Source organism: Chiloscyllium punctatum, chromosome 37, assembly GCF_047496795.1.
Source record: "Chiloscyllium punctatum isolate Juve2018m chromosome 37, sChiPun1.3, whole genome shotgun sequence".
NCBI lineage: Eukaryota > Metazoa > Chordata > Chondrichthyes > Orectolobiformes > Hemiscylliidae > Chiloscyllium > Chiloscyllium punctatum.
In genome coordinates this window covers 45,204,235-45,492,592 of record NC_092775.1, presented here as the reverse complement: position 1 = coordinate 45,492,592, position 288,358 = coordinate 45,204,235, and the positions used below count along the sequence as shown (strand labels likewise).

Genomic DNA, 288,358 nt, shown 5'->3' with positions numbered 1-288,358 from the left:
GTAGATGACACCTTTGTAATCATTAAAAACACAGAAATAGAAAACACACACTGGATCATCAACGCCACACTCACAGGAATCTGATTCACTAGAGAGGAAGAAAAGGACAACCAACTCCCATTCCTAGACGTGATGGTACAGAGAACACCGAACAGAGAATTCAGCACAAAGGTATACAGGAAAGCCACATACACAGACCAAGTCCTGAACTACGAAAGCAACCACCCCAACACACACAAAAGATGTTGCATTAAGACACTATTCAAAAGGGCCACAACACACTGCAGTACACCAGAACTGCAAAAAGAGGAAGAAGAACACCTATACAATGTATTTGCCAAAAACGGATACCCGCACAATTTCATCAACAGATGCCGAAGGGAAAGACAACAGAACGAGGACATGCCGCAACCCAAAGGACTAGCCACACTACCATACATCAGGAACATTTCTGAACTGACAGCCAGACTACTGCGACCACTATGACTCATAACAGCACACAAACCAACAGCTATTCTCAGACAACAACTCACCAGGACGAAGGACCCGATACCCAACATGAGCAAAACCAATGTAGTGTACAAAATCCCATTTAAGGACTGCACAAAACACTACATAGGACAAACAGGAAGACAGCTAATGATCCGCATCCATGAACACCAACTAGCCACGAAACAACACGATCAGCTATCCTTAGTAGCCACATACTCAGATGACAAGCAACCTGCGTTCGACTGGGACAACATTACTATTATACGACAAGCCAAACAGAGAACAACCAGGGAATTCCTAGAGGCATGGCATTCATCCACAGATTCAATCAATAAGCACATCGACCTGGACCCAATATACCAACCACTGCAGCGGACAGCTGGAACTGACAACCGGAAGCAGCAGAGACAAACCACTATAAATGCCAGAGGAAATATCACAGAAGCGCTACACAGGAGACTCCCAAGCACTGAGGATGTCACCTAGACAGGGGGCGAAACGTCTGCAACACAAATTCCCAGCTCGGCGAACAGAACCACAACAACAAGCACCCGAGCTACAAATCTTCTCACAAACTTTGAAGGAGATGTTATGTTGCAGTTATACAAATCTGTAGTTAGACCCCATTTAGAGTACTGTGAGCAGATCTAAGCACCACTCCTGCTGAAGAATGTTTTAGCCCTGGATGGAGTTCAACATAGTTTTGCAAGGATAGTACTTGGTTTTTAAGGATTACAGTATGAGGAGAGATTAGACAAATTAAGCCTTTATTCTCTAGAATATGGAAGATTGAGAAATGATCAAATCGAGGTCTTCAGGATATTAACAGGGAAAGACAGGGTAAATGAAGAGAAGTTATTTCCACTGGTTGCAAATTCTAGAACCAGAGGGCATAGAATTAGAATTAGGGCCTGGTTATTCAGGGGAGATATTAGAAAGCAGTTCTACATGCAAGGAGCAGTGGGGGTTTGGAACTCTCCTCTTCTATTGCTAGTCCGTGCTAATTCAATTGTTACATTTAAATCTGAAACAGATGATTTTTTTTAAGCACTGTTATCAAAGAAATCTGGGCCCAAGTCAGGTGTATACAGTTAGGTCACAGATCAGCCTTGATCTTATTGAATGGTGGAACAAGCTCAGAGGGCTGAATGGACTACTCTTGTTCCCTATGTTCCTATTTTGAAAGACTGGTCGGCTGTTCGGGGGGATGCGGGGGGGGGGGTTTGGCCCACTGTGAGGCAGGAGGAAACAAATACATCAAGGAAGTGCCCCACCTTTGAAAAGTGGGATTCTCCTTTTACGTAGAATCCACCAGCATTAAAAATAGCAAGAAGCAAGTGTGGCAGGTTGGGGAGGCATTCTTCATCTCTGCTTAACCCTGTCCCGTGGGGGAATGGGATGGTAGTTAACATTGAGATATTAACTTCTACCTGAACTTCTAACTTTGGATATAAACTTACATGATTTTGTGACTGTGATGATATTTTGCAGGTTCTTAATTCTGAATCTCCTGTATTTAACTTTCCATTTATGATTTGAACTTGAACTGACGACTTTCAAAGCACTTGTTGCTGTGTCACCACTGTCCTACCTTTTCGAAATTTGAAATGCTTCTTTTATTGTCAATAATGCTTTTAGTATCATTGATGCAAGAAAAGAAATCCAACTTTTTAAGCCTTCCTTTATACTTGCATTTCCTTGTGCCAAGCAGCGTCTTTTGAATTTAAATTGTTCCCAAGCCTCAATATCATCTCTGTGGTGTGAAGGTCACTACCACACAGAACAAAACACACAAATACAGATCTGCATTCAGAAGAATAACAATAAATGCACACTTGTAGGTGTGCATTGATATTTCAATGTGTTAGTCAACAGTTCCGATCATTTTGCATTCTAATAAATAGAACCATTACCAATATCTGAAGTTCCCTGTCAACAAAATAAATAAATGTTCAGTAGATTTTGCTGAAGAGCTGAATAACAATCAATAAAACAACATACTTATTAAATATTAATGCTGTTGCTACATATTTTCAAGCTAAGATGTACTGTGCAAAATGCCCCTTGCTTTTCTATTTTATCAAACTTGTAGGTGCTCATAACATTGTTAAAAGTGAGTTAGCATTATTACTGTTTCATAATGAAGAGTAAATGGGACCGTTGACTGTTACAGGATTATACCTTCCCATTGTACACACTGCTCAATTTTCATTCCATTGAAATAGATAATTTTCCATGTAGTAAGGCTGAATATCTGTTTAATTTGATCTGATATCCATGAGGAGCGAGGGTAAATGATAGAAAACAATACAGGTAATTCTGCTATAATGCACGTTTCGTCAACACGAATTCGCTGTAATGCGATTCACGAATTTTAAAAGTGCAAACTTTTAAAATGTGGGTTGGCTATAGTGTGATTACATTGCCAACACTTTAAGTGCTGTTTCTAAAGCATGATTTTTCTATAGCACGGTTTTGCACAAGAAAGCAACCATCATATTATGGAAGAACTGACTGTAATTGGGAATTGGAATTGACATGTCCTGGAATTCACAGCATTGAGAAAATTTCAAACTTCCGTTGACATGTAACAATAAATAACAAAGTTATTTTCTTGTACTCATTAGCTCACCGAGGAAAACAAAATAGCAAGTGAAATGAGGTTGAAAATATTTGCAAACATCCCAATGGCTGCCATTCACTCAATCCAACTGGTGTTTGTGAATTTTTCATTTTGAGTCTCTTAAATGCACCAATGATGGTTTTCATTTCTGCTTGGTAAATATTGATTGATTTGTTCTTTCCCTAGAAGTTTAGTTGTCTTTTGTTATCTTAATAGTTATTAAATTTGCCCCATCACCTGAAATGTGACACAGAAATTGCGCATGATTTCAAAATGTGGTGAACACAATATGTACTATATGGAACTTATATACAAGATCAGTTTATCACCTATAGCATAAGTGTTTAAAAGGGTTCATGTTTGTGACAGTGTCAGTATGAAAAAACTCAATGAAGACTGGTATCCCATCACCAAGTCACCCTTTATTGACATGTGCATCATACATAACACTGACCCAGCTAGCTTAGAGCTGGCTCCTAAAGTGAACAAAACACCTGACACTCCTCTTTATCTATCAGCCAGGCATCCCTGCAACAAATGTGGTGCTCATCCCATCCTCAGTGGTTTTTTTGATGCTTGGCAGAAATGGAGAAGCCATGGGTCCTAACAGCCATGTCAGATGGTCTGATGGGCTGGCTATATCAGCATCCAATCCTAGCCACCAGACATAACATCTTGCCAACATCTTCATTTTGGAAACCCTTGAATATCGTGGGTGGAGTTCAGCCAGTATCTGGCAGCGACCTTTGCTCAGGACAATCACTCTTGCTCCCCATAATAAAATTCAGTCCTTTATGGTGAAAATCCTTAAACTTTGTTCAGTGTCCCAGTGTCCAACCCACTCTGGGGAGTGAATTCCACAGATTCACGACCCTCTGAGAGAAGTTATTTCTCTTTATAGAGTCATAGAGATATAAAAAAAACAGACCCTTCAGTCCAATTTGTCCGTGCCAACCCAAAGAGAGACAGAGAGAGAGAATCTCTCATGGCCTCATTTATGTCCAAGAGAAAGCACCATCTAAATAACATCTTTATTAATGGCGGAGAAGACATTTCTGACTGAAGAAATGACAGAAGGCACAGAAAACTCAAGAAGACACATAACCAGCCTGTAATTTTGAGATACTAAATTCTATTATTTTGTTTTATAGTGAGACTTGTATTTATTGGAACAGCACACCATTAGAATCTTGTTGTCATTGCAGAAATCATCATACAAATCCTACAGTGTGGAAACAGGCTGTTTGACCCAACAAGTCCACACTGACCCTCCGAAGAGTATCCCACCCAAACCCATTCCCCTACTCTATTAGTCTACATTTCTCCTTACTAATGCACTTAACCTACAAATCCCTAGACACTACGGGACAATGTAGCATGGCTGATCCACCATAACCTGTATATTCCTGAACATTACAGGACAATCTCCCATGGCCAATCCACCCAACCAGCACATCTTTGGACTGTGGGAGGAAACCAGAGTACACAGAGGAAATCCACGCAGACATAGGGAGAACATGCACATCCCACAATTACATTCATCCAAATTGGAATCGAACCTGGTTCAGCGCTAACCACTGACTGACTGTGCCGCCCTTTGGGAATAGTCGGCAAAGGGATTTATTTTATTTTGGAATTTTATTACTGCTAGAAGATACAGAAAAGCAGGTTACATCACTTTTCTCACTCTATTCACAGATTAAAGGACAAGGTGCTCCTCTTTGATTTCAGTTTTAGTTCCGGAGGGGTCAACCTTCACTTAATAACAATCCCCTGCTCCCACCCCAATACCTTTCAATCTCTTCAGAGCTCCATCCAACTCTGATCCAAAAGTGTTGCGTGTTCTGGCCCCACACTGCTTTCTGTGACGGAGAATCCCAGAGGTGAAGGTTAATCCTCCCCATCTCAGTCCTACCCCATCTCCTTTACACCATGGCCCCCTGGTTCTGGGATCATTAGGTATACCCTTCCTATATTTCCCAGCTCCTCCCTGCTACCCCAGTCTTGGTCCTGTTAAACTTTTCTAGCTTTCTGTCAGATCCCCTTCCATATCCTTTTAAAAACTCCAGTGAATATAGTCTGAACGGATCTGGTTTCTCTCCCTATGTCAGTCATAGAGCTGTACAGCACAGCAACAGACCATCAGGATATCTGGTGCCGACCAGATATCCTGAATTAATGTGCCAGCAGAGAGATCAAGGGTAGAGAGATTAAAAGATCATACAATAGGTGTAATTGGAGTGTTGGATAATACGTCTCTGCAGGTGATCAGGAGTGTTAGACTGTGTGTAAAGTGTTTATAAAGTCAATGTCAGTGCTTTGCTATCATAGCAACCAGGCAGAGCATTAGGAATATAGAAAAGGCTCTGCCACCACTTAGCCTAAAACAATGACCACTTGCTGGAGAGTGTTCCACAAGAGAAAACATCTGCTTTACATCAATCTCTTTTAAGCACTTCAATTAAATCTCTTATTCTTCTAAACTCTAGTGACTGGTTCGTCTCTCCTCATTAGACATGATTTCCATTGCTGGAACTAATCTGGTGAACCTTCTCCCACTGACTCCAATGCAATTGCATCCTTCTTCAAATAAAGGGACCAAAGCTATAAGCAGTATTCCAGGTGATGATCTTAATAATGTTTTATACAGTTGCAGCAGCCCTCCTCGACTTTAATACTCCACTCTTTGAGCAATAATTGCCAATTATTGCCAATTAAATTGGTAAAGACAAGCCAGGGAACTATAGACCGGTGAGCCTGATGTCAGTGGTGGGCAAGTTGTTGGAGGGAATCCTGAGGGACAGGTTGTACATGTAGTTGGAAAGGCAAGGACTGATTAGGGATAGTCAACATGGTTTTGTGCATGGGAAATCATGTTTCACAAACTTGATTGAGATTTTTGAGGAAGTAACAAAGAGGATTGATGACGGCAAAGCAGTAGATGTGATCGATATGGACTTCAGTAAGGCATTCGACAAGGTTCCACATGGGAGGCTGTTTAGCAAGGTTAGATCTAATGGAATGCAGGGAAAACTAGCCATTTGGATACAGAACTGGCTCAAAGGTAGAAGACAGCGGGTGGTGGAGGGTTATTTTTCAGACTGGAGGCCTGTGACCAGTGGAGTGCCACAAGGATCGGTGCTGGGTCCTCTACTTTTTGCCATTTACATAAATGATTTGGATATGAGCATAAGAGGTACAGTCAGTAAGTTTACAGATGACACCGAAATTGGAGGTGTAGTGGACAGCGAAGAGGGTTACCTCAGATTACAACAGGATCTGGACCAGATGGGCCAATGGGCTGAGAAGTGGCAGATGGAGTTTAATTCAGATAAATGCGAGGTGCTGCATTTTAGGAAAGCAAATGTTAGCAGGACTTATACACTTAATGGTAAGGTCATATGGTGTGTTGCTATACAAAGAGACCTTGGAGTGCAGATTCATAGCTCCTTGTAAGTGGAGTTGCAGGTAGATATGATAGTGAAGAAGGCATTTGGTATGCTTTCCTTTATTGGTCAGAGTATTGAGTACAGGAGTTGGGAGGTCATGTTGCAGCTGTAAGGACATTGGTTAGGCCACTGTTGGAATATTGCATACAATTCTGGTCTCCTTCCTATTGGAAAGATGTTGTGAAACTTGAAAGGGTTCAGAAAAGATTTCTAAGAATGTTACCAGGGTTGGAGGATTTGAGCTATAGGGAGAGGCTGAACAGGCTGGGGCTGTTTTCCCTGGAGGGTCGGAGGCTGAGGGGTGACCTTACAGAGGTTTACAAAATTATGAGGTGCATGGATAGGATAAATATGCAAAGTCTTTTCCCTGGGGTCGGGGAGTCCAGAACTAGAGGGCATAGGTTTAGGGTGAGATGGGAAAGAGATAAAAGAGATCTACGGGGCAACTTTTTCACACAGAGGGTGGTACGTGTATGGAATGGGCTGCCAGAGGAAGTGGTGGAGTCTGATACAATTTCAACATTTAAAAGGCATTTGGATGGGTATATGAATAGAAAGGGTTTGGCGAGATATGGGCCAGGAGCTGGCAGGTAGGACTAGATTGGGTTGGGATATCTGGTCCATATGGACGGGTTGGACCGAAGGGTCTGTTTCCATGCTGTAGATCTCTATGACTCTAAATTAGAAAATAATTTTGAAACTGTCAAATTTTCTTCAGTGGACTACAAATAAAATGAGAAAAGTTTGAATTAATTGTACTGAGATTAAAGAAAGTGCACTTAAAATGGTTAAAAAATAGAAAAAGATTATAAATCCTATAAAAAGAGTTATCAAAGGAAATGTCAACCTTTTCCTCCTGACAGGGACTTGTACTCAACAAGACAGCAGATTGGAAAATTGATGCTATTGTACTGTAGCCATATGTCTATTACTTTTTACTGGGGAATCGGAATTGGTGAAGTGACCTTACAGTGTCAGCTTCTAAAAGAAGAGAACATTTTTATCTGTAGATATAAAGAGAGAATGATAAATCAAAAACAGACATGAACAGTGATCCAATGTATTGTTGAGAATAGAGTTCTCACAGGCAAGTACATTAAGTTAAAAAATACAGCAAGCAATTGAATGGTGCTGAAGGTTATCGCAATATCTTTTGCTTCTTGAAACCTGGATTCAACTCAAACTGCTATGCTGAAAGCCTCCTTACTCTATGTTAAAGATCTTGGTGAAATGAGTTCAGATGTCTGTCTGTCTTTCTCAATTACAGATAGAATAGTGCTCTTGTTAGGGTGAAATTAGATCAAAATTGTAATTCTTGGTAACAGTGCACTATACCAGATCTATAAATCCAAGTTTTGACACTACAGAACCTCAACCTCATCCGCCATCACCCACAGCTGCAAGAGAATACGAGGGCAGGTTTAAGATTAAAATGGAAAGAATGAAGCCAGCAGCATTTTTATGGGAGTTTATTGAAGCTCTCTGACTGTCCTGGTATGTAGAGTGAGAGGGTGCAAATGAGGAATAAAAACTCAGCACCTCTGACAGCATCTGTAGAAAGAGAATTAATGTTTCTTGTCTGATATGACATGATATGGAAGAGTTAGCAGGGAGATGCAGCAATATCATAGTCTGCTGAAGCATTTTGAGTCTGAGGTTGCAGATAACACCACACTCATAGAGAAAACAATTGCAAATGTAGTCAAAAGATACAGTGGGCTAACTTATACCATTTTGTGGCTAAGTATGAATTGCTTTGAAACCTTTTCATCGTGAGGCCGAGTGAGATTCCTTATCCTAACTTATCAAAGCTACCACATTAAATACCATGCCCCAGTGGCATCATTCATGTTTAGCTCCACCCCATCCTACCATACACCATTCATAGAACAAATCATCACTCAGTGGATATTTCTCAAAAGAACAGCCACCTTTGAAAGCCAATGTGCACATTGACAAGCGTTGGCAATCTGGTGCTGCCATCAAGATGACAGCAGCTGCAAAGCCATGCTACCCGTAGCACATAGTTGGTATGACCAACACTACCCCGCACATCCAGGCCTACATGCATACATATCGCTGTTTGATCATCTGCCACACAGGTCATGCCTTGCTTCATGAAGGAACAGGTAGCATACAGCTTTAGCCTGGCAGCCTTCAGGTCCTTCTCAGCATCTGGCACAGTGTCCCAGGACATATAGAGCTTGCATTGTCACAGGCTCTCACTCATCCCTAGGATATACAGTTGGGGACAGAAAACTATGGCATTTATAGATAGAAATTCCACATTACAATGTTATTGCACATTGGCTGGTACTGGGTGTGTATGTTTCTTATCTATCCCTATCGATCCTCTTGGTGCAGCAACACTGAGATAGTCACTGTTTCCGTACCTGAATCTACTGTGGACAGTATGAACTTGTATGGATAATATTAAAGACAAGGCAGCTCCTCATTAATGTGTATCGGTCAGCAGTCACAGCACATATGAATAACATTTCTTCCAACAGTATCCTCACCACATTGAGACATGAAGACCTTGGACAAGGCAGCCAGTGGGATGCCTCGACATGGATCTTGCATATCATTCCAGGTCTGAAAAGGAGTCACACTGAACTCAAAATGTTAACTCAGTTTCTCTCTGCACAGATGTGGCCAGAGTTGCTGAGTTACTCCAACAATTTCTTTTTATTTCAGATTTTCATCATGCACAATATTTTACTTTTACTTACACATCGATCTGATTCAGATGTAAGGGCTCAAGTCATGTGACAGACATATAGTTGGAGATTATACATGTAATCGCAAGAGTGAGAAATCCGACCACAACGTTCCACAACTCCCCCACCCCTGCTGCTTCGCCCACCCCCACCATCCTCCAAAATGATGCAGGAAAGGCAGCATTGCATAGACGGTAATGGTGTGGATAGTTTAAAGTCCAGGCTGTGAAATGAGCAGCTCCTCGACCATGTGCGTAACATGTGATTACAACATTTGCAACTAAGATGAATCTTTATAGCTCCCCTGATATAATTTGTGTTTATAGCTACTAATATGATTCATTTATAACGTTGAACCCTATGATCTTCCCTACATCCCTACCAACTCTTTTATTTAATTATTCGTCTCCCCACTTTAACCTCTGATCCTGAGGCAAACATTGTTATGCACTATACTCCCTATTGAAGCCACAGTGGTGTGACTCTTGGTGACTCCGCCCACTCCTGCAGTACCCCTTGTTCTTCCATGATCCTATCATCTCACATTCTTATACATTGTGTTGGTTACCTTCAAACATATTCATCCCTCTGCAATCCACCTTCCTACCTCCAATCCCACAATTCACCTCCCTAGTATTCCCAGAACAACACTGGCCCCAATACCCCACCTTGATTTTCAGTGAACAGATCCCCTGGACTGACAGTGGTCCACCCCATTGAACAGCAGGTCAGACAGTATCCAAGGAGCAAGAGAATCGACGTTTCGGGCATAAACCCTTCATAACACATTTTCAGCTCTGATCTCCAGCATCTGCAGTCCTCACTTTCTCCACCCCATTGAACAACTTAGAGAGATGGCCTCAGTTGCTGAGTGACCAGACACCTGATCTCTGTACAATTCTCTGAATGACTTCTCACTAATGACTAGGCTGGTTGCATTGGAGCTACAGGATTGACACTGGAATGATATTAAACCCGCTGTCTCTGAGTGATCCATGTAAATGAATGTAAATCCCTGGACTGATATTGAACAATGTTATTGGCTTACTTTGTCGGGACCCCCTAGGTGAAGACTGCCCCCCTACTTAGCTTGACTAATGACTGCATCCCCTCCAACATTTAGACAGGACCACTTTGTTGAGGCCCATTCTGCAGGGGTAACATTGATATACCACAGTGCCAAACAGCCACGTGACCATCCCCTTGACCTTACTTACAAACATGTTAAGCTATGTGGCTTTGTATCTGTGCTAAAAGGCAAGGTAAGACAGATATAGTCTGAGCCTGTAAGTTCTGAATGAGGAGGCAAAGCACAAAAAGGCAAGGTAAGGCAAGGCATAGCTGCAACGAATTTCCAAGTTGGTGCAAAATGAGGAAGCGTTAAGAGCCCTGAAGTGGTCCCTGCTCCAATCCATCAAATAGATGCCAATCTCTTATCACAAAGTTCCAGGGTGGCAGTATTATGATGCAAGGTACCAGTGAGCTCCAAAGTGTAGTACTGAATTGGATAAATATATTCTAACTGGATCAGAGATGAGCCACGACATATGGTGAAGCTGCTGTGTGTCTGATAGCAACCTCCATACATGAAGGATGCAGGCAGTCACTGCCCGTGCAGCACCCACCCAAGGATGTTGTGGATTACTGTCCAAAATGGAGGCCTGAAGGAGTGAGCAGTGAGCTAAAGCCAACCTGCTCTAACTTTCATGTTTCGAACTGCCACAGTCTCGTTTTTCTCCACCATTTGAAGAATAGCTAACTGCATAAAAATTAGGTGACAACAGATAATAATCCGATTTAAAAGTGTGAAATAGTCCCCTCGCTGCTCACCAGTGAGACTTTTGACTCATGTTCAAGGTGCAAATTGGATTTTTTTCTTGATATTAAGAATTTAATTTTGCCAGTCTTGCCTTATCTTCCCAAATTGACTCACCATTGTAATTGTTGTTCAAGGTCTGGTAAAACTTAATACATCAGACAATTTCAAGTACTTTGTTTCAAACATAATCTCAGGTATTGATATTGTGGAGTGCTTACAGATGTTGGGGTTTAAAAACATAAGTTGTTCAAAGTGGACCTATGATGCATCAATTGAGTGGAAGGCTGACAACATGGCATCTTTGTACTGCCCATTCATTATATGATTTATTCATGCAGCCAGTAAAGCTGAGGTTGGGCATTGGCTGCACACATGAGCAGAGGGTTGGAAACACAGGAGATTTTGGCTAGAACAGATTTTGGATGCAATTGTACAAAACAATTTGAATAGGAAAGAATGGAGGATGGTTGATGATAGGAGAGAACAGATATTGAGCCTTTTGCATGCTATATTGGAGGTATAGCTGGAGAAGATGGAAAGAAAGAGACAGGGAGATCGGTGATTCTTATGAAAAGGCAATGAAAACTGATAACTCTGGAGGTCAGTAGTATTATTATGAATCCTGGAACCTGGATGCACTGTAGTGGAAAGACATTTAATGTGATGAAAATTAATGCACATTTAACTGCCATAGTCTATCAACTGCGCCACTTACAACAGACACTGCTCAGATCCCCATATCCTCATCACTTAGTTTTGTGTTCAGCTTGTTTATTTCTGAAGAGAAAAATGTTAAGACTGGGAAAAATATCAAGATTGGAAACTAGAACACTTTCAACTGTAGGCATCCAGCATAAGTTGCAAGGCTGTCAAGAAATGTATAGTGTAGACTGAAAACAAAGAAAAATTCATTACATTTTGCCCCAGTTTAAGAAAAATGTTTCTTACAATCAGTATGACATTTCCATTACACACATTAAATACCCTACAGCGTCCCTGAGAGAAACTAACAGTTTGTGCACTAAGATCACACTCATTGGAGTTGTGATTTCCTATACTCTTTTGACATGGAACCTAGCAACCTATAAAATAAATCTTCCATCCCATCAGTATGCATCTAGGCTTCATAGGTGTAATGATAATTTGTTAATCTAAATGACACCTAATCTCCAAGGTCATTTTTACTCTTGCATTATGAATGCTTCTAAATTACAAATGTAATGAAAAATAGCTGTGATCAGTTGATTTAAATGAAAAATTTCCCACTCTAGCAGTAAGCATGATTGTTATTTCCTGAAATAGTCACAGATCCACCCTAAATGATTGTGCTTCATTGATAAGGCAATGTATATCAGTTTATAATACATAGAAGTTATTAATGGATTTGTTCATTTGCTCATTTTCTTTTTCTCCCATGCCCATATCTGAAGTGAGTTTTTCCCTTACTTATTGCAGTCATTCATTTGATGTTGGACTTTGGTTTAATATGTTTAGTTACTGAATGTGGCATCAACCCAATCCAATCCTGATTCCAATGTGGCTAGTGTCTCCAAGTATATTCCTAGGGGTGGGAGCACTGGTTTTTGTAATTATTTGTACCCAATACAAATGATTATTACGAGGCAAATTAAATGCTTCAGCTTCTCAACTGCTGGTTATCTTGAACAGTCACTAATTTGTACCAAATTAAAGTTGATTGACCAATATTAATTCTGGCTGTTGGAACAATGGACTTGGAAGAAAAATGACAAATACTTTTTTTCTCTCTTTTCAAATTAGTGTTAGCTTTTGAATAAAAGGTCTATGACGATTGAAGTTTCACACCTTTAGAAATACATTACCTACTCTATCATTTACACAGATCGAATACACTCAGATCTTCTTAATATAGTGTCTCATTGTGTTGATTTACTGTTGTTCTGAAACTGCACCATCACAATTTTCTTTCCATAAAATCACAGTGGGTTGTTTGAGGCATGCAATTGCTATCTTAACATTATTGCTAGCAAATATTTTACTTATGCTATTAATGGTTGCACACCCCATATCTTTGCATGTAAATTGCATTTACAGCAATGAGAAGTTCATTTCAATTGGGTGGCTTGAGGAAACTTCTGATGTGCATTGTTGCTCACCTGCTGCTTCATCTGTTCAAGAATCTGGTTAAAATACAGTGACATTTGAAATAATTATCATGTTTCACACTTCCACACTGATCTGGAAGAAGGTGAGGCCCACAGTTTTGAAGTGTTAGCAGTAAAGTTCATATTTGTTAAGTGATATTGCGGAATTGCTTCCTATGATTCAGGCCCAAGTGGCTTTAGACAGCAAGCTTGAATATATATTGATTACTAATCAGGAGTCAGGACATCTGTCAGTGATGTAACTGATGTAATTGTTAAATGAGTAAAGTACTCATTTATACATTAGATTGCCTACAGTATGGAGCAGGCTCTTCTGCCCAACAAGTCCACACTGACCCGCCGAAGAGTAATCCACCCAGACCCATTCCCCTACCCTATATTGACCCTTGCCTAATGTACCTAAAACTATGGGCAATTTATCATGGGCAATTCACCTGGCCTGCACATCTTTGGACTGTAGGAGGAAACCGGAGCACCCAGAGGAAACCCATGCAGACACAGGGAGAATGTGCAAACTCCACACATTCGCCTGAGGCAGGAATCAAACCCTGATCTCTGGCGCTGTGAGACAGCAGTGCTAACTACTGAGCCACTGTGTTTCCCTCATAATGCAGATTGTAGCAGTGTGTCATGTGAATAGAGTGGAATCATACTACTATGGCTACATTTGCATTATTCATATAGTATAGCAAAAAAGAACAACCAACCACATCAACACTACAAGGGGCAAGAACTCCCTATTCCTCAAAATAAGAACTGACCATTATGTAGACTCCATTTCATGGTCAACACCATTCTAAAACAGTAATATTTTGTGATTTTTGAGAAGATTTGTAGCTCAGGTTGAGGTTCAGGTTGGATGTTTGTTTGCTGAGCTAGAAGGTTTGTTTTCTGATATTTCATCACCATGTTAGGTAACATCATCAGGAAGCCTACAGTAAAGTGCTGGTGTCCCACTTTCTATTTACGATTCTTGGTCTGTTAAGGTGGGTGACATTATTTCCAGTTCTTTTTCTCAGAGGTCGGTAAATAAGGTACAAATCAATGTGTTTATTGATAGAGTTCCGGTTTGAATGCCAGGTTTCTAGGAATTTTTGTCTGTGTCTCTATTTAGCCTGTCCTAGGATGGATGTGTAGTCCCAGTCGAAGTGGTGTCCTTCATTGTCTGTATGTAAGGATACTAGTGATAGTAGGGCAATCAAAAGGGGAACTCCATCAGTAAACATATCAATTTGGGCCTGAGGAAAAGAACCGTAAATTATATCACCCACCCTAATAGGCCAAGAAACATCAGTAGAAAGTGGGACATAACACCAGTGCTTCTCTGTAGGCTCACTGATAATGTTACCCAGCATGGTGACAAAACGTCTGAAAACAAACCTTCCAGTTCAGCGAGCAAACTTCTTCAGTAATATTTTATACAATTGTTGAACAACATTACATAAATGGCAAGCAATTAATATAATCCGTCAGAACTGAAGAAGACACTCTGGACTCCAAGCGTAAACTTTGCTTTCTCTCCAGACCTGTTACATTCCTCCAGCAATTTCTGTTTTTGTTACATCTGAACATTCTGCAGTACAAAGCACAATCCAACCAATATCATTTAGACAGCTTGCTTGTTAGTTGTTGGATACTATTTATAAGCAGTTTGAATTGGTGCAAGTGCTGGGTGTTCTGGGTGACTTGCTCCCAGGTGGTGAAGTCTGCAGTGAGTAATGTTGCACATGGTGAGGCTGGTGCCTGTGATTGCAAAGGTGCTTGTGCAACACCTACTCTGTGTCATGGATTTCATTGAAGCTGTATTTCTTGGGCTGCGGAAGTAGCAAGTAAAAATACAAGCCTCCTACAGACCAGGGAGGAGGTGGTAATGGAGAACTTTCAGCAAGAGGCTTTATCCACCTGTGGTCTTGTACAGCATTTTTCTTATCTTCACCTAAACCAGAAATGCTGCATGCATTGTCTGATTTGCAAAGGAGGCGCTCACAGAACACGGCCACTTCTTGTAACCAGGTCTATAGTGAGGTGACAGTTAAACTTTTAAAAAATTCTTCTTGTTGGGATCTTTCTTGGCTGGTACAGGTGACATATTTCTTTGTTTGATATTCAATGTTGCATCAGAAAAATGAAGCTATCCTGCTTGTCAGATGTTCCGGTTCCATATCTTGCACTATGTGAACACTTGAAAACATTGATAGGCAGCATGGTGACTCAGTGGTTAGCACTGATGCCTCACAGTGACAGGGACCCGGGCTTCAATCCCTGCCTCGGGCAACTGTCTGTGTAGAGTTTGCACATTCTCTCTGTATCTGCATGGGTTTCCTCCAGGTGCTCCGGTTTCCTCCCACAGTCCAAAAATGTGCAGGTTAGGTGAATTGGCCATGCTAAATTGCCCATAGTGTTAGGTACAGGGCTAAATGTAGGGGAATGGGTTTGGGTGGGTTGCTCTTCGGAGGGTTGGTGTGGACTTGTTGGGCCGTAGGGCCTGTCCCCACACTGTAGGGAATCTAATCTTAAATAAAAACTGTCTGAATACTTTTAGGGCTAAATAAATGTTTTCTTCTCCAATAATTGAAGGAAAACCATGTGATTTCTTTGAAATGAGGTCAACAGTTTACTGTATCGGCTATGGTAGACCTACTGACCACAGCAAGTCAAAGTACTTTTGAAAAATATCTAAGGAACATTTTTAAGGAAATATGAAATGGGATTTATTTCCCTTAATTGTTGCATTTGGAAGAGATTATTTGAGCTGATGGTTGATTGTCAAACAACTCTTTCTGGAATTTGTCTCTATTTTACAAACATAAAGAGTCTTAAGAAATTAAAGGTCCAAAGCTGTGGTAAGGCTGCCAGTGTCTCTGTCTCTTGGATTAACAATATGTGATTTGAAAGTTTCACATCTCACTATTTTGACTACCTTTTGACCACAAGAGGCTGAACTGTGACCATTTCCCAACAATTTAGAACTAGTTTGATTTCCATCCAAACTGAAGATGCATTAGAAGATCTTTATTGGTCTCTGGCTATCAGCAATTTGATTTCATCAATGAGAAACTCAGCAGACTGTGAGGATGAATCAAAATCCATCTTGCAGCTGCCAACCCCCTCCCCCTGCCAACTGTGTCAGATCATCTTGCTACAGCTGCCACATGGATAGTGTAAGGCTGATAATGTTCAGCACAGAGTACTGCATTTGCCTTCCAGAACAACTTTGAGTTGTTCTGACTTAAAAGGTCCAATTACAGACTGTACCACTGCAGTCTGGGCTGTTTGGGTGATATGAAAATTATTGTTGGACCTCAGCCAAGCATTTGTAATGAGACCATTTGTATCAACAATGCAACTTGAGTGGGTGGCCAGACAACTTACTTTTATTTTCAGAATGGTCTCCTTTATGAATGTTTGACTGAGCTTCAAAAATGCCCAGTGGAATCTGTCCTATAACTTTGTATTCCTCACTTTGTTCAATCATCCCATGATCTTTGTATGTTATGACCACACACAAACAAAACTTTTCACTGTACTTTTACACTGTACTACAATAATAAATCAAATCAAGTCAATTGTGAAATTGGATCCCATCTGCCATTATTAAAGTCCTTTCAAGTCTCAGCAAGACTCCACAAACATCTGCAGCATCAGAGCTCAAAATTGGATCTTTACAGATAATGGCAAATTGGGAATATTGCTAACAAAGTGAGCTGCACCAAACTGCAGGAAGGTGAACAGGCATGCACAGCAGGTGGACAATATTGGAAATTAAATTCAATAGCAAAGTACGAGGTGGTTTATTTCAGCTAAGGATGGAGGTTCATAGAAATCTCAGAATAATTAAGAATAATTGGGAATAAAGGTGCATCAGTTGCTAAGTATAACAATATAAATTTATGAGACCACAAAGAATCTTTATGTAGTCCCTCGTTTTGCAGCTTGAATAGAATGAGTCTACTCATCTGTGGAGTGCATTCGCTCAGAGGATTTGGTTAAATGACCTTGGGGCACTTGTGGCTGCACAGGTCAGATATGCCATGGGTTTTATTCTAGGGGCAAGCTGATCTTGATCAATGTGAATTTCCAAGGGTTGGAGGGAAAGGCAGGCAAGGTTGAGGTTAAGGACCTAACCATCTCTGAAGTGTTCTGATTGAAGACTTCAGCAAAGCCAGTGTTTCCTGACTCTGCCCTACCTCCTCACGAGGAAGGGGCACTGGAGTGAACACCAGGTTCCCTGCACCCCCCCCATCCCCCCCCCCCCAACCCCCATCATCATGCCTTCAGTCCTGAGGATGAATAGTGAGGGCGATGGAGTGCAGGTGTCTGCCCCTCTCCAGCAAACCCTAACTCTCCATGGCAACCATCATCCTATCCATGGAGGCAGCAAGATGGTCACATGACTCACTGCACTGCTGCAGCTTGTGGGCAATGACAGTCATTGCTTCCCAAATCCCTGTCTGTCGCTCCTGCTTACTCCCTGTGCATGTGGATGAACTCCCTATTGCTGATGCCACAGGGTCCTGCCCTACCTGGGGCTGAGTGGGTGCCAGGTCTCTGTCAGTCCTCCAAGTGCCAGTGGCCTGAGGTACTTCTTCCTCAGCCAGCTGTGGAGGGAGTGCTGTGCGATGCTCACCAGCTAGTGCTCCAATATTTTCCGGGCCTTGCATTCTCTTCAAGGCGTCAGTATCTAGTTTGGGGAAAAAGTGCAGGAGGCAGCCTTGCTGATACTCGGGGATTCAGAAAGTAGCATCTGCAGGCAGCTGGGATTGTTTCTGTTGAGACAGTGAAAATACTGATTAATCAGTTTGCAAGACATTGATGTCTCTGCTTCCTGTAGAGTGGTCTCCATCTATTCCTGCGAGGGTCAGGAGTCTCTCCTCATAGGCAGTGAGAAGACAAATGTCAGGTATTGGTACATGCTGGCTCGGCCCAGTTGTGGATTGTCTGTTCTTGTAATGAGGCAACAAGAAAAACTGAGGGAGGTGGAAGTGGATGACACCACTGTTAGTCCTGATACAGATGGCGAAAAAGTGATGAGACTTTGAGGGAGTGAGAAGGTAGAATAGATACCATGTAGGGTTAGTGGCATGGGGGTTTGAGGAATGTGAGTGTGGGGAGGGAAGATCTTGCAGGCAATAGTGAGAGTGGTAGAGTTTGAGCCTTCTTGGAAGATGCTGGCAGTTGCAGAGATAGTGAGAGGTGGTAGAGAGAGGAGTGTGGCACTTACCCTGTTTCAGCAGAGAAGTCATTGACCATCTTACAGCTCTTGTTTGGAGGAGAGGCTGGATAGGCTGAGACTTCTTTCCCTGGAGTGCAGAGGATTATAAAATCATGAGGGGCATAGATAAGGTGAATAGCCAAAGTCTTTTCTCAGACTAGGGTCTCTAGAATTAGAGGGCTATGTTAAGGTGAGAGGGGAAAAATTTAAAAAGGATCAGTGGGCAACTTTTTCACACAAAAGATGGTGCATATATATGAAATGAGCTGTCAAATGAAGTGGTAGAGGTGGGTACAATTACAACATGTAACAAACATTTGGACAGGTACATCGATAAGAAAGATTCAGAGAGATATGGACTAAATGCAGGCAAATGGGACTAGTTCAATTTAGGAAACCTGGTCAGTATGGACGAGTTGGCTGAAGAGTCTGTTTCTGTGCTGTATGACTCCATGACTCCATGATTGGTTACAGCACTGACCCAGATGGTGATCCCAAAGCAGGCTGCTAGCGTCTGGTGGCTTGATCTCTTCTGCTTGTTCTCCCAGAAGAGAACTGCCCTCCTTTGCACCATACCCTCAACAGGACTCTAGGATTCTGTTGGAGAACTATGGTGCTATGTTCCCCTTCTTTGATATCTTGCAGAACTTCCTTGAGTGAGCTTTGGAATGCCAGTGCCCATCTGGGAGCCCAGTGGCCTTTTAAGATATCACAGGAGCAAGGTATTCTGGCAGGTATCCGGTCAGTGAAGAGTTATTCCAGGAATGGAATGTGGTAAATTGGCGGTAGAATCAGATGTAAAAGACATCATATAGAGTAGGTAGTTAATTGGTGTATTTGGTAAAATATGGAGACAGAACTCATTAGACACCTCCAAAAAACTCAATACAACTCAGCCTTAAGCAAAATAATGTAAGATTCAGCTTTCCCATCCATTTTCAAATATTTTCAGGTCTAAATCTGAGCTTGGATCCTTAATTCCTTATATATCAGGCAACTGTATTTCTTGTTTCTTCTCCCCTCAATCTTCAAATATATTTGAAGTTCTTCAAAGATATCTTCAAATATATACCCATTCTTCAAATTCTTCAAATATATACCCAATGAAATTCTCTGTTTGCCAGTTCTCTCTCTCTATATCAAGGGTGTCTTGAAAATTACTCCCCTCATTAATACTTTCATAAGTTTCTCAATTTCTTCCAAATCCTTCCCTCACGTCCATTTCTAACCATTTCTTGATGCTTTGTGCATGCACTTTGACAACAGGTCAAAGCAGATCATGTTCTATCTGACATATTTTATTTGTTTTCAAGATGAAGCAAAACCTATTTTAATTTTCTATTTCCAAAAAGAACTGTGTGTAAGGCTACTTCAAAAAAAGAGTAATGAAGTACTAAAGCTGGTTTTATGTCTGATGACGTAGGTATTACTAGTTGTGGTACCTAAGGTTCAAAAATGTTTTCCAGCAAGGGTCTATGCATAATGATCAACAGCAGGATTTTTGGCTGTTTCTCATATTCTCTTTCAAATTATTTTTTCCTGAAATAACAAAGGGTTGATATGGCTAATTGTTGTACCCAGCTGTTGGCCATATCTGACATCAAACAACTGAGCATAGGCTGAGAACTGAACAGTATCCGTCCAGGTTCAAATGATGCAGTAGCAAATCCAGGTGCTGCTTTTTACCTATTGAGGCAGTCAGGACTTGACATTCCAGGCTATTAGGGAACATTTTGGATATGACATGAGTTGGCATAGGTTAAGCTCACACCTGTCTTAAATTAGGATTAGAAAAAAATAGTGAGTTTTAATTCATTTTGTAAGCAATGATAAATTAAACTATTTAAGATGCATTTTTAATTTATTCTTATTCAGAAAAAAGTAGTCAGGTTAAAATAAATCTCAGACAAGCAGACTCACTCAGGATGCTGAGATAGCAAACAGACAGACAGAATGTTGCAGCATTGACTGTGAGGTCTTACTTGGAGATGGAATGTGGGGGTGATCCTGCACCACAGCAAAAGTCTTAGACAAAGCAATAGGGTTTAGTCAAGGATAGTTTCCAACTACTGGCTTCAGAGAGGAAGATCGCAGCTGGGAAGGTAGGGAGTGGTGAGAGCAGGGGAAATAGGCATACTGCCACTTTCAGAATGTGTGTAAAATAATATTTTTGTCTCAAACAGATCATTTCAGAATTCAGGAAATGTACTGTCTATGTGACATACAATGTATAACATCTGATGAATCCTAGTTGAGTTAGAGCATTACCTTGGAATCCTCTCTGGTTCAATAAACGATAACTATCCTATACCTTAAGACTCCTGAGATTTCTTTGGAAAATAATCTACCACAACACTGTTATTTAATATGCAACAATCAGTTTTTTTAATATATATGGTAGCGAGTGCAGTGTTACATACTGGGTGACATTTCATTTTTCTAATGCTGTTAGTACAAAATCTGTAGTTCTTCAGGCAGTCTGGGTAATTATGAAAGTGTTTTGTAAAATATTGGATTGATTTTATGTCTGAACATAAAAGTCAATTAGAAGTTTACAGCACAGGGTGCATTTTTTCAGGCAGTTCTCCTTGCATGGTTCAACTTTGAGGTGATTAAAATTTTGCCCAGAAGCAGCACAAATTGGATCCACTAACTTCTATGCCTGATTATCCAATTCATGATCCTACCAAGTGAAGCTTTGTGTCAAATGTGGAAAACTGGATGTAAGCAAATCCACGGATGAATTTAACAGTCTGCAGTCTTGAGGTTATTGAATCTACAGAGAAAATCCATATAATGCAGAAACATTTGTTATACCAAAATGCATTAATTTTCTTGACTTGATAAATAATTTAGAAGTGCAGGTATATTAAAAAATGTTAAAATGTCTTTGCTCTGTAGTATTATGAATATGGCAATATTGTAATAATGAGAGCCAAGGGCTGTGAATTCCAGAGTTAAATACTAGACAGAAGCATTATGCTGATAACAAAATTTTTGATTGCCTTTATGTTAACACAATGGCTCAAATCTTCCAGTCTCTGGATCATCAGAGACTGGACACATGATTGAAGATGCACATCAGGATCTTGTGGAAGTGCTGCCACATGGACCTATATGGGAACTGCCAAGGAAATTTATACTTCTGAGGAGTATTTCCCATGTTTCCTGGGATCCTCAGTGGTTGTCTCTAACTCTAACCAGAATTAGGAACTTTGGACAGATCCACAGTATTTACCTAGACAGTTATTCAGAAAATGTTAGACATTTCAAAATCAATTCTAACACCTGGATAACTCTATAAACCACTCCCACCCTTTACTACTCCAATGACCGCCTGACTCGACTAGCCCCTGACCCAACCTGACTGACTCCCCATCCTCTCGACCTGGCCAGGCCCAACCTGACTACCCCTTTGAACTGACCTGACTCTCTCCCAACTACCCTCAGCACAACCCAACTACCTAACCCAAACCCCACCTACCACACATATCCCCAAACCCAAATGTTATTTCTGCCTATGGCACCCTCCCCCAGTCCTGATCAAATCAGTCCATCTGTCCATCAGTCCACTCAGCCACCTAAACACCTACTCACCACATAACCTACCAACTTTACTCATTCACCCACCTTACCTACTTTACCACCTACCGACTCACTCACTCACTCACTTGCCCACTACTGACCTCACCCACGCATTTACATACCCATCTCATCCACCTCCCTCCCACTCACACATCTGTTCGTTCACTCACCTAACAACCTTGCCCCCCTGTCCAATTATCCATCTAACTATTGTACCAAATACATTCCCACCATCCATGTACCCATTCACCCACTCACCCGTGCAATAATTCACTGATCCAGTCACAAACATTCATTAAAAGACCAGACCTTTAGTAGTAGGTGGCAGCTAGTGCCATTAAAACGAAACCTGTCTTTTCTTACTTTGTCTCTATTCCATTCTAGTGGGGTTGCCTGGACAACACTGTGCTGCATATTTCTTTGACAGCCAGAATTTCAAAACATCCTGAAAGAGACAGATCACAACATTAGGTTAGCAGAGTCTTTGAGCCTGCTAGGGCTCTAGTTAATCAGATTCCAACTAGTATTTGTAAAAATTTCGCATTTTTGCAGGAGGTAATTAAATGCAAGGGAAAGTCAAAATACTGAACATTCTGAGATTCAAGAAATAATAGAGCATAAAATATTCTTGTTGATGCTATACCTTTTCATTTTCAAAGGAACTGCACATGCAGAGCAGTAGACATAATCAAATGGACTTTAGTAAGGCGTTCGACAAGGTTCCCCTCGGGAGACTGATTAGCAAGGTTAGATCTCATGAAATACAGGGAGAACTAGCCATTTGGATACAGAACTGTATGGGCGGCACAGTGGCACAGTGGTTAGCACTGCTGCCTCACAGCGCCAGAGACCTGGGTTCGATTCCTGCCTCAGGCGACTGACTGTGTGGAGTTTGCACGTTCTCCCCGTGTCTGCGTGGGTTTCCTCCGGGTGCTCCGGTTTCCTCCCACAGTCCAAAGATGTGCAGGTCAGGTGAATTGGCTGTGCTAAATTGCCCGTAGTGTTAGTTAAGGGGTAGATGTAGGGGTATGCGTGGGTTGCGCTTCGGCGGGGCGGTGTGGACTTGTTGGGCTGAAGGGCCTGTTTCCACACTGTAAGTAATCTAATCTAAGAACTGGCTCAAATGTAGAAGACAGAGGGTGGTGGTGGAGGGTTGTTTTTCAGACTGGAGGCCTCTGGCCAGCGGAGTGCCACAAGCATCAGTGCTGGGTCCACTAATTTTCGTCATTTATATAAATGATTTGGATGTGAGCTTAAGAGGTATAGTTATTAAGTTTTGCATATGACGCCAAAATTTGAGGTGTAGTGAACAAGGGAGAAGGTTACCTCGGATTACAACGGGATCTTGATCAGATGAGCCAATAGGTTGAGGAGTGGCAGATGGAGTTTCATTTAGATAAATGTAAGGTGCTGCATTTTGGGAAAACAAATCTTAACAGGACCTATACACTTAATGGTAAGGTCCTAGGGAGTGTTGCTGAACAAAGAGATCTTGGAGTGCAGGTTCATAGCTCCTTGAAAGTAGAGTCGCAGGTAGATAGGATAGTGAAGAAGGCTTTCCTTTGGTATTCGTCACAGTATTGAGTACAGGAGTTGGGAGCTGAAAATGTGTTGCTGGAAAAGCGCAGCAGGTCAGGCAGCATCCAAGGAACAGGAGAATCGATGTTTCGGGCATCAGCCCTTCTTCAGGACTCACTTTCTCCTCGAAGATTTTAACCTACTGCGAATCCTCTTACAAGGATGCCTTCCTTGAAGAAGCTCTCTTCCTCCCTCTACAAGGATTTCAGTGAGTCCCTCTCTCACTGCACACCCCAGGTCATCTCCTCTTTCTCCTGTTCCTTGGATGCTGCCTAACCTGCTGCGCTTTTCCAGCAACACATTTTCAGCTCTGATCTCCAGCATCTGCAGTCCTCACTTTCTCCTACAGGAGTTGGGAGGTCATGTTGTGGCTGTACAGGATGTTGGTTAGGCCACTTTTGGAATATTGCGTGCTGTTCTGGTCTCCTTTCTATCGGAAGGATGCTGTGCAATTTGAAAGGGTTCAGAAAGGATTTACAAGGATGTTGCCAGGGTTGTAGGAGTTGAGCTATAGGGAGAGGTTGAATATGCTATGACTATTTCCCCTGGAGTGTCGGAGGCTGAGGGATGATCTTACAGAGGTTTATAAAATGATAAGGGGCATGGATAGGGTAAATAGCCAAGGTCTTTTCCCTGGGATGGGGAAGTCTAGAACTAGAGGGCATAGGTTTAGGGTGAGAGGGGTAAGATATAAAAAAGACCTCAGGGGCAACTTTTCTACACAGAGGTGGTGTGTGAATAGAATGGGCTGCCAGAGGAAATGGTGGAGGCTAGTACAGTTGCATCATTTAAAAGGCATCTGGATGGGTACATGAATGGGAAGGGAATTTGGAGGGAAATGGACCGGGTGCTGGCAGGTGGGACTAGATTGGTTTGGGATATCTGGTCGGCATGGAGTTGGACCAAAGGGTCTGTTTCCATGCTGTACATCTTGATGACTCTATGCTGGAAATCAGAAGCAAAAACAGAAATTGCTGGAAAAACTCAGCAGATCTTCTTCAGATGCTTCCAGGCCTATTGAGTTTTTGTACCAACTATTTAGTGAATAAATTAGCTGGTACAATAAAAGGAACAAAAAGAAAAGGTACAAAAACAGAAATTGCTGGAAAAGCTTAGCTCGTCTTCTTCAACACTGTCACTGGACCTAAACATTCACTTTGCTTTCTCTCCACAGATGCTTCCAGACCTAGAAAAACTCAATAGATCTGGAAGCATCTGTGGAGAGAAAGCAGAGTGAATGCTTAGGTCCAGTGACAGTGTTGAAGAAGATCTGCTGAGTTTTTCCATCAATTTCTGTTTTTGTACCTTTTCTTTTTGTTCCTTTTATTGTACCAGCTAACTTATTTACTAATTAAATGGAAGAATTCAAGTACAAAGCATCATTGGGAGGGAGAGTTAGCTTGATGTGCAAAGATTGCTATTTCAGAAATTGAAAAATGCTAGTGTGGATGAATGTCTACCTTAGTGTTCAAAGTACATCTTAGAAAAGGCCACAGAGGCAAGTACTTGTCTCTGGAAATGGTAAACTTAATAAGTACTGCACAACCTGTGCATTTTGCCAATGATGTACATTTCTTCAACTTGACATGTTCAAGACAGTTTTACTAAGAAGCTGAAATATTTTTACATGAAACTTGTTGGGTAAAGACATTTTTGCCATTGTTATGGCTGTCCCTCGATTTGAAGAAGACATCTATTCTGGGACACACTTTTTCCCATTATCTTCATGTGTCTGAAGAGAGTGATTCTCAGATCTTTGGACACGTGACAAGATACAATAAAACACAGTGGGTTTCTGTGTTCAGGATTTTCATCATGCGATGGTGAGCTCCATAGATCACACAAGTCTGGTTCCTGTTTTGGTGTTTAAATGCTGTGACCCTTCCTTGACCACCCTTTTACGATTTATATTTTTGTCAAAGCCTCCATGTTGCCTATGTGTTAATCACAAATCTTATCTCACAGACTCACTTCATGAAATTTTCCACTTCCTTGAGTGGTATGGGCAATGTAAAAAATTTGGAAAAATACTGCAAAATGGAAAAATCAGATTCTTGATTTTTGGAAAAAAAAGTTCCCTGTAGATTGAAATGATAAATTCTGAACCTTTGTATTTGCATCTCATTATGAGCTAAATTCACCTCACTCAATACAGCTCTCAATTCTCCACTCCTTCTGAGAAACTAGATGACATCACTTCCTGGCATGAAAGGCAGATGCCACAGGTTGCCACTTGCTTCTCCAAGCTGTCAGCCAAAATCCACCATCATCACAATTTCCCTGACTGTTTCATAGACACCACCCTCCTTCACTCTTCACCCATACTAGTGAGCATTTGCAATCCACCAGCCTCATTACATTATGATGTCTGTATTCCAAACAACTAACACACCACATCAACTCTTCAACATGTTTTTTTGCAGCTCAGGAACATCCACAACTTGCATGCTTCTGCCAAGTTGCTTTGCACACAGAGACACATACACACACCTCATACATCAATTCTATGGCTCCTGACTTCATTTTTAAGTTCACATTGTAATAATGTGAAGGCTGCCAGCTTATACATTGCTTTTTTAGCACAGAAGCTGCTCAATGCTACATTACAGGCTGCCAGTCCCTACAGCTAGCATTGCTTTTAGGGGCAGAGGGAGGGGGAGGTGTATTGTCACAGTTTGAAACACTGAACAGCCATAAAGGTGGACATGTTGCTGTATGGCACTGTACAATATCAATAACCCAACTACAGCACAAGCCAGCAGCTTACACAGCCAACACAGTGTGTGTGTGTTTGACTACAGTCAGCCAAGGATTGCCATAGAGTATTAGAGTCATACAGCATGGAAACAGACCCCTCAGTCCAACTAGTCATGTTAAACATAATCCCAAACTAAACTATCCTTGCCTGCCTGTTCCTGACCCATATCCATCCAAATCTTTCCTATTTGTGTACTTATTAAAGTTGGGGCTTTAATTGTTAGGGGTTTATCAGGGACCAGTGCATGAAGCACTATGGATAATAGAAGGCCCATGTCTAGGGTTGATATTCATTGAATGAGGCCATTGAGGGAATAATAATAGTGAAAGGGATAATTCAAAAGAGAAGAGTGGCAATGAACTGAAATTTTTGAAAGGGGAGGCTTTTATCACTTTGGTTTCAACATGGAGAGAGTGTAAGGTCAACATAGGTGTGGAAAACTGGGAACATTCATGACTTTGATCTGCTTCATCTTTTTTATAGATGTCCTCCGTACTTTCCATATTCAGCTTGGTTCTCAATTGTATCATGTACCTTAAGCTTTGCACAGATTTCTTGTTTATATTATAGTGGGATGTGAGCATCATTGGCTGGCTGTCTCTAGTTGCCCTTGGGAATGTGTTGGTGAGCTGCCTTCTTGAACCATTGCAGTCTACATGCTGTAGGTGAAATAATCTCCAAGGCGCTGACATCCTCTTACCAAATGACCCTTTATTAACATGTAGATTATCCTTGACACTGATCCAGATCACTCAGAGCCAGCTGTAAGAGAGAACAGAACCTTTGACTCTCCTGTTTTTAATCTGTCTACCAGGACTCTCTGCTTGGACCAGATTAACAGCCCCAAACAGGGAACTTATGTTCTATGAGATACATCTGGCTGACCTTGTTACAGTCACCTGCCTCTGAGTCTGAGGATATAGGCTGGTACTTTTTTTTTGTAGCTCCTTCTGGGGTGTTTTATCATGAGGTCAGGTTCTTCTGACTCTGCGTCTGATATGGGCAGCATGTATTGCACAGTAGCTCGCCTCTTGTGCCCAGAGCATCTTGGAATAAATTAATCCTCTTCTTCAGGTGGCAATGTGTTGAGGTGGTGACATCTACCGTGTCCATCTCAGATTCTGAGGTATCTTCAACGCTTGGCATAAAGGAAGAATCCATAGGTTCTGGAACAGTCAGAAAGACGGTCAAGGAGTCAGATATGTTTTGCTTCTGCACCATTTGCGAGGTTGCAACTTTCATATGGTCTGAATGTTTGTTCAGGACTGTCACACCAACCTAAATTTATATGTCACTGGACCTGACCCCATGTTGATCTTGTCTCTTACCCATGCAAGACCATTCTTATGGCTCCCACAAAAGACTTTTCCTCTGATGTAAATGATCTCACTCACCTAGCAGAGTCTTATGTCCAACATGGGTGTTCCTAATGGTGTTTCACCCTTCTCCCCAGATCTGGGAAGATTTAACCTGGTGCGGAGTCTTCTCCCCATTAGCAACTCTGCTGCAACTACCCCTGTAGTTGCATGAGGGGTGTTCTGATAATCAAATAGGAACCAGGAAGTTGTATCTAGTGAAGTTATAGGCTGTTTCTTTAAGCCTGCCTTCAAAATTTGGACTGCTCTTTCTGCCAGACCATTGGATATGATGAATGCCATTCGACTTTAGGAACTGGGTGACCATTTAACCAGATATTTATTTTTATTGGTTCTGAAATGAATGTTGCTAAGCAATTGAACTGTTCCAGATGTGGGTGGACCTTCCAGGGTGTGTGCTCTCCTGGATTCTGGCCTCTGAGTTCTCTTACTGAATTTAGGTCCAGTGAGATTCTTGCTATCTTGAGTCCACATACTGGCAACAACTAAAATGGCTTGCTGGCCTGGATCCAGAAGAAAATTTTAACCGTTTGACCAAGGCTTGTCCTCGGTTTGGGGTTTTGCTATGGGCTGACCTATGCGCTTATGTTCAGGATAGGTCCTGACTGAAATCATGCAATTGCTTTTTCTCAAGTGGTGTTCTCCAAGCTCAGTCAGACTGGTGACCATGTCCATTTCAAGCGAAATATGCTGCAATTTATATGCTCAACCTGCTGCACTTTCTAATAAAAAAGCCAGTTGTAGTGCCTGTTTGAAATCCAGTTGGGTTTCACCTGTTAGGCACTTTTGCATGGTTACGTCATTAACTCCACATCCAACCAATCTCCCAGCATCTTATTAAGAGTTAAACAAAAGTCACATGCCTCTGCCAGTCAGTTTAATCAAGTCAAAAATCCCTGTACGGGTTCCCCGATTCTCAAATTGCCAAGTAAAACTGACAGCACCTCAGAATTAGAGGAGCATTGGGGTCATAATATTCCTAAACTAAATTCTTGGAAGGTTTCAGCATCCAGTGCCTCAGGGAAAGTTAGTGTCCTTATAACCAAAGAAGTTGTGGGTGCACAAGCTATCAGGAGAATTACTCGTTGCTTTTCACCTGCCCTGACGTCATTTACTCGGAAAATATAATGCATTCTTTCCACAGATTGGGCGTGGTCTTCAATGGCAGGATTGAATGAGTCAAGTTCCCAAATAACAGCATGATGCCAGAAATGCTTCCCCCAACTCAAAGATGATTGTTACAAACAAATTTCTTAAGGAGTGTGCTTTCCACTTATCACCACTGAAATAACTCCACAAAGGCCAGTAGCCCATTACCAAGTCAACCTTTATTTACATGAGGAGAGTGCCTAACACTGATCCAGTTCTCTCAGAGCCAGTTCTCAGAATGAACAGGATGTCTGACACTCGTATTCTGTCAGCCCGAGCTACCTGATTGGACCAGATTAACATCCCCAGTCAGGGAACTCATATTCTATGAGGTCCATCTGGCTGACCTTGATATGATTACTACTGCAGACACCCACATTGCCTTTAAAGGAGGAATTCCAGGATTTTGACCCTATCTCATTTTAATAGCTTTAATCTTCTGTCATCAAAGAAGATCTAGCTTTGAATCCCCTTCTTGTCTCTCTTGAAGAATATTTTAATTCTGTACCTATATTATCTCTTTGATGAAGACTGCCCATTATAACTATTTTCTCTAACATAGAGTCATAGAGATGTACAGCATGGAAACAGACCCTTCGGTCCAACCTGTCCACGCCGACCAGATATCCCAACCCAATCTAGTCCCACCTGCCAGCACCCGGCCCATATCCCTCCAAATCCTTCCTATTCATATACCCATCCAAATGCCTCTTAAATGTTGCAGTTGTACCAGCCTCCACCACATCCTCTGGCAGCTCACTCCATACACGTACCACCCTTTGCGTGAAAACGTTGCCCCTTATGTCTCTTTTATATCTTTCCCCTCTCACCCTAAACCTATGCCCTCTAGTTCTGGACTCCCCGATTCCAGGGAAAAGACTTTGTCTATTTATCCTATCCATGCCCCTTATAATTTTGTAAACCTCTAAGGTCAATCCTCAGCCTCCGATGCTCCAGGGAAAACAGCCCAGCCTGTTCAGCCTCTCCTTTTAGCTCAAATCCTTCATCCCTGGCAATATCCTTTTAAATCTTTTCTGAACCCTTTCAAGTTTCACAACACTTTTCCAATAGGAAGGAGACTAGAATTGCACGCAATATTCTAACAGTAGTCTAACCAATGTCCTGTACAGCCGCAACATGACCTCCCAACACCTGTACTCAATACTCTGACCAATAAAGGAAAGCACACCAAACGCCTTCTTCACTATCCTATCTACCTGCGACTCCACTTTCAAGGAGCTATGAACCTGCACTCCAAGGTCTCTTTGTACAGCAACACTCCCTAAGACCTTACCATTAAGTGTATAAGTCCTGCTAAGATTTGCTTTCCCAAAATGCAGCACTTCGCATTTATCTGAATTAAACTCCATCCGCCACTTCTCAGCCCATTGGCCCATCTGGTCCAGATCCTGTTGTAATCTGAGGTAACCTTCTTCGCTGTCCACTACGCCTCCAATTTTGGGGTCATCTGCAAATTTACTAACTGTACCTCTTGTGCTTGCATCCAAATCATTTATGTAAATGACAAAAAGTAGAGGACCCCGCACCGATCCTTGTGGCACTCCGCTGGCCAGAGGCCTCCAGTCTGAAAAACAACCCTCCACCACCGCCCTCTGTTTTCTACCTTTGAGCCAGTTCTGCATCCAAATGGCTAGTTCTCCCTGTATTCCATGAGATCTAACCTTGGGGAACCTTGTTGAATGCCTTCCTGAAGTGCATATAGATCACATCTACTGCTCTGACCTCATCAATCCTCTTTGTTACTTTTTCTAAATACTCAATCAAGTTTGTGAGACATGGTTTTCCACATACAAAGCCATGATGACTATCCCCAATCAGTCCTTACTTTTCCAAATACATGTACATCCTGTCCCTCAGGATTCCCTCCAACAACTTGCCCACCACTGAGGTCAGACTCACCCATCTATAGTTCCCTGGCTTATCTTTACTGCCCTTCTTAAACAGTGGCACCACGTTTGCCAACCTCCAGTCCTCCGTCACCTCACCTGTGACTATCGATGATACAAATATCTCAGCAAGAGGCCCAGCAATCACTTCTCTAGCTTCCCACAGAGTTCTCAGGTACACCTGATCAGGTTCTGGGGATTTATCCACCTTTAACCATTTCAAGACATCCAGTACTTCCTCCTATGTAATCTGGACATTTTGCAGGATATCACCATCTATATCCCTACAGTCTATATCTTCCATATCCGTTTCCACAGTAAATACTGATGCAAAATATTCATTTAGTATCTCCCCCATTTTCTGTGGCTCCACACAAAGGCCGCCTTGCTGATCTTTGAGGGGCCCTATTCTCTCCCTAGCTACCCTTTTGTCCTTAATATATTTGTAAAAACCCTTTGGGTTCTCCTTAATTCTATTTGCCAACACTATCTCATGTCCCCTTTTTGCCCTCCTGATTTCTCTATTAAGTATACTCCTACTTCCTTTATACTCTTCTAAGGATTCACTCGATCTATCCTGTCTATACCTGATATATGCTTCCTTCTTTTTCTTAATCAAACCCTCAATTTATTTAGTCATCCAGCATTTCCTATACCTATCATCCTTCCCTTTCACCCTGACAGGAATATACTTTCTCTGGATTCTCGTTATCTCATTTCTGAAGGTTCCCATTTTCCAGCCGTCCCTTTACCTGCGAACATCTGCCTCCAATTAGCTTTCGAAAGTTCTTGCCTAATACCGTCAAAATTGGTCTTTTTCCAATTTAGAACTTCAACTTTTAGACCTGGTCTATCATTTTCCATCACGATTTTAAAACTAATAGAAGTATGGTTGCTGGCCCCAAAGTGCTCCCCCACTGACACCTCAGTCACCTGCCCTGCCTTATATCCGAAGAGTAGGTCAAGTTTTGCACCTTCTCTAGTAGGTACATCCACATACTGAATCAGAAAATTGTCTTCTACGCATTAAGAAATTCCTCTCCATCTAAACCTTTCACATTATGGCAGTCCCAGTCGATGTTTGGAAAGTTAAAATCCCCTACCATAACTACCCTATTACTCTTACAGTATTTTGATTCATCTGGCCCATTAATATTCCATTTCTGTTCACTGAAATTAGACATCCTGTAGTTAAATATTTGTACATTTGATTGACCTGTGCACTTTCCAGAAACTATTTGAAACTTGATGTTGTTATGATCACTATTTGCCAAATGTTGCCTCGCTGAAACATGCTTCATTTCAATCTCCAGAATTATACCCCGCATGGTTTCTTTCTAAGATGCAAATACACTTATATAGCAGCCTCCTCGCTGCTAAAACACATTGCCAATTTGGCCAAACACAAGGGGTGCTGAAAACTCTGAAGTCACAAAACTGAGAAACCAGGCACAAACAGCAACTAGGTGCTAAAGATATTAACGTAGTGCAAAGGACATTACTGTCAAATGTCATCCTGGATAGATGTACCTTATCAACAAAATGAAGCTGCATGTGAGTGTACAAGAGCTAGACTCTCAAACCTAAAATAATGGAACAAACATTAACAGGACAGTTATCAAGTAACAAAGCCATCCAACACATTGGTAGCCATTAAGCCATAGAAAAATCCAGAAGCTATGTGGAAGTAAGAAAATAAAAGAATCATTCTTGGAGGATGGCAGTAGGGTTGAAAAGAGAGGCTTCTTACAATTCAGTCAACCACTGAACTTTGTTGACATCTTAGGACATTGTTACAAAATTGGTCTACATTTAATATCACTTGGAGGATTTACATTTGGAAGGATTGTGGAAAATTGCTTTGTTTCAAGTTTTGTGGAGATACCTGAAGTGGTATCTTTAAACTAGGTCATTGGAAGTTCACTATAGGCGTAGGTAATATGTTTTGTCTGGTTCAGTTGGAAGAAAAGCTGCTAAGAATAATTTGATTGCTCACATTTCTGAAAGGAACATTCTCTTTTTGAATTCAGAGTGGAACCTATTTGTTCTTTTGAAAGAGTGATTGAAGAAACATCTCAAGATTTCATATCCTGAATAAGATGCATATATAGTATTTCAGGGAAAAGCATGCATTAGTGACTTGAGCAAATATGCCTGAACATCAAAGCAACAGACACCAGAAAATTCTAGACTTTATTCTTTTCATTTTGAGAATAACCTATCAACGATTGATTTTTAAAGAAAATCAGTCTGCCAATCATTGCAGAGAAATTGATTTTTTTCTTTCTCTTATCCTGAGTTTGTGCATTGTAGGGGAGCACAGGTGTTGCTTGTGTGTTTTGGATCTGTTTAGAGAGATAAGCATTTTTATTTCTACATTATTGTATATGTTAACCAGTTGTTGCATCTTGATTGAATAAATATCATTCAGATTATAAAACAATCACTGTTTAATAGAAAACCGTTGATCTTGTTGTTTAAAACCTTCTTTATATGGTATTTAATTATTTGCCTTGGTAACTTGGAAAAGTATTTTCATTTCATGTCGTGGGCTATGGAGTAGTGGAACTTGAACAACAAAGCACTCCTCCAGCCTCTGCACTATTTCCTTATTCTCCATTTCCAATTCTCCTATTATCATATATAATGGACTTACATTTGTTCTAATTGATCTTCTCCTGTTCACATACTGAAAGAAGCTTTTACAATTTGCTTTTATGTTTCTTGCTAGCTTACATTTGTATCTTCCTTTCCTTTTCTAAATCCATGCTGGGTTCTGAATTGCTTCCCATTATCAAGCCTCCTCTCACGATCACTTCCTTTGATCTAATGTAATCTTTACCTTATTTTGTTAACCATGATTGATTAATCTTTTACTTTGTGTATTTGCACCTTAGAGGAATGTATGTCATTGGCCATCGATGGCCAAGTCTTCAGTTGACTGGAGCCCATGCTCTGGAATTTTCTCCCAAAGGACCACAACACATAGGAGCAGAAATTGGCTATTCAGTCTATTGAGTATGCTTGGCTATTCATTGAGATCATGGCTGATCAAATAATCCTCAGCTGCAATTTCCTGCCTTTTCAGCATAACCCTTGATTCCCTTACTATTAAAAAATCTATCTATCTCAGCCTTGAATATACTCAATAACGTACCTCAACTGCTCGCTGTGGTAAGGAATTCTACAGATTCACAACTCACTGACAGAAGCATTTCCTCCTCATCTGTGTCTTAAATATGCAACCCTTAATTCTGAGATTATACCTTCTGGTCCCAGACTTTCCCATAAGAGGGAAAAAACATTTCCACATCTACTCTATCAAATCCTTCTTGTATGTGCCAATAAGGTAACCTCTCATTCTTCAGTAATCTAATGAGTACAGGCCCAAAGGATTTAGGGAGAAAGTAGGAACAGGTACTGATTGGATGAACAGCCTTGATCATGTTACATGGTAGAGCAATCTCAAAGGGGCCAATGTCCTACTCCTGCTCCTATATTCTACATTTCAATCTATACAATCTCTCCTCATAATTCATTCCCTCCAGACCTAGTATCAGCCTAGTGAATCTTCACTGAACTGTCTCCAGTCCAATACGTACTTCCTTAGATAAGTGGTCCAGAAATGCTCCTCAGTATTCCAGCTGTCTTCTAACTGCTTTGTAGAATTTTAATAAAACCTTCCTATCCTTTTTTTTTACTTTTTGAAATAAAGGCAAAATTCCATTTGGTTTCCACATTACCTGTTGAACTCCAAAACCTCTTAACTTCTTTATCTCTCTATGCTCTCTTGTGATACTTCCTAAAACTTATGTATAAATTTTGAACTCTCATACTAAACCTCAAGGTACCAAAAAATTATTTCAAAGAGTGGAAGTATTGGCAAAAAAGAAATGACTACTTCAGAATGCAATCCATTAAGTATTGGACAATATAAATCAATAAACGTTCGATTAGTTGAACAAGATATTCAACTTCAATGTGTGTTAGTTTGCCTCTCCACAGATTCTGTGATTTCATAAGAACATAAAATCTAGAAGCAGAAGCATTTTATATCATCATGTCTGATCTCACATTAGCCTCAACTCCACTTTCCTGCCCCCTCCTCATAATCCTTTGACCTCTGAATAATTAAAAATCTGTCTATTTTTCCTTAAATTTATTCAGTGTCTTGGTATCCAGTGTACTGGGGGTAGTGAATTTCACAGATTTATAATACTTCAAAAGAAGTAATTCCTCCTCATCACTTGTATTAAATCTGCCACCTTTTAGTCCAGAACTAAGATCTCTCACTCTACATTGACCCACAAAGGGAAACATCCATTCTGGGGTCTCCTTGTCTTGGGTTCTTGACTCACAAGCACCTAGCCTGGTGATCTTAAGTCACTTACATACATATCCCTTTGCAGCTTTAAGACTTCATCCCAATAACATACAGATGATGACATTTAATCATTGAACATGTACACAGTACAATTTGATAAATTAAGCCATATTAATTACACGAATGAGATACACTTTCACACCATCTCTTTGTTGCACTTTCACACCATCTCTTTGTTCAAGCTTTTGGTCACCTGCCCCAATGCTGCTTTATGAGATTTAATATCAGATTTTATTTCTAATAATCCTGTGATGCACATTGGATATCTTTTCATGTTAAAAGTGCGAAGTAAATACAAGCTGCTCATATCAATGAATTTTAACTTAATCTTTAGTTCCAATTAATTACTTTCATTTTTATATGTATGTAGATGCGAATTAGCTGCTTTATATTCTTAGTTACTGTTGCGTTTTTATTTTAAATACTTAACACCTCTTTACTCTTGTGCTGAATTCACAATCTCACCAAGTTCCTGTCATCATTCTGGATTAGTGGTGCTGGAAGAGCACAGCAGTTCAGGCAGCATCCAAGGAGCTTCAAAATCGACGTTTTGGGCAAAAGCCCTTCATCAGGAATAAAGGCAGTGAGCCTGAATCGTGGAGAGATAAGCTAGAGGAGGGTGGGTGTGGGGAGAAAGTAGCATAGAGTACAATGGGTGAGTAGGAGAGGGGATGAAGGTGATAGGTCAGGGATGAGAGGGTGGAGTGGATAGGTGGAAAAGGAGATAGGCAGGTAGGACAAGTCCAGACAAGTCATGGGGACAGTGCTGAGCTGGAAGTTTAGAACTAGGGTGAGGTGGGGGAACGAGAAATGAGGAAACTGTTGAAGTTCACATTGATGCCCTGGGGTTGAAGTGTTCCGAGGTGGAAGATGAGGCGTTCTTCCTCCAGGCGTCTGGTGGTGAAGGAGGCCCAGGACCTCCATGTCCTCAGCAGAGTGGGAGGGGGAGTTGAAATGTTGAGCCACGGGGCGGTGTGGTTGATTGGTGCGGGTGTCCCGGAGATGTTCCCTAAAACGCTCTGCTAGGAGGCGCCCAGTCTCCCCAATGTAGAGGAGACCACATCGGGAGCAACGGATATAATAAATGATATTAGTGGATGTGCAAGTAAAACTTTGATGGATGTGGAAGGCTCCTTTAGGGCCTTGGATAGAGGTGAGGGAGGAGGTGTGGGCGCAGGTTTTACAGTTCCTGCGGTGGCAGGGGAAAGTGCCAGGATGGGAGGGTGGGTTGTAGGGGGGCGTGGACCTGACCAGGTAGTCACGGAGGGAACGGTCTTTGCGGAATGCGGAAAGGGGTGGGGAGAGAAATATATCCCTGGTTGTGGGGTCTGTTTGGAGGTGGCGGAAATGTCGGTGGATGATTTGGTTTATGCAAAGGTTTGTAGGGTGGAAGGTGCGCACCAGGGGCGTTCTATCCTTGTTATGGTTGGAGGGGTGGGGTCTGAGGGCGGAGGTGCGGGATGTGGACAAGATGCATTGGAGGGCATCTTTAACCACGTGGAAAGGGAAATTGCAGTCTCTAAAGAAGGAGGCCATCTGGTGTGTTCTGTGGTGGAACTGGTCCTCCTGGGAACAGATCCGGTGGAGGCGGAGGAATTGGGAATACGGGATGGCATTTTTGCAAGAGGTAGGTGGGAAGAGGTGTAATCCAGGTAGCTGTGGGAGTCAGTGGGTTTGTAAAAAATGTCAGTGTCAAGTCGGTTGTCATTAATGCAGATGGAGAGGTTTCAGGAAGGGGAGGGAGGTGTCAGAGATGGTCCAGGTAAATTTAAGGTCAGGGTGGAATGTGTTGGTGAAGTTGATGAATTGCTCAACCTCCTCACGGGAGCACGAGGTGGCACCAATGCAGTCATCAATGTAGCAGAGGAAAAGGTGGAGAGGGGTGCCGGTGTAATTACGGAAGATCAACTGCTCTATGTAGCCAACAAAGAGACAGGCATAGCTAGGGCCCATACGTGTGCCCATGGCTACCCCTTTGGTCTGGAGGAAGTGGGAGGATTCAAAGGAGAAATTGTTAAGGGTGAGGACCAGTTCGGCCAAACGAATGAGAGTGTCGGTGGAAGGGTACTGTTGGAGACGTCTGGAGGGGAAAAAATGGAGGGCTTGGAGGCCCTGGTCATGGCGGATGGAGATGTAGAGGGGTTGGATATCCATGGTGAAGATGAGGCATTGGGGACCAGGGAAACGAACGTCTTGGAGGAGGTGGAGGGCGTGGGTGGTGTCTCGAACGTATGTGGGGAGTTCCTGGACTAGGGGGGATAGGACAGTGTCGAGGTAGGTAGAGATAAGTTCAGTGGGGCAGGAGCATGCTGAGACAATGGGTCGGCCAGGGTGGTCAGGCTTGTGGATCTTTGGAAGGAGGTAGAACCGGGCAGTGCAGGGTTCCCGGACTATGAGGTTGGAAGCTGTGGGTGGGAGATCTCCTGAGGTGATGAGGTTCTGTATGGTCTGGGAGATGATGGTTTGGTGATGGGGGGTGGGGTCATGGTCGAGGGGGCAGTAGGAAGAGGTGTCCTCGAGTTGACGTTTGGCTTCAGCGGTGTAGAGGTCAGTGCGCCAGACTACCACTGCACCCCCTTTATCCGCTGGCTTGATGGTGAGGTTGGGACTGGAACAGAGGGATTGGAGGGCAGCGCGTTGTGAGGGTGAGAGGTTGGAGTGGGGGAGGGAGGTAAACAGGTTGAGGCGGTTAATGTCCCGGCGGCAGTTGGAAATGAAGAGGTCGAGGGTAGGTAATAGGCCAGCGCGGGGTGTCCAGGTGGATGCAGTGTGTTGGATGTGGGCGAAGGGGTCCTCGGAAGATGGGCGGAAGTCCTGATTGTGAAAGTAAGCTCGGAGGCGGAGGCGACGGAAGAATTGTTCAATGTCACAGCGTGTATTAAATTCATTGATGCGTGGACGGAGGGGGATGAAGGTGAGTCCTTTGCTGAGGACTGATCTTTCATCCTCCCTGCGGAGGAGGTCTGGGGGGATGGTGAAAACTCGGCAGGGCTGAGAGCTGGGATCTGGTGTGGGTGTAGAGCTGGGAGTGGGGGCGGAACCTGTAACTGGAGTGGGTGTGATGGTGGGGGAATGGGGGTGGAGTCATGAGCAGGGGTAGTGTTCCCCTCGGGGTTCTGGGGTGTGGGGATAGTGACAATGGGGTCTGTGGGGAGCGTGTCAGCAGAATGCAGGTGAGTGGCGCTGGTGGGGGTGGAAGTGGTGGTGACCACGGCAGTAGGGGTGGCGGACATCACTGAGCATGTGGCATCAGTGATGATGTGAGGGGCGGAAGTGATGTCACGTGTGATGCATGAGGAATTGTGAGGGGTGTAAGTGGTTGTGGGAGTGGCCATGATGGGGGCGAAAATGACATCATCAATCAGCGTGGGGGTGGCAGCTGCATCAGCCGCATGGCTAATGGCGGAATAGATTCCAAGGCCAAGGGAATCTTCTGGAATGTTTGAGGAGCGCTGGTTATGGAGGTGGGTAGATAAAAGTTTGTTGTACTTACAGTTTTTGATGTTTGAGATGGAATTGAAATACAGTTTGTTGAGAGTATGAATTCTCCTGAGGATGTAGTACAGGGTGGGTCCTTTGCAATTCTGAGAGAGTGTGGCCCTCAGCTGAGGCAGGGCTGACTGTAGAGAGGTTAGGTGCCGGCGCATTGCTGCAGGCGTTGAGCGGAGGATCTTGAAGGAGAACTGTTGCTGGTGTTTTTGAATCTGTAGTCTGTACTGTTTGTCCTGTTCGGGTCTGAACTCTGCTGGTTTAAAGGTGGTCCAGAGTCCACGTGGGATGAGTTGGTTATGGAGGCAGGCACTGAGGAAGCAAATGTGGCTGTGGTAGCGAGTTTGTTTCACGACATGGTTGAAGAGCTTCAGGGCAGAGTAAATGACCTGGGAGTTGCAGTGGGAGAGGATTCTTGTATGATTCTTGTAGAGAGAGGAGGAAAACTTCTTCAAGGCAGGCATCCTTGCAAGAGGATTTCTCTACATTGGGGAAACTGGGCGCCTCCTAGCAGAGCGCTTGAGGGAACATCTCCGGGACACCCGCACCAATCAACCACACCTACCCGTGGCCCAACATTTCAACTCCCCCTCCCACTCTGCGGAGGACATGGAGGGTCCTGGGCATCCTTCACCACCGCTCCCTCACCACCAGATGCTTCGAGGAAGAATGCCTCATCTTCCGCCTTGGAACATTTCAACCCCAGGGCATCAATGTGGACTTCAACAGTTTCCTCATTTCCCCTTCCCCCACCTCACCCTAGTTCTAAACTTCCAGCTCAGCACTGTCCCCATGACTTGTCCGGACTTGTCCTACCTGCCTATCTCCTTTTCCACCTATCCACTCCACCCTCTCCTCCCTGACCTATCACCTTCATCCCCTCCCCCCCCTCACCCATTGTACTCTATGCTACTTTCTCCCCACACCCACCCTCCTCTAGCTTATCTCTCCACGCTTCAGGCTCACTGCCTTTATTCCTGATGAAGGGCTTTTGCCCGAAACGTCGATTTTGAAGCTCCTTGGATGCTGCCTGAGCTGCTGTGCTCTTCCAGCACCACTAATCCCGAATCTGGTGTCCAGCATTTGCAGTCATTGTTTTTACCTCAAATTCCTGTCATCAGTCCATTCAGTAGATTTTTCCAACTCTTCTGCTGACAGCTCTGGAGCAGTTTTCCTGACGCTCCCCTTGCCATTTCTTTCATTCTTTGGAAGATCTGCTCAAAATTGACTTTCTGATTGTATCTTCAACAGGATCTCCCAAACCCTGTGAGGCTTAGCCTGTCTTTTGTTCATACATTTATCAAACAATTCTTATTGGTGCTTTTCTTGCTGTTGGAGAATTGATACAGAAAGAAATATCAAAAAATGTATAAACTCAATCTTATTCATTTGCTTTCAGCACTGAATAAGCAATTTCATTTGTAATTTCCTTGTGATTTTGAGATATAAGTCCTCAGTTTATTTTTGAGTGTTCCATAGTCTCACTTTATGTACTATTAATGCCCATAAAATGTGCTATACTAAGTTTTCATCACATGTAGACAGGATGGTTAAAGATGGCATTTAGCATGATTGCCTTCATTGCTCAGACCTTCAATGTAGGTGTTCAGACGTTATGTTGCAGTTGTACAGAACGTTGGTGAGGCCTCTTCTGGAGTACTGTGTGCAGTTCTGGTAGCCTTTTTATAGGAAAGATAATATTAAGCTGGACAGGGTTTAGAAAAGATTTACCAGGCTGTTGCCAGGGATGGAGGGTTAGAGTCATGCTGGGCGGCTAGATAGGCTGGAATTTTTTGCCCTGGAGGATCAGAAGTTGAGGGGTGACCTTAGAGAGACTTGTAAAATCATGAGCAGTATAGATAAGATGAATGGTAGGATTCTTTTCTCCAGGGCAGAGGTTTCCATGACTAGGAGGCATATTTTTATGGTGAGAGAAGTAAGATTTTAAAAAAGACATGAGTTTTGTGTATGGAATGAACTTCCAGAAGACATGATGGATGTGGGTACAGTTAAAATGTTTCAAAGACGTTTGGATTAGTACGTGATTAAGAAATATTTGGGCCAAATGCAGGCAGGTGAGACTAGTTTAGTTTGGAATCATGGTCAGCATGGATCGTTTGGACTGAAGGGTCTGTTTCACGATGTATGACTCTGTGACTCTCTGACTAAGACCCTATAAAGATTCACTTTCTTCCATGAGACTGAAACCCATTTGAGGTGAATACTTTTAAGCCAATTGACATGCTGATTGTTTTTGTGTTTTGATTAGTTTGAAAGACCAGTCTAAAATGCTTTCAATTAATTTAAAGGCAGTATCTTTCTGTGTAAAATTTTTCTTCATTTTTCCTGTCTATTAAATTGTGAATATTTCCAACTATTTGCAATCTTAAATTATAGTCTGAGCTCTGTCTAGCATTTTAAGTGAATCACACATTTTCCTCAACGTCATCAAATGGGGGTGGGGGGGGGAGGGGTTCAAAGAACGTCATCTTTGTTTTCTTTAAAAGCCATAATTTAACTAATTTATATCTCCAGCTTTTGGTTCCAAAGGTTTATTTCATATTTCGGTCTCTGATCTTAGAGTATAATTAGATTTCAATTTTTAATGTTGCCTTTTCACTTATTGGTTGGACCCTAGGCTTTCATGCTCAGTGAAAAGTCCATGTGCAGTTAATTGACCCTGCATGCTTCTTCTGCTTTTGATGATGTGGACATGAGCATTGCCCCTGCTGTCATTTCAGGCAAAGTACTCTTTAATAGTCTCTTCCATTTTCTGCATTGCCTTCTGTTCCTCTCTAATGCTGCAATTAAACTACCATTAGGAAAATTATTATCAATAATTCTACTTCAGTTCACAAATGCTTGGTTTAAAATTTACAACTTTAAATTCCTTCCTTTCCCTGGCTACCCTCTTGCTCCTTATATATATATATAGATAAAACATCTTGGGATTTTCTTTAATTCTGTTTGCCAAAGATATTTCATGGCCCTTTTTAGCACTCCTAACTCTTTGCTTGAGTTCTTGCCTGCTACCTTTATGTTCTTCAAGGCTCTGTCTGTCTTCTGTTTTCTAAACTGAATTAAGTATGCGTCCTTTTTCATTTTAACAAAACTCTCAACTTCTCTTGTTATTCAAGGTTCCTGAATCTTTCCATTCTTATCCTTTATTTCCACACTAATTTAAACCTTGCCAAGTAGCACCAGTAAATCTCTCTGCCAGGATGTTGGTGCCCCTCCACTTCAGGTGCAACCCGTCATTCTTGCACAAGTCCCACCTGCCCCAGAAGACATTCCAATGATCCACATGGATAAAAGTAAATTACTGCGGATGCTGCAATCAGAAACCAAAAGAGAAAATGCTGGAAAATCTCAGCGGGTCTGGCAGCATCTGTAAGGTGAGAAAAGAGCTGACGTTTCAAGTCTAAGTGACCCTTTGTCAAAGCTAGAAAAAGGGAGAAATAGGGAGGCATTTATACTAGGCTGAGAAAAGGCGAGTCATGGCTCCAGAAGCAAAGGTAGCAATAAAGAGGTGATAATGACAGTGCATAGAGAGATTATAGAGAGATAGGATCTGTGAATGACCAAGGCTAAAGCCAGTGCTATGTGACAAAATATGAGGGGGATGGGTGAAGCAGAGGCAAAATGGAAAACAGGGGAGAAGGGTAGCAAAGGGGTAAGAGGAGAGGAAAAAGGTGATGAGAGTGAGGAGTGAGAGAAAGAGAGGCAATCAAGAAATAAGAGGAACAGAACAGTAAAAACATTTTAAAAAGATAAATAAAATAAATGAAATAAAATTACGGAGCAGAATGAAAACAGAGGGAGCGAGATGGGATAATCATCTGAAGTTGTTGAATTCAGTGTTGAGACCTAGTCGGCACCTCTCCCATCACACACGGCATCAATCGCAGAAGGTGCAACACCTGCCCCTTTCCCTCTTCCATGCTCACCATCCAAGGCCCCAGATTAAGCAGCGTTTCACTTGTACCTCTTTCAATTTGGTCTATTGCATTCGTTGCTCCCAATGTGGACTCCTCTATATTCGGAGAGACAAAACGCCGACTGGGTGATCGCTTTGCTGAGCACTTTCGGTCTGTACGCAATCAGGTCCCGGACCTGCCCATGGCTTCCCACTTTAACACACAATCCTGCTCCCATGCCCACATGTCTGTCCTTGGCCTGCTGCAATGTTCCAGTGAAGCTCAACACAAACTGGAGGAATAGCATCTCATCTTCCGACTAGGCACGTTACAGTCTGCTGGTCTTTATATTGAATTCAACAACTTCAGGTGAATATCCCATCTCGACCCCTCTGTTTTCATTCTGCTCCGTAATTTTATTTCATTGATTTTTTTTATTTGTTTTTCACTGTTCTGTACCTCTTATTTCTTGATTGTCTCTCTTTCTCTCACTCCCACTCTCTCATCACCTTTTCCCTCACCTCTTCCCCCTTTACTACCAATGTTTTCCATTTTGCAACTGCTTCACCCATTCCCCCCCCCCCCCCCCCCCGCCATTGTCCACATATTTTGTCACATAACACTGGCTTCAGTTTGGTCATTCACAGCTCTTAATCTCCCTATAATCTCTGTATGCATTGTCATTATCACCTCTTTATTGCTACCTTTGCTTCTGGAGCCATGACTCACCTTCTCTCAGCCTAGTATAAATATCTCCCTATTTCTCCCTTTTTTTTAGCTTTGACAAAGGGTCAGTTAGACTCGAAACGTCAGCTCTTTTCTCTCCTTACAGATGCTGCCAGACCTGCTGAGATTTTCCAGCATTTTCTCTTTTAGCCAATGATCCACATACCTGAAGCTCTGCCTCCCTCCCTAGCTGTTTAGCCACATGTTTAACTGTACTATCTTCCTATCCCTCACCTCACTGACATGTGTCAAAGGAAGTAATCCCAAGATTACAACCCTACAGGTCTAGTTTTTCAACTTCCGGCCTAACACCCCTTGCAAGACTCATATCTCTTTCTGCCTGTGTTATTGATACCAATGTGGACCATGACCTCTGGCTGCTTAGCCCTTCTACCTTTAGAATATCGTTGGCACCAGGGAGGCAACACACCATCCTGGAGTCTTACTTGCAGCCACAGAAACACTAATCTGTACCCCAGACTATAGACTCAGTAAAAGTGAGGACTGCAGATGCTGGAAATCAGAGTCTAGATTAGAGTGGTGCTGGAATAGCACAGGAGGTCAGGCAGCATCCAAGGAGTAGGAAAATCGATGTTTCGGGCAAAAGCCCTTCATCCTGAGCAGCCAAGCCTAGATCACTTTTTGGGTTGTGATGTCACCTTCAAAGCTCTGATACTAGATTCACTCTGACTGACCCTGCTCATCAGGTATTTATCCTGCTATTCATCCTCAGATCTGTTCTGACTAACCCCATTCATCAGGTGTTTATCCTGCTACTGCTGTTCACCCCCAGGGTGTGCTGTGTTGCTGCTCAGACTGGACCACAGGTGACATTAGAAGTGTTAACTGTAGGTCACAATTCATGACAAGAATCCAATTTTCATTGGCTGCAGAAGGGCATTGATGTGATGACCTCTCATCTTAAACAGTAAGTGTTTGCCACTGTGCTCTTATATGTAATGCTGCCTTTCTTGGGTGATGTGGGTGTTGGGTGGACAGGGTATCATTACTGATATGACACTTACAATTTCCTAGAGTTTTGCTTGTGCTGCTTACATTGAAATAAAGTCCTTTACGTCAAAGCTTTATGTAATGGTTTCCATGGCCCTTATTCTCAGAGCCCTCCAGTGAATGGAGGAAAATGTTAAATTGACATTTGTGTGTGATGTGAATGCTGAAACTCTTCACATTACAGAAGATTTGCTCTGTCTCTGATATTACCCACACGGGTTCATTGGAACCTTCAGCCATAGAAGGATTCAACAGAATGAATCCAGCTGCTCCCAGCTATCCGTGGAATTAACTAACATCCCTGTTCCCAGGAACTATTCCCATAATTTATTTTATGCACTTTCTCTGAAGCCTTTGCATCTTTCATAAAGTGTTATAAAGAACTAGACAGAATACTTCAGAGTCTTAGAAAGGTTCCTCATACTTTTCTTGCATTTGTACTGTGTTCTCCTTTACATAAAGCACTTTCCCTGGATTCCAAGATCACCTAAGAAATATGTATTTTCTGCCAATGCTTGAGTCTCTTTATGATTTAAACGTATTCAGTAATTTCTTTATAAACTCAAGGGAATAAAAAAATTTACTCAACTTGTCTTCATAATTTAATCTTTTAGCCGGGTATAATCCTGGAGATTTGACACAGTCCTGACCCTAAAGTTAGTAACTTTCCTGAGGGTATAGTGCCCAAAAGAAATGAAGCATCACTTCCTCACTTATATTCAAGTTGGGATAAAGGTTCACATCCATACTTTGTACCTATACACTAACTTTATTGATGTATTTACTTTAACACCAAAACTCACTTTGCTTCTCTATCTCTTTGAATCTCTCATGCTTAGGAAAATATTCTAATTTCTATTTCACAAATCATTACTACATAGTGTGGTATACTGCTGTTAATTTTATTGTTCTCAAAGAATATTGTATTATTGAGAAGGTGAGATTTGATTGCATCTGAAACACTGCAGATAAAGTTGCTGTCTATAAAATAGAGCACTTCAGGCAGAATCCTTTAAGCAGCAGCAATGAGAAGCAGATTAACATTGTGCTCAAAGATTCTCCAAACTCAGTGTTGCTGGGTATTTCTTCTGATCTCAGCTGAAAAAGAAATATTCAATGCAGTATGATTTGGAGAATTTTGTCTGAGCAGAGGAAGACAGGACACACTGCATTTCTTTGGCACTTCTGCAGTATACTAAGTTAAAAGTGTAGTGTTTCACTGAGTGAATGAAAGGGTAAGTGGAAGGATGAATGTGTTCGTATCCACGTGCAGTCTCCATCCTTCCAGGCTAGTCTAGTACAGTGTATTGCACTCATGTCATGTATTTAATCTTCCACAGTGTTCACCTCTGCCAAACCTCTGTGTTTTTTATGCTCAATTCTGTACAGCTCTGGTTGGGAAATGGAAGGAGATAGCTTTGTTGAACCCATGCCATTGATATCCATCATCCAGATTGCCTGACTAGTCAGGAAGGATAGGGGAGATGATGCATTGATTCAGTCAGAAGAAGGATTTCTAATCAAAGGAACCAGGATATAGGTTACAATGGTTCACCATTCAGTGTTTCCCAGGTTTGTTCACTTTTAATTGGGAGCTGGTTCTGCAAGATGGTATCCCTGATGAAGGGCTTTTGCCCGAAACATTGATTTTCCTGCTCCTCGGATGCTGTCTGAACTGCTGTGCTTTTCCAGCGCCACTCTAATCTAGAATCTGGTTTCCAGCATCTTTAGTCATTGTTTTTACCTACCTGATCCTTTACAATGCCAAGTCCCACACTATGCATTCCCAATAACCTCCTGCATAGTACTCTTGAGGACACCACACCTTGCAGCTTCACGGATTAATCTCTCCGTTGGAACCTCCTCAGTTCTCCATCTAAATAGACAATGCTCTCACTCACTTTCATCTCTGTAACATCTAATAACCATGCTTCAAATCACCATCCACAAATATTATTCTGCATTCCTCTCTCCACAATCTATGTCTCACATTCAGAACTCTCTGGTTTGTCTCCTTGCGTGATAAGAGAACACAGCACTCAAGAGGAAGGCTGTGGGTATGGGGTGGGAGGATGTGGTGATGGAGTCAATTCTTTGCCTGTAAATGCTGTTATGTGGATTTCTAGCATCCTTCCAGGTGGACCCCAGCGTTTATCCTCCCTTCCCTGTGGTAGGGCATGTGGCCCAGAAGAAAGCAACTGGTGTTGTGCTTCCCCTGTTGCTTCTGGTGGTGTAGCTTCTCCCTTTGTATCTCAGAGGTAGAAGATGGACTGCATAAACTATTTGATTTGGATTGATTTGACAGTGGACAGTATTGCTTTGTGTGCTATCCAGACAAATCATACCTTACGTAAGTACATCAGAGTAATCGAACAGAATGTAGGATATAGTGTTGTAGCTGCAGAGAAGGTACAGAGAAAGATCAACTATAATATATGAGTGGCCCATTCATGGTTCTGATAACAGTGGGGAAGAAGCTGTTTTTGAATCTGTTGGTGTGTATGCCTTTGTCAGGGTGAAGACAGGCAGCAGGGAAATGTAGATAAAAGTGAAATGCTGGCCAGATGAACAAGTTGACGTTCATCTGTTAGCAGTGAAAGCAGACTCTGGGAGAAGTGTTAGAACTCCAGCCTCTTGCTCGGTCATAGCTGGAGCTCTTCAATGTGACGAATTGTAGTTGTCCTAGCTTGTCGATACCACTGGAGAATTCTTTCCTATAACCACTTGCTTTAGTGATGCTACTGGGTTGCTGACAGTTTGGGAAACAGGGGCCCTGATGTTAAAGACATAACTGAGAATTAAAACTGTTCTTAACGATCTATTTAAATATCTAAAATGCTTACTCAGCAACTGCAATCATGCTTCCATCTCAACCTGACATTTCAGCAACAGCTTCCCCTAGCCTCAAAACCTTGCAGATGGTGAAGTTGGCCAATAGCAGTCATGCAAAATGAAAGAGTAGTGAATCAGCACAACAGTTTCTCACGGCTTTTTTTTGTTGTTGTTGATTTGCTTATCAGTCCATTTTGTAGGACCGCTCCAATTACATTCCCACAATATTAATTTCTGATCACAAAATTGTCCTACTGTTATCACTTCAAGTTATGCCATTATGATTAGATTTTGCTCAGGATAGTTATATGCTAAATGTAATACATATGGACGAGAAAGTTGACTACATTATATAAGATAATATGTAAGGAAGAGCAAAAATATACAGTAATGATACTGTGCAGCATACCCTCTTTAACACAGTTTACAACATTTGTAACACCACATTTCCTTCTGGTGTCTGTAGACAAATTTTGTTTCCCAATTAGGCCTGAATTTGCTGAAGAATTGCACTATACTAATTGCACATCAATGAAAAATGTCATTGTGTTGCAGGAATTCGAGAAAATTATGCTCTGTGATTTAAACCGTAACATATAGACATGCAACAATTTGTTAAGCTTCCCATTTACTGCCACCGAAACCCTTGATTGAACAGCTCGTTATCATATTTCTTCCCCATTAAAATCAATGGGAAAATCCAAATGGATTAACTCAACACCACTGTGACTCCCTCAGCTATTTAAATCAATGTGAAATGGGTTGCTGAGCTCAGTGCATTCGGCATAATTACAGAAATAATAATTTATGGTTTAAATTAAAACATAATTGTACTGCCCTCATTTGGTTCCTCTTTTTAATTCAGTGGGGCCATTCTGAGTGTCAGTGGTCACTGATGTGAAGTGCAGAGTGTTAGAAACTACACATATCTGGCACAAATGGACTGCAGATCATAATCTTAAAGTATCATTTGAATGTGATTGGTTAGTCTTTTGAATTGTTAAACCACATTTGTGAACGTGTTCATTAGTGATCACAAACTGTTCATTTACATCTTATTAATATCTAAGCACTAAATCAGATACATTGGAATATTAGAGACTGCTTGAACAATGGAAGACGAAAAGGCTTTGATTTTTATGTATTGTTTGAATAATTGGTAAGAGGAATAGGTCAAGGGTGAGGATAAGTCAACAAACCATTGAAAAGAGACAGATATTAAACAGACTCTGAAATAAATCAGCTACCTAAATTTCTGTTTGCTACAACCATCAATTCAATCTTCAAATAATTGTTTTAGCTACTCCTGGGCCTGACCCAGTGGGCCTGAGCATGGCAGTGAGAGCATCCAGAGGAGACCACGCAGACATGGAGAGAACATGCATACTCCACACAGTCACCCAAGGCTGGGATCGAATCCAGGTCCATGGTACTGTGAGGCAGTGATGCTAAACACAGCCACCCAAGTGTCCTGAAATGCCCCTGGTTTTAGGGGATGGGAGACATCCCCTAACACTCTGTTTAGCATAAAACCATCTCAGTGTGGTAGCATTACCTACTGGAAAACCTTCAATAATTGTAAATGATAACATTTATTGAACAACAACAAAAGCAAAGAAAAACCAAAAACACTGCATTTATTGCAGGGAATAAGCAGGGACCATTTGCATTTTGATCAACAACAAAATTTCACTCAATGAATGTTCACTGCACTTAGGCCTCACCTACCAGTACTGGCAATCAGTTAAGTCCCATCTGGCTTGCTGCATCTGATACTGCAGTACTGTACCATACGGTAGGTGATATTCTTCCTACTTTATTTTTCTGTTTAGAGACATTGCTGCTACTCTCCCAGCTTTTCAGAATCCATCATATCCCCTCAATGCCTGCTCCAGTTCTGCAGAGCATAGCATATTAGTATTAAGCAACACCCTCTACCTGGAGTGGACTGCAAGATCCCCCCAAATTTTCATGCTCCTTTCTTCCTTGCACTATCTGTTGACTGCACTAGTTCTGAACTTGCATAAGTTCTGACTTAACTCTTTTAACTAAATCTTCAATCTCCAATATCTGAACCCCTGCCCTATAGCATTGCCATGACAACCTTGGTCATGCACTTTCACCCTTCTCCCTCAAAGCCAGACAGGTGGTGACTGTCATTAACCCACCTTTCCATTGGAACTATATCTTCCAATGCACAGTCATCTCCCATCCTCATATGGTGAGTTGCCCCCTGTCTCAATCATTGGCCTGTCTGCATCCCGGTATGTCACATCCAAACCCTCCCACTGACTTCTTCAGTTTCCATATGTTGGCACATGATAACTTCCTTACCTTTCAGTGAGTAGATCTCCCAGACTTATCATGCCAATATATTTGTCTATCCTTTCTTTCTGTGATATCTTTCACCTCTTCTTTAACACACAGAAATAAGTTTACTGAGTACTGACCAGCTTCCTCCTCCATCCACAGAAGTACTGTTACCCAATAAGGGCGGCACGGTGGCACAGTGGTTAGCACCGCTGCATCACAGTGCCAGAGACCCGGGTTCAATTCCCGCCTCTAGCAACTGTCTGTGTGGACTTTGTACACTCTCCCTGTGTCTGCGTCGGTTTCCTCCCACAGTCCAAACGTGTGCAGGTTAGGTGAATTGCCCATAGTGTTAGGTGAAGGGGTAAATGTAGGGGAATGGGTCTGGGTGGGTTGCTCTTCGGAGGGTCGGTGTGGACTTGTTGGGCCAAAGGGCCTGTTTCCACACGATAAGTAATCTTAAAAAAAATCTACTCAGTTGGAGGAAGGTTGATTTATCGATGCAGACAGGATACTGATTGAGACAGGGGGCAACTCACCATATGAGGATGGGAGATGACTGTATTATTGGAGGATATAGTTCCAGGAAAGGAGGAGAGTATTAGTCACTGGGGACTTAATAGTTAGAGGGCCAGATAGAAGGTTTGTTGTGAACAAATGGGACTCACGGTTGGTGTGTTCCCTCCTAGGTGCCAGGGTCCGTGATGTCTCGGATCATATATTTGGGCCCTGAAGGGAAAGGATGACCAGCCTCAAGTCATGTTCCGTGTAGGTACCAATGACATAGGTAGAAAGAGGGTTAGGGATGTAAGGCAGGATTTCAGGGAGCTAGGGTGGAAGCTGAGAGCTAGAACAAACAGAGTTGTTATCTCTGGTTTGTTACCCATGCCACATGATATCGAGGTAAGGAATAGGGAGAGATATCAGCTGAAAATGTGGCTGCAAGGATGGTGTAGGAGGGAGGGTTTCAGGTACTTGGATAATTGGGGCTCAATTATGGCATGCATTGCGGCACGGTGGCTCAGTGGTTAGCACTGCTGCCTCACAGCACCAGGGTCCCAGGTTCGATTCCAGCCTCAGGCGACTGTCTGTGTGGAGTTTGCACATTCTCCTCCGGGTTTCCTCCGGGTGCTCCAGTTTCCTCCCACAGTCCAAAGATGTGCAGGTTAGGTGAAGTGGCCATGCTGAATTGCCCATAGTTTTAGATACATTAGTCAGAGGGAAATGGGTCTGGGTGGGTTACTCTTCCGAGGGTCGGTGTGGACTGGTTGGGCCGAAGGGCCTGTTTACACACTGTAGGGAATCTAATCTAATCTGTCATCCTGGGGAAGGTGGGTCCTGTACAGACAGGACGGTCTTCACTTGAACCAGAGGGTTACTAATATCCTGGGTGGGAAATTTGCTGGTGCTATTCAGGTGGGTTTAAACTAGCTCAGCAGGGGGATGGGAACCGGAGGTGTAGCTGCAGTGCACAGGAGGATGAGAGTAGAGAGGACAGGGACAGGACTTCACGGTCACAGGAATGTGCTGGCAGACAGCAAGCTGGTTTGGAGTGTGTCTACTTCAACTCTAGAAGTATCTGAAATAAGGTAGAACTTGCAGCATGGATAGGCACCTGGGACTTCAACGTTGTGGCTATTTTGGAGACATGGATAGAGCAGGGTGAGGAATGGATGTTGCAAGTTCCAGGGTTCAGATCTTTCATTAAGAACAGGCAAGGCGGTAAAAGAGGGGGAGGTGTGGCTTTGTTAGTCAAGGATAGTATAACGGTAGCTGACAGAACTTTTGACGATCACTGGTCTACTGAGGTATTGTGGGCTGAGGTTAGAAACAGGAGAGGAGAGGTCACACTGCTTGGAGTTTTTTATAGGCCTCCGCAGAGTTCGAGGGAGGTGGAAGAGAGGATTGGCAAAATTATTCTGGGTAGGAGTAAAAGGAACAGGGTGGTCATTATGGGGGACTTTAACTCCCCAACATTGACTGGAAATGCTATAACTCTAGTACGTTGGATGGTTCAGTTTTTGTCCAATGTGTACAGGAGGGTTTCCCGATACAGTATGTCAAAGGGCCGACAAGAGGGGAGGCCACACTGGATCTGGTGCTAGGTAATGAACCAGGCCAGGTGTTTGATTTAGTTGTAGGTGAGCAGTTTGGACAGTGTGACCATAATTCAGTTACGTTTAGTTTAGCGATGGAAAGGGGTGCCACAGGTCAAGAGTTATCGATGGGGCAAGGGTAATTATAATGCAATTAAGCAAGAATTAGGATGCATAGAATGGAGTACCAAAATGCAGGGAATGCAGACAATGGAAATGTGGAGCTGGTTTAAGGAACAGACATTGCGTGTCCTTGATAGATATGTCCCTGTCATGCAGGGAGGAAGCGATAAGGTAAGGGAACCGTGGTTTACTACAGAAATTGCATCTCTTGTTAAGTGGAAGTAGGAGGCTTATGTGATGGTGAGGCAAGATGGTTCAGATGTGGCGTTGGAGAGTTACAGATCAGCTAGGAAGGATTTAAAGAGAGAGTTAAGAAGAGCAAAGAGAGGTCACGAGCAGTCTTTAGCAAATAGAATAAAGGAGAACCTTAAAGCTTTCTATAGGTATGTGAGGAATAAAAGGATGCCTAGGGTGGGAGTACGCCAGTCAAAGACAGAAGTGGGATGTTGTGTGCAGACCCTGTGGAGATCGGAGATGTGCTAAATGAACATTTCTCATCGGTTTTCACTCAGGAAAAGGAGAATATTGTAGAGGAGAAGATTGAGGTATGAGATATTAGACTAGAAAGGATCAAGGTTAGTTACGTACAGGTGTTATCAATTCCAGAAGGAATGAAAGTAGACAGGTCCCCTGGGCTGGATGGGATTTATCCGAGGATTCTCTGGGCAGCTAGGGAGGAGATAGCAGAGCCTTCGGTTTTGATATGTGAGTCGTCATTGTCTACAGGTTTAGTACCAGAAGACAGGAAGATTGCAAATGTTGGGCAGGAGAGATGGCACAGGTAATTATAGACCAATGAGTCTTACTTCTGTTGTAGGAAAGGATTTGGAGAGGATTATAAAAGATAAGATTTATAATCATCAAGCAAGCAACAATTTGATTTCAGATAGTCAGCGTGGTTTTGTCAAGGGCAGGTTGTGTCTCACAAACCTCATTGAGTCTTTGAGAAGGTGACCAAGCATGTATATGAGGGTAAGGCAGTTGACGCAGTATACATGGACTTCAGTAAAGCCTTTGATAAGGTTCCACATGGTAGGCTGTTGGAGAAAATGCAGAGGCATGGGATTGAGGGTGATTTAGCAGTTTGGATAAGAAACTGGCTTTCTGTAAGATGGGTGGTTGATGGAAAATATTCAGCCTGGAGTCCAGTTACTAATGGTGTGCCACAAGGATCTGTTTTGGGACCACTGCTGTTTGTCATTTTTATAAATGACTTAGACGCAGGCATTGAAGGATGGATTTCTAACTTTGCAGATGAAACTAAAGTAGATGGAGTAGTGGACAGTTTGGAAGAATGTTACAGGGTCCAGGTGGACTTGGATAAACTGCAGAATTGGGCTGAGAGGTGGCAAATGTGAGGTGATGCACTTAGGGAAGAATAACAGGAAGGCAGAGTACTGGGTCAATGGAATTATTCTTGGTAGTGTAGATGTGCAGAAGGATCTTGGAGTCCATGTGCATAGATCCCTGAAAGTTGCCGCCCAGGTGGATAGTGCTGTTAAGAAGACATACAGTGTGTTAGGTTTCATTGGTAGAGGGATTGAATTCCGGAGCTGCAATATCATGCTGCAACTATACAAAACGCTGGTGTGGCCACACTTGGAATATTGTGTACAGTTCTGATCGACATATTTCGGGGAGGAAGTGGAAGCATTGGAAAAGGTGCAGAGGAGTTATACCAGGATGTTGCCTGGTCTGGAGGGAAGGTCTTATGAGGAAAGGCTGAGAGACTTGGGTCAGTTCTCATTGGAAAGAAGAAGGCTAAAAGGGGATTTGATAGAGACATACAAGATGATCAGAGGATTAGATAGAGTAGACAGTGACAGTCCTTTTCCTGGGATGATGACATCAGCTTGTACGAGGGGGCATAACTACAAATTATGGGGTGATAGATTTAAGAAAGATGTCAGAGGCAAGTTCTTTACTCAGAGAATGGTAAGGGCGTGGAATGCCCTACTTGCCAATGTAGTTAACTCAGCCACATTAGGGAGTTTTAAACAATCCTTGGATAAGCACGTGGATGATGGTGGGATAGGGTAGGGGGACGAGCTGAGAATAGTTCACAGGTCGGCGCAATATCGAGGGCCAAAGGGCTTGTTCTGCACTGTATTGTTCTATGTTCTATGTTCAATCACAGCTGCTGACTCTTTCTTGTCCTGTCAAGAGTGGATTTAATTATCAAATGAGGACCTAAATGAGGACTGAAAGATCAAGATCAGACATTCCTGCCCTGAACTTGATCGGTTCAGAGGTAGGAAGGTGGTGGGGTCCTTGACACCACTGTCCATTCCAATGAAGTTGTCTTCCCACTGACTTCTTCCTCTGCGACTGGAAGCAAACACCCACTGTCATTGGCTGTGGTCTCTTTTGCATTTGGGATCTCTAATGTATTTGAGGTGATTGCTGTGTTGAACACTTCAATATCATCTGCAAGTGCGAGCCTGAGCTTTGTCACTTTCCACTTTTTAAATTCTCTGTTCCACAACCATTCATACCTTTCAATCCTCTGCCTCCTAAATGTTTGTATAAAGTTTCATACTTCATCTTCCTACTGAGCACTTTGACTTCAATAACATGAGAACGTTAACTCGTATGTAAAGCACCCATTTACTTTCTGGTCCTGGGTTCTGGTAGAGCTGGATGCTTCCAGGGTTGGGAGAGGGACATCTCTATTAGGGTCAGGGGTAGGACTCCCTTTGGTGAACTACTTCTGCAATTTATTGCATTAGATATTTGAGCCTGGTTCATCTTGCTCTGTTTCCATAGGTTAGTGAGCTCTCATCATAACAGCTATGTTCAATCACTTCTCTCAATTAATCATCCCCTGCTCTCAAGCTAACAACTTTACACCCACATTTTCTTTTCATGTCCATGTAATGTTTCTTTTTCATTTGCTCTGCTCCATTCTGAGTTGCTCATGTATATCACATTTTAATTCCAGCAAAGGGTTATGCTTGAAATATTAACTTCTCACTTCACTCCTCTAATTCTGTTCCTGAATCCCTGACCATTTCTAGAATTATCCAATTTAGCTTTAGATTTCCACCATCTGCTTCTAGTGTAAACACTGCTCCTTTAAAACTCTGAACTGACCTGACATTCAGATTGCCCAGCAGAAGTGCAAATCTCAGCCCTGAGGATACATAGGCAGAGTGTAATTGATTTGTCTCAGACGCTCTGATTACTTCACAGCTTTTCATTGATTTAACAAAATGTCAACAAACCCTTTCAAATGATGCATTAAAATCTAAAATCCATCTGTGGACAGAATTGAGAATAAATGTGTGAAAAGTAAAACTGAAAAAAGAAGTTACAACTTCAACAGTAATGTTGATTTCAAAAAGGTGTTATTCTCTGCTGTTCCTTTTGTCAAATATAAGTTAAGAAGAAAACAAACAAAGCTTCATTTGCATCGAGGAAGAAACAGAGATCAGATGCCTTTCAAACAAGAATAAATTTACTATTAATGTATGATGACCTCACACAACTCTCATCTGTGGATGACAAACCTTGCTTGGCTTTATTGTACCTGTTAATATAGCATTCTATAATTCTATAGGAATGCCTGATGAAGGGCTTATGCTTGAAACATCGACTCTCCTGCAGTTTGGATGCTGTCTGACCCGCTGTGCTTTCCCAGCGCCACATGTATTGACTTTGATTTCTAGCATCTGCAGTCCTCACTTTCCCCTCATCTTGTTCAGTGTCTGAGAAGAGTGTCCTTGCATTCGGTTTCACAGTGAAGCAGCCAGGGAAAGGTGTCCTCACAGTCAGTGTCATGGTGAATTCCTGCAGGGTCCGAAGGGACTCAATGTATAAAGATCTGGGCAACGGGGGAAAAAGGACACCCAATACCACTCTCGCCTTGATGGCCACCTTTGTGTGTGGCTGCATCAAGCTGTGCGTGGATCCCGGTACGCAAATACCAAGTGTCACTACGTACTGAGGTTCTACCTGTCCCCAGTGTTGCAAAGGATGGGCCTGGCCTTGCTGCTGCGGAACGCTCCAAGTAGTTATTCCATTCCGTATCACCTGTCCTTTGTGGAGAAATTGATGAAGAAAAACACCTTTGACCACAAGTCCATCAGGAAGTGGTCAGCACTTGGTGTCCTTGAGACCCTTCGGGAAAAGGAGAGGGCGGATCCTGTCGAGCAGTTCCCTGAGCAAACTGTCAAAGTCATTTGGCAGAATACCTCATCGCCAGAACTTTCCAACAAGCACCAAGACATGGCTTGGCTGGTGGTGAGAAGGGCTCTGCCTGTGAGATCCTTTATGCACGCCCGAACTCTCTGCCGCACCACAGGCAGCCCTCGAAGTGGCTGTGGAGGGGACGAGACTGTCACACACCTCCTTCTGGAATGTGCCTACACAAAGGAAGTCTGGAGAAGAATGCAATGGTGTTTGTTGAGGTCCCGAGCAGCTCCGTGATGCGGGACTCTGTGCTGTACAGTCTGTTCCCTGGGACACACACTGAGATGAACATCAACTGTGCCTGGAGGATCATCAACTCAGTCAAAGATGCTCTTTGGTCTGTCTGAAACCTGTTGATCTTCCAGCTGAAGGAGCTGACCCCGACTGAGTGTTGCGGACCGGCACATTCCAAGGTCCAAGACTACATGTTGAGGGACACGATGAAGCTTGGGGCAGCTGCTGCCAAGACATGGTAGGGAAAGACCACCGTGTAACATCTGCCTGCCAAAGAAGAACAGGGGGCCCACTCTGTAAGTGGGCTCCGCTGATGCCTCAGCTATACATATGGATATATGGAATGTAAACGTACAGATCTGTATATACAAATGATTACCTCTGATCTATGTATGCAAAGAAATGGAATGTTTACGTATGTATGGCATGACCAATTGCACAGATCATCAAAATATTTTATGAATAAAGTATATTTTTGAAATAAAAAAATGAATTCCTGATGAAGGGCTTTTGCCTGAAATGTTGATTGTTCTGCTCCTCAGATGCTGCCTGACCTGCTGTGCTTTTCAGCACCACTCTAATCTAGATTCTGATCTCCAGCATCTACAGTGTCCACTTTGCTGTCATGGTGAAGCAGTCTGGGATGAAGTGATTAAGGTGCGTAGACTCTCCCACTGTGGAAAGGGCAGTGCTGCAGTAAAAATGATGTCAGAAAGAAGCTGTGGTCTGATTGGCTGGTAAGGGATCAAAATTAGGGACTAACCTTAAATAGTAGCAGATTCAGAGAGGAGTATAATGACTACTCAAGAATCATAATTTTAATAATAAATAAAACCTAAATAACTATTTTAGAATTGGCTGTATAGGGGATGTGTTCTTCTTGCATGATGTGGGAGCTGGTGGATATCATTGTTAACCAGAGTGAGCTTATCTGCAATATCTGTAGTTTGTGGAAATTTCCCTCAGATTTGATAAACTGGATTCTGAGGTTAGGGAGGGGGAGAGTTATCTTGATGCTGTGCTCCAGGTAGTTTAAATATCTTAAATTGCCCACTGGTTAGGGACAGGAAGGTGTGACAACAAGTGAGATAGGTAGAGGGATTTTGATGTACCATTGAATGAGCCTCAGTTCTTGACCTTATCCAACAGGTATGAGGTATTTGCTCTCTGAATGGATGAGGCAAGTGTCTGCAGAGAGGATGGTCACTGCACTGTGGTCCAGAAGCCATTCCATTGGGGGAGCATAAAGAAATATAACAGTGATAGGCAATTCTACAATTAGGGGACAAATAGCATCATTAGTGAGTCAGATCGAGAGTCCCGCATGATTTGTTACCTAATGCCAAGGTACAGGACATCTCGAATTGATCTGAAAGGATACAGTGCAATTCTTTGAAATTCTGCTAAAGGTGGAGTTATCTTGTTAGATTCTTATACAGATTTTTGTCTTCAGATCTATGAAGTGATACATTGATAATTTCTTAAAATCATTTCATTCAATTTGCTACAAGTCTGCAACTTGCTTTCTTATCAGAAGTAGCTTCTTTGTTCCTTGACATATTTGGCATTGACTGTCTCTTTGAAGACACAGCTTTCCTGTGATTAACTCCCTAAGTTCTGTTGCAGAGTAATCCTCATCCAATGTGACAATAAAGCATCCCAGTTTATCGAGCAGGTATTAAAGAAGTTTTGTCTATGTAATCTCGACTTTCTCCTTTCCAAGACATGGCTAATTGCTTTCAATTCCTGTGGAAGTTTGTTCTTTTCCTTTAATAGTTTATTCAAGACAGGGTTATTGCTCTTTTTCACGTGTAACTGTTGATCTTTTGTTGATTCATTCATTCCACGAACATGTATTGAAGTTCAGAAGTTTATAGTCTATTGAATCATCAACAATGTCACACTAGGAATTTGAAAATGACTAAATTGTACAAGAATCCAACACCAGAACATGTCAGTAGCAGACTTTTGAAGAACAACACTGTCTTATTTTGGTTGCAATTAAATAATTGCTTCAGTATTTGATTATCTGTGAGATTTCTTAATAAGTACCTAACTTAAAGATAACTTGTGGTGATTCACCCACAATTAGGTAAGAGGAGCAAGGGTTATGGTGAGAAGGCACGGCAATGGGGTTGAGAAACATATCAGCAATATTGAATGGCAGAGCAGACTTGATGGACTGAATGGCCTAATTCTGCTCCTATACCTTACGGTGTTATGTCATTAACTTCCTTCATTTGATAAGATATATGACGAATGGTCTTTGGGAGCTGAGTAGAGTACAAAAGGGGCTGAAACTTATCATGTGTGGCAAATTGTTATTTTTATTGATTTCATGGGAATGGTTTCTCTCTGTGAGACCTAGTGAGTTTTCTCACTATATCATCCTAAATACACCTCATTAACTGCCTACTCTGTCCCTATGGTGCCACCCATTTGACGGAGGTGCTTTTCCCTGCTGGGATATCCTGGGATATACTGGCATCCCTGCTACTGGCACCATCTTTGAACCCCAGCCTTGCACCAATAAAGCCTTGCCAATCTAGATTGGTCTTCACTGTGAACATTTTGGCACAGCAGCCAATGGTTGTCATAGTACAAAAGTAGCACAGAAGACACTTCCTTGCTCAAACAACTACACATTTCCACACATCTTGCTATTTAAGCACAAAAGAACACAACTTGTCTCCTCCTCAGGAGTCTGTTCCTATTCTCCCAGCTTGTCAGCATCCATCACATTCTGTCATTGTCTTCTCCAGTTGGAAAGAGCACAGCATGTTAACAATATGTGACACATTCTGCCTGAGGTATACTGCTTGGCTCCACCAGACTGGTTCAAGCAAAAGAATGCCATCCTCAGCAGGTCTGTACCCTGCTCCAGCATGAGATTAGTTGAACAATGGGTTGCATTAAATCTGCACTTTGACACTGGAGGTTGCTGCTAGTCCTGGGCTTGCTGGTGCATCTCTTCCTTTTCTCTGCATCTTTGTTGTATCACAACAATACTAAAAATAACCCCAGCTCTGACTGGATATGTCAAGCAGGATGGCAATGAATCTGTATGGAGAGAAGAAACAGCACACAGTCAAGAGCAGTCTGCATTCACACCATGTACAAATGTCGGTTTAACATTCCCCTCCACATATTGGGACATTCCCCTCCAACAAAGAGGACAATAGAATGACAACTCGCCTTCAGACTCGGCCATTGGACCTTATTCTGATGAATACACCACCAGTCATTTGGCAGACAGAAGGTAGAAGTGTATGAGTGCTACATGGATACTGAACCCTTCTCCCAGCCCCACATCATCCACAAAAGGTATAATTGCTTATAAGAGCATCTTACATTATTCTCACAGCTGAAGTCAAGAGGAAATCAACTCAGTGCCCCTGTGTAGCCTATAAGGTCTTATATTAACTTTGTGCTTTGTGGCCTTTTCAGGACATTTGTGATTACTTCTGCTTTGCAGCAATGTTTATCTGCAGTCTGCAAGGACTAATGACAAGGTCAACACTGTATGTGCCCAGTGTTTATACCCAACACTGCATGCATTTTACGTGCACAATGATACAATTGCAGATGGCTTCAAACTGCACTCTTTTTGTGAACTGAAAGTTGTATTTAGCACTTGATAGATCATGGATGGCAGCACACATTGAGCTTGACACTGTGAGTCTCAGGTTTGGCCTTGTCATGAGTTTCCTCACACTGGCCCACCCTGCCTTTTTCTACCTACCACTCACTGGGCAACCCATCTTTACCAAACACATGCATATTCCCACAGACCATCTCAAACTACAACACTAGCTCTTATCCTCACCCCCAGAGTTACATCACTATAGTTTCATCATGCCCCCCTCATTGTGCTACGTACACCACCATCATGAAGATCACAGTTGTGCTGACTGTCTACCATCACCACTCCCATGTCCTCTCATGTACCGTCAGCTTCCACCTCTCCCTTTTGTGTTGTAGTTATCCCCTTCACTATCCTTATCCCCTCTGTCTCCCAGATTGTTTCTTTTAAACCCTGACTGTCCTGACCTCCCACTACAACAGTGTGCACTGATACCCATCCATGGCATTTATTCTGTTGACTGCCCTAGGACTGTCTGAGGACCACCCCTCTGACTATCTGGGACCAACACTCCTGAATGATGACGACCCAGTCCCCTGACTGATGGACAAATAGCTGAATGACAGACCATCCATTAATTCCCCGAATGGTTGCACTGCACGTACAGGGCTGACTGTGGCCTACTCCCTCGACTGAAGTGAAACAGAGCCCCTGACCCAAATGATCTAAGTGGATGTATGACTGTATCCAACCTGCTAGACTGACATTGAACAATGCCCCTGGCACTGGCACCCTTGACTGACAGCTGCACTGCTCAAATTAACTGTTGAGTCTCCTCTTTGACTTTGAGACATGGCCATTTAGTTGATACACATACAGTGTGTTCGTCATGCAGGCTGCTGTATGAGATTGATGTAGCATTGTGCCCTGCAGTAACATGTCAAAGTCTTAACTGACAACTGCTGACAAGCATGACAAGCTGCCTGGCTTTGATTCTGTACTAAGCTGCAAGGCAATACTGACATATATTGTGAGTCTTTAAAGTGCAGCTGAGAGGGATAAGGCAGGGACGTTGTGAGTGATGCTGTTTAAAAGTGAATGCAGCGTGGTCCTGTCCATGAGATGGCCCTTTGTCCCTGCACACAAAGGGTCCTTGTAACAGCTTTGCAATGGTAGTTGCCAGTGTGCCCTGCAGTGAAGCATGGTAGAGCAGAAACATACTGTAAGGGGATCAAAGATGTGCCATGATTGTGTGAGAAGGTGGCATGTTCTTGGAAGTGGGGTGCTGCACTGGAAAGTGCCCAGAGATGTTGGTTTTGCGTGTCCACGATGGAGGTCCAAAGGAGCAAAGGCCGAGCTGGATAGTCACTGTCACATTCAAGTTGTGAATTCTTTTGTTTCTATCTGGCAAATAGTAGAATGAGAGAGAGAACAATAATGAGGTGAGATTAACTAATAATGAGTGTGATCATGAGCAATAATCCTCATTTTTACCCACTCACTATGCATCATCTCCTAATGATGAGGGTAGTGAATGACAGTGGTTTAAGATACACTCCTTAAGGAATGATTCAGAGATGCCAGTGTTGGACTGGGGTGTACAAAGTTAAAAATCATGCAACACCAGGTTATAGTCCAACAGGTCTAATTGGAAGCACACTAGCCTTCGGAGCGACGCTCCTTCATCAGGTGATTGACAGTGACTATCCAGCTCAGCCCTTGCTCCTTTGGACCTCCATCGTGGACACGCAATACCAACATCTCTGGGCACTTCCCAGGGCAGCACCCCACTTCCAAGAACATGACAATCACCTGATGAAGGAGCGTCGCTCCGAAAGCTAGTGTGCTTCCAATTAGACCTGTTGGACTATAACCTGGTGTTGTGTGATTTTTAACTCCTTAAGGAAAATTTCATTACAACAGAATGCCCGGCTCATCCATTAGTTGAGGATTCTAGAACAAGGCTACGTAGACTGAAACTTAAATCCCAAACCATTCCAAAAAGATGTTAGGTAGCACTTCAACATTCAAAGAGTGGTAAAGTTTGGAAAATTCTTCCACAAATGGCAGTTGATGTTAGATCAGTTGTTAGTTTTAAATCTGATATAGATTTTCTTTTTTGTTAAGCAGTGGTATTAAGGGAAATGGGCCAAAGGCAGGTGTATGGGATTTGACCACAGGTCAGCCATGAGCTCATTTAATAATGGAACAGGCTTGAGGGCCTGAATGGCCTACTCCTGTTCCTGTGTTCTCACTGTGTCAGTGAATTGAATAATAATGTTTGTATGGGAGTTGGGTCAAAATTTATTGAGGCTGAAGGAAAGTTGGTAATTTGTTAACCTGTCAAAAGCCACAGGCATTATGGGCCAGATGAACTGAAGTAACAAAATCAGAAATTGCTGGAAAAACTCAGCAACCGATATTCTGAAGAAGGATCACTGGATCCAACATCTTAACTCTGCTTTCTCTCCACAGATGCAGTCAGACCTGCTGAATTTCTCCAGCAATTTATGATTTTGTTTCTGACTTCCGGCATCTGCATTTCTTTGTTTCTTTATGATTAGATGGACTTACAGTGTGTCATATTTTTCTGTGATTCTGTAAAATGTAAGGTTCTGATACCACTGAAAACTTGTCAACATGTAATCACCGGTGTGCTATTTAGGCAGTAGGAAAAGCATTCTGTTTGTTGATGTGTAGAGTTAATCCTGACATGTACAATTAATACTAGTAATTTAAGTGTTTGATTAAAAATGAGGTCTGCAAATAACTTCTCAGTCAAAATAAGTAGGAATGTTCTTTAGTATCTCTTGCCAACTTCATTGAGCTTATTGTTAATTTAATTAAGGCCAACAGCAGGTGTTATGGTGACACACTCTGCCTTTTGAAATTCAATTAGTTAAACCCAGGTGTTACAGACCTATGGCGCTTATTTGGAAAAGCACATTGGCTGACTTTATTTCTTATCAAGCGAAATTGTTTTACAAAAACATTCTAATTCTTCATGCTTGACGTGTACAACTGAAAGAAGTAATAAAGGAAGAAAATTGCCCTCCATTGACAGGAGATGCAGAAAATTCATAAGGGAGCATTACAGTTGCCAGTCCCAGTCACTGAAGTCCATCCAACAGTAAATCTTTTGACCAATTATCAGACCCCAAACATTTATAAGAAGTAGTTACATATCAACAGTTAGAGGCAGGTGCCAACTATTTACTCTAGACTCTAACAAACTACAATTAAAAAAAAACAGAATTTTTTAATCTCCAAATATTTAATTTCACTTTATTGTAAATACAGGTATAAATTAAACATCCAACACCAATTAACGATCTCTTAGCCATGCCTCCAGTTATTATTCAGCATTCAGCTTTTTTGCCAAAATCCATTATTTTCCTTGGGGAAACAAAACAAAAATGAACTTGGCCAAACTCCAAAATCAAGGGCAGCACATCTAAATGGCCCTAGGTTTAGATTATAGTACTGTAATGGGTATACCGTGTGCAATTTATTATATCTGAATCATGCTCCATATGTGTTGGTAAGCAGATGAAGAAAAATATATTGAAGCTGACTTTCCTGGTATTCTTTCTGCTGATGCTGAAAAGTAAAAGCATATCTGAAATGAATTGCACTTCCCCAAGCTCAGAACACTGTTTCTTGTACTTAGTCATTAGCATTCTTGGCACAAATATCAATTTTGGCAGAAACTATAGGCAACTAGTGCATTTCTAATAATTTGTCTGTTCTTACAAAATAGCTGCCAAGGACACAACGTGCAGAGATCTGCTTAGATTGTAGAAAGAAACGTATATTTGGGATTCACTTTGCTTGTATTTAAAGTGCCTCTCTGAGGGAAATTATTGGTATAACCTCGTGATTTTGGTGGTCCTTGTGTCCTTACTCTACGACGTTGCAAGTTCAGAATGAGAACCAAGTTAGGACTAACCATGCTTCCTTCATCTCATTTATATCTTTGAGATACCCATGCCTGCTATGAAAACGAGGCTTAATTCATTCAGTTCAGTAGATGGCTGGTTTTCAGTGCAGAGTGATGCCAACAGCATGGGTTCAATTTCTGCCCTGGTGGTCCTCATTTGAGGCACAGTGACCCTCAGGTTAAACTCATCACTTGAGGGGCAAGTTTGAGAATGCAGGTGTTCTTCAGCCAGGGCAGAAATTGAACCTATGCTGTTGGCATCAACTATATTGACAACCAGCCATCTACTTAACTGAATTAATTAACCCGCTTGTTCATAGTAGGCATGTTGGTGACTTCCCCTTTAACTACCTGCTACAGACACAGCCTGATCCTACCTTGTTTTGAAAAATCTTGGAAACCTTCAAGTAATGCAAAAGGAGCAGAGAGGCCATATTATTGGTCTCTGTCCCCTTACTCTTTGCGTTTGCGCCCAGGAATTAAAATTCTCTGAGACAAAGTTAGAAAACTAAACCTGGAAAAACTTCTCTGGTTTCCTATCATCTTCATTTCAAATCTGTAATTGTAAACATTGCACCGAGTTAGCTGCTGAAGTTGAATTCATGAATTTCTTATGTAATCAAAGGAATCGGATTCATATAGCATTTTATCACAATTCAAGACATTCAGTTTCAAAGTTAAAATCCTAATTAATTTATACGTCTTAATTAAAATTAATTGTCTTGACAGATTATATGTAAGATTCATATGTCAGGAATCCAACCTTCAGTGCATTTCAACAGAACATTACTTGACATTTGAAACAAAAAGAGAACTTGCTGAAAGAAGATCAGAAGCTCTGTCAGCATCTGAGGAGAGAATGCAGAATTAATGCTTCAGGTGCAATGACCCTTCTTTAGAACTGATTGTAGTTAGGAATGGCCTGTATATATGCTGAAAGTGCGTGGGGGAAAGGAGGGAGGAGTAAATAACAGGTGGAGATTGAGCTCAGAGAGAGAGAACAACAGTTGGGTGGACAACGGAATGGGGAGAAATCAGCTTGGTAGAAGGAACAGCTACTAATGGAGACCATTAATAGCTGACAATGGGTTGGTTGTGGGAGCGGCCCAAGTGATGACAAGGCCTGCTGTGTGGGGGTTAGGGTAAGAATATGGAAGAAGGTGCTCAGGCTCTAAATTATTGACCTAGACATTGAGTACTACAGAACGCAGGGGTTCCTGGGGATCTCTCTCTTTCTCTCTGGGCTCAATCTCGACCTATTGTTTACTCCTTTCTGAAGAAGGGTCACTGGACCTGAAACATTAACTCTGCTTTGTCTCCACAGATGCTGCCAGAGCTGCTGAGTTATTCTAGCAATATGTTTTTGCTTCTGATTTCCAGCATCCACAGTTGTTTGGATTTGTTTTGTATGTTTGACACTTGTTGAACTTATTATTTGCACACCTGCCACTTGAATTATTTTTGTTTTTTTGTTTCGCATTAACTGAACATATTAATGGTGCTTCAAAAATACTTTTCCATTTAAAATTCTATTAGAGTCAATGTCATATAATTGTTATGACTAAGGCTCATGTGCCTGCATAGCCATTGTTTTCTGTCCCTGTCTCGCTTCAATACAATGATAGCAAATAGTAAATAGTTAATCTTTGAGAATTATAGTTTGTATTTCTGTAAAGAATTATTATTTCTGAAGTAACTTCACATGAATTCCAATTACTTTTGGAGTGCACTCACTGTTGTTATAGAGACAATCCCAAGTAGGGGGTTGTAATGTGGCTAATCTACACTGGGTGGAAGCTACACACATTCATGTCCATGCCCTCTGCAGAAAAAAGGAACATTACGCCTTTTTAAAATTGCACCGTAGTGTAGGGCAGTAGATCCATAATGCATTCCTTCTGGCAACATTCAATCAATCAGAGTTAACCTGCCAACAAATCAGCACCCTTTCCTCAGGCAATATAAATTTGATGTTCTTGCATCTGTTGTGATGAGTGTAAATTGGAAATTTTCCACAGCATGTCTTTTTCTCAACAATACTCAGTTTCTGTATCACCAACTGACTCCTAATTTACGGTTTGGGTGTAACCCTTCATCTCTAATTTGAAGAAACAATTTTTCATTGTGGATCTGACCAACATTTCTTCTTTTTCAAGTGAGATGTTATACACAGGCCCTCTCCCTCTTGACTCATGGTGCTACACAAAGAAAGGTAGAAATATTCTGCTTAGTATCCTGGCCAAATTAATCTTTTTAACCAGCATTTAGTGTGCCGTGGATGTTTCCTTTTAGATTTTCAGGTCACCTTCACTTTACCTCAGGTCACTGCAAGAAGGTGGGGTCCATTTTGGATCAATTAACACCACAATTTAATTTTTTCAATCAACCCAGTGGTATCATTTAGTAGCTAACTACCATGCTGTTTAAAAACTTCCTCAGCTGCAGTCATTTAAACCGAAGCCAGGTCCAATACTAAATTTTTCACCGTCTGTTGAAAATATTGAGGTTTAAAGCTTTCTATAAGTTTGGCACCTTGCCATTATATGTATTTATAACTTACCATTGCCACTAAACCTGCAATTTCATTTAAGATGCTTCTGGCTCTCCCTCATAAACTGCTACTACATGCCTATAAATTAACTTGGAAACGATAAACTGTCTAGAAGGTGCTTAATTGATTTGGGGTGTATAGTCAAATGATTCAGATAATTGCCCGAAGGGGAAGATCAGTTAAAACAACCGCAGTAATCCTTGGAAATGAAAGTAGTGGCCATGTCAGAGCTCTATTTGGAAGTGTACAGGATGAATCAGAGCAGTATGCATCATTCACAAATTGTTTTTTTCCTTCTGGGTGGGAGTCATCAGACATGTGCCAGCTGTTTATGGCAAGTCCATTTTCAGACATCACATGAAGTAAAGCCAAGAAGGTGATGAGGAGTCAAAGATGGCTTCAGTAAAAGAAAGGAGATAGTGAACATTTCAAGATAATTAAATTCATTTAAGAGCAGAGAGCAGCACAAATCTCTCATCAAATTAATAAAAAACAGTCAGGGAGACTGAAATAAAATGTACTTGGCACGCTTTACATAGGTGGAAGAAAGCTATGTAGATTTAGGAGTGACCATTTAATCAAAAGAAATGAGGGAAGATCTCCAGAGGAGATGAGATTAGTCACAGTCTAGGAAATTACAATTTTGTATTCAGTACTTGGATTACAGAAATAGTGGGAATAAAAAGGCTGAAAGAGTTGGTATTCAGCATGAATACAATATATGTCCTTCTAACACACAACAGCACAGTGTCTACATTGTTAGACATTTGATGATGCTGTCAACGTTAAACCTGAGAATAAAATGCTGGAGTTCCAGAGAGAAATTAATGACAATTAGTGAGTCGAGTGGAGAAGATGAGGTAATCAATATCATGTCAGAAATTCTTAATAAAAATATCAAGAAATTTGAAGATACCAGATGGATTAACAATGCTGAAATGAGAAGCAAATATCAGGAATGGAGCAAAAGAAGAATCCTGGATTTATCAGGCATGAATTCAAATCTAATACCCGTTACCTCAATGACCCCAAGAGTATCAATTTAAAGACAGTATGACAACACACACATGAACTAATTTCTTCCTTTTTCAAAGTTTAACTCTCCAAATAAAGTAATAATGTACCTAAAAATCAGAACTAACACAATTTAGAAAATGAGGTTTATCAATAATGCAACACTTTGAGTTCAACCTTTTACAATTGTTTGCTGAGCTACAATCAATTTAAATGCTCTTATGAGGCAAGTAACTACCTCCCTAAACTTGAAGTACATAAATAACTAATGGGAAAATTATATACTTGAGTGTCCTAGATGCGAGAACATCATCTCACAATGCTGATCCCTCAATTTCTCACAACATTGTGTATTACTCCTTTAAACTCACTGGACACATTTCATTTAGTCAGCAGCACAATACTAGCCAGAACCTTTTGGGTTTCCAGTGACATGACCATCATACTGCCATCTTCTGCCTATTCATCTTGTATATTTTTCTCAAGTGCCATGGCGAGATTCTTGCAAGGCAGTACAGGTTTCTCATTGATGCTCATTGGTGAATGCCTTGTTAAGAACCCAACTCATCACTGGTTGCAATCTTGCCAAACTTGCCTTATAAACCAACCAATGGGAGAACTTGATATGAAAACCAGGGTAGGTCTTGGTGGGTTCAACTCGCTGCTTGCTCCAAAAGATCTCCATGTTGCATGTTGGGTACCATGAAGGAAATCAATATTGATAAGGATGCAGTGATAGGGAAATGAATGTGATTCAAGGCTGACCAACCACCATGGTCTGATAATCTACATCCTACCATAAAAGAAAATGGCCCTGGAAATATTAGAAACATCAATGGTCATCTTCTAAAATTCTATAGTCTCTGGGGCAACCTTTTGATTAGTGGTGGCAAATTTATTTAAAAGGATTGGAGAGAAAAACTGAGAATTACAGACCAGTTAAGTTAAATGTGGAAAATGCCAGAGTCTATTGTTAAACACATGATAACAGAAGATTTGGAAAGCATTAACAAAACTAGAGAAAGCCAGCATGGATTCATAAAAGGCAAGTCATGCTGAACAAATCTACGTAGGTTTTTGAGGATCTAACTCAAAGGATAGATAAGGGAGAACCAATGTGATATGACTTACTTGGGTTTTCAGAAGGCTTTTGATAAGGTTCCAGGTCAGAGGTAAGTGGGCAAAGTTAATGGTCATGGGGCAGAGTGATATTGGCATGGATTGAGAATTGGTTGACCGATACAAAACAGAAAGGGAATAAATGGGTCTTTTTCCAAATGGCCGACAGTTATTAGTGGGCTGCTGCAAAGATCAGCTTGGGTCCCAGCTAGTCATGACAGATATAAATGACCTGGATGAGGGAACCAAATGCAACATTACCAAGTTTGATGATGACATAAAACTGGGCCCTCCTGAAGGGCTTATGCCCAAAATGTCGACTCTCCTGCATCTTAGATGCTGCCTGACCTGCTGTTCCTTTCCAACACCACACTTTTCAACTCTGATCTTCAGCTTCTGTGGTCCTCACTTTCTCTCACAAAATTTGGTAGATTGAGTCATGATTTGGAGGAAACACCTGATGAAGGAGCGTCACTTCCAATTAAACCTGTTGGACTATAACCTGGTGTTGTGTGATTTTTAACTTGGTAGATTGAGAGTTGTGAGGAGGATGCAAGGAGGTTTCAAGAAGACTTAGACAAGATGAGTGAATTGGCAAACACATTGCAAATGCAATACAGTATGGCTAAATGTGAAGTTATATACTTCATTGTGGAAACAGAAAGGCAGAGTATTGTTTAAATGTGATATATTGGGAAATATTGGGAAGGGATGTACAAAGTGATGTGGGTGTCCTTGTACACCAGTCAATAGAAGTAAACAGGCAGGTGCAACAAACAATTAGGAAGGCAAATGGCACATTGGCTTTCATTGCAAGAGGACTGAGTTCAGAAGTAAAGCCACGTTACTGCATTTACACAGGAACTTGATGAGCCCACACATGGGGTAAGGCATGCAGTTTTGTTCTCCAAAATTTCAAAGGACAACAGCGATAGAATAAGCATGAGATATTGGAGAGAAGATGACGCACTTATGCTGGCAGAATGGAGAAGGTCATTGACCTATTTTCTACAGGGCTGCCTATTCCTACAGATGGATGAGATACTTTTAACTTGGGTGGCAACCTCAGACCAGGCTGGCATAGTCTGTTGTCATGGCTTTCACTGGGGGAAGAGGCAGTCCCATCTATGCACCACCCCATAAAGCAAAAGCTCCGGGGCAAATATCAGGAAGTTTGCAGGGCAACTCTGCACTGCTCGTCTGGTCCACAACAGGCTTTTAAATGTGGTACTGATGCCAGAGATACTGATGAATTCCAGGATCTTTGGTGAATGGTAAGTTGCTCCAGGAATGACATCAAGAAAAATGGGATAGAAATCAGATGTGGTGCTTATCATAGGGGCTTAAACGTTAATAAATGTGGTAAGTTTGTTACGATCTGGTGAGAAAAAAACCCATCCAGCCTCATTGTGAGAATCACTCCACCAAATGCAACATGACTTGCAATTAGCCAAAACATCATATGATTCAGCCCACAGTCATAAGGTCATAGAGTCAAAGAGATGTACAGCATGGAAACAGACTCTTCATTCTAACGTGTCCATGCTGTTATGAAGATGTGGGTGTGTTGTACTTTTAAGGGAGAAAAGCTAGCAGAACTACCTGACAGCACCAAGTGTTCTGAATAAGATACAATGTAACATGTCGTCCAGCAGCTAGGATAGCTGGTTGCTTAGAGACAAAAACAAATTTGAATTAGGCCAATCAGTTTAAATTATATCCCCCAAAAAATACCAAACACCAATCAAGTTTGAATTTAATGTATTGACAATATTAAAAGCCAATGACACAATCCAATGCTTTGGGGTGTAAGACTGGGAAAAATTGAACAGTTGAGAGAGAACTGCCAAAAGGCCAACAGATGTATGCTGCTAGCCAGGGCTCTCTGAGAGGTACCTTCTAGGGAAGGAGTTTGCACAGAGAAAAACATCAACACAGACCTGGAGAGCAACTCTACAGAGGAAGATATGAAGAGAAGATTTGACCGGTGGCTGGTTTTAAAATTTGAATTTTTCAGTAAATCTTAATTGGGGGTTTTATCGGACTAATATTATAGAAGGGAAAGTAAAAGGTAGGTTAGAGAAAGGAGTTGGAAATAATTGTTAGTTAATTATTCTGTTATACTTTAAAAATAATGTTGTTAATTTTTACTTTAAATAGTTCTTGGTCCCTCGAACTTTCACAGATTACTGCATGGGATAAATCTTTTCTGTGTTGCTGGTTTAAATTAAGCAGGAGGGTTTATTCTGTGTCGTAACAATGCTGACTAGATATCCTAAAATAATGAAGTCCCATTTGCCAGCATTTGGCCCATATCCCTCGAAACCCTTCCTATTCATGTACCCATCCAAATGTTTCTAATAATTTGTCATTTAACCAGCCTCCACCACTTCCCCTGGCAGCTTATTCCATACATGCACCACCCTTTGTGTGAAAACATTGCCCCTTAGGTCACTTTTATATTTTTCCTCTCTCACCTTAAACCTATGCCCTCTAGTTTTGGACTCCCCTACCCTGGGGAAAAGACCTTGGCTGTTCACCCTATCCATGTCCCTCATGATTTTATAAACCTCCATAAGACCATCCCTGAGCCTCTGATGCTCCAGGCAAAACAGCTTTGTTAAACTGATGAATAAACCACAAAGTCAATACCTTTTTCATTATGTGTCTTCTGGTCTGTAAAAGATAACAAATGGAAAATAAAAGTATCAGCAAATGAAATGTAGCATATTAATTTTACATTTGAGTATTTGCTTCAACTTATTTTCCCCTTGTTTTTCAAATGTTGATTCATCTGTTACTCCAATGCAATTTTTTTGATAGAACCCACCTTATTTGCAGCCTAAAGTGAATATCGAGAACTCCAAATATTTTAACTTTATAACAATAAAACTGATGAATGAACCAAGAAACTACCATAAATGTTCATGATGATATTATTTGGTTTATTATTCATTACTTGGAGAAGATATGTCTGCAGACAGTAGCTATTGGAAGCATTTGAAATCAATCTATAAATCACATACACCCAGGCAAACATATTTTTCATCAAACTCACAGTCGTACACACATACAAAAACCCAGACATCCATCTCTTTGACAGGTTCACTAATGAAATGTGTTCTGGTGTTGAGATTTAAAATCTGCCGCAAGGTTGTTGCAACACAGGTCCTGTAACACTCTATTAATGCTACTGAATTTGCATGATCTCATTAATGTTGTTTTACTTTGACAGTAGTTAGATTCAGGCTTTCATCATCATTTTGCATCCTTTTCAGTCTTGAAATACCATATGTAAGATAGTTATAAACTCAAATCTAATGTAACTGGCCAGTTTGAAAGCTCTTAACCGAGGATCTCCAAGCTTTTGTGATCGTAGAACTCATTGACCAGTATCAGGGGGATGATATCTGGATCTTATCAAGCTATATCTGAATCTGCTGATTCTAGGAGAATTAACATTAATTCATCAATGAGGTAATGTCAATTAAAAACTACCTGAACCACATGGTTCAAACATTATAGACATCACATTAAAAATATGCGTGATATGAGGTGATTGAGTTTTGAAAGCTTGATGGCAGGATACATGTATCACATTGGATAATCCTTTTCCAGTTTATCAGCTTGAAACAATTTGGGAGGAAAGTTATGCTCTCCTCATGATGGGGCATTTAATTAAGTGAGGGGAGAGGGTGGTATTTGGGGACATCATATTACCTTCTCACCTTCACTCAATTAGGTCTGTTTTGATAACTTAAGTCAAATCTTTTGAGGAAATAACCAACAGTACTGAGGCAGATAATGTGTTGTTGTGGTTAACATCGACGTTAACGAGACTTCTGACAAGATTCTTCATGGGAAACTGGTCAAGAAATGAAGAGCCTATGGGATCCAAAATTTGCAGGAAGCAGAGTCTGACAGTAGATGAATGTTTCTGTAACTGAAAGTCTGCTTCCAATGAGGTACCATAGGGCAGGACTTAGTGCTGAGGATCTTGCTGCTTCTAATCTATATTAATGATTCACGCTGAAATGTAAAGGATATGATTAAGATAGATGACAGGAAAATTGAGAGAGTGGTGAGGTTTGTGAAAATTAGTAGTGAGGATAAATAGTAAACTGCAGGAAGATATCAATAGACTGGTCAGGCGGTTAGAACAGTGGCAATTGGATTCAACCCAGAAAAGTGTGTGGTAATGCACTCAGGAAGGGATAACAAGGTCAGGAATTACTATGAATGATAGGACCCTGGAAAATATCGAATGACCTTGTTATGCATATTCATAGATTCCTGAAGGGCAGGCTAAAGCACTTAGAAAGGTATTGTGATACTTGTCTCTTCTAGCCAAGGCATAGGTTACAAGAGCAAGGAGGATACTGTATAAATGCTGATTAGGCCCAAGTGGACGACTGTATGCAGTTCTAGTCACATTATAGGGAGGATATGATTGCAGGAGAGGGGAAACAGCAGAGATGCTGCTTGAGCTAAGGGGTTTGAGATGTGAAGAAAGATTGGATAGGCTGGGTTTGTTTACTTTGAGCGGTGACAATTGAGAGAGAACCTTATAGAGGTGCATATTACGGGGCATAGATAGGGTGAAAAGGAAGATAAGTAAAGGAATCAGGAAGCAAAGATTTAAAGTCAGAGGTAGAAGGCTAAAAGGAGATTCAAGGTATTTTTTTCACCTCAGAGGGTGGTGGGAGTCTGGATCTCACTGCCTGGAAAGTTCATTGAGTCAGAATTCTTGTAACATTTAAGCATTTAAATATTTAGATATTCACTTGCGTTGCCATATCTCTGGGGTTGTGGACAAAAAGCTGAAAACATGGATTTGTGTAGTCAGCCCTTTGATGACCAACATAGACATGATGGCCAAATAGCCTTCTTCTGTACTGTGAACAGCTATGAGTTTATAATTTCTTGTTGGAATCCTTATAGAAGCTCTGCAGCTAATCAAGACCCTTAATTGAATTAATGCCCACACCAATCACTGCTGGCACTATCTTGCTAACAGGTGGGTGCATTGACCATGAAGGGACCACAACAAGTAAACTCTACTTTGTGAACTGTATTCTGAGCATATATAAATGAAAGCATGATTCACCGTATTAAAAAGGGAATATGGCAAAGGTCATTGCCAAAGCTCTTAAACAATCAAATATCACACTTCAACATCAAGGTGACTAATCCCTTCCTGTCTTTTGTGCAATGGGAAATTTCTGCTGAGGGTAGAAAGGGTTTAAAGAATTGATGGAGAATCATCACCAAAACTAAGGAGTAAAATCATTCATGAAATGTATATTGTAATCAAAATGATGAATAAGGTTGTATTTAAATTGTACATTTCAGCTCAGTGGCAATATTGAATCATTGAGCACCTTGATTGGTTTGAGTTAAAATAAACATAACAGTACAATATGGCATTTGTGAAGATTGACCTTGATTTGCTTAAGGCAAGTTGAAAAACATGCCATTTTATAATGGCGCATGTTAATTGATAGAACTATTTTATATTATACAAATGATTACATATTTTTAAGCTTCAAAATTTAATTTGCAGTAAACACTGAGAGCTCAATGACAGGTTTGCAATTTGTGAGCTGTTGTGAAGAAACCCCTTTGGATCAAATTGTAAATTACCCTTTCCAACTGTGCTTGCATTTCCTGTCAGCTTCAATAGTTCAATGGAAAAATGAAGGGACAGCACCTATGAATTCTGACTATGGTTTATGACTGACTAATCGAAAATAGCTTCAAATGACTTATAGTATACTCAGGCGCCTATACCATTTGTGGATTGAGTTCTGGCACAAACAGAACTTGTGGGTTTGTCACAAGTTGTTTGTATTTTATTTTAGAAACACCTTCGTCCAAGTCGGCAATGACATCCTATTATGTCTTTTTTTTCCCAAACATGCCTGTACACAACACTCACCTGTAAAAGGGACTTCTGAAACAATTCTCCCTTTTCTAATTCGTTTTAGCTGTGTGAACAGAAATACTTGATTTGCCTAAAGAAACAAAGAGTGTGGTGTTTCCTTCTGTCTTTTAAAAACACACCCACCAATCACTCAAATAGAACTGGTAAGTGTGAGTTATTGAATCAAAGATTATAGTAGCATAGAAAACATATACTGGCGAGCTTTTTGTTTGACTGACACATTGCAAATACTGTCTCACATTGACAGCTCTCTTTATGCAAGAACATTTGACCCAAGAGCAGAAGGCAATTCAATCCCTCAAGCCTACTCCACCATTTAATTCAATCATTGTTGGTCTCATCACAACCTCAATTCCACTTTCCTGCCCCTTCTCATAATCCTTCAACCCAGTACTAATTAAAAAATCTGTCACTGTCTTCTCCTTATGCTTATTCAGTGTCCTGGTATCTACCTCATTTTGGGGCAGCAAATACCACAGATTCACGACCTTTGAGTGAAGTAATTCCTCCTTCACTCTTATTCTAAATTTGTCACACTTGTGCCTAAAACTATAACCTCTTGCTATAGATTGCCCCACAAGGGGAAACATCCGCCCTATGTCTACTTTGTCAATCCCCTTTAGCATCTTAAATCCTATTAATGATATGTCCAGATTAAAAGTAATATGAAAACAAAAACATTTACAAAAACTCAAGGAAATTTGCTTTTCTGCCTCACCACCTTCTTCATTACGAGTTCAGTGCAAAAACAAAATAATTTGATAAATTACCAGGATTACATTGTAATTAAAGCAATAAATTGCCTTAGTTCATAGTGGCAGAACCATCACTCTGTTACTAATAATAATTGGGTCTTTGACTGTTGAACAATTGGTCCTAAATTGCATACTATTGCCAATCAACTTCATTTATTTTCAATTGAACCAATTGCTCACTGTGATGAATACAAGCATTATTGCTTTCTAGGTGGCAATTAAAAAAGTCATAATTAAATGTACTGTATTGAAAAGACATGTGTGGAATAATATAGGAGCCTGAATTACATGGCAGAATCGTGCGACAATTCTCAATGTTGGAAGCATCTTGCTGCATCTTTTAACAAAGTTCCAGGCAGCAAGATGAGATTCCTAACAATGGGTGCCTATTGAGGGGAATTATTGCTTGTTAAGCACATTATTAACTGCAAATCAGCACCATTAATATGCAGCTTCTCACTCTATAACCCACTGTGGTCAGATTAGTTGCTGAATATTCTTGACATGGAAGTCAGAGTGAGTACCTGACAGCTTCAGCTCAGTGCTGGCATAATGAGTCTCCATGTTAATCAAGACAGAACAACATCTCAGGACACAATCACCAGAAGCATCAGCCATACACACACACACCTGTGCACAAACATTGTCAACCAATAATTTCCAAGCCCTCAGGATCTTCATGGCACCTCAGTGATCTACTTGCAGAATGCTCAAGAAATGGAGCCATACAACCCAGGGTGCACCAAAACCTAGCATTGAAAGGCTGCTGCAAGGACACTTTGTGAGCAGGGATAGGCAACCAGCTTTCAGATTGAACCAGGCAGTCCTCAGTCAAGGAGGTGAACATCTTGCAGTTTGGCAGTGTGCTACATTAATCCCATATATGTTCCAAATGCCAGCAACTTAAGGGGCAAACACACTGTGCGGCACCCAGGCAGCCATGTGTTAAAGCTTTGGGGGAGTAGTCATCACTGAAGTCAATCAGTCAGGGAGACCCAGCACACTACCTTATGGGCGTTATCCAAAATCAGTCCAGGGGATAGGCCACATCAGGTGACTGGTTGGGGTGTTCTCAGTCAGAGGATCCATGTCTCAGCAGTACAGGGAATGGGTCACAGTTAGTTCTGGGCTCAATAACAGCCAGTCCAGTGATTGAGGAGATATACATCTATCAGTCACGGGTCTCAGCACTTCTTGTCCAGACGTGTCTTCCACAAGAAGTCTACAGAGGGGAGGGAGCATAAACTTGGCAGGCGAAACATAAATATTGCAAAATGTGAGTTTACTCTCTTTAGCAAGAAGACTAGAAGAACTGAATATGATTTAAATGGGGAAAACCTACAGAGATCTATGGAAGAAAGGGATTTAGAAGTACTTGCACATGAATCACAAAAAGATAACATCCAACTTCAGCAGGGAATAGAGATGGCAAATGGAATGTTGGCCTTTATTTCAAATGGGATAAGGTATAAAAATAGAGAAGTTTTATAGAACTTACATAAGGCATTAGTTATACCATTGCTGGATTTCTGTAAACAGTTTTGGACCCTTTATAAATAGAGAGATATACTGACATTCTAGAGGAGGCTCACTTGGTTGATTTTGGGTGTGGAGGCATTTTCTTATGAAGAGACGTTGAGGAGGTTGAGTTTGTACTCATTGGAGTTTAGACGAATGAGAGGAGACTTTATTGAAACATATATGATTCCTAGGGGCTTGACAAAGTAGATGCAAAGGTGTTGTTTCCCCTTGTAGGAAAGTATAGGGACCAGAGGGCATTATCTCAGAGTAAAGAGTCACTCATTTAAGACAGAAATGAGGAGGAGTTTTTTCTCTCTGAGGGTTGTGAATGTGTGGAAATCTTTACTGCAGAGAGCTATTGAGGCTGGTTTATCAAGTTTATTCAAGACTGAGACAAACATATTTCTGGTCATTAAGGGAATCATGGATTACAGAAGCTGAGCTGGAGAATTATCAGATCAGACATGATCTCATAAAATGCTGAATGGCTAGATAGGCAGAATGGCCTACATCTGCTCCTAGGTCTTATTGTGTGCTCTTACGACTATCCAGTAAAGTCTCTCAGGGGGATGAGACACAGTCAGTTTCTCCAGAGAAACCAAGGGGAAACGGGGATAGTAGGGACAATGGGGGCTACTGCTGCAAACATTTGACTCTAGTGAACTCTGAAATATCATCAGCTACAGCAGATGGGGGGTTAATAATTGCAAACCATGTCTGAAGAGTATTTGCCAATCAGAATATTCTTTGTTTGTACTTGATAGGTTCTCAAGTCTCCTTCCCACAGCAGTGTTGTCCCTTGTCTCTGATCCTTAACTAGCAGGACTAAGAACTCACAGACCAGTTGACCACAGATTAAATGTGTTCTTTGTAACATTAATGAACAAATAACAAAATACAAACATTTACAATTTATGGAGAATACTTCCTGTTAAGATGTGAAGTTATGAGTCATGGTTTCAGGGTTCTACATTTCTACCCTGGACCCAGGGCTTGTTTCATTGGTGTTGGTCCCAGGTTCTGAGAAACATGGCAAAAAGCTACAATGCTGAGGCATGCTACAATTGATGAATACTTACTGAATTCAAATGACTTCAAAGGAATGTGGAGTTAGCAGAATGGAGCAGATCACATCAGACATTGAGTCAATAATCATTGCTTGGCTCAGTATTGATGGGCAGCAATGAAGGCACAGACCATGATGAAGACACAAACCCTGAAACAGAGACAAGTGTTAGCAAGAACCTTGAACCAACACTTGTGAAATCATCCGGGAACCAGAGACAGAACACAAAACCCTTGAAGCCAAGACTGATCACCTCACATCTTAATAGGTAGTATTCTCTATACATTGTAAGTGCTTGTATTTTGTTATTCACTCACTAATGTTACAAAGAACACATTTAATCCATAGCCAACTAGTCTGTAACTTGTCAGTCCTGCAATTTAAAAATTAGAGACAAGGGACAGAACAACACTGCTGTGGGAGGGAGACTTGAGAAACTATGGGGATTGAGGGCGGCAAGTTTCAGGAAGGTGGTGAAGGGGAGGGAGAAGTGTATGACCACACTGGGTTATTGCCATTCATATGCAAGAAACCCATTGGGGATGGGGTGAGGGAGGCATACGTGGAGAGACAGGCAGGTGCAGGCTCATTTAGACGGGTGAAGTTGGGATCTGGGGAGATTCACAGGAAGGAGTTTGAAATATTTGGCAGGCTGAAACTACTGCTCACAGAGCGTTCACTGTCATCTTCTATCATGCTTGAAATCAAAACTACACAATGTAGGATAAAATGGCATACTGACTCCTCTGCTCTTTAGTGACCCTGTCGTGTGTCTCTTTAGTGTGGAGCCTCCTGTCACTCCTCCACCTTTTCCATCTTCTATGGTGATGAATCTCCTTATACCTTCTCTGTCTATTTGTTTGAAGCTGCCATAAGCTGCATTTGCCAAGAGGTGCAAGGGAGGAGCAAAGGACTTCTGGGAAGTCGTATATTTGTGTGGTTGCGTTACTCGAAAGACTACTTGGATAGTGTCTCCCACTCATCCTCCTCCTCCTCTAACCAAAAAAAAAGGTTCTGTGAGCCAGATTGGTAAGGTAACGAGTTTATTTTTTATTCCTTATTTTTCAACAGTCTCTTTGGGAATTTAGAATCATGGGAATGGAGATTAGGGCAGTTGAATGTTCCTCCTGCAGAATGTGGGAGGTAAGGGTCACCACTAGTGTCCCTGTTGCCTACATCTGCGGGAAGTGCACCCAACTCCAGCGCCTTGAAAACCGTGTTAGGGAACTGGAGCTGGAGCTGGATGAACTTTGGATCATTTGGGAGGCAGAGGGGGTTATTGAGAGGAGTTACAGGGAGGTGGTCACTCCTCAGGTACAAGAAAAAGGTTACAGTCAGGCGACAGAAAGGGAATCGGCAGGCAGTGTAGGGATTCCCTGTGGCCATTCCCCTCAACAATAAGTATGCCTCTTGGATACTGTTGGGGGGGAACGACTTACCAGGGGAAAGCAGTGGGGCACAGGGCTCTGTCCGTGCTGCTCAGAAGGAAAGGGGCAAGAGGAGCAGAGCAGTAGTCATTGGGGACGCCATAGTTAGGGGGACAGATAGCAGGTTCTGTGGGGACAAGAGAGACTCACGGTTGGTGTGTTGCCTCCCAGGTGCCAGGGTTTGTGATGTCTCTGATTGTGTTTTTGTGATCCTTAAGGGGGAGGGGGAGCAGCCCCATGTCATGGTCCACATAGGCACCAACGACATAGGTAGGAGGAGAGATGGGGATGTAAGGCAGAAATTCAGGAAGCTAGGATGGAAGTTTAGAGCTAGGATGAACAGCGTTGTTGTTTCTGGTTTGTTGCCAGTGCCACGTGCTAGTGAGGCCAGGAATAGGGAGAGAGAGGAGTTGAACACGTGGCTACAGGGATGGTGCAGGAGGGAGAGTTTTGGATTCTTGGATAATTGGGGCTCTTTCTGGGGTAGGTGGGATCTCTACAAGCAGGATGGTCTTCATCTGAACCAGAGGGGTACCAATATCCTGGGGGGGGGGGGGGGGGGGGGAATTCGTTAAGGCTATTGGGGTGGGTTTAAACTAATCCAGCAGGGGGATGGGAACCAAAATTATAGTTCAAGTAAAGAAAAGGTTGAGAGTAGGGAGGTCCAAATCAAGTTTCAGGGACGCAAGATGGCACCGGCAAGCAAGAAGTTGGTTTGAAGTGTGTCTACTTCAACACCAGGAGCATCCAGAATAAGGTGGGTGAACTTGCAGCATGGGTTGGTACCTGAGACATCGATGTTGTGGCTATTTTGGAGACATGGATAGAGCAGGGACAGGAATGTTTGTTGCAGGTTCCAGGATTTAGATGTTTCAGTAAGAACAGAGAAGATGGTAAAAGAGGGGGAGGTGTGGCATTGTTGGTCAAGGACAGTATTACAGTTGCAGAAAGGATGTTTGGGGACTCGTCAATTGAGGTAGTATGGGCTGAAGTTAGAATCAGGAAAGGAGAGGTCATCCTGTTGGGAGTTTTCTACAGGCCTCCAAATAGTTCCAGAAATGTAGAGGAAAGGATAGCAAAGATGATTCTCGATAGGAGTGAGAGAGACAGGAAAGTTGTCATGGGGGCCTTCAACTTTCCAAATATTGCCTGGGAACACTATAGTATGAGTCAGTTTTTGGCCAGTGTGTGCAAGAGTGCTTCCTGACACAGTATGTAGACAGGCCAACAAGGGGCGAAGCCACATTAGATTTGGTACTGGGTAATGAGCCCAGCCAGGTGTTAGACTTGGAAGTAGGTGAGCACTTTGGTGATAGCGATCACAATTCTGTTATGTTTATTTTTGTGATAGAAAGGGATAGGTGTGTACCACTGGGCAAGAGCTACAGCTAGGGGAAAGGCAATTACAATGCAATTAGGCAAGATTTAGGAAGCATAGGATGGGGAAGGAAACTGCAGGGGATGGGCACATTTGAAATGTGGAGCTTATTCAAGGAAAAGCTCTTGTGTGTCCTAGATAAGTATGTACCTGTCAGGCAGGGAGGAAGCTGTAGATCACGGGAGCCTTGGTTTATGAAGGAAGTGGAATCTCTGTTCAAGAGGAAGAAGAAGGCTTATGTTAGGATGAGATGTGAAGGCTCAGTTAGGGCGCTTGAGGGTTACAAGGTAGCCAGGAAAGAGAGAGCTCAGAAGAGCCAGGAGGAGACATGAGAAGTTGTTGGCGGATAGGATCAGGATAAACCCTAAGGCTTTCTATAGATACTTAAGGAATAAAAGAATGACAAGAGTAAGATTAGGGCCAATCAAGGATAGCAATGGGAAGTTGTGTGTGGAGTCAGAGGAGATAGGGGAAGCACTAAATGAATATTTTTCAACAGTATTCACTCTAGAAAACGACAATGTTGTCAGGAGATTACTGAGATACAGGCTACTAGAGTAGATGGGATTGAAGTTCACAATGAAGAGGTATTAGACATCCTGCAGAGTGTGAAAATAGGTAGGTCCCCTGGGCCGGATGGGATTTATCCTAGGACCCTCTGGGAAGCCAGGGAGGAGATTGCCGAGTCTTTGGCATTGATCTTTAAATCATCATTGTCTACAGGAATAGTGCCAGAAGACTGGAGGATAGCAAGTGTGGTTCCCCTGTTCAAGAAGGGGAGTAGAGACACCCCAGGTAATTATAGGCCGTGAGCCTTACTTCAGTTGTTGGTAAAGTGTTGGAAAAGGTTAGAAGGGATAGGATTTATAAACATCTCAAAAATAATAATTTGATTAGGGATAGTCAGCACGGTTTTGTGAAAGGTAGGTCGTGCCTCACAAACTTTATTGAGTTCTTTGAGAAGGTGACCAAACTGGTAGATAAGCGTAAACCGGTTGATGTGGTATATATGGATTTCAGCAAGGTGTTCGATAAGGTTCCCCACAGTAGGCCATTGTACAAAATGCGGAGGAATGGGATTGTGGGAGATATAGCAGTTGGATCAGTAATTGACTTGCTAAAAGAAGACAGAGGGTGGTGGTTGATGGGAAATGTTCATCCTGGAGTCCAGTTACTAGTGGCATACTACAAGGGTCGGTGTCGGGTCCACCGCTGTTCGTCATTTTTATAAACGACCTGGATGAGGGTGTAGAAGGGTGGGTTAGTAAATTTGCAGATGACACTAAGGTCAGTGGAGTTGTGGATAGTGACGAAGGATGTTGTAGGTTACAGAGAGACATAGATAAGCTGCAGAGCTGCACTGAGAGGTGGCAAATGGAGTTTAATGCGGCCAAGTGTGAGGTGATTCACTTTGGTTGGAGTAACCGGAATGCAAAGTACTGGGCTAATGGTAAAATTCTTGGTAGTGTAGATGAGCAGAGAGATCTTGGTGTCCATGTACACAGATCCTTGAAAGTTGTCACCCAGGTTGACAGGGTTGTTAAGAAGGCATACAGTGCTTTAGCTTTTATTATTAGAGGGATCGAGTTCCGGAACCATGAGGTTATGCTACAGCTGTACAAAACTCTGGTGTGGCCGCACTTGGAGTATTGTGTACAGTTCTGGTCACTGCATTATAAGAAGGATGTGGAAGCTTTGGATAGGGTGCAGAGGAGATTTACTAGGATGTTGCCTGGTATGGAGGGAAGGTCTTACGAGGAAAGGCTGAGGGACTTGAGGCTGTTTTCGTTAGAGAGAAGAAGGTTGAGAGGTGACTTAATAGAGACATATAAGATAATCAGAGGGTTATATAGGGTGGACAGGGAGAGCCTTTTTCCAAGTATGGTGATGATGAGCACAAAGGGGCATAGCTTTAAATTGAGACATGATAGATATAGGACAGATGTCAGAGGTAGTTTCTTTACTCAGAGAGTAGTAATGGTATGACTTAGCCTGCAACGGTAGTAGATTCGCCAACTTTAAGTACATTTAAGTTGTCATTGGACAAGCATGTGGACGTACATGGAATAGTGTAGATTAGATGGGCTTCAGATTTTAATACTGGATTAGTGGTGCTGGAAGAGCACAGCAGTTCAGGCAGCATCCAACGAGCAGCGAAATTAACGTTTCGGGCAAAAGCCCTTTTCAGCATCTGCAGTCATTGTTTTTACCTTTCAGATTTTAATGACAGGTCGGTGCAACATCAAGGGCTGGTGTACTGCACTATAATGTTCTATGTTCTATATTAAGATTGTAAGGTCAGGTAAGTGTGAGCTTTGTCAAATTTTATGGAGGGGTTCTCTTGAGTCCTAGTGAGTTTTCTCATGTTCGTATTTCAAATGCACCTCATTAACTGGGTTAGCAGAGAAGGTCAGGCAGCATCCGAGGCGCAGGAGAATCATTGTTTCGGTCATAAGCCCTTCATCAAGAATGTCTCGAAACGTTGATCGTCCTGCTCCTCAGATGCTGCCTGACCTGCTGTGCTTTTCCAGCACCACACTCTCGACTCTGATCTCCAGCATCTGCAGTCCTCGCTTTCTCCTAGCACCTCATTAACTACCTACTCCACCCTATGGTTCCCCTTACCACTGATGCCAGCCCAATTCTAGGCCTGGAAGAATTCACTCCTGGCGAGTTGTTCTAGAATGGAGCAGCATCCTTAGTACCCATGGCATTTTAGAAAGGCCATTGTGCACCCAGACAAGCATTGCCAGTTTAGAACTGTTCCACATGATACTCGACATTTGCCTTTGACTTGGTAGATAAAGGGAAATTGGTGCCCCACTTTGTGGTAAGTCATCTGGAATTCTGGTGGATGGGTGGTGCCGACCTCTTCCCCCAGGACTAGGAGAGATGGCCACATCATCTCACCCTGCCAGCCTGGGCTGATGCTGCTGCCCAGATTATTGTAGTCTTAGTCATCTGGAGGAATGCCCAGTGGAGGCAGAAGGTCAATGATCTTCTCCACTCTGCCAGGGTAGCGCCACCATCTTCTCCCTGCCACCTCACACTATCTCTGTGAAGGCACCCATTTCCTATCAAGACTCATGCTATACCCTCTCACAATTACACACAACATCCTCCCAACATTTGTTCACCCTCACCCAAAATCCCAATCTTCCATGCCCTTGCTTGGAACATCTCACCATCTTTAGTCCATGAGCACTATCACGAACCGCTGTGCCACACACTTCCCTCTCACTCAATCCCTCCCTCACTCTCATTCCAGGAGAAAACAGCCCATGGTATGGCAGAAAGAGCCAAGATGGGCATTAAGCAAGAGAAGATCCTGATTCAGAATGTCCGACATGACTCACTGACTGTTCCCCAGCCTTTGGACTAATATCAGGTGCTAGCCTTGACTAATTGTCACAGGCCCCCCGAGTGACAGCTGTCTCCGCTGAATTGACTTAGAACTTCTGACAACCGTGACATGTGTCATAAATTTGCATCTGTGCTAAGTGGCAAGGAAAGAGACAAGGACTGGTGGTTCATGCAGATGGGAGTGGAGTGAAAATATGCTTACATATAAGTGCCATCTATATACCCCCAGAAGGCCTCTGACTATATCTGGGTGCAGTGCTGAGGTCTTGAGCTGGAGTTGAGGGAGCTTGGCCCATTGTGCAGCTGGCTTTGAGGTTTTGAGTTACAGCTGCAGGAGCATTGTGGAGCTGGAGGACCCAAACTGGTATTGAGTCTCCTGGCCAGGTGTCAGTTCATTCTCCTTGGATTGAACTTCCTCAGGGTTGAGGGTTGAATTCAGAATGGAGGTGGAGGGGCCAGGTACCATTGAAACATTCAAAGAGAAGAGTTATTGGGGGTAGGGGTGGTGCTATATATGGTTTCTCCTTTGTCTGGCTGCCTACTGGTATCATCCTGTCTCCTCAAGAGGAAGGTAGTCCTGGAATGAAGTCAAGATTCCTAATCACACTGCTGCCTCGCTGTTCAGGCTGAACATCAATAACTATAGGGATGGAATGCAGATCTGTGTGCGTCTCCAGCAGCCATTGAGTATTCTGTTGGATCTGGTTGTCCATGGCAGGTACCAACCGAGGAGGCAAGAGAGATATACGGATCCCAGTGCCAGCATGGTACAGGTAACATTGGTGGAGTCCTCCAACCTCTGATTCAGTTTCCTGTCTCTGACAAACCTGTTTGCTATTCCTGTGAATGACTGTGTATTTGCACTAAGATAGTAACAGCTGACACAAGGAGGCCTCACCTTTCTGGGACTAAGAATGTACCTAGTCTCCTTCAGTCCTCCCAGAGTGTCAGTGATTTGCAATACTTCTTCCTCAGCCATCTGCGGAGACATGGCAGTGATGGGTTCATCAGAACTTATTAATAGACCTACCAAGGTGCCAGTACCTGAGCTTGTTGAGGGTGCAGTAAATAGTATTTCCAGTGCTTCTTCAAAGGGGTTTGTGGTTTCTTCCACAGAGATGGAGAAGGAGGTGGTGTTGCCTGGAGCACCTTTACTCTGTCTCTCACAGGAAGATGTTCCTTCAATGATGTAGGTGCCTTTGGAAGACAAGAAAGCACGAGTTGCAAAATAGGTATAGAAGATTAAGCATATAGAGAATAGGTTCACAATGGTTGTAATGGGAGAGTAGAACAAAACAGCAATAATGAATCTTACTCAGCATCTCACATTAACAACCTCGAGCTTTTTCTGCAAATTCAAGGACTTTCTCCTCATTGGGGATGAGCAGACAAATGTTGGCCACCCCAGCCCCCATTGTGGCCTTTTGATTCTTTTATGGGCTGTTTTATCCTGCAATGAGGCAAACGTAGAGACTGAGTGAAATGAAAGTGTCTGGCACAGTTGTTAATATCAGTGCATGCATAGGAAAAGTATTGAGGTGTCCCAAGTGAGTGAATAGGCTGCACAGAGAACAGATAGACAGTTTGGTGGAATGGGTAGATCTTCATCTAGATGCTGGAAAAAGCAGCTTGGGATCAGGCTGGTGGGATCAGGCTGGCAGGGTCAATGCCTTGGTCTTCTCTGGCTATCATGGGGAGCAAGGACAACCTTCCTCTGTGTCATCTTGTCTGCCAAGACCTCCAGATCCTGTCTGTGAACTGGACTGTACCTCAGCCTCTATCGGCAGTAATCTTTGGAAATCCTTATATACAGGAGCTGTGCAGGGCGATTCCTGACTGTTCAAACTTGCATGTGACCAGCTTTCAAAATGGCAGGAATTGTCAGAGAGTACCACCACTAGGGTACACTTCTGCATTGTCCTACATGTCTTGAGAATGGCACCATGGGAAATGTGTTGCATAATCAATGAGGTGAGCACTATAAGTATTGTATGAGAATACTTGGTAGAGTTCACCGAGAGAAATCCTCCATGAAACTCCTTGAAATTGGCACTTTGCCAAGACTTTGGAAAGGTCAGCCCAGAGAAAACTAAATCTGAAAGGAAAAGCTGATATTTGTCGAAACTGTTGTGGATGATATAATGATTTCTTCGATTTACACAATGATATGCTTAAATTTTAATAAAGGTTTTTTAAAATAAATCATTAACTTTGATCTCACTATGAGAAGGACCACATTAACAATGGAATCTGAGCAGTAGATATTGAATAGCTTTCACATATACAAGAGCATTTATTTGTGCTTTGTAAAATTATGCTGATGATTTTCCTTAACTGGCAGCTGGCAATTACTAAAATTAAATGGTGTTATTCCATAATGTCCTTCCAGATGGAATAAGTTCTAAAAATCTGGTCTCATATAGACTTGGCAGACTTTTCCAAATCTGCTATTAAAATGCAGAGTAATGTGAGGAATGGTACTGATTTCACAAGGCACGTCCAGAATAGTTATTTCTTTAGGTAGATAGCACAACATCAGAAGCTTCATCTGCCATTCCTCACACAATCTGCCACAGGATTCTCTGAGCCAAAATCTGACTGAATATGATCCCCAATTACAAATAAAACTTGCAATATTAACATGTGAAAGCTACTAACGGTGTATCGCCATCAGTGAATCTGCCTGGCTGTTACTCCTAGAAATCTTCAGACTGTTTCAAGGCAAACCTTTTCCTATATTCTGTGGACGGAGTGCATCTAGGGAAAATTTAAAGGTTAATTTCTACTTGGGTTATAATTCCTTCTTGAAGAATGAATTTGATTCAAGTGAAATAGGATGGTGAAGAACTGATTGAATGATTGCAGAGAGCCCAATCGAATAGCAAGCTCACAGACCTCCTAAGGGTAAATTAGAAGCAATGTGGAAATACGTAACTGTGGCCAATATTTCATCACAGGTTTCAGTTTTGTACACCTCCTGAACCTTGGGACCAATCAGACTTGGATGGGATGCACTCTTCTTTGATAATGAATCAAGTTAGTATCTAATCTTAACAATTTTAAAGATCATATTAATAATCAGAATAGTTATTATAATTGCTTCATTTCAGCATATGACGCAAATTTTACTAATTCATATTGGAAGTAGAATCTAAAAATTCACACTGAGAGGTTGGAATAGTCCATCTGATTTTCCACTGATAAGTGGATGCAATATCATTGGTGCCTCACTTGCTCTGACCTCCTATATGCAAATCAGAAAATGCTGAATTAACAGTATATAACCCTGCTGAATGTATCTGACAGTTATGCAAGCTATTCTCAGTAATCTCATACAAATTTTTGCATTCTCAAATGCAAGAACAAGAAATTATTTTTGTCTACATGAGATTTAAATGCTTATTTTTCCTGTGAATTCAAAAACACGCCTGAATGTTCCTTTTTCTGTTAATCTCAATTTGCTGCAATCTGGTGTCATGATGTTCCCTGCATCTAAATTTACACTACTATTATAATCAGAGCCTCAGTGCAAAGTGAAGCTACTCAATACCATGGCAACAGTTTTAGTTTATAAACAGCTCTAACCCAGGTTTTATCACCAATCACAAATGCAGCCTAAAATACACAATTTAATTTTTGTACGAACTGCTAAGTCTGGAATGTATGCTTGTGATAAGAAGTGACTTAACATTGATATTTTTTCTTAATGTTGCTGGTTAATTCAATGTATACAATATTTGTATTTACAAACATAAATGTCAAACATGGAATTTTAAAAAATGACAATTCTCGAAAGAACAAAAAGTGAGGAATATAAAGAAATCTTTCATTTAGAGAGCTTGATAAAGAATGGGTATAAATCAGAGTGTGAGACAAGCCGTGAATTCCAAACAGGAGGGTAGATGTAGAAGGCAAGCTTGTAAAAGGGGCAAAGAAACCCTCCCAAGGATCTGTGGATGCTGATAAATTAGAAACAAAAACAAAAATTGCTGGAAAGAACTCAGTATCTGTGGCAGTATCTGTGTAGAGAAAGCAGAGTTAACGTTTTGGGTCCAGTAATCCTTCTTCAGAACTGGAACGGATGCCAAAGATGGGGTGGAGGGGGAGGGGGAATGAGTAAATGATAGGTGGAGATGGAGCCCAGAGAGAGACGACAATAAGTTGGGCAGACTGACCAATGGGCAAAGGTCAACCTGGGGGAATCAATAGCTGCTAATGGAGACTGTGAGTAGCTGACAATGGGTTGGTTGTGGTAGCAATACATGTGATGACAAAGACTGGTGCATGGGGTTGGGGTAAGGACATGGGAGGTGCTCAAGCCCTAACATTCGATATTGAGTCCAGAAGGCTGCAGGGGTCCCAAGCAGAAAATGATGCTGAGGATTCCCAAGGAATCTTAAGAAGAGTCACTGGAACTGATACATTAATTCTGCTTTCTAACAAAGAACCTGTTGAGATTTTCCAGCAATTTCTGTATTTGTAAAAGAGGCACATTTACATCGTAGAAGAAACACGATACTATAATGCAATAGAAAACTGACATTATAATACTAATACTACAGAACAATTATTTTTTAGAAAAATAGAACACAAAAACATTAAGAAAAACATAATATCCAAGATGAAAAGTGGATATAATCAATAAACTTAAAGAGATTAAAACACTCATTTTTTTAAAAAATAATTCATTCTCAGGATGAGGGCATCACTGACTAGGCCAGTATTTATTGCCCATCTTTAATTTGCCCAGATAGCAATCAAGAGTCAACCACATTACCGTGGGTCTGGAGTCACATGTAAGCCAGACCAGGTAAGGTTGACAATTTCCTTTCCTGAAGGTCATTAGTGAACCAGATGGGTTTTTCCCTGCAATAAATTCATGTTTATCATTAGAATATTAACTCTAGATTTACATTGAAATCAAATTCCACCATCTCTCATGATGGGACTGGAACCCAGGTTCCCAGAACATGACCTGGATCTCTAATTGACACTCCAGTAGTAATACCACTAGGCCATCACCTCCCCTCTTAAATCAGGTAATATTCACAGTATTTACAGGCATTTAAAAAATCAACAGAAGAGATAGAAGGGCCACTTTTATATACCATTAAACTAATAAGAAGAGAATAATGGCAGAGGGATGGTAAACAGCTAACGTTATTCTCTATTCAAAAAAGGAGTTGAAATTCCTGTTAGCTTAACTTCAATATTAGGAAATATGTTGGAATTTTACTCAAGTTATAATCGAAGAATGTCTATAAGTCTGAAATATAATAAAGTAGATAATACAATTCTCATATGAAAGGGCCTTTCTTTTGTCACATCTTAATGAATTATTTGAAGAAGTAAAAAAGAGAAGAGCAAAGGTGATAGATGCAATATAGTTGGATTTTCACAAGGCTTTCATTAAAGCTTTTGTAGACTCAAGGTTAAGGTCATGACATATGCAGTCAGGGAACTGATAGCAGAATATATAAAAAACTAGCTACAACACTAATTAAAAAAAGAAAGTTAAGGGTAGGTACACAGATTGACAAAAGGGGAGAAATTGTGTTCAATAAGGATTAGTGCTTGAACCACTGATATACACCAGTTAGATAATAATGTGAATAATGGAATTAGAACTATGATTTGAAAGCTTATAGATGACACCAAATTGAGGGAGAGAAATTTAATAATGAGAAAAAATACAATAGAACACAACATTAAGCTTATTGAACAATGTATAACAGGAAAATTAGTTTCAATGCAGCTAACAATGGGGTATTACTATTTTGGTAAGAAGAATAAAGGCATCACAAATTATTCGGATAATAAAGTAAATCCAGCACTGGATACACTTCCAGAGGGATAGAATTTGAACAAGCAGAGGAGTTACATTAAGAATTTCTACAACCTTGATTAGACCACTTTAACAATACTGTGAACAATTCTGGTCTCCACATTATATTAAAAAAAATTCAGGTGGTACTGGAGAAGATGCAAAATAAAACTTATGAGGAAGAGATTTGAACAGAGAGGTCATACCCATCAAGAATGATTGAAAGTACTAATGCTTATTTCCTCCAAAAAGAAGAAAGTTCGCAATTGCCCTGTTAAGGTTCTTTCAAATTGTTTGATATAATAGACAGAAAGAAAATGTTCTGGACCATCCATGCATGCAAACAGGAAATCAAAGGTTAGGGGCGAGAAATCCTGCAGTTAGCAACTCACCTCCTGACTCACCAAAGCCTGCCCACTTTCTACAAATCTTGACCGCATCCTCAGATATCCTTTCCCTTCAAAGTTTGCAAAAGTTTTCAGATGACCCTAAGGTGAATGGTGGAGCAACATGTGCAGACAATCCTGAAAGTTTGCAGAGGGATATGGAGAGTTTAAGTGAGTGGGAAAAGGTCTGGCAGATGGAGTACAATGTTGATGAATGTAGAGTCATCCGTTTTGGTAGAACTAACAATAAAACAGACTATTATTTGAACAGTGAAAGATTGTGGCATGCTGCTATACAGAGGGACTTTGATGTCCTTGTGCATGAATCGCAGAAGGTTGGTCTGCAGGTGAAACAGGTAATTAAGAAGGCAAATGGAATTTTGTCCTTCATTGCGAAAGGGTTTGAGTTTAGAAGCAGGGAGATTTTGTTGTAGCAGTACAGGATGCCGGTGAGGCCACACCTGGAATATTGTGTGCAGTTTTGGAATCCTTAACAAAGGATAAACTGGCATTGGAGTGGGTGCAGAGAAGGTTCACTAGCTTGATTCTGGATTTGAGGGGTTGGCTTATGAGGAAAGGCTGAATAGACTGGGATTCTATTCATTGGAATTTAGCAGAATGAAGGGGGATCTTATAGAAACATAGAAAATTATGAAGCGAATAGATAACATGGACGTAGGTTTGCTTGCTGAGCAGGAAAGTTCAATTTCAGACGTTTCATCACTATATTAGGTAACATTTTCATTGAGCCTCCGGATGAAGCATTCGTGATATAGTCCAGTTTCTATTTATGTGTTTGGGTTTCCTTGGGTTGGTGATGTCATTTTCTGTTGTGACATCATTTCCTCTGGTGGTGTCATTTCCTGTCTATTTCTCGGGGTGGTAAATGGGATCCAAGTCAATGTTTTTATTGATAGAGTTCCAGTTGGAATGCCATGCTTCTAGGAATTCTTGTGTGTGTCTCTGTTTGGATTGTCCTAGGATGGATATAAGACCATAAGACCATAAGACATAGGAGCAGAAGTAAGGCCATTTGGCCTATCGAGTTCACTCCGCCATTCAATCATGGCTGATGGGCATTTCAACTCCACTTACCCGCATTCTCCCCATAGCCCTTAATTCCTTGTGACATCAAGAATTTATCAATTTCTGCCTTGAAGACATTTAGCATCCCAGCCTCCACTGCACTCCGTGGCAATGGATTCCACAGGCCCACCACTCTCTGGCTGAAGAAATGTCTCCACATTTCTGTTCTGAATTTACCCCCTCTAATTCTAAGGCTGTGTCCACGGGTCCTAGTCTCCTCGCCTAACGGAAACAATTTCCTAGTGTCCACCCTCTCCAAGCCATGTATTATCTTGTAAGTTTCTATTAGATCTCCCCTTAATCTTCTAAACTCCAATGAATACAATCCCAGGATCCTCAACCGTTCCTCATATGTTAGACCTACCATTCCCGGGATCATCCATGTGAATCTCCGCTGGACACGCTCCAATGCCAGTATGTCCTTCCTGAGGTGTGGGACCAAAACTGGACACAGTACTCCAAATGGGGCCTAACCAGAGCTTTATAAAGTCTCAGTAGCACAACGGTACTTTTATATTCCAACCCTCTTGAGATAAATGACAACATTGCATTCGCTTTCTTAATCACGGACTCAACCTGCATGTTTACCTTTAGAGAATCCTCAACTAGCACTCCCAGATCCCTCTGTACTTTGGCTTTACGAATTTTCTCACCGTTTAGAAAGTAGTCCATGCTTGTATTCTTTTTCCAAAGTGCAAGACCTCGCATTTGCTCACATTGAATTCCATCAGCCATTTCCTGGACCACTCTCCCAAACTGTCTAGATTCTTCTGCAGCCTTCCCACTTCCTCAGTACTACCTGCCTGTCCACCTAACTTTGTATCATCGGCAAACTTCGCTAGAATGCCCCCAGTCCCTTCATCCAGATCATTAATATATAATGCGAACAGCTGTGGCCCCAACACTGAACCCTGCGGGACACCGCTTGTCACCGGCTGCCATTCCGAAAAAGAACCTTTTATCCCAATTCTCTGTCTTCTGTCAGACAGCCAATCTTCATTCCATACCAGTAGCTCACCTCGAACACCATGGGCCCTCACCTTGCTCAGCAGCCTCCCGTGTGGCACCTTATCAAAGGCCTTTTGGATGTCTAGGTAGATAACATCCACTGGTTTTCCCTGGTCTAACCTACTTGTCACCTCTTCAAAGAACTCCAACAGGTTTGTCAGGCATGACCTCCCCTTACTAAAACCATGTTGACTTGTTCTAATCTGACCCTGCTCTTCCAAGAATTTAGAAACTTCATCCTTAATGATGCATTCTAGAATTTTACCAACAACCGAGGTTAGGCTAATTGGCCTATAATTGTCCATCTTTTGCCTTGATTCTTTCTTGAACAAGGGGGTTACAACAGCGATCTTCCAATCATCCGGGACTTTCCCTGACTCCAGTGACTTTTGAAAGATCTCAACCAATGCCTCCGCTGTTTCCTCAGCCACCTTCTAGTTGCCCTAGTTGTTGTCCTAGTCAAAGTGGTGTCCCTCCTCATCCGTATGCAAGGATACTAGTGAGGGTGTGTCATGTCTTTTTGTGGCCAGTTGATGGTCATGTATCCCGGTGGCTAGGTTTCTGCCTGTTTGTCCAATGTAGTGTTTGTTACAGTATTTTGTAAATGGCATTGATTTTTCTTGTCTGTATCGGGTCTTTCAATTTCATTAGCTGCTGTTTTAGTGTGTTGGCGGGTATGCGGGCTACCATGACTCCAAGAGGTCTGAGTAGTCTGGCTGTCATTTCCAAGATATCTTTGACATGGGGAAAGTGCCTAGGGTTTCCGGACGTGGTTTGTCTGCTTGTTTGGCTTTGTTGCTGAGAAATTGGTGGACTGTGTTCATTGGTTACCGATTTTTTTCTGAATACACTGTGTAGGTGAATTTCCTCTGCTCTTCGTAGTTACTCTGTGCTGCAGTGTGTGTTGGCTCATTGAAATATTGTTCTCATGTAGCTTCGTTTGTGGGTGTTGGGATGATTCCTTCTGTAATTCAGTATTTGGTCCGTATGTTTTCCTGTAGACGCTGGATTGAAGTTCCCCATTGGCTGTTTGTTCTACTTTGACACCTCGGAATGCAATTTGTTGATGTTTTTCTCCTCTTTAGTGAATTTTATGCCAGCTTGGCATCATGGTAGCCCACATACCCTCCAACACACTAAAACAGCAGCTAATGAACTTGAAAGACCCGATACAGACAACAAGCAAAACCAATGTCATTTACAAAATACCTTGCACAAACTGTAACAAACACTACATTGGACAAACACGCAGAGAACTAGACACCAGGATACATGAACATCAACTCACCACAAAAAGATATGACCCATTCTCACTAGTATCCTTACATATAGATGAGGAAGGACATCACTTTGACTGGGACAACACATCCATGCTAGGACAAGCCAAACAGAGACATGCACAAGAATTCCTAGAAGCATGGAATTCCAACTGGAACTCTAGCAGCAAACACATTGACTTGGATCCCATTTCCCACCCCAAGAGAAATAGAACAGGAAATGAAATCACCAGAGGAAATGATGTCACCACAGGAAATGACACCACCAACCCAAGGACATCCAAACACATAAATAAAAAGTGGGCTAAAACACTAGTGCTTCATCCAGAGGCTCACTGAAGATGTTACCTAGTATGGTGATGAAATGTCTAAAAATGAATCTTCTAGCTCAGAGAGCAAACCTACTTCCAGAACCTCAACCTGAGCTACAAATCTTCCCAAAATCTGCTAGTTGATAACAGAAGGAAAGAGGAGGTGAAACTTGAACAAGAGAACATAGCCTGAAATTTAGGGGGAGCAGATTTAGGACTGACTTGAAGAGGAACATTTTCACCCAGTGGGTTGTGAATTTGTGGAATTCCCTGCCAATTGAAGTAGTTGAGGCCTCCTCATCAAAAGTTTTTAAGGCTAAGATAGATGGCCTCTTGAACAGCAAAGGAATTAAGGAGTAATGTGAGAGGGTGGGTAAGTGGAGCTGAGACCACAAAAAGATCAGCTTATTGAATGGCAGAATGGGCTCAAAGGGCCAGATGGCCTATTCCTGTTCCTAGTTCTTATGTTAATCAATGCCCAGTAACAGCACTGTGAAATGTCTACAAGATGCACAGCAGAAATTAACCAAGATTCCTCAGGCAGCACCTTCTGAACCCATGACCCCTGCCATTATGAAGATACATAGAAACACCAGCACCTGCAAGTTTCCCTTCAAGCCATACACTAACCTATCTTGGAAACATACCACCGATCCTTCAGTGACATTGGGTCAGGATCCTGGAATTCCTTCGCTAATAGCATTGTGTGTTTATCTACACCAAACAAACTGCAGCGATTTAAGAATACAACTCACCACCACCTCCTGAATGAACAGATAGAGAGATATCGGGAGATATACAGAGACAATCAGAAATAAATACAATAGGAATTCAGGACTATTTTTATTCGCAAAATGGCAAAAATGCTGAAGTCCTAGAAAGAGTTAATGATGTACTTAACAACAAGCTATAGTAGCACAAGATAGATTAAAAAATGTAAAAGGATATGCTGATTGGGTTAGGTGAAGAGAAATGGGAGAAGATACCACTGGAGCATAAATGCTTAACTGGAGATGTGCTAATTTCTGAGAACTGTGCAGGGAAATGAACTGATCAATTTGGTATTTACAACTCGCAGGCAGACTGGTTGGACAGAATGACCTGTTTCTATGCTGTTAAATTAATGTAATTCTAAAAAATTTAACTAATATCCAAGCAATGTTCCAGAGGCATGTATTCTATACCTCCTAGCTTTGAAACATTATTGAAGATTTAGTATAATTTGGCTTTATGAAGAGTTCATTGTTGAGGGCTAAAGAAGTACTTGAGATAGAGAAGACCAACTTGAATGCAGCATTAACAATGGAGAAGTTCCATCTGAAGTCAGTTGAGATAATGTACACAGGCTGTACTCAAACTATCTCCTCTTTAAACATTGCTTAGTATAGCTCTTTCTGCCCACAGGTTGTAAAATCCAAATTATCCAACTCAGTTCTCTGAAATTAGCGCATCTCTAATTAAACATTTATGATCTAAATTTGCTCCATGTGCTGGCTTTATTGGCTCCTGTCTTTATCCCTTCACATAGAAAGTAACTACATCACAGGTCTCATGCCTGTGAGAGGGCAGTGTGTTTAAGCTAGAGTGTACACATGCATTTCTTCAAATATTCCCCTTTTCAAGAAAAATGTCTTCATTAAAAAATGCATGCACTATCATTTGCACTTGTAAGTTATCTGGTATATATGGTTTTATCAAAAAAAACAGACATGATTAAAACACTTCATTCTAGTCTGTCTCACTATAGTCTGACCTTGCGCCATCCATTGCACAGATTATCTTGAAAGTGTTCAGGTGTTCCTGAATGTGTACTATTAGACATTGTTGATTGGTTGGGTATCTGGTCATTCCTGGAGTGATGGGAAATGTCTTTTGGTTTATGATAATTGGATGTAAATTCAATTGATTGTTCTTCCTGCATCAGGATTGCTTCAATTTTGTATCACTCTTAGCTTTCTTGTGTTTCTTTGACTTCTACTGTGCTGTTTAGTCACTTGGAGCTGCCATTTTCTTGATTACTCCTTCTGTTCCAGCTCCTATGTATTGTATTTCAGACTAGACTTGACAAGATCTGAAACTTCATTAGAAGTACAGTATTGGTCTCACAAACACAATTATTTTGAAATGATATTCACCTGAAAGACATCCAAAATTTGTGAAAATATTCTTTTTTGGGGTGTCTGTTCAGCAGTTAATGACACGGTGCCCTACAAAACACTGCAACTTTCTTCTTTTACATCTGAGTTACCAGTCCAAACAGATTTGTTTGAGCTGGGATGAGAGAGTGTACTTAGTGTTTACTATCTGGAATTAATCTTCTTTAGTTCCGAGCTTCATTTGTCCTCTAGGATTTCAGCATCACACCATTATATAACTCCAACTTAACCTTTGATGGATTCATTTTTGAGTCAATATCTTAAGGGACTTCACACAGGTTTGCAATTTTCACAGTGTTGCACTTAGATACGATGTCTATCTGGCACTTCACATTCATTTTGTGCTCTCCTTCCACAGTCACCATTCTAACAGTCACAAGCCATTTATCACCTTGAGACTGGATGGTGACAGCCTGTTATATGGTGAAGACTGATTCATCAGGATCATCGTCAAACATCTTTCCTGCAGCTTTTTGTGTAAGCCTGCTTTGTTACTTCCCAGCAAAGTATTTGGGTGCAAAGTGATTCATCTTCGTGCAGTTAGACCACTGCCTTTCCCATGTGATGTAGGTTTCCTATTCTTTTGCATTTGTCCTCCAGTATATTTGCATCCTCTATGCTGATTTTGATCTTTCTGTTGGTCCTTCCGTATATATTACTTGCTTTTCTCCTGAGTTCTGATGTTAAGTACATACCATTCATAAGTAATGTTTTTAGAAGGTTCAAAATAGGTATTCAAAGACCTTAAAAATATATCTCATCTGATTGTTTGGCTCTTCAGTGATGTCCAAGGAACAATAAAGCTTTCTCCAACAAAGTTGCTAATCTTATTTGATCAAGTTTTCTATCCAACTTTGTGGACTACCTCATAATTTTGCCATTGATGCTGGAAGAATCCCAATTCCATCTCTCACCACCTTTCATCCAATAGGGACAGGAAGTGGAAAATTCAAAGCAATATTTAAACTCAGTCTGTGGTCTAAATTTGCAGACTAAAATTTTTGATAAGCTCTGTAGTGTCTTACGTTATCTGTCCCTCTTACAGCCCTCAAAATCCACACAACTACCCAGAGGTGCAATTTGGACTCTACTGGGAAAATTATGAGGTAGCCCACGGAGTTGGACAGAAAACTTAATCAACAGACACATGCACAACCAACTCTACTTACAAGTTTTCCTCAAATTTACACATCATCCTAAATTGGAAAGCTGTCATGGTATAGCAGTTTCCATAACAATCCTATGTCTTATAAATCATTTCACCACACATAATATTCCTGCCCTTTTTTTGTAGTTATGCCACTGGATCTTCTAGATCCACAGCAGGCAATGCCCTTGGTTTAGTGTTTCAGTTGGTGGTACCTCCAAATCTATAGCTCTTCCTCAAAACTGCAATGTTTTGTTGGCTTGTGATGGCTGAGGTGGAATTTGAACCCAGACATTTGTAACTCAGAGGTAGGAGTTTTCAACTGAGCTACAGCTGATACACTTAGGCAATAATAATTGGCCTTTCCTGTAGGCTCTTATCCCAAGAATTAATCAAAAATGATATATTCATCCTGCTCTCCTTCCGAAGGTCATCTTGAATTCTTCTATCAAAAATATACAATTTAATTGCTCAAAAGTGCTTATGTATTTACTCTATCAGTATCATGTGATGTTGAATAGAACTTTTAATAATGTCTTTGTTTCCATTTGTCCTTCAAATCCTCTATGAGCCCATTTCAGAAAATTCTAATGTATTATGGTCAGTTATTTTCATAGGCTGATCCTTCCTACGTTGCATATTATTGAAAAAAACACACCAATGTTCTCAGTCTCAGAAATGAATCTGGGTATCAATGTTCCTTACTTTTGCTCCTTAATTTGACAAAAAGTGGGTCTCTGATTTGGGGAAGGGTCTAAAATGGGGATGATTAGATTCCCTACAATGTGGAAACAGGCCCTTCGGCCCAACAAGTCCACATCAACCCTCCAAAGAGCAACCCACCCAGACCCATTTCCCTCTGACTAATGCACCTAAAACTACAGGCAGTTCAGAATGGTCAATTCACCTGACCTGCACATCTTTGGACTGTGGGAGGAAACCGGAGCACCCGGAAGAAACCCACACAAACACAGAGAGAATGTGCAAGCTCCACACAGTCGCCCAAGTCTGCAATCAAACCTGGGTCCCTGGTGCTGTGAGGCAGCAGCGTTAACCACTGAGCCACCATGCCGCCCAATCCTTTGAAATAGATATTCCTCAACTTCCACTCACCAATACCTTCAGTTTCTCCCCTTTAACTGGCCACTGCTTACCTCAATCCAAGGTTTTTGGATCTTATCATGCAATAACATGAAAGCACAAATAAAAATAGTTCATCATCAGGAATAGTCAGAATGTCATGTGATTAGAATCACAATTTAAACTGCGAGGAATGTATCCAATAGAGATGGCAACACAAAATCATTCTCATGGTATAGAGAATGCACTCTCAGCACATCCACAACATTTGCCCATGATCCAGAGTTGTGCCAAGAATCTGCTTGTATCAGAGAACCTTCCACAGGTCCTTGAAGGAAGTCAATCAGATCTGCAACAGTATGCACCTATTTTTAATAAACATTTCAAAACAGGATCTTTGGGCTTCATGACCCAGAACCAAAGGCCTCTCAGCTGGGTGTACACAGGAACGAGGGCCCACACGAAGTATAATGCTGACAGCCTGTGACACGAAAATCAGGTGTAAAAAGGTCAGAACACAAAGGAGCTGAAATACATTCTCAACAGTGGCTCAGACAAAGGAGATTTTTAGCTCAATATGCATTCTGTATTCTTTATCCATTGACTTCAGTAAAAATAAAGTTACCTTTCATAATAGTTATGCTTGCTTTCTTCACTGTTCTTAATGGCAACCTACTCATATAAAAAATGATGTTCCAATGCAGATCTTGTTAGTTGTTATTTGGATGAGTTTCAATGTGAGCTAGTAAAATATAAATTGAATTTAACTTTAGCTTGTTCATCACAAACATACATTGAATGTAAGATTTTATTACACTGAATAGGTTCATTTAAAGGACAAGAACGTCAGACCTGTCCTTGGTTTTACACAGGAATTATTGAAGTGTGTTACTGTTATTCAATCTTATTAAAAATTTATTTTGTAGGCTGAAATCCTTCCAATTTGGTTTCGCTGGCCATCATTATTGTCTGGACGCAATGGCTCCTAATGCTTTGATTGTCCCTTACCCAAGTACATTTCAATACGGAGTTTACAGACAAAGTGTTGTGTTAACCATCTGTGACTGTATTCAGCAAGGATGGACAACAATATATGACACATCAGGGAATTAAATTGAGATGGTTCAAATTGAAATTCAAGATCATAAAGGGAAATGTTGAAGAGGGGATATTCAATCAGGCTAGATTGCTGTATTGAGTTTGAACATGTTGTATGTATCTAATTAGAAAACTGTGTCTTTAATTGTGAGCTTGTGTTCAAACAAGCATTAAAAACTCAAGTAAGTGTAAGTCTGCTGATGAAAATGGCTCATGAAAAAGTAATTGATACAAGGTAAGAAAATCAATTTTATAAATGCTTCGAGAATAGTTGTCACATTTGGGCCTTCACTCTCTAAATGTAACTCCGAAGAATCACAGGTCATAAATATATGCAGAAAAAAATCCACTAATTCCAATTGTTGTTCTGACATTGACAGAAGCCAAGAAGTTAAATATTTAGAGTTGCAACCAGACAGTACACCCTTCCAACAAGTATCTCCTTTTCCATTGGAATAATGGCCTTCAAGCAACAGATTCATTTAACATTAAAAATGCACCCAGATAAATGCACAAGATGTTAGTTTGTATTTCCAATTTACATGCGGTTGAATTTATCTTTTTCGATAATGTTTCAATTTTAGATGTCTCTCGACGCTTGTTTATACTTGCCAGTGTGATGTGTATCCTAATACGAGTAAACTTTGAAAATTGTGAGTCAAATAGAATCTCATTCACTAATTGCAGCTGAGTTTTTAAATCTTTATATGTCTTTGTGCCATTCCTATAAAGGCTACTTATGTCTGTTACATTAATGTCAAGCATGTATTTCTTCAAATACTAGGACTTTCTGAAAAGGTTATGTTACAGAAATGCACACTGGCTATGTAGCCTTATCCATCAGGCATATTTGGGAATTCAAGTGTGTAGTATCTTGTGTTTCTTTCCTTAACAAACAGAATATTGTCTGCTCTGAAATTACATACTTCGATTAGATTACATTACAGTGTGGAAACAGGCCCTTCGGCCCAACAAGTCCACACTGACCCGCCAAAGTGCAACCCACCCATACCCCTACATTTACCCCTTACCTAACACTATGGGCAACTTAGCATGGCCAATTCACCTGGCCTGCACATCTTTGGACTGTGGGAGGAAACCGGAGCACCCGGAGGAAACCCACACAGAGAATGTGCAAACTCCACACAGTCAGTCGCCTGAGGCGGGAATTGAACCCAGGTCTCTGGTGCTGTGAGGCAGCAGTGCTAGCCACTGTGCCACTGTGCCACTGTGCCGCCCACTTAGTCCTACCTGGAATCACAATATGTCTTCTCAACACAAGAAGCCAAATATTTGGTTTGGAATAGGTTTACTGCCACTGGGAGACAGGTTCTAACTATTTAATTTGATGCAGCCAATGAAAGGGATGCTGTAGCTTCTGGATGGCCGACAACTAGAAACGGTCCCCAGATTCTTGGATACATTGTACAGGTCCTCGTTTTGGAGAAAGCTACCATTTAACTGCCTCATAGTTTAAATGTTGGGAACAGTGATGACTGACATTAACAGCATTAACCCTTTGTTCGAACCAAATTACAGTGTCCTTGCAAATGATAAGCTGCATTTGCTTTGAAAATAATGGGGAAGCCAACAGCACTCAATTAATTATATTCAAATTGGACAGCAACTACTAGTATCTGCACTTATGCAATTAAACATGGAAAACCAGAATGTCTTTATTATTTCACAGAATGTGGGTGTTGCAGATGAGGCCCCTTTGACAAGGTAATAGTGAATCACCTTCTTGAATTACAGCAGTCCTTCGGGGTTTCTTGTCCAATTTCCAAGTTCCTCCATTAGCTTTCCAAAAAAGGCATCTTGCCATCTGTCTCACTAGTCAAACACAATAAACAGTGTAAAGATGCGGTGCTTGCCCCATTGACATAGATTAACCTGGCACATAAATGTTGAGTTTATCCATTCCAATATAGGAACCCTTTTATGGTGTGATAACTTTTGATTGCTGCCAAAGTGATTCTTTGGCACTGGCAATTTAGGTTTACAAATGTGGGGTGTGATCTTGGAACTGATGGAGTTTTTGATGACTGTCTGGAGAACTGAGGAGGCACTTCCATCACTCCTTTTTAAGAAGGCTTGTTACATGTGGAATGTTTTGCAAGTACAATTACATCTTGCCATGATTCTTGAAAAGCAGTGCAAATTCCAGGAGCCAAATGACTTACTGCTGGCTCTAATTTGTACATATGTTTGCATCCATCTTTTACCACTCAAGTACTTGACTAGCCCATAGTGAGCTTCCTGCAAATCAAAGATGTGGTGGTGGAAGTCCCCCTTGGTGAGACTCTCCATTGAGCACTTCTTCTGTAAATCAGCTTTGTCACTGGGGAGATAGTGATACACTCTGTATGTTGAGTCCCTCAACCCCCCTGGGTCAACACCTGCTCAGCAATGTAAGGCCTTTAAGAGGGAATTAATTGCCCACCTAAGGGACTCACTTGGCAGCAGGCTTTCCTGCGATTGGTGTAATTAGGATGGAGATGGTAAGGTGATGGTGTCCTCACTGTCCCACCCAATTAGGTAGCCCTCAACATTCCACATGTACAAGATTCCTTCAATATAGTCACATTCCTTCTAGATTTCAAACACTGGAGATAGTTTTAAAAAGGTTATATTTGTGTTATGACACAGTGGTGAATTCCTCTGTTACTTAAACCAAACACTCAGAAAATCTCACCTTGCCTCGTAATCTAAGTGAAAGTGAGGACTGCAGATGCTGGAGATTAGAGTAAGATTAGAGTGGTGCTGGAAAAGCATAGCAGGGCAGGCAGCATCCAAGGAGCAGGAAAATCGACGTTTCAGGCAGGAGCCCTTTATTAGCAATGAGGCTGGGAGCCTCAGGGTGGAGAGATAAATGGGAGGGGATGGGGCTGGGGAGTAGGTAGTTGAGAGTGCAATTAGTGGATGGAGGAAGGGGTAAAGGCGAGGAGGTTGGAGAGGAGGGTGGAGCGGATAGGTGGAAAGGAAGATTGACAGGCAGGACAGATCATGAGAATGGTGCTGAGCTGGAAGTTTGGAACTGAGGTAAGGTGGGGGAGGGGAAATGAGGACCCCACTGCCCTGTGGTCAAACACCCGCACCAATCAGCCTCACTGCTCCATGGCCACATTTCAACTCCCCCTCCTTGCTGTGGGCCTGTATCCACATATCAGCTAAATCAGGTATAATGGCACATCTCCTTCCCTAAAGGATATTAGGGCAGCACGGTGGCACAGTGGTTAGCACTGCTGCCTCACAGCGCCAGAGACCTGGGTTCAATTCCCACCTCAGACGACTGACTGTGTGGAGTTTGCACATTCTCCCTAAGGCTGCGTGGGTTTCCTCCCACAGTCCAAAAATGTGCAGGTCAGGTGAATTGGCCATGCTAAATTGCCCGTAGTGTTAGATTAGGGGTATGGGTGCGTTGTGGGTCAGTGTGGGCTTGTTGGGCTGAAGGGCCTATTTCCACACTGTAAGTAATCTAATCTAAATTAGTGAACCAGGTCAGTTTTTAACAGTTTCTTGGTCACCATTATTGAGACTAGTTTTCAACTTCAGATATTACTAATCAATTTTACATTTCATCAACTGTCACTGTATCCCTGAACAAGCGCTATCATTTTACAGCTGTCCTCCATGCCGAGGACATGCAGGCCCTGGGCTTCCTCCACCGCCACTCCCTCACCATGCGACGTCTGGAGGAAGAATGCCTCATCTTCTGCCTTGTAACCTTTCGACCTCAGGGCATCAATGTTGACTCCACCAGTTTTGAGCACCACTCTAATCTCACCTCATAATCTGTTAGAATATGAGTGACAGAGAACTCCCAAATTCCACTATTTAAAGAAAATAACATCAATTTATTTTTTAACTCTGAAAGTGGACATTAAACAAAAACTATTCACAACTCTAAGCCCCCTTTCTCTTAACTGCTTATTACCAGTCTCCAACTTTCTAACAATATGCTGTTCCAATAAGACACTTACTAAAATTACATCAACTTAATTTCAAAGCTTCACAGCTGCTGTCATCTTTGGTGTCTGTCTTCCTCCAGCTGAAGATCTCCCTGGGTTGTCTTCTTTCTTTTTACTGCAAATATGTTTCATATGAAAAGGTACCTTTGGTAGAGAGTGTTTCCTAATTTCTTGGGTCTCTCTTGATGGCAGTTGCTTTTTCTGCAATTTTCACAATCTCCACACTTTTATATCCCCAACATCAGATCATCTCATTGGTTCAATGTTGGCAAAGCAATAAATTTAAACTTGATTGGGTTTTAGTATCCTGGGGCATAATTTAAACTGATTAGTGAAATTCAAATTGTTGTCAAAACAGCAGCCAAAACTCAGGTACCATTTCACAGCCAAATGTTACATATTTGCAATTTTCCAGTACACTCTTGGACTGCCATCTAGAATATATCACAGGTGCTTATAAACCCTCAGTTCAGATCAGCATTGACTGTCTCTTAAAAGTATAGTACGCACCTTCAACTTCATAACATTTGTCATTTTCTACTTTATACCTTTCACTTGGAACCCAGTTTTTCCTTTTTTTTCATTTATATCTAAATTGATTTTAAATTCACTTTTCTAACACTTTTGCTTCAGACCCTGTAGTGCATATTACTGATTCCTTAGTCTGATGAGAGCTATCCAGTTGCTTCCCCTTTTCAGGCAGACTTAAGATACCTGATTGAGAAAATTGGGCAGTTTGGATAGTTGGTTGACAGGAACTTTCCATGCAAAGTCTCATAAAAAGCTCAAAGGTCAAGGCTGAGTCGAATAAAGAATTTTACTTAGTGCAAAGCTCAGCTTGATAGCTGTACACTTGTTCTCTCCTGACTGAGACCAAGAAGATTCTTTTCCACAGACAAATACAGTTTTTTCTTTAACTTTATTTCATGAGATTTGAGTACCAATGGCATGGCCAGCATTTGTTGCTCAACTCTAATTACCCTTGAGATGATTGGCTTACTGTGGGACTGTATACTCATACCAGCTAGATCAGGTCATAATGGCACATTTCCTTCCCTTCAGGATATTAGTTAACCAGGTCGGTTTTTAACAGTTTCTTGGTCACCATTATTGAGACTAGTTTTCAACTTCAGATATTGCTAATCAATTTTACATTTCATCAACTGCCATTGTATTCCTGGACAAGCGCTGTCACTTTGGAGCTGTCCTCCATGGTTCCTAAGATTTGCCCCATACATGGCAGATGGGGGGAGATTGGCACCTCACTTTGTGGACAGATTCTGGAGAGCATGCTAGATGTGATAGGTGTCTGAAAAGAGTAAGAGAGACAGAAACCCTCAAAATATTTAAGAAGGTGTCTGGATTTGCATTTCAAGTACAGGGCTAAGGACCAAATGTTGGAAAGTGGGATAGGCTGGGTGACTCATTTTTGACTTGCATAGACATCATGGGCCAAGTGGCCTTTTTCTGTACTATACATTTTCTACAATGGGATAATTTTATCATTAAACCACAGTTCTACATATTAAAACAAGATAACATCTTCCACTCAATGTATTCAAGGTTTCATCTTTACTTTGAAGCTTTTGAAGTACAGATCTGATAAAGACAAATTTTACAAATCGTCATACTCAAAATGTCCACAGTTACGTCAGAGAGTGTAAGTGGAAGAATGAGGACTGCTTATTGAAGAGAGCAAGTGGTATAGTAGTACAGTAATATCATTGGACAGAAATCCAGGTTTAATGCTCTGGGAATATAGATTTAAATCCCACCATAGCTGGTAATTTTGTTTTAAATTTCAGGAGTTAAACATCTGATGGTGGCCATTCAACCATTATAGACTGTTGTAAAACTTCAGGGGTTCACCAACATTTTTGAGGATAGGAGAACTGCAGTCCTTACCTGGCCTGGATACATGTGGTTCCAGACCAACAATGTGGTTGCCCTCAGAAATGGCCTAGCAAGTCACACAGTTGTTTCCAACTTATCAAAAAATCTAAGAAAATAAACCAGACAGACAACTCAGTATCAACCAAGATACTGGAAACGATCATGTCAAATCCAACCTCCTCACAAAGATATAGTGACTTGTGCTAAAACTGGAAGAGGTGAAGTCATGAAATCCTACCTTACGAAGAATGTCACAGACACCATAGAGTCATAGAATCATAGAGATGTACAGCATTGAAACAGACCCTTTGGTCCAACCCGTCCATGCCGACCAGATATCCCAACCCAATCTAGTCCCACCAGCCAGCACCTGGCCCATATCCCTCCAAATCCTTCCTATTCATATACCCATTCAAATACCTCTTAAATGTTGCAATTGTACCAGCCTCCACCACTTCCTCTGGCAGCTCATTCCATATACGTACCACCCTCTGCGTGAAAAAGTTGCCCCATAGATCTCTTTTATATCTTTCCCCTCTCACCCTAAATCTATGCCCTCTAGTTCTGGACTCCTCGACCCCAGGGAAAAGACCTTGTCCATTTACCCTATCCATGCCACTCATATTTTGTAAACCTCTGTAAGGTCACCCCTCAGCCTCCGACGCTGCAGGGAAAACAGTCCCAGCCTGTTCAGCCTCTCCCTGTTGCTCAAACCCTCCAACCCTGGCAACATCCTTGTAAATCTTTTCTGAACCCTTTCACGTTTAACAACATTTTTCCAGTAGGAAGGAGACCAGAATTGCACGCAATATTCCAACAATGGCCTAACCAATGTCCTGTATAGCTGCAACATGACCTCCCAACGTCTGTACTCAATACTCTGACCAATAAAGGAAAGCATACCAAACGCCTTCTTCACTATCCTATCTACCTACAACTCCACTTTCAAGGACCTATGAACCTGCACTCCCAGGTCTCTTTGTTCAGCAACACTCCGTAGGACCTTACCATTAAGTGTATGAGTCCTACTAAGATTTGCTTTCCCAAAATGCAGCATCTCGCATTTATCTGAATTAAACTCCCATCTGCCACCTCTCAGCCCATTGGCCCATCTGGTCCAGATCCTGTTGTAATCTGAGGTAACTCTCTTCACTGTCCACTACACCTCCAACTTTGGTGTCATCTGCAAACTTACTAACTGTACCTCTTCTGCTCGCATCCAAATCATTTATGTAAATGACAACAAATAGAGGACCCAGCACCAATCCTTGTGGCCACAGGCCTCCAGTCTGAAAAACAACCCTCCACCACCACCCTCTGTCTTATACCTTTGAGCCACTCTTACCATTCCAGGAGAGGTGGCTGCACAGTAGTATACAGCAGGAACTGTGTTATCCTGGTAGTTCTCAACATTGACCTTGGATCCCATGATGTTTCATGGCTTCAAGTCAAACATGGGCAAAGAACCCTCTTAGTGGTTACCACAACTCCCCCAACCCCTTGGTTGACAGATTAGTACTCGTCCATGTTGAAGATCAATTGGGAAAAAACGTGAGGGTGGCAAGGACACAGAATATAGTCTGGGTGTAGATCAACAATGTGCATCACCAAGAATAGCTTGGTAACTTCAATATTGACTGAGCTAAAGGTTTTGAGGAATATTCTAAGAATGATACTATTTTAGAATATACCTGTATTAATTATAATTGGGTTTAATGTAAATAGTTACATCATCCAACAAACATTGCCAAAATTGGAACGCTGCTGTTGAATTATATACTGCATCAAGGAATATTTTAAGGACCACAATGGTGCTACAATATCCATGAAAAATGTTGAAGTCATATGTAAATTTTACAGGTTGTAATTTCTGTCCTTATAATTACTATCATTGGTTGAAATTGCACTATTGTTAGGGAAATTTTATGTGACAAAGATTGAAATTTAAACAGTACAGTTTTTTTGATGTGTTAATAATTAATAATGATCTGAGTAGATTCCAATAATTTAATGTCTAATGATCTGAGTTCGTAAAACCCTCAAAATTATCAGCTATGTGAGGTGTTGCGTAGGAGCTGGTGTAAAATGGAGCAACAGAAGGTACAGATGAGTCAGGAAAGTTAAATATTACAAGCGGAGATAAAGTGTTTTGCCAACTGAAGTATATTTAATACACCAGATAATATAGAAGCTTTCTTAAGTTATAGGCAGCTGATTTTCCTGATTAACTTCAATGATTGTTTAAAAACAAATGGCCTTCAATTATTTCACTCACAGAAAATTTGCTTCATGGAATGACTGGAATTCCATGAGAAAAGATGTAAGTGGTGAGACCTAATGAAACTTTAAAACTCCATGAAAGATTTCCCCTCTCCCATGACAATGCATTTATTTTGGCTTCTCCTTCCCTACTTGCTGCATCCAAATCATGGTTGGATTTCCTTCCAGTCTTTACAACACTGCCATCTACATGACAACATGGTGACTCTGGTAAGCAATTGTCATGCTCCTAGGTTATCCCAGTGGTGGAAGAGAGCTCTGTATTCCTCTCTCCTTTCAATCAGACAGTCAATGGCTTAAATCAGCATCTGCAAATACCAGCAATGCCTCTGCCCTTTAAATCCATCTCAACCTCTTTGAATGATACAGCAGTATTGCTCAATCATGCTTCTGTCATGTGTTTCTCATGCCGATGAGAGCACTGTTGTCCTATTCAAAGACATCTAGTCAAAAACTAAGCTGGAATGGTGTTGGAGGGCCAAGCAGAACTTATGCCTTACTGAAACATTATTGAATAACAACAATCTAAGCAATATTTCTAGTTTATTTTCAAATACACATAGTAATTCTGCAAAGCTGTGCATCAAAATAGACAGGAATAAAAATCAAAGGCAAAGCTATGAATCCATAAGAACAATTTTGTGGCTTTACTCAGTTGCGACTTCATGCCAACAACAGAACATTGCTTAATAGTAGAATTCTGGAGTACAGAGGAATCTATTCAACTGATATCTATGCCTACTGAACAGTCTTCATTCCTTTGCCATGACCTTTACTTGTATCTTAGAAAATCTCTCTTCTTCAATAGTTACCCACTTCTCTGTTAAAGGCTATTCTGGAGTTTATGTCCTTCAATATCTCAGGAAGAACAGTTGTGTGTTAAAAAGAAAAGTTAATTTAATCGCCTTTGAATAAATATATGCCCTCTGTAAAGTCTGCTATTTGCAATACCAAGGGAAAGTTTCATTTTGTTTGGATGTAGTACAGGCTTGAGTGAGCATCATTGACCAAGCTTCCATTAACCATAACATATTCTTGTGACTGTAATGAAATGTAAATTGTTATTAATTTTTACAAAAGAGTAGAATTGCATTGTTGAGTTCATCAAATTGAACTGCTGGAATTATGAATATGAGCACTTCTTGTCCATCATCTTTCTGTCATATAGCAACAGGAAATGGTTCATAGCAACAGCTGAAGAAACCCCTGATTTACAAAGACAACTGTCATATCTTAAAACATATTGTACAACTGACATCTGAAATAACTCCACAGTGCTGGTATCCCAACACCATGTCACCCTTTATTTACATGTAGATAGTCCTTGACACTGGTTCATCTCTCTCAGAGCCAGCTCTCAGTGTGTCAGAATGGCTGACACTTGTCTTTTAATCTGTGAGCCAGGGCTCCCTGTTTGACCAGATTAATAGCCCCAATCAGGGAACTCATATTCTATGAGGTCCACCTGGCTGGCCTTATTACAATCACTACAGCATCATTTTGCTTTCATTTCATTACTAATTCTTAACAAAGAAAATGTGAATGTTTTTTCAGATGAGGATGATTCCAAACAATTGCACATACTGCGAACAAATTCATTATCTAAAAAATGTCCTTGTAGGCAGAGTATTGTAAGAAATCATAGGTTAAACATTTAATTTGCAGTAGTACACTGCCTGTGAGTCCAGACAGCAGAATTGCATCTTACATGACGTGACAAATGCTCCGTTACTTTCACCAGGTGAAAAATCAGTAAAAGACTAGCAATGCCTAGAAATTGATGTACTGCAACTCTATTTTGAGATACACAAGACAAGTCTGACATTGTCAATCATAATTTTTATTGTATTTTTCCTTCTGGTAATAAAAGAGGTGTGGTATTATTTCAGAAGTAAACATATCTATTGTATTCCAGTATTTAAAATGCCTTTCAAAAAAACATTTTGTCCAAATGTCATGATAAATTTGAACTATTAATTTAAGACCATTGACAGTGCATACATCAATGTAGCGAAAATTATATTCAGCCAACATACAAAAGTTTACAGATTTATTGATTGTATGTCCCCTGAGACACCTTACCCTACAAATTTAATAAATAATTCAATAACATGATATACAGTACTTTTATCAGTACTATACTTGGCTGACTGCTGAATGCTGTTTAATGATGTTGCTAGTAAAAATTGTTTCCTTCCTTTTCTGACCAGAGTCTTCTTTTATCCCTGGCAATTAGAATCTTCAAATACTTATGAACATCTAACGTCAGCTTTAAATAATAGGTCCGTATCATTCCTGAAATTCAAGCTCAGTGATGCTGTTTCAGGAATACATTTTTAACTGTAAATATTTTCCCAGTGCAGCAGGACTTGTGTTTCTCATTTTATATTTATTGGAACCTTCTAGCCAGAATTATATCTGCCTGAATGAGGCTGTAGAGTTTTAAGCACATTCTTGACAGATAGGAAATGAGCTTCAACAACCTATGAAGTTGAGCGTACACCCAATTTCATGCTTTCAATCAATATGACCCACTTTGTTTTGCCACTGTACTATCCATCCAAGTATATTTATCTTAGACCTTAATGTTATTTTATGTTTCTATGCGCTAAGATTATCTCTGCAATTTTTCCAGTGATTAAAATAATAAATGATTAATTTTTTTGGACATATGTTGATTTTCTGGTTGCCTTTATGTCATGGAGATAATAAAAGCAGCAATTTTCAACTTTTGTTTCATCTCAGTTGGCTGGACAGCTAGTTTGTGATGTAATGGAGTCTCATTTTCTTTGAGACTAAGTGTGGAGGTGGGTCTAAAAGTTAGAGTTACTTTTGCTATGTTTTCTTCAATGATCATATTTTTCTCAGCTCATTATAAATTGTTGAGGGTAAAAATGCTCCATATTTAAAAAGTCAACTAGACATAATTTCAATCTCTCAAACCCAGGAGCATCCTGACCTCTGTTCATCAACCCTACCCCACACCCAGAAATGTTCGACATCCAGCAAACATCTACCCCATCGTTCCGTGAAATCCCTTTCAGGAAGTTCTCCTGAAGGCTATTTGGGAGAGAATGAAGGTGTTTTTCCCTGTGGATCACATTAAGAAACTGACAAGGGCATCTTGGACAGATGTAGTTGCAGAGGTCATTATCACAGGCAGCTCAAAATAACTTGGTTCCAGTGCTGCAGGAGGCTGTGGGATCTGCTGTGCTCCACCCGGGTATCTAGCACTGTCTACTCAAAGTACATGAGATAGGGTAGAAAGCTCTCACACAGAGGATTGAGTGCCAGGTATCCTTGTCAGATGTCTCATGTGCACCTAATATCTGTTACTTTATTGCAGCTACCAAGCTAGCTCTAATTGCATCACAGTAGTACAGACTCTCACATGTCTACTGGGGTTGTCACTTGAAATGTAAGATCTACAACACTCAACCCTCACACAACACTAACTCACTAACCTTTCACCACAACTAAGGCAATGGACACATCCAATAACTCTTCATTAAAGTCTTATGTGTGACAAGGATAAAAGCACAGAAACATAATTTTGGGATGATCACCTCACAAGCATGCACATTGTATAATGTTTTATTGATTTGCATCCACTGGAGCTCTATGATTATACTGAACCATCTTTCATTTAGATCCCCTTAAGATCCTAACTTCCTCAATACATCATACTTTGGACAATTAATGCACATGAACAAGCAGAGCTCTGGGAATCGACATCTCTATCTGTATCCATCAGCGCAGGCTCATGTACCCATGCTGATGTACCTTAATTACTCTCTTCTTCTGTGGGGAGAGAATGTGCACAACCTGTGCAAACATCAATAGGCAGGCTTGAGGTGTTGGGATGCCTAATGAAAGGTTCCTGAACCTTTTGGCTACTTACCAAGGGGAACATCTCTGTGCTGAAATGGAGATTATATTCCTACAGCCATTTAGTGAGAAAGCCTCCAATCTGCTGCTTTCCACCATACATCAAGCGTCAACATTTTAATGAAAACATGAATAAAGTGCTGGTTCACCACACTAGCAAGTGTTTATGTTTTAGATTCAGCCTCCAGCCTCCAGGACCAAAATAAGAGTCCCAGGCTCTGTGCTTATCCTGACCAAGGCCTCAAAACATACTTCTGAGGAGGAATAGTCACCAGTCTCATAGGATGCACGATCAAGGCTGTTGTCACCGCCCTCCAGCATTGCCTCAGGCCTGCAGCTGGAGGATGAAGAGGTTTCAGACACCTGGAGGGGAGGATAGATCCCTGTTGTGCCCAGTACAGATGATGAGGCTCTGTCATTAGTGAACTGACAGAGATGCACAAGAAAGAGAGAACATCTGAAAGATACACCAGTGATCATAGACCGATGGAAGCTGAGGACAGAGGAGTCTTCTGGTCTCCTTCCTATCAGAAGGATGTTGTCAAACTTGAAAGGGTTCAGAAAAGATTTACAAGGATGTTGCCAGGGTTGGAGGATTTGAACTATAGGGAGATGTTGAATCGGCTCGGGCTGTTTTCCCTGCAGCATCAGAGATTGAGGGGTGACCATACAGAGGTTTAGAAAATCATGAGAGTCATGGATAGGGTAAATAGACAAGGTCTTTTCTCTGGGGTGGGGGAGTCCAGAACTAGAGGGCATAGGTTTAGGATGAGAGGGGAAAGATATAAAAGAGAACTAAAGGGCAAATTTTCACGCAGAGGGTAGTGCATGTGTGGAATGGGCTGCCAGAGGAAGTGGTGGAGGCTAGAACAATTGCAACATTTAAAAGGCATTTGGATGGGTATATGAATAGGAAGGGTTTGGAGGGATATGGGAACGGATGCTGGCAGGTGGGACTAGATTAGGTTGGGATATTTGGTCGGCATGGATGAGTTGGACCAAAGGGTCTGTTTCCGTGCTGTATATCTCTATGCCTCTATAATTCTATGATTTTGTAGCTTCAGAAAATGGAGGTATGACAGCCTCCATAGAACAGGTGGTGGTGCAGTCAAGACCCACATTTAGCAAACAGTTAGTATCACAAGGTATGCATCAGAATCTTCAAACCATGGAAGTCTGCATTCACTCCATGGTTAGGAGGGAGGGAATGGAGAGACCTTAACTTTACTGTAGATGATCTATACTTTCAAAGGAGGAGACCTGATGTTCTATTGTGCACTGACAGATAGGAACAATAGCCAGAAATAGTCAACTCAGAACGTTCCAGAGGTGCCTTACTGCATCACCTACCAGGGATTCAAATGCCTTGATCAGGTCAAGCTTGTCCACATGCCCCCCTCTCACTTCCCTCAAGGCTCCAGACCAAAGTACACTTGCTAACGAGAGCAAAACAGCCCTTAAGTTTCCTTGTATTCATCTGCAGTTGCTGAGTTGCAGTAATAGGAGAACAAAAGATTGGAGATTGAGGTGTCACCCTTCTGTATAGCATTACAGCTGACACAAAGACAGTACTTTGTCTGACAGTCACCTGAACATCAGCCATCCGTGTTCTCACCCTATCATTGAGCTAGGTTGGGCAGGATGTGCAAATAATCACGAATTCAAAGATCCTATTAGCCAAGTACTAGATTGCTTCTCTTGAGTGATTCAGACATTGGAAGTACAGCTTCAGAGGACCAACTGTCTGTTCATTGATGACTATGGTGTATGCATGGGGAGCTGTGTCTTACTGATAAACATCAGTTTGAAGGTGCTTAAGGGTCATTAGATATCCCTGGTTAGCCAAGATTCAGCCCTGAAGATGTTGTAGGGGCTGATACATTTCAGGAACTTGGAAGTTATGCCAAATGTAAACATCGTGACAATTTCCTGGGCATGTACCTGCAATATTTGTTGCCTGTGGTTAGCTCAGTTGGCAGAATGGCTAGTTTGCAATGAAGGGCAATACCAACAGGACACGTTCAAATTCCATAGTAGCTGATGATACCATCAAGGTCCTACTTTTTCAACCTTGCCTGAGTTATGTTGACCCACAGCCCTTTGGTCCTCTGCGACTTTGGTGATTTTACTTATAGGTGCAAGATATTTGTAGCCTTAATCTTTAAATTGTGTGAATTTTCACAGGCTTGGAAAACAACCTGACTTTTGCTGGCCTTCATGCAAGTGTGAGTGAAACAAAAGATGCATATTTCTTAATTTCTCACAAAGATACAATGCCTTTTAATCAAAACAGTGATTTTGATGTAGTTGGTTTTGTTTATCTCATGTGGGTAGTGTGAGCCATCACCCATTGCCTCTATGTACAGTATAACACCCGGTGAACGGGAAAATGATGTACACAAATGACAAATGACCAAGAAAAAGAAACAAGGTTGTGAAGAAGAGGCATATGAAACATATTACATCTGTAATGTGGACTTTAATTCCTCTTCTTAACTTTTGAGGACTGACATGATGTTTGTTTATAGTAATCAAAGTTTAAGTGATCTTTAACTGCTGAGGTCTGCATATCCTCATTCCAAGCCTATAACATGATTAATGTGATGGATCCATGCTACTGTTAAAGAGCTGAATGGATGAAAATCTTTGAGCTGATGCTCCAGATAAGATTAAATACTAAATCTATCAGGTTGAAGTGATTGCTAAACGTGTAATGAATGTGATATATGGCATGGTTGCTTGGAAAATTGGAAGTTGGCAGAGATGAAATTATTGTGTTGATAAAGTTTGGGAGAAGATTTGTAGCTCGGGTGCTCGTTGTTGTGGTTCTGTTCGCCGAGCTGGGAATTTGTCTTGCAAACGTTTCGTCCCCTGTCTAGGTGACATCCTCAGTGCTTGAGAGACTCCTGTGAAGCGCTTCTGTGCTGTTTCCTCCGGCATTTATAATGGCCTGTCTCTGTCACTTCCGGTTGTCCGTTCCAGCTGTCCGCTGTAGTGGCTGGTATATTGGGTCCAGGTCGATGTGTTTGTTGATAGAGTGGATGAGTGTCATGTCTCTAGGAATTCCCTGGCTGTTCTCTGTTTGGCTTGCCCTATAATGGTAGTGTTGTCCCAGTCGAATTCATGTTGCTTGTCATCTGTGTGTGTGGCTACTAAGGATAGCTGGTCGTGTCGTTTCGTGGCTAGTTGGTGTTCATGGACACGGATCGTTAGCTGTCTTCCTGTTTGTCCTATGTAGTGTTTTGTGCAGTCCTTGCATGGGATTTTGTACACTACATTGGTTTTGCAAAAAAGCCCAGGCAACCTTGCACATATGGACGCAAGTAGAAGTGTTATTCAATGCAAGTTTCTTCTTGAGTACTGAATAACCATTATGCAAAAGTAATTTGGGAGATTTTAGTTCAGGAGTTGATACTCAAAATAAACCTTCAAATCAACAAGGGATTATTATTTTACAAGGTGCATTATTTCTGAACATTACATGCCCACACTCCTTGGGTGATCGCAGTAGCCATTTTAAACCACAGTAGTGTCCTTTAAAAATGATTTTTACTCGGTGAGAGTGTTGGATATTGAAATCAAATAATGGATATTGAACATTGCAATGAAAATGGACTTTCAGTCATAACAACAATGAGTTCAGAAGCCAATGACACCACCATGTCTGGATGATATCCATAGAATCCCAACCTCACTCCTCAATCTTTACATTGATCAAAAGCAAAAAAAAAATGTTATTCCCACAACACTGATTTTCACTCACAAAAACCTGGACTATCCCTCCAGGTCTCTACTTTAAGAACACGAGGATATTAATAACATGTTCCCTGCATTAAACTCACAATACCCTCATCCTCATTTATATCTGGAGATCTGTTCAAACATTCAGGGAGATAAAAACATTGATATGTCATTCAACATACAGCTGCACAGCAAGAAATAAAGGAGTGTTACACCTTTCTTAGACCCCTCTATTCATGTATTCAAAATGAGTGATTAGAAATAGTTACTCCATGAATTATTATTACTGAATGGTCAAAAATAATGTCATATCTCATGGACAGAGTCCCAATGAACTATTTCAAAATGTCATTTTTGATGGTTACAAGCCACCCAGCTATTTCACATGGTTGATAAGCATCAAACAAGTGTGTTCATTACATACCTTCACCATTTTCAGCTCACAGAGTAGTCTGATCAACTCTTTGGAAACTGGAACAAGAGAACTGATAACTGTGTTTCTTCATTCTCACCACAATGATGACTCTATGAAATTCAAAAATGTTTCAAGATTGCCTTCATGAGATTTTTCTGGGAGTATCTTGATAATGGCAGATATTGGTAGCATTAAAATGCTTGCTGACCCCTTATAATTTACAGGTGATTTACTCTTTTTATTGCCTACATTCTCTTCAAGATACTTTTCTGTTTATGTGCTTGCTTGCACAGGTGAACTGCTATGACTATCTTTCCACTGATTTAACCGCTCATGTTTCCTCATTGATGACATGAACAAATTCAATATTTATTAATTTGATTTAATAGATGATTGTCTGTCTTATGCAATTGTACATAGCAATGTGTGTTGCTACATTCTTAAGGTACAGGTGAAGATTAATCAGTTAAATCTTCAATTTAGGGTTTCAGTGGAGGGGCAGGAGTAGCAAGGATGGATCATGGGGAGTGTGTGGAGTGAGGGCTAGAATGTCTTACCTTTTTGTGTTATGACTGGGCCAAAATCATGCAGTGTTTAAAACAGCACACCATTGCACCTAACATCTCCTGTGTCTGTCTTCAGCTTCTTTCGCAGGTTAGCTATTCTGATGGTGGACCACAGCCATATCATAACATGAGGTTCCTATCTCTCTTGGCACTTTCTCCCGAGGCTGGGATTTTTTCTGACTTTTGCTAACCGCCAGGGGGAAGACAATCTTGGTCTTTGAAGTTTGGTTGGAACAAATATGACGACAAGGTTGCAAATAGTCCTGTCTCGCCTCTTTTGGTTGGGCATAGGAGAATGGAATTGATGATTCACTTGGTAACAGAGATTGTGGCTGGGGTGAAGACAATGACTTGAGTCTTCCTAAATTTTACCAGAGGAAATTTCTGCCCATTCAGTACAAGACAACAGAGAAACACAACATAACAAATCAGAAGCAGCAGAGGGCTTAAAAAGTGGTCATGAGAGAGAATGTCATCTACATACACATAGAATCTAATATTGTGTATTCAGATTAAGTTCCAAGGGACAACATATAAATGAGAAACAGAAGGTCGTCTACCTTGAAAATATTCATTAGTTATAATAAAATTTGAATGCCAGGTTGGAAAAGCATTCCAATTACATGGTCCTTTTATTTCTTGGCTGTATTCCCAAGGGAGGTCTTCACTGACAAATGGCTCTATTGGTCTGTCAGTTGCTAATTACTTATCTTTAATTGAAATTCAGCTTTGCAGTTTTAGAACCATGAGTTGAAAATAAGTTATATTTTATTTATGATTTGTCAGAGGTTAGAAGTAAAAATCAACAGTTGTGAAATTGAATTATATAAATTTGGCATTTTTGCGAAATGACATCAGGAAAATAATGGGTTCTGAAAGCTTTCAGACTGTTTGGCAAATACACAAAATGTGCTTCAGCCAAGCTTACTAGTGTCACTTCCCAATCTTGGCTAACAATACATCAAATTCCTATACTATGTGATTATCTCTTAATGCCCTCAGCAGAGTGAAGGATGGTCATTAAATGTTATCTTGCCAGCAAATTAAAAGTTGAAATGAATTCGTTCAAAGTATGTAAACAAATACAGCAGTATTTTCAGGCTCAAGTTCCCTTCGCTATCAAAAGTTGGTAAATGGTATTTGGCAGCTGCTTATGAAGCAATATTGGACAGGTCACTTTCTATATTTCTATATTATATATTGGTACCATGGTTTAGAAATGATGTTGAGCTCATTGACACTTCAGTAATGGCATGAAATAAGAGCAGTGATATAAAAAATTGATATCCAATACATTATTTACTGAAAGCCAATATTAAACATGCAATAAATCACATCAGCTCAGTCTTATGGTGCAGTGGTTATGTCCCTTCTTCTGAGCCAAAAGATCCAGGTTCAAGTCCCATCTGCCAGGTGTATCATAACATGTCTGAACAGGGGCTAAATGAGGAGTCGTTCTCCTGCAATGTGTTCCTGCACAGGTAAGAGGAGTTGGCTACTTAGATATAGGTAGAAAGAAGTGGGACCCTGAACACAGTTTACATTAATAGAAGACAAGTTTTCAATGAGTTTAAGTTTCCATAGCAGGTTTCTGCTGACATCCTCATCCTTTTGATGTAAGCCTCTTTCCTAGGAGATGAGGCAAGCATGCATTGCTAATTGTTTTCAAGACACTGGAGAATCCATCTGCCCCAATCTGGTTGAGCTCTTACCTCATAAGTAGAGATCATAGGGAATTGGGTTTGAGCTCAGAGGTATGAAGGACAACATTTGTGTGTGGTGATTGAGAGGCATGGGTGTGAGAGGGTAGTTGTAGGCTGAGGATCATTTGAATGTTGGATGATCAGATGGGGATGTGAGGTGTCTGCAGAGAAATGAAGGAGTTGAGCTACAAATTGTGTTGATCTGAGACATGTGGCGTCTGTGAATGTTGCGCAATTCAGAGTGAGAGCCTTGGTACCTGATAGAGTAATGCCATTCTCCTGCCATGCCCTCCTGAGATGCTTGATGCACTTGATGCACTATTTCCAGGTAACAGGAGCCACACTGTTGCTGCTCACATCCATGGCTACTTTCACCCTGTTGACTGTCTGATTTAAGAAGATGCTTTCTACCTCCTGTCGTTGGGAGAATTCATCCCATTGCAGCCTCTCAGCTGCCTCAAGTGAACACCAGGTAAAAGGGGAAGATCTGGGAGCTATCCTTCCCAGGTCTCATCACTTTTCTCGTGGTTGCAGAGACCTAATAAAACTTTCAGACAACCTCTCTGAAACATCCTCCAGTCCTTTTAATGAGAAATTCTTCCTAATTGGTTGGGAACCTGAAGGTAGGCACTTATTGGTTTAGTGAATAGGCTCATGACCTGAAAACACCAGTAGTAAAAGTCAAATTGTGAACATGCAGATAATGTTTCATATTTGGTGGCTACATCAGAACTGGAAAACATTGTAAATGGACAGAACTGTAAAAAGGAACTGAAGAGGAAAAGGTAGAGGAGTGAAAAAAAGGCATCATGCTGGGAAAGAAACAGAATGGCTGTCTCATGCTGAAGTGGAAAGCAGGATTACAATTAAATGGAATAAGGAATAAATATTATGATACAAATACTTTTACTCAAGGCGTGTAGCAAAAAAATCAAATACCGGCCATGCCTCATTTTTCTTAATATTGAAGTCAATGAGAAAGCACAAGAATGGTATGAAACAAGGGATCAACACTCTATCAATCTGATTTGTGCAACAGGGCTTGACTCACATCATCTCCAATTGGTGACATGATGAGTGAAATCAAACAGAGCATATAAAACATAAAGCTCACAGGAAGAGATAACGATATTAAGAGCTGTATGGGAAGACTGTTAAAATGGAGAGCTGACAGTATCTATCCTGTCAGGGGAGAAGTTTACAAAATAATTAAGAGGATATTAAGCTAACTTAAAAATGGCTACGCTTGACTTGAATTCATGTATCCAGGATCCTGATTACCATTAATTTTTGTCATCAGTTTGAACTCATGCAGCTCTTAGTTGGTGATCAATGTTTTACCTTCTGTGGAGTATATTTGCCAAATGCAGCAATGCTTATGGCATCCATTTTAACATAGAAAGTGGATAGTGTTATATCAAGAGTTCCATGGATGTTTATTACTAATAGGTACTAATATTCTATTTAAAGGCACTTCATTGCCTGGGCTGATATTAAGCTATTCAGTTATAAAGAATACCATGCTCTATCAGTCTGTCATGCTTCCTGTAGCTGCAGTTATTATAGATCATAAGATTTTTATACCCTCAGGTAACATGCAATGATACAGTGTTGATCCTACAACCATGTATGTGCAAGGTATATTGACATGCTGACTGTGAGACATAACAGAACAGCCTCCTAATTCCAAGAATAAAACAATCCCTGAACAGATATAATAAAACAAAGAACTGTGGATGCTGGAGATCTAAAACAAGAACAGAAAATGCTGGAAAAACTCAGCAAATCTGGCAGCATCATTGAAGAGAAAACACAGCTTATGTTTCAAGTTCAGGAACTCTTCTTCAGAACAGACATCCATGGTTGATGATAGACACATATTGTCAATTTGATATTTATGCAAACACATAAAATGAAAGTTTAAAAGACTAACAATTCAGACTTCAATGTAATACTTTGCAGGTTTGATAACTCATCTTGATCTGATAATTGTATAGTCATCTGTAGAGGTACGCATTGTTCTTTGTTGTTCTTCTTTGAAAACAATCATCTTTGTCGTGGTTGTTGTCATTAAACATTGCTGCACAGTTATTGTTGTTAAGGGTTTCATCTTCACTGTGCATAATCAGTGTGTTGTACTTCTAGTTCCTTCACAAAGTAGCATTATGATCAGTGATGACTTCATAAGATTTGGGCTAGCTGCATATATTTAAAAAATTTGCCAGCATCCAAATATTTGTATTTGTATTTCTAAAATTTACACTCTGTCCAGTGTGTGGTTTTGGTAGTTCTCTACATATTCTGTGTCTCAGAATGGTTAGACAATTAGTTGCTAGTAAAGTCATCTGCACTTGCCTTCCTATTTGTGCTAAGGATGGTAATCTGCTCTCCCTTGTACAAAAATGTAGTAATTCTTTTTTAAAATTTCACTTATGGAATGCGGGCATCACTAGCTGGGCCAGCATTTATTGTGCATCCCGAGATATCCTTCAAGCTGCCTTCTTGAATCTTTGTGCTGTAGGTATATCCACAATGCCATTAGAGAGGGAAATCCAAGATTTTAACCTGGTGACAATGAAGGAATGGCAATATATTTTCAAATAGTAATGGTAAATGGCTTGAATTTAGTGGAGCTCCTACATATCTACTGCCCTTGACCTTTTAGTTGCTAGTGGCTATGGATTTGGAAGATGCTCTCTAAGGATCTTTTGTGACTTTCTGCAATGCATCCTGCAGAAAGTACACACAGCTGCTACTGAGCATCAGTGGTGTCATGACTGATAGTGGATATTGTGCCAATCAAGGAAATTGCTTTGTCCTGGATAGTGTCAAACTTCTTGAGTGTCGTTGGAGCTGTAGTCATCCATGCAACTGGGGAGTATTCCATCATATTCCTGATTTGGACAATGGTAGTCAGGAGGTGGGTTATTCACTGCAGGATTCCTAGCCCCTGCTCTTGTAGCCACTACAATGCAAAAACTTTGTTTTGTTACTTGACACTGAATGACCATTGATCGATGATGTAATGACATTGTGAAATAAACCACTCCTTACTTGGTGCACATTTCTTCAAAATGTTTCCTGTCAGAAACTATCTGTTTCAGGATTCTAAATACATTGAAAATACTACTCATTGTGTCAGGAATGGCTGCAGTTGTTGTGTTGCTAAACCATTGAACAATGTGAGATTTCTCTGAATTTCTATTCTAAGATGCCTAATAGGATGAGCACGAGTAGACCATAAGACCACAAGATTTAGGAGTAGAAATAGGCCACTCAGCCAATCGAGTCTATGCAGCTTTTCAATGACATAGGAACAGGAGTAGGCCATTCAGCCCCTTCAGCCTGCTCTGCGATTCAGTGAAATCATGGCTAATCTGATAATCCTCAACTTCATTTTCCAGCCTTTTCCTACAACTTTTGATTCCCTTACTGATTGAAAATCTGTCTATCTCAGCCTTGAACAAACTTATCAACTTAATGGCGAGAGCCCTCGACAGTAAAGAATTCCACACACTTATTCTGATTGAAGATCTCTAGAATCCACAATTCTTTGTTTTATTAAATTCTTCTTCATCTCGGCTTTAAATGTGTGATTCCTTATTGTGTGATTATGCCATTTGTTCCCAGACTTTTCCCGATGTGGAAACATCCTTTCCACATCAACACTGTCAAGTCTGCTAACGATCTTACATGTTTTAATAATATTGCCTTATAAAATGATGAGTACATCCTAACATACTCAACCTCTTCTCATAAGATAATCTCTCCATTCCTGGTATCAGTCTCATGCTCCTTCTTTGAACTGCCTCCAATGCCAGCTTAGCTTTTCTCAAGATAAGGGGCTCAAAAGTATTCCTTGTATTCCAGCTGTGATCTGGTTTGATGAGCACTTTATAAAGGTCTAGGAAAAGCTTCATAATTTTACATTCCATTCCCTTTGATGTAAAGGCCAACATTCTATTTGCCTTCCCTATTTACCCATTGAACTATGCTAACTTGCAGAATATGTGGATCCCAGCTTTCTATGATTCATGGTCAAAGGCTTCCAAATCTCTCAGTTCTGTAGCTTTCTTCAGTTTTCATCTATTTAGATGTTCATCTCCCTTACACTTTCTGGCAAAGTGCACAACCTTGCATTTTCCCTACATTGTATTCCATCTGCCAATATTTGTACACTCACTCCACTGTCTATACTGTCTGCAGCCTCTTTGTGCTATCCTCACTACTTGTCTTCCCACCTATCTTTGTGTCCTCTATAAACTTGGCTATAGTACAGTTACTCTCCTCATCTGAGTCACTGTTATATAATGGCAATAATTTTGGCCTCAACACTGATCCCAGTGGCATTCCCCTAGTTACAGGTTGCCATCCCAAATATGCTCTTTTCAGAACTCTCTTCTATTCATTAGCCAATTCTCTGTCCATTGTAAAGCACTACCTCCAACACTGTGGGCTCTTATCTTATTAAGTAGCTTTACATGTGGTACCTTAATAAACACCTTTTGAAAATCCAAATATATTATGTCCACTACTTCCCCTTTATCTACTTTGTTGCTTACCTCCTCAAAGAATTCCAGAATAATTGTCAGGAAGACTTTCACTTTATGAAGCCATGCTGATTCTGCTTGATTGTATTACCTATGTCTAATATCTATTATGTCCATTGGCATGACATGCTTCAAATAACTCTAGTAAAAACAGAGTCTGAGACCTTTATACCCTCAAATCACTTGTTTTGGCACAGTGATGATATCTCAGTATTGATGTAATGACTATGAAACATAACACAACAGTTGGGACAGCTGTTAAAATGGGGACTGTCTACCTCTGACATGATCAGCTTTGTACTTTAGTTCGGCCTCTGCTGCTCAAGAATGGAGAAGGACATATTGACAGCTCAACCCAAACTTGCCATGCCTTTTTTACTTCATTCCAGCAGCATGTACCTGTGTGCATAGTGTGTTACTGTGTATGAAGAGGTTAACTTCCATGTGAGTTCTTCTTTCAGTTATAGGTCTAATTTGTTAGCATGCATTTATTACAGAGTTTGTGAAATTATTGAAAATAATGCATTGAGATTAGTAAAATGCATGCAATAATCCTTATAAGGAAGAGTGTTGCATCAAGTGTTTCTTTCAGAGATAGAAAGAGAATAGTATCTTGAGCAGCCTAGCAACTTTAAGCTCCATTCATCATTTCCAGTACAGTGGCTTTGCAATATTCCTTTTTAACTCATATCACTGAGACTGATTGCACATTGACTTATTCAATGCATGTTACAAATGAAAATATTTAACTGAACAACTGATTTAAAACTACGCATTGAATTTGAAAATTTCATGATAATACTACCTTGAAAGAAAATAATTTTGTATATTGATTTTCCCTTCATATTGTAGGTATACAAACATATAGACATTTTTAAAAAGAGCAGGGAATACACCATATGGTCCTTTGAGTCTACTCTGCCATTCAATAGGATCATGGCTGATCATCTAATACAATACCCTGTTCCTGCCTTCTCCTCATATCCTTTGATCCCATTTGTCCTAAGAATTTTATCTAATCCTTTTTTTTTGTTTGTCTCAACCACTTTCCGAGTCAGAGAATTCCACAGACTCACCACTGTCTGGGTGAAAAGATTTCTCCTCATCTCAGTCCGAAATGGTCTATCCTGTTTCCTCAAACAGTGAGCCTTGGTTCTGGACTCCCTGGTCATCAGGAGCATCCTTCCTGTGTTGACTCTGTCCAGTCTTGTTATATTTTATAAGTTTCTATGAGATCTCATCTCTTCCCCTCTATCATTCTTCTAAAATCCATTGAATAAAGTCCTAATAGATCCATGATTTGGAGATGCCGGTGCTGGACTGGGGTGTACAAAGTTAAAAATCACACAACACCAGGTTATAGTCCAACAGGTTTAATTGGAAGCACTAGTTTTCGGAGCGCCGTTCCTTCATCAGGTGGTTGTGGAGGACACTATTGTAAGGCATAGAATTTATAGCAAACGTTTACAATGTGATGTAACTGAAATTATACATTGAAAAATACCTTGATTGTTTGTTGGGTCTTTCATCTGTTCAAATACCATGATAGTTTCACTTCTTTCATATGTAAATCACAAAACTTTTTTTTTTAAAGTTACATTCTCAGGTTAACTGTAACAATTGGTGTCAACCAGATAATATGTTGAAGGTGTTCGCCCTGTGTTCCCTGTCTGCGCCATAATGTTTACACTGATTCTAATCTAAAAAGGAGGTTAACAGAGTCTTACATGGATTCATGCAGTTTTTCAGCAAAGTACATTGTACAAATTCACCCCACAAAAGTATATCAATGTGTGTGCATATGGGTTTTTGTGTTGTGCAATTTTTAACTAATGGATTCAGTCTCTCTTCATTTTTCAGTCCTGCCATCTCAGGAATCAATTTGGTAAACTTTTGTTGCACTCCCTCCGTGGCCAGAGCATCCTTTCCTCGGTTTCACCAAGCGTCAATTGCCGCAATAAGTCCTTGCCCCTTGGTTCGAATCCTTTCATGATGAAGGCCAACATGCTATTTGCCTTCTCCATTCCTGCTGCACCTGCATCTGCACTTGCATACTTACTTTCAGCAGCTGGTGTACAAGGTCTCACTGCACCTCCCTTTTCCAGAATCTGTTTTCCTGTTTTTGCTACCAAAACAGGATTGGTATCCACATTATACTTTATCTGCCATGCATTTACCTCCTCTTTGGGTGCATGGTATTGGGGGCAAAGTACTAACTTGGATTGGAAGTTGGTTGGCTGACAGGAAACAAAGAGTAGTGATAAACGGCTCCATTTCAGAATGGCAGGCAGTGACCAGTGGGGTACCGCAGGGATCAGTGCTGGGACTGCAGCTTTTTACAATATATATTAATGATATAGAAGATGGTATTGCTAATAACATTAGCAAATTTGCTGATGATACTAAGTTGGGTGGCAGGGTGAAATGTGAGGAAGATGTTAAGAGGTTACAGGGTGACCTGGACAGGTTAGGTGAGTGGTCAGATGCATGGCAGATGCAGTTTAATGTGGATAAATGTATGGTTATCCACTTTGGTGGCAAGAACAGGAAGGCAGATTACTACCTAAATGGAATCAATTTAGGTAAAGGGGCAGTACAAAGAGATCTGGGTGTTCTTGTACACCAGTCAATGAAGGTAAGCATGCAGGTACAGCAGGTAGTGAAGAAGGCTAATAGCATGTTGGCCCTCATAAGGGCCAAAGGGGATTGAGTATAGAAGCAAAGAATTTCTTCTGCAGCTGTACAGGGCACTGGTGAGACCACACCTGGAGTATTGTGTGCAGTTCTGGTCTCCAAATTTGAGGAAAGACATTCTGGCTATTGAGGGAGTGCAGTGTAGGTTCACGAGGTCAATTCCTGGAATGGCGGGACTACCTTACGCTGAAAGACTGGAGCGACTGGGTTTGTACACCCTTGAGTTTAGAAGACTGAGAGGGGATTGGATTGAGACATATAAGATTATTAAAGGATTGGACACTCTGGAGGCAGGAAACATGTTTCCACTGATGGGTGAGTGACGAACCAAAGAACACAGCTTAAAAATATGGGGTAGACCATTTAGGACAGAGATGAGGAGAAACTTCTTCACCCAGAGAGTGGTGGCTGTGTGGAATGCTCTGCCCCAGAGGGAAGTGGAGGCCCAGTCTCTGGATTCATTTAAGAAAGAGTTGGATAGAGCTCTCAAGGATAGTGGAATCAAGGGTTATGAAGATAATGGAGGAACAGGATACTGATTAAAGATGATCAGCTATGATCATAATGAATGGTGGTGCAGGCACCAAGGGCAGAATGGCCTACTCCTGCAACTATTGTCTATTGTCTTTCAACTTTCCCAAATCACAGTGAAACATCTCTGCATCCTCCTCAGAGCTCACCCTCCCAGCTAGCTTAATCACATCTTACATCTAGTTCCTTCATCTAAACCATTAATGTGAATTGTGAACAGCTGGGGACTAAGCTCCAATCCCTATAGTATATCTCTAGTAACTTTCTACCATTTGGAAAGAAACCCAATTATTTCTGCACTTTGTTTCCTATCTGCCAACCAGTTGTCTATTCATGTCAATACACTACCCCCAAACACAAATGCTTTAATTTTACATGCTAACCTCTTATGTTGTGTCTGATTGAAAACTTTCTGAAAGTTCAAGTAAACCACATCCACTGGCTCTCCCCCAGCATTTTGACTAGTTACGTCCTCAAAAAAGTCCAGTAGCTTTACTAAGTATGATTTCCCTTTTGTAGATCCATACTGACTCTATCCAGTTCTGTCACTGTTTTCCAAGTGTTCCTCTATTAAATCTTTTATAATGGCATTTATAATAGCATTTTCCCCACTATTGATGTTAGGTTAAACAGTCCATAATTTCCTGTTTTCTCTCCACTTCTGTTTTTTAAACTAGTGAGGTTTATTAGCTACCTTCCAAACAATAGGAACTATTCCCAAGTCTATAGAACCTTGAAAGATAACCACCATTGCATTCGTTATTTCTAGGACCATTTACCTAAGTATTCTGAGATGCAGATTATTGGACAAGGAGTATTGGCAGCCTTTAATCCCATCAATTTACTCAACAGCATTTCTTACGAATACTGATTTCCTTCCTTGCTCCCTCTCATTATATCTTGTGTTCCACAGCACCTTTGAGTATTATTTATATCCTCCTTTGTGAACACATAACCAAAGCATGTATTTAATTGGTCTGCCATGTCTTTGATTCCCATTATAATTTCCTCGTTTCTGACTATAAGGGACCTACGTTTGTCTTCATTGATATTTTTTTCTTCACATACCTATAGAAGCTTTTACAATCAATTTGTATGTTCCCAGTAAACTTCCTCTCATTCTGTATTTCTCCCTCTTACTCAATCCCTCTGTCCTGTTTTGCTGAAATCTAAACTGCTTTCAATCTTTGGGTTTTTTGGGGGGTCAATTTGTATGTCCTTCCTTCGATCTAATACCATCCCTAATTTTTCTTGTTAACCATGGCTGAGCCATCTTTTCTTATTTATCTTTGTGCCTGATAGGAATGAACAACTGTTGCAGTTCTTCCATTCACTCTTTCAAGTTTGAAATTGCCTATCCATCACCATTCCATTCAGTAACATTCCCCAATTTATCATAGCGAGATTGCACCTAGTACCATTTTAATTTCCTTTATTTCCAATCAGGACCCTAGTCTCAGAATCAAATGCATCAATCTCCATCTGCATGAGGAATTCAATCATATTATGGTCACTGTGTGAGGCCTCACACAGCTAGATTGCCGATTATTATATTCTCATCACCCAATCCCCAGTCTATGATGGCCTATCTCTTGTTGGTTCCTCAATATACTAATCCAGCAAATCATCCCGGACACATTTCAGGAATTCTTCCCCATGTTATTATTTGATTTACTGATATATAATTACAGTTGTATATTTATTGCTCAGGTCTCTAATTTCCTGTTTGATGCCTTCTGCAATAATAGCACTGTAGTTTGGGGGATTCTAACCCCATATTGTTTTCTGTCCCTTGGTGACTCTAAGTTCAAGTCATACAGATTCCACTTCACTGGAGCTAATATTCTTCCTCACTGTAGAGTTAATTTCCTCTTTAGCCAGCAATGTAACTATCACACCTCCTTACCCTTTTCGTCTGTCCACTCTGAAAGGCTGTATTTGCTGACACTGCACATGCACAGGGGTGGACAGGGGTGGTGGGATTGGGATCCAGGAGAGAACCGGAGGGAGGAGGTGGAGGGAAGAGAGCAGAGGTTGGGGAGGAATTGTGGAAGGGAGACCGAGGAGGAGAAGACCTTCCAGCTCCTGCAGTCTCTCTGTTACCCTGATCTCCTTTCCCTGCATGTGGCAATCCTGAGATCACTACCTTTGAGGTTCTACTTTTTAAACTTGATTCCTAATACCTTCTAGTCCACTTTTCAGGTGTCATCCCCTTTCTTTGTTAACCTGTGTTTTTTGTACCAATATGCACCACAACCACTGGCTATTTACCCTCCCACTCCAGAATGTCCTGCAGTGCATAGAAACATTCTTGATCCTTGACCTGAGCACCTGAGAGGCAGCATGCTACCTTTAAGTCTCATTTGTGCCCACAGAAATGTCTATCTATTCCCGTTACAATTGAATCAATTATTACAATAGCATTCCTACAATAATTCCTCCTCGCCAGCACAGCAGAGCCAACTGTGGTGCAACTAATTTGTCTGATGCTACATTTCTTTGAAAGGCCATTCTCCCAACAGTATCCAAAATGGCACTGTATATCTGTTTTACACGGGAATGGCCTCAGAAGACTCCTGCACTGCCTACTTAGTCCTCTTACTCTACCTAGTGGTCATTCATTCCCTTCCTGCCATGTGGAATCTCAGCCTGTGGAGCAACCACTTCTCTGTACATCTTATACACAATACACTCAGCCTTATCGATGTTCCCAGCTGCATGAACGTTGATATTTAGAAATGTTAGTTTCCTGCATATTCATACTTTATACTGTAGGAATGTGTAACACTAAACTGTAAAAATAGGCACTGACCAAAATAAGGGAACACATCAAGCTGATAAGATAAGTATTGACTGCCGACTTGTAGTGCTCCTCATGGGATCCATACCAAGTAGAATTGATCCTTCTCACACAATGTAACTAAACAGCAGAATATTACTCTAAAACTTTAACGTTCACATTTGATAACCTATAAAATAATTTTGCTTTTTAATAACCTGCCAAGAACTTTTCTTTCTCCACCAAGTCAGGGAAATAGACTATTGGTCATGGTTAAGTACAGAACTTATGAATAAAAATTGACAAGTTTTTAATTACATGTCACTGTTAAATAATGTAGACATGGTGCAGAAAAAGCATTCTGCTTTACATTACTGTATAGCCTATGCCCAATCTGCAAAGCAGCTGGACCCCGCAGGAAGACAGATGATATACAATTGCCATCTGTGTTACGACGCGGGGTAAATAAATCCCTTGCTAATTTAAACCCAACACACAGAGAAGCTCACCTCACACCAAAATCTGTTAAATTTCAAGTGGCAAAGAACTATCTCAAATATCATAATTTAAAGTAAAAATTAACAGTTTTATTCTTTAAGTCCAACAGAGAACATTAAAACAACAACCATTTACAACTCATTTCTCTTAAACCTATCTTTTACCTCCCACTCTACAATACTGGTGCGATAATAAAATCCCGATTAATATTTACAAAAATAATCACATTTCAAAACCAGCCAACTTTGGTCGATTTGCCTTTGTAGACTTCCTGGGTCATCTTTTCTTTGGTCTTATGCTGCACAACTTTTCTTATGGACAGGTACCTTTCAGAGAGCTATTCGGCTAGCTGTCTGTACTTGTTGGTGCTCTTTGCAGTTCTCCCCCTAACTGTTCAAGATGTTTGGTTTTATACCCAAAACATTGGCTCACATCATTGGTTTGACATCATCCCAAACAGTAAAAATCAAATTCAATTGGATTTTGGTACCTGGGGCATAACTTAAACTGATTGGCCGAACTAGAATTTATTTTTGTTCCATGGCAATGCAACTCCAACTATTTGTATCAACCAAATGTTACATTTTTAAATTGTCAACACACTCTATGCTTTCAGTCTGTCCACGATAGCATCCTCTCTCTTAAAGGTACAGTACATACCTCACCTTCATAACATCTGTTTGTTGCGAACACTAATGGTGTCATGAAGAGACAGTAGCACAGTTTATCTTTTCCCTTTAACTTGTCACCTCCTCCATCCTATTAATCTGTTTTACACCCTTCAACTAATATAACTTCACACATCAAAGTGACAATATGATGCATTAATGCTTCCTAACTTCCACAGCCTTTCTTATTCAGGTTGCATACAATTATCCTTGTTCATTGCTTCTCTTCTGATATCAAGATGAGTGGGACTTCACTTGCTATGTTCTACTCCTAAAACATATCCCCAGCAATACCTTATAAAAGGAGTGATTGTTTAATATGAGCATAAATGAGCTACGGGTCAAGGGGGTTGCTTTGTCCTGGGTTGTATTTAGCTTCATGAGAGTTATTTTAAACCTTATCCAGGTAAGTGTGGTCAGAAGTTGAGATATGTTTAAAAAAATTTAAATGTAACCAGTAATTTTGGAGTTGGTCCAGTTTAGCATTTATTTATTAGTAACCCCCAGATTGTTGATGATAAATTCAACAATAGTAATGCTTTTGAGTGTTAAGTGGAGATATTTAGATATAGTTAGATTCTCCCTAGTAGATGACCATCATTGCCTCGCACTTGAGTGGAACAAAATGTTACTTTCACACATCAGCCTCAGCATGAAAATTGTCCAGGCCTTACTGTATGGAAATGTAGTCTGCATTGCTATCTGAAGTATTATGAACACTTGCCAATCATCACTGTGTGACTATCTCTGCTTCTGTTGATTTGAATGGTCATTGAAAAAGCAGTTGGATATGTTTGTGCTTAAGAAACTATATAAAGAATATTGGAAACATCACTGGCTAGACTGGCATTTATTGACTCTCCCTAATAGTTCTTGAGGAGGTGGTGAGCTGAATCACTGAAGTTTTTGGAGTGTACATCTACAGTGCTGTTAAGGAAATAATTTCAGGTCTTTGATGCAGTGACAGTGAAAGAATATAGTCCCAAGTCAGAACGATGTATGGCTTGGAGGGAAACATGCACGTTGCAATTTTCCAATGTATCTTGTACCGTTGTCCTTCTAGTTGGTGTGGTTGGAAGGTACTGTTCAATAAGCCTTTGAGAATTACTAGTGTATCTTATGGATGGCACACACTGCTCCCACTGTGTACTTTTGGTAAAGGGAGTGAATGCTCTGGGTGATGGATGCCATGCCAGTTAAGTGGGCTGCTTTGTCCCGGATTGTGTCAAGCTTTGAGAGTGTTGTTGAAGCTGCACCATCCAGGCAATTGAGAAGTATTCTGTCATATTCCTACCTTGTGCCAAGGAGAAACACTCCTGAACTAAAAATGGGGAAAGACTGGAGAGACACAAGGTGAGTTACTCATGAGTTAATCATTCCTAGTCTCTGACCTGTCCTTATAGCCATAGTTCTTATATGGCTGATCCAGTTTAACACTGGTGATAGTCAGGGATTCAGTGATGACAATGCTGTTGAATATTATGGGGAGCTAGTTTATTTTGTTTGGCACTTGTGTAGCACAAGCTTTATTTGCCTCCTACCAGCCTGGATTTTTATTGAAACTTTGCTGTATATGAACCCAAACTGCTTCAATGTCTGACAAGCCACAAATGGTGTTGAACATTGTGTTAGCAGCAGCCAACATCCCCACTCTGACCTTATAATGGAGGGAAAGTCAGTGACACTATACCGAGGAACCCTTCCCATCATGTCCAGGAACAGAGGTAATCCATCACTTTCAATTACAACCATCTTCCTTGTGCTAGGATGGTGCAAATTGACAGACCGTTGTCTCCCAATTCCAGATCTCCTTAACAGTGCACTCAGTCAAATGCTGCTTGGTTTCAAGGGCTCTCACTTTACCTCTGAAATACAACTCTTTTGTCTATGTTTTGACCAAGCCTGTAATGAAGTCAAGAATTGGGTGGCCCTGACAGAATTCAAATTGATCATCAGTGAAGAAATTAATCCCAAGCAAATACTGATGGATGGCACTGTCAATGATACATCCCTCACTTAAATAATGACCAAGAGTCATCAGATAGGGCAGTTATTAGCCAGGTTAGGTATGTTCCGATGTTTTTGGAATGCACATACCTGGCAATTTTCCATATTGCCTAGCCAATACTAATGTTGCAGTTATACTGGAACAGAATGATGAGGGATGCAGCATTATTTGGAGCACAAGTCTTCAGTTCTAGCGCCTGAATGTTGTCAGGCCTCACAGCCTTTGCTGTATCCATTGTCTCCTTCTTGAAATGATGTGGAATGAATTGAATGGGTTGAAGGCGATGCTGTGCAATTCAGGAGGAGGCCCATGATGAATGTAAATGCATCCTTGTCTTTCACACTGATGTGCTGGGTCCACCCATCATTCCAGATGCAAATATTTGTGTACTTCTTCTGCCTGTTAATTTTTCAATTATCATTTGACAATCAGAGTGCTAGGTAGAGCTCCAAATATTGAAAAGCTTTCTCCATTTATTTCAATTTTCATGGGGTTACTTAATGGTACACTCAGTTAAATATTCATTGATGTCAAAAGCAGATACTGTCACCTCATCTCTGTAATTTAGCTCTTCATAGTTGGCTGAAGGCTGTAATGAAGGCTAGAACTGAGTGAACATCGTAAAATCCATTTTGAAATGAACTGAATTCCAAGTTGATACAAGTTCAAAAATAATTGAATTTCTTTTAACTCTTTGAAATCATACTAATGAAGCAGAGCACTAGAAGTCTCAAAGCAGGGTCAGTAGTATTAGATTACTTACAGTGTGGAAACAGGCCCTTCGGCCCAACAAGTCCACACCGACCCACCACCCACCCAGACTCATTCCCCTAAATTTACCCCTTCACCTAACACTACAGGCAATTTAGCATTGCCAATTCACCTTACCTGCATATTTTTGGATTGTGGAAGGAAACTGGAGCACCCGGAGGAAACCCACGCAGACATGGGGAGAATGTGCAAACTCCACACAGAGAGTCGCCTGAGGCAGGAATTGAACCTAGGTCTCTGGCGCTGTGAGGCAGCAGTGCTAACCACTGTGCCACCGTGCCGCCCAGTCTGTCAATTTAACACTCTGCGCTGTGTTCCTTTTACAAGCACTTACTCTTGAACAAGCAAAATGCCTGTCAATTTTAGCTAGTTGATCTGATTGAATATGTAAATTGACATTCCATAATGTACGTAGAATCACACTTGTATTTTTAGTACAGTGACGGTTGGTATTTCCTGTGGACTCTGACCAGATTTACTGGCATTTCCATGTTTAGAGTTCATCATATGGTGCTGGCAGGAATAGAGTTGGGTGTAGGCCACTTTTGGATACAGTGTGCAATTCTTGTCTCCCTCCTATCGGAACAATTGTGAAACTTGAAAGAGTTCAGAAAAGATTTACAAAGATGTTGCCAGGGTTGGAGGATTTGAGCTTCAGGGAGCAGTTGAATAGGCTGGGGCTGTTTCCCTGGAGCATCACAGACTGAGGGGTGGCCTTATAGAGATTTATAAAATCATTAGGGGCATAAAATTGAGGACACTGTACAGAGGTTCATCCCCAAGAAGAGAAAAATTATCCGGGGAGGGATTAGACAGCCATGGCTGACAAAGGAAGTCAGGAAATCTATCAAAGAAAACGAGAGATCCTATAAAGTGGCCAAGAGCACTGGGAAATCAGAAGATTGGGAAGGCTACAAAAACAAACAAAGGATAACAAAGAGAGAAATAAGGAAGGAGAGGATCAAATATGAAGGTAGGCTAGCCAGTAATATTAGAAATGATCATAAAAGTTTCTTTCAATACATAAGAAACAAATGACAGGCAAGAGTAGACATTGGGCCACTTCAAACGGATGCTGGAAGCCTAGTGATGGGAGATAAGGAAATAGCTGGAGAACTTAATAAGTACTTTGCGTCAGTCTTCACAGTGGAAGACATGAGTAATATCCCAACAATTAAAGGGAGTCGGGGGCTGAGTTGAGTATGGTTGCCATTACAAAAGAGAAAGTGCTAGACAAGCTAAAAGATCTTAAGATTGATAAATCTCCTGGCCCCGATGGGCTACATCCTAGAGTTCTGAGGGAGGTGGCTGAGGAAATAGTGGAGGCGTTGTTTGAGATCTTTCAAAAGTCACTGCAGTCAGGGAAAGTCCCGGATGATTGGAAGATCGCTGTTGTAACCCCCTTGTTCAAGAAAGGATCAAGACAAAAGATGGAAAATTATAGGCCAATTAGCCTAACCTCGATTGTTGGTAAAATTCTAGAATCCATCATCAAGGATGAGGTTTCTAAATTCTTGGAAAAGTAGGGTCGGATTAGAACAAGTCAACATGGATTTAGTAAGGGGAGGTCGTGCATGACAAACATGTTGAAGTTCTTTGAAGAGGTGACAAGTAGGTTAGACCGGAAAAACCCAGTGGATGTGGTCTACTAAACTTCCAAAAGGCCTTTGATAAGGTGCCACACGGGAGGCTGCTGAGCAAGGTGAGGGCCCATGGTGTTCGAGGTGTGCTACTGGTATGGATTGAGGATTGGCTGTCTGACAGAAGGCAGAGAGTTGGGAATAAAAGGTTCTTTTTCGGAATGGCAGCCGGTGACAAGCGGTGTCCCGCAGGGTTCAGTGTTGGGGCCGCAGCTGTTCACATTATATATTAATGATCTGGATGAAGGGAGTGGGGGCATTCTAGTGAAGTTTGCCGATGATACAAAGTTAGGTGGACAGGCAGGTAGTACTGAGGAAGTGGAGAGGCTGCAGAAGGATCTAGACAGTATGGGAGAGTGATCCAGGAAATGGCTGATGGAATTCAATGTGAGCAAATGCGAGGTCTTGCACTTTGGAAAAAAGAATACAAGCATGGACTACTTTCTAAACGGTGAGAAAATTCGTAAAGCCAAAGTACAGAGGGATCTGGGAGTGCTAGTTGAGGATTCTCTAAAGGTAAACATGCAGGTTGAGTCCGTGATTAAGAAAGCGAATGCAATGTTGTCATTTATCTCAAGAGGGTTGGAATATAAAAGTACCGTTGTGCTACTGAGACTTTATAAAGCTCTGGTTAGGCCCCATTTGGAGTACTGTGTCCAGTTTTGGTCCCCACACCTCAGGAAGGACATACTGGCACTGGAGCGTGTCCAGCGGAGATTCACACGGATGATCCCTGGAATGGCAGGTCTAACATATGAGGAACGGCTGAGGATCCTGGGATTGTATTCATTGGAGTTTAGAAGATTAAGGGGAGATCTAATAGAAACTTACAAGATAATACATGGCTTGGAGAGGGTGGACGCTAGGAAATTGTTTCCGTTAGGCGAGGAGACTAGGACCCGTGGACACAGCCTTAGAACTAGAGGGCATAAATTCAGAAGAGAAATACGGAGACATTTCTTCAGCCAGAGAGTGGTGGGCCTGTGGAATTCATTGCCACAGAGTGCAGTGGAGGCTGGGACGCTAAATGTCTTCAAGGCAGAAATTGATAAATTCTTGATGTCACAAGGAATTAAGGGGTATGGGGAGAATGCGGGTAAGTGGAGTTGAAATGCCCATTAGCCATGATTGAATGGCGGAGTGGACTTGATGGGCCGAATGGCCTTACTTCCGCTCCTATGTCTTATGGTTATGGTCTTATAGGATAAATAGATAAGGTCTTTTCCCTGGGGTGGGGGAGTCTAGAACGTGAAGGCATAGGTTTAGGGTCAGAGGGGAAAATTTAAAAGGGACCTTACGGGCAACGTTTTCACACAGAGGGTGGTACGTGTATGGAATGAGCTGCCAGACAAAGTGGTGGAGGCTGGTACAATTACAATATTTAAAAAGCATCCTGATGGGTATATGAATATGAGGGGTTTGGAGGGAGATGGGCCAAGTGCTGAAAAATGGGACTAGATTAGATTAGGATATCTGGTCAGCATGGATGAGTTGGACTGAAGGATCGGTTTCTGCGCTGTACAGCTCTATGACTGAGTGCTCTTCTGGATCCAACAATAACTTGGATAGCTGTCTTACTTTTCTAATGTGGAGGTGCCAGTGCTGGACGGGATTGGACAAAGTTAAAAATCACACAACACCAAATTATAGTCCAACAGAATTATTTGCAAGTACAAGCCTGTGTTGTTTGGTTTTTAACTTTTCCCTTTCCGAGACATAGTAGTCTCCTCCTGAAGCTGCAATGACCTTGCTGATGAGCAAAAGACTGCCCAATGTGGGGCATGCTCCAATCTGGTGAGCCGCATTGGGATTCACATTTCAATTAGATACAAGCTTTAGAATAGCTGCAGGCTCGTCAAAGCAGAAAGGATAGGCTACAAATTGTCAACAATATAAAACTTGCATTACCTTCCAAATTGCATGAGTTGGGCCTCCTGCAGTGTTTTCAAACACAAAAGTAAGTCCGTTGTTTACTCCTCATCGAACTCAATTTTTGATTAATGACAAAGATTCTCTGAAGTATTGAAAATGTCATTTGACTTAAAAGCTTTCTGCGTTAATGATGCATGACAAAACAGAAGCTTATCCTCCCTCTACAGCTAATTTTTTGTGGAACAGGTTGCCTGCCTGTCAACAGAGATAGCTTGATGGGTATCATTCCAAATCAAGCATGGAGGAATAGACTCTCCTGCTTATAAAGGCAACACTTAGATTGTAGATGTGTAATGCTCGTACAATTGAAAACAAGTGCAACACTAATATTGTCCCATACTTAAAAAAAACCTACAGCATGATATTGATTTATAGAGTCCACAGCAGAGATCCTGTTTTCTAACCTGCATCAAGATTTGGCCCAATCTCTGTATCTCTCACTCAGTCAACATTTGAAATTATTGCCATTTTTAGTAAAACCAAATTCAAATACATCTGTGAGAAACAGACCTTCAGATATGCTCAAAGAAACCAAATGATTAAATTACAGATCAATGATAATTTAGATTTTGTTAAATAGAAACTTAATAATTTATTCTTAGATGCCTTATTTCTTTTTCCAGCAAATTGTGTAATCCCACATGTCCAGTTGCAATGAGTTGAGTTATTTGTAACAAAAATGATCACAAAAAGATGAGTAAGTCACTGCCATTGTGCACTTATAAATTATATGGATCATGAACTAATATTTGAAATTCCATGAACTGCATCATATTATATTAAATCTTAGATTAATTACAGGGCTTCATGAATAAAGTGAACCGCCTAAACATGTGATAACATGAAAAATAAATGGCTCAGTAACATCTCGGCTTTGTCCAAGAGACAGAACTCTTTAATAAGCAAACAAAGTCAAATGATGTTATGTCTTCTAATCAGGAAAAGGTGCCAATACTTCTCTTGAAGAATTGTGATGTATGAGCACTTTTTTGGGATTAAAATTTAGTCTTGAATGCAAGGGGAATAGGTGGCCATGCTTTAAAGGGTCATACTATTTTGTGATTTGGTCAAACTATGGAAAAAGTTCCTTATATGTGCTGTATCTTTAGGTTAATTTAAGCATTGTGTTAATTGATATACATTAGGTGAAGTGTTTCTATGTATGGTTTGGAATACCTTAATATCCAAATATTTATTGAGGAAGTTGTTCCTAAATGAGAGAATATTTTGCATTTCATCCTTTTTTATTAAAATAGATTAATTTGTTATTAGAGGTTATCAGAATGTTCAATGCAATTGGAAACATTTTGTGTACCCTTTATGATATACGTTAATTGACAGCTCTATTTAACTTTCAGGGATACACCTTTATCTGCCTTTCAAGCTTAAAGGGATTTGAACAGGATATTAGGTTTCTGTTTGTCCACAGGGCTTACCATTAATACCTTGATATTAAGTGGTTGTGCCAGACATAATTTGGAGAAAATAATAGCTCTGAGTTCATCTGTACACTTTGTATCTTGCGCTGAAAAGGAGAAAAGCAGTATTTGGTAAATGTCATAAAATTTAATAATGTGTTTTTGAAAATAACTCTCAAGCAAATCACTGATTGGTAGTGTGGCCCTGTGCCAAAATCTAATAAGTCTAGAAAATACAATAAAGTAAATCAATTTCACAGCTCTTAAGTTTTAAAATTATATCTCGTACTATAAATTGACTAGCCTGTAGTAGCTTTGCTTAATGTCATAACCCTTTTTGAACAAAGATGTAATATTTGTAATTCCCTATCTTTCTGGCGTCAACCTGGAGACTAAGAAAAAAGTGAAAAGCTATTTCTAGTTCTCACTTTCTTCTGTAACTTTGAGTGCATTTCTTCCCATCCTGACATATCGTTGACTGTCTCAAGTGTGGTGGGAAAACCCTGACATAATCAAATTGTCATATTTAACACTTCGGCCAGCATTTGAGGAACCATTCAGCAGGGTGTTAGATGACTGGGTAGGACAGTTACTAAAAATGAAAGAAGGATACTAGATTATTATTCTTATTTTAGATATTACAATTCTGGTCCCAGAGGCTATCCCTTTGACAACAATAATAGCTAAAGAAGCAATAAAAATATTAACCCAGTGTTTATTTTTACTCATTATGGAGTACTAATAGAAATACAGTTGGACTACTTTTCCAATTTTATGTCTAACATTTTTCAGAACATTTTGCATGACTTCTTAAAAAAGAGTGGAAGTTTACTGTGTGTCATTTCTGGACACAGGAGCTTTAGAGAGATGTCATCAGACTCTAGATTAAGTCAATGGTTAAAGCATATTGTCATGAATTTCCCGTGGCTGGGACAAACATCTGGATTTTTCATTATTTGCTGCAAGACTCACCAACTGAAACAGACTAGTTTAGCACATTTGAAGTGATTTTCGGGCACGAGATAAGAGGTCCACTGAACTGATCAAGGAAAAGCATTTAAGGTGGAGAACTGAATCCTCTATATTGGAATAAATGTGTCTGTGTTTCTGAAGAGACACACAGGAGTCTACAAAGTAGCAGAGGAGCATTTAAAAACTTCATAGGCAAACATGAAGAAGTGTTGAATAGTATCAATATTGTAACCTTTACAGCAGGAATTGTTGATAACAAGGTTTAATGGTTGATAGAAGATGATTAAGAAGATTAGTAAAGTGAATCCAAAGCAAAGGAAGATAAATTGTTGTTTATTATCAACATGTTGAAACAATACCACTGTAGAAAAGAAGATTATGGAGGTGTGGAGGTTATGTAGGTCAGTTTGTAAGAACAGTGGAAGATTGAACCTAGTCAAAGAAGTTGGAGTTCTTCAGCTGTAATAGTTTGTAAACCTGATTGGCTATATTCTACATAGCTTACAGGAAAGTAACTGTAGTAACAAAAACAGAATTATAACCAAGTTTTTGGTTAGAAAATGATTTTAATAGGGTTGCAAGGGCCTCATTCCTAATTGTGATTAATACATTAAAGGGACTTTGGCAGTACTTTGGAAATCAAAAGATAAAGAGATAACAACATTTGTTGCACTAAATATATTATGTTAATGCTTTATTGTATGATGCAGGTTTAAAAATGTTTCAACTACTTTCCAAAGATTCATGAACCATATGTAACTAATGTTCTTACTTAGTGAATTTACTTTGATCATTTGTAGTGAAACTGGCAGCTTTCCAAGAAGTCCCATCTCCTTGACTGCAGAGGACTAGAGGACAGTAACCTTAGTACTATGGCCCTCAGAGAAAGCATCAAGCTTCCTGCACCCCACCCCACATGCACAGGGAGGAACAGGAGTTACAGACAAGGATGTGGGAAGCAATGGTCCTAAATGCCCTGAAACTGCAGCAATGTAGCAAGTCATGTGACCATCTGGCTGCCTCCATGGACAGGCGCCAAATGTAACCATTCCAGCATGATGCCTAACTTGAGATCCACACAGGATGTACATGGATCATTACCTCTGTTGAGAGCCTGCTGCAGCATCTGGAAGCAAGATGTATGAGCAGAGCAATGGGTCCTGCTGACATCATTACCCCTTCTCTTACAACATTCCTATTCTTTCCCTGGCCTCCGTGTCTAAGGTGTTGTGTGAATGAAATGATCAGTGATGTCTGGGATAGGGAGATGCACAGCAAAAAGGGAGTCATTGCATTAAGGTGGCCAAGATTAGGAAGCCCACACATCTGTGTCCTCTACAATGCATGGGTCTGTGAATAATGTTGTTTCTCTTTACAGGACCTCACATTGCTGGTGGGTCTTGCAGCCCCCTCTCTCACAGGCTGTATCATCACATAACCTGCCCCCTCCAAATGTGCATGTAGCAATTTTCTTTCCCGTTGCATAGCAAAGTGGAAAGTGACAGTGAGTGCTGTGTGGTCACTAGCTTCCAGCTTCCACCTCTATCCGACAATGGCTCCCAAACATCCAGATCCCCTTCCTGGTAGCCCATCCCATGAACCCTGTGGGTCTTGCACTTCTCCAGGTCCCTACCCAACCCATCTACATGAGCCTGCACCTTCCCACCTTCACATCCCAGCCCCTGGCAAAAGAGCTGACCATGCAATTGTCCTCCTACTTGAAGCCAGGGTATGTCTGACAATGGATGAATATGCGTACCACATGACCCCCTCCCATCCATCCTTCAACGTATCCTCACTTGCAAATATTTTTGCCCCCTTCATAACTATCAATTCTCCCCTCCACTGCCTGCGACACCCGATTCCAGACATTTGTTTGCAGAGTCTTCCTCACACAGCAGCAGTTCCCCCTTGTTCCCCCAAACATCCATTTCCTCTAATTTTTGTCGATGCACCCGACAGACTGACCATAGCTTTGAGTGACCCAAATGGACATCCCAGATGAGAAGTGCCCCGACCTTGGATCCAATGCTTGCATATCTCCTCAATTGATTAGCCTTACCTCCTTGGATTAGCTGCTATGGAGCCACAAGACTGACCATGACATATCCCTGGATTGCAGATGCTGAGAGCCCCTGGCCAAGAACATCCTGATTGGACTCTAGATCATGGTCAGTCCCTTGGACTGATATGAGAAGCTGCCCTCTACTTACTGTGTTGTGACCCTGCCCTCCAATTGCTTCTGTGAGTACAGTGAGGACTAATCCCCAAATACTTTGAGAGGCTTTCTTGGTGCACTAGCAGTTTCTTGCTGCATAAGCAACTGAACCAGAGCGGTACCATGAATCTGAAGCATCGACAAATGTCCAATGCCAATGTCAATGGACAAGGCCTATTTGTGCTGGGTGCCCAGGATCAAAGGTGTACTTGTGATAGGTGCCCCAGATCGAGCCTGGAAATGCTGCTTGGTCCTGAGCATTATTGTTGTTTCTGAAAAACAGCAGCAAGGTGAAGTCGCCAGATATTCTGACTTCCATGTTAAATTTTTTTAATGTTATCAATGAGACCCCAATTATGTTTTTATATGTACCTATTCAGAGGGGCCACTGTGGCTTTCCTACCAGGTAACACCAGATCCGGAAGTGTTGTGAAGGCAAAAAGCCTCCTACAGTAACTTAACATTTTGCTTTCTTGGAACTGCAGGAGCTCCTTTTTGGAATTGATGCCCTTTGGTTGCCTGAATTTCATTGATACCACAGGGTCCCAATTGACATTAATTCACAAAGCACCCATCTGAGTCAGGCAGGTGTTTAGATGGCACCACACTGACATACAAGACAGGAGAAGAAAAGGCTCGATAGTTAGAAGCACATTTCAGCTTGATGAGTATGATGTACAGTTGTTACACTACCTGGGAGGTTAATATTCAGAGTAGCTAGAAAAAAACATTAAAATTGGGAAAAAATGAATAGTAAATTTATACAATTGTTATGATCCCAGCTGACAAGTCAAATCCCCCAGAATGAAACCTGGCTTGATAGTCATATTTGTTTCTTTTGCTCACTAGCAACCAACTGACACTTTCAAAATATTTTGAACAGGCAACAAAGAGAATTTTGTTTTGTCACTTTGATCTCATGTTTCAGATATCGAAAATTTCTCTTTGTCCTTAAATTGCTTTTCACACATTCAATCCATTGATAATAAAAAATCAACAATTACCATGTAGCTCATTTCTAAGTCTCCCTATATTCATTCTCTTTCATACATTTCATACATTACATGTACTTTCCATTGCATGTGAAATCTTTTACATCTATTATTACATTTTCTCATTTATATTCAATATTTTATTCAGTGCCATCAGATTCCAAATGACATTTTCTTTAAATAGAAGCTTTTCATGTCTTGTCTTTGCCAAATATATTCTTAAAATTAACATAGTTCTATTATTTAGTTAGCTATTACTTTAGTTCTAATGCAATCATAAAATTGTGGATGTTAGGTATGATCTTTCACTTAATATTGGGTAACAATAGCCATTCAACTGAGTTGTTACATGGATTTGATAAGGTAACTGTATGAAGTGGAATTGTATAAAGCTAAAGATTTTTTGACAAAAAGCTGAAAGGAATCACCAAATAGAACTGTCACAATAATGACAAAATATGAACTAATGATGTTCAATTTCTAACACCTGGTTTTAATACCTGTGATTTCTATGGACTTAGAAACTATGGTTTTGAAAAGGAAAAACACAAATTTAAATTTCCATAGCCAACACCTTACCACAGAGGTTAACGCAGATTCAAGACACCAATATGGAATCATCTTTCTTGGAAAATAAGTTAACATTTTATCATATTAGAGATGAAAGACTATCACCAACAACTATCAAGCTTGAAACAATGATCTTGGACACTGATACATAGAAAGCAGTTTGTATTTCAGAAAATTGCTTTTGGCAAAGATGTCTTTGTTCCAAGAGAACTGGAGAAAGTTCCTTTTATTATGGCCACTGAAGGAGGCAAAAAGCCGAGTAACAGAACTGATAAAAAGAAACATCAGAAAACCAAGAAATCACTGGTGAAATATTTGCTCCTGCTGATGATTCAAGTAACAGGTAAACAACCATGATCCCAGGTTAAAATCACACATCACATGGACAGTCTACAGTCTGTATGTCTGAGTTTATACCTGAGTGCATGTATGTTTGAAGCTGCATCATCATAATTTTTCTTGGGGTTAGCCGCTGATAAAGATTCCTCTACTTTCACTTAAGGAAACCTTGAAGTTGATTCCTTACTGATGAGGTAGGCATTGTCAAGAACACTTTTTATGAGTGGGGTGTACAGCGTTGTGGTAGAAAGCAATTTTAAACATTTATTGTGGAAACCAAGGCAACTGAAAAGAGGGGAACCAATAAATATCTCCTCATGTGGTTACAACAGAACGTTGTCTGTATATTAAATAAAAAGAGAAAATACTGAAAAAGCTCAGCCAGTCTCGCAGCATCTATGGTCAGAGTCACAAAATTAACATTGAATCCACTATGACTCATCTTCAGAATTTCAGTTTGATCAATATGTTCTGTTTTTGTTCCAGATTTCCGGTATCTGCAGTATTTTGCTTTTATGTCAACCCATTACACAGGTGGAAACAAATTTTCACCTTTAGTCTTGCAGTTGGACATGTAGCAAAATATAAAATATTTAAACTACTACTTTAAAATAAATCAGTGAATGTTAATACTGAAGTAACCTGTTAAATAATTACCAATTTAAACAGCTAGAATTTATTTCAATTTTATTTCTGGGTCCATTTCATTTTATTACTGAATGCTAACCATATGAATAGACATGATTTTGCATAAGTTACTGAGCCCATTGGTGAGAGGAAACTGAGAGTCAGCATATCCACAGTTCAGGCATTCTGGGTCCAGAACTTGCATATGGTAGTGCAACCAGATTACTGGTGTTCTTAGACAACCAGATTACTGGTGTTCCTCTAGAACATCAGAAAGCAATTTATCTCAGTTTGCCTCTTAAATTGCTAAAATCATTTCTGGAGAGAAGAGGCATTTTAAAAAATACCAGATTTCAGTGCATAAAGTTTAGTACTACAAAATATTTTTCCAAAAAAAAAACCAAAGTTAATTGGCCAGATATACGTAGTCTGCAAGACTGAGATAAAGCAAGGTTCAAAGTGTAAGGGCAGAACTGAAGTAAGATGATGAGTCTCAGGCAGATTAGAAAGTTGAATCTGATTTCTATATTAGATATCTTGAATTTATTTTCCTCCCTTTGCTGAAAGGATTTGTTTGTGAAAATGTAAATGTCACATCATTCAAGGCAATGGGCCTAGTGCTAGAGAGTAACAACAGCATCAATTTATTGTAGCTTTGGCAGTACAGACTTAATGGGCTAAAGGGCCTCTTCTATAATGTATGATTCTATGTATCTGGTTGGTAGAGTCATAGAGATGTACAGCATGGAAATAGACCCTTTGGTCCAACCCATCCATGCCGACCAGATATCCCAACACAATCTAGTCCCACCAGCCAGCACCTGGCCCATATCCCTCCAAACTCTTCCTATTCATATACCCATCCAAATGCCTCTTAAATGTTGCAATTGTACCAGCCTCCACTACTTCCTCTGGCAGCTCATTCCATACACGTACCACCCTTGTGTGAAAAAGTTGCCCTGTAGGTCTCTTTTCTATCTTTCTCCTCTTATCCTAAACCTATGTCGTCTAGTTCTGGAATCCCCAATCCCAGGGAAAAGATTTTGCCTATTTACTCTATCCATGCTCCTCATAATTTTGTAAACCTCTATAAGTTCACCCCTCAGCTTCCAATGCTCCAGGGAAAACAGCCCCAGCCTGTTCAGCCTCTCTCTGTAGCTCAAATCCTCCAACCCTAGCAACATCTTCATAAATCTTTTCTGAACCCGTTCAAGTTTCACAACATCTTTCCGATAGGAAGGAGACCAGAATTGCATGCAATATTCCAACAGTGGCCTAACCAATGTCCTGTATATCCGCAACATGGCTTCCCAACTCCTGTACTCAATACTCTGACCAATAAAGTAAACTGCCATGTCACAACGTGTCATCGTTTCCGTAAAGTTAAATTGCAGGGTTGACACAAATTGTGTAGCAATGGGAGAAAATTATGTTTATAATAATAATACAACAAAACTGATAATTTTAACTCTCATGCTTTGGCCAATATATTTCTGAAAGAATTTGTACCTTGTCCAAAATCATTGAAGTGTTATGGAACATATATACATTCTTACTAACAGTTGTTTAATATTGTAGTGGAAATAAAGTGAAATTAAATTAGCTGCTATAAAATACACTTTACCATTAAATAGTACCTGGATAGATAAAATAAGCCACATATATTAAAGCTAAAATACATCTAAATGTCATGCTGTCTCAAGTGAATAAGAGCTGAATGGAATTGACACGAAACAAAGATTTCAGTGTAGTTTAAGCAATTGGCAGTTTCTTTAAGATCCATCCAACAAATGCGACAAAATTATTTTTAAAAGATATAGAGTTGTCCCAAAATTATTGTGAAATCACACCTTTATTGCAAAATGTCTGTAATAAAATTTACTGATTTTTTTTATTTTCGGATCTGCAAAATTTTAGCTAAAATAATGGGGTAGAAATGTGAACCTGTTTGGAATTTTATACAGTACAGTTTATGATTATGACTCATCTGTTATGAATTTGTTCTTTTAAAGTCCAAAGATCTAATTTCTGTACATCAGCACATGCTGCAACCAGACATTTACTCCTCTTAACAATATTTAGTAGGCAATGTCAATTAGCAAGTAATTCCAGTGAAATCTTGAAACATGTCCATATTATGGAGGTGGAGATGCTGGACATCTTAAAATACATGAGGGTAGATTGATCCTAGGGACTTTATCAGATATAGCCTGGATCTTTGTGGGAAGCTAGGGAAGTGATTGCTGGGCCCTTTACTGAGGCATTTGTATCATCGATAGCCACAAGTGAGGTGCCAGAAGACTGGAGGTTGGTTAACGTGGTGCCACTATTTAAGAAAAGTGGCAAGGAAAAGCCAGGGAACTATAAATTGGTGACCCTGATATCAATGGTGGACAAGATGTTGGAGCGAATCCTGAGGCACAGGATTTACATGTATTTGGAAAGGCAAAGACTGATTAGGGATAGTCAACATGACTTTGTGTGTGGGAAATCATGTCTCACAAACTTGATTGAGTTTTTTGAAGAAGTAATGAAGAGGATTGATGAGGCAGAGCGGTGGAAATGATCGATATGGATTCAATAAGGCATTTGACAAGGTTCCTCATGGTAAGCTGGTTAGCAAGGTTAGATCACATGGATTGCAGGGAGAACAAGCCATGTGGATACAGAACTGGCTGAAAGGTAGAAGACAAACAGTGGTGGTGGAAAGGTGCTTTTCAGACTGGAGGTCTGTGACCAGCGGTGTGCCATAAGAATTGGTGTTGGGTCCACTGCTTTTCCTCATTTATATAAATGATTTGGATGTGAACATAGGATGTACAGTTAGTAAGTTTGTAGATTACATCAAAATTGGAGGTGTAGTGGACAGCAAAGAAGGTCACTTCAGAGTACAACGGGACCTTGATCAGATGGGCCAATGGGCTGAGGAATGGCAGATGGAGTTTAATTTAGATAAATGTGAGGTGCTGCATTTTGGAAAGGCTAAGGGCATGACTTATACACCGAATAGTAAGGTCCTGGGGAGTACTGCTGAACAAAGAGACCTTGGGGTGCAGGCTCATAGATCCTTGAAAGTGAGTCACAGGTAGACAAGATAGTGAAGGTGGTGTTTGGTACAGTTGCCTTTATTGTTCAATACATTGAGTATAGGAACTGTGAGGTCATTTTGCATCTGTACAGGACATTGGCCAGGCGACTTTTAGAATACTGCTTTCAATTCTGAACTCCCTGCTATAAGAAGGATGTTATGAAACTTGAAAGAGTTCAGAAAAAATTTACAAGGATGTTGCCAGAGTTGGAAGGTTTGAGCTGTAAAGAGAGGCTGAATAGGCTGTGGGTATTTTCCCTGGAGCTCGGAGGCTGAGGGGTGACATTATAGAGGTTTACAAAATCATGAGGGGCATAGATAGGATGAATAGCCAAGGTCTTTTTGCCGGGATGGGGGAATCCAGAACCAGAGGGCATAGGTTTAGGGTGAGAGGGGAAAGTTTTAAAAGAACCTAAGGGGCAATTTTTCATGCAGACAGTGCTGGGTGCATGGAATGAGCTGCCGGAGGAAGTGGTGGACGCTGGTACAATTACAACATTTTAAAAGTATAAATAGATATAAATATATATAATGGGCATATAAATAGGAAGGGTTTAAAGGGATATGAGCCAAATGTTGGGAAATGGGACTAGATTAATTTAGGGTACCATGACTCAATGACTGTTATACTCACAGCTGGTTCCAGATCAATGCATCCTCCCCAAGATTAAAATAAAACTCATAGAATGTTAGTAAGGATCTTTTTGTTATATTTATTGCTTGTAGCTAGTGCAACATTTTGAAGTATGATGTCTGAAGTGGAAGTACTTAAAGATTAGGTCTGACTGAATGAAACGTTGGGTTGTTTTGAATGAATGAAGGAAAAGTGTTTGAGTGTTTCCAGAATAGAATATCACCTTTATGAACACAGATGAGGAAATTGCATATACAGAACCCATAATTTTAATTCAATAGGAAATGGCCTGACTGCATGATTCTCGGAGGTAAGAGCTTATACATGGGTCGCACAATTGAAAGACTAGACCAATAATAATATATTTTAGTTTAAAATATTCATAGCCAAGTTTCCTCAAGATTAAACACTTCAATTAAGCAAGCACTTAGCTTCAGATCAGAGAAGCCAATCAAATTGGTGTTTAGAAGCAGGCATTTTGCTACAAAACAAATGTAGTTGTTATTCTTTTATCATTTCATATATATATTCCACAACACTATACACAATCCAAGAATAGCATGTTGTTTAGTTTAAAAAGACTTGCAACTGACATTTGCAAGGAAATTATCCAGATTATATACTGATGCAACTTTAAAACCAAGAAAACATGACCAAAAAGAAACAGGCAGTGATAATTTTAAAAAAGGAACATTATTAATCAACATGATACAAACTAGACATTAGTAATCCCAAAGTGCAATCATTTTACGACTACTGGACATATTTCCCTAGTCACTTTAAGACTGTTTTTTTAGTACAGATCTGAGAATCATATCAGTGAAGGTCTATTGTGATTAAAGCCTATACTAAACCCACAAATAATGGCAATATAATTTATATTTGGTCAGCCACAATGAACTGTAGCAAGTCAAAACAAGGAAACTTTAGTCCTCATTTTCAGTCTTGTTTTTTGTTCTAAGTGATGTTTGAAAACCAGCAATGGATTACAGAAGTAGATCTTCTGAAAAATATTCCAAGTTAATATTCTGCTTCAAAAATAAATTGCTGGAAAAGCTCAGCAGGTCTGGCAGCATCTGTGGAGAGAAATCCAAGTAAATGTTTCAGTTACTGAGGAAGGGTCACTCGATCCAAACATTTACTTTGCATTCTCACCACAGATGCTGCCAGACCTGCTGAACTTTTCCAGCAATTTCATTTTTGCTTTTGAATTCCAGCATCTGTAGTTCTTTTGGTTTCTTTTTTGATACGATTTTATTTATTACAATAGATATGAGGAACAGAATTAAACTCCTGGAAATGGATTATCAAATTAAATATATGCTCTACTGTGAATATCAATGTGACATAGGAGAACACATGCAATATTCTAAAGAAAAACACCCATACATCAAAATGTCCTTTTATATAATGAAGTATATGTTAGATATTAGACAGACATTAGAAGTTACTTTGTATTTGGAGTGTCTGGGAGAAGTGGTCATCGATTCTATGAATGAGAATATCCCATATCACTTATTTAATATATCTTTATCTTTATGTTGTCCAAACAACATGGCTTACCACCAAATTCAAAACAGTTTTCCATATTGCACCATTTTGTTAAGATATGCCAGAGTAAAATTCCACATGCTCAATAGTTCCAGAATCAAACCTGCCAATGCTTTCGGTACAAAAACTGTTGTTAATTCACTGGCTTCAATCAGACCTGATTGGTGTCCACCTGATCATCTTATTTCAAAAAGCCTCTAGAAATTATTTGAAGTGTGAATATATATCTTACAGGGAGATTGAATTTACTTCTGGCAGATTTGTTTGAGATATTTCCACAAGGAAGAAACAAGTCAGAAACTTTCTGACATATTCTGAGAGAATAGTTGAAAGCAAGAAGGTCATATTCAGTAAGTCTGGAGAGCAATGGAGAGAGGCTGCATATTCTAGGAGCAATAGTCCAAGGATCTACATTCAAAGCAGGAAATAATTAACTGAATACAGCAGCAAGGATTTGTACACTTCTAGATTTCTCTTTCCCATTGCACTAAACATGCAATAATCTTTCTATCCTATCAACAATTCCCTCCATTGCATTACATTCTTCACAGAACTCAGAACAGCACAGTATACCAGATCTTATTCTCAATCCACACACACATACATTTCTCTTGCTTGCTTCCTAAACATTGGCCACTAACCACTTTCTATTCTGTGATAGAAACAATTGCAGAATAAAAACTCTTCTAAATTGTTCCTTTCCCATGTCACACTTGCCTCCTATCAAACATCTCTCCATCTTTTTCATAAATTATTTTTTCTCACTATCATCACATGCACCTAAATGATCAAGCTATTCACATGTACATTTTGTTCTTAGACACTCTCACTTCTTTCTTTTGGAAACGTCCACTGATCCATCCAACATCCAGTTCCATCGAGAAATGAAGCAGTCAGCCTTGACATGATTGTGTCAGCAACAATGTAAAGCTTTGGATATGACAGTGTTATGGGCTTAATGGAACTAGGCTTTAGCTATTATCTCTAGTCTTTTGTTTAACTGTATCAAAAATTAATCCAGCCTGACAACATTGCAAAATATAGCGAGACTGGTTTAGCTTGTCAGTGGCTCACATTGGCATTGCCCTAAATCCATTTTAGGAAGCAGATTCAGAGGAGGAGAAGAAGAAGGATACCCTCCAGCAAGAGCGCCATCATAAGCTCCATGCTCCTCAAACAATAGCTGAAGCACTGGCAACCTTGCTAGGTGAAACAGTAAGTTAAATGAGTCTGCATTTGGTGGATATCTAATATAAGGATGTCGTGGCAATTACTAATGGAAAGTATTGAAAATCTGAAAGATGATTCACCAGAGATAAACCTTGGATGGTATGCAACAGAATAGGAAGAGATACTGAGTGCAGTTTTTCAAGCCACTGAGAGATATGTTGGATAGCCTCCTTGACTGATATTCTTTTGTCGGGTTTTTCGCATTCAGCACTCTTCTATGCAACCTTTGTAATGCTGTATCCAGGATCTCAGGCCAAGAGACTCCCTAGAACATGAAATTTTGATAGATTATGAACTAGTCCCACTGGACCCCAATGTATCCTCCATCTTAGAAAAACTGGTGAATCACATTGATGGGGGTTGTGTAGCATCACTTATCTCTCCAAGTTTGCTGGGGAGGATCAGCACAGAAACCTTTAAAAAACTTTATATCTGCTACTCTGTAACTAAGTAGTTACACACCCATACATGTGCCATTGTCATCTTTTTTATTTTATCCTATCATGCCTGCCCTCTATACTGTCACCAAACGTTTCCTTTCATTCATTTTTCTGACCAGATTTTCCTTGACTCTGTACTTGCTTAAAAGCAGCTGACATCCTCCAGATCTGATGAATGCTACAACCTTGGCAACTACCTGGCAATCCAGAAAATTGCAAATGAACATCCTGTTCACAAAAGGAAGTCAAATCCAAATCAGGCCAATTGCAACCCCAGCAGTGTGCTCTCTATCATCAGCAAAGTTGTGGGGGTGTTGTCAACAATGTTATCAAGCAGCACATACTGAACAGTAATCTATTCACTGACATTCAGTTTAGGTTCCGCTGCCCAAGAAGGTGGCTCTGGCAGGTGGCTGAACCCTGCGCCAGCATTTTGCTGCCATTGACTTCTTCCTTGGTCAATGTTGGTCTGACCATCCAATTACTGACATCCCCAAGAGCTGCCAACTTCATCACAGAGCTGGCAGCTTGGCAATCTCAAAAATCCCCAGTACTTGCATGAACCATCACTGAGATGACATCATTAAGTTGAGGGCGAGTTACCCTCCATAAATGGGGAGCTTAGTTGGAGGAAGCCAAAGCCAAGCAGGAAGGTGCTTGGAAGATGGAGCAGGATCTGTCAAAAGATGGAATTGCTGTTAGGCAGCCTCTATGTCGGTCATGGTGCACCATCAACATTAGCCCTGCTTGGAACCTGCAGTCAGGCCACTAGAGTTTAAGAAGAGCTGCAAGTAATGAACATGACCCAATCCAATCTGCATGTAACTCCAAAGTCACAGCAATGTTTTTGATTCTTAAATGTGCTCTGAAAAGGTCTATTAAGCCAATCAGGACAAGGACAACTGGGGCTGGACAACAAATTATTTCATAAAATATACAAAAGAAGTGAAATGCATCTATGGGCTCAACCCTTGCTATCTCTGTCACCTTGTCCAACCCCAATATCCTCTACTTAATGCTCCTCCAATTTGCTTTGTTCACCAATGGCAGCTATGACTACACTTTAGGTTTAAAGTTCCCTCTAAGGCTCTCAATCTCTCTCTACTCCTTTGGCATGTTCTTTAAAGCCCATACCTTTGAGCAAGCCTTTGATTACTTGTCCTAATGTCTCTTTATCACATTTTGTTTGATAATGCTCCTGTGAAGTGCCGTAGGATGTTTACTATCTTGGAAGAACCTCTTCCATGGTGCTGTCCCCACCTTAGCTATGAGTTCTCTGAGGTATGGAAATCCAGTCAGCATGAGCTAGCACTGAAAGCAGGATGGAACTAGGAAAATTAAAAAATTGGAGCAGGAGAAGGCCATTTGGCCCCATGAGCATGCTGCACCAGTCAATGAGATCATGGTTAATCATTTAACTCAGTAACCTGTTCCTGCTTTCTCCCAAAGATTTTGATCCCTCTAGTCCTAACTCCTTCTTGAAAACATCAACTGCTTTCTGTGACAGAGAATTCCCCAGGATCCCCATTCTTTGGGTGAAGAAAGTTCTCCTCAGCTCAGTTGTAAATGGCCTACCCTGTGTCCTTAGACTGTGGCTCCTGGTTAAGGACTCTCCAGTCGTCAATAATTTCCTTCTTGTGTTCACCCGGTCTAGTTCAATTAGAATTTTATGCATCTCGATGAGAACTTCCTTCATTCTCTTAAACTTCTGTGAATATAGTGCTAATTGACCCAGTATCCCCTCATACATCGGTGTTGCCATCCCAGGAATCAGTTTTGCAAACTTTCATCACATGCCCTCCAATGCTAGAACATCCTTCATCAGGTGAGGAGACCAAAACTGCACATAATACACTAGGTCTGATCTCACCCAGGCCTCATACAATTGCACCAAGGCAACCCTGATCCTGTACTTGAACCCTCTCACTATAAAGACCAATGTACTATGTGCATTCTTTACCACCTGCTGCACCTGCATACTTACTTTCAGTGACTGATGTACAAAGACACCCAGGTCTCGTTGCCCATCCCTCTGTCCCAATCTATTGCCATTTAGATAATAATATGTCTTCCTAATATTGTTACAAAAGTGGATAACCTCATATTTATCCACATTATGCTTTATCTAGCATGCATTTTCCCACTCACTCAACTTGTCCAAATCACACTGAAGCATCAATGGATCCTCTTCACAATTTATCCTCCCACCCAGCTTCATGTCATCTCCAAACCTGGAGGTATGTCATTGCCTGACCTTTCAAAAAGTCCTATACAACTGAATAATCAGCTCCCAGCTTTAATCTTTCTGTAATCATATCTCCATAATGGCCATAGATCATGCCCATTACCCCTGTATTTGTGCTGTTGATTCATATCTTTTGTTCCTGTCTCTCGTAGCTATTGATCCTATTTCTCCTTAACTGCATCTATGCTATTCACCTCGAATATTCTTTGTGATGGCAAGTTCTATTTTGCTACCAATCCTTGTATAAAAATATCTTATGAATCCCAGTCAGAGAGCCAGGTTTTGGAGGGCAGACAAGGAGGAATAAAGTGGGGGTCACATTTTGGGGGTTGATTCAGAGGTGCACAGGGACCCCCTGATTGACGCAGCTCATGCCTTCCTTCAGAGTAGCCCTTTAAAGATAACCTTCACAATTTGTTCCAAATGCCACAGCCTAGCATTTTAGATATTTCCTAATCAGCTTGTTCAGAGATGCTATTACATATTTCCGGAACAATTGAGACTTGAATGTAAGTCTGTAGGATGTAGCAAGCATGTTATATAAAGAAGGTAAGAAAAGTTAAATAACATGAATTTGATTCTGCTTGTGTGACTATAAGCTAGTTTTTTAGCCTCTTTCACTTGAGGGAGAATGCAAGTAACACAACTGGATGATCAGCCAAATCATTTCACAGATTCCTACTGGTTTGCCAAAGGCAATCAATTACTTCACTTCAATAACATCAAGAAGATCAGTCTGTGAGCTCTTTAGTGTGATCATTCTTGATAGCTTTGGAAACCTGTGTATATTCTTAACCTTGTATCCTCTGTGATGTCAAAGATCAATAATATTATAAGAACCTATGCATCATGATTTAATCATTTCCAAGTCAAGAGTCCATTGGGAAAAAGAATGGGATTTATAGGTGGAATCTTCCCAGTCCCTGAACAACATGGATATTGGAGAGTCAATTGGGAATGTGTGGTGAAATTGGCAAAAATGAAATTCTTGGCATTAAGAAAAGAAAGTCACATTCTTGAAGCAAATTTTGAACAGGAAGACATGAATCTCCTCACTACTGAGTGGACACAGGCATGTTTTGCATTGTTTTAACCCACAGTTATTACGTAATCTACCTCATTGATTCGCAATTTCCTATTCTTCCATTCATAGGCTAACAACTAGACGGCAACAATTCCATATGTGAAAATTAGAACATGTACCTGGCAGCTCCAGCTCACTGCTTGCTCCTTCAAGGCTCTATGCTGGGCACACACTATGGAGAGTGACCACCTGTCCATTGAGCTTTGTATCAGACATATAACAGCCTTCAAAGCAGAGTGTGACTGACTTGCAATACAGTTCTACAATTCAATGTCACACTTTCGACAGAATCTCATGGATTTGACCATGTTGCACCTCATGGCTCTTCACTTGCTCTTTTAGCATCTTTAAGCATTTGTGCCTACTTAGATGCTCACAATATGATCGCCTTGCATTGCCTTGACTTGTTACACTTTGCTATCTCAGCCAGAGCTTAAAGGCTGACAGTACTTATGTCTTGCTTCGTTGTTTTGTTCAGATGCTTAGCCAGGCAACTTGTCATGGGTGTCAGCAATCATCAGTCAAGGGGGTAGACATGTTGCTGTATGGCACAGTGCTATGTCAATCATACAGCTACACTATGTACTGGTTGCATATGCTGTAAACATTTTGTTTATGCATCAATCAAGAGGCATGTCTCCCATTTGTCATTGCAGAGACAGTTAGAATACTAGTCTTATGACAGAGGTAAAGTTATTGATGAAGCAGCTAAAGATGATTGGGCCTTGGACCTTATCCTGTGGAACTCCTGCAGAAACTTGGAACTGAGATGACTGATCTCCAACAACCATAACCATCTTCCTATGTGCCAGGTGTGACTCCAATATATGTCAACCTAAGAAGAATAACAATAATTATAAAGTTAAAAATCACACAACACCAGGTAATAGTCCAACAGGTTTAATTGGAAGCACACTAGCTTTCGGAGCAACGCTCCTTCATCAGGTGATTGTGGAGGGCTCGATCGTAACACAGAATTTATAGCAAAAATTTGCAGTGTGATGTAACTGAAATTATACATTGAAAAATTGATTGTCTGTTAAGCCTTTCATCTGTTAGAATACAGTGATAGTTTCACTTCTTTCATGTGTAAATCACAAAACCCTTTTTTTTAAAAGTTGCATTCTCGGGTTAGCTGTTAACAATGGTGATAGCTAGACAATATGTTGAAGGTGTTAGCCCCCTGTGTTCTCTGTCTATGACTTGATGTTTAGCTTGATTCTAATCTAAAAAGTGAGATAACAGAGTGTTACATGAATTCATGCAGTTTTTGAGCTCAGAGTTCTACATGAATGTATGCAATTTTTGAGCAAAGTGCAATGTAACTCTGTAAGTACAAATTCACCACACAAAATATATGTGTGCATGTGGGTCTTTGTCTGTCTGTGTGTGTGTCTGTCTGTCTGGGGTGGGGGTTGTGAGTGTGAGAAAGTGTGCTTCCAATTAAACCTGTTGGACTATAACCTGGTGTTATGTGATTTTTAACTTTGTACACCCCAGTCCAACACCAGCATCTCCGAATCATAACAATAATTATGGTCCCAATTGATGGTAATACTGGACTAGTCAGATCCCAGAGTGAAACCTGGCTTGTTAGAATATAAATTTTATTTTTTCAATTTGATTATCATGTTAGTCATTTAGTAGAACATAGTTAAATGTGGTTCAATGTATTTTTTAACAGAACAGCATAAGTTCATTGCACAAAAATGGAAGGAAAAATGCCAATAACATTAGACAGCTTGTAAAGATCTTTATGATATAGCAAAACAGAAGATTTGTCAATGTTTCCCAGTGGTATCATGGTTATAGAGTCATATAGCATAGAAACAGGCCCTTTGGCCCACCATGTCTATGCAGACCAACAAACATCAAACCACACTAATCACAATTACCTGAACGTGGTCTATAGCTGACCATGCCCTGTCATTTTAAGTACTCATACAGGTGTTCCTTAAATGTTACAGTTGTACCTGCCTTCACCACCCTTTCAAGCAGCATTTTGCAACTTTTTACCACCCTCTGGGTGAAAAACATTTTTCTCACATCTCCTCAAAACCATTTGCTCTTGACCTTAAACTTATGCCCTCTAGTCCTAGACATTGGTGTCATGGAGAGGAGATCCTCATGATCTACTCTGTCTATACCTCTCATCATTTTTGCGTACCCTTATCAGAGCTCCCCTCAGCCATCTCTGCTCCAAGGAAAACAAATCCAGCCTACCCAGTCTCTCCTCATATCTGAAGCTCTTCATCCCAGGCAACATCCTGGTAAATCTCCTCTGCAACCTATCCAGTGCAGTCACATCCTTCCGATAGTGTGATGACTAAAGTTGTAACAAGGCTTCCCTGCTCCTATATTCAATGCTCCGCTAACAAAGGCAAGTATCCCATATGCCTATTTCACCACCCTGTCTACCTGTGCTGACACCTTCTGGGATCTATGGATTTATACACCAAGATTCCTTTGTTCCTTAGTACTCCCCAGGAAGCTACTATTCAATGTGTTTATTGTTCCCTTCTTAGACCTCCAAAATTGTATCACCTCACTCTCCTTCACAGTCAATCCCACTGAAGTATCATTCTTGTCTTTACAATTTAATGTCTTTGTCAATTAACAAGGTCACAAATATTTACTTTCGGTAAATTTCTGCATGTTCCCTAGCTCTGCTGTACCATCCCTCCTTGAGACACATGTACACAAGCTAACTTATTGAATTTTTCTCCTTAAACTTTAAGAAAGCCTCAAGGCTGTTTACCAGTTCTGTCTACTTAGACTGTGAAAACAGCGGAAGACTTCTTTAATGGCCTGGAAACTGTCGAAAACTAAACTGCCCCCTGCTGCTTTGGACCTTTCCTACTGTACATAACCTATTTCTGGCCTCTCGTTCTCTCAATCATAAAATCTCAATTTAATTATTCCACTGGGTAGCTGGTGTGGTTGTTTAGCTTACTTCAAGTCAATTGATTTCTTGCAAATGCTTCTGGACCCTTTCCAAATACACTAAATTTCTGACCCTTACAAAAGTAACATTCACAGAACTGAAAAAAAAACTCTTTTTAGAGTCCAAGGTTCCCAAATAATAATAAAGGACATGATAGAACATCATCGCAGTATTGAGAACGATATTAATAACATTACATGGACACAATGTGGTCACAGTTTAACAGAATTCAAGATTTTAAATAATATGGATAATGTATTTCATAGATGCAGTAACTAATAACGTCATGGATTAAAATATTTACCATGCTGATTTGCTTTGTTATTAGTCAAAATACCTTACAAAATAAAATCCAAATTAAATACAACTGAACGCAAATTATTATTCTTAATAAATAAAGCACATATTATTTTGAAATAATAAGCCACTTGATTACGCTACTGTATTTTTAAAAAGTCATACTTATTTGAATGTTGACATCTGAAATGGATGTATGGAACTCTATAGCACTACCCAAAGAAAGGCAGGATTTCTTTCAGGTGTCTGGACCAATATTTCTTTGTCACCTAACTACAACAATCATGATATCAAAACTTGCATTTATGTAGCACCTTTAAAACACTAAGATATCACAAAATGCTGCACAGGAGCATATTCAAATATAAGTTGACAATGACTCACACACCAAATTCTTAGTCAAGACGATAGGTTTTAAGAGGAACTGTTCAAGAGAGAGAGAGGGATGGAGTCAGAGAGATTTGAGAAGGACATGCCAGAGATTAGGAAGCTTTGCGACTAGAACATAGAGTCATAGAGAAGTACAGCACGGAAACAGACCCTTCGGTCCAACTCGTTCATGCGACCAGATATCCCAACACAATCTAGTCCCACTTGCCAGCACCTGGCCCATATCCCTCCAAACCTTTCCTTTTAATATACCCATCCAGATGCCTTTTAAATGTTGCAATTGTACCAGCCTCCACCACTTCCTCTGGCAGCTCATTCCATACACGTACCACCCTCTGCATGAAAAAGTTGTCCCTTAGGTCTCTTTTATATCTTTCGCCTCTCACCCTAAATCTATGTCCTCTAGTTTTGTACTCCCCGACCCCAGGGAAAAGACCTATCCATTTACCTATCCATGCCGCTCATGATTTTATAAACCTCTATAAAGTCACTGTTCAGCCTCCGACGCTCCAGGGAAAACAGCCACAGCCTATTCAAACTCTTCCTATTGCTCAAATCTTCCAATCCTGACAACATCCTTGTAAATCTTTTCTGAACCCTTTCAAGTTTCACAACATCTTTCTGATAGGAAGGAGACCAGAATTGCACACAATATTCCAACATTGGCCTAACCAATGTCCTGTACAGCTGCACCATGACCTCCCAGATCTGTACTCTGACCTATCAAGGAAAGCATATCAGATGCCATCTTCACTACCCTCTCTCCCTACGACTCCACTTTCAAGGAGCTATAAACCTGCACTCCAAGGTTTCTTTGTTCAGCAACACTCCCTAGGGCCTTATCATTAAGTGTATAAGTCCTGCTAAGATTTGCTTTCCCAAAATGCAGCACCTCACATTTATCTGAATTAAACTCCATCTGCCACTTCTTAGCCCATTGGCCCATCTGATCAAGATCCCATTGTAATCTGAGGTAACTTTCTTCGCTGTAGACTATACCTCCAGTTTTGTTCTCATCTGCAAACTTACTAACTATACCTCTTATGCATACATCCAAATTATTTATATAAATGACGAAATGTAGTGGACCCAGCACTGATCTTGTGGCACTCCACTGGTCACAGACCTCCAATCTGAAAAACAACCCTCCACCACCACCCTCTGTCTTCTACCTTTGAGCGAGTTCTGTATCCAAATGGCTAGTTCTCCCTGTATTCCATGAGATCGAACCTTGCTAATCAGTATCCCATGGGGAACCTTGTCAAATGCCTTACTGAAGTCAATATAGATCACATCTACCACTCCACCCTCATCAATCCTCTTTGTTACTTCTTCAAAAACTCAATCAAGTTTGTGAGATATGATTTCCCACACACAAAGCCATGTTGACTATCCCTAATCAATCCTTGCCTTTCCAAATACATGTACATCCTGTCCCTCAAGATTCCCTCCAACAACTTGCCCACCACTGACGTCAGGCTCATTGGTCTACAGTTCACTGGCTTGTCGTTACCACTCTTCTTAAACAGTGGTACCATGTTAGTCAACCTCCAGTCTTCCGGCACCTCATTTGTGACTATCGATGATACAAATATCTCAGTAAGAGGGCCAGCAATCATTTCCCTTGCTTTCCACAGAGTTCTAGGGTATATCCACTTTTATGCATTTCAAAACATCCAGCACTTTCTCCTCTGTAATATGGACATTTTTCACGATATCACCATCTACGTCCCTACATTCTATATCTTCCATGTCCTTTTCCACAGTAAATACTGATGCAAAATACTCGTTTTGTATCTCCCCCATCTCCTGTGGCTCCACATAAAGGCTGCCTTGCTGATCTTTGAGGGGCCCTATTCTCTCCCTTGTTATCCTTTTATCCTTAATGCATTTGTAAAAAGCCTTTGAATTCTCCTTAACCCTATTTGTCAAAGCTATCTCATGTTCCCTTTTTGCCCTCCTGATTTCTCTCTTAAGCATGGTGGTTAGCACTGCTGCGTCACAGCACCAGAGACCCGGGTTCAATTCCCACCTCAGGCAACTGTCTGTGTGGACTTTGCACATTCTCCCCGTGTCTGCATGGGTTTCCTCTGGGTTCTCGGGTTTCCTCCCACAGTCTAGAAAATGTGCAGGTTGGGTGAATTGGCCACGCTAAATTGCCCGTAGTGTTAGGTGAAGGGGTAAATGTAGGGAAATAGGTCTGGGTGGGTTGTTCTTCGGAGGGTCGGTGTGGACTTGCTGGGCCGAATGGCCTGCTTCCACACTGCAAGCAATCTAATCTAATATAATAGTATACTCCTACTGCCTTTATACTCTAAGGATTCACTTGATCTATCCTGTCTATACCTGACATATGCTTCCTTCTTTTCTTTAACCAAACCCTCAACTTCTCTCGTCATCCAGCATTCCCTATACCTCCCAGCCTTTCCTTTCACCCTAACAGGAATATACTTTCTTTGGATTCTCATTATCTAATTTCTGAAGGCTTCCCATTTTCCAGCCGTCCCTTTACCTGTGAACATTTGCCCCCATCAGCTTTTGGAAGTTCTTGCCTAATACCGTCAAAATTAGCCTTCCTCCAATTGAGAACTTCAACTTTTAAATCTGGTCTATCCTTTTCCATCACTATTTCAAAACTAATAGAATTATGGTCGCTGGCCCCAAAGTGCTCCCCCACTGACACCTCAGTCACCTGCCCTGCCTTATTTCCCAAGGGTAGGTCAGGGTTTGCACCTTCTCTAGTAGGTACATCCACATACTGAATCAGAAAATTGTCTTGTACACACTTAACAAATTTGTCTCCATCTAAATCCTTAGCACTATGGCAGTCCCAGTCTATGTATGGAAAGTTAAAATCCTCTACCATAACCACACTATTATTTTTACAGATAATTGAGATCACCTGAAGAAGGGCTTATGCCTGAAACATCAATTCTCCTGCTCCTTGGATGCTGCCTGACCTGCTGCGCTTTTCCAGCAGCAGATTTTTCAGCTCTGATCTCCAGCATCTGCAGTCCTCACTTTCTCCTGGTCTATAATACAATCCCAGTAAGGTGATCGTCCCTTTCTTATTTCTCAGTTCCACACAAATAACTTCCCTGGATATATTTCTGGGAATATCCTTCCTCAGTACAGCTGTAATTCTATCCCTCGTCAAAAACACACTCCCCTCCTCTCTTGCCTTTCTATCCTTCCTGTAGCATTTGTATCCTGTAACATTTAAGCTGCCAGTCCTGTCCATCCCTGAGCCATGTCTCTGTAATTGCTATGATATCCCAGTCCCAACTATGCCCTGCGTTCATCTGCCTTCCCTTGCATTGACATAAATAATGAAGCAAAAACAAGGAAAGCAGGTAAGGTCTTTTATTCAAGTTTTTTCACATCTGTCAAACTAATCAGCAGATTATCTAATCCTTCGCTCTATTTCTGTTTTATTTGCGAAGTCCTGTGAAATGTCCTGAGGTTATGTAAATGAAAGTCCTTTTATTGGTTTAATTTTATTACATTCCACAAGACAGAATTGGAACAGTGCAAGAGCAGACACTTGGCAGTTATTGGAGTTGGAGACCAGAGGTTAAGTAGCACTGTTCTCAGCAGCAGTCAGACAGCATTGGGCTCCAGGCTAAGGTAACAACATTAACTTTTTTACAGAGCAAATGCTCTTTTAGCAGAGTAAAGGCAGTAATTCAGACCTTTGGTACCTACTACTGGCTGTTACAAGGTGCCAATTTGCCTCTATACAGTATTTGCATAGCACATGCACATACCTTTGATACTTGATTCCCTGGATGCTGTCTCAGTGAAGGTGCCAGGCTGATTTGACACCAGTGCTGCCATTCTGGAGCTTGATCTTCTCATCATGACCTCTCTAAATGTCACAAAGCTGAACATTTGTTCAGCAGCACATCAGAATGCACTCTATAACTCTATAGATCAAAATTGGGAACTAAATATTCAGGGGTTTCTGACTTTTTGAAAGGATAGGCAGGAGGGTAAGATAGTGGGAGTTTAGTGAGCACTTGATAGAATAAGTATGAATGCAAGAAATGATCTTGGATCTGATAATGTGGGTAGAGGTGAGAAATAACAGCAAGAAGACATTGCTAGGAGTAATCTATAGACCCTCCCTATCAGTAGCTGATTTGTAGGACAGAGAATAAATCATGAGAAAATTAGAGCATGTTTAAAAAAAGGTAGTTCTCTAATCTTGAATGACTTTAATCTTCATGTAGATTGGGAAAATGAAATTGACAAAAGTAGCCATGAGGAAGAATTCATAGAGTGTATTTGGGACAGTTTCTTGAAACAATGTGTCATGGATCCAACTGGTGAACAAGCTATTTTGGATCTGATAATGTGCATTGAGGCAGATTTGACAAATTATCTTAGGAGTAAGCGATTCCCTGGGGCAAAATGGCCAAAAAACATTGTTGAATTGAGCATTCAATTTAAGATTAAGAAACTTTGGTCAGAAGCAATTGTGTTAAACTTAAATGAGGATAATAACATAGGAATGTGGGCTACATTGGCTAGTGTGGACAGGGAAAAGAGATTAGCAGAAAAGTCAGTTGTGGAATAATGGCAGATGCTTAAGAGAATATTTCATGACTCAAACCAAACAAGCATTTGTTTATTTGTGAGGAACAATGATTTGAGTAAAGGGATAATACGGCTATGCTAACCAAAGAAATCACATCAAATTGAAAGAAAAAGCATATAACAGGGCAAAGAATAATGATAAGTCAGAAGATTTGGCAAGTTTTGTGAGATAAATTGAAAATAAAGATGAACATGACAAAACTATCATAAAAAGGGAGAAAATAAACACAGGAATTCCCTTATTTATAAATGTCCAACTTATGAACATTCATAATTATGAATGTGATCTTATCGAGAGGTGTAATTTTAAAGACTTGACATATAAACACTTCCTTGGTCTTGAGAGTTTGACAATGTCCTGCATTGTGCTCTAACATACATACAAATCACCTTCTGAATCACTTTTCTAGAATGGAACCCATTCGCAACTTGTGGACTGCTTGTGTAGGGGCAAACCAGCAAGTAAGATAGAAAAAAAAACGAGCTTCTTTAAATGTATAAAAAGGAGAAGAGAGGTCAAAGTGAACACAAAGCTCATTAGAGAACCAGACTGTGAAAATAATGATGGGAAACCAGACTATTGCAAAGATTTTGAATAAATACTTTGCATCCATCTTCAAAGTGGAGGACATTAATAGCATTCCAAAAAATACAAAATAATCAAGGACCCCGAGGTGAGTTGGGGGGAGGGGGAGATAAACATAATAACTATCACTAGGTAAAATGTACTCAGGAAATTAGTGGGTCTCAATGTTAATAGATGCCTTGGACATAATGGGTTATTACTCTATAGGACAATGAAAGATGTAACCACAGAGATAGTAAATACAGTACTGCCTCAATTATCCAAACGAGATGGGCAGGGAGCATGTTGTTTGGATAATTGATCGTTTGTATAACCAGAAACATGTGGAAATTTATGAGTGCTGGTTATCGAATATTTCTCGGTTATCCAGCAATGCATGCCATAATGCTGTTTTGCTGATAACTGACTGCTGAGTTGCCTAATGCCGTTTTTACAGGACCTTAAGGTCTTGTTTGGATAATCTGAAATTCGGATAATTGATGTTCAGATAATCGAGGTGCAGTGGTAGTAACCTTTAAGAATCTTTAGATTGTGGAAGGTCCCAGAGAATTGGAAAACTGTCAATGTAACACCCTTATTCAAAAAGGAAGGAGACATGCAATTACAGGGCAGTTAACTTGACATCTGTAATTAATAAAAGACCAGAGTATATAATAAAGAATGTAATGATAGAGCACTTAGAAATGCATAATAAAATCAAGTAGAGTCAACATAGCTTCATGAAGAGGGAATAATGCCTGACAATGTTATTATAGTTCTTCAATGAGGTAGGATAGACACCATAGATACAAGGATCGATACAAAGAGAACCAGTAGATGCAATATATATTAATTTCCTAAAGGAATTCTGTGATATTTAAGATGATAATTAAATATCATCTTATTATGATACTTAATAAGATGAGGGTCCATGATTTTGGAGCTAGTATATTAGCATGGATAGAGGATAGCATTGGGTAATTCATAAAAGACAAAGAGTTGATGTAAAAGAGACAGTTTCACTGTGGCAACCTGTAACTAGTCAAGTGGCAAAGAAATTAGCATTTGGGTCATATTTTACAGTCTATATTAATTGACTTGATCAACAGAACTAAAAATGTAGACAACCCAAGTTTGGGGACAAAACACAGAGTCTACTGAGGGATGGTATAAGGAGTCCATTGAAGGATATAAATTGATTAAGTGAATGGGCAAAAACTTGGCCTATGGGATATATTGTGGGAAAATGTAAGGTTCTGCATTTGGTTGGGAAGAATAGGGAAGCTAATTATTATTTAAATGGGAAAAGATGCAAAAGTCTTCAGAGCAGACAAAATTGGGAATTGCATACCAAAAACATCATTATGATTTTTGTACAAAATATAACAAAAAAAGCAACATTGATGAAACATTGTTTTTTAGACTATTTATACTCTAACTATAAAAAGGTTTATCCATGTGACTTTTAAAGTAACTGAAGCCTCCTCACCATGTTATATTTTACACTGTTGCTTAAGTGGATACTTTAATCCCTGATTGAATTCAGCCCGATTTCAACTCCTGCTTCCTCTTTCCCAATTGAGAAACTTCTAATCTCTGTACTAATGTTCACTGTGAGGGTTATGTTGAAGATTCCTTTTCTATAATTCAGAAGCTATGTGATTCATCCAGCCTCCATTAAATCCTCGTAAACCTTATCATTTCGATTTGAAAGAGACATTCTACCATGTTCTGTCAGGTCAACAAGAAGTTCAGGAATTTCTCTGCTTCAAATGGAGGACTAGCTGCAACGATTATCCTTTTCTCTCTGTCTCTCTTAGATTCCTGAGAGGTTCAGTGATATCTTAGACAAATTGTATCATGGCACTATAATGTCTTTCTATAGTCCTTTTCCCCTCTCAAAGCTCACCTCCATGACAACATGGATTACACATCGAGACAACCACCACTGTTCTATTTTGGAATTAAAGATAAACAGACAAGTTAAAGAATAACTATTGTACAAAATCCATCATTTCTAATACCTCCCTGTGAGAGTTGGAGACAACAGACAGCAGTAGGCAACAGATGTTTATGTTTTGTCCATCAATGTTAATATTTTGCATATTTTCCTCAGTAAATCAACCTCTGTGGCCCTGCCCAATATCACATAACTTTTAATAGATGAAGATTCCAGGCTTTCGTGTTTGGCGGAATTCAGAGCAAGTGACATTCCTTCTCCATTTTACATCAATAAACTAAAGAGCCAGTCCAAAAACACTGTAATCTTACAGACTTTATATTTGTGACCAAATAAATCCAGCATGCTAATCCACAAAGCTAGTTAAATAATTTGTTTCACAAAGGGCTTTTAAAATGAAGTTGAATTTCATCTAGGAAGTGAACTTATGTCACTTTCAAATGAATATTCAACAGAATTGTTAAAAAATTCCCTTGGGGACTTGTATAACTTACTATACAAATAACAAAATAAAGCATGTTCATGCACTTTTTAAGATCGATGTAATCACTCAGTAACAATATCACCTTGAGAGTATGTAATAGCTGTTATTGTTTTAATATTGTAAATGTAAGATGATCAGGGAAAATCAGAGGCCTCTTATAATACACAGCAAAGTACACAGAGTGTTGTCAGTTTTTCTATCATTCACTGATGGAATGTGTCCATCACTAGCTGGCTAATATTTATGCTCATCCCTACAGTTGTCCTTGAATACATATAATATAATGTATCATAATATTATTACAATCATTACTGTTTCAGAATGATGATGCTCTCAAAATGGATACTGACTATAAAAGTGACTTACTAACAGAAATCAATGATGATTGCTGATGGATCAAATACAAATGATTACCCCTAACACAACAAATTTCATGTAAATTCTGATGTCCAGTGAATTAATCAAAAGAGAAGCATTTTATGCACACAGGCTTCCTGCTGGTTATGGTTAAAGGCTAGATATTTCATCTAGCATAATGGTTATTCATGAAACTGAACCCAACTTTTAAGTCCCTCTCTCTTGCAAGCAACAACTATAACCTAGGTTCAAGGTAGGAAAAAACTAATCTGTTATGAAGTCAGACAGCAGAAATAACAAAATGCCACTCAGTATGATTGCCATTGCTGTAATGGTACGAACAAGACAATTTAGAATTACCAATCGGGAAATGTTTTGTCATTTGTAGTTCCTTAATTCCACTTATGTCACACTTCCAGGATTGCCTAGATTCTTCACTTATCATAAGTTAACTATATGGTATTGGGCAGAGGTTGCTTTACTGTGGAAAATATGCAAAATGTTAACGTTGACAGACAAAACTTGAACATCCATTACCTCCTGTTGTCTGTTGTCTCCAAGTGTCACAGGGAGATGTTGGATTTTGTAAACAGTTAGACTTTAACTGGTCTTTTTATCTTTAATTCCAAAATAGAACAGTGGTGGTTGTCTGGATGTGTAATAGACAAAATGCAACAGTGAGGCACAACCTAATTCAACAATCTTTTCCCACTTCACAACTTTCACATGTGTTTTTCTGACCATTTCAACAAATTCAGTGTTGCACATGGAATGGATTGAATTGAAATCTTAGTTCTCAGGTCATGGTTTTAAGGGCTCTTCTGTAATCTTGCTTAAAGTGAAGAAGGATTGCAGTGATGGATTAAGTGAACCACGATGGTGAGACCTACCACCACTCCAATCCAAATTTTTCACCTCTGCCAGGATCACTGCTGACTGCTCCTTTGGCAGGCTCTCAGGGATTTTCTAGGCATCTATCCCAAAATTCTGCTGATTCCTGAAACTGTGTGGGAAGAAGGCATTGGGTCTCAGAAAGCATCTGTAGAGCCACCCTGCACAAAGAAATAGGGCCTTTTATTGTTCTTTCCTAACCTGACAGAACTGCTGCATATTAAGGAGAATCTGATCCAGTATCACTATACATGGAGCCAGGTGGTTAAATTTTATTCATTTATTGCTCATCCCTAATTGCCCTTGAGAAGGTATTGATGAGCTATTTTATTGAACCACTGCAGTCCATTTGGAGTAGGTAGGCCCACAACATGATTAGGGAGTTCCAGGAGTGACACTGAAGATATACTTGAGTGAGCATCGTTGACCAAGCTTACATTACCCAAAACATATTTGTGTGCCTGTGGTGAAATCTAAATTGCCATTGATTTTTACAGAAGAGTAGACTTGCATTGTTTAATTCATCAAATTGAGCTGCTGGAATTACAAATGCAAACATTTCTTGTCCATTACCTTCTGTCACATAGCAACAGAAAATAGTTCATAGCAACAGCTGAAGAAACTCCTGATTTATAAAGACAGCTGTCATATCTTAAAACATACAACTCACATCTGAAATTATGCCACAGAGACTGTCACAATGGCACCCTTTATGTATACATGGAAAGTCCTTGACACTGGTCCAGCTTGCTCAGTGCCAGCTCTCAGAGTGTCAGAATATCTGTTTATTTTCTTCTTTCTTCTCTTTTATTTTTTCTTTTTTTATATTAATCCCCACACTACCGCCTAACTGCAGTAGTGCTTATTTTTTCCCCAGCACCCATGTTGTGTTTGTGTGCAGGTGTGAGACACAGTGAGAGACACAAGGTGTACGAATCTTTATTCAATTTCCACCACCAGGAAGAAAGGAAACACCCGAGTGGCCAGTGACAAGCAGTACCCTTCACAAAAGGCAATGCTGTGTGAAGAATATCTGTTTATTTTTTAATTTTTTCTTTTCTTTTTCTCTTTTTTACAAGGTGCATGAATCTTTATTCAATTTCCACCACCAGGAAGATAGGAAGACACCCGAGTGGCCAGTGACAAGCAGTACCCTTCACAAAAGGCAATGCTGTGTGAAGAATATCTGTTTCTATCTGTCAGCTTGGACTCCCTGATTGGATCAGATTAATAAACCCAATCAAGGAAATCATATTCTCTGGAGGTCTATCTGGCTGACCTCATTACAATCACTACATCCCTCCCCCTCTCAATCTGAGGATTTGCCTTGTTTTTTTTGTAGCATTTCTTCAGGTGTTTTAGCACCAGGTGAGGTTCCTTCAACTCATAATCAGTGTGCAATGCACAGGAGTTTGCCTCTTGCACTCAGAACGTCTCAGGAGATATTCATTCTCTTTGTCCAGCAGCAAAGGCGACGATGCATGAGATTTGCCATGTTCATCTCAGGCTCAGAGGCCTCTTCAATACTTGACTGAGTGGAAGAACCCATAGGTTCTGACAGCCTTTCCAACTGTTTTGAAGAGCAGGACATGTTTTGCTCCCACACCATTTGCAAGTTTGTGGTTTCGTATGATTCACATGCTTCAGGACCATCACACCTACCCAAATGTCATTTATCACTGGTCCTGACCTTGCATCAATAATGTCTCTTACCCATTCAGGGCCATTTCCGTGGTTCCTATACTAAACTTCATCCCCTACAGTGAACTGTCTCTTGCTTGGCGGAGTCTAGTGTCCAGCATTAGCATTCCTTATGCCATTTCACCCTACTCTCCAGCTCCAGAAAGATCAGATTTAACCTGCTGCGGAGTCATCTCCCCATTAGCAACTTTGCTGGAGCTATACCTATTGTTGCATGAGGAAGTGAACATATAATCAAATAGGAACTGGAACAGTTCGATGTCTAGTGAAGCAGTTGGCTATTTCTTTAAGCCTGCTTTCAAAGTTTGGACTGCTGTTTGTGTCTGACCATTGGAAGATGGATGGTATGGTATGGAGCTGGCCTTATATGTCAAATTCCTGCTGGTAAATAATGGCCCATTATCTGTGACCAACACTTCTGGGAGAAGTATTTCAAAAAATGCACGTAGTTTTTCAATTGTCATTTCCGTGTTTAACAAATGCACTCAATGCACGTCCAGCCATTTTGAGTGGGTGTCCATAATGACTAAAAGCATAGGTCCCATGAAAGGACCTGTGTAGTCAATGAGTAACCGAGTCCAGAGTTTATCCAACCATTTCTATGATGGTAGGGGGCTGCTGGCTGTAATTTTTGTTCTTGTTGGCCCTTTGGGCACTGTCCAACCAATGTGGCTATGTCTGCATCCAAGCCTGGCCAACAGACATAATCCATCTCCAACATCTTTATTTTGGAGACCCCAGGTTGACCCTGGTGGAACCAATATTTGGCAGCAACCTTTGCTCAGAACAATCACTCTTGCTCTCCATAATAATATGTCACCCTCTTCTGTGATCTGGTCTAAAAGTTTCAGTTCTAGTTGTGATAGCTTTTTGGTTTCCACAAGCTGTTTCTATTTTGCCAGGGCCAAATCTTTGTGTCCAAAGTCTGACATTGTCAGCTGTGCTCAGAAAATTTAAAACCATTACAGACTCTTCCAGCGGCGGTACCACCAGTGTTGTACCTGCCAATGGGAGGTGACTCAATGCATCCTCATTCATTACCCAACCTTCCAGTTGATGTTCCAAGTTGTAATTATTTGCACTTAATATTAGAGTCCATCACAGAATTCAGCCAGAAGCTATGGACAGTACTCCCTTGTCTTCTTTAAGTCGATCTACCAGGGATTTGTGGTCTGTTATTATTATATATTTGCATATGTAAAGGTATTGTGGAATGTCCTGACTCCAAATATGACTGCCAAACTTTCCTCCTTTATTTGATCATATTTACACTCTGCATTAACCAAAGTCCTGGATGCATATGCTATTAAGCATTCCTCGACATTGGGCCACCTATGAGCTAATACTACTCTGATGGCATTTTGGGCAGGGGTTCATCGTATGTCAGTACCAGATCTCCCTTTGTATAATTGTGTGCTAACACCTTAGAGAATGATAGCTGTTTCTTCACTTTGCTGAAAGTTGCTGCTTGGCTACGCGACCATTTCCAAGGCTAATCCCTTTTTAGGAGTTGATGCAAAGGATGGAGGCCAGGTTATGTATGAACTTTCTGTAGCAGTTCTCCAACCCAAGGAAAGACCTAAGCTCCAGTACAGACGTGGAAGCGGTGACACTTTTGATCATCTTCACTTTACTGTCCAACAGACGTAATCTGCAGTCCATGTAGGGCATTTGGGGTGCCTGGAAAACACATTTTCACTTTCTAGTTATATGCCACCACCCCCTCCCCCCACCCCACCACCAGAGAACCAATCAGGACTAAAGGCTATGTTCAAGTTCTCTAAGTGCTCCTTATTGATCTTCCCTGTTATTTGTATGTCATCTAGATAAACGGTGACCTGGAGTAGACCTTGCAAAATGTTCTCCATCATCCACTGAAAAATTTCACAGGCTGATGATACCCATATTGGTACAAACCCTTCTGGGTATTGATTGTGGCATACTTCTGGAAATTCTCATTAAACTACAATTGCAGATAGGCATGGCTCATGTCCAGCTTCGTAAAGGACAGCTCCCCCTGCTAGATTTGCGTATAAATCCTCTGTGTGAGGGATTGGGTATTTATCCAGCTGTGAAAAGCAGTTTATAGTTTGTTTAAAATCTACACAAAGGTGAAACAACCTATTAGGCTTCCAAATTGGAATGACCAGTGCTGCCCATTCCGCAAACTGGATTGGTTTGATGATCCCTTCATTTTCCAGCCTTCTGACTTTTTGCCTGTAAGTCAAATGGTACTGGGCAGGCCTTGCAGAATCATGGAATTGCTTCCTGGTCAACATGCAAGGTGGACTTGGCTCCTTTGATATCCCCAGACTTTCCTGAAAATCTTCCAGGTACTTAAATCAGGACTTCATTCAGGCAGCCATTTTCTAATCGAAAAATTTGAGCAGATCAAGATGAATCTTTCACAAACAATTTTGCCCCATCAGGCAATGGTAACTGAACCAGCTGTTTCCGATTAGAGACTGGAAAGGAAGTTGTACCTTTAATCCATAAAGGTTTCTTGGTATAGGTTGTCAGTCTGGCAGAGGTCATGCAGAAATGTAAAGGTTGGAGTCCAGACCAAATTTTGTTAAAGACTGTTTCTGCAATCATTGAAATGGCCACATTGGTATTGACCTCCATTAGAACTGTGTGACCATTTAACGAGAGGTTTATTTTGATTGTTTCCAATTTGGATGTTGCTGAGCAATTTAATTGTTCCAAGCCTGATAGAGGTGGATGTTCCAGGGTGTGCACTCTCCTCGTTACTGGCTTATGAGTTTTCTTACTCAAGTTATGTCCAGTGGGACTCCTTTGCTGTCTCAAGTCCACATATCAACAACAAATACAATGACCTGCCAGCCTGGATCCCAAAGAAAATGTTAACTGACTGGCTGAGGATTGGCATTGTTTTCGGGTTTTGCTGTGGTCTGACCTACAGTCCCTCTGATCAGGATATATTGTGAATGTGGCTTTATGATTGCTTTTGCTCAAGTGGTGTTGTCCAAACCCAGTGGGACTGCGGAGGGTATCCATTTCCATCAGAATAATCTGCAATTCATATGTTCCATTTGCTGTATCTTCTAATGATAAAGTCAGTTGTAGTGAGTTTTTGAAGTCCAGTTGGGCTTCAGCTAATAGGCACTTTTGCATGGCTACTTCATTAATCCCACCAACTGGTCTCTGAGCATCTTGCTAAGGCTTAAACAAAAGTCCCATCTCTATGCCAATGTCTTCAACTCATCAAAAATCCCAACACAGATTCCCCGGGTCTCAAATTGCCAAGTAAACCAGTATCATCTCAGAATTAGAGGAGGCTTGGGGTCATAATATTCCTTAACTAAATCTATTAGTTCTTGAAAGGTTCTGATATCTGGTACCTCAGGGAAATGTTGGCTCCTAATAACCAAAAAGGCTGTGGGTACACAAGCTATCAGGAGAATTACTCATTGCTTTTCATCTGCCTCAATGTCATTTGCTCCCCCCTCAAAAAATAACACATTCTTTTCACATATGTGGCCCAGTCCTCAATGGCAGGAATGAACATGTCAAGCTTCCCAAATAATGCAGGAAATGCTTACCCCAACTCAAAGACGACTGTTGCAAACGCGTTTCTTAAGGAACACACTTTACTTTCATTGCCACTGAAATAACTCCGCAGTGGCTGATATCCTGTGACCATGTCACCATTTATTTACACAGGGAATGTCCTTGACACTGGTACAATTCCCTCAGGCCAACTCCCAGAGTGTCCGAATGTTTGACACTTTTTTTTCTTTTTCTTTCTTTTTTCTTTTTTCCCCCGTTTTTACCCCCATACTATCACCTAACTGTGGTAGTGCTTATTCTTTCCCCAGCACCCATGTTGTGTGTGTGCAGGTGTGAGACACAGTGAAAGACACAAGGTACACAAATCTTTATTCAAATTTCCATTACCAGGAAGAAAGAAAACACACAAGTGGCCTGTGACAGGCAGTGCCCTTCACATCAAAGACACTCTTCTTTTTATCTGTCAGCCAGGGCTCCCTGATTGGACCAGATTAACAGCCCCAGTCTGGAAACTCATATTCTATGAGGTCTATCTGGCTGACATTGTTACAAACACTACAGGCTGTCTTCTATTTATTTTCTTTTTGCTCTTCTGTCAATAATGTTATTCAGCACTTTCCAACAACATGACAGTTTCATTAGAACCAACAAGTTTAAAATTACAATAACTTCTGCGGTAATATTTATTTTTGTAATGTTGTCAGTTAGTGTAAATGAAAATTTAACAATGGGCTTTTTGTATCCGAATTGATTTTTCCATTTGATGAAAAACATTGAAGGCTTTTTGCCTTGCAGTGCTGACAAAGAAAAGAGCCAAGAAATTAAGCAGATTTACCTTTCACACACCAATGGATTGGGATCTATATACAGACACTAGTGAACATAATTTTCTCTGCCAGAGACTTAGGGTAGGTCTCACAACAGTTCAGTGGCCAAATGAGTGGATGAGGAGTCAATCTAGGGATGAAGCAAAGACAAAAATATAGGGCCATACTTGAATAGTTGGAGGATAGGCATGTTGTGGTAGCAACTGATGAGTTGTGGAGGTAGGGAACAGAAGAAAGCAAAGGGAAAAGGATATAGGGCAGATGATGGGAGAATTCTGTGGCTGCCAATGGACTGTAGTTTTAATAAGGATCAGTGAGGGACATGTCTACATTTCCCAGATTGACACTTGAGAAAATGTTTCTAAATAAATCGACCTTTTAAATTCTGTTCATTAAGTCATATGTAGACTTGGTATTCCTGCATGAAGGAATACATTTAGGTGGAATAAACTTGAGAAAGAAACATTAAACTCTTCTTTGCCTATGCAAGGTATCTGGTGCCTGTTATCAGCCATGGTACTGGGGCACCTGTACTGATATAATAGTCATCACATTTCTTGTTCTGAATGTAAAATGTAATTGTGTACATACCTCCAATCTTTGGTTTCAATTTCATGTGTGTCTCAGATTTCTAAGCCTTTGTATTTTTCATCTGGTATAACACTGTTACAAAGATGCAAGCATTAATCTCAAATACTCAGATTAGCAAAGTAGTCATCTGTTCATATCTAACATAATCCAACAATTCCTGCGTAGTTCAGATACTTTTTTTTGTTTTATTAAGACAGTTTTCTTTCTCAACCTCAACTACCCTTATGTATATTCACAAGACATCACTAATATTTAAAATAAATTACTTGTAAGCTTATGGTTGTGAAATGACTCAATTTGTGGTTAATTCAGCAAACATTATCTATGTAGCTGGGACCATTACGGTATTTTTAAAAAATGATCAGTATCTCTGCCATGTCACAGCTTATTGTATATCTTACTTAGGAGAAATGATGTTTGATTTCATAATAATATGCTTAGTATGACATCTAATTCAGCCATAAAGTATTTTATCATCTGAATTTGCCTGATTTATTTTCTACATCTTGACTTTCCATCATTATCTCTATATACTTACTTGTTGATTAAAGCTTTTAGATTGCATCACATTCAATTATCGATCCCACAGGAATATTGCTTAAAGTCCAGGAAATTGTGTGATCCATCACTCAATCTTCATTTGATGTTAAGAAATTATTAGCTCTCTTTTAGAAAAGGAAGTTAATGATTGTCAATAAAGTAACAATATAACAGTCATTAATCTAAATGCAGGACCAAAAGATTTCAAGGATTATATTTTGGTTGATACTTTAGGCTGACAGATGTGAGTTAGCAGTATACCTATTTTACTAGAGTTTCAAGAATATCTTTGCCTTCAAATCAGTAATGTAATTAGCAGTTGTTTGTGGCACAGAACAAAAGAAAAGGTTTCAGCAGTCATAGAGATGTACAGCATGGAAACAGACCTCTCAGTCCAACCCGTCCATACCGACCAGATATCCTAACTCAATCTAGTCCCACCTGCCAGCACCCGGATCATATCCCTCCAAACCCTTCCAATTCATATACCCATCTAAATGCCTTTTAAATGTTGCCATTGTACTAGCCTCTACCACTTGCTCTGGCAGCTCTTTCCATACATGTACCATCCTCTGCGTGAAAACGTTGCCCCTTAGGTCTCTTTTATATCTTTGCCCTCTCACCCTAAACCTATGCCCTCTAATCTGGACTCTCCCACCCCAGGGAAAAGACTTTGTCTATTTATCCTATCCATGCGCTCATAATTTTGTAAACCTCTATAGGGTCACCCCTCAGCCTCCGATGCTCCAGGGAAAACAGCCCCAGCCTGTTCAGTCTCTCCCTGTAGCTCAGATCCTCCAACCCTGGCAACATCTTTGTAATCTTTTCTGAACCCTTTCAAGTTTCACAATATCCTTCTGATAGGAAGGAGACCATAATTGCACTAAAAGTAGCCTAACCAATATCCTGTACAGCCGTAACATGGCATCCCAACTCCTGTACTCAATATTCTAACCAATAAAGGAAAGTATACCAAACGCCGCCTTCATTGTCCTATCTACCTGCGACTCCACTTTCAAGAAGCTATGAACCTGCACTTCAAGGTCTCTTTGTTCAGCAACACTCCCTAGGACCTTATCATTAAGTGTATAAGTCCTGCTAAGATTCACTTTCCCAAAATGCAATACCTCACATTTATCTGAATTAAACTCCATCTGCCACTTCTCAGCCCATTGGCCAATCTGGTCAAGATCCCATTGTAATCTGAGGTAACCTTCTTCACTGTCACCTACACCTCCAATTTTGGTTTCACCTGCAAACTTACTAACTATACCTCTTATGCACACATCCAAATCATTCATATCAATGATGAAAAGTCATGAACCCAGCACCGATCCTTGTGGTACTCCACTGATCACAGGCCTCCAGTCTGAAAAACAACCCTCCACCATCACCTTTGAGCTAGTTCTGTATCCAAATGGCTAGTTCTCCCTGGATTCCGTGAGATCTAACCCTGCTAACCAGTCTCCCATGGAAACCTTGTCAAACACCTTAATCTCCCCATATAGATCACATCTACCACTCTGCCCTCATCAATCCTCTTTCTTACTTCTTCAAAACACTCAATCAAGTTTGTGAGACATGATTTCCCACGCACAAAGCCATGTTGACTATCCCTAATCAGTCCTTGCCTTTCCAAACACATGTACATCCTGTCCCTCAGGATTCCCTCCAACAACTTGCCCACCACCGATGTCAGGTTCACTGGTCCATAGTTCCCTGGCTTGTTTTTACTACCCTTCTTAAACAGTGGCACCATGCTTGCCAACCTCCAGTCTTCCAGCACCTCACCTGTTACTGAGATATTTGTATCATCGATAGTCAGAGGCCCTGCAATCACTTCCCTAGCTTCCCACAGAGTTCTAGGGTACACCTGATCAGGTCCTGGGGATTTATCCACCTTTATGCATTTCAAGATATCCAGCACTTCCTCTTCTGTAATATGGACATTTTTCAAGGTGTCATGATCTATTTCCCTACATTCTATATCTTCCATGTCCTTTTCCACAGTAAATTTGACACAAAATACTCGTTTAATATCTCCCCAATTTTCTGTGGCTCCACACAAAGGCCACCTTGCTGATCTTTGAGGGGCCTTATTCTCTCCCTCGTTACCCTTTTGTCCTTAATGTATTTGTAAAAACCCTTTGGATTCTCCTTAATTCTATTTGCCAAAGCGATCTCATGTCCCCTTTTTGCCCTCCTGATTTCCCTATTAAGTATACTCCTGCTTCCTTTATACTCTTCTAAGGATACACTTGATCTATCCTATCTATGCCTGACATATGCTTCCTTCTTATTCTCAACCAAACTGTCAATTTCTTTTGTCATCCAGCATTCCCTATACCTACCAGCCTTTCCTTTCACCCTAACAGGAATGTACTTTCTCTGGATTCTCATTATCTAATTTCTGAAGGCTTCCCATTTTCCAGCCATCCCTTTACCTGTGAACATCTGCCCCCAATAAGCTTTTGAAAGTTCTTGCCTCATACCGTCAAAATTGGGTCTTTTTCCAATTTAGAACTTCAACTTTTAGATCTGGTCTATCCTTTTCCAGCACTATTTTGGAAATAATGTGGTAGCTGGCTCCAAAGTGCTCCCCCACTGACACCTCAGTCACTTGCCCTGCCTTATTTCGTAAGAGTAGGTCATGTTTTGCACCTTCTCTAGTAGGTACATCCACATACAGTCACATGATACACCTATCATATGTCATTATTTTCTTCCTCACTACAAATCTATTATGGTATGCATCACATTTTCTGAACAAATTGATATGTTGAGATGCATGTGGAGAATGCAGTTAAGGTTTTCCTGGTAGGCACAATGGACACAAAATTACAATTGTTTGATCAATTTTAGGATGCTACATGTAGCCTTCAAGCTCCAAAATTATGGTAGTGGCACAGATAGAGACTTTTGTGTCAAACTGTGTCAGTTGCCATGTTAGTAAAAGGTGTGATTAGCATGCATGCAGTGAAAGATTGCTGGAAATATACAGAACATGCAGATCACAATATCAATTAGCATGTTGTTTTTGAATTCAACATTCCTTGTGGAATTTAGAAGATGGGGACACAGTCTCAAATTAAGAGGCTTAAAATAAGAGTTAAGGACTGAGATGAAGATGAATTTCTTCACTCAAAAGGTGTGAAGCTTTGAAATTGTCTATACCCAGAGGGTTGTTGATTCTTTAAAATATTTAAGTCTGAAACAGGCAGATTTTTGGTTACACAGGAAATAAAGGGATATGGAAATTGGACGGGAAAATGGAGTTGAGGTTAACATGTTAGTCCTGAAAGGCAGATTCAGCTAAAGTTATCATATCTACTACTCCTTCTCCTATTTCTTCTGCTCTTCAAACTTGATTAAAAGGCTAAATCTTTCGGTGAGAGTTAGAAAAAGCTTTATCTTCGAGACGGCTTTGATTGACAGATTGGTAGAAAAGAATAGGCCTTGCTGTTCCACAGTTTCAGTACAAATCTTTGTTGATTTTGCTGACAGCTGTTAATATATCACCATGAATGTTTGGCCTAGATTTAAAGCTAGTATTTTCTCAGAAGGCAGTTCTAAGTTCACAATTTGACTGACACCTTAAAAAAGCAATGAGATTTTAAAACTTTGAATGGACTTGAAGAAGAAGGGTTTTTTTTCAGGATCAAGTGTGTCTGAGTAATACCTGTATTAGATTGTTAGGTTCATTTTTTTGTCTCCCTGTGGCTTCTCAAGTCTGCTCCTGGTGGATACTGACTGAGTGATGATGGAGGTGACATGGGTGTATGAGCGGACATGAGGATGGGAGGGAAGAGTTGACATGGAGATAGCATGGATGGAATGGGTGGGAGATAAGACGATCAGAGAGGTTAGGGCTACACAACCTAACTGCTGCTAAAATAATTGGGTCAGTCCCAGAAAACCAAGCCAGTCCTTCTAACCAGCTCATCTCACCACTTGCCAATTTTCATGGTCCTGTTTAAGAAAAGATGGAGGCAGAAGTCAGGAAACTATAGGCCAGTTAGCCTGACCTCAATTGTTGGTAAGATTTTTGAGTCCGTTATTAAGGATGATATTACTGAGTGGCAGCATAGCTTCATTAAGGGAAGGTCATGTCTGACAAATCTGTTAGAATGCTTTGAGGAGGTAATGAGCAAGTCAGACCATGGAGAGTCGATTTGGATTTATTTCGTGATCCATTTGGATTTCCAGAAGGCCTTTGACAAGGTAACCAACAGGAGATTGCTAAATAAGATAAGAGCCCATAGTGTTAGGGACAAACTGCTGGCATGGATAGAAGTTTGGTTGACTAGCAAAAGGCAGAGAGTTGGGATAAAGGGATCTTTCTCAGGATGGCAGCTCATCATTAGTGGAGTTCCGCAGATGTCAGTGTTGGGACCATAACTATTCACATTATAAATTACCAATCTGAATGAAGTAGTTGAGAGTATTGTTGCTATGTTTATAGATGACATAAGTATAGCTGGAGGCACGGGTAGTGTTGAGGAAGAGGCAAGTCTGCAGAAGGACTTGGATAGGCATTAACTCTGTCCCTCTCTCCACAAATGCTGTCTGACTTACTGAGTATTTCCACAATTTTCTGTTGATTGTTCAAATTTCCAACATCTGTTTTTCTTTACTTTCCTATTATATGCTCCACAATGGACATTTGTAAGTGTGGTTAGTTTCTATTTAAGATGAGAAAAAAAATCACACAATGCAATGTGTAATTTTTCTGTTTACAAAGTTAGTTTTCTGTTACAGGTGAACTCATTGGTGCTAATTTCTGGAAGGTTTTGCCATTTTTAAACTTGTAAGAGAAGCCAGGAATCATGTACCAAAGAATCATGTACATAGTTAGTTCAAGATATTCCCATTTGTACATGGAATTGTTTTGTGTGGTCCTTGTGAAGTTCAAGTCTTTTGGATATTACTGTCAGGATATTATATAGACCAGATTCAAAAAAGGTTGGTGCATGATGTAATTGAGCAAATTGTTTGTAGTTTTTTGAATAAGCTGTGATGGCAATGTTGAAGTCTTACCTAGCACAAAGGAACATGGATGTGTTTGTTGGAAGCCAATCATTTCAGCCACATGATATCAATTCAGATGTCCCTCAGCATAATGCCCTAAACCCAACTGTCTTCAGTTGCTTCATCAAAGATGTTCCCTCTATTATAAGGTCTGCATAAAGGAGTACACTCATGATTGCATAATGTTCAGTGCCATTCGTGACTCCTCAGATACTGATTCAGCACTGAAACATCTCCCTCTTTTCTCTGTATTGCATGGTATTAAACACAGCATCTGTCTCCCATGCCATTTATTAATCTTCTAACCTGCATATTTCTATGCTAAATAGTTCAGGTCACAGTCCAGAGATAATTGAAGTTCTGCTTTTTAATTTGGACGTTAACCCTTTAACCTCACCAGCAGAATATCAATCCTGGTTTTTCCTTTGTTATTGGTTCCTACAAGGAGCATGACAATCAGATGTTCACACATCACTGCCACTCCAATTTCCTCTCCAGCTTCAAGGAGGTGTCTTCAAACCAGCACTGGGCAGTCAACATCTTCAATTAGAACATCTAGTTCCTGCTGTGCAGACCAGTAACTGTTTCCTTACTACACTAGTCACTATCTCCAACTGTCCTTTCCCTTCCACTTCTCCAACTTAAGTGGCCTTCTGAAACTTGGTATGATGACCATTCTTCATATCTAGTCTGCAGTCCCTGTTCTCATTCATAAGTACCTTCTGCTTTCTGGTCAACCCAAGCAAAGAAAAAATTATCACGCAATTGACTCCATCACTATATGCTGAATTCCCATGCTTACCTGTCCCACAGTTACACTCTCCTGTCCTGACAATTAATCAACTCTAAAGATTATACTTAAATCTAAGAGGCATGAGTACCTCCCTCTCCTCCCTAAAGATTCATAATGTTAGCACCGCAGGCTCCAGCTCAACAGTTCTGAGCCAAATTTCCTCAAACTACATTTTCTCCTCACGGATATAGTTGTCCTGGATCACGATGTTCTCTACAAACTTCATGGAACATCACTTGCCTAGTCATGTCCATTGGACATCAATTTACTGATGAGTTCAAAAATTTTAGACTAGCTTTAAACAATGCAAATTGTTCAAATTGTTTTTCAAATTGTGTTCAGCATTCATAATATTGACTCCCTGCTGATGCATTGCAACTAGCACTGGCTGGGTACTGAAAGACAGCAAGAAAATGCTATGCTTCCATATTACAAACAATGGATTCAGCTTATTCACATATCATACTTGCCGATTTCTTTATCAAATGCTTTTAAAATTTTGTCCCTATTATTCCCAAACATAGGTAGATCAGACTAATGACCATTACTTTCCTCCCTCAATCAATATCACAAAATACAGATTAACTAGGCATTCTTCTAATTTGCTGTTTATGAGATTTGTTTTCCACAATTTGCACACTTAACAACAGTAACTGCAATTTACTGTTGCAATTAACTGCATTGGTTGTGGAGTGCTTTGAGAAATATAATCCAAAATGCTGTTTTCTCTCCATAATAAAAAAAGAGATTTCTTCGGCACCAAAGCAGCTCAGAAATATGATTCTTAAAATTGAGTTAGGAAATTCAACCCAATCTGTTCCACTTTTATTTCAGGCTTCTTATGGGCCATATCCTTGCCAGTGTTGTTTTTTTCCCACTCTCAGTTGTGTTTGCAAATCCTTGACTACTGTCCTGTTGACCACAAATGTGATTTTAAAAAACAAATACAGCAACCAGATTCTAAATGCAGAGGTTAAAAAAGAATTTTAAAAGGATAAAATATAATTTTGTTAATGTTGCAAGCAATATTCTCAAAATTACATAGTCAATTAGGGTTGCATGGTGGCTTAGTGATTAGCATTGCTGTCTCATATGACCAGGGACCTGGGTTTGGTTCCACCCCTGGGGGACTGTTGTATGGAGTTCGCACATTCTTGCTATCTCTGTGTGGGTTTACCCTGGGTGCTCCAGTTTTCTCCCACAGTCTAAAGATATGCAGGTTAGATGGGTTGGCCATGCTAAATTACCCCATAGTGTCCAGGGATGTGCAAGCTATATGGATTAGCCACAGGAAATGCAGAGTTACAGGGACAGGATGGAGGAGAGGGCCTGGGAAGGATGCTTTTTGAAGGGTTGGTGTGGATTCAATGGACTAAAATGGGCTGCTTCCACACTGTAGGGATTCTAATTATTTGTTGTTTTTTGAGTACAATTAAATAGACGCTGATTTCACAATGGATAAGAAGAACACTTTATAACTGTAAATGGACATCTGGTATGTATTTGGACTTGCCATTTTAAAAAAACCAAGATTGAAAATGTATTTCAGTTGAAAAAGATAACTGTTATCCCCAAATTGTCTTAAAGTAAGTAACTAACTATTGTCCACAAAAGGCTCTGGGCATCTCTTTTTATTTAAAAGCGATCATTAACAATACAGGGAGAAAGTCAGGGTTGCAGATGTGAAGATCAGAGCCAAAAAGTCTGGTGCTGGAAAAGCACATCTAGTCAGGCAGCATTCAAGAAGCAGGAGAGTTGACATTTTGAGCATAAGTTTGTCAGGAATGTGGGGGGATCAAAGGAGGCTGAGAGATAAATGGGAGGGGGATGGGGCAGGGAGGAAGGTAGCTGGTAATGCAATAGGTAGATGAAGGCCCTTGGCAGAGTGGGAGGGGGAGTTGAAGTGCTCGGCCATGGGGCAGTGGGGTTGCCGTAGTGGTGGTGGCTGTAGGGGCCACGTGGCTAATGGCATGTGAGCAGTTCCGGAAGCCGGGAGAAGGTTCTGGGATGATTGAGGAATCCCAAGTTTGGAGGTAAATACATGAAAGTTTGGTATACTTACGTTACACCACCGCCCTGTGGCCGAACACTTCAACTCCCCCTCCCACTCCACCAAGGACATACAAATCCTGGGCCTCCTTCACCACTAAATCCTAGCCACCCGATCACTGGAGGAAGAGTGCCTCATCTTCCACATTGGGACCCACCAAACACACAGGATCAATGTCGATTTCACCAGTTTCCTCATCTCCCCTCCCCTGACCTTATCCCAAATCCAACCCTCCAACTCGGCACCGCCCTCTTGAACTGTCCTACCTGTCCATCTTCCTTCCCATCTATCCACTCTACCCTCCGCTTTGACCTATTGTTTTCTCCCCCACCTTCATCTACCTATCACATTCCCAGCTACCTTCCCCCCAGCCCCACCCCACACCCATTTATCTCTCAGCCCCCTTTAGCGCCCCCCACATTCCTGATGTAGTGCTTATGCTCGAAATGTCCACTCTCATGCTCCTTGGATTCTGCCTGGCCGGATGTGCTTTTCCTCACCCACACTTTTTGACTCATTAACAATACATACAATCAGAGCTCTTCATGAAAGTGTCTGTTAAAAATGCTCAAGCTGACTCTTGTTAAAGTCCAAGATATACTGATTGATAAAAGCAATTTATTGTGAATGTGCCATGATTAGTAAATTAGCAAGGTAACAAAGGTTACCATGACTAGCAGACATATTTTACACTCCATACCAATCTGTTTAATTTATTAAATGTTTTAAGAATATATTAACTTGGGCCAAATGATTCATTAATCTAAAGTAGCCTTACTGTTAACAAATTATTTTGCATTCTCAGCTTGTGAATGAAAGTTCGTAAAATGGAAATAAAAGACTTCAAGATATTTTGCTCCGATTAAGCAGGTATTTTCAATGTCTTTTGAAATATATGCTTTCTTTTCAGCATCACCTATCCTAGATTATATGTGAAAATATATAACTAACATTGGATAGACACACAAGACTAAACTCAACAGACCAGCAAAAACAAACTATTGAGCAGTGTCAGCCACTTAACGTTTGCACTAGAAGGGCAAGCAACTTATGAAGGACCGGTTCAGAAGTAGCTTCTTATTCCATAAAAAAAATCCCTTTATAAATTTTGAAAGCAACCTGGTAGATTTGTTGTGTTTATTTAATTTATTTTGGAAGACTCAATCAGCATAAGGTTGTGCAGATATTGATATAGTAAACTGCAGATTAGCACACAATACAAAGTTGCTTTATTATGTTACAATCACGTGGAGGCAAAAGGTGTCTATACAAGTTGGACTCATTCATCTATATACCCTAGCATTTGTGCACAAGTACAGGGGTGTTCTGCATTTGAGTTTCTACAATTGTTGTTTTAATTTCCAAGTGTATAGGTGTGATTCAACATTACCATCAGCTGGTTATGGTGAAAACAAATAACATTCTGTTTTTTTTTAAGACCAGGTCAATACTATCAGTGACCATATTGAACAAGCAGACTGTTTTGAAAATTGTAATATTCTCCAGAAATCAAGAACCCCAGCACTTTATATCATCAATAAGTTTGTGAAATTCAAATAGTTATTCAAAAGAAATTCATCTGAAGCACCATTATTCTTTGTTGCAAATTTATGTTATTTAACCAATTGCTCTGTGAATAACTAGACTTCAAGGCTGGTACCTGAAATTCTAAACTACGGTTGTGCATTTGCAACATAAACTCGTAAATAATTGTTGTCTCTGGCTATGAGTCGAGAGTGTGGTGCTGGAAAAGCACAGCAGGTCAGGCAGCATCCAAAGAGCAGGAGAATCGACGTTTCAGGCATAAGGCCTTCATCAGGAAACTTTCTCCTCCCTGGCTATGAATCATGAGAAAGTTATAATTACATCACTATCAGACAACTATAGATTGAGCTATAGTAAGAAAGTCAATATAAGTCCAGGAAATCTGGAGGATACATAAGCATGAAAAGGTAGTGACATTTATACCAAAACAATCTGGGATTATGATGCTGAAAAATAGATCCAATGCTATTGATAGATTATTCCAATATAAAAGGCCTATGAAAGTTTGGGGATTGTGGTATCACATATATACTGTAATAATAACATATAATAATAATGCATGGTGATAAGCTGTGTCTGCAATTTTTACTTCAGAATGTTTTCAACCTGGATTAGATTGAAGAATTTCTTGCTTCTATTGACATCTGAGCTACATAGACCTAAATGTTTGATAATGGTCTGAGCTAGCTATATTTGATGCTACCATAGTAGGATGTTACAATAGAGTCTCACCTAGGACAACAGAAATCAGCCAGAATTTTGCTATTCTTGACAGCTGCTGCAAAACCTGCACTTGTAAACATTGTGTAAAGTCTCGATTGCTGATGACTGAATAAGTTAACTCATGTCTGAAGAATGTCCATCGACATGAGATACTGGAAAGTACCAGAGACTGATGAACAGAAGTCAATATAAACAGGGTATGGAGAAAAAGATCATAGAAAGTTAATGACTATAAGATAAAAAAACCAAATCCAACATTTTCAGAAGTCATAGAGAGGTAATGGGCAAGAAAAGAAGCCAAGGACATACATTTTTGGAGACGATGATCAGAATTTCCTTGAAGATGCTCCCAACAGTCCAGACCCAACTTTAGTAGCAAACAGAAAATGGATGCATAAATGGAGTTCTGCTTTTACAAAACATACAGCCATTACGTAAGAAAACACCAGAGGAAATACACAGACTTTTTGATATTTTCTAGCCATGTGCTCCTTGAATACACTTCCGGTCAACCTGTTCAGAGATGCTATGACACACTTCTAGAGCAGGTGGGACTTTAATCTTGAACTCCTGGCTCAGAGCTAGGAATATTATCACTGTGCCACAACACTCTCAAATGGTCCTTGTAAAATAAGCATGTAAATTGTATGCAGGAGCTGTGTAGTTGAGGAATGCACAACCAACCAAAAGTAACAATGCAGGTTAATAAGATTGTACAAGTCCAAATAAAACTCAAGGATTCGTTTTGAGAGGAATTAAAGTGAATATAGGAAGCTAAAACAGGAGTGGGTCATGCAATGAGCTTCAGGCTGATCTACAACCCAATTCCTTCCATCCACCTTTAGGCTTACCCTCATATTTAAGAAACAGCTATCATCCTCAGATTTAAATTTACTATTTGGTCCAGCAACAATTGTAATTTGCAGAAGACAGTTTCAAACTTCTGTCATCCTGTGCATGTAGAAAAGTTTCTGAATTTCATTCCTGATAGTCTGGATGTAATTGTTGGACAAGTGACCTAGTTCCAGACCCCTCAATCAGTAAAAATAGTTTCTATACAGTATGTCCTAACTGTTTCCACTAACATCTTAAACTTGCTAAGCCTCCCTTCAACCTTCCAAATGCCAGCAAATACAAAATGAATTTGTTAAATCTCTTTATCCCTTGGTGTGTAAGTATCATTCTGCTAAATCAACGTTTCATTTCGGAAAAGGCCAAAATGTCCTTCCTAAGTTATGGTGCCCAGAACTGTTCAGAGAACTTCAGGTATGGTCAAATCAGAACTTATAGCTGAAGCATGACATGTACTCCTTTGTACTCTAGAGCTCAATGTAAAACAGTCAGGTTTCCATTAAAATTATTTTCTGTACCTGTTCATGACGTTTTAATAATTTTTAAAAATTCATTCATGGGATGTGGGCACCACAAACTAGGTCAGCATCCATTGACCATTCTTAATTGTCCAGAGGGCAGTATCACCCTAATGAACCTTCACTACACTCCCTGTATGGCAGCATTTCCTTTCTTAGCTAGAGTAATTGCTCACAATATCCCAAGTGCAGCCTTACCAAGACCCTGGAAACCTGCAGTATGACATCCCTACTTCCGAACTCAAATCCTGTTGCAATGAAGACTAATATAGCATTTGCCTTCCTAATTGCTGTACCTGCCTGTTTACTTTCTTTGACTGCTGTACAGGAATACTCTGATCCCACATTTCCCAATATATCACCATTTAAATAATATTCCATATTTCTGTTTTTCACACTGAAGAGTATAACTTCACATTTAGTCGCTTTATACTGCATGTGCCATATGTTTATCCACTCACTCAAATAGATTACCCTGGAACCTCCATGCATCCTAAATCTCACTCAATGTTGTTTGCTCAGTAAACTATATTGCATTTGGTTCCTTCATCCAGGTCATTTCTGTATATCATGGATAGCTAGGGGCCAAGCACTGATCTCTATATTATACCACTAATCATCACTATTTATTCCCACTTTCTATTTCCAATCTGTCAATCAATTCTTAATCTATGCTAATATATTACCCCAAACCCTTGCGCATTAATTTTATCCCCTAACCTCTTAGGTTGGCCCTTATCAACAGCCTTCTTGACATCCAAATATGCTGCATCTACTGGTTCTCCCATATCTCTGACACTAGGTAGATCCTCAAAAACGCTCCAGTAGTTTTGTTAAATGTGACTTCCCTTTCATAAACCCATGTTAACTTTGTCTAATCCCGTTGATGCTTTCTAAGTGTTCCGTTATCACTTTTTTTTATAATAGACAATGATTTGCCCCACAATTAACATTAGACTAACTGGTCTGTCTTTGTCTATTTTTTGGTTTCCTCTTATTTAAAAAAAAGTGTGATTACATTTGCCACCTTCCACTCTTCAGAATCTACAGAATTTTAGAGGATGAGCGAGATTCCATGCCAGGGCCACTTTTGTACTCTGGAATGCAGACTCTCTGGCCCTAGTGATTTGTCAGCCTTCAAAACCATTAATTTTTCTAGCACTTTTTTTAAAACTAATATTGACTTTCATGGAAGAGTACTGATTCATCAGCTACAGGGGGGTTGGGCGATGGTCAGTGGAAATCAGCAGGTAGTTTTCATCATGATTGACCTGATGCCATCTGACTTCTTGTGTCCAAAGGCAATTTTGAGAACAGCAAATGAAATTTCTTTCCAACTGTATATACCACAGTGCATATGTCCCCTTTCAACTCCAGTTTGATTTAACTGTCACCCCACCTCTCCCTCACCTTTGGTGTTCTGCACTGCACTAACAGACTTTGCATGTAAATGAATCAATTGGAAAACATGGGTGATTGATAGTGGTCAATAAGTGAAACATACCACAGGTGATGTGATAAGGGAAAAAGAAAAAACTGTTCAGTTGTGTGTAAGAGCACTTCCAGATATAGAAAAAAAAGACAAAGAATATACCATCATGTGACCACACCTGGAGAGTTTGTCATCAGCTAAGTAATCAACTTTCAATCTGGGGTTTCCTCATTTCACAATCCACTTTCCCTCAAATTGCTCTCCCAATATCTCCCATTACCTTCTTCTTTTCCTTCTCTTTCCTCCTTCCCCTCTGCTCAAATCTTATTCAAAGCCCTCCTTTCCCTCACTGTCCATCAATTCCCCTCTGTCTCATATTATCATTCTGCCTCACTGTTCCCTTTTTCTCTCTTTCATAAAATTCCTTTATCCCTCTCCCTGTTTCCTCTCTCTTTCTCACCACTTCACCCACCTCTATACCCTTAGACTCTCTCCCCTATCCTTTTCATCCTGTTTGTTTTATTGTGCCACCTCTAACTTTTTTTTAAAAATCCATGCAGTTTTGCACTCCAATATTTCCAGCACAATACGCCACCAGCAAGTATTTTGCATTGAAATTAAAGGCCTCAACTGTCTTTTCTTCCAAAGAGACCTAACTGTAATTTGGTATAAGGCAAAAGCTTTTCACATCTCTCGGCAAGAATTGCCATTCTACTACTGTCCAGGGTTCTAACTGAGCTCACCCCAGGATCTCCAATTGGCCAATTGGAGTGTCCTGACAGAATGACCAAAGGAGGGCACTGTAAGGCTGTCCAATCATGGTAGCAAAAGGCTGATCAAGGTCGAACATTTTTGCAGAGTCCCAGCAACCTGACTCTTACCCTGCTACTTGATACACCTTGTATGGTATGATTGCACCTGTAGAGCATGCAAAACAACACTTTTCACTGTATCTCGGTACAGGTGACAACAATATTTCAAATCAAAACTTATTATCCCCTCACCATCCCAGCCCATGCTACGTCGAGGAGATGGTGGTGCAGTGGTAATGTGACTGGGTTTGTTACTGCTGGGGATGGGAGTGCTCCCATGTTGGCAGCTGATGAAATTTGAATTCAATTGGGTGGGGTGGTAAAAATAATTGTCAGTCCAAAACAGAGTCTCTCTGAAAGCCTCTCATTCTCAAACCCTGCCACAGACTCAGTGTGTGACCTGCGGGCTCGAGGTTGGGCATCCAACCTACATTAAGGTCAGGCAGCAGACGTAGGAGAATCGATGTTTTGGGCATAAGACCTTAAAGGGGCTTTTGCCCGAAACGTCGATTCTCCGGCTCTTCGGACGCTGCCTGACCTGCTGTGCTTTTCCAGCACCACACTCTCGACTCTGATCTCCAGCATCTGCAGTCCTCACTTGCTCCATCCCTACATTAAGAGAAAGTCATCAAGGCCACCCCAATTCTGTTTTCTATTTCAGAGTTATAACACTGCTGTACACATGCACTAGGCAGTCCTGAGTGCACCTAAATGAACAAAACCGACAACTTGTCTAAACTTAACCCAACCAACGTGCAAGGAAAACAGCAGAGACAGCATTTAACCCTGATTATTTAAACTATTCAGTTAAAACAAAGTTGAATTCTCGACTCCCTCTCTCATGTGAAAAATAAATTTAAAAAGGTGCAGAATTAAAAATAGTCACGAAGATGAATCACTATTTCAACGTGTCCTCATTAAATATAGGCATTTTTGTGGATATCCGAACATTCCTTCAGACAGTGCAAACGGCAGTCAAATTCGCATTAGATTTCTGTGAGAAATGTTTGGCATGTGCTCATTCTGAAAGAGTTAATTCTGGCTGCTGACCGTTTTCAATGCTGTGCCCAAAGGAAATGTGTAACCGATTTAGTTTACAGCAGGCCGCTAAATTAAATTAAAATGAATCCGTTTATTAACCAGACACAATCAAAATTACTAATTTATGACGTTGAATCATAATTCAAAATACGGAATGGATATTTGCAAAATGCGACAGTATGTCGTGCTTGGTTATGACAAATTAAAAACTGATCTGTTTAAATAATTTTAGGAATATGTTAAGGAGGGATTCTGCTTGTTCTTTGAACTATTAAATCTTCACTTCAATCTTTGACCAAAAAGTCAATAAAAAATCTCTTCGTTTTCGGTACACCTACAATCAGGAACCAGGCAACTGGAAACTCTAAGTTTAGATCTTACCCCTGGCGTTTTGCAACAAAAGCTGATGTATAAAGAGTCCATCATTATCCAACCTGAAGAAACCAAAAGGTGATCAAGGTTTGATCAGAATAGTTCAGTGTGCCGACTTCCCTCTAGTGTGTATCTGGCAGACTGCAGCCTGGGGATGATGCATTGCTGGATGGAAAGGCTTTTGTAAAGGTATCGGGACTTGGCAAGGGGCTGCACAGCAAAGCTAAGTAGCTGTTTGCTGAACGCGATGGAACAGTCTGAAAGGGGAGTCGGCACCCTGGAATAAAGAAGTTAAAGGGATCAGACAGCCTCCTGCTCGATAATTGCCCGGGTGGAACATTTGCAAGTATTACATATGGAAAATTTCAAACGTTCGGCGGTGCTGAAACGGTGATGATCTCCCTAGCCCCACCCGGGAAGGGGGAAAAATAGAACGTGTCTTAGGCTTTCAATTTGTATAACTTGTAGATAATTTCAGCTTCCTCATTCTGATAGAGGCAGCCATCGAGCTCTACTTTGAAATTGGCTCTTGTGGTCGAATTGCTGACCCAGAGTGTTCAAAATACTTAAAGGTTTAAGATGTAACTGTGATCATTTGTAATGCGTTTACATATGTTTGATATGATATGATATGATAACATATGATATGTTTACATATCAATATGCATCGTCAGTCAAAAGCCATATTCCATATTGTGATTATATCTTAATATTGTTTTACCCCAGGTCTGGCTGCACCATGGATATTGACACAGCCTGCGGCTTCGGGAGCCTTAAACAGTACAAATATTTTAATGACTCCGTTGCTGAAAATTACACGATTCTACTTGATCGCTGGTCCGAAAATGTTACCGACTTCCTCATGGAAGGGTCAAATACATTCAGAATTACCATCATCGTAGTGTATCTGTTTGTTTGTATCGTGGGACTGGTGGGCAACTGTCTGGTAATGTATGTTATCGTCAGGTAAGGTTTAGATTTTCATGTTAATATTGTTTTATGTGTATTCTGTTTTGAAAAAAGAAAAGTTTATTAAGGTAAAAAGCAACTTAATATTGTGGTAACTGCCTTAGAGCGCCCTCCCGAGGGAACAGGGCGCACTCGATTTAAATGGTTATAAATCTATAAATCCTTAACGTCTTATTAAGTACCGTGCAATGATACAACTAGTTTACAAATACCGGCTACATTATGTGAACATGCGGTCAGATCTACAAACTGACAACGCCTTGTAAGATATAAGCGTTTTGATCCATCGGGACTCGAGTTGACGTTAAAAACAATTTTTTAAACAAATATATGCATTTTTCGAATGTTAAGATTTTGCAATGAATCCATTGTAGTCGGGACCGTTTCTTCAAATATTTTTAAACCAGTCATTAAATCTAAAGTCTTTCGATAATGTTGGGGGGAATGTGCAGTTTCTGGAAGCTGAGCAATTCAGCTTTTGTTTTCTGGAATGAGCTTGTTAATCACTTTAATTGGGGTTTTGAGTAGTACCACACAGATCGGACCCCTTTGGACTAAGGAAGCAATCTATTATATTTATTTACCAAATTTAAAACTGGCCTTTACTGCATTTGTCCAGTCAGTAGTAATGGAGTTAATCATGATTGCCGTGAATATGTCACTTCTGCAGGGAAGGGTCAAATAAAAGCATTCATTTCACATTCCAATTGTCTGATGATAAACTTTTAAGCCTTTTGTAGATGAAGAATAATGATACTCTGAACATGTTTGTTATTAATTACTGTCATCATTTACTGAGCAATAGATAAACATTACTAAATTGTATTTTACACTAGTTTCTTTTCCCCATATCCTACACACAACTATGTGCCTGACTGATTTTTCTTCATTTTGTTTGGTGTGGAGATTATAATCCAAGAAAAACCCCATATGCTACGATATTTTCTTTTTGACAATTCCTCATGCTGCAAAGAACCGATTACATCTGTCTCTGGTCAATAGTATATCTGCCCTAAAGTTATGATAAAATTTAGTTACAATAATACCATGCGCTGCTCTTGTGCAATTTTTACTTCTTTCCATGATAAAACTGGCATTTTCCCCCTTCCATTGTGAGGTATGAGTCCAATTCACTTTAATGTAAAATATCATGGGAAGTGATTGAGGGGCTGTGAGGCCAAATCTTCATGTTGCTCAATGCTAATGGCAAAGCATGCTCCTAAAAAGACCTACCCTCTTTTACTGGTTGTTCATTCATCCTTCTCCTTTCATCTCCCTATTTGCCTTCTGTAAATTTCTTGGGAAGGATTAAATGTTCTTGAAACCAACTAGATATGACATAAAATAGCTGAGAATGAGGATAACTTCTTCTCCCCACCCCCCTAGATTTTCTAACCTCCTCTCAGAAGCATTTTAATTTGTGCAAATTTAGATGTGCTGAAGCCAAGGGTGTAGGCAGCACATTTACAACAGTACACAGACCTTCCATCTGTTCCTTACATTTCCAGCTCACTGATGTACATTTCTGGGGTGATGGGAAGGACATGCTTCACTGGATTTTTTAGACTTAATTGGGAATATATTTCAAATGTGTTTTTCTTTTTCAGCTGATTTTAAATGTAAAACATATTAAACATTACATTTGTGTTGCACCTACATTCAGCAGGTATCACTCTCCTGAAAGTATCCTTCATTTGTAACTTTTCACCACTTGCATAGCCACTGCTTTGTCTGTCATTTCTTCATCATCTGGGAGTATGACAATCATTGCCAATGTTCCTGAAATTGATCCATTTGTCATGCCTTCATCGATATGTTCAATCCCTTAATTCACATAAGCATTTTTTTTCTCCTTTCAAGCAGAAACTGCTACCTTCCTTCATTAAAACATTTTTTTTGTCCTTTCCCCTTTCATAGGCACTTTTCTTCCATATACAAAGACACACTCATAACTTTATAAAGATCCATCCTCTTCTTTCACAGAGGTACAGCCTACAGTCTACACAGAGACAGATATTTCCTTCTTCTAGATACAATCTTCCTTCTTCATGAATGTGCTTTGGTCACTTTATTTATACATCTATTCCTCTTCAAGTGGATGTCTCCCATTCAGATATTCTCAGCAGTGTTTTCCTAATACTGTGTCATAGAAACAGTCTTTGCCCTATTGCAGAGGTACGAAGAAGATGCAGAGATGCTTGTTACTTCAACTGGGCTTAGTGAAAGTGGTACACATTTGCTTGCACTGCCTAAACTGCTGACACTAGCAGTTATAGTCCCAAAACAATTGATAAGGCAGTCAGATCACTTACAAAAAGGTTCTATAACTGCTGATTAAGATGTTGAGGAAGCCTTAATTGAGCTGCAAACTGCAAATCTTTGGTATTGTTGCTGCGTAGCACCAAATTGATCATGTGGAAAATGTGAAGTAAAGCATGAAGGAAGGCTTTGCCTTTGTAATGGCACTTTTAATTTATTTTTAGCATATTCCAAAGCGCGTTTAAAAATCTGGTTACTGTTATCTCATCAAATGTAATATTCATTAGTACACTCCAAAGATTCACACCTAGTTAATGAGACATGTCACTTGCTATTCTGCTTTTAGAAGTGCAGGTTTGGGCATATCCTATTCCTTGATTAGCACCATGAAATCTTCTCCATTCAGCTGAACAGGCAGATGGAGATCTTTCAGATGATGGCCCCTGTCACTGCATAAACCCTTTAATGACAAGGCATCACTTTGTGTAAATAACAAAGTTCAACCTAGCTGGATGCAATGTGCTTTCCACTTGGTGTGCCTTACCATTTGTTTGAACTTGCCAATCAACAAATGATTGGACTAGATCAGTAATACTTATATACCACGACGAGTAAACCATATCAGAATCCTTAATTAGAGTGATGTGATAGCTATGTTACACTTGGTACTGTTAGAGGCAAAATACATTTCAGTGCATCGTTTGAGATCAAAATGATTTAAAAAATGACAAAATGCAAAATTATGTTAACCATGAGTAGAAAAAGACCTGCTTTTTAATAATTGCTTCTGCAATCTTGCAAAACAATACACAACATAGTAAGCAAGAGATTCATAATTAGGCACGTATTTCTGAATGCAGTATGTAAACGTTTAATAAATGTGCTATTGTGTCATTGCATGGATCATACAAGGACTGTACCATTGGGCAATTTTTCTTGGATACATTAGGCTCTAAAGAGCCTGCAAAGTAGTCAAGATGCCTTCAACTGTATCACTGCTTTAATCTATGTTTAGTAAACAAGTTAAAATGCTTCCAAAGAATGGTCTCCCAGCAGGTTATTAAGGGATGGATTGAAATTTAAATTGCTGTGAGCATTTGTTAAGGAGGCTGCAAATTATTTCAGTGCATCATACTTGATTTAGCACTCTTCACTAAGAGCAGCTGGCTAACAGATCATTGTTGAGAATGTTGAACACTGTATTTAATGGCATGATCAGCTTTCACTGTTTACTTACTGTTAGAGACTGACTGAGTACACTATGTTTGAAGCAAGTTTTGAGACACCTCAGGAGCTTCCTGGAACATTTTATCTTTCCTTCACCAATGGCTGATCAACAGCTTTCCTAGAAATGATCTAAAAAGATTAAGTCCTCTGCTACCTTAGGTAGGAGTCACTAACAAAAATGGACTACTTGGCTATGGGGCATTTCTCAGCGAAATTAGAGGTGGTGGTGAACTGTCAAAGCAGCACCAGACACAAAGGAAGGTGAGTGAAGACAACTCTGATCTTTGCTCAGCCAGAGACCGGGCATTCAGATCCAGCACTTTTTTAAGGATCAACACAGAGATCTCTGATTATTATGGAATTACAAACTGAAACTACACAGAGCATTTAGGATTGCACTGCCTGAGACACTCAAGCTCATTGTGGGTTACTGAAACCTTCAAAAGGTACCCCAGAAAATACCAGTCCCGATATCATCTCACAATGAGAACTTCAGAATAATCAAAATGACTTTGGTTCCATACACTGAGGAAAGACTGTATATCATGCCTGATTGCCAGAGAACTCTTAATTTGATAGGCTCCTAAGATTCCCCATCATTCACCGATACATTGACTACACGCATGACTCTGAAGTTTAGAAGCTGGAAGGGTTTCCATTCTCTCAATATGCAGTTGTGTGTGATTTGTAGCCAGACATTACACAAGTGAATAATGCCTGTTACCTAGGGAGCTGCCACAATGTATTTGTAAAGCAAATGTCTTACATTCTAAAGATCTTTGTGCTTCAGTGCAATACGTACAACTGAGTGACAAGGGAGACCTTCTGACACCATGGATCCTATAAAGTTCACAGACATTGACGACACTCCATACAATGACAGCCACTCACTCACCTGCAACAAGTTAATATTTTGCTGTTTTTAAAAGTCGGGTGCAATCCCAAAGTCTTAGATAAGGTGGTGTCCAGATTTCTGGTGAATTGTTTCTCTACAATCCAGTACATTGTGAGGTTAGCTCTTACACCAGAAATTGTGCCAGAGAGTCAAGCTCAGGAGCCACAACAGGAGGAGCAGGACAAGGAAAACACCAGAGGTTTTCAGATAAATGTCACAATGTCCCAACCTGGAGGCAATACTTGTTGCCATGAAATTAAAGAGGGTTTTTTTAAAGATATGGGGGCCAAAACCACAAGTGATGTTGAACACTAAAACTTGGGCTAGTGAGCTGCTAGGCTGCAAGGATGGGGTTAGTGTGCTACACAATTCAGGCTTCTCATGCTAAGCTGTCCTCTGTTGTACTGTCAGGCACCTGACACAACAGGATTGGGTGACTTGTGAAACCTACCTCCTCTCTGAAACTGAGGAGTTAACTTCATTAAATGTCTGCTCTTCACTTTCTGCATAGGGGGAATAAACTACCAGCGCATTTCAGTGACCATTGCATTGCAGATGATACAATGGCAATTGGGCCATTAATATACAGGAAGATCAAAAATGGACCTCAAATATGATAAATGAAACTTAATTCAGGTCAGGACACATGTCCCTCGGGTATTAACAACCCACTGTTAGAGGGAGACATGGAAAAATGTTTTTATGTAACAAGTTGTTAGGATCTGCAATGCACTGCCTGAAGCAGTGACTTTCAAGAAGGAATTAGAAATATGCTTGAAAAAGGAAATTATAGGCAAAGGGCAGGGAAATGGAACTAATCAGTTTATTCTTCCCAAAGAACAATCATGGATTTATTGGGGCAGAGTGGCCTGCTTCTGTTCTGGAAGATTCTATGGTATATTTCCAGGTCATTATTTTTGAACTGTGAGCTATGACTACACAAAATCATCTTAAGATGTGCACACACTATCCACTGAAAGCTGCACCTTTAGGACATGCCCAGCTTCATCCAAATTCCACATGTGTACTGGCAGGAGCCAATAAAGATTGATTATTGAAAACCACAGTCTCAGTGAGACCACCAAACCAGGAATATTTTTGCAAACAGTAGAGCTTCTCAAATACACACTTTGTTCATATCTAATTCAAATTCAATTAATGACCAAACCTGGGATTTTGCTTGTTTGCTTGGTGTGATAGTTCGGAGCATATGTACTACCAACCCATCACCATAATCTAGCCTAACCCATATCCTTCACCAGAGTTGATTATTTCCTCTTAATGTTTAACATTCTAAGAACTGTGCTGTAAAAGTGCACATTGTTGATTTGATTTTGGAAACTTTGTGTCAATCAGAGATGGCAGTCATTTCCTCTGAGGCATTTCCTTTTTTCCTGATGAAGGGCTTTTGCCAGAAACGTCGATTTCAAAGCTACTTGGATGCTGCCTGAACTGCTGTGCTCTTCCAGCACCACTAATCCAGAATCTGGTTTCCAGCATCTGCAGTCATTGTTTTTACCTTTTTTCCTCTGAGGCAATCATGAGTTTTCTGGTTGTTTGAGAAAGAAAATTGAATTCAAAACTTATCTTTGGAAACCACAATCCCCCAGTGAAACCATGACTGGTAAATTCACCAATTCATAACAATTACCAAAACCAATTAGATTTGTGCCTGCTATAGTTGATTTCCAGAAGGTGTACAGATCCTAATGTAAGATTTTCATCATAGATGGATGTTTGATGGTGAGATAAATTGCCTGAATGTTAGATCCAAGTCTTGACTGCTCAGTGCTGCTGATAAATGAATGATGTGAATCTGGTCTACTGAGCAACATGATAGCGTTTGGTGATACGGAGGGTCGGACATAATCTTTGCAGACTCATTCACTGGCCATAACTACCCTTGGGAGAGCACTGAATTTCTTCTGATGGCTCAGCTATTTCCTCTGATCCAAACTGCAAGAATTAACCACCCTAGAAAAATGTTCCTTTAACTTCCATGAGCTTTCGTTGAGGATCACTATAGAAAGGTGACCACTTCTCTCTTGTCAACCTCCTAGACTGGAGCTTGCAGCACCATATCCAAGGACCGGCAGTACTCTATCTTGGCTACTGATCAATTTTATGGCTTTAGCCTGAAGGCAGTTGCACTCTAGGCAGTCAACATCAACTTCTTTATAATGGGAGCATTGCTCCTCTAAGAAATCAATGCAGCCTTTCTAAGGCCCGACTGAAACATGTTCCAGCCATGCACGGTCTTGGGTCCCCTACTGAGTGTTTGGTAAGCCAGCAGTCTGGGTCATGCTTGGCTGCAAGCAACAATTATTCACTATAAATGAGGATGAAGCATTAAATTTGCATGCTACCTATTGAACAGAAATGGGTGTGAGCCAAAAAATGTTATATACCTCTTGATTTTCAGTATCCTTTATATATATATTATACACACACACACATAAAACACAGTATGTATCTATGGAACAAAGCATCATATTGTGCTATGAATTGGTGATAGAAAGATGAACATATCATAAGGAAATAGACACCTTCCCAAACTTATTGTGTCAGTACAAACTGGAACTGATTGATCATTAAAATTCTGTAAGTGGTTCCCATAGTTATCATTCTAATTTTAATTCTTATGAGAAGACATATTCTATAAAGGTAACTAGCCTTAATCTCAAAAGAGATTTTACAAAGGCTTTGATTCTGTCAGAGTGATAGAGATGTACAGTACTTCAGTCCAACCCATCCATGCCAACCAGATATCTCAACCCAATCTAGTTCCACCTACCAGCACCCTGCCCAAATCCCTCCAAACCCTTCCTATTCATATACCCATCCAGATGCCTTTTAAATGTTGCAATTGTACCAGCCTCCACCACTTCCTCTGGCAGCTTATTCCATACATGTACCACCCTCTGCGTGAAAATGTTGCCCCGTTGATCTCTTTTATATCTTTCCCCTCTCACCCTAAACCTATGCCCTCTAGTTCTGGACTCCTCCACCCCAGGGAAAATACCTTGTCTATTTATCTTATCCATGCATCTTATGATTTTATAAACCTCTATAAGGTCACCCCTCAGCCTCTGATGCTCCAGGGAAAACAGCCCTAGCCTATTCAATCTTTCCCTAAAGGTCAAATCTTGCAACCCTGGCAACATCCTTGTAAGTCTTTTCTGGACCCTTTCAAGTTTCACAACATCTTTCTGATAGGAAGGAGACCAGAATTGCACACAATATTCCAACAGTGGCCTACCCAATGTCCTGTACAGCTGCAACATGACCTTCCAACTCCTGTACTCAGTACTCTGACCAATGAAGGAAAGCATACCAAACATGTTCTTCACTATCCTATCTACCTGTGACTCCACTTTCAAGGAGCTATGAACCTGCACTCCCAAGGACCTTACCATTAAGTGTATAAGTCCTGCTAAGATTTCCTTCCAAAAATGTAGCGCCTCAAATTTATCTGAATTAAACTCCATCTGCCACTTCTCAGCCCATTGGCCCATCTGATCAAGATCCTGTTGTAATCTGAGGTAACCTTCTTCGCTGTCCACTACACCTCCAATTTTGGTGTCATCTGTAAGCTTACTAACTATACCTCTTATGCTCACATCCAAATCATTTATATAAATGATGAAAAGTAGGGGACCTAGCACCGGTCATTGAGGCACTCCACTGGTCACAGGCCTCCGGTCTGAAAAACAACCCTCCACCACCACCCTCTGTCTTCTACCTTTTGAGCCAGTTCTGTATCCAAATTGCTAGTTCTCAATATAGAAAAATTATATTGCACGGACATCCACATCGTACTATTAACAATGAATGCTTGAATGTAATAGAAATTTGTGAGAAGCGAGTGAGTGAAAAGTGGATAACAGTCTTTTTTTTTTGTTTGCCAATCATTGACAAGTTGCATTTCTGCAGTGCTGCTGATGTAGAAAGATGACTGACTGCTTTTCAAAAAAAAGAAACCAAAATATATTCAGCAGTCAGGAAAAGGAAAGAAACGTAAGTGTTAGAGTGAGTGCTGACGAATGGAAAGAAATGCTTCAAGAAGATCTTTGAAGGCAGTATGGCATGGCACAAATTATGAAGAATAAGAGCAAAATAATTAAAGCAGGACTAGAATTGGGGAAAAAGGGCAAGAAATGAAATATAGTCTGGTGATAGAGGAGCAAAGGGTGTGTGTGGTACTATGAGATTAGCGGGGTTCACAAAGAGCAGGAAGATGCAATTGCTATGAAATTAGATTAGATTCCTTACAGTGTGGAAACAGGCCCTTCGGCCCAACAAGTCCACACCGACCCTCTGAAGAGCAACCCACCCAGACTCATTCCCCTATATTTACCCCTTCACCTAACACTATGGGCAATTTAGCGTGGCCAATTCACCTAACCTGCACATCTTTGGACTGTGGGAGGAAACCAGAGCATCCGGAGGAAACCCACGTAGACACGGGGAGAATGTGCAAACTCCACACAGACAGTTGCCCAAGGCAGGAATTGAACCCAGGTCTCTGGTGCTGTGAGGCAGCAGTGCTAACCAGTGTGCCACCATGCCACCCCCAAATTTACAGTTGTCCACGTCCTATTCTGTATACAATTCATTTACACAATATGCATTATTCTTGTCAATTTGCCACAATTCCAAACTCCCTGCCTTTACTAACCCAATTTGGATACTCACCAATGTCAGCGTATTGTTTGCTCTGTAACCTTGGTTGGAACCTCCAGCAGTATAATGCAAGTCTGCTGTTAAATTCATCCTTTTCTGTATTTGCAATTATTGCTTGAACCAACTTGCTTCTACACCCTACTTCGTTATGAAGATGTCACCATATATTCCTCTGTCTTCTTGAACCTCTCCCATCTTGAAAATCCTCCTTTTAAGCCATTGTTTTAACAGGAAACTCTTTTTAGCTCACTCTTGGCTTTTCTTTTCCTACTTGTCCCTTCAGAATCAGAGTGTGGAAGCAGGGCATTAAGCCCATCGAGTCCACATCAACCCTCGAAAAAGCATCCCACTCAGAAAATGTTAAACTATTAAATACATAACAACTCCTGAGTAACTATTTAACAGGCCCTATAATTAACTCACACACCCAAATGCACCTTCTCCAGATATCTCACAGCTCCTATATCCTGACCCTGAACCAAGCCGCCCTCAAACCTCACTCCCTGTGCCAGATACAACACCCCTACCACCTCAAATGTGCAACAAATTCTATTGGGCAATCCACTCTAATCTACCCAGAGCACTAATTTATTTACATGGCTCCTTTGCCACCTTGTGCCCTGGAAACATATCCACTTGGCACCTTGTCCCTTTCCATTTTGGTGCCCTATCAACCTGGCACCCTGTGCTGTTTCCATCTGGCATCCACTTACCTGGCACCTAGCCAACTATTCATCTATCATCCTACCATCCATGTATGCAAACACCATACTTGCCTTATGTACTTAGCTTTTAAATTTCAGAATACAGCAGCTTCCTGCTATGAAAAGGGGACATATTTGTCTTCCTTTAACTGTTCTATGTTCTTGAAAGAACAGTCAGAATTTAGAATGGCTCTGCATTTCTCAGGGACCTAAGCAGGATCTTCTGTTAGAAATGTGAAGCTCCCTTTGTTTTGAAGGGACAGGCTTGAGTGACAAACTGTGTGAGATAGCCATGCTTTGGCAAATCCAGCCCTACACATCGCCTATGCATTAAATTTGAATATTGTTCTATAAATTTAACTACAATTGAAAGCAAATAAAGCTCATTTTAGTTAATTGCTTGTGAGTTATAAATCTACATAATGTTATGGACTAGGCCAGACCATTCAAAACATTCTTAAGCAGGCAGCACCAGACCATAACTTTGCAATTTGTTTCAGTAAGTGTACAGTGAAAGTTACCTGGAGTAAGATAGCTAGGTTGACAACTAGATTTCAAAGTAGACAAAAATGTATTCACAAAATTACACAATGTAACACAAAGAACAGAATAAAGAACCCCCTAGAGAACTGAGCCTATCCAACTAGACTTAATTATGCTCTTTCAAATATACACAACAGTCCCAGTAAGCAAACTCCCTTTAAAACCCAGTATAAATGGAACGCATGTTTACAGGTTGAAGTTGAAGGGCAGAATAAAAGAGAGAGTTTCCACATAGCTTTCTGTTGAACTTCTCACCAGGTCAAGACTGAACTAAAACTGCTCAGCTCAGTTAGCTAGAGAGCTGACCAACCCCCTTTCTTTAAACAGGTCACTTCTAAAGCATGTCCACTTTGGCCTGAAGTCTCATCTGTTTATATATAAACAAAAGGCCTCTCAAAGTCCTTTTAATCTCTGTACCAAACCAGACTGATCAGAGCCCGGCCTGGTTTATTACCCCTCTGAAAAAAATCAAGGGCAGAGTCTCCTTGAGCCAAGGAACAGCTTTTAGAAACAAAAGTGTCTAGCTTTGTGACACTTACCCCCTTAAAAAAAATGAAACATCAATATCAAAAGATGGCTTTATTTTTAACCCTTCAAAACCTGGTTAGTAGTCTAAACACACATATACACTATACTAACCATACACATGCAAACATGCACAACCAAATGCAAATTCAGGCTGCAGTACACCCACCATCAAACACCCCCCAGTATCTCATTAGACTCTAAATAACACATCGGCAATCACATTTTTGTGACCTGCCCCATGCACAATTGTCAAGTTGAATGGCTGCAACAACAAGCCCCATCTGAACAGTCTGTCATTTTTGTCCTTAAATTTTTCCACAAATGTCAATGGGTTGTGATCAGTGTGTACAATTGTCTCAGATGCATGGTTGGTAATATAAACACAGAAATGTTGTAATGCCAACACCAAGCTTAAAGTCTCTTTCTCCATCGTTGAATATTTCTGTTGATGAATGTTCAACTTCCTGGAAAAATACCCAATGGGTCTTTCTATTCCCTCAACATCCTCCTACAGGAGCATCGCACCGACACCCACATCACTGCATCAATAGCCACCTTGAAAGGCTTTGTGTAATCCGGTCTGGCTAATATACCGGGGCAGAGGTTAACACAGTTTTTAGGCTGTCAATTATCTTTTGACAGTCTGCTGTCTTCTGAAACTTCTTGCCCTTTTTTAATAATTGGTGAGTGGAGCAGCCACACTGCTAAATTCGGCACAAACCTTTGGTAAAATCCACTCAATCCCAGGAACCGTAGTCCTGCTTTCTTCGTTGACCGTGTGGGAAATTCCCCAATTACTTTCGTTTTCACATCCCATGGGGCCATTTGTCCATGTCCAATAACATCGCCCAGGAAGGTGACTTGGACTTTGGCAAATTTACTTTTAGCTAAGTTTACCACCAAGCTTGCTTTCCAAAGTCAATCAAACAAGTCCGATAAATGCTGTAAATGTTCCTTTCATGAGTGACTAAAAATCACCAGGTCATCAATTTCCACCACACAGTTGGGTAATCCGGCAATGACCGGATTAGTCTCAGAAATGTGGCTGAAGCATTTTTCGTACCAAATGGCATGACTTTGAACTGATGTAGAGCTGCAAAATGTGGTGCTGGAAAAGCGCAGCAGGTCAGGCAGCATCCAAGGAGCAGGAGAATCGACGTTTCGGGCACATTCCTGAAGAAGGGCTTATGCCTGAAATGTCGATTCTCCTGCTCCTTGGATACTGCCTGACCTGCTGCGCTTTTCCAGCACCACATTTTTCCACTCTGATCTCCAACATCTGCAGTCCTCACTTTCTCCTATTTGAACTGATATAGTCCATTTGGCGTTACGAAATCCAAAATTGCCTTTGCTCTCTCTGACAGGTACTTGCCAGTAGCCTCTGAGCAAGTCCAACTTAGAAATGTAAGCTGCTTGTCCCATTTTTCTGACACAGTACCCCAAACGTGGAATTGGATATGCATCAGTCTTTGTAAGGGCGGTGACTTTGCAATAGTCCACACATAACCATTGCGTACCATCTGGCTTTGGCACCATGACTATGGGTGAGCTTCAGTCACAGTAACTCACTTTGATTATGCCATCTTGGAGCATGCGCTCTATATCCTTCTGAACCTGTGCCAATGTTAGAGGGTTATACCTGTAAGGATGTTGCTTAATTGGAACAGCATCTCCATTCTCTACATCATGCACAATTAGGTTAGTATTTCCAGTTTATTTCCACATATCTCCCTATGTGATAGTAATAACTCTCTTAAGTCATTTCGATTTTCTTGTGGAAGGTAACTCAATAATTTATCCCAATTTTTGACAACTTCCTCATTGTCTAATTTGATTTGAGGAATGTCCAATTCAGATTCCTCTGAACATGGTTCTTCCTTCTGTGCTATCATCATTAACACCTTCTCCTCTTGCTTTCAATCTCTACCAAAATACCTTTTGTGCATATTCACATGACACACTCTGAGATTTATTCCTGTCTGGAGTTCTTATCAAATAGTTCACCTCATTCAGTTTCCTTTCAATTTGATAAGGTCTTCTAAATCTTGCTTTTAAAGACTCACCTGTTACTGGAAGTAACACCATTACCTTATCCCCAATTGCAAAATTTATGATTTCTTATCTGCTTCCTGTTTCATTGTATGCTGTGATACTTTTAAATGCTGTCTAGCCAGCTTACCAGTTCTATTTAATTGTTCCCTAAAATTTGACACATAGTCCAAATGGGTGGTCTCTGAATTCTGACTTATTAATCTCTCCTTAATCAATTTTAACGATCTTCTTACTTCATGCCCAAAAATTAATTATAATGAACTGAATTTATTTGATTCCTTCGGTGCATCTCTGATCGCAAAAAGTACAAATAGAACTCCCTTATCCCAATCATCTGGATAATTCTGACCGTCAGCCCTCAACATGGTCTACAGTGTTTGATGCCATCTCTCTAGTACTCCCTGTGATTCTGGATGGTACACAGTAGATTTGAATTGCTTTATTCCCAAGTTATCCATAACCTCCTTGAATAGTTTGGATGTGAAGTTTGATTTTTGATTTGACTGGATCTCTATTGGTAGTCCATATCATCTAGTAAAAAAAAAGTAATTCTTCTACACCCTTTTAGCTGTGATGTTACTTAATGAAATTGCCCCTGGAAATCTAGTCGAGACACATATTATTGATAATAAATAATTATTCCCAAATTTTGTTTGTGGTAGGGGACCAACGCAATCAATCAAGACTCTTGTGAAAGGTTCCTGAAATGCTGAAATAGATATTAATGGTATAGGTTTTATTACTGCCTGTGGTTTTCCAATTAGCTAACTTTTATGACACGTCTGGCAAAACTCAACTGCATCTTTGTGTAGTCCAGGCCAGTAAAAATGTCTGTATTTTAGCCTGTGTTTTCCTCACCCCTAAACGACCTCCAAGTGGTAGCTCATGAGCCACTCACAGCACCCTACTGGCCATAATTGAGCACTTTTTGTCTCACCATGAATTCCTTTTACTAGTACCTTTTCTGGCAATAGTCCCTCAGGAGTGCACATCTCCTCATTCTTCATCATTACAAACTGAGAAGATCCTGTGTCCCTTAATATTGTAACCTCATTACCTAGTGCTCCTGGCCTATGTGAATAAACTTTACCTTTGCATGTATATTTGTTAAGCAGATCTGGCACTTCCTCCTTAATCAATGTCTGATCATGTTGTAAACTCTGATGCAGTTGTCTAACTGCCCTTGCGCTTTTTGTTACTAGTCCAACAAAACGTCCAGGCTTGTCTGGTTTTCCTACATCCAGCTTTCTCCTAGCCCACCAACACTGTGATTTTGTGTGGCCCACTTTATTACAATGAAAACATGGGAGCTTTTTAACTTCTTTGTCCCCCTCATGGGTTTCTTTTTTATCCTGTGATAAGTTATTCTTATGATCTTCACGGAGATGTAACTTTCCCTTTCCAAGTGAGGATTTCTCTTTGCCCCATGTTTATCCCTCATGAATAGAAATTGATTCTGGAAGCCAGATTGTGTTTTATAGATCAGCTGATACTCATCAGCCACTTCAGCTGCTAACCTTGCTGTTTTAATTCTCTGCTCTTCCACATGACTTCACACTACTTCCTCACTAAGGTTACCTTCAGCCTTTATCTCCAGCCTTTTAAGCTGACTTCCCTTTTTAAGTGTCAATTTTTTCAGTTCAAGCACTCTTTCTTTTTCTCTCTTGCTCTCTTTTTCCCTCTCTTCTGCTTTTAAATCGTGAGTCAAACTGTTTCATTTCTGCTGCCCTTTCCTTATCTCTCACCTCTTACTCAGGCTGCTTCATTTGCAATTGAATTCTTGCCATTCTCTATAGATCCTGATGGTTTCTCCGGCAAGTTTAAATGCTGAGCTACTGCTGTAATTATCTCTTCTTTCCTCACAGAAGCAGGCAGTTCCAATCCCAGCATCTCTGCCAGTTCTTGCAATTTGGTCTTATTCACTTTCGGCAAACATTCCAAAGTCACTGCATCTACATCCAGAAGACTACTGGCGACTGAAAGAGCCATTCCTATCCCAAACTTTGTCTACCCAACCAAACCAACACCCGAAATAAAGACACTAGCACCTACCACTCACTGTTTAAAATCCCATAACGAGCCCTCAATCTGTTATGGACTAGGCCAAACTACTCAAAACATTCTTAAGCAGGCAGCCCCAGACCATAAATTTGCAATTGTTTTCAGTAAGTGTACAATGAAAATTACCTGGAGTATGATAGCTAGGTTGACTACTAGATTTTAAAACAGATCAAAATTTATTCACAAAATTGCACAATGAAACACAACATAATAAAGAACTCCGACAGAACTCAGCCTATCCAACTAGTCTTAATTATGGTTTTCCGAATCCACACAACACTCCCAGGTTGAAGTTGAAGGGCAGAAAAAGGAGAGAGAGATTCCACACAGCTCACTGTTGAAATTCCCACCAGGTCAAGACTGAACTAAAACTGCTCTGCTCAGCTAGCTAGAAAGCTGACCACTCCCTTTTCTTTATACAGGTCACTTCTGCAACATGACCACTTTGGCTCATTTGTTTATATAAAAACAAAAGGCCTGTCAAAGTCCTTTTCATCTCTGTACCAAACTAGATTATTGCCCCTCTGAAAACATCAATGACAGAGTGTCCTTGAGCCAAGGAACAGCTTTTAGAAAATCAAGGGACTAGCTTTGTGACAAAAAGCAGGCAGGAACTTGACTTATGATGGGAATTCTGGCAATACTATCTGAAGTGACATTAAGTGGAAAATTGAGAGACAATTGATTGTATTTTCACTCATGAAGATGAGAATGCATCTCCTGTGTCCAGTATTTATTACAAGGTCATTACTTTGATAAAATTAATTACAGACTAAATGTGGGTCACTTAACCAATGAATCATTCCTGCAACTTCTTGTTGTCCCTACAGGTCCCCTGACTCAAAAGACTGATCTCCTGCATCACTGCAAAATATTTAAATCCTTTGACCCCAGTAAATGAGTGAAAATCCACTGATTTTGTTACAGAAAGGGAATTTTGAGCTGTACAGTATATGCAAACAATGAATGTGTAAATGAGTTGTGGAGGAGACAGTTATTTAATTATTAAGTTTTTAAAAAAGGTTTCTCAAGTGCTCTTAATATGAACAAGATATATTAATTTTCACGATGTGAACACACATTCTGGAATCGCAATGTGAGTCTGCAAGTTCATTCCTTATTTACGCAGAGTTTTCAAAAAACATCCTGGCAGTTTTCCATTGGCCATAATAGTGGTCTATAATGGAACTTAACAATGGAATTAATCATTTTTTTTTCCATTCTGTATATAATGCATACTTGTTTTGCAAAATTTAATTAATTTATTCCATTTCACACACTTTTTATGCAAGGTTTTAACTCCAGATTAACATTGCCATTGTATAACGTAGGATGGAAAAACAATTACCAATCACAACAAACAAATTAGTGGGATTCATATTCCAGTTTCAGCACGGTACTTATATAAATTTGCTTTCATCTTTAACAATCTACTGGAGTTAGATAAACGATAATTTGCCTCATTTGTCTCATCTTTCTATATTCATGAACTAATAATGTATTTTCTACAGCTATTTGAATTTTAACAGATACAGTAATAGATTGCAATTCTATTGCTGTATACTGTTTTTATGGAATAAAAGAATTGAATAGCATGTCATTTTGTAAATTTGAACAAAATACAGAGGATTGCTGTTCAAAGTCTTTCATGCTAAAGCAATCTATTATTATGGACCAGATCAAACCCCCTCAAAATATATTGAGAGCTGTGACCCTCACTTTTTCTTAATTTACTGGGAAGTGTAAGGTGTTGTATTCCAGATGCAATTGGTCAAGCTACTCGACTTTAAGCAAAACAGTTAAAGTATAAACAAAATAAAAATAGAAGAATTAGCTTCACTGTAAATCTATAGAGAAGCTTAACAAAATTGTAAACTACTACTAAGCAACTGTTCCAATATAATAACATCCCATAAACACATCCTTGGCAAAGACAAATTCAATAAAATTGTCTCACATGCAATTCTAGCAGCAGGAAGAGGCCCCCAGCTTTTAGCGGTAACAGAGAGATGAATAAGAGTTTCCATATCCAGTTTCAAGACCCCAGCAACTGCTGAAAGCTAAAACTAAAATTCCTGGTTCTGTGGGAGCTTGATCCCACCCATTTTAGGCTGCCCTTACTGTTCCTACTTTAAAAATAAATCCAAGGCCTCACAAGCTGTTTATTGGCTTTGAGCAGACTGCTCTTATCTCTGTTGCAATCTTTCTTTATTAAAAAAAAGGACAAAATCCACCTCTAAAAGCCATAGTATCGTCACATTATTACATATTTATGTATATTTTGATCCTTTCAGTTTGTACAACACCTTATGAAACCTATCACAAAAACAGACAGATAACCAGGTTTGACCTACAAAGAATGAAACCTGAAAGCAACAACACCCCCAGATTCTATGGACTACCTAAAGTGCACAAACCAGACATCCCACTCAGACCCATAGTATCACTACCAGGGACACCATCACAGAAACTGGCTAAAGAACTACAGCAGAAACTGAAACACCTGATCAGCGGATCCAGACAATCTATGCAATCAACACAGGAATTCTTGGACATCATCAGAAATATACACATAGACAAGGAAGAAACCATGGTCTCATTCGATGTAACGGCACTGTTCACCTCTATCGACAAAACCCTAGCCAGAGAAACAACAGCCAACCTGCTGGACATACAGAACAGACAACAGGATGTTGAACCTATCAACAAAGACGGCATACTCAAAACTACTGGACCTGTGCCTCACAACACACTTCACATTCAACAACCAGATATATGAACAAATCAACGGCACACCCATGGGCTCACCCATCTCTGGACTCATAGCAGAAGGCTTCACAGAAGGCTTCACTGAGGATGTCACCTAGACAGGGGACGAAACGTCTGCAACACAAATTCCCAGCTCGGTGAACAGAACCACAACAATCTATCATGCTGTTTTTGGCCTTTCACTGAAAACTAGTATTTGATTTGTTTGCTGTAAATCCAGGCTAAATTGAGTTTTTACATATATATTTATGATACCTCAGAACCTGTTGGCATGTTAGGCCTTCTATTTTATGACCCTTACTACTGTAAACATCTTTCCATAGACTCAAGGTTACTACCAGAAGAAATAAATAAGTATTTGAAAAATAACATAAAAAGTACATATGACAAAGAACAGGTACACTTTATTGCTAGTATTGGCACAGATGCAATGGAAGGAATAGCCTCCTTCTTTCTGTATTAAACTATTTTTCAGTTTGAATCCATAATGCTGATAAAGGTCTTCACTTCAGACAATCAATGGGTTTACAGAAAGATATAATAATTCACATTTTTGCACTGGGATGATTGACCAATGTGCTGTGGTTCAGTGATGGATAATTCTTTTCTATCTCTGCTAAAATGTGAGGAACCATGTTTCAATAAGCCCCAATAAAATCTACAAGAAATTATACCAGTAACAGACAGCATTACAAGTGAAGTAACACTTGTTGTATTTGTGAAAATTACTTCCATGATAAAAATTGGATCAGTTCTGCAAAGGTTTGTAAATCTACTCTATTAAACTAATGATTTATCCTCTCTCCATTGTATATGTATACACAAAAAGTTTAAGTTCATTTAATCATGATGTACAAATCTGATTTTTTAAAAAAATTGTGCTGTTTAAATTCCTAAAAAACCTCAACTTCCATTTCTTTCAGATACACAAAGATGAAGACAGCAACAAACATCTATATTTTCAATCTGGCACTTGCAGATGCATTAGAATTAATCACTCTACCTTTCCAGGCGACTGACACTCTCCTGGGATTCTGGCCCTTTGGAAATATACTCTGTAAAATAGCAATATCAATTGATTATTACAACATGTTCACCAGCATCTTTACCCTGACAGTAATGAGTGTTGATCGGTACATAGCCGTCTGTCACCCTGTTAAAGCATTAGATATAAGAACCCCTTTCAATGCAAAGGTTGTCAATGTGTGTATCTGGGGACTCGCTTCCATGATTGGAATACCAGCAATGATCATGGGATCTGCTGAAACAGAAAACAATGGTAAATCACAGCAAAATGTGTATGAAATACTTTTATCAAGTCTTTTGTATGTGACCAATACCCCAAATCTGGCTGTCTGAAAACTGACATTGTCCAAAATTTGATATTTTCCTCTCTGGGAATTGTTTGGCTTTTACAGCATTTTTTGTCATTGACCTGTCCATTTTATCACGTGTATCTCAAGTACAGCAGCTGCCCATGGGCAACGCATACGTGAAATGGTGGTTTGGTTCTTTTATGGAAAATGTATAACAGAAATGCAGAACAGAAATCTATTCCTCACTTTTTGAAGTAGGAGAATGGGTTTCTGAAAACCTTGGTAGATATGGCCTCTTGTTCAAAGCTTGACTAACTTCCCTTCTCTTCTTACTCCTCAGTGTTACTTCTGCTCATTCACTCTCTCACTCTGTAGGCCAAGAGGGTTAGAGTGAAGTACCCACAACTGGGAACAAAAGATCTGAACATGACCATTGAAGTCAGAACCAAAGACTTCGTAATGTGTCATTGCCATTCCCTGTGGATTTAATCAACTTTAAATGACAGTCCAAACCATGAAACACTTCTAACAACAACAAGTAAAAATCAATCTGTAATTAGTTTGAGAGCAGTTGGTAATCCCTTTCGATAGAGCTTGTTGGGGTAGGGAGAGATCCTTCTTGCTGCTTAATGCATGCTCAGCGATACAAGGTTAAGAGAAGGTATTACTTGCAATGCTGGGCTCATGTGGTGTAGGGGGTGGTGTCCCTATCTCTAAGCCAGGAGGCACAGGTTCAAGTCTCATCTGTTCCACAGGTATATAATAATACCTCTGAACAGATTGATTAAGAACTAGTTATCTGCAGTGTTAAGGTTAGAAATGACTGCTCAAGTCAAATCAATTAGTTGCAAGGACTGACACCACAACCTGCCTACACTACATCCTTCTGATGTACATTTCCAATGTCTGTGTGACCAATGTACCCAACATAGCAGCATGGGAAGCTATAACAGAAGTTAGCAAGCATGTATAGCATGGGTCCCATTTTGACCATAAGACCATAAGACATAGGAGTGGAAGTAAGGCCATTCGGCCCATCGAGTTCACTCCGCCATTCAATCATGGCTGATGGGCATTTCAACTCCACTTACCCATATTCTCCCCGTAGCCCTTAATTCCTTGAGACAACAAGAATCTATCAATTTCTGCCTTGAAGAAATTTAGTGTCCCAGCCTCCACTGCACTCTGCGGCAATGAATTCCACAGGCCCACCACTCTCTGGCTGAAGAAATGTCTCCACATTTCTGTTCTGAATTTACCCCCTCTAATTTTAAAGCTGAGTCCACGGGTCCTAGTCTCCTCACTTAACAGAAACAATTTCCTAGCGTCCACCCTTTCCAAGCCATGTATTATCTTGTACGACTCTATTAAGTCTCTCCTTAATCTTCTAAACTCCAATGAATACAATCCCAGGATCCTCAGCCGTTCCTCATATGTTAGACCTACCATTCCAGGGATCATCCGTGTGAATCTCCGCTGGACACGTTCCAGTGCCAGTATGTCCTTCCTGAGGTGTGGGAACCAAAACTGGACACAGAACTCCAAATGAGACCTAACCAGAGCTTTATAAAGTCTCAGTAGCACAACGGTGCTTTTATATTCCAACCCTCTTGAGATAAGTGACAACATTGCATTCGCTTTCTTAATCACGGACTCAACCTGCATGTTGACCTTTAGAGAATCCTCGACGAGCACTCCCAGATGCCTTTGTACTTTGGCTTTATGAATTTTCTCACTTTTAGTCCATGCTTTTATTCTTTTTGCCAAAGTGCAAGACCTCGCATTTGTTCACGTTGAATTCCATCAGCCATTTCCTGAACCACTCTCCGAAACTGTCTAGATCCTTCTGGAGCCTCCCCACTTCCTCAGTACTACCTGCCTGTCCACCTAATTTTGTATCATCTGCAAACTTCGCTAGAATGCCCCCAGTCCCTTCATCCAGATCATTAATATATAATGCGAACAGCTGTGGCCCCAACACTGAACCCTGCGGGACACCGCTTGTCACCGGCTGCTATTCCAAAAAAGAACTTTTTATCCCAACTCTCTGCCTTCTGTCAGACAGCCAATCCTCAATCCATCCCAGTAGCTCACCTCGAACATCATGGGCCCTCACCTTGCTCAGCAGCCTCCTGTGTGGCACCTTATCAAAGGCCTTTTGGAAGTCTAGATAGACCACATCCACTAGGTTTCCCTGGTCTAACCTACTTGTCACCTCTTCAAAGAATTCCAACAGGTTTGTCAGGCATGACCTCCCCTTACTAAATCCATGTTGACTTGTTCTAATCAGACTCTGCTCTTCTAAGAATTTAGAAACCTCATCCTTAATGATGGATTCTAGAATTTTACCAACAACCAAGGTTAAGCTAATTGGCCTATAATTTTCCATCTTTTGTCTCGATCCTTTCTTGAACAAGGGGGTTACAACAGCGATCTTCCAATCATCCGGGACTTTCCCTGACTCCAGTGACTCTTGAAAGATCTCAACCAATGCCTCCGCTATTTCCTCAGCCACCTCCCTCAGAACTCTAGGATGTATCCCATCGGGGCCAGCTTTTAGCTTTTCTAGCACTTTCTGTTTTGTAATGGCAACCATACTCAACTCAGCCCCCGACTCCCTTTAATTATTGGGATATTACTCATGTCTTCCACTGTGAAAACTGACGCAAAGTACTTGTTAAGTTCTCCTGCTATTGCCTTATCTCCCATGACTAGGCTTCCAGCATCAGTTTGAAGTGGCCCAATGTCTACTTTTGCCTGTCGTTTGCTTCTTATGTATTGAAAGAAACTTTTACTATCATTTCTAATATTACTGGCTAGCCTACCTTCATATTTGATCCTCTCCTTTCTTATTACTCCCTTTGTTATCCTCTGTTTTTGTAGCCTTCCCAATCTTCTGATTTCCCAGTGCTCTTCGCCACTTTATAGGATCTCTCTTTTTCTTTAATACATTTCCTGACTTCCTTTGTCAGCCATGGCTATCTAATCCCTCCCTGGATAATCTTTCTTTTCTTGGGGATGAACCTCTGTACACTGTCCTCAATTATACCCACAAACTCCTGCCATTTTTATTGCCAAACTATATCCTAACAGTAAAGACTCTGGTAATGTGACCCAATTTTTTTATAAAGCACATAGAAATCTATACTTGTTGAGTCCTGTTAGATCTTACCCTCATCTGATCTGCCATAGGAGAGCAATCAACAGTCTAAAATATGCACAATCACTGCAGCAAACCTGATTGACTTTAACTTTTCTTTCTTGTGTTGCAGAAATTGAATGTCTTCTGGTTCATCCACAACCACACAATTACTGGAAGCCCACAATTGAAATAGCTGTTTTCCTTTTCTCCTTTGTTATTCCAGTTGCTATCATAACAGTTTGTTACACATTAATGTTAAGGCGGTTGAGAAGTGTACGCGTTCTTTCTGGATCAAAAGAGAAGGACAGAAACTTGCGTAGAATCACAAGAATGGTCTTAGTGGTTGTTGCAGTCTTCGTCATCTGTTGGACCCCAATCCACATTCTAGTGTTAGTACAAGTTGTCTGTAATCATGAAATCATGACAATTATGCCAAGCTGGTATTTTTGTGTTGCTCTTGGATATGCCAATAGCAGCCTGAATCCAGTTCTTTATGCCTTTCTGGATGAAAACTTCAAAAGGTGCTTTAAAGAGTTTTGCTTTCCCTCCACTTTTAAAAAAGAACCTAAGGTGTCAAACGGGATGAGAAGTATCACAAAAGGTGTTGCTTACTCATGTAAAAATACAGATGGCACAGAAAATGTTGCATGACTGGAGATGATGACTCGTTCACTTAACTGGCCACAATGAGAACAAAATTAACTGAAACGTGGAGCTAGCTCAAATTATGCAGATCTTCAAACATGTGTACTTTCTGCTGCATTTTAACTTGAATGAGGGAGTCACATTTCTGGTTTTAATAAATCAAGTTTTAATATGATCAAACCCAATTAAGGAGGAATCATCTGAAACTTAATATGAATTATTTTAAGAATTTTTAAACAAACACATGCAAGTTAAAACAAACAGTTTTTCAAATAAGATTAACTTATGATGAGTTGTGATGAGTTAAGCAACTCTTCAAGTTACAGTAATGTTTGTCTACACGAACAGTATTCTTTTATGTCAGCTATATTAATGAACATTGTGATAAAAGTCTTATTGCATGCTAATGAAATATTTAATTCCTTCATTGTACTGAAACTATCACAGTTACTTGTATAAAGTTAATTATAATGTCTGCTTTTTGTGACTGAATGCAAAAACACTTTGTTACTTTCAGTATTTGAGTTTGGGGCTGTTTGAGTAATCTTAAAACATTAAAGATTTTGTATTTAACAGTATTACAGTTAGGGGTTATTTAACTGGAAGCACAGAGTCAGCTTAAGAAAAATGTATATTTTTGGATGCATTTTGCTCTCATTAAATAACCAAGAGGTAAGGTCAAAGCACTTCTGTTTTTTCAAGTAGTTTACTCTTATCAAAGTTCCAAAATATCCATATAATTGTAATAAAACTATTGCAGGGCAAAAGCTGAAACAGTACTGCGTATTGGCTCATACTTTGGCAGCAGCATGGAAAAAAAACTCTTAAACTTTTGTTATATGTGTGTCTTTGCATTTAAGATTGGTAAGGATTTTTAATCTTTACAATACAGTCTCCCATTATGAGAGCTACTTTACTCATTGACTTTGACACATTTGTAAACTGAAGCAGATAATTTTGAAAACAATATGTTGTAAATTATCATCATAAAATTTCTTATGTGTGGCAAATTCACAAATGGGATTTGAAATCACTCTGTGAGCTTAGCATATTAATACTGAACAAATTAACATCAACTTATCTCTATTATTTCTCATTTTCCAATGTTAGAAAAGCAGATAGAAAAGCTGGTGTCTGAATACGTTAAACATTTGTACTCTGACAGTGGACAGCATAATTCTAAGTTCATAGTCACTCAGATACTCAAGGTTGACAGTTCTTTTCTGCAATTTATCAAAGAACATGCTGTTTCTTATGATACCTTGCATAAATGTTTAAAATATTTGTGTTTATATTGCAATACTTTAAAGGTTGTCACACAGTGGATTCTATTTGGAGTTCAGTGACTGTTGATGTAAAAATATTTGTTTAATATTGTTTGGTCTATTCATCTACAATTTGACTGTATTTATGTTAATTGAAGAAAAGTTCAGTTAAATGAAAAAACAGTTTTCACTTGCTGTATGTAAATCTTTAAATTAAAGCAATGCTTGTAATATGTAATTCTTGAATGTTCCAAATACTTCCTATTGCCAATATTTTATGCCACATTAAGATTCTAATGTGGAACGTTAATTGCAATGTTTGGCTCCAACAATAAATGGAAGTTATGAATCATGTGCTGAGTTGATTAATTCTATGTGACACAGTTGGTAAAACTCATTCTGTAAGCATGGGGGACATATTAAAAATTCTCAGAATGAGTGATGCAAACAAAAATATTACCATCTTATTCACAGAAGTTGGAGGTATTTACTCCAGATGGGACTGCGAGACCTTAATGTGATATGACTTCAATAGAGACATAAAGGGCAATTAAATGAAAATTTCTCCAGTTGTGTGAGAATATGATGGGGTGGTAATAACGGAAACGTAGTATAATAACAGACATAGTGCAACATGTTCAGGGAAGACAGGCAGCTGTATTGATTTTGGATAACTTTACAATGCTACAGAGAGAAGATCCCAGAGGGGCCAAACTCCAAGGCCAGGGTTTTATTTTCTAACCTGTCTTAAAGTGTGGGACTGACATTCCTCCATCACCATCAGTGAGAAAGGCACTGATATGAACTACTGTCCGGCAACTACATGGTCATTTGGTGGCATCTCTGGTGCATCACTTCATGGCATTGAAATGCCTCGACTCACCTGGAGCTGCTGGGACCTCCAGCATTTGGAAGTGGCTGTGATTGGTGCATGAGCACCATCATCCAGACTCCGAGATGGAGGATCATAGGTGAGAAAGGAAAGATTTCCACATCACCCGGTATGGAAGGTTTTGATATATAAAAAAAGGTGTAGGAGGAAGTGAGGATTGCAGATGCTGGAGGTCAGAGTCAAGAGTGTGGTGCTGGAATAGCACAGCAGGTCAGGCAGCATCTGAGGAGCGGGAGAATTGACATTTCAGGCAAAAGCTCTTCATCAGGATTCCATTTTTTGGCTACATGGAATTTGCATTGGATTTTGTTTTTGCAAGCATTTCTCACCACAGGGCTGAGTGACATTTCTCGAAGAATCTCACCAAACTTGCCTTTTTAATTAGTTAATCCACACCAAACTTGCCTTTTTAATTAGTTAATCCACAGCAATGAAGGCATGCAGTCCATGGCACATATTTGACACCGATGGCTGATGCTCCCTTACATTGGCAACTCCATTCTCCCATGCTAGCCACTGCTTACCTACCATACCCTTTACTTGTTGAAGTGACATTCTGTCTGAAGACCCAGAGTCTGCTACTCTTCCCCAGTGCCCGGTGGTCACTCTCATCTCATTATTGTCCAGCAGGAGGGGAATGCTACTTACAGGCAAGCATTTGGACAAATCCAAATATGAGGTTTTGTTGCTCTTACTCAATCAGTAAAAGGGATCATAAAGGAAATGAATACACCCACAATGCGAAGCAAACGTTGATATCTGGACTTTTACAATCCATGATGGTCTTCTGCACCAGTGGGCATCTACTGAAACTAGGAGCCAATCAGATTCTGTCTCCATAGATGCTGTCAGACCTGCTGAACTTTTCCAGCAATTTCTGTTTTGGTTTCTAGCTTAGAGCATCCATAGTTCCTTCATTTTTTATTTAACTCCTTTGTCCACCTGAATGGCACTGCCCTTGACTGATTCCTTCCTAATCGTTCAAATTATAGATGGAATCTTAGAGGGGACTTGAACAATGAGATATGGTGGGAAATGTGGCAGAATCACATGAGAAGTACAATGAAACTTGCTACATCTTTTAACTGAGATCCAGTCATCAAGGTGAGATCCTGTCTAGGCAGTGGTAAGTTGCCTGGTAAAGGGGATTATTGCTTGTTAAAAACCTTTTAATATGTAACTCTCTATCATACCCTGTAAAAAAAACTGGATGCTGAAACTGATTCTGAACATTGAAATTAGAGTGGGGACCTGGTGACTTCAGTGTGCAGCTTCCTCCGAAGGATATCAGGTACCAACAACTCAGGGCATTCATGGGCCTTAGCCACACACATACACACACACCACACATCCACGAATATTGGCATCTGACAAATGTCTGACTCCAAGGATGCACTGAACCAGTTTCAGTACACTTCTGTTCTTCAATGCTGCACATTGAGATGCAGTAGCAACTATCATTGTAATGCTGCAACAAGGGGACTTTCAACTTAGAGGCACACCCAGCTCATAGATTGGATCAAGCTGCATCTCCAGGCTGTTCTGCTCTCGTGGGGCTCACTTGCTTTGAGCCCACCCTGACACTCACAGCAACCCTGCTTTGTCTTTCACACTTTACTCCTCATGTGGAGATAGTAAGCTTACCGTGCTGCTGCATTGCCTTGTTTAGTGCAGACATAAAGAGACAGATTGTCAGCAGGTCCTCAATCAAATCAAAGGAGATCGCCTTCAGTCAGGAAATCAGCCAGCTGTATCAGTCCAGGGGCTTTGGTAAATTCAGTCAGCCACTTGGTACAGTCAGAATCAGAATCTTCTCCATGTAGAGGGGAAAGAGCTGAATATTAGGCAGCTTAACACTGTCTTGACTCTTTCTGCCCTATTGTGGTTTGTTTGCTTCCTGGAATGAAAAACAGCCAGCTATTAAGGAAGATGCAAGTGGATGGCACAGATTTTTTTAAAAAATCATTCATGAGATGAGGGCACCACTGGCTAGGCTAGTATGTATTGTCTATCCCTCATCAGCCAGAGGCCAGTTCAGAGTCAGCCATATTGCTGTGGATCTGAAGATACATGTCGACCAGACCAGGTATATTTCCTTCTCTAAAGAACATTAGTGAACTGACAATCGATAATGCATTCCAGATCATAAGTAGAGTCTTCATTCCAGGTTCTTTTTTGTTATTGAATTCAAATTCCACTATCTGTCATGGAGGGATTTGATCCCAGGTCCCCAGAACTTTACCTGGATCTCTGGAGTAATAGTCCAGTAAAAATACCACTAGGCCATTGCCTCACCTAAATCTGATTTTAGTGCAAGTGGAGCGGTGGCCCAAGTGAATAGGCACCAGAGAGTGTGCAGGGTTTTTGGTGTAGGGGGTTGAGGTGGAGGAGAGTGAGAGTTGCAGGCAGTGGTGAGGGTGGTAGAATGGTGAGCCTTTGTAGTTGGTGGATATTGTAGAAAAGATAAAGTGAATGTGAAGTACTGGAGAGAAGATAGTGACAGGTACACTGGCAAAGTGGAGACAGCCATTAACCTTCTTCCCACATTACTATACATTTCTCCAGATTGCTAAGGCTGCACTGACCTGGGTGGGTAACCTCTGACCAGGCCGGCATGGTCTGATGTGTGGCCTCCTCTGGTGGCCTTACGAGAAGATGAATCCCTCCTTTGCATTATCCTGTCCACAAGGACCTCAATGTGCCTGTTGACAAAACAGTGTGCCAATTTTCCCTTTTTTGCCATGTAAGAGGTAAATGTCGGAAACTGTGCAGAGCACCATTAGGGAATCAGTACATGTCCAGGTGCCTTTTTACTAGTGGTGCCTGTACCAAGAATGCTGATCCACTCTGGGAGACTCCAGCACTGGCGAGTAGTAGAATGGGGCTGGAATTGGAGGAGAGGGTACTATAGGGTTGGGGTCAGTAGTTAATGAGGTGAGTTTGTAAGATGTGACAAGAAACCTTGTTAGGCCTCATGGAGTAGAACCCTCCATGATACGTGACAAAGCTGCGACTTAGCTAAAGAAACCATCAGTTTCAGCCGTATGACAGAGAATCATATGCAATGTCTCCTCATCCTACTTCTGTACAAAAATCTGAAATCCCCCAAAAATCCTTCCTTGGCTACATTTACCTGCTACTCCTTGGTGACATCCAAAACAATAATTCTCATCTTTATTTTCAAATCCAACCTTGCCATCATCCATTGCTAACTCAGGAATATTTTCCACAATTGCAACCCACTGCACTTCTCCAATTCTAGCTTTTAGAGCATCACTCCACCAATTGTAGCTGTGCTTTCAGCTGTTTGATCTGGAAGCTCTGAAATTCTCTCCTGACACCTCTGTGTAGCTTTACTTTTTGCTTCAGTAAGAATGCTCCTTAAAACCTTTCCAACGAAATTTTTTGACTTCTGTTTTAATAACTAATACATCACTGGTTTATTGGGACTCTCAATGCTAATGTGTTATACTCTGAGTGCTATCCTATATTCTTCATATAACATACACCTTGAGGATTACATTCTTGTTGAGATAGATATTTACTAACAATGCTATTCATATTGCTATGATATCACAGGCTGTTTCTATACTTGCTGATGCTACTGTGCATGTATATGCGTAATTGAATGACTGAGCACACTGACTACATTACATTGAAACTGTGAAAGAAGATAACGTGGCATCTTTATACATGAATGTCAAATTTTATAGTGTCATCTGTTTTAAATGTATACTACCTTTGTAACATGGAACCAATGTTTAAAAACACAACAATTAACTCTTATTTGAATCAATGTCAGATTATGTTTGATAACACTCTTAGAAAATGCCTTGGAGCTCTTCCTACATTAATAGGTACTGTATAAATAGAAGTTGCTTTTGTTGTTGTTCATGTCTTGTGCAGTATTGCTGTTCTGTTAAGTTTTAGTAATCTTTTAGGAAATTCTGCAACCTATGATACTTTGAAGTGGCAGAAGGAAACATTGCTTCAAATTCATTGTAGAATTACATAAATGAATTTTGTTTTTACCCCTTCAGCCAGGAGTGAAATAATTAATCAACCTGAATCTAGAGATAGATCTTTTGTGGAGAAAGTGAGGACTGCAGATGCTGGAGATCAGAGCTGAAAATGTGTTGCTGAAAAAGTGCAGCAGGTCAGGCAGCATCCAAGGAGCAGGAAAATCGACATTCGGGCATCAGCCCTTCCTGAAGAAGGGCTGATGCCCGAAACGTCAATTCTCCTGTTCCTTGGATGCTGCCTGACCTGCTGCGCTTTTCCAGCAATAGATCTTTTGTGGACTTGATGATGGATAATACAATGCGATCTAACAGTGAACATGCTATAAAGAATGTTGAAAACCCATATTATAGCTGGCCTGCTGACAGTTAATGAACAGCTAATCAGCCATCTCGATTGTCAGGATTCAACAATGTCTATATTATATCCTTTTCTATTGATCGATTCCCAGGTCAGTCCTTCTTTTCAACAGAAACAGAATTTTGTAAATACAAAGTTAAAACTGCACAGATGGCTGGATTCTTTCTTAACGATTGTGTTTTGATCTTGGAGCAGTCTAAGAGGAGTCTTCTCTTACTTACTACGGTTTGGTCATTGCCTTCTTCGAGGATTTGATTTCGTAAATAACTTTTTCAAGGAAGGCTGTAACTTTAATCAGAGTGCAGGACACCTGCACCCACCAATATAAATCCACCTTGCTGAATGCAAACCTAATGAACATGTAACCAAATTATGACCCTCAGCCCATCACCACTTTCTGAAGGGCATCTTGAAATGGGCACTAAATACAGGTCCAGCGAGCAACATCCTCATCCCATGATTGAATAATAACAAACAAAAAGGGAATACAGCACTGAGCTGCTGGGTATATCCACTAGACATGAACACCTAGTATTTAAAAACCAGGTTTGAATCTCCAGTCACTGGAGTTGTCGAACTGGAGCATGAAACTTTTATCTTCTAAAATGCAGGAAAGCTTCCATGGAGCCAAAACTTTGTTTCATTTCTAGAATTTCTGAATTTAGAAATGTATTCAAGTATGTAAATTTCAGAATGGAACTGTAATGGAAAAGTAACATTTATTGTGAAATCTATAAAGGCATAGGGAAACAAAGAGGTAAGGGCCTGATTGAAACTAGGGGTAAGTATTGCAAACAAACAGAAAAATGTAAGGGCAAATCAACCTAACAGCAGACTTACAAGGCCAGTTAAACTACCATATCAACAGTCAAGGAATGAGAAAAACATCTCCATATATGGAAAGGAACTCGAATGTTCCAGGCTCCTCTCCTTGCAGGTGTTGATAAGAAGAAGCGAATTATAGTATAAAGGGAATATGTGAAAGCTATCAAGCACCCCTTACATGAGACATTTTGCCAATGTATTGGGTCCCTTTGCAGAGGTCTGAAATAAACTTTTTCTTTGCTCTTGCAAGCATTTGAGTTAAGTTGATTTAATTTCCACGACAGTAAACTTGGGGGCTTGCCCAGGAACCCACAACTGGGGAAGATGCTGAAGGTTCCTAGGAGGCATAGGCACCAGTGCCTTGAAGGACTTTCACTTCATCTCAAGTGCTGAATTGGCCCCTTTGTGCAAGAGGGCTGGGAATCTGTGGTGCGCCCCAGTGCCGGGGTCCGAATCAAATAGGGTTGGGGTAAGAGTCGTGGCTAAAGTAATCCTACATAGAGACTTGTTCTAAGAGTTTTAGATTACTTACAGTGTCGAAACAGGCCCTTCGGCCCAACAAGTCCACACCACCCCGCCGAAGCGCAACCCACCCATACCCCTACATCTACCCCTTACCTAACACTACGGGCAATTTAGCATGGCCAATTCACCTGACCTGCACATCTTTGGACTGTGAGAGGAAACCGGAGCACCTGGAGGAAACCCACGCAGACACGGGGAGAACGTGCAAACTCCACACAGTCAGTCACCTGAGGCAGGAATTGAACCCGGGTCTCTGGCGCTGTGAGGCAGCAGTGCTAACCACTGTGCCACCATGCCGCCCAAAAGAGAATAAATAAATTGGAAGGAGGGTCCAATGAACTCTTGCGTGGTATTCGAGCAAAACTCAAGGGAAAGGATTGCCGTCTCTAGAGTGTTTAAGACACAGCAAGTTTAAGGGTGCTTTTAGTCTTGGAGCTACCACTGGCTGAGTTGGACTCGCCAAAGACGTACCGGGTACGTGGTTTCTTGGTTTACGAAAACCAAGGTATTGAGGCGGATGCGCCCAGTGAGAGGGGACCTCCGGTGGTAAAAGCAAGTCATATTGGCAAAAAAGATAACAGTACTGTGTGTGAGAGAGAGAGAGAGAGAGAGAGAGAGAGAGAGATAAACACTTTTCCAGTAACGCTGAAAATGGGCTCCAGCAAGAGCAAACAAAAAGAGGGTCCAAAGAGGACTTGGAATGGTCAACCAAAAATATAATACGTGCTAAATAATTATGGCTCAGAGTCTGTAAAGCAGTTAGAATTGTGGATCAATGAATGTGGTTTTCCGGAGGGAGTAAGTTTTAGGAAAAGGCAGTTGGAAATACTGAGGTCATGGTTGGAGGAGTGAGAGAGAGAGAGAGGGAGATACGGAAGGGAAAAATAGAACCTGGTGAATTGGAGTGCTTATAACATGTGGAAGGCCGAGGCTGATATCAGAGAAAGGAAATCTTAAGTAAAAGATTGATCAAATATGCGTACAAATGCCAGCGCACATGCAGACATGCACGGAGACCAACCTAATGAGGCTGTATGGTGTCTTAAGTCTGTTCCAGATCCTAACATTGATGGCTGCCCTCCAAGACCAACGCCCCCCCCTACGAGATCCGCCTGGCGAAGATTCCAAGTCAGCGGCCGCCGCCTCAGGGTCTGCTGAATCATTGGTAGCATTTCATACCTGCAACAGATCGAAGCAAGAAGGCCAAGCGGAGGACAGCCACTCCAAGACGGAAAGGCATCCACGGCCTGTCCGCGATCACCCCACGACTGACGATGAGTCAGATGGTGAGAGTACTGATGCACGATCACCTAACCAGGTGGTTCTGCAAGCACCAATAGTTGAAGTTGCAGGTCCAGAAGGGTACCCGATGTTGGTCCACCAGCCATGGACCATGAAAGATTTGGAAAGTGCCTATGGGCAGTTACCTTACCCACGTGAGGTTGGAGGTAATAAGTTCACTGAAGAAGTGACAAGGTTCTGTACCGAGTTCCGCTCCATGTCACATGAGATGAGACGTCTCCTGGGACGAAAATTGGGGGCCGGTGTCACCAAAATCAGGTATAACTGACCAGCCGTAAACATCCAAGCCAGAGTAGCCAACCCACAAGCGGAGCGGCACAGAGACTTTAATGATTTGTCGCAGTGCTGGCAACCGCTTGTAGGGAGGCATTCCCAGTACGAATGGATATGACCAAAATTGCAATGTGTAAACAACGAGAAGGTGAGACAGTGTCCCAGTACCTTACGTGCCTCACTGAAGTCCATAATGCCCATAGTGGACTGACACCACCAGAGGACATAACGATGGCAGAAGTCATGCCGTATGAGGCACACCTGAGGAACAGCTTCATCAATGGAACAAAGGACGAAATGTCAAAAAAGGTCAAAGATACATGTATTATTTAGGACACGGGAAAGCTGAATTTGATAGAACAACATGTGATACATGCTGAAAAATTGTTGGCCCAAGAGAAGGACAAGCGGAAACTAAAGATGGAACAACAAGCACATAAAGCTCAGCTTACTATGATGCAAATGGTAGCCCAGGAGGTGCTGCAGGAAAAGAGAGAGGCAGAGGAAGAGGTCGCAGAAGAGGAACAGGTTGTGGAAGTGGTCGCGGAAGAGGCGCGGGCAGAAGTAGATCTGGTGGGTGCTTTGTTTGCGGAGCAATGGACCACTAGGCGAGGCAGTGCTCACACAGACAGCCTCAGTCAGCCCTGGAGGCTCTACAGCAGAATGACTGACAGGGAAAGGCTAAGGTGGAGGTGGGCAGCCCACAAAGGACAGGTAAGCCTCTTTACTTTATGCTTGGCTACAAAGACTCGCTTATGCTAATCTCTTCTACTAACTATATGGGCACTGAAACACATCCCACCTCCATATTGAGTGCTGAGATTGCAGAGCGTGGACCATATATTCAGTATAACGATGATATATATATAAGTCAATGCCTACCTCAATGTTATATGTGGAAGGTACACCAGCTACCTTTTTGGTAGATACAGGGGCAACATATTCAGTCCTTAAATCAAGCCAGTTCAGAGAGTCGCCGTCAATAAAGATGAGTCAACACCAATAAAGATAAGTGGAAGGTTCATGAAGTCAATGGGTGCATCAGGAGTTGTGATACGAGAGAGATTTATTGCATACCTGTTGTGCATAACCAGTAATGGGGAAACATTCCAATTCTCATTTTTGTTATCGGAATTCAGTCCTTTAAATCTGATGGCTCAGGATCTCATAGTGAGACTGGGGTTGGAGTTACTCAGTAACCCGATGGGCTTGCAGGTAATACGAAAAGAAGATTTACCAGTGTAGGCTGTAAAATACGACTCACGACCCCTGATGTATGTCTATGAGTGGCGATTAAGCCAGAGAGCGATATGTCCAGTGAGCGATTCACTCGCCCTAGAAGCAAGTAACCATGTTCATCCAATTAACACCAATTTTCTTGCTGGGGATATGCTGCACTGTACAGCACACATACACCACGATGGCATGACGAATCAAACGAGAGGGACTGGTTTAGGAGATTGGTTAAACCAGATCAGTTGTTATTGTGCGAATTTTATTGGAATGATCACAGATGTTTAGTCAGTGTGAACTAATCTAAAGTATCTGTGACGGCAAGTCGACCCTATCTTTTTGATGTGAAAGGCTCTTTTCCTCACGTGTCATTGGCGAAGGTGTCCAGTGACAGGTGGCAGGATTTGGGACCATGGGTACTAAAGGCACAAAAAAAAAGAAAGATTGGGTCTTAAGGGACGATGTGGGCATCTGGTTCAATGAAGATATGCGGACATATAGGAAGAAACTAAATTGGCTAACTCAGGCAGCTAGGGCATTCCAGGTAACCCCCACTAGCCCTGAAGAGCCTAGGAGGGTAGCCTGGCATTTTCCTAAGGTAGAAGTCTCGGACCCAAGATTGAGAAAGGTCCCTAACTGAGTTGTGGGCAAAAGGCAAACATGATGTGGGGCTCATCAGAGGCTGTGAACCCATAAGAATAACCCAAAGTCTGAGCATCATCCTTACAGAGCACAATACCCATTAGAATTCGAGGCTATAGAAGGAATTACTCCAGTCTTTGAATGTCTCCTAAAGGCTGGAATGATAATCCCCAGTGAAAACTCAACGGTGAGAACCCCTGCTTTTCCAGTCAAGACCTGCAGGCAGTCAATAATACTGTTGTTCCGCGCGTTCCAAATGTTCCCAACCCCTATACTATACTGGCTCAAATTCCACCAGACAGTAAATGGTTCTCTGTTGTGAATTTAGCAAATGTCTTCTTTAGTGTACTGGTGCACCCAGACAGTCAATTCTGGTTCGCTTTTTCATTCAAAGGGAAATCATATACCTTCATGCAACTTGTCAAGGACTGCAGATGCTGGAAACCAGATTCTAGATTAGAGTGGTGCTGAAAAAGCACAGCAGTTCAGGCAGCATCCGAGGAACAGGAAAATCGACGTTTCGGGCAAAAGCCCTTCATCAGGAATAGAGCTATATTAAATTCATTGATACGTGGGCGAAGGGGGATGAAGGTGAGTCCTTTGCTGAGGACTGATCGTTCGTCCTCAGTGAGGTGGAGATCTGGAGGAATGGTGAAAACATGGCAGGGTTGGGAGCTGGGACCCGGTGTGGGTGTGGAGCTGGGAGTGGGGTCGGAGCCTGTAACTGGAGTGGGTGTGGTGGTGGGGAGGAATGGGGGTGGAGTCATGAGCAGGGGTGGTGTTCCCCTCAGGGTTCTGGGGGGACAGGGATGGTGACAATGGGATCTGCAGGGAGCATGTCAGCAGAATGCAGGTGAGTGGCGTTGGTTGAGGCGGAAGTGGTTGCAAACACAGCAGTGGGGGGGAGGGGCGGAAGTCACTGAGCATGTGACATCAGTGATGATGTGAGGGGCGGAAGTGATCTCACGTGTAGTGCATGAGGAATTGTGAGGGGCGGATATGGCTGTGGAAGCAGCCATGATGGGGGCCAAAGTGGCGTCATTGATCACCGTGGGGATGGTAGCTGCATCAGCTACATGGCTAATGGCGTCGAAGCAGTTCCAGAGGCCGGGGGCATCTTCTGGAATGTTTGAAGAGCACTGGTTATGGAGGTGGGTAGATAGAAGTTTGTTGTACTTATAGTTTTTGATGTTTGAGACGGTATTGAAATACTGTTTGTTGAGAGTATGAATTCTCCTGAGAATATAGTAAAGGAGGGGTCCTTTGCAATTCTGAGAGAGTGTAGCCCTCAGCTGAGGCAGTGCTGACTGTAGAGAGGTTAGGTGCCGGCGCATTTCTGCAAGCGTGGAGCGGAGGATCTTGAAGGAGAACCATTGCTGGTGTTTTTGAATCTGTAGTCTGTACTGTTTGTCCTGTTTGGATCCGAACTCTGCTGGATTAAAGGTGGTCCGGAGTCCGTGTGGGATGAGTTGGTTATGGAAGCAGGCACTGAGGAAGCAAATGTTGCTGTGGTAGCGAGTTTGTTTCACGACATGGTTGAAGAGCTTCAGGGCAGAGGAAATGACCTGGGAGTTGCAGTGGGAGAGGGACTCCCTGAGATTCTTGTAGAGAGAGGAGGAAAACTTCTTCAAGGCAGGCATCCTTGCAGAGGATTTTCCTGCTCCTCAGATGCTGCCTGAACTGCTGTGCTTTTCCAGCACCACTAATCTAGAATCTGGTTTCCAGCATCTGCAGTCTTTGTTTTTACCTGGTCGATTTTAATCCTACTGTGAATCCTCTAATCTAGAATCTGCAACTTAAGGCTACTGTGAAGTCCTCCACCATATATAATAAGGCCTTATGTAGGAGTCTGGAAACTCTTGTTTTAACCCCGGGTTCAGCGCTTCTGCAGTTTGTAGACGATTGCTTAAAAGCAGTACCAAAAAAGGAACAATGTGAGAAAGATACCCTTGCGTTGCTCTGCTATCTAGCAAGGGAAGGGCACAAAGCTAGTCTCTAAAACTACAATTTGTACAACAACGGGTGAAGTTCTTAGGTCATTTAATATCTGAACAAGGGAAGGCCATTGGTCAAGATAGAGTTCAAGCAATCCAGCAAATTCCAAAGCCTCACACGAAGAAACAATTACTGTTCTTTTTGGGCATGTGCTCCTACTGTAGAACGTTTATCCCACATTACGTAACCCTTGAGGCTCCCCTAAGTGACATAGCCCATGGCAAAGGGTTGCCAGAGTCCATTGCAGTGAACCCCAGAGGCAGAGAGTGCCTTTGGTGAATTGAAAAAGGCTCTCCAAACTACACCTACGCTGGGGATTCCAAACCCAAACAAGCCTTTTGTACATACAGTAGATGGGAAGCATGGCTGCATGACATCTGTGCTGTAGCAGGATCATGGGGGATAAATTGAGGCCAGTAGCTTATTTTTCGGCTAAACTAGATCCCGTAGCGGCAGGATTGCCTAAATGCCTGCAAGTTGTGGCTGCAGCTGAAAAGGCTGTTGTAGCTTCCAGGGACATAGTCGGCTATGGTGAATTAACCCTACGGGTCCCACATGCAGTATCCTTACTGCTTTCCAAGCAAAAGACAGCACACATGTCAGCAGTACATTGGCTCAAGATACAATATTGTGTTATTGGAGATGCCTAACATTACAATAAAGCGATGTAACGTCCTTAACCCTGCTAGCCTTCTCCCCACATAGAAGGAGACAGAGACCCACATGACTGTATCGCTGTAACTAATGAAATTTGCAGCCCTAGACCAGACTTTCAAGATTCACCACTTCAAAATCTGGATATGGAGTATTTTGTGGATGGGTCAGAATTCAGGAGCAAGTAGACAGGCCAGAATTGTGTTGGGTATGCTGTAGTAACTACCCATGAGGTAGTCAAAATGGGATAATTCCCTTCTCATCTGTCAGCACAAGCAGCGGAGCTGATGGCCTTGACTGAGGTGTGTAATTTCCGCCTAAAATCTGGTTTCCAGCATCTGCAGTCCTCACTTCTGCCTGAGCTGTGTAAATTGGCTATGGGAAAGACAGTGAATATTTATACCAACAGCAGAATTGCATTCAGGGTTGTACATGATTGTGGAAACACAGGGGCTTCTTGACCTCCACCAGCAAGCCCATCACAGCGTGGCCTGATCTCTGACCTCCTGGAAGCGGTCCTATTGCCCAATGTGTGTGTAAATTTGAAGCCCACATGAAAAATAACAATTCAATTTCTCAAGGCAATGCAAATGCAGACTCAGCAGCAAGGACGACAGCCCAGCAGCCACCAAGTTTTACATGTGTATGACAAATATTTGTACCCCAACAGCTGACGTACAGGAGTTACAGTCGCAGGCCACGCTGGAGGAGAAGCGTGAGTGGACAAGGGCAGGGTGCAGCGTGAGGGAAGGGGTGTGGTATGGCCCCAATGGTAAACCCTGTCTACTGTGATCCTTATTCCCATTCTATGCCAAACTGACACACGGTAAGGACCATGTGTCAAAAGGGGGGATGTACGACAGTATTTCGGCACACTGGTACACCAGAGGATTTACTCATTACTCCCAGAAATATTGTGAACGATGTGTTATCTGTGCCACTAGTAATGTAGGGAGGGGAATACAGATGAGTCAGGCAGCACACCCCCAACCCCAAAGACCCTTTGAACATTTACAGATGGATTTTATTGAACCAACACCCAGTGAAGGGAAAAGGTATTGTCTGGTAATAGTTGATATGTTTCCAAATGGGTGGAAGCATTCCCCACGTCTTAACAGGATGCCAGTGCAGTAGCCAAGGCTTTGCTAACTGAAATAATTCCGAGATGGGGCATCCCTGAAAGGCTCAGTAGTGACAATGGGACACCATTTGTCAATAATGCCCTACAAGCAGATCAGTGATTACTTGGGAATAAACATGAGACAACACGGTGCCTACCACCCAGTGAGCGGTGGGGCAGTGGGAAGAGAGAATGCTACCCTAAAAATAAAATGGCAAAATGCTGTGAGGAACTGGGGGTGACAAGGACAAAGGCACTTCCAATTATGCTGATGTATATGAGATCTAGAAGGAGAGGAAGAGCCAATCTTAGCCTGTTTGAGATTTTGTTTGATAGGCCGCCCAATACAGGATTCTGGATTAGTGGTGCTGGAAGAGCACAGCAGTTCAGGCAGCATCCAAGGAGCAGCGAAATCGACGTTTCAGGCAAAAGCCCTTCATTAGGAATAAAGGCAGAGAGCCTGAAGTGTGGAGAGATAAGCTAGAGGAGGGTGGGGGTGGGGAGAAAGTAGCATAGAGTACAATAGGTGAGTGGGGGAGGAGATGAAGGTGATAGGTCAGGGAGGAGAGGGTGGAGTGGATAGGTGGAAAAGGAGATAGGCAGGCAGGACAAGTCCAGACAAGTCATGGGGACAGTGCTGAGCTGGAAGTTTGGAATGAGGGTGAGGTGGGGGAAGGGAAAATGAGGAAACTGTTGAAGTCCACATTGATGCCTTGGGGTTGAAGTGTTCCGAGGCAGAAGATGAGGCGTTCTTCCTCCAGGTATCTGGTGGTGAGGGAGCGGCGAAGGAGGCCCAGGACCTCCATGGCCTCGGCAGAGTGGGAGGGAGAGTTGAAATGTTGGGCCACAGGGCGGTGTGGTTGATTGGTGCGGGTGTCTCGGAGATGTTCCCTAAAGCGCTCTGCTAGGAGGCGCCCAGTATCCCCAATGTAGAGGAGACCACATCGGGAGCAACGGATACAATAAATGATATTAGTGGATGTGCAAGTAAAACTTTGATGGATGTGGAAGGCTCCTTTAGGGCCTTGGATAGAGGTGAGGGAGGAGGTGTGGGCGCAGGTTTTACAGTTCCTGCGGTGGCAGGGGAAGGTGCCAGGATGGGAGGGTGGGTTGTTGGGGGGGGCGTGGACCTGAGCAGGTAGTCACGGAGGGAATGGTCTTTGTGGAAGGCGGAAAGGGGTGGGGAGGGAAATATATCCCTGGTGGTGGGGTCTTTTTGGTGGTGGTGGAAATGTCGGCGAATGATTTGGTTTATGCGAAGGTTGGTAGGGTGGAAGGTGAGCACCAGGGGCGTTCTGTCCTTGTTATGGTTGGAGGGGTGGAGTCTGAGGGCAGAGGTGCGGGATATGGACGAGATCTGTTGGAGGGCATCTTTAACCACGTGGGAAGGGAAATTGCGGTTTCTAAAGAAGAAGGCCATCTGGTGTGTTCTGTGGTGGAACTGGTCCTCCTGGGAGCAGATACGGCAGAGGAGGAGGAATTGGGAATACGGGATGGCATTTTTTTCCTGTTCAGGTCCGAACTCTGCTTTACCTCGCCCAATACAGGAATTGACCCAAGACCTAAAGTAAGACAAATAACAGGCCACTGTGAGGATGAGATGTTATGTTACTATCTAAAACTCTCTACACTTCTGTCTCAAATACAGAATCAAGTGAAGGCAGCACTACCCCAACCAGCAGAAGGGAAACCGCACGATCTAGAACCTAGAGACTGGATAGTAATGAATGACTTCAGGAGGAAAAGCTGGAAGACGAAGAGGTGGCTGGGGCTGTTTCAAGTGCTCCTTAATAAAGGGAGAACTAGCCATTTGGATACAGAATTGGCTCAAAGGTAGAAGACATAGGGTAGTGACTGGAGGCCTGTGACCAGTTGGGTGCCACAAGGATCAGTGCTGGGTCCACTACTTTTTGTAATTTACATAAATGATTTAGATGCGAGCATAAAAAGGTACAGTTAGTAAGTTTGCAGATGACACCAAAATTGGAGGTGTAGTGGACAGCAAAGAGGATTACCTCAAGTTACAACAGGATCTTGACCAGATGGGCCAATGGGCCAAGAAGTGGCAGATAGAGTTTAATTCAGATAAATGCAAGGTGCTGCATTTTGGGAAAGCAAATCTTAGCAGGACTTATATACTTAATGGTAAGGTCCTAGAGAGTGTTGCTGAACATAGAGACCTTGGAGTGCAGGTTCATAGCTACTTGAAAGTGGATTTGCAGGTAGATAGGATAGTGAAGAACATATTTGGTATGCTTTCTTTTATTGGTCAGAGTACTGAGTACAAGAGTTGGGAGGTCATGTTGCAGCTGTACCTGACATTGGATAGGCCACTGTTGGATTATTGCACGCAATTCTGGTCTCTTTCCTATCGGAAAGATGTTGTGAAACTTGAAAGGGTTCAGAAAAGATTTACAAGGATGTTGCCAGGGTTGGAGGATTTGAGCTTTGGGGAGAGGCTGAACAGGCTGGGGCTGTTTTCCCTGGAGCGTTGGAGGCTGAGGGGTGACCTTACAGAGGTTTACAAAATTATGAAGGGCATGAGTAGGATAAATTGACAAAATCTTTTCCCTGGGGTGAGGGAGTCCAGAACTAGAGAGTATAGGTTTAGGGTGAGAGGGGAAAGATATAAAAGAGACCTAAGGGGCAACATTTTCACGCAGAGGGTGTGCGTGTATGGAATGAGCTGCCAGAGAAGTGGTGGAGGCTGGTACAATTGTAACATTTAAGAGGCATTTGGATGGGTATATGAATAGGAAGGGTTTGGAGGAATATGGGCCGGGTGCTGGCAGGTGGGATTAGATTGGGTTGGGATAGCTGGTCAGCATAGATGGGTTGGATCTAAGGGTCTGTATCCTTGCTGTACATCTTTCTGACTCTATAAGATCGCCAAAAGAGCCATGTGGATACATGCCAGCCTTTACAAACGTGTAGCTGGACCTGAGGAGACATCGGACAACACTGGAACCAAATAAGTGCAAGTAGTGGCTAGAAGCCTCATACAAATATTGGGCTGCCCCAGCTCACACTGTTGGATCCTACACGCTCTACTGGCCATACTGATAGTGCTTTGTATAGGACCCTGCTTGTGTACCTGCCTATGGTATTTGCTTACGAGTGCAGCAGAATACCAAATATAAAACGATCAGGGGCTCCACAGCAGGAAATCCGATTGCATGGATCCCACCATTCAGTAACATTAAAGTATGTGATGAGTGAAAATGGGCTATGTGCAGGGCACACCAGAGCAAGTGACAACACCACCAGAAAGCTGTGTTGCAGGTAGATGGTGTCTGAGGAAAGGCCTGGTGCTCTCTAAGCAGCTTGATCTGGCTCTGTATATTTTTATGTCATCGTTGTCATAAAATTACAAAAAAGGGGGGAAAATGTAATGGAAAATTAACATTTATTATGAAATCTATGAAGGCATAGGGAAACAAAGAATTAAGGGCCTGACTGAAAATAGGGGCAAGTATTGCAAACAAACAGAAAAATGTAAAGGCAAATCAACCTAACAGCAGACTTACCATATCAACAGTCAAGGAATGAGAAAAACAACTCCATATATATGGAAAGGAACTCGAATGTTCCAGGCTCCTCTCCTTGCAGGTGTTGATAAGAAGAAGTGAATTATAGTATAAAGGGAATATGTGAAAGCTATCAAGCGCTCCATACATGAGGCGTCTTGCCAATGTATTGGGTCCCTTTGCAGAGGTCTGAAATAAACTCTTTCTTTGCTCTTGCAAGCATTTGAGTTGAGTTGATTTAATTTCCATGACAGGAACACAATAGTTTAAAAGCTCTGACTGGAATGAAAATTGCATGGATGCCACAACTTACTGTTGCCAGTTTCTAACATAGAAACATAGAAAATAAGAACAAGAGTAGGCCATTCAGCCCTGCTTTTCAATCTGATCATGGCTGAACATCCATCTCAGTACCCTATTCCTGCTTTTGTCCCATACATTTGATCCCTTTGGCCCTAAGAACTATATCTATCTTCTTCTTGAAACACTCCCATGTTTTGGCCTCAACTGCTTCCTGTGGCAGAGAATTCCACAGGCTCAACATTCTCTGGGTGAAAAAAAAGTTTTCTTCATCTCAGTATTATATTTATATATTCATGTTCCCTCAATGAGAAACTTAATGCTGCACTGATAAAAAGAGCTCCGAAGGCACTTACAGTAATGGAATTCTGGTATTGTGTTGCAACTGAACGATATAAGTAAAGCTGGCATTTAGTGATTCCCTCCCATTTCCAACATTTCAAAGTCTTCCTGACCTAACTGATCTTGTTAAAAATGACTTATGGATAATAATGTTCTTGAAATCCATGTGCATGATTGGGTTGTGGCCCATAAATCAAGACAATGGCTAATTTCAAGGTATAAGGTAAAGCTTACTGTTGTCAAGAGAAAGTTGTCTGTGAAAAATATTGCCCCCCAATGCTAAAAATATACATAAAAGGGCCTATATTCATTATGTTGTTAGTTTATTTTACGTGGCTCTGGGCATCAGGTTGTTAATTAAGAACATAAGTAAAATATTACTGTTTCTTTTATTTTGTTATTTTCACTGATGGTCCACTAGTTCCTTGGGGAGATGAAGTCCAGACTTCACATTGAATATACTTCCATTGTGTTATGTGGGATTGCCAACATGTTAAACGGTATAGGCTTCAAACAGACCTATCTATTCAGGACTGGTATTCCTGAGTCCATCCTCAGAATCAGAATAGTGCTCTAGCACAATCTGCACACCCAGGCATATTCTCCAGTCTGCCACTACCATCAAGCCAGGGGATCAATCCTGATTCAATGTAGAGTGCTGGAGAGTATTTCAGGAACAGCACTAGGCAGACCTTAAAATCAGGTGTCAGTCTGGGGAGCTACAAAGCAGGACTACTTATGGGCCAAAAAGCAAGTGATAGACAGAGCTAAGGTCATTCCACAACCAAGAGTTAAAATCTAAGTTCTGCAGTCCTGACACATTCAATTGTAAATGGTAGTGGACAACTGAACTCACCTGAGGAGTAGGCTAGACAAATGTCCCCATCCTAAAATGATAGGGGAGTCCAGCATATCAGGATGAAATCTAAGTCTGAAACATTTGCAACAATTTTCAGTCAGAAAACTGAGCAGATTATCCATCACAGCCTCTTCCAGAGATCCCCAGTCTTCCTCTCCACAGAAACCTTTATTCAACCAATTTGGTTAATTCCATATAATATCAAAAAATAGCTGGGGCTTTGGATACTGCAAAATCTATGGGCTCAGACAACATTCTGGCAATAGTACTGAAGACATGTGTTCCAGTACTTGCTGTGCTCCTAGCCAAGTTGTTCCAGTATAGCTTCAACACTGGCATCCACTCAACAATGAGGAAAACTGCCTAGATATGTCCTGTGCACAAATAGCAGGACAAATGCAACCCAAACAGTTACTGCCCCATAAATGTTCTCTCACTCAACCATAAAGTGATGGAAAGTGTCATCAACAGTTTTATCAAGCAGCATTTGCTGAACAATCTGGTAAAATTCCAGCCTTTGTTGTTTTGATATTTGAACAGAATAATAAATTTGAATGTTTTTTTAAAAATCTGAGACTTTTCATGAGAAATCTTTCATGAGGTATAGATAGCTAGGGCCAGTATTTGTTGATCACACCAAATTGCCCTTGAGAAAGTGTTGGCAAGATGCCTTCTTGATTCACTGCAGTCCATGTGGTGCAGATACACCCACAATTCGAGATATCAGTGGGCTCCACACATACCGCCCCATTCCCAATGTCACAATCATCTATTCCAGGGACCTCACCTGGAAAGCTCATAAGCATAACTGACTAGGCTTCCTGCTTAGCAAGTGCCCCACCTTCCAGTGGGTCAATATCAGTGGTGGTGGTGGAATGAGACAGTAATTGTCCTCTTAAAGGCCTCAATTGACGACATAGCAGGCAAGCCAGCCATTAGTTTCCTAACCACAGACTTAATTGGTAGTGGAGACTCCACCTGCCTTCCTCCAACCCAAGTAAATGTTATAGGGAGGGCATTCAATTCTGCTGCAAGGCTACATGCAGCGTTATCTCAACAGCATCCACATTTGGCTTGGGAAGTGGTAGGTGGCATATGAGCTGCACAACTGTTAGGCAATAAATATGTCCTATAAGGAAGCAAATAACCAACTCTCTTTGATACTCAAACTGAATTGGCCAAGCTACATTATTATTGTGACTACTAGAATAGATCAGTGGATGAGTATTCAACAGTGGGTGGTTCATCTTTTGGTTACTAGACATTTGAATATCACCAACAAAGGACAAGTGAGGTGTGCAATGGAAAACTGTCAACTTGTTTGAATCTTGACACAATCCAGGACAAGGCAGTTCATTTGATTGGCAACCCATTCTCAGATTTAAGCATCCACATCCTCAGCATACCATGGTTGAAGGGTACATTAACTTTTTGATGCTCTGTACGAACTCACCAAGGTGTGTTCAGAATCAATTCACACCTAAAAGGAAATGGACTGCAGGTGAATGTAGACACTGTCACCTCTAGGGTCTTTGTCTCAAAGTCACCCACTCTTTTGGCCTACAAATATATATCATCATTTATTCATTATCACAGGGATAAAATCCTCACAGCTCCACTTAACAATGTAAAATATAAAATAAAGAGAACAATTCTCCAGGTGTTGCAGAAACCTGAGTTTTACAATCTTCATAGAAAGAGTTAATGTTTAAAGTGACAGCACAAAAAGGTTTCATATTTTTAAACAGTAACAAACTTTATTATATATTAGACAGTGTAAGCTTAACTACCTTGCAACTACAGTTTACAAAGCATTATGCTTTAATTGTAGTACTACTTGCCAATACCTCCAGAGATTCTCTTACATGTTACAAGATTCTTCATGTTTCATTCATTTTTCTGGGACAAATGTAAAAGTATGCCATAGTCCTCCAGTGGTAACTGTAATCCTCCTCAATTTCAGCTTTTCTCTGAGATAAGAGTTTACAGGTATCCTTCCAATTGTTCTTTTAGCTAAGCAATCCTTCAACTTTTGTTTAAGACTTCACAAAGTGGATGCTTCAACTCCTTGTTCATTTGCAGCATTCCAAGATTTCTCTGCTAACACAATTGAGAAATACTCTTTGTTTACAAGGTAACTTCACCTTCGATCAATCTGGCAACTACATATATGACTTGAATTATTCATTGAACTAAAGCTTACAATAATCTAGGATAGAAGACCTCTTGTTTATTTTTTTCATACCTCTACCTCTGGCCTTGAAAGAAAAACACCAGTTACTGAACTTTAAGCTTGTTTGAATCACATTCACTTGAGATGCATTCTAATTTCTTAATCAAATGTTTGCATTCATCTTAAAATTAACATTTTAATTCCTAAATTAAAAGTTCTATTCTAAAACATGTCTGGAGGATTTACAAGGATGTTGCCAGGGTTGGAGAATTTGAGCTATGGGGAGAGGCTGAATAGATTGGGGCTGTTCCAATGGATACATTGGAAAAGCTGAAGTTGATCTCAAGGAACAGAACATTTATATGAGATTTGATGGAGGTATTCAAAATTATGAGTGTTCTTGACAGATTAGATAGGGACAAACTATTCTCACTTATTTAAAGATGAATAGCAAAATAATCACTGGTATCATAAGGAAAATCTTTCTTTTATGCAAGAAGTAGTTTTAATTCAGAATGCACTCCCTGAAAGAATTGTGGGGCAAGCCAGCTTTCAAAAAGCAAACTTGATATGCTGTAGAGAAACAAAACTTTGCACACTACAGAGAAAGGGCAGCGGAATATGATAACTAACTTTCTCTTGAAATGAACAGAATGGACTTGATGGGCTGAATGGTCTTCTTTTGAGTAGTTATCATTCTATGATTCTCTATGCTGCAGCATCTTCCTCCCACCTAAATTAGTCCCTACCCATTGTATGCTATCTTGTATTGGAAGCAGAAGAGAAATAATGTAAATGCCAAGTGTAAGTAAAAGGTACAACAAATGTCCAATCTGCTCAATATCATGGGTCCAAGACTCATACACATGTTATATTTGGCAAACAGTAATGGTGGATAGCATTATCTTGACTGATCTTGTCATATTTGAATAACTTTTCTGAATTTGGAACCAGGCATGGATATAGCATTGAATCATCTTCTCAATGGTTTTCTCTCTTAAAGCTGTGTTTAGAACAACAAACGTGCTATCACTTTGTGTTGCACATCTTCCAGCAGCACCTCCAGCACCGCATTAGAAAACCATAATGTTTGGACACCATATGCTGCTCCAAGCAAGCGTTACAAAGTCTATTGCTGACAAAAAAATGTATCTACAGTGGTACCAAATTTCTCAATTCTGAACAACCCCATTTCATTTGATAGATCAGAATCATTTGCTCACTGTGAATGAGCAATAGCATCTGCAGTTGGATGATTTGTTCAGAGGCCATAGTATGTGACTTGAGCTTCTACCACTTGAACTAGATTATTGATTGCAACCACCCTCATACTCATTACAAAGGCCTGACTTTGTATGTTTAGTTACCAACCTGTACTGAAATGTTAAATTTTATTTTAATTGCTTGTTTAATAGCAAATTAAACCAAATTAAAGCTAATCCTCAATAATTGTTTAAACAGCATAACCTTCTGGAAGGTGCTTCAAGTTTACGTTTTAACATTCTTCTCCATTCTTCTCATGATAACCAGCATTTTATTGTTGCTATTTTGATAAGCAGTGGAAATATGTGTTAATTACCTTATTAAAAGTATTTGAATTTAAAACCTCTATAGATTTCCCTTTGAACTTTCCTATTCTAGTGAAAGTAATCTCAGGTTGTTGGCATAAATGTGTTCTGTTCAGATGTAGTGTCAGACACATTTGGCAGCACACCCCTGATCTGGACAGGGCTATTTCACTGCCAGGTAGATAAATCATTTCAGCTGAATTCCCAGTGGCTAGCTCACAACTAAATAGCAATGCCTGCTGAACATTTGCCTGTGTAAACATTTGTTAAGTGTATGACAGGTTTTACTGCTATTATCCTTGGTGTCGGTAATCTTGTCAGCAGTTATTCTACAGTTTTATAATTGCCACTTAGGTTAAGTGACTGGAAGACTGTCAAGACCAATAGAACCAAACAACTATTCAAATTTTCAAACTTGAGTGAAGACAATTAGTGCAGTGATTTGTAGGGCAAAATTGTGTCATTTTGTACAGCCAGCTGGGTACAACAAAATTACTGTGTCTAACATTTGTTTTCCTTTGATTTGCAGACCTCCTGATATTCTGCAATAAAAACATTCTAAATGTAGTGATCATTTATAAAATATTTGTTTTTGATGCTTGTGAGCGGTTACTTTCCCTAAGCCTGCAATAAATGAAAATAGGATCAGCATGCAATTAACAATGAACATCTGTCCACAACAAAGTGCAGCAGATAAATCAATGTTGAAATATTTCTCATCATTTAGTCCTATTAAGGTTTCATATATTCTTAGTAGCAATTGTCTAGGATGAAGTGATAGTTGAATTGTACTTACACAGGAGAAATATATTCTAAAATAGCATACTATAAGATAATATTATTTGATTTTCTAGATATTATGCAGCAATACATATCTCTGTGGTAAGCCTCAATTGCTGGCAAGGCATGAACACAATCAGATCCTGTGCCTTACTGTAAATGAAAAGAAGGTCCATGATGCATTTAATTATCCAAAAACTCTGCTGCAAAACATCTTGCCGCAGTATAATCACTACCAAGTTTGATAATGCAGTGAAAATTAAGTTGCATGCAGGCATAATCTACCAATCCAGAGGCTTTCATGCTATGACACAAATAGGGAAGAACTAAAGCACTGGCTGGCATTCTTGATGACAGGTTTTAGTTTTGCAGTAAATAAAGCCATTTTAAATACTTTCATGCAATATAATCAGATCTGATGGAATATATTTTTGGATTTCCTGACTGGTAGGAATGGGACCGAGCACTCCAAAAATGGTGGGACTGACTCACCATCCCTTTTGTGATACCGCTTTGCTAAAGGCCCCCAGTCAGCTGACTAGACCCTAGACCTATGTCAGGCATTTGATTTGCAGATCCTGCAACAAGCTTTGCTAGTTTAGACAGTGCGTGTGCAAAATGTACATTTCATTTGCTTCAATCAGGTGGCTGTCAAACTAAACCATAGCCAATAGATAATTCGGTGTTTATTTCCAAGGGGCTGGGGGAGTAAGAATGATTCTCTGAGTTTGCAAAACAGTGCTGTGCTACAGAACACCATATTGTCAATTTGGAATCTTTCCTGTCATATCATTTTAATAACAGTACCAATGTTAATGTGAATCTTGATGAAGAATTGCAGTTAACATAATATCATCCTGAAATGGGTAAGCAAATGTAGTGAGTAATTACATCAGGCTTGAAGTTCTACCAGCTGCCTTTTTAACAGGCTATAGGAGAGTTAGGGAATTCAAATATGATGCAGAAGAATTATTTCAATTAACTTCAATTTGTGTCTCTCAATCCAAAAGTATAATCACTCAATATTTTAACTCTTGAATTGCTAGGCTTCCACCCGAATATTTCATAGCTCAGTTTTGTTTTGCTTTGCTTAGGCCCCCTGTTATAGTGACTTTTAACATTTGATTTGGATGTTATGAAAGATTTTACCTGAATTTTACTCCATATTCTCAGTAAGCATTCCTTACATGTGACATGGAACAGAGAATTGGGAATGAACGTCAGTGCTTCTCATTTACAATGCTGTCTATTTGGCAACATTGTGCCTGGTACACAACCCCAAAACTTTGCTTCTGTCATGCGCATTGTTTTCTAAATTCATTACAATGGTTTAAAGTTGTTCAAAACTGAAACAGCACAATTGTCTTCCTTTGTCAATACATGAAACTGAAGCTATGTGCTATCAATATCTTCATGATCCCAGTCAAAATATCTCTGTTATCCATATAATCATGCACATAGGTGGCCACTTGCCAGTTCATTTTACGGACATTGATTTAATTCTTACATTCTACAAGTGGGAAGATATTGAGAGAGGAGTACATCTTCATACATCCTTGAAGATGGCAGTTAGGAGGTAATGTGCTAATGAACGCATATGGAATGCCATAACCTTCCTGTGCTTCACTATTCAAATTGTGATTTTCTAAATCTTTTCCTGCATCAAAGATTTGACAGCAATTTGCATAAACAGATTGCACCCCTGCTTTTAGGTTACAAACTGAGACCTGCATCTTTTGCTCCCTGCTGCACTGATATTAACAGAACCAAAATAAACAGTTAACACCAGGTGTGGTAAACCACATGATGTTCACCACATCAAATGGTGAAACATAGGCATAAAACCAGGACAATCGGTATAGGCTAAATTACTGGTCATATTTATTCACAAACTAGAGAACTCATAGAAGTGAAAATTTAGGCAAAATACCATACTAACAATTTCCATCACTTAATTGAGATCACTGTTTGACCAGCCTTTTATTCATCTAACAAGCTTTTGAAAGCAAAAATCTATAGTTACAAATACATACTGTTTTCCTTTTGGAATGCATTTTACATGACTTTTGTGGTATTGGATGCTGCCTGAACTGCTGTGCTCTTCCAGCACCACTAATCCAGTATTTTGTGGTATTGACATGATATATATTACTGATATTTCTTGCAAGATTGAATCTTATGCAGATGACAAGCATTTTCTTTAATGGTAATATTGCTTGTAAATTTCAATAAATTGAACAAAGAAGTATCCATGATATTTTACCCCATCATAATAACAATAATCTTAAATAAAAACAATCTACAGATGATGGATGATCTTTGTCTGTCCATCACATTTGAGAACAAAAGTGGATACTTTCGACAGTTAATTCATTATCACCTGTTTGCAGTCTGAATCAATATTATAAAGCTACTTCATCACTGTCCTCTCATTCCAAAAAGGGTGGATTAGAGAACTGTGATATGTTATTCATAATCAATCTTTCATATGATGGGACTAGCCTATTAATCAGAAGAAGATTATTAAAGCTTGACCTGACTTTAAGGATGCAATAACTTAAATGTTAGTGGAAATCAGCAACAAGGAATAGTAGCCACACCATTCAAGGACAATGAGGATGGGCAATAAATGCTGGCCTTAACCAGAGACACTCACATCCCAAAATCAAGTACAGTATATGAAAGAAGTGACCCCTAGTGGAGATATCATTGAAATAAATGTCACTGTTAATATTACGTGGATGGAAATCATTAATGTAAGTATAATATTAATAGAACATTTTGTGTAAAGATTGCATATCTAATCTTTCAGAAAGTCATTTTTGCTGCCTGATGTGTGGTAGAGTCAGATGTCCACCTCCCTGCCTGCCCAAATAATGATAACTTTGAAACTCCAAGGGATGAAATCATTTGCATAATAGGCAAAAATCTGTATAATGTATACAGCACAGACATTTGTCAACAGATATGTCTAGGACGTTGAAGTGGTACTTTGCCATCTCTTTGAAGGAGACTTCTCTAAATGAGGATGGAAAGTTTAATTAGATAAGAGTATGTTTTTACTATTGCTGCATGAGTAATTTCCATTAGGAAATGTGCATCGTGGGCCCTGCTTTTGCCTGACTGTAATTCCAGCATTGTAAACAATTTGTATTAGGATTTCTGATGGATGATGTCATTCCATCATCTAATCTTCTTCTCTGGTGGGTTGGGGGGGGATTGGAAGTTGCTGGAAAAAGAACATTACTAACCAGGCAGAGACTTGGTGAAACAAGGTACCATACTAAATATAAAATGAAAGTTTTGAGTACTGGAGTAAAGATGTCTTGCTGCAATTATATACAGCCTTGGCAAGACAGCATCTGGATGCTGTATAGTTATGGTCTCTTTACCTAAGGAAGAATAATTTGGCCATAGCATGAGTGGAATGAGATGCACCAGACTGATTCTTGATATGATAGGATGAGCTCAAAAGGAGAGATTGAGGAGACTGAGCTTGTGTTTTTTTGGAGTTTCGAAGAATGAGAGGCGAGGTCATTGAAACATACAACATTCTAACAAGATTTGACAAGGTAAATGTTAAGAGGGACACTGTCTTGAAATAAGGACAGCTTAAGTAAGATTGAAATGAGGACAAATTTCTTCATTCAGACAGTGGTGAAGCTTTGGTATTCTCGACTGCTGGAAATTGTGGAAGTTCAATCACTGAGGACATTCACCATAGAAATCAATAGATTTCAAGATATTAAATACAGCAAAACATATGGAGATAATTTGAAAAAATGATGTTGAAGTCGAAAATCTGCCATGATCTCGAGAAGTGCTACAGCAGGGTCAATAGGACCAAAAGGCATACTCCTGCTTCTATTACTAAGTTCCAATAGGACCACAAGACCATAAGAGGTGGGAGCAGCCCATCGAATCTGGTTCACCATTCAATCATGGCTGTTAAGTTTCTCCTCTCCGGCTTTCTCCTCATGACCCTTCCTCCCCTTGACACTCAAGAACCTGAATGTTCAGATTCAGACTACTTTGGAGCGTGGTTTATAAATTGATGTGACATATAACACAACACAATATTTTTAGTTTGATCAACAATTATGTAGAAGAAACACCTCTCACCTCCTCTCCTGCTAAAAGAAATTGGACAATTTAACAAATATCAGAAGGCAGAGGCTCCAAAAATGAAGGGCTTATGCCCGAAATGTCAATTCTCCTCCAAAAATATTCCACACTTCCATCATACAGAGACCAGCACATTCGTGCAAATATCTGGGCTGAAGCATTCACATTAATCTTTAGCCAGAAGTACCAAGTGAATGAAATATCCCAGCCTTCTCCTGAAATCCAGTTATCGCAGATGTCAATCTTCAGATAATTTGATTCACACTATTAGGAATAGTCGGCATGGCTTTGTGCATGGGAGATCATGCCTCACAATTTAGTTCGAGGTCTTTGATGAAGTGACCAGGAAGGTTGATGAGGACAGGCCAGTAGACGTAGTCTATATGGATTTTAGTAAGGCCTTTCATAAGGTTTCGCATGGTAGGCTGCTCTGGCAGGTTAGATCGCATGGAATCCAGGGAGAGCTGGCAAATTGGATACACAGTTGGTTTGATGGTAGGAAGCAGAAGGTAATAGTAGAAGAATGCTTGTTGGACTGGATGTCTGTGACTAATTGTGTGCCTCAGGGGTCAGTGCTGGGCCCATTACTGTTTGTTATCTATATCAATGATTTTGATGAGAATGTAGAAGGCATGATTAGTATGTTTGCTAATGACACTAAAATAAACAGTTTCATGGACAGTGAGAATGGTTATCAGAAATTGCAACAGAATCTTGATCAGCTGGGGAGGTGGGCCGAGAAATGTCAAATGGAATTTAATATAGATAAGTGTGAGGTGTGGGCCAAGTGCAGGGAAATGAGGTTAGCGTGGATGAACATTTTGATCAACATGGTCCAGTTTGGGCTGATGGACATGTCTATGTCCTCCAAGGCTCTATGACTATGCAAGGTAGCTGAAGACATTGGAAACTGCAAAGACTGTGGGTCCTGACAAAATTCTGGCAATAGTACTGAAGATTTCTCCTCTTGAAGTAGCCATGCTCCTAAACAAACTTCTCCAGTAGAGTTGCAACACTGGCATCTAATTGGCCATGTGGAAATTTGTGAAATGTAAAAAATATATTCATCAGGTCTTGGCCATGTAAAATACCTATTTATCAATGCACATGTTTTCCATATTTCTACAAGTCCTGGCATCAGAATTTCACATGATTATCTCTTTACAATATCTGGGCTGTACCACTATTTAATGAACAGCTATCCATTATTTAAATGCAGATCTGCAAGGATCTCTCTATTTCCTCATGAAAACTCTTTATAATATAACATTGTAACTCCTACAGCCTTCATTTAAAACTGACAATGCTAACCTATTTAGCTGTTGGTTTGCTTCCTGCACTCAAATAACAAAGATATGTCAAACACTTCTTTTGATTTATCCTTATCTCTATATAGAGTTTAAGCTATTCAAACATATGCTCATTCTACCACTGTGACTTCTGATAATAAACTCTGTTTGGCCTTTGTTATGGTCACTGCACACATTGGAAAAATACCTAGAGCCAGTTTTTGTGACTGTTTTCTCTCTCTCTTTAGCCTCAATTGGATTTTCTGTGATTCTAGGCAAAGGTGTAGGTCTCACTCCTACTAAATCAGTCCCCAGCAGTGAATCAACTGTCTCCACAGCTAATTTCATATTTACCAGATTGCCACTAGTCCAGACAACAAATCAGACTCCTGTTGACTTTGTACGCCCATCCCACATATCAACATGTGGACTTTCATTGGACTCTCTGGAAGGAAATTGAAATCCTTCATTTGAAGCAAGAGGATTATCTTATTTTTAGATTTTAAAATAATCATAGCCTTCATTTCCCATATATACTTCTGTACTCACAGCTGTATCTACTTCTGATCTCTTAGTTGAAAATAAAGCTACAATCTTCTCTGTGGCCTTTTAATTCCAAATTGTCTAACTTATTGAAGATTATCTAGCTTCCCATTTTATTTTTCTCTAGTTTCCTAATATTACCTATTATGGGTGCTTGTTCCATCTGCTTGCCACCCTTTTGTTAAAGATGCTTCCCCCGATTTCCTATGCATTTATTGATAATATTAGCTTCCTGGCTGCTAGTTACAGTTGCTCCCGCAGGTGAAAATATTTTCTTCACAGCCACTTAATCAAATCCTTAAAGTATTCTGATATGTTTTTGCTCAGTCTTAAAAAGAGCCCTAATTCATTAAGCTTTTCCTAATTAGTATAACTATTCAGTTTAGATATTATCATTGTGAGACTCTTTTGTGCTGTCACTAATATCACTATATTCTTCTCACTACCTGAGAATTATTGTGTTCACCAGATTCCAATTATGGTTTAAATAAAAGGTCGTTGTGTTTCAGGTTCAAAGAGTGATGCGAAGAGTGTTTTTAGACTATTCAGCCTCAGACAGCCACCAGGTAGAGGAATGGAGTTGTTGGTTTGGCTTCTGTTCTCCACCACAAATTATGTGGTTCTTCCTAATAATTTGTCAGAGGATCTAAGTTCATGCAAGTCTGGATGTTGTATCAAATAACTGCCAATTTAGTGTAGGTGTTGAGAAGGAAGGTGATGAGGTAGAGCTGGGTATTGTTATTTTATATCCGGACAATGTTTTCAGACAATGTGTCCTAAGAGCCCTATGTAGATGTAAAATTTGAGTGGGCTAAGTCGAGATCCTAGAGGGACACCAGAATTAATAAAGCAATGTTTCAATGATAAGTATCGCATATTGATTCTTTGCCATTTACTACGATGACAAAAGTAGATCTGAGGCCCATAATTGGAAATTTAGGTAATTTACTGCCTGACAAATAGTTGCTGAGAGACCAAATTTCCAGGCCCACATCCCCACAATGATGCCGGGAACCAGCTGGGTTTACAGCTAAACATTGTAATTGTGTTGCAACTCAGCCAACATTTTAAACAACTCTGACTTACTATATTGACCAAACAAAGTAATTAGTATGCATTCATTTTCCTGCATACTACAGTGAATTAAAGCCATTTTAAAATTACATGCATCAGATTAAATCTTGAATAGATTATTTTCAGATGGAAACAAAACAACATAAAAATGTAAGAAATAGGAGCAGGATTAAGACATTTAGCCCTTCAAGCTTGCCCAGTAATTCAATAAGATTGTGGCTAATCCAGCCAAAGTCTCAACTCCTCTTTCATACCAGCTCATTATATTGCTCCACAATTCCTCAATATTACAAAACCCCATCTACCTCCCCTTTAAAATACTTTCAGTGATCTGGCCTCCACAACTCTCTTGAGAGAGAATACTAGTATTCACTGCTGTTTGGGAGATGAAATCTCTTTACATCTCAGTTATAAATGAGTGGCCCCTGCTCTATAACTATGTCTCCTGCTTTGAGATGTCTCCACTAGTGGAAACATCTTCTCAATATCAACCCTGTGAAGCCCTGTCAGAACCTCGTATGTTTCAATAAATCATCTCTCAAATCTTCTAAACTCCAATGTAGGCCCAACCTGTTTAGTGTTCCTTATAAGTTAATCCCTTCATCCAAGGAACCCAGCTGTGTGAATCAGTTGAGTGAAATGCCACATCCCCACAATGTCAGTATATATTTTCTGAAGTACACGGAACAGTATTTACATAGTACTCCAGATGTGACCTCACCAACACTGAACAGTTGTAACAAGACTTCCTTATTTTCAAACTCCAACTGTGTAGCAGTAAAGCCAAAACATTCAGTTGCCTTCTTAGTCACCGGATTCTCCTTTATCAGCACTGTTCATTTCCCAAACAATAGATGTTAGACAAACTGACCTATTATTTCCTGCTTTGTCTAGGAGAAAGTGAGGACTGCAGATGCTGGAGACTAGAGTTGAAAAATGTGATGCTGGAAAAACACAGCAGGCCAGGCAGCATCTGAGGAGCAGGAGAATTGACGTTTCGGGCATAAGCCCTTCTTCAGGAAGAAGGGCTGAAGAAGGGCTTATGCCCAAAACGTCGATTCTCCTACTCCTCAGATGCTGCCTGGCCTGCTGTGTTTTTCCAGCATCACATTTTTCAATTCCTGCTTTGTCTCCCTTCTTTCTTGAACAGAAGCATCACATCAGTGATTTTCCAATCAACTAGAACCCTCACAGAATCCGGTGAGATCTGAAATATTTCAATCAATGGCTCCACTACCTATGCAACCACTTCCTTTACATCATTGGGGCCTGGTGATTTGTCTGCCTTCAGATCCAGTTGTTTGTCAAATACTTTGTCCCTCATGATAGAGACTGTTACAATATTATTCCTCCTATTAGCATCTTGCTTAACTGATATCTTTGGAACATTTATTGTGTCCTCCACCAAGACCACCAATGCAACTCCTTTAAATTATCTGCTATTTCCCTGTTCCAATATTAATTTCCCATTTGCATCCTCTAAGAATCCTACCCTTACTCAAGGAATTATCTTTTTTTAATATGCTTTCAGCAGTTCTTACTGTTTATTTTTGTAATTCTTGCCAATTTATTTTCATAATTAATCTTTTCCCTGCTTTATTAACTTTTTTAATGATTTGTTGCTGGTTCCTAAAATAATTCCCAATTCTCTGGTCTACTTTAGGCTTTGTAATCCTTAGTACTTGATTGGATATGCACTTTGATGCCTTTGTTAACCACAGGTGGTTCACCCTTCTCTTCCAATCCTTTTTGTTTTGACCATTTAAAATTTTTGCCAAGCCTAAATGTACAGCACTACTCATCCATAGACTTTCCCCTTAGTCAATTTCCCAGCTGCTTCAGACAAATTTTTCTTCATACCTCTATTGCTACCCCAAAGAGGATCCTTAACTAGATGTTATTAATCCTGCCTCATAAAATGTTATTAGAACTAAAATAGCCTTATCCTGGGTAGATTCTGAAATATACTGCTCTCAGAAGCAATCCAAGATGCACTGTATAAATTTATCTTCCATGTTACCCTTGCCAATCGGAGTTATCCATACAACATCTAAATTAAAATCAGCTATGAAAATCATGGTGCTCTTCTTACATGTCTCCATTATTTTCCAAGGTATAATTTGTCCTACAGTGAGGCAACTCTTTGGGGGCCTATAGACAATTCCAAAAATATGACTTCATTCCTTTGTTATTATTTCTTATTTCCACCCAAATTGATTCCACATCATGATCTATTGCACCTATACCACAACACACCACCTCAATGATATATTCCTTTGTTATGAAAGCAACCCCATCTCCTTTTCGTTTTTGTTTATTCTTCTGGAATGTCAAGTACCCTTGAATAGTGAGTTCACAGTCTTTCCCATCCTGGCACCACACCTCTGTAATAGTTATCAAGTCATATCTATTCACTTCTATTTATGTCATCTACTCATTGATCTTCTTACAAATACTCATGCAATCAGATAAATAGCCATAAGCTTTGAATTTTTACCATTCTTATTTTGGTTCTAAATTCTGCTTCTTTCTTCTGTGTATATTTTCTATCCCTCCATGTCAGACTTTGATATTTGTTTAACCTTTTCTTACCCTGCACCTCTGCCTGCTTCTTCCTTTTCAACTTCTCTTTAATTGAATCTCCACCTCACCCCACAACTATTTCATTTAAATCCTTATCTACAATCCTAGTTACACAATTTGCCAGGTTACCAGACACAGCAGGGTCCAAATGAAGCCCAATCCAACAGAACAGCTCTCTTTCTGCAGTACTGGTGACTGTGCCCCACAAATCAGAATCCATTTCTCCCACACAAAACTTCAAGCCACATACTTAACTCTCAAACGTTATTTACCCTATATCAATTTGCATATGCCTCCACATGAACCTGCTGTGACCTTCTTTCACCTGAACAGAGGTTTATAAAATCATGAGGGGCATGGATAGGGTAAATAGATGGGTCTTTTCCCTGGGGTGGGAGAGTCCAGAACTAGAGGGCATTAGTTTAGAGTGAGGGGGAAAGATTTATAAAGAACCTAAGGGGCAACATTTTCAAGCAGAGGATGATGTGTGTATGGGTTTGAGAAAGTTGGTAGCCTTATACATCTGCTGCAGGATATGCAGGAAAGCACTTGACCACGGGGTGGGGTTCATTTGTTCAGCAGAATTAAGGACATCTGTTCTTAGTATCAATGGATCAGTGTAAATAAGGTGATAACTGAATTTCTGGTTTAAATTGAAGACTCTTAACAAAACTCATACTCAATAGGAAAAGAACTTGTAATTTAATAAGCTGAATGGAATATGCATGTAATAGAACAATCCTGATACGATTTCAAGTATACCTCATTGAGCAAATTGGAATTTATGAAGCTCAGGTCCCTAGTTTTGACTGTTCTGGAATGTGAATGTCTCATTACCCTTACAGGCTGGGAAAACACAAAGACTGAAACTGACATAGTAAGAAAGTTCAAAGATGTTCATGTGTGTGTGTGTGTGTGTGAGAGAGAGAGAGAGGGAGAGAGAGATTTAGATTAGATTCCTTATAGTAGTCAAACAGGCCCTTTGGCCCAACAAGTCCACACTGATCCTCCAAAGAGTAACCCACCCAGACCCATTTCTCTCTGACTAATGCACCTAATATGATGGGCAATTTAGCATGGCCAATTCACCTGACCCACACATCATTGGACTGTGGGACGAAATTGGAGCACCCAGAGAAAGCCCACGCAGACATGGGGAGATTGTGCAAACTCCACACAGACATTCGCCTGAGGCTGGGATCAAACCTGGGTCCATGGCACGGTGAGGCCTCAGTGCTAACCACTGAGCCACCGTACTACCTGTTCCCAGAGAGAAAACATTCTTCTCTAAATTATATTCACTGACAGAAGGGTTCAAGGGAGATAGAGAGACAGAGAGAGTGTAACTCTTTATGGTTTGATTTGAGCTTACACTTGCTTGCCATAGATTAAATGTTTGTGTGTTGTTCCCTGGAGCTCGAGATCCAGGATTGTTATGAATTTAATTTGCATTTTGGGAATCTAAGATGATTTTAAAAGGAAAAAAACATTTTGTAGGACAATGATATTGGACATGTTAGCTGAGCAAGGTTACCTCATAACCTTTCCACATAGTTTTGACTAGTCTCTCGTTATGATGTATTATTTAAAAAGGGAAGGTTATATAGCCAAAGCAATTGGCTATTTGGCCTGGCTTGATCAGGATTCCACTTTGATGTGTATGTAGCTTAATTAGTCAGATGTACACAAACCTGTAAATGAGTTTCTCTTCCTCTGCAAACGTTTGCCATTTTATTGCTGCTTATCTGATTAAGGACACACTGTGTCTTTGTAATTTTAGTACCAATTTTTGTATAAAGACAGCTTGTTTGCAGCAATAAGGGGAGTAGCCTGAGAGAGCTCTTAGGGGTAACAGCTGGCGCCACTACTCTGCTAATGGTTTTAGAACCTTAGCTCAAGCCTGGCTTGTAGGTATCTATGTTATTGTGGAACATTGATGCCGTTGGTAAATAAAGGTAATAATTTAAACTAAACTGTCTGTAAGAGTTTTATATTCCAGACTACCACAGAGTATGATCTCTGAGATGAACCAAGAGAGGTTTACAGGTTGAGTCCATCAGGGATTCCCTGAGCCATCTCTAATAGGTACTTTAACAGTTGAGATGCCAGAGGAAGTAGTGGAAGCTGGTGCAATTACAACATTTAAAAGGCATCTGGATGGATATATGAATAGGAAGGGTTTGGAGGGATATGGACCCAGTGCTAGCCAATAAGAATAGATTAAATTAGGATATCTGGTCAGCATGGATGAGTTGGGCTGAAGGGTCTGTTTCCATGTTGTACATCTCTATGTCTATTTCAGATTACTCTGCTATTCCTTTCCCCCTAATCTAACTTCCCTTAAATGCAACTACACCATCTATGGCTCAGCTACTCCTGTGGTATATGATTCCACATACCTAGAACTCACTGGATGAAGAAGTTTCTTCCACATTGCTTATTGCATTTTTGAAAGAATGCTTTATATTTTATTGGCCTCCAGCTTTTCTCTTCCACATAATATTAGAAAGTTTTTTCTTGGCTATGATCTCAAATCCTTTCATAATTTCAAGAATCCATAATGGGTCATCTCTCAGTCTTGGTCTGTTGGAGAAAATAGCTCCAGAGTCTCCAAGCTTTCCTTACAAATAAATCATCTCAGTTTTGAGATCATTCCTGTGAATATTTTGCCCATACATTCTCTAATGCTGTGATATAATGTTTGTAACTGTGCACAGTACTCTGACGTTCTACATCAGTTTAATGTCTCTTCCCTGCTTTTGAATTCTATTCCTTTAGAACACTTACAAAAAAAAACAAATTAACCACAAAGGTCTTACTAACCCGCGATTCTCCTTTTAGTGATTCATTGATTTAGTATTTGCACTCATGGATCCCTTTGTTCCTCTACCTCATTTAGATGTTTATCATCTAAACAGTGTGTAGCATCCTGAATCTTCCTACCGATATACATCACTTCACACATCTTGCAATTAACTGATCATTCTACAAGCTTACTAACTGGTCTGTATTGATATTTAACTAGCTCATGTGCCATTTTCCACTTCATCCAGCCATACAGTATGAGGGTTCTATTTCTTTTCCCCCTCATGTGTTTACCCAGCTGCCTCTTACATGCATCTAAGCTATTTGCCTCACTGTCTATTCTGAACACAACTTGGTTAAGAAGATAATCCTGAAAAACTAACTGCATTAATGCCTATTGTATATTTATGATGCCTTTTGAATGGAAAACTTTTCACCATGTCTAATTCATCAAACTCTTTCATCATATTAAACATATGTGTTAAGTCATCGCCCAGATTTCTCTTCAGGCCCCAGACTGCCAACCTTCCCTGAGGGATATATCCCCTTCAATTTGCTGTCATTCTTGAAAGTTATTTTTGTGTCTTGGCCAATGCCTCTACATTATTTTTAAGATACGGAGGTGATAACTGCACATTTGGTTTACCAGATCCTGTTATCAAAGTAACATTGATACTGCAAGCAAAATGATTGTCTCAAACAGTTGCCAAGGTGATAACGTGGATTCAGTAGCTAGGAAACTAATATCTGTGGCAAGGATGAAATACATATGGCTACTGTTTTTCAAATATTAAGTCATAAAAAATTTCTGCTCATCCTGTTTTACATATTGGACATGCTGCATGACAACTTGGAGGCATAGGATGTATCAAGGGATATGGGGGTGATATGGAGCTGATCATGATCAGCATGCATTCAAAAATTCCTGTTTTATTTTCAGAAGATATTTCCTAATGGCATCATGTAGCTGATAAAATAAGATTTTCCAAGTATAGATTCTTGGAAGTCAGCAGGTAGAATAAAATAATGTTTCAACATCCACTGTCCATTAATTTTTGGCATTTATTATTTTATCAGTTAGTACATTTGTGGCTTATAATTGGAAACTTTGGAGGTCATGTATTATTTTAAAAAATCATTAGCAGCAAAACATCACACTTATGTTTCTTATGACAACCAGCTGTTACAAAAAAAAGGAATTGGTATGCATGTGCTTTTCTGGGTATTACAGGTAATAAAATTCTTTTTAAATCTAAATGTATTTGTTTAGGCATTATGCAAAGTAATTTTCTGATGAATATGAATCCATTGTTTCATGTTTTTTCTCAAGGTTCTTTTCAGTTATATGAATAATATAATTATCTAAATTCATTCATACTAAAATATTTTATTTACTTGTTTATGAAATGTGGGCATTGCAATTAGAGTTAGAGTCACAGATGTACAATACAGAAACTTTAGTCCAACCTGTCTATGCTGATCAAGTATTCCAAACTAATCTAGTCCCATTTCCCAGCATTCGGCCCATACCACTCTAAATCCTTCCTATTTATATAGAATGTCTTTTAAAATGTTGTAATTGTAATAGCTCCACCACCTCCTCTAGCAGCTCATTCTGTACATGCACCTCTGTGTGAATGAAAAATTGCTCTTTAGATCCTTCTTAAAATCTTTCTCCTCTCACCTTAAACCTATGCCCTCTAGTTTTGGATCTCCCTATCCTGGGGAAAACACCTTGACTATTCACCCTCTCCATGCTCCTCATGATTTTATAAACCTCTACAAAGTCAGCCCTCAGTCTCCGATGCTCCATGGAAAGTAGCCCTCACTTATTCAGCCTCTCACTACAGCTCAAATCCTCCAACCCTGGCAACACCCTTTTAAATCTTTTCTGAACCCTTTCAAGTTTCACAACATCTTCCCTCTCACAGGGAGATGAGAATTGAATGCAACATTCCAAAAGTGTCCTAATCAATGTCCTGTACAGCTGCAACATGACCTCCCAATGCCTATATACATTGCACTGACCAATGAAATCAAGTGTACCAAACAACTTCGTCACTTCCTTGTCTACCTGCGACTATGCTTTCAAGAAATTATAAATCCGCACTCCAAGGTCTCCTTGTGCAGCAACACTTCCCATTAAGAGCTTAAGTTCTGCCCTGTTTTGCACTAGCAGAATACAGCATCTCATTTATCTACATTAAACTCCATCTACTACTACATTCCCCCACAGAATTAAATAATTTTTAAAAATAGATTTGAAATCCCAATGCCAACTTAAAGATTTCCAATTTTAAGACTTATATTGAAAGAAATAAAAATCAACACTGCTAAACATTACTTGTAAGGAACTAATGCATTAAACTACAGCAAAAATATACATACCAACATTCTTATACATTCAAAAATCCAATGCTGCATTTATACATTACAGTATACTATCTGCAGAATTTGCAGTCTTTACAGGAGCTAGTCCAAAGTTACTCTCAGCTTCCAGTGGAGCAGAACTTGTGAATGGCACTGTTTCCCATGCATCCACTATCTTCTGGCTGGTACACATCATGTGTGTTATAGGTGCTCTTAAAGAAGGCTTGGTGAATTGCTATGATGCATTTTGGTGCTCATTACATCTACTGTGAGCTACTTGTGGAGAGAGTGAATGTTTCATTTAATAAAGGGGTTGCTAGCCTTGTCCTGGGACCTTGGAGTCTTTTGGCTGATAATACCTAGAAGGATTCAGGGACATGCAGTCAACATCACTGTGAGAATCAGGTAAGAAAAGGACCCCGAGATAGGCAGTCAGAGGCAGAACTACATCCATTGGAACTGATTGGTGAGTAAGTTTACTTTCAGTTTAAAATAAATAAAAAACAAATAGTCTAAAAGTGAGCTTAAGGCGTGACAGGACTGTTCAGTTGCATGGTATGTCCATTTTCTGCCATGTGTGGCAAGATCTCCAACCAAAAAAATCTTGACCCACATGTTTTGGACCTAAGTAGCAGATGGAGTCACTGTGAGGGTCTATGAAGCCAAAAACAATGTCGACTACCCTTTTAATAAAGTGGTTACTCTGCAGATTAAGAACAGGCAGGCAGAAAGGGAATGGATAACCACTAGGCAATCCCAAAGTTCCAGGCAGGTGCTGCAGAAGTCGCTTCAGTTTATCTCACTGCCTAATTGGTTTTCTGTTTTGGATATTGGTGAAGGCAATGTTCAAAGGAATGTTGAAGAAATGTAATGAGAACTACAATGGCAAAGCAGGGTCTATAGGTTGAATGACCTACTTATGCATCTATGTTCCAAATCATTCCCAGTTCTGTAGCAGTAACCCTGCACACTTATTTCCCTCAAGTACTCATCCAACTTCCTTTTGAACTTATTCATCTTCACATGGACCACCTTCATGGGCAACATATTCTCAGCCATTATCATTCATTGCACAAGAACATTTTTCCTCAAATATTCCATGTGTTTCTTGAGCAAAACATTAAAATCGATGTCACCCTTGTCCTTATGTGGGAGCAGATAACCACCAAGTTCAATGCCCAAAGTCAGGCCTGGGCACCTGGTTGCAAGTCCAAAAAGAGTTCAATGACCTCCCAAAAGTCGTTAGGGTTGATAAATCAATCTGCAAATGCCATAGCTCAGTAATTGCACCATCAAGTTCCGATATTCCAAAGCACCATAGCCTATCACACATCCATCAGCAAACACTAGCCACCAGAATTTATGTCTGATATTCATTTACATCATCCACATGCTTAGCATCTTCATGCTCCACACTCCCATCCCACAGCTTCCACTTGCTTCCAGCCATTCAGCTATGAAAGGCTCAGCACAAAGCAGCATACTCGCTGTCTTGCAGGACCAGTTATTCTAGGCAGGAGCAGCAGAAAACAAGTGGAGAACAGGCACAGTGACATGTCACTACACAATGGAAAGAGATGGTACTCCATAGCATTGTCATGGTGGCCACTGAACCCATTGAAATCAGCAGCTCTGAAGCTATTCAGGATGATTGTATGTTCCTGCCTAATGCACTTTCTCAAATCTCTTTCCACTCTCATTTCATAATCTGTTATGAGAGACAAATTACATATGGTGTTACAATGCATCTCTTGCTTGCCACCCAGTGCCATATACCAAAGCATTTATACTTATAGAAATCCCAAACCTTCCACTTGTCCAACCAATGCTTCCTGATGAAGAGATGGAAGGAGAGCATATACCTGAGAGAGATGCACAATCATTTCCTTAGATATTCACAGCTGACAGCTCGGATACTGACACTGCCCAATTTTAGAGGGTACTGTGCTTGTCGGAACAACATTTGATGAGTTATCTGGCACAAGTATAGGGGCAACAGATAGCATAATTAAAAGTGAAGTACTCTAGATGCTGGAATTTGAAATAAAAATAGGAAATGTTAGAGAAATTCAGCAATTCTGGCAGAACCTATGGAAATGCTGGACTCTAAGAGTTCCTTTGGAACTCCAGAACAGATAATGCTGGGGCCATCTCCTAGGAAAGTGAGATCCCAGACTGACTCCCTTGCAGAGGTCCTCAATGAGGTAGCATACAGGGAAAGACTAATATGAAGGCACACAACTGTTTGATGCATTGGCAGAACTGCCATTGCCAAGATGCACATAGGAGTCAGGTGTCCACAAAGCATCAAACTTCAATCAAGGTTTGGATCATGGTCTTTTTCAATGTTGGAGTAGTGTCAAAATCCATGAGAAGACCTGTGGATCCATCTCTGAACAGTCTGAGATCCTGTGCATCAGCTTCCAATACAGGTTCAGAATAGGAGCTACTTAATGATTGAGTAGTGCAGAGGGATGGAATGGTGGGGAATTGCAGATCCACAGTAATCGGGGGATTTTTTTCAGAGGAACTGAAGTCTGACAGGACATTCACAGAGAGCCTATTCAGAATGATGATCTCAGCATACAGAGCTACCAACACTTCCTTGATACAGCATACTGGGAAATCTTTGCTCATCTCCAGGATGATTCAAGCGCATCAAAGCTGAGTGAGTGATTGAACCTGTAGCATTATGTATCTCCTGCTGCAAGACTGCAGGTCCTGTTAAAAGCTGACACAATACAATGATCACCTTCTCTGTGAATTGCACATATCTCACATATTGCTCCTGGCAGATATGAAGGTATTAAGTACCACCCCCTCAATCATCAGCAAACTGTTAGGAAGTAAGTATTATTGGCAGAGCCATCAATTGGCATTTCCTCAGCTACCAGTACTCATTGGTGCTGACTTTGTGTTCAGTCAGGGCCAATCAGCTCCTGACCTCATTACAGTGATAGTCCAAACATTGACAAAACCACAAAACTCAAGAGATGTGACAGGCTTTGATCTCAAGGCTGCATTGATGTGTGAGTGTGGTATCAAGGAGTCCTCATAGAACTGAAGCCAATGTGATTCAGAGAGAGAAAGTTGTTACTGGTTGGATTCATGCATAGCACAAAGAAAGGTGGATGTGGCTGTCCTAGATCAACTACCACAGTCCAAGGAGATCACTGAAGGAGTTTCTCAGGATAATCTCCTGGACTCAACCATCTTCAATGACTTTCACATCAGAAATGGAGATGTTCGCTGATGATTGCACAATATTCTGTACCTCCTCAGCCTAAAGCAACATGTGCCTATCTGCAGTAAGACGACATTCAGACTCATGCTAATAACTGGCAAATAAAATTAAAGCCAACAATTGCCAGGCAATAAAAATCTCCAAATAAGAAAGGACTTAATGCATTTACTAAAGACTACTACTGACATCTGAGGATTGAATTAGCCAGAAACTGAAGTGAGCGAGCCATCTAAATATTGTGTCACAAGAATTGGTCAAAGGCGAGGAATCCTGCAGTGAGTAACTTACCTCCTTATTGCTCAAAACCTTCCACCATCTACAAGGCACGTCAGGATTGTGACAGAATACTCCCCACTTGCTTGGATGACAATAGCTCCAGCAACCTTCAAAAAATTTGATTTAAACAAAGCTATCTGCTTGATCGACACTCTCTCCACTGCCTTCAACATACACTTCCTTCATCATTGATTCATATTGGTAGCAGTTTGTATAATCTACAAAATGTAATGCAGCAACTCATCAAGGCTCTTTCTGCAGCACCTTCCAAACCTGCAACCTCTATCATCTAGGAGAATACAGTAATAATGCACCATTATTTGCAAGTTCCCTTTAAGCCAAGCACTATTTTATCTTGGAACTATATTGCTGTTCCTTCACTGTCACTGGGTTAAAATCCTAGAATTTTCTTCCAAATAACAGTGTGAATATACCTACACCATCTGGACCATAACAGTTCAACAGCCTCAATTTCTTAAGCGCAATTCGGACTTAGCAATAAACGCTGAGCTAGTCAATGAGAATCACATCCCATGAACAAATTCATTTCTTAAAAAAAGTTTCTCAATAGCCTGTAATGTGTAGGATCTTTTGTGAAGAACTCTCCACTCACTCTGCAGCATCTACTGTTTTGTTTCTGTCATGTTGCAGATCGTGACGAATTGAAACTACAGCTACCACAAATATTGCAGGCTTTTGTGTGAACAGGCCATCAAATCCTCCACCTCCCTGACAAGTTCAGCAATTCACCACAAACATACCCCCACCCCAAAAAATACTGCAGAACTTACACAAACTTTGCAACAGCAGAAGTGAGTCAACAACACATCAGTTGCAAGTTGTTTGCACTGGTCTCTAAATGACTGTTGATTGAAATGTTGCTAGTAAGAGTCGGGCATGTTAGGTTGAAAGTATATTTTTTAAGAACAACTACCAGTTTAGACATGTTATGACATCTCTGGGACAGATGGGACTTGAACCTAGAACTCCTAGCCTAGAGGCAGAGACCCTACCCCAGCACCACAAAAGCCTTCCTCTATTTATATTTCACTATTAGAGAATTTGAACCCATGTACCTTGTGACAATTAGACTGAGCAGCTGGATTATTAGTCCTGCAACATGAGGACAATGACACCATTATGCCCCAATTTTAATTAATTTTACAAGGTGCTGAGGTGGTGCTTGAGAATGCTTTGTGTAGCAGTTTAGTGTATCTGTACAGTCCAAGTTTAAATTCCTGCATCTATCCAGCCAGAGGAATGTTTAACATCACAATGTGCTGATGCTGAGAGCATCTGGTACATGCCTAACATTGTCCCACTAATCCCATCGTGGGTGGCTGTGCACAGGACATTCTGTAGTCAACAACGGTACGGAGTTAAATTTCACAGGTGAGGTCCCACTGTAAAAGTTCAAATTCAAACAAGTCATAGAGTGCCATCTGGTGGTAATATTGGCATTATTCAAAATAAATTGAATTAACTTTATTGTCACATGTAATCACATGAGGACAGTGAAAAATTTACAAGTTGCCACTTTCAGATGTATACAGGTACCTAGGTACAGATTCTGGAGTACAAATTCGTAGGCTAAAAAAAACAAAAAGTCCAACATTACAGAAATTCAAAAGTACAAAATCATAGTAATACATTAGAAAAATAAAATGTTCAGAATAACTGTGCTTCCACCATAATTAACAAAGAAAGAAAGAAATTTAAACAAAAAAGGAAATTAAGGACAAAATGCTCATTTTGTCCATTTCAGGACTCTTGGCTTGAGGAATTGGAATCTCCAGCTGGATCCACTACGATGCTGAAGAAAATGTTGCATGGAGTCACAGACTGACTGAAGCCACCACAAGGATACCCAGACTGACACTAACAAAAACAGCCAGTGAAGCCGCCGAAAGGACTCCCAGGCCATGCCAAAACACCCATGCTGCCACATAGATGCTGCAGAAGCCTCAAGGAAAACCCAGGCCATTGGAATCCTGGGCCCAGATCCACCTCTTCTTCAGCAGCTGTCAAAGGACCCACCAGGATGCAGCTACAAGGAACGGCCGAATCCAAACCACATCCTCCACTGTAACAGCCTTATGGAACCTTCTTCCTGACCTGAAGCTGCCAAACAAATGTAAGATTAACTTGATGTTGAGGCAGCAGTGGAACTGCCTTGACAATACAGAAGCTGCTGGGAACCTAAACTCACCTCTAATGTCACTGCCATGAGACCACACTGGGCCTACTCATCACCACTGATACCATCACTATGACCAAGCTCTTCATAAGAGATAAGTAAAATAAAAGAGAAAGATAAATGAGAAAAGAGAGAGAGAGAAAAAGAAAAGAAACAAATAGGAAAACAGATGGAGGGGACAGGTCCCTGGCTCAGATGTGAAAGCTATTCTTAATAAAGAAAATGTATTTTTTCTAAGCATCTTTGCTGCAAAGCTGTAGATCTGCAGCAGCCAATTTCTTTTGACCCTCTGCCAGCAGAACAAAGAAAGATTAGGTATAATATCCACAATAACTGCAGCTGCAATCAAGCATGAGGAAGGCTCGTGCCCAATACATCGACTCTCTTGCTCCTCGGATGCTGCCTGACTTGCTGTGCTTTTTCAGTGCTACACTTTACCATTACTGACTCTCTTGCATCTGCAGTCCTCATGTTCTCCCTAAAAGCCGCAATCGGGCATTCAATTTTCTCCAATGCTTCCCGATACATCACATACAATTCCTTTTGAGTGATTGTAAAATAGTTTATAACAGCTGATTAAAATGAGCTGATTTACTTTGTTTTAATTCATTTATGGGACGTGGTTGTTGATGGCAAGACCAGAATTAATTGCTCCTCTGAATGGGTCTTGAGAAAGACATAATGAACTGTGTTCTTTGAGCATGACATTTCATGTGGTATGTTAAGTAGGGAATCCCAGGAGTTTGATGCAACAACTGTAAAGGAATAGTGATATAAATGAAGATGGCTGTCACTTGCAGGCAAATTTGCAAGTGGTGGCATTCCTCTGCGTCTGCTGCCCTTTTCATGGCTTATTTGGGAAGTTAAGGATAAAATTAGATTAAAAGACAATACCTTGTGAAAAAAAGCAAGTCTGAGGAATGGGAGTGTTTTAGAAATTAGCTGCATGCTGGATACTTTTACCCAATTCCAATATCTCTCCACCCAGACCTCTGGCCTTTCTCCCTCTCTTGCTCTTTCCAGTGAAAGCTACTTGCATGTCATAGACGTCTCTGCTCACTTCACTCAGTTTAACCACTAATTCTGGCTGCTGGGGGAGGTGGTGGCATTAGAACATAGAACATAGAACAATACAGCACAGAACAGGCCCTTCGGCCCACGATGTTGTGCCGAACTTCTATCCTAGATTAAGCACCCATCCATGTACCTATCCAAATGCCGCTTAAAGGTCGCCAATGAATCTGACTCTACCACTCCCTCGGGCAGCGCATTCCATGCCCCCACCACTCTCTGGGTAAAGAACCCACCCCTGACATCTCCCCTATACCTTCCACCCTTCACCTTAAATTTATGTCCCCTTGTAACACTCTGTTGTACCCGGGGAAAAAGTTTCTGACTGTCTACTCTATCTATTCCTCTGATCATCTTATAAACCTCTATCAAGTCACCCCTCATCCTTCGCCGTTCCAATGAGAAAAGGCCGAGAACTCTCAACCTATCCTCGTACGACCTACTCTCCATTCCAGGCAACATCCTGGTAAATATTCTCTGCACCCTCTCCAAAGCTTCCACATCTTTCCTAAAGTGAGGCGACCAGAACTGCACACAGTACTCCAAATGTGGCCTAACCAAAGTCCTGTACAGCTGCAACATCACCTCACGACTCTTGAATTCAATCCCTCTGCTAATGAACGATAATACTCCATCGGCCTTCTTACAAACTCTATCCACCTGAGTGGCAACCTTCAAAGATCTATGTACATAGACCCCAAGATCCCTCTGTTCCTCCACCTGACCAAGAACCCTACCATTAACCCTGTATTCCGCATTCTTATTTGTTCTTCCAAAATGGCATTGTAGTAATGTCACTGGATTGGACACGCGCCCAGGACAGTGCTCTGATTCCACCATAGCAAGTGCTGCAATTTTCATTTTTATTGATAACTTTGGAATTGCAAAAAACAAAGAAGCTGGTCTGACAGTGACCATGAAACCATGAGTATAAAAAAATACATCCGGTTCACTAATGTCCTTTAGGGAGGTCTGCCTTCCTGGTAAGGACCTTACCTGGTTTGAGTAGACATGACTATAAACTCACATTAATGTCGTGGACTTTTAACTGGTCTCAATTGTAACAAACTACAGTTAGACAACCCTTTATCTGAAATCTGAAAAGCTCCAAAGTCTGAAGGATTTTTTGTGATTTTTTTTCCCTCGTTAACAAGGTTGTCTGGTGTGCAAACAGTTAACCCAAGTTGAAACCCACTTGATGCGTGTCACTCAGATGCGATGTTGGAAGGGGGGGTGGCGTGGCCCAACACTGGCTGGCCTCAATTCTGTCACAAGGTCCATTTTACTCACTGAGTCTGCTCCCCTGGTAAGATTTTTAAAAATTTCACCATCAAACTGTCACTTATTCTGAAATTCGAAAAATTCTGAATTCCGAAAGCCAGCTGGTCCCGAGCATTTCGGATAAAGGATTGTGCTCCTGTACTACAATATCTAATAAGAGGAATGAAACCAAATAGACAGCTTAACATTGACTGAGGTACCAAAAATGACAACAGCAAGCCCTGCCACATTGACATTGCAGAGTCATCCTTACTCATTTCACTGGGCTTAGGAGAGCTGTCCCACAGACTAGTCAAACAACAGCCTGACAGACTCAACAGACTTAAAGAGTCATAACTTACAAAAAATGTCTGAGAACAATATCCCTTTGTATGCCTTGTTACATTGGCAGGACTAGAGGTGGTTGTCTAGTGATTGGGAAGAAGTTGCTCTTGGAATCCTCAACACTATCTCTACACCTAATGAGGTCTCACAGCATCCTGTCAAATATGAGCAAGCAAACCTCCTGCTGATTATCACATATGCATCCACCCAATCTAAACTAATTGCTCTGAACTCTTCAATGTAGAACACTAATCAGAAGAAGATGGCACAGGCACACAATATTCCGCATGGGGGAACTTTACTGTCCATCATGAAAAGTGTCTCAGAAGCAAGTCTACTGACTGAACTGGTCAAACTCTAAAGAACATAGCTGTTGAATGGAATCTGCAACAGGTGGTGAGGGAATCATCAAGAGGGAAAACTTAGTTGACCTTATCCTCACTAATCTATTGATAAAAGTGACCATTGCACAGTCCTTGTGCAGAGTATGTCTTGTCCACATTAACAAGAAATAGAATTACTGATGCTGGAAATCAGAAACAAACAGAAATTGCAGGAGAAACTCAGCAGGTCTGGCAGCATATATGGAGAGATTGCAGGATCAACATTTTGGGGTCCAGTGATGCTCTGAAGAAATGTTACTGGACAAAAAAAATTGCCTTTGCTTTCTCTCCATGGATGCTGCCAGACATGCTGAGTTTCTCCAACATTTTTTTGTTTTCATTAATGATTATTCTTCATCATATTGCTGGCACCACCAGTGGGCTAAATAGAATAGATTTCAAATAGATGTACTAACTTGAAACTGAGCATCCATGAGATTCCATGAGCCATTAACAGCAATGGAATTATATTCAAGCACAGAGCCCGACATTTCCTCCACTCTGTCATGATAATCAAGACTGCTTCAATGAAGAGTTCAGCAAAGAGCAGCACCACACCAGGCACACCTAAAAAATGAGGAGTTACCCTGGTGAAGCTACAACACGAGACAACTCACATGCTAAACAGGGGAATGCAATAAATAGAGCTAAGTGACCCCTCAACAGATCATACCTAAGATCTGCAATCATACAATGTCCAGCAATGAATAGTGGTGATCATTAAAATACAAGGAAACACCCCCCCCCCTCGCCCCTTCCTTAACATTAGGGGAATCCAGCACATTAGTGTCAGACAAAGCTAAGCATTTGCATTCATCATCAGTCAGAAATGTTAACTCATTGTGGGCTCCATTAGGTCAAAGCCTTATCTCATTATAACCTTAGTATAAACATGGACAATACAACTGACTACAAGAAGTAAGGTAAGGTTCACTGCCCCTATTACCAAAGTCAAATTTCACTGAGTACGGCTTCAAGGAGCCCGAACAAAACTGGAGTCAATGGAAATCAAGGAAAACTTTGTTGTTTAGAATAATACCTATCACAAAGTAAGATAAGTGTAATTGGCGTAAGTCAAATCGTCTAAATTCTAGTTAAGCACTGCAAGAGCACATCAAGGCAGTTATTTTAATCAAGTTGTTCCCACCTCTCCATATCAAAGGAAGTTCCAGTCTAAGCATTAGTAGTGCTGGAATAAAGCTTTGCACAATGGGAACAGAGCTCTGAGTTAAAAAGCCCACTGGTAAACACATTGATTATCCTGCAAGCCACAATTCAGGCATGCTGACTTTTTTAGCTGAATTTCCAATGCAGGTGGCCATTGTAGGAAGCTCTATGCTGAGTGAACTACATTGTCAGCAATAGTTCTATTCCACATAGAAATTAGCAGATTTCTCAAGCAAGTGTAAGAATGCAAGCATCAGCAACACAATTTAATGTTTTTCTCCTTCTCTATCAGTTTTGTTATCATAAAATATAAACATCTAGAGAAATGTGTTGTTCTCAGCTCTATTACTAATTAGTGATATGACATTGAGCTTTTTTTTAAACAAGTTAAATTTGGTTTAAAGTAATGTTAATGTGAATATATTAACCATTGGGCTATAATGTGTAGGAAAAGTTACACAGTCTGTTAATAATGTATGCCATTAGTGCATAAATGGACTAACAAGTACAAAGGACATGTTGCAAATTGGCAATCTCCAAAATTTGCCAGCTGAATTATATTACTCTCCTACTTGCTTCATGCATTTTATTTGTTATATGATTATGCTGCCTCTTTAACAAAGTTATGATGACCTTTGTCTTTTTCAAGAAAGATCATAAAGGCAGAGATGCTGGTATGTCTGGACATGGCTATGTTAAAACAATGAAAGGGGAGTGGCCAGTTATCCCAGTTCATGTTTTATTTCTAGTTTGGTTTTAGTTTTAGCAGGCAGTCAAAAACTGCTGGTGACCGAGAGAAGCAGCTATGGTGACAAGAGTTTCCATGGTTCAGCAAAAGTCTTGCCTGACCTTTCTCTTTGAAATCTCTCCTGCCCATAAGAACCTGTGTTTAAATTTACCATTTGCCAAGGGGTGCGTTTATGGGATGTTGCGAGAATTGGAACAGCTTTGTTAAGTTGCGATAGAATCAGTTGGGTTTTCAAATAAGTTGTTATTCTAAGTTCTGTTTTCTTTCGTTCATGTTCCAAGTGTAGCATGTAAATAAATTCTGATCTGCTTAAAGTTATGCGGCTTGACCAGCTGCATCGCTCCGAGAATATTCACTTTACATCTGCAATTAAAATAAGAAAGGTTAGCGTCTAGACTACCTTCTTAAAATGTTTTGAGGGGTCTGGCCTGGTCCATAACAATTAACCTATTTTGCTACTCAACCTGTAACAGATATGTTACTACACACTTCTAGAACAAGTGGGACTTGAACCAAGGCCTTTCCAGTTCAAGGATTGGAACTCTACCTCCAAGTCACAAGAGGGCCCAGAAAAAAAAAGTTCTAAGAGCTTGCTAATTTTGCTTATTTATTATTCATTGAACTCAATATTACAGTGGAGATATAACAACAGGACATTTGTTAATTCAGTGTCAATCTGGCAGTCTGAATGAGTAATTAATTGCTGTTAGAAACGTCTGAGGGACAAGAATTTCAGTTATATAGGCAGATTAGAGATGTTGGGACAACTTTGCAAGAGAGAAGGCTGAGTGGAGATTTGATGCAGATGTTCAAAACCTTGAGAGCTCCAGACAGAGTAGATAGGATAATAGATTAAAACATATTGAGTGATTTGGTGAGGAGAAACAAAAATGTTCAATTGCGTATAAGAGCACTTCTGGATATTAAAAAAAAACAGAATAGGTAAGATGGGTTCTTTTGGTGCAGTGGTATTGTCCTTATCTCTGAGCCAGGAGGTCAGGTTCAAGTCCCATCCTGTTCCGGAGGCATGTAAAAACATCCCTGCACAGGTTGATTAGAAAATATCTAGCCACAGTTCTCAGGTTAGAAATAGCTGCTCTCAAATCAAATCAGTTTGATACAAAGACTGGCATCACAATTTGCCCAAACTGTACAGACACTTCTAATGCCTGTACTACAAGTATTAAAATATTAGAAAAAAGTCACAGATTCAAAATAATTGACAGAAGAAGCAAAAATCTTATGTAGCATATAGGTAAGGTCTGGAACGCACTGCCAAAGAGAGTGGTGAGAGTAGGTCCAATGAAATCCTTCAAAAGGAACTTGGAATTATCAGAGAAGGGACAATGAACAGAGTTAAGGGAGAAGGCAGGAGAATAACACAATGCAAATTGTTCATTTGAAAAGCCAGTGCACATGCTGTAGATTGAAAGGTCCTCTTCTATATTGTAAGAGTGAGTCTATAAAATATCAAAATGTAAAGACTTATACTTTTTCCTTGCTCTTCCTCTGCCTTCTTTTACTTTACCATAATCATCATTTTTTTAAATTCTGGCCTGATAATAATTCCAAAGTGTATTCAGCATGGTGCATGTAATATTTGGTGGAAAACCCAGAAGATCTTTCAGCACATCTGTCTGTGACACTTTAACATAACTACATAACTGGATTAGAACTTTTGGGTTGGATACTGAGCAGACCCATGTGATGCAATCAGAACTCAGGCAGTTAAGGAACCGATGCATGGTTGGAATTTGAATGAGGTGAATTTGAACCAAGAGAGTGACCTGAATGGATTCATGATGATTAAAGTGATCTATTGAGTGAAACATTTCTGGTTGCAATGAGGAATCAGGGAAAGATACATTTCCCCAAGGGAACTTGCTGTTTACAACAAAAAGCATGGCTGGAGGTATGCAGTAGAAGAACAGTAGAATATACTTATCCTTAATTCAGTAGTCAATAACATAAGTAGAGCAGCAAAGGTGAGTCCAGTTATACATTCATCTACTTCCTGTGTTACATCACCCAGAATATCTGTCAAACATGCTCCAGACATCATTCTGCAATCACTTAGCTGGCAAACAAATCTATTCCTCTCTTACATTCTTCATATTCCCATTAATCTATGCATCATTACCAGTCTCTCTGATCTGATGCCATTATCTTGATTTCAATAGAAATATAATCATTTTCATAATGATGCACTGTTATGGACTTAAAATCAATGGTAATTCATGTATTTTATTTTAAGCTGGACCTTGCAAATGAGGAATTCCCAGAGATGATTCTTTGAGGGTACACTATCACAGGAATTCTCTTTCTCACATACCCGCTCACATTTGCAGTGTCACCGGCTGGACAGGTAGGTAGATTTGCACCTGATCAGTCACACATCAGGTATGTGAACCAGGACCAATGGTGGTGGCAGGTGGAGAGTGTCAGTGGGCTCAGTCCTCTCCAAGTTCTGCAGAGCAGTATGGCCCTTTTGGTGTGCTTTCCAGACAACATCCCGCTTTCATTGACATTTTACCCCTCCCTACACTTCTAAATTTTTAAAATTAAAAAAACTATTTTTCTAAATCAATTTGTTCAAAGATGTTATTGCACACCTTTGGAGCAGGTGGGATTTGAAGCTGGGCTTCCTCGCCCACAGGTAGGTCCACTAGAGGACCCCCCAAACCTTTCTAGCTCAAGTGTGCCTAATTAACTAATATCGGGTGTCATTCATTGATCTGCCACACCAATGAACCAACACCTTTTCTTCTAACTTATTAGTCTTTGTGCTGGGGAAACTCACCACTTCTCGCAGTATCTGTAGAAATAGAAATGTCATTTATGTTTTAAGTTCGATATGAAAATGTGATGGGTTATATGCTGTAAAGTAGGGAGGAGAAGCAAGTGAAATAGACGGTAAGGATGCTAACAGCAAAAGGAGTGCTAATGGTAGTAGAGAAGCGATATGTGAAGAGTAGGTGTTAATGGCAAATTATACATGACATCTGCTAACAGCAAACTGATGCAAAGACAAGGTGGAGGGAGAATGAGAAAAAGGAGAGAGGTTAAGGGGAAAGAAGGGGGGTAATCAAAATAGAGGACAGAGTTCATGGCCTGAATATTTTCAGTTCAAATGTACCTAATAATTAATGTAGGATGCAAAATCATTGCTCTGCAATACCAATGAGCAATTAGTCTTTGTATCTGTCTTTGCCTCTCGGCTCATACCACAAATTCAAATGGTTCGTATGTTCATTTTTTTCAAGAAAGCAAATATTACAAACAGCTTAACAGTTGCAACCAAAACAAACTCAACATTTCACAATTATAATGGAAGGAATCACATTTCACTAAAAAATGGAAAGTTATATATGCATGTTCAGACTGATTGAGTGACAAATATAAAGGATAAAAATTCAACATGTTGAATCTCAGGCATGAGGATTGCAATGCATGATTACCCCATACTTGGTGAAGTCAATCTCCATCACCCTGACAGTATTTGTAGACCCAGCTATGATGCAGCACCTGTGACTTCAGGATAGTGTGTTGACTCCTTGATGGTGAATGAACCATCCTCTATTGCATCAGAGATAGTAGCAAGCCTATGTCAGAGTGCTGCCATAGAAATTCAGACTAATGTCATGTGCTCAATGCATGTTGCCATGTAAACCCAGACTGCTTTGGTTCCCAGTGCACAAAGAGGCTTGCAGGTTATCACTATAGACTAGCAATGTGTGTAACAACAAATTACTGGGATTGTTGAGGTGATGCCATGAGGGAGTGCCATGGGTTCTCACAGTTCACACAGCTGCTGAGTCTTCATAGGATTTGTACTCCCACTGTTGCCAATCTTCTAATGCCTTGCTGTTGCCTTTCAGACAGCCAGCCCAGGCAGCTGCTATCCAAACTGAGGTGAAGCTGGGACCTCAAAATCCAAAGCTGCTGAAAGGATGTCCTGCAAGGTCATCTACAGTTATGTTAGTGAAAGTCAGCAGACCTCGGTCAGTCACATTGCAACTGGGGGAAAAAGGGTGATGCAGTGGTAATATTGCCAGATAACCAATCCAAAGACCCATGTCAATGCTCTGTGGGCACAGATTCAAATCCCAGTCCAGCAGACAATGGAATTTAGGTTCAATTAATTAATTAATTAATCTGGAATCAAAAACTAGTTTCAGCAATAGTGACCATGAAACTCTTAGGAGAAAGTGAGGACTGCAGATACTGGCATTGGAAAAGCACAGCCGGTCAGGCAGCAACTGAGGAGCAGTAGAGTCGACGTTTGTGCATAAACTCTTCATCAGGAATGTGAGGAAGGTGTGCAAGGGGGCTGAGAGATAAGTGGGAGGCGGGTGGTGCTGGGGGGAAGGTAGCTGGGAATATGATAGATAGATGAAGGTGTGGGGTAATGGTGATAGGTCAGAGCAGAGGGTCGACCGGATAGGTAGGAAGATGGAGAGGTAGGACAGTTAAAGAGGCCGATGCTGAATTGAATAGTTGGATCTGGGATGAGGGGGGATGAGGATACTGGTGTAATCGACATTGATTCTGTGTGGTTAGAAGGTCCCAAGGCAGGAGATGAGGTATTCTCCCCCCCCCCCCCCAGTCATCAGGTGGCAAGGATGTGGCAATGAAGGAGGTCCAGGACTTGTATGTCCTTGGCAGACTGGAAGGGGAAATTGAAGTAATCAGCCATAGGGTGGTTGTATTGTTTGGTGCATGTGTCCCGAAGATGTTCTCTGAAAAGTTCGGCAAGTTGGCGTCCTGTTTCCCCAGTGTAGAGGAGACCACATCGAGAGGAAGGGCATAATAGATGAGGTGTTTGGATGTGCAGAAAAATCTCTGCTGGATGTGGAAGGATCCTTTGGGGACTTGGATGGAAATGAGGAGTGTGCACAGGCTTTACAGTTTTTGCGGTGGCAAGGGAAGGTGCCAGGAGTGGAGGTTCGATTGGTGAGAGGGTGTGGACCTAACAAGAGAGTTGCAGAGTGGGTGCTCTCTGCCAAATGCTGATAGGGATGGGGAGGGAAGTATGTCTCTGGTGGTGGGATCTGATTGTAGGTGGCAGAAATGACGGAGGATGTTGTGTTGCATCGGAGATTGGTGGGTGAAAGGCGAGGACCAGGACGGTTCTATCCTTATTGCGGTTGGAGGGGTGGGGTTCAAGGGCAGTGGTGCAGGAAGTAGAGGAGATGCAACACAGTTTCCTCATCACCCCTCCCCTCATGTTATCCCATGTTAACCCTTCTACTCGGCACCGCCCTCTTGAACTGTCCTACCAATCCATGTTCCTTCCCATCTATCCACTCCACCCTCCGCTCCGACATATCACCATCACCGCCCACCTTCATCTACCTATCGTATTCCTAACTACCTTCTCCCCAGCCCCACACCCCCTCCCATTTATCTCAGACCCCTTCGGCCAACTCCCTCCTCCACATTCCTGATGAAGGGCTTATGCTTGAAATACTGATTCTCCTGCTCCTGACTGGCTGCTGCCTGACTAGCTGTGCTTTTCCAGTGTCACACTTTTTGACTCACTATAAAACTACTGTCAATTATTGTAAAAATGTATCTGCTTTACTAATGTCTTTTTAGGGAGAAAATCTGTTCTTCTTACATCATTTGGTTTTGTGGTTGACCCTTACCTACCAATTTCAAGTGGTCTAGTAAGCCACTTGGTTCAAGGGGCAATTAGGAATGTCAATAAATGCATTTTGGCAATACCCACATTCTATTAAAAAGAGAAAATGCTGTTTATGGGACACTAAAGCACCTGCAGCCAAGCACTAAAGGAATAAACAATGGTAAATTGTTGAGTTTTATATGTGTGATTATATAAAAAGTTACTATCAATATTTTGTGGTTTGTTTTGTTTCAGAATGGATAAGTCGAGGAACAGTGTATAGCCACAGACAGATACCCATTTGAAGTAATGGGACCAGCTACCTCATTCTTTCTTCATTCCCCCTAAGGCTAAAACCTCAGGAGAACCAGAATGTGTAAAACACCTGAGACCACCAGCACATGTCTGAAGTTATGTTCTGTGAGTACTAGAGGAATCCTCTTGAATTTTCCAGGCAGAGGAACTGCTTCCTTAGGATGTCAATGGTTTGTTCCATAACCTTCCTAGTAGCAGCATTGCTCTTGCTGTATTCAACTTGTCAATGTGTTTACATGGCAGAATGCAATGAAGAGCAATGTAGAGTGCTGGTAGCTGCATGTGCCACATTTCAGGGATTACTTCCCTTGATGAAATGTAGCCACACCACGCACTGTTCTTGACTTAAATAGAGGTATGCATGGTGTTCTCTGAATACTCTAGGTGCGTAAAGCTATTTAATGGGACCTCATCTCTGCTGCCTCAATGTGCCCCATTACCCTGTTACACTGCAGCTAAAGAAGCCCTTAAAAGTGATGGCAGACTGTTTATACTTACCAGCCTTCAGTCTCGACTAATCTCCTAACACTTCCTTCTGACTCCAACAAGTGTTCAGAATTTGTCCAATAATACAGAACGTAATACTGCACTAATTGTGTAGTAGCTAAAGAGCAAGTCAACAACATTTTACATGAACATCTCATGCTTAATACTTTCAATGGTGTTACGTTTGTCTGTGAAACTGAAATTACCGTGAGGTTGTGAACAGGACTTCCATAAGTCGAAAATGCAAGTTCAAATGGCCACATCGGCACGAGACTCTGCTTGGCACACCTACTCTGCATGCTCCTGGCATGTACCGCATGCTTGCACTAACACCTTACAAGCATGGCAAGTGCAAGTTAATCTCCATGTTTTTGCAAACATCACCTACTATTTTAAAGATCGTAAGGCTTCCATAACTCTGACAAAAGGGCTGCCATAGAGCCCTATGCTATAGTTATGCTATATTTTCAACACATAAGTTACTAGTTTGAAATACAGCACCATTTTCACAAGGTGGCACTATTTGGTAAGAAAACAACATATTGGTTAAATAGATAGATAGTATAGTTAGCTGCATTCACAATTGTCAAATTTAGTATGAAGTGAAATACAAATCACATTTCATCCACTTTTGATTCAGTTTTGCAGCAAATCATACATGTGTTTATAATGGCCAAGACCATTACTAACATAATCAAGAATTTGTATCCAGATGTACAACCTTTAAAGTAAATTGCTTTATGTCAATGCTGCTGGGGTGCACCCTATTTTAGAGTTTAAGTTGAAGTTTTAAATTTTGAAGAAGTGACATAATTCAGAGAAATTGAATCAGAAGTCTGAAACTGGCATCACCAACATGTGAACAATATATTTTTTTAAAAGTCACACCAGATAATCAGACAACTAAACAACAGCATGTGATAATCAGGCAATCAGATGCATGGAGCAGAATAATCAGGCCATCAGACCATGGCAACATGAAGTTAACAAGTAATCACAGGTAATCATACGCACACCAAATAGTACAGGTGATAGACAAAGCTCAGTGTTTCTACAACCCATGGATCAAATTAAAGCTCTGCAGTCCAGCCGCATCCATTTATGAGTGATTGTGGACAATTAAACAACACACTGGAGGCGAAAGCTCTACAATGATCCCAAACCCTGCTTACTTGACCCACTTTCCACTTTACCAAACTGCCACCCTCTGTGCTATCGAGTTCACACACAAAAAAAGGACACTTGAAAGAAAATTCAATAGGTTGCATCAGTTTAACTCCCAGCTGTCAAGCTAAGACTTTGGGAAATCATAGGGTTACCACAACACAAAGGATGGCCTTCCAACCCATCATGTCTCTCCTGAGCCTCTGAACAACAATCCATATATAAGGGAACATAAGTAAATTAAGTAGTTGGCAACCAGATTGCTGGAAGAATAATTGCAAAAATAACAAGGTTACTCACCAAATTAAAAACAGTCTATAGGGACAAACCACGGTGCACAATGTTAACCATACAAGACATTGGTGACGGAGAGTCCTCTCCTATCAGCAGCATCCTTACCACTGAGGTCACAAGAAATAGGTACAGGTGGAACATATTTTGGAACAACAACTTAACAAATCCCATCAAAGCAAGTGGAGTCCCCCAGTAGTGTTAATGCTTGAACCTGGTGGTTAAACCAGATTCTGCATTGACTGCAGAAAGGTCAATGTAGCAATAAAGACATTATCCTATCCAATTCTTCATTTGGAAGACCTTATTTATAGGGTTGGCAGTGCCAGATATTTTACTGAAATAAATTTATTAGAAGGATACTAGCAAGTTCCTTTTACACTTGGAGCTAAAGAGATATCAACCTTTGCCACATAAGATGATATTTTCCAATGCCAAGTGACACTACCCAAGGTTAAAAATGAGAATGATGAACTGTCTACCTGAACTTTAGCCTTTGACAAGGTTCTGCATGGTACTCTATTTAGTAAAGTTAGATCAGATGGGATTCAGGGGGAGCTTGCCAATTGGTTACAGAATTGGCTTGATGGTAGGAGACAGAGTATTGTGCTGGAGGATTATTTTTCAGACTGGAGGCCTGTGACCAGCCATGTTCCACAAAGGTCTGTGCTGGACACACTGTTATTTGTCATTGATGTAAATGATTTGGATGAGAATTTAGGAAGTATGGTTAATATGTTTGCGGATGACATGAAAATTAGTGGGATAGTCGACAGTGAAGAAGACACTCTAACATTACAAAAGGATTTTGATCAATTGGGCCAATGGGCTGAGGAGTGGCAAATGGAGTTTAATTTGGATAAATGCAAGGTATTGCATTTTGCACAAAAATAAACAAGGTCAGAACTTATACAGTTAATGGCAGGGCCAAGGGGAGTGTTGTTGAATAGAGAGACTAAGATGTTCAGGTTCATAATTCTTTGGATATTGCACGACAGATCGACAAGGTGGTTAAGAGGCCATTTAGCACACTTGTCTTCATTGCTCAGACCATTGAATATAGGAGTTAGGACATATTGAGGTTGTACAGGATATAGCTGATATACAGGACATTGTTGAGGCCACTTTTGGAGTACTGTGTACAGTCTGTCAAAAGAAGGATATTAAATTGGATAGGGTTCAGAAAAGATTTACCAGGATGTTGCCTTGACTGGTGGTTTTGAGTTATAAGGAGAGGCTGGACAGGTTAGGTCTTTTTTCACTGAAGCATAGGAGGTTGAGGGGTGAGTTTTATAAAATCGTGAGAGGCATAGATAAGCTGAATAGCAAAGGTCTTTTCTCGAGCATGGAAGAGTTCAAAACTAGGGTCATCCTTTTAAAGTGAGAAGAGAAAGGTTTAAAAGGGACCTGAGTGGCAACTTTTTCATGTAGAGGGTGGTGATATGTGGAATGTATTACCAGAGGAAGTGATAGATGCAGATACATTGACAACATTTAAAAGACATTTGGATAGATATACGAATAGGAAAGATTTAGAGGGGTAAGGGCCAAATGCCGGCAAGTGGAACACATTTAGTTTGGGAAACTTGGTCAGTGTTCCATGGTCTGTTCCATGCTGTATGACTCTATAATTCTCTAAGTGGTAATCAATATTCCTAATTGTGCACTTCACCTTGATGATGTACTAATACACCAGGAGGTATTTTGTTGAGTTCAGGTAACAACCTATTTGCTCTTTTGAAAAAAAATGATTGTGAGAATGTCACATGATTGTACTTCCTGAGCAATTTGTGTTTGTTTGATTTCACAGAGTCAATCATTCAAGATTAATGAGTTGACCACATATGTCAGAGTTCAAAGGATAGGATCTGGAATATTCCATGCTTATCCTTTTGACTTCAAGAATGACCTGTTGGCCAAAATGTTTTTATTTTTCTGATTGCCAATCTCTGCAGATACATCACAGATTGGATATGTACTGGCAGCATTTCGAGCACATGCAGTCCTCACTTTCTACTGGTGTACAGGCAGAGAGGAATGGGTGAATACCAGGCAGTGTCAGAAAACTAGACAAGTGTTGCAGGAATCCCTGAGTCTATCTTGTTTGCTAATCTGTATTCCAATTTGGAAATTGATGAGTGTGAATGTTCATCCGGGGAGTGCAGCTACAGCCCATGGCATCACAGGCCACACAGCTAAACAGTTGACAAAGAGGAAGATTGGAAGAGCAGTAGTTATAGTGGATTCTATTGTCATGCACAAGAAAGACTTTTCTATTGCAGTAAATGTGACTTCAGGATGGTGTGTTGCCTCCCTGGCTCTGAGTCGAAGATGGCACAGAGCAGCTGCTGAGCAATCTTATGGAGAGGGGTGTTGTAGTGATTGTAACAAAGTCAGCCAGGTCGACCTCATAGGATATGGGTTCCCCGATTGGGGTTGTTATTCTGGTCCAATCAGGGAGCCCTGGCTGACAGATACAAAGAGAAATGTCAGAATTCTTGTTCACTCTGAGGGAGCGAGATCAACGTCAAGGACTTTCCACATGTAAATAAAGGGTGATTTGGTGTAGGGATATCGACTTCTGTGGAGTTATTTCAAGTGTAATTAAAACGCTTTTTCCACATTGGTAACAATTGGGATGAGGGCGATTCCTGAAGAAGGGCTCATGCCCAAAACGTCGATTCTCCTGCTCCTTGGATGCTGCCTGACCTGCTGCGCTTTTCCAGCAACACATTTTCAGCCTACAATTGGGATGACGCCTAGAAGGCAGACTTCAGGGAGTTAGGGAGGAATTTAGAAAGTAGGACTCAAGAACAGTAATCTCAGTGCCATGTGTTAGTGTGCATAAGAGGGGGATTGATTGATTTTTAATACCTGCATGGAAAACAGATAGAGGAGAGAGGGTATCAGATTTCTGAGGAATTGGGACCAGATCTGGGGCAGATGGAACTGTTCAAACTGGACATGTTACACTTTAACAATACTGGGACTGATTTCCTTTCCAGGGCTGTTGGAGTGGATATAAACTAGCTTATTAGAGGGGATGGGGAATCCAGAGGGTAACCCCAAATGGAAGGAAGTAAAGTTGACAATAGAAAGTCAACGATGCTAGGGAGATTAGAAGACAGGAGAACAAAACAAAGCATCAAATAGTGTGCTTCAAAGGTGGAATTACGTCAAAAAGACAAAATTATCTGAATGCACACTGCATTTGCAACAAGGTAGACATTTTAAAGGTGAAAATAGAGATATTTTGTTGTAATCTAATAGCTATTACAGAAGTATAACTGCACAGTGACCAGGACTGGAACTGAAAGTTCAAGGATATTTAATGTTTACGAAGGACAGACAAGAAGGAAAAGCAGGTGAAGGTGTACTGTTGGAAAGGATATGGTCAGTAGCGGTGAGGGAGAGTCTGAGATCAGATGAACAACGTGCAGAATCTGTTTATGTGGAGCTAAGAAACAGCAAGGGGCAGTAGACATTGGTTGGAATTATTTATAGGCTAACAAGTAGTATTGCTATTATGGTGCATGGTATTAATCAGGAGATGAGAAGCCTGTAGTATGGTTGACACAGTTTTCATGAGGGACTTTCAATCCACCTATTGACTGAGTAAGATAATTGAGCACTAAAACTGTGGAGGTGAGGTTTTGGAGTGTGTTTTCGAGAGCAGTAAGTCAAGCCAACAAAAGGGCATGCTATTTTAGATCTAATATTATGCAATGATAATTATAAATCTTGTAATGTGAAAAACCTTTCAAGATGAGTTAGCCACAATATGATAGAATTTTACATTATGTTTGAAAGCGAAGTTGTTCAGTCTGAAATAATAGGAGAATTGTGGCCCATACTTGGCATTCATTTCTCCAGTATTATCTGTGTTTATTTCAGATTTTCAAAACCTACAGTAGTTTGTTTTTGTTTGAGTAATGCATGTTAATATTCACAGAGATTTGGGTGTTCTTCTATAGGGAACACCAAAGATTAATGAGCAGGTAGAGCCAGCAATTAGGAAAATAATTAGTGTGACGTTTATTGCAGGAGGTTGCAGTACAATATTAAAGAAATCTTGCAACAAAGCTGCGGTAAACAAATTTGGAGTGATATACTTGCTTTAGATAACGTACAATGAAGATTCACTAGTTGAATTCCTCGGAGTAGAAGGCTAAACTATGATGGGAATTGTTCTATACTCAGGGAGTTTAGAAGAACGAAATTTCATTGAAGTACTCCTTGGCAAAATAGATGAAAACAGATTGTTCCCCTGACTGGAGAAAGCAGACTGGATCAAACTCTTGGAACACCCTTCTTAACAGCACTGTGTATTTACCCACACCCCAAGGACTGCAGCACTTCAGGAAGGCAGTTCACAATCACTTATAAAGGGCAATTAGGAATGGGTAGTATATCCTTGTTGCATTGCTGATGCCCACATCCCATGAACAAATAAAATAAACTTAATGGACATAATCTCAGGATAAGGGATGACCATTCCAAACTGAAAGCAGTAGAATTTTATTCACCTTTTGTAGAGAATTCCAAATATATGCAATGTTCAAAGTTTGGGAGAAGATTTGTAGCTCGGGTGCTCGTTGTTGTGGTTCTGTTCGCCGAGCTGGGAATTTGTCTTGCAAACGTTTCGTCCCCTGTCTAGGTGACATCCTCAGTGCTTGGGAGCCTCCTGTGAAACGTTTGCAAGACAAATTCCCAGCTCGGCGAACAGAACCACAACAAATATATGCAATCTTCTAAAGGCCGTAGGTGCTGAATCATTGTGTGTGTGCAAGACTAAAATATTTATATTTTTGAAATTTATGTAACAAGAGTCTGGAGTTCAGTAATTGAAAAGTGCAGCAGGCATGAGGTCCCATACGATCTACTCCTGCTCCTATTTCTTATCTTATGAGAGGAAGTTTCATCCTCCACCATTTCCCTTTCTTTGTGTCTTATAATCAAATTATAAACCTTGTTGATCAGGTTGTATTGCTGTCACATAAAAGTTTCTTCATAAAGCATTACTCATAATTATTTGTAAAATTTTGAGACACAAAAATTTATGTGAAAGAAAATCATTCTTTTAAAAGACAGAAGAGCCTCTATTAAGGGAATGAGGGGACTGGAACTAAACATAACAACTATCACTAGAAAAAAAAAGTACCTAAATAAACTAGTGGGGCTAAAGACCACTAAATCCTTTGGACCTAGTGGAATGTATCCTAGGATTTTAAAAGTAGCAGCTACAGAGATAATAGTTGCACTGGTTACAATATTCCAAGAATCCATAGATTTTGGAAAATTGTCAGGGGATTGGAAAACCACCAATATAACACCTTTACTTAAAAAGGTAAGGAGATAAAACACAGGAAAGTATAAATCAGTTAACTGATAATCTGCCATTGGGAAAATGTTAGAATTAATTGTAAAATTAGTAATGGGAAAATAATTAGAAAGACATAGTATGATTAAGTAGAGTGAGCATAGCCTTATGAAGGGGAAATCATGCCTGATAATTTTATTTACTGTTAGATTTTAGGACCAGTAGAAAGATGGGTCTTACTAAGAGAGGACGTGGAGTTGGGATAAGAGGGCATTTTCTGGATGGAAACTTGTAACTAGGAGAATGCCACAGAGATCACTGAGGCCACAAGAATTTGCAATATATATTAATGATTTGGATGGGGAAAAGTGAATATGAAATAGCCAAGTTTCTGGACAACACAAAATTAGGTGGGAATCCAAGCGGTGAGGATGACACAGTGAGTCTACAGAGAGATATAGACAGGCTAAGTAAATGGGAAAAACTTAGCAAATGGAATATTACATGGAAAATTTAAGGTTATGCACTTTGACAGGAAGAATACAGGAGCTGAATATTATTTAAGCGGAGAAAGATTACAGAGACATACAGCACAGGAAATCTGTGAATCCTTGTAAATAGATCTTAAAAAGTTAGCATCCAAGTTCAGCAAATAATAGGAAAGGCAAATGGAATGTTAGTTTTCACTTCAAAGGGAATGGTGTAAGAAATTAGAGAGTCTTGCTAAAACTATACAATGCACATGTCAGAACACAGCAGTTTTGGGCTACTTACCTTTTTATCTGATATACTTGCATTAGAGGCAGTTAGAGAAGTTTAGCTAAGCTGAGCCTGGATATGGACGCACTGTCTTATGAGGAGAGTTTAAGTATTTGGTCTTTTACTCATTGGAGTTTAGAAGACTAAGAGATGACCTTATTGAAACATATAATATTCCTAGGGAACTCGATAGGTTTGATGTAGAATGTTTGTTTCCCCTTGTGGGAGAGTCTAGGACTAGAGGGCATAATCTCAGAATAAGGGGTCACCCTTTTAAGTCAGAGATGAAGAGGAATTTCTCCTCACGGGGGCAGTGAATCTGTGGAATTCTTTATCACAGTTGTGGAGGATTGGGTCATTAAGTGTATTTGAGACGAGGATGGACAGATTTTTACTCAGTAAGGGAATCAAGATTAGATTACTTACAGTGTGGAAACAGGCCCTTCGGCCCAACAAGTCCACACCGCCCCGCCAAAGCGCAACCCACCCATACCCCTACATCTACCCCTTACCTAATACTATGGGCAATTTAGCATGGCCAATTCACCTGACCTGCACATCTTTGGAGTGTGGGAGGAAACCGGAGCACCCGGAGGAAACCCACGCAGACATGGGGAGAATGTGCAAACTCCACACAGAGAGTCGCCTGAGGCGGGAATTGAACCCGGGTCTCTGGCGCTATGAGGCAGCAGTGCTAACCACTGTGCCACCGTGCCACCGTGTTGATAAGGAACAGACAGAAAAATGGAGCTGAGGATTATCAGATCAGCTGTGATCTCATTGAATGGCGGATCAGACTTGATGGGCTGATTGGCTTACTCCCACACCTACGTCTTATGGGCTTAAGGGACTTTGAGCAGTAGGAGAACACAAGAGAAGAAAGAGGAACAGAAAGATACTGAAGCCCCTACCCTGAACATAGGATCTACCAGTAAAGATAAACTACCAGTAAAGATGACTGGAGATGAACAAGAATCAGAGCTGCAGGAAATTTTGATTCTCCCAATGGATGGCCATGACATTTGTACCCTCATCATCACAGACCTCATATTACGTGATCATTATCACTGGTAATCATATTGGTGGCCATGAATGTCACTGTCACCCTAAATTTCTTCACTTCTGGCTCTTTCCAATGATCAACTGCAGATGTTTGTGGCGTCTCTGAATGACCGCACACGACTGTGATTCTCTGGTCACCTACGTCTCATTAAAATTATTTCTGTCACTGCACAAACCACAGAGGTCAATGGACGACAGTGCCTTGTGGAGCCAGAAGTCAATGCATCCACATACCGATCTATGTGAGCCCTCCAAGTGAATACACAGAATATTGCTGGTCACAGGTGACAGCTTTGCCAGAGATGAACAGCACATTTATTTCACAACAGACTTGGCCTTGCAGGGACAGAGTGTATTGAGGTTTGCCTCTATTGCTAGATTCTCCCAGGTGAATCACATCATTGATTAGACCTATGTGACCATCATGGTTACCCAGCAACCAACTACTGAAATCCATCAATAGGAAGAGTTTCCATTCCCTCCTCATCCAAGTGATCTGTGACCACAAAATGTGCTTCCTCCATGTATATGGTTGTAACTCTAGCAGTTCCTCAATACAACCTCCAAAATGTGTGAATGGGTCCTTGGGAGTGAGAAAATCAGCAGGACAGCTGCTGGGTAGTCAATTGGGCTTATCAAGATGCTGCTAAAGTGCCAGGAGCATTCAGATAAGGCCATTTGAGAATCTCCTGTAAGGATCTTTGTCATTGTGGTAATCTGCTGGGCTCTCCTTGACCTTGCCCTCCAGAGAGGTGAGGATATCCAGGGAGGACTGTGAGGTGTTTGAAGCAGGCAGTCCTTTATGGGAGGACCAGGAGGTGAAAGAGTGGACAAACTGGAAGCCAAAGGGACATGATGCTGAACAGAGAGGTGATCCTAATGTGCCAGATGGTGGATTCTTCCTACCAACCTCCCTTTATATACCACCTCCATTATTAGATCCAGGACAACAATTATAAAATGAAGGTTGTCCCCATACATATATCTGTCCCTCAGCAGAACAAGCAGCTTCAGTGACAGCTAATGTGTAATGCTTAAATGAGTAATATTGTATTCCCAACCCATTGGTTTTAAGTGGGCAAGTTCACTCTTGGGAAAATTGTGACACAAATTAGAATCCCAAAAGAGTTGGTTTTCTAACATAAAAACAATCCTGAGTCAGAATCTCGTTCGGTGAAAGTGAAAATTAAGCTAGGCTGAAAGGAGAAGAGCGAGGATCGATTGAAAGGGTGTAAACGCTCCAGTCGTGTCTCTAAATCCAAACCTGTTGTAAGCGATGATGATACAGAGGAGGAAGTGGATGAGGTGGGACCCAGTACCTGAGCCTGTTATTCAGTATTTACATTGTACAAAGTTGTGTTAAAACCAGTGACACAGGATCTCCAGTATTGGGTGGCCAATGGCCCCCTCCTCCATGTTGACCTCATGCATTCAAAGTTGTAGCTTTTGAGACCTGCAGCTGCCTGCCATTTAATTCACCAGCTACAGTTAACAATGTTCTTGTGCTTTTTATACAAACTGTACTGCACCATGCAATATTAGAAAGACAAAAACTGCTTGTGTGTTCCACCCTCCCCTCACCTCCCTATTTCCACCCTTGTCCCCGCAGTTACCAGCCTGAGATCTCGAACTCACATCCTACCTCTGCAATAAGAAGCTGCTGTGCCTCCTTTATCTACAAATCTATTTTTTTTATCAATTTACTCTGGCATGATATTGGCCAGTGTGAATCTCTGGGTGCAACAACTGATTTTTCTGTTTTCAGGACCAGGGAACAGTGAAATTAGCTGGGCTTCGCACTTCTGATCACTATCTAGAAATACCTACTGGAAACCACACATATATGAACGATAGGTGAGAATAGGACCAGGCTTGGCTATGGCAATCTCATCATGGTCAAATACCTTCTCCAGATACATAATGAGGCTTGCATATGAACAACAGGCAACTAGGTAAAGTAACAATAGTAGCCAGTGCCAACAAGAGTAGTTGTTGGAAAAGGTGGGAAGGGAGGTGTATCGGGAGGAGAAATGTCAAGAAATCAAAAGCTGTACAATTGGAATTATATAAATAATCGCAATTGTTTGTCTGTACGTTGTCACTAGATTTATCAAGTGAATTTCAAATGTGGCAAAATGTCAGCTGGATTGCTGCACTAGAAAGGAGAACTAAAGGAACTGGGCTGGAATGGAGATGGAGCTTTTAGAGCATGAGAATTTGAGTAGACTAGACCTATATTCCCTAGAATTTTGAAGAGTTAGCAGTGATCTCATTGAAATATATAAAATTCTTAATGGGGTTAACAGGGTAGATGCTGGGATAATGTTTCCTCTAGCTGGGGAGACCAGAACTAGAGGTCATGGTCTCAAGATAATGGGCTGCATTTTAGGACTGAGGTGAAAGAGTTGTTAATCATTGAAATTCTTTACCCCAGAGAGCTGAGGATGCACAGTCATTGAGTACATTCAAGACAAGAATAGATGTTGGGTACTGAGAGAATTAAGAAATATAGGTTAGTGTGGGAAACCGGAGGTGAGGTAGAAGATCAGCCATGATCTTATTGAATGGTGGAGCAGGCTAGAGGGGCCAAATGGCCTACTCCTGCTCCTATTTCTTATATTTCTTATATTCTAAAATTCAGTGTGCCCCAACAAATGACAGTAGACCAGCTCCATACCTGGTGGCATCTGACGCTGTGAGTGGTCACCAGCACAGGTGGGCACTGTAGGTGAGGTACCACAAGAGTGCCAATTGGAGGCACCCTCTGAACACTTGTAAATTACAAAATACATGCTGTGGATAGAGGTGCCAGGTCAGTATTGTGTAGAGGGGCTTGGAGTCAGGCAGAGAGCCATCACTACCCGGGTGTGGCACGGTGGCTCAGTGGTTAGCACCAGGGTCCCAGGTCGATTCCAGCCTTGGGTGACCGTCTGTGTGGAGGACCGTCTGTGTGGAGGACCATCTGTGTGGAGTTTGCACATTCTCCCCGTGTCTGCATGGGTTTCCTCTGGGCGCTTTGGTTTCCTCCCACAGTCCAAAGATGTGCAGGTCAGGTATATTGGCCATGCTAAATTGCCCATAGTGTTAGGTGCATTAGTCAGAGGGAAATGGGTCTGGGTGAGTTACTCTTCTGAGGGTCGGTGTGGACTGGTCGGGCCGAAGGGCCTGTTTCCACACTGTAGGGAAGCTAATCTAAAAACTACCCAGTGATTCAAGGTAAGCTGCTTTGCTGGATATGCTTTTGCCTCTCCTCCCCAACTGGTATTTCACTGGCCATGCCTGCAATCTGGCAGCCTGCCTGGAAAACCCACGTCACAAATGAAGTGTGCCCTTGTCTGGCACTTTATTGGACCTAATTATCCATCTTCATGGGTAGGTGGGGCCATCAACCCCTGACGTGCAGCTGCAACATTCACTGAATGAGCTACACCTTAGGCAGCAGCAAGAAAATGCAGGCACTCCTGCTTTCTAACTTAGTTCCACGTTCAACCAAAAAATCTGATCCTCTTCAACAGAAGAATTTAATTCACTAGAAACTTTAAGACAAAATATTTTAAATAACTGATCATAGGCCAATCAGAACGCTTGACCCATGGGTCAGCGATGATTGTGACGTCACTGTCTGTCGACAAATGGTAGCAGGTTTAACTTCAGTAAGAATCACGAATGGGTCTTGTAATATTGCTAATGATATATTTGGTGATTCTTGCGAACAAAATACAAGAAAATAATGATAACATATTTGATTGTGTTTGCAGTTGTCCTATCACTTGCATATTCGATAATTTCCCACAAACTTTTAGAGTTTTAACTCAGTTTATATTTTTTTTGGATTTGAACTCTGAACATTTACATCTGTTCAAATTTCTAAAGCACATGACTTCCATTATATAAGAAGAAGTGCAAACATATTGGTTAAAAACAATGGTATTTTATTTAAGGGTTGATTTTCACTCCAATATATGTTTAATTCATGCACTCCATACTCCAGGATTTACAATATAGCAGGCATAAATGCATTCTCAGCGAGGTTTATTCACATGATTCGAGAGTTAAGGACAATGAAAATTCAACAGCAGAACAAGCTACTAGCCATAGGGTTTACATGTTGACTAACTAAGATTAATACACATGAAGAGTAGTAGGGAAGAGGAAGTGCAACAACTTTTAGATCATAAAGAGATTCAGGAGGCAAGGTTCAGAACTCAGTGAATTCAACATGCGGTCTCCCACTATAGAGTTTTATATTATATATAGTTAGAGTTATAGATATGAAGCATATCGATGCTATCACTGACCCTTTTAAATGTACAATACTTCCTATCCTGCACGTACATAATGTTTGCCGTCATTACGTTCCTGGCTACCGAAATAAAAAGTTAATTTAACTCTCACCCTTATTGACTCAGCCCACAGACAGAGAGACATTTCAAATGAATGTAGAATCATTGCCGAGGGTCAGAGTCAACACGAGGAGAGATAAGTTAAAACGTTTTCTCTCTGTTCGAATTCCCTCGGGGGGGGGGGGGGGGGGGGGATTTATTGCCGAGCTTGGTGGGTGTTACCGGAGTGACCTTTCACAAATGGTACCATTTAGCATCAGCCACAAAAAGCTGTAATTCTCTCGGATTTTTAATGAGCCGAATAAAGCTGCCTGCAACAAGAGGTAGCGGGAGAGAAGTTTCTAGTTAGTTTTGCACTGTCTCGTTTATATTAAAACAATTACACTTGGTAAGATCAAGGCCCGGTTTTAGTCAAACCCCGACCTAACTATTTATTTTTAATTTCCCTTCTACGCTGCTCTGCACTCCAATAATTTCTTAAAACTCTTCTGGAAACTGTCGTCCAGAAAGGCGTACAGAAAGGGGTTTAAGCAGGAATTGGCGTAGCTTAAGCTGGTGATAAAGTAGGCGATCCCAATCACAAGAGGCGTCTCTTGAACATCCGTGGTCAGAGAGACAATGGTGGTGAGGTGAAAGGGAGTCCAGCAGAACAGACACACGGCCAGCACGATGAAGACCATCAGTGTCACCTTCTTCTTGGCTTTGTCCAGGGCTTTGGCGTTCGAGTTCAGGTGCATGTTCCTCAGCCTGTACAGCATCATGGTGTAGAGCAGGCAGATGGTGGAGACTGGGATGGCGAAACCCAAGATCAGGGTGTAGATGCGGCTGGCTTTGAGCCAGGCGCGTTCTGGTCTGGGGAACACCAGGACGCAGCTCTTCCTGTTCATGGGATCGGTGTAGACTTCGGCGAAGATGGTGAAGGGTAAGACGATGAGGGTGACCAGGAGCCAGACGCAGAGACTGACCATCTTGGCCGTCCTGTAAGTGCGCTGCGGCAGCTTCTTGGAGCGCACGGTGGCCAAGACCACCAGGTAGCGGTCTACACTCATCACGGTCAGGAAATAAATGCTGGAGAAGATATTGTAGTGGTCAATGGAAAGGATGAGCTTGCACATGATCTCCCCGAAGGGCCAGTAGTACAGCAGGTGATCCGCGATATTGATGGGCAGCACCAGGGTGAATAGATCATCTGCAATCGCCAGATTTAAAATGAACATATTCGTCACTGTCTTCATGTTAGGAGCTTTGAGAATGACATAAATCACAGCCGTGTTGCCTGTGAGCCCAGCAGCACAGATCACAGAATAGATCACGGGGAGCACGATGTAGAAATCTGGGTACTGCTCAGGTAGAGTGAAGTTAGTGTCTGTCCCGTTGGAAAACTCACACAAATCCCCCGAACCGTGACAGGGGCTAGTCCGAGCCCGTGTGTCTGAAATGTTCTCCATGGTGAATAATCGTCTGCTGGGCCTGTGTTCCTGAAACGGAGACTATTCGCAAAAAGCATCAGCGTTAATACCGACAGCACAAATTCAATTAAGACGCTCGATAAAAGTGTGTCTTCTTATGCGAGCACAGTTTGCAATACAGAATCCGCGCTACCTGTTGTCTCTCAGTTGTTTTTAGCAGGGCTTAATAGAATCTCCGGCTGCCGCAATAAAAACCAGTTTGGTTCCTGCGTGAACCTGCCCCGAACGAAAGTGAATTTGATCTTCTCAAGTTGCCATAGGCAACGCACCATACCCCATTTCACTGGCAAAAAGAATAAAACACCTTTCTCCGAGGATTCACTTCATCGTTTCAAGTTGTGCTTCCAATGGCATAACCTACGCAAACATGAAGACATAGTTACAAATCACATTATAGCTTTAAAGGAATTTAGCAACTGTCTGAATTTTGCTGCATCCACACCGAATGTCCAATATCATGCAATCAATAACAGACCATCTTATTCACTTCCAAGCATGCGCTCTCAGTTGTAAAACTTGCAACCCCTCAGAAAATCCATTGAAAAAGCAATTCGCTGGAGGCCATTGATGGATTTCGTTTCAGATCGGATAAATTGCTGTTTTGTTTAAGGTAGATAGCAGTTGGGAGATTCGGTGGGTGTCCACGCTCAGTTGTTCACAACTGTCGGGGGGAGTCTGATTCTGCAGCTGCCTATGTGGGATTGTTCCAGTAGCGTCTGCCTCTCCAGCTCTGCTGACGTCCAATCCGCTGCGATTTCATCTGTAACCCCTTGTTTTTTCCTTCCGAACCTCTGTCGCCAATTCTCCAAAGTTTCACTCATGCATCATCAGTCCTAAACAAATAAATAAGCGCAAAATGTAAGGAACTCCTTTTAAAGACGAAAGCACTGCCAACATTGTTTCAAAATGTGGGCTCCTGAAAAGAAAGAGCCTTAAAAAAAATGCTGTACAACAATAACATTAAATAGGATGTTACCATGTTTACCAAAAGGGAGTCAGAGGAGATGGGGCTAGACAAGAAGTAGAGGTCACAGTCAGATCCGTGTTATCTTATCAAATGTCTTAAGCAGATTCCAGGGACTGAATAGCCTACACTTGTTCCTATTTCTTATCTTTGTTGTGTATGATGCTTAAGTTTGGCAACACAGGCACAGCTCGAGTACTCTTTCAAATATTTGAACAAATATCCAGCATTAGTTTGCCGACTTGGCTGGACAGCTCCTTCGGAATACAGAGTGACAGCAGCAACACCGGTTCTGGCTGAAGTCACCATGAACGCTCTGCCTTTTCACCTTCGCCTTTTCAGGCTCAATTCACTCCAGCTCCCCTCTGTCTAATGAGAGAGCAAACTGTAGCGACTTTCACAGGTTTACCATGTTCCCTGCATCAACCAACAGTGCAACGATTTGCCCACCGCCATGGTGGTGTTTTCTAATCTGACGACAGAGAAAAAAAAAGCAATAAGATCCTTAAAGTCATCAAATCATTACTGTAAAAACTTTAGCAGAACAACTAAGTGATTAAAAACAACCAATATCTTTGATTAAGACTTGCAAAGTACACTCTACTCAAGCTGCAGATTTGGTAAATTGTCCTAATACAATACGTGATGAGTTACACAGGTAGAACGATGGTGGCGCTGGAAAGTAATTAGTATTTGATCAATGACTTCGATATTGATTGTACTGTTGTGTTCTGCAAAATGTTAGCAAATTAATGGGGTGTTACTGCTATTTTGTACTCAACTTTCAAGTGTCTTGCATCTTTTTCTTTTTCATGATATTGGCTTATAGCTCCGGTCAATTTGAAAATCTGAGGTATCTCGATAAAACTTGAAAGCCCTTTTCTTTAAGGAAAGAAATATCAGCCACTTCAACATTACGAGAATAGGGAGTCACTGGATTCAAATTTCTGAAAAATTGTGGAAAGTATAATATAAAGAAAACACTAGTTTAAAGCGTTAAACTTTAATACACACCTCAACCATTCTGTGATCTTTCATCAAATGGTGAAAGAAATATATTCAAGAATTGCTCTCCGGAAGCAGCAACAGGTTCATGTTTTTAAAGTTTAATGACAAAGTGAATTGACTTATAAAGTAGTGCAAAGTTTGAGTTGATGAATATATTTCTGCTCACTTAGAATCCCTACAGTGTGGAAACAGGCCCTTCGGTCCAACAAGTCCACACCGATCTTCCGAATAGTAACCCACCCAGACTTATTCCCCTACCCTCTTATCCTATACTTACCCCTGACTAATGCACCTATTCTCCACATTCCTGAACACCCAAGCTAAATTCACCTAACCTGTACATCTTTGGATTGTGGGAGAAAACTCACACAGACAGTCACCCGAGGTTGGAATCGAACCCAGGTGCTTGGTGCTGTGAGGCAGCAGTGTTAACCACCGTGCTGCCCCACTATTGCAACTTCTACAACAAATCTTGCATATTAACTATCTATTTGGGGTGAGGCGCTCATCAGTTCGTGACAAAACTATGGCTTTAAGAGGAGTACTTTGCCCTTTTCTTTACAAAGAGAAACGTTGAGAAAGAGGCACGGAGCAGTCAGCTCAAAGTCGATGAAATAAACAACTTGAGGGGCTTTGGGGTTTTTCTTTTCAAAAAAAGTTGGGACACTAGATAGCAGCCTGAATTGGTGGGGTCAAGCTCCCTAATATCTTCATCAGATCAAAACATCAAGTGCTTGGTAAATGTGTAATATCACATTTAATAGCTGTCCACAATACTGTACTCCATTATTAGACATATCAGATGTATATAGGACAAATCAAAACAAACAATCTGCACACATTACTTAATTGCTTTGAAATATTTACTACAAAGTTTAAAAGACTTTCTACTTTTTCTGTCAGCCCTTTATTTATCTCTATTTCTGTGTTTCCAAGACACACATGATACCAATATATGCACAGTTCATAACCTGGAAATGGAATGTCTATTTATATTATTTCACTCTGAAGTATCCCCAAATCACACACAAAATTGATTAGCATAATTTAATCAAGTTACTGCTAGTTCCATTCTAGTGTGATGATAAGATTTGGAAAGTACTGGGTTGTGAATTTTTGAGATGGGGCTGTATTGAAATTATCTCCAGAAGTAAAACATACAATAAAATGGCTTTGAAATCGGAAATTCTGAGCTCAGTCACTGTGTAGCAACCAAGCCACAAATACTGTGACACATCAGGGAGAGGAAAAGAAATTTAGATATTTGGTATCAGAAGATATTTGGTTCATATTCCTGAACGCAGGGTATCTTAATCACAATGGAGAAGCTGAGGCAAGCGTATGGATGCTGAAAATAGGAATGCAAGCACTTCAGCATTTGCAACTGTCCAACAGGTTTGAGGTTCTTTCAGCTTGCTTAGAGGAGGACTGCAGAATGAATAAGTTAAATGGCCGTGGCACCATGGTACTGGAACCCATTCAAATGGAGGGAGGAAAAGAAATGTAGCGAGAGGAGGGGACAATATCATGAGGGGTATTGACATTGTTCTTTGCAGGAAAGGCTGCACTGCCTGTCCAGTGCCAGCATTGTGAGGGCTAGAGAAGAATTTGCAATGCGACAAGAAGGTTCCATGCAGGAACTGCACCAAAGGCAGGACAAGGAAAGGTGAGGAGCTAGGCATTAAATTAGCATGAAAGATTATTACCTGAGCCATATGTGATGGACATTGGTACATAAGGTTAAAGACCTGGTGCAGTAGAAGTGGGTTTCAGTTCATGAGTATCCTGTACCAGTTGTACAGAAAATGGGATTTGTAACATTTGGATACTCCACACATGAACTGTGCTGAGACTAATATTCTAGCAAGCAGAAAGTGAGGACTGCAGATGCTGGAGATCAGAGACCATCAGTGTGGCACAAACAGGTCAGACAGCATCCAAGGAGCAGGAAAGTCAGCGTTTTAAGCATAAGCCCTTCATCAGGAATGTGTGGGGGAGAAGTGGGCTGAGAGATAAATAGGAAGAGGGGTGGGGTTGGGGGAAGGTAGTTTGGAAGGTGATAGGTAGATGTGAATGGTGTGTGATCGTGATAGGTTGGAAAAGAGGGTGGAGTAGATAGGTGGGAAGGACAATGGACAAGTGGGACAGTTCAAGAGGGAGGTACTGCATTGGACAGCTGGATATGGGATGAGGTGGGAGGAGGGAGATGAAGAATCTGGTGAAATTGACATTGATGCCATGTGGCACCTCCTCCACTTCCTGCACCCCCACCCTTGAACTCCCCCCCCCCCCAACCCCTCCAGCACAACAAGGATAGTATTCCCTTGATCCTCACCTCCCACCCCACCAATCTCCAGATCCAACGCATCATCCTCCACCATTTCTGCTACCTACAGTCAGACCCCACCATCAGAAATATATTTCTCTCCCCAGCCCTATCAGCATTCTGTAGAGACCATTCCCTCTGTAACTTCCTCATGAGGTCCACGGCCCTCATCAACCCACCCTCCACTCCTGGCACCTTCCCTTGCCACCGCAAGAGGTGTAAAATCTGCACTTAAAACCACCCCCCCCCCCACCCCCTCACCCCTGTCTAAAACCCCAAAGGATCCTTCCATATCCAGCAGAGATTTTCCTGCACATCCAAACACCTAATCTACTGTGTCTGTTGTTCTTGATGTGATCTTCTCTACTTTGGGAGACAAGATGCCAACTCACAGGATGTTTTGGAGAACATCTCTGGGACATATGCACCAAACAATACCACCGCCTTGTGACCAATAACTTCAACTCCCCCTCCCACTCTGCCAAGGACATGCAAGTCCTGGGCCTCCTCCACTGCCAAATCCTAACTACCTGACGCCTGGAGGAAGAACATCTCATCTTCTGCCAATGTCGATTTCACCAGTTTCCTCATCTCCCCTCTGCCCACCTCATCCCAAATTCAACCCTCCAACTCGGCACCACCCTCTTGAACGATCCCACCTGTCCATCTCCCTTCTCACCTATCAATTCCGTCCTCCACTCCAACCTATCACCCCCTCCTGCATCTACCTATCATCTTCTAAGCTACCTTACCCCAGCCCTATCCCCACTCCTATTTATCTCTCAGCCCACATTACCACCCCCCCCCCACATTCCTTATGCCCATGCCCCTCAGATGCTGCCTGACCTGCTGTGCTTTTCCAGTGCCACACTAATATTGAAGCAAGCCACATAACAAGGAAAGTAGAAAGATCTATAAAATAAATAGTGTGGGGGTGTGAATCAAATTTTGGAAGTACTAGGAAATCAAAGAGTGGAGACAAGACAAGAAAGAAGGATATTAATAAGAGAAATGACAAACAGACCAAAAAAAGGAATAGAGAAGACAAATCTAACAGTAAAATTTCATCAGTGGTTCTTCATCTGAACGCACATAGCATTCAAATCAAAATAGTTGGAACTGGTAGTGCAAATAGAAATAATTGAGTACAATCTGACAACCGTTGCAGAGAGGTAGTTGCAAGATGACATAGACTAGGACCTAAATATTGAAGGGTACAAGACATTTAGAAAGAACAGGAAGTTAGGAAAAGATAGATGGGTGAAGACAGTAAATAATGATAGTAACAGCACAATAGAGAGGGATGACCTAAGTTTAGGAAACTCAGGATGTAGAAGCAGTTTGAGTTAAGATGGGATA

The 288,358-nt window shown here is 40.7% G+C and overlaps 2 protein-coding genes across 8 annotated transcripts; one reads left to right on the top strand and one right to left on the bottom strand.

The window, feature by feature from the left end:
* The first annotated feature begins 56,757 nt into the window (after positions 1 to 56,757).
* oprl1 (opiate receptor-like 1) lies at positions 56,758 to 213,318 on the top strand. Of its 7 annotated transcripts, none has more exons than XM_072556742.1 (4): positions 56,758 to 56,782; positions 188,665 to 188,904; positions 207,552 to 207,907; positions 211,217 to 213,318. In XM_072556742.1, exons 2-4 carry the CDS (start codon positions 188,678 to 188,680, stop codon positions 211,735 to 211,737), a joined length of 1,104 nt encoding a protein of 367 aa, XP_072412843.1. In that variant the 5' UTR covers positions 56,758 to 56,782; positions 188,665 to 188,677; the 3' UTR covers positions 211,738 to 213,318. The 7 variants fall into 7 exon arrangements, with proteins under 7 accessions (XP_072412843.1, XP_072412842.1, XP_072412841.1 ...); XM_072556741.1 differs by lacking the exon at positions 56,758 to 56,782 and adding an exon at positions 86,762 to 86,822; XM_072556740.1 differs by lacking the exon at positions 56,758 to 56,782 and adding an exon at positions 188,022 to 188,127.
* Positions 213,319 to 281,421: 68,103 nt separating this feature from the next.
* On the bottom strand, positions 281,422 to 283,395 carry npbwr2b (neuropeptides B/W receptor 2b). Its single transcript, XM_072556735.1, has 3 exons — positions 283,177 to 283,395; positions 282,835 to 283,058; positions 281,422 to 282,722 (listed from the first exon to the last, which is right to left on the bottom strand). Exon 3 carries the CDS (start codon positions 282,678 to 282,680, stop codon positions 281,682 to 281,684), a length of 999 nt encoding a protein of 332 aa, XP_072412836.1. The 5' UTR covers positions 282,681 to 282,722; positions 282,835 to 283,058; positions 283,177 to 283,395; the 3' UTR covers positions 281,422 to 281,681.
* Positions 283,396 to 288,358: the final 4,963 nt, after the last annotated feature.

What these genes read in the sequence shown, in the direction of transcription:
- npbwr2b (XM_072556735.1), bottom strand. Translation starts at nt 282,680, where the DNA reads ATGGAGAACATTTCAGACACACGGGCTCGGACTAGCCCCTGTCACGGT.
- oprl1 (XM_072556736.1), top strand. Translation starts at nt 188,294, where the DNA reads ATGGAAAATTTCAAACGTTCGGCGGTGCTGAAACG. An exon ending in CGTTCGGCGGTGCTGAAACG is followed by an intron (nt 188,329 to 188,664) that starts GTGATGATCTCC and finishes GTTTTACCCCAG; the next exon opens with GTCTGGCTGCACCATGGATA. An exon ending in TGCTGAAACAGAAAACAATG is followed by an intron (nt 207,908 to 211,216) that starts GTAAATCACAGC and finishes CTTGTGTTGCAG; the next exon opens with AAATTGAATGTCTTCTGGTT.